Source organism: Fringilla coelebs (assembly GCF_963513975.1).
Source record: "Fringilla coelebs genome assembly, chromosome: 14".
In the NCBI taxonomy this organism is placed as follows: Eukaryota; Metazoa; Chordata; class Aves; order Passeriformes; family Fringillidae; genus Fringilla; species Fringilla coelebs.
In genome coordinates this window covers 20,930,890-21,219,247 of record NC_140040.1, presented here as the reverse complement: position 1 = coordinate 21,219,247, position 288,358 = coordinate 20,930,890, and positions in this window count along the sequence as shown.

Genomic DNA, 288,358 nt, shown 5'->3' with positions numbered 1-288,358 from the left:
TTAGAGTTTTCTAAGATACTGATGTAGATGTTTAGCCTTCAAGGATTCCCTGGCAGTCAAACAACATTTGGAAGAGTTTTGTGACTAAGCTTGCAGACATAGGATTCCTGTTAAAATGACAAATTTAGGATCCATTCATTTGTATCTTCAGTGAGTTACTTTGCCAATAGTGGTATGGCAATGTAAGAACAATTTATTTGATGAAACAAGCAGTACAGAGATCTATAGCTGTGTAATCCCCCATGGGAGTGCTTCCATATTTACTGATAGGTGTTGTACTAAACTCAGGAATTATGGGTTATTACTGCATGCGAGTCTCATTATCTAGATAATACTAATACCAATACTAATACTAATACTAATACTAATACTAATGGTGATGATGATGATGATGATGATGATGATGGCACTCTAGAAGTTACTTTGCAAGATGATGTGGATTTGGCCTTGACAACTGAAATTATTATTGTCTAAATCACTTTTATAGGATTTAATTTATTGTACTTTAAAATGTGGCTGTAAGTTATGCACAGATTATGGTCAGTGACACTTAGAAGCAAAAGTATATATTTTAGGGAGAAGTGGTTATCTTTCCAAAATATCTTTAAGTAATCAATTATTTCTCTATTTACATATGTGTCTGTGTCTTCAGATGGTCAGAATCTATGAGGATGTAGAAGGTCTGATTTTTAATACTGAATTCCTCCCTTTTTTAAAGCTAACATAATATTAAGAATTTTGAAACAAGTTATTCAAATGGTGATTTCTTTTACATAGCTCTTTAACTTTTTTTATGAAGAAATCTGTTTTACATAAAATTTGCTCTTTATGATACTTCATGAGCAGTTGTTTATATAGCTGAATAAGAGAGAAATGTGTCGATAATGTTCAGTAGCAATTTCTGTCTTGTGCTTATAAGGTATAAAATTGAATATTAAATTGTTTTTGACTATTATCTTCTCTTGTGAGTCTTAGGATGTCTATTCCTGAGCTGGTAATTCAACATTAAATGCCACATTTGAGAGGTCATGAACAATTACAATGACTGCAATACTGTATTAATAGACTGCTAGAGAGAGATACTTTGAGTTTTAAAGCAGGCACAGGAAATCTTAATGAAAGAATCTGCTAATTCTGTCTCTTTAGCATTATTAAAACCTGTGGTTTTTATAGGACTCTTTGTTTTCTCAACTCTGAGATGCTGTGCCGAGTCAAATTGTAGAAGGATATTCCTAGCCTATTCTATTTCCTATAAAAAAAGATTGATAATTAAAAAAAAAATCCAAACCCTTCATGAAAACAGACTTTTACAAGTAAATGTCCTCGAAGAGTTCAAGAATGAAGTACAACCATTTTCAGAAAGCAAGGTATACATTTCTGTCCCCCTAAGAATAAAAGAGAATTAAATAGGTGGATATTTCTTATTAATGTTTTGTGCATTTTTGCTAATTATTACATAAACCATTAGAGAGATGACAGCTAAATTATTAATTGCAATAAATTTCTTATTTAAGTTGTTTTCTGTAAATATGTTTTCTGTAAATATTTCTACAGAGCGTCTGTTAATTACAGTCCCTCCCTGGGCAACAATGATAGAAGAAATTAATAAAATATATGTAGAGTTTGATTCATTTCTACAATTTCCACAATTTGGACCGTGTTCCTCAGGGCCTGACATGCTGAGACAGTTCTTCCTGGACTCAGAGAAGTATTCTCTAGCATTACAGAATGCAACATCCTGCCTGCAAGTACCTCCTCATGCTCTCCCAAGTCCTGGAAGCCACTGCCTGCTCTTCAGAGCCCTGTTCTCCTCCGAGACAGCACACAGCCAAAGATGATTCATTCATGGCCTTCCTCCCCACATGCCCTTGCCCCCCAGCTGCAGCTGAAGGATCTGCTCCATTATTGGTCATAAATGTTACTGATGATGAACTGTCATTTCAGACAAAATCAGGGGCTGTCATGCCTGCGAGGATTGATGACCTGGACTCTGCTTATGCTAGCAAAGCAAAGCCAGTTTATTACACAGTTTATAGGTCACTATGTTGGTACAAAATTTTCCACTGTGACCCCATGGCATTGGAATCCCCGGCTGAGCAAGGATAAGTTGGATTCAATCTACACAGGGACTCTCAGCCAGTGTCATTCAGTTCTAGATGCAGATGTATCATTGACCAGAGAGCTGGATGGGGCTCAGAACTCCACGAATCACATGTGTAATTGGAGCTCCTATAAAAAGAGCTGGAGGAATAAACTCGAGGCTGTTTGTCACAAGAACCCTGGAGTGTGAGTCTCTGTCTCCAACCGACACCCACATTCATGTTACATGACCCCTTTGTCCCAGTCCCCTTTAGAAAAACAATCCTCTGATCATTCTTCTTATGCTAGTAATGTCCTTTGTTATCTCTTCCAGCAGGGAAGTCCTTGTTGCATCTTCCTTTGTCAAAGTGGTCAGTGTTAGAGGGACAGAGTGACCAGACATGGTGTCTTCACTTCTGTTCCTGCCTGGAGTTTATCTCTCCCTCAGCTTTCACTGTACCAGGGCCGCAAGATGTGATGCTGCCCAGCTCAGCTTCTGCAGCTGTCTGGTCTCCAAAAAATGCCAGTGTCAGAAATGAACTTGGCTTTTGTTGTCTCTGGGGGCAGTGGCCTGGGGACTGGTGGGAGTTCTTTGTGTGAGGTCTTCTCAGAGTAATGACTACTCCAAGGTGATTTAAGCCCCACTACTCCAAGGTGATTTAAGCCCCATGTCTTTCATGGTATGGAAACCTAGTGTTCCTTGTCTAACAATTTCTGTAGTTCAAATAAATGTTTTATCAATTTTTGAGTCTTTACAGGTTTGGGAAGATACTGGTATCCTGAAAGGAAGCTACAAGAAAGATGGAGACAAACTATTTCCAAGGGCCTGAAGTCACAGGACAAGGGGAGTTGGCTTCACACTGACAGAGAGGAGAATTAGATGGGATAGTGGGAAGGAATTGTTCCCTGTAAGGGTGGGCAGGCCCTGGCACAGGGTGCCCAGAGCAGCTGTGGCTGCCCCTGGATCCCTGGCAGTGCCCAAGGCCAAGTTGGACATTGGGGCTTGGAGCAGCCTGGGACAGGGGAAGGGCCACTGGGTAAGCTTTGAGGTCCTTTCCAGCTCGAATCAGTCTATGATTCTATAATAATGTCATTTAATGTTTTGGAATCTTACCCTATGCAGCGCAGAGAGGGTTAGTTTTTTTTATTTATCACCTTCTCCAAGTAGTGTTGGAGTGCCAGTTTGAGAGCCATCCATCATCTCTCTGACACAATTATTCAGCAAGTCAGAACTGATAAATCTGAATTATCTGGTCTCTCTTGTCAGGATGAATGCCATCCTTGAACAAATGCAAAATCAGTTCTAAACCAAAGGCTATGCTCCTGCCAACTGCTTGCTATTGGCTGCAGAGTAAGTTTCATGTTTCCTAGTGATTAGCAAATTTTGGCAAGTTTCTGGTCACCCAACTTTGTTTGGGAATTAGAATCATATATACACTTTGCAGAGGCAGTGAAGTAAAGCACATAATGACTCTTGTATTGTGTTCTGGAACATAATTCCTCATCTAAATCAGTTTTTCTGCACTTTCCTTCTCTTTTCCCATGGTGAAAAAAAATTATGTTATAAAGTCTGCTTAATGACTAATCCAGATGTTTCTTAAACTTGATATTAATTACAAGCTACCAACCATGCAGACAGGATGATGCTGGTTGTCATAGTTTAGAAGATGTTGGAGAAGGATTTCTCTTGGGACCTCTCGCTGGTCAAAGTGACCCTGAAAAAGTTGGAAAGTCTCTTTTCCCAGCCCAGCGCTCGAAAAAAGAGTCAGAGCTCTTCAGTTCTTGGTCTCAAGGTTGTTTATTGTTCTTTCTCTATAAAATATTTTCTCCTGTCCAGCTGAGATCCCCTCAGCAAGACAGTCCAAGGCACTCTGCCTGCTCCCATGGCAGTGTTATGTCTTTATACTAAAAACTACGTATACAATGTTTGCAATTAATTTCCAATACCTATCACCTATGTCAGACAGTGAGCTTCTACTCTAAATCAATCCAAAAGGGCCAACATCACAGCAGAAGATGGAGGCCAAGAAGAAGAAGGACAAAGGCTGGACATGCCCAGATTCCTCCATCTTGCCCCATGAACACCCATTATAAAAACCCCCAAATCTACTTTTTTCACCCCATGATAAATTCACTATCATTCTACTTAAACTGTCGTGGCTTGCAGATCTTCATCTAAGGTTGGTAATTTGCTCCACGGGTCATTATCAAAACCACCAGCATTTTGGGCTCTGTGCCAGGGTCTCTGAGCCCCTTGGCAGGTGTCTTGGCCATTCAGGACAGCTAGAGGGATGTGCTGTGCTCTGACAGATTTCTGTATCTCAAGAGGTCTAACTACAAGGGTGGACTTCACCATTGAATGTTTTTAGATGTGTTCTTCTCCTGTATCTACATTATAGAGTATAATATAAAAAATAATTATCTGTATAACCTCTGCCCTAGTGATCACAGCACCCTGAGTTACTTAAAAAAACAAAGAGAAGAAAAAGCAAACAAAATGCCCCCAAACCAAACACACCTCCCCTCCCCCAAAATCAAACCAAAAAACCAGCCCAAAAATCCTAAAACAACAACAACAACAAAAAACCCCACAAAAACACCCATAAACAAAGAAATAAACAAGCCAAAAAATCACTCTCCAAAAAAGAAAGAAAAAACCTCTAAGATAAATACTGGAGCAATGTAAAAAGAAATAGAAGTTCCAAGACAGTCTTAGAGTTGACTTCTTTAACTACTATCATAAGATTTTTAATAAGAGTGAGCATAAGTTAAAAAATAAATTTACAAATAACTTCTAATGAAGTATTTTTATAGGGGAATATTTTATGCCTAGTCTGACTGGTTCTCTATCTTTATATTGCTGATTAAAAAAATAGATGGCTCTTTTTCTCTGTTTTTGGCAATCCCCTGGAGTTAGAACCATGAATAGATGTTGTTGTGGTTTGACATTCTCTGGTAACTGATCCTCATTGCAATCCAGAGAGCAATGGAAAAATCCTGTTGTTCCAGAGGAGGTCTCAGAGGGCAGCTATAAAATAATGACTGATATTTTCAGCCAGTGGATCTTCAGTGGCTTTCAAACAAGGTCTGTGGATTTTTGCTTCATTGCCTACAGGCTTATTTTGCTTTTTTGTTACAACAGCAAAGCCATACCCAAACTGCAGAACTGCATTTACCACGTGAAATCTGAACAGGATGGAGTACATGCAATGCTGGGAAAGTAGAGAATTAAAAGTGATGTCCAAGATGTAAAATCACAGAAGGCAGTGGGTGTTCTGCAGCGAGCAGGCAGCCACACTTCATCACACTCTGCAGGCCAGTTGTTTTGCAGCCATTTACTTCCCAGCAGGAGCTCTTCACTCCAGTCACACTTAGCAATTCTCCACATTTGATGGATTATTCAAAAAGCTGTGTTTTCAGACCTGCAGAGTTTTTCAGATACACTTGTGCAAAAAATTTATGGGTTAATTTCTTATCTTAATATATAATTTAGAGGACAATATTTCTTGTATTAGTTTTCATGCCATGGTGAATTACTGTTAATCAGATATATTAGTCCTCTAAAACAGAAGAAATTCTTTGCTAACTTAAATGAACAGGTTAGTTCCTTCCATTCTAATGCAGAAGTCCTCTCATAAATTATTTTTCTCTTGTTTATTCTACTTTTTGAAACACTTACTGCTAATTGGTCTAGCCTAAAAATCCGCCTTCTCTTCTTTGAGGTTCGTACATGAAAACCTCTCCTCCCATGTGACTATACTCTTCTATCTTGTGTTGTTTTCCTTTGTAGCATTTATTGTTTCTTTAGGGCAACTCTGGAAGTTAACTAATTAAGCTTTCTTCAAGAGATTCTGAAAAATTAACTATTTTAGGAGAGGAGGTAGAAGCTAATCAAGTCTTGGGTATTAAAAATTTGGATTTCATTATAGACTTAGCTATTCCTAATTAACTGATATGATGGATGCTTCTGAAAAGTACTGAATTGTTCTTGACATATTCTGATGGTTTGTCCTCCATGATGAACAGTCTGTCCTTGTCAGCCTTGTCCTAACTCCCTCAAGTTCATCTGCCCGAGAAATTACCTGTCCTTTAGGGCGCTCTTTGGAGGAATAAATCAAGATAAGGAAAAATTATAAAGAAAAATAAATACATGTAGTTCCACTAAGAATGTTTTTAAAAATAAAAATTGTTCAGTATATTATGCACGTTTGGCATCAACCTTGATTAGGTATTTAATTCATTATTTTTTATGCTCTTAATACTATAATGGAAGCTCTTTTTTGATCCTATACCCATACATAATATTTCCTGAAAAAAAATTCCAGCTTGAAATTCTGGTTTGGGAGGACTTATTAAAACTTTTGTATCTTCAGCACTGATTTTGCAAGATTTAAAAGTTGAATTCAGTGACTGCAGAGGTGAAAAGCAGTGGTTGACCTTGCCACTGGATGTCATTTTATCAGGCATTTCCTAAAGCGTTTTCTTACAATGCATTCTAAATTGGTGCTAACAGACTTCTCAGGCTTCTGCAAAGAGCCAAAACTGATGTATACTTTTTGTTTCTCATTGGCAGTGTGATCCCATTAGAATTATGGAAGTTCTCTGTCGTGTGATTCTCACAGCCAAGCTCTGAGCACGGAATTTGCCAATCCTTTTCTTGGACCTATAAAACTGGGCAAAATGAGCAGCATGTGAACACACAGCTCACCAGAGGAGTGACTGTGAGAGCCATTTCCTCACTACTTCAGAGGTTTCACAACTCATGTCAAAAGAATGAGAACTCCCATTTTGGCCTTCTAATTTATTTCTTTAAGTTGTGACTTAGTATTCAAAGATGACAGAGGTTTCCTTAAATGAGCTGTATACACTGCATTACTTAGACCCAGCATAAACTGTAAAAACTAAAATTAGATCTAGAAAAAGATGAAATCAGCTATTGGCATCATGTTACAAAACTGCAAGAGAGGAGCAGTTGCAGAACTCTTCAGCCCATTGTACTTGCAGCTCTTCAGCAGCCACTCCATGTTACAGTCCTGATGGTGCCAGGAACATCAGCTCTATTCCTCATTAAAAGGCAGGACTCAGAATAGCCCTCTACCTGTTCCATCATAGACAAGTCATTCTTGCAAATCTAAAAAGAGAAAATGCCTTTTCCTGAAGCAATATAATTGAGAAGATTTTTTTTTTTCAGTTTATCTTTTCAGATAAAGAGGTTCAGTTTCTTTTGCCCCCCCTCCCCCTTCACATAACAGTGCTCCCAGAAAGGATTACTTTTCAGTAGTTCCTCCTATTACGCAGGAAAAAAGAGAAGAAGAATCCTTTGAAAGCTGTCTGGCGTATTTGGGGGCCAGATTCCTTCTATCTATTTATGTCCTTTCCCATTTATTTGTCAACAGGACATACAATACTTTGTCAGATTATGTTCTTTCTACAGTCATTGAATACTTCAGTAAAATTAAATTTTCCTTCCAGTTGCCTCTGTTTTAAAAAAGTCTGTATAGAATCCTTGCAAACTTTGGTGGTAAAGTTATTAGCACCATGTATGTTCACTAGTGCTATGGTTCAGTAGGAACTATACCTGTGCTAAAAAGAACTTAAAATAATTACTCTTTCAAGCAGTAGGAAAGAAGAAGGTTCACCCCTTGCACTCTAATTTCTCATCAGATTTTTACTCTTCTTTGCTGTTGTGTTCTGTTATTATGATGTCCTTTGAATTGCCTAAACAGCCAATGGGAGAAATACTTACCTGCTCTCCAGAGCTCTTGATATCAGCTAAGCAATGCATGAAAATTTTCTATAGAAAGAGAGAGACTGTGAAAGAGATATGGAGAAACCAGAGATTTAAAGTGACATTACACATTTTATGAAATGACAAAAGAAAACACACTGAAAGTCAAAAGCCTTCAGCAGCAGCATTTTTAAAAGGCCTGGTATCACAACAAATAAGGTTTTTCAGAACCTCTTGGCAAAGAGAATAAGATTTAGTCATTTTTCTCTGTTGGGAAATGGTAAATTATCCTTGAAAAAAGGGAAGTTGCCTTTAGGAAATGGTAACTAATGCTGTGAAAATTTACTCCTAGCAAAGAAGTAATGCTTTTACAATAGAATTCTATGCAAAGGAAAAGTTTATGGCACAGTTATAGTGGGGATAACATCTTTGAAAATTGAAAATATTTTGTGCAGTATTAAAATCTTTCCTTACACATATGTTGCAGGTCCATTCTTATTTTCTTCTTCTTCTTCTTCTGTGTTATTCTGCTCTGGCAAAATGGTGAATTAGCACTGCATGTTGGTAATGACTGGAACAATTACAGACTGATCAGTTTTTGGGACGGTGAGGATAGGATTTCAAAGAACTTAACTGACATTACTTTTAGGCTGCTAAAGTGGGATGATAGAATCATGGAATGGTTTGGGTTGGAAGGGACCTTAAATCCCACCCAGTGCCACCCCTGCCATGGCAGGGACACCTCCCACTGTCCCAGGTGCTCCCAGCCCCAGTGTCCAGCCTGGCCTTGGGCACTGCCAGGGATCCAGGGGCAGCCCCAGCTGCTCTGGGCACCCTGTGCCAGGGCCTGCCCACCCTGCCAGGGAACAATTCCTTACAAACATCTGACCTAAATTTCCCCTCTTTCAGTTTGAAGCCATTCCCTGGGTCCTGTCCCTGCAGTTCCTGAGGAATTGTCCCTCCCTGGGTTCCCTGTAGCCCCTTCAGACCCTGGAGGGTGCTGTGAGCTCTCCACACAACCTTCTCTTCTACAGGCTGAGCAGCCCCAACTGTCTCAGTCTAAAATTCTGTAATCTGATAATACAATATCAAATCCCTAAACTATCATTAATCTGATAATTATCAGCAATAATTTAGTAGTTTGACATGTTACCTTTATTTACCTAATGAAACATTTCAATTCCCTTTCAGGCTGGACAAGCTGTGCCTGTTGGTGGGATTTTTCCCTGACTGAAGTAAAGCTGGGCAGTTCAGACATTAATCCCTAGGTAGGAAGAACAATCAAATTGTATGTCCCAGTACTAGGAGAGAAATATTATTTTACATGATTAAACTAAACACTGCTTAGAATATATAAATGGTAAATGACTTATTGTCAGATTTGTGCCAGATTTCATACAGGTACCAGTGGAGTCTGGTTTTCATACAAATTTTCAATATATTGAACTCAATGGACAAATATTCAAACAAAGTCTAGACAAAGATAATGAAGGATGTGAACACTTACCTAAGGTCATAACTGGTATTGTAAGGAAAAAATGGGGAACAAATTGTAGTTTAATGGTAAGAAAATAGCAGTGGGAAGCAGAACTCTGAAATTCTCATCCTGGCCCTGCTGCTGCCCTGTTGTGTGCCCTTGGGCCAGAAGTGTGGTTTTCCTGTTTCTTCCTTCAGCTGCTGTAAAAATCAAGTATAATACTCCTAACACATCCCTTCCTCTCAGGGATGATGTGAATCTGAATTAATGCTTAAAATGTACTTTTGGATCCTGTAATTGAGGCACTGTGTAAGTTCAGTGTATAAATATTTTACTGAATACAGTAATTCCTGACTTTTAAACAGAAAACCCACTGATAAATGGTATAGTTGGCATGGATGTAAATATTACATTGTTGCATTCAAATTAGGTTTTAAATCATGTTTCTTCTTGGAAAAGCTACCATAGCAATCATTCCATTTTCAGCTGGAGTCTGCCTGCATAGGATTTAGTACAAAGTCATTTCTGAATACGCTGGCATCTCTTTAACTTCAACAATGCAGACAGCATTTTGTTAGATTTCCATTTGACAGATACTGATGACAATTGAATTATTTTTGTAATGAGGCATCTAGAAATATACAGAGCAGAGGGGCAACAAATGTTACTTTGAATTAATAGTTAAATCTCATTGTTTGAAACAGTCCTCTTGAAAGAAAATCATGAGTGATTTTTAATAGCATGGAAGCCCCTAAAGTCCTTCAACTCTATCAGCTCTGTAGTGTCAGTCTCTTTTAATCAGTCTTTCTTTTACTAGGCCCTAGATGACAGCCTGAAGTTTCACCCTGAGGTGTAAAGCAGTGAAATATATGTGACTTATCTGACTTCAACTTTAAAAGAATTGCATGGAAGCAGAAGGACAAATGCTGTCCTGATTGCAGTCGGCTTACTGCATGTCATTGAAAATGAAATTGCCAAAATGGAGAGGCCTGAGGAGTAGGAAATAGCAATTTCCTAAATAGTGACATTTTCTTTTACATAATAATGGTCAAAGTCAGTAGTCATATAAACCTCCACATTGACTTATAAAATGTTTAAACAGACAGAAGGAGCTTAATTCACATAAAACCAAAGACAGAGCTCTCAACTGATGTGAAAGGACATCAAATGTAGTGACTTGCATCACATTTGGCTTGAGAAAGTGGTCTTCTGGCAAATACCCCAGAGTTGCATCTCAACACAGATATTTGTTCTTTTCTCTTTCTTCCACTATATTGCTTGAACTATGTTGCCTTCCTTCATTCAACCAAGCACTGTCTTTATCAGAGATTTTTTTAATACCTAATGGAGTTCATAGGGAATCTGAAGATATTTCAGTAAAAATATATGACTGGGACCACAAAAATTAATTTTCCCAACTTCCTATTGTTATCTCTATCTGTGTCTGTGCCAAGATGGATTTTTAAAATGTAATGTGGCCTGAATCTGGGAAGTGAGTGAAGAATTTCACCTCTTAGGTCCAATACCAAATGTAGACCTTGGTACACTTGGTCTGTAAGTCTTTTGATTAGTGAACGGCTGCTATGAACCATATTAATGTGCAATAAATAGATGATTTTCAAAGCCTCTTCTGTCATGTTATCAAAAATGTGACTTAGTAGTGATGATTAGTGCTATTAATCTCTTTGTCTTTTTCTATTGTGTTTGCACTTTAAAGTGTTTGCAGTCATGATACAAACTTTATTCTTTTTGTTATTGTGTTCAGAGGACAAAATTGTTTTACCTTAATGTGGTGAATAATTCCATAGAACAGGTGGTGAATTTTATCTTTAACTGCTGGGTACACTTCTGTTGTCTTAATAAGATTACTGCTATTTATTCTTTTTAAGATACTGTAAGTGGAACTGATAATATTATGCCCTATTTTTTATAAAAGTAAAAGGAATCTATTTGCTAAGAGACAAAATCTATATTATTACAGCTACACTGTGTCTTCCAGGCTCTCAAAGCTGATGTGCCTCATGATATGAGAAACTCTAGAACTGCTTATTAAAGCAGAGGTATTTTTCTCCTCATTCTACTGGTGAATCACAAGTGTGTAATATGGATGTGGTAATATATTTATGCAAATCTATAATGCCAATATAGATGGGCCTTGCACAAAATGATGACTTTTGTTTCTTTATATAACAAGGGAAAACACTGGAAATGTGCATAGTTTAAATGTATTTAGGTGTATTGAAGATGTGAATCCAGAAAGTTTGGAAAGCTGAAAAATATCAGTAGAGGGAGCTCCTACTGCATTTTTGGGAAAGATGCTTTCTAACCTTTGGTGGACAAGCCCTTTGCAATTGTTGGGAGGAAGCTGCCCCATGTGATGTGCTCTCTAACTGCTTAGCAGCACATGCGAGGCAGACAACATAATAACATGAAAGGAAAATGGCTTAATATCCATCTGCCTTGTCATCTGTTGTGGATTATGGATGGATTGCAGGCTGCAGGCCCCATACAGAACCATTGTTCCACATACCTCTTTTTTCTTCAGGACCTTACATTGAACTTTTTGTCACCTCAAATGTCAAGGTAGGAAAAAAAATCAATACTCAGAAGAATTTGGTGTGACACAGGGAAATGTAACTTGTTTAAGTAAAAGGGAAAGAGAACAAAACAACATGTTTTTTCCTCAGTATGCCATGTCCTCTTGATCAATGAGATTTCATTTTTGCTGGTCTCAGAGTCTAATGACCAATTCCCAATGTACTGAAACATCTTAAGGGTAACATTGACTCATTTTCTCACCTGCCTTTTCTAATAAGTAAGAAAGCAGCTGGAGGAGATCAAACATTGTTGACCTTCTCTGTGCAGAGTTCCTCTGAAGCTTCTCTCCTGTGGGATGGTTCCTTTGAAGGAAAAGAATTCCTGGAGACCATTCTTAAGGACCAAAGACCCCTGGCATGGCTGGCAGGGGTCAGGAGGCAGCACAGGTTGAGTCTCTCTTTAGGCTTCTTCCATTCCCAATTCATTCATGTGTCAGAGGCTCAGTGGCTCAGCTCTGAACTGTCACTAAAACAAAGGACTGTGGGGCTGTAGTTCCACTGAAACAATGCCTTTAACACACTGATAAACTTAGCTGTGTGCTTGCTTTAGAAATTTGCCCAATATTTTTAACAGTGAGATCTGCCCAAATCTCTTGCCTTAAAGCATCTTTCTGTTCATTTCTCAGTTAAAGTTGTTGGCCATGCAAATCTCCATCTTCCTGTTTGGAGGAGCAAAGCAACAGATTCTGTGTTTTCTTTTGTGTTAAAAGAAACTTCACCCTTTAAATTATCTTGGGATATTCATGCTACATTTTTTTGTTTTTTAATAAAGTAAAATTTAAATGAGACAGTTTGGTCAGTTTAAGATATTTAGATTTCTGGATACACATGTAGGTGTTTAATAAGGTTTCCGGAATCACTGATATTCCTTTCAGGTTTTAAAGCTTACATTTCTTGATGTGTAATGCTTTCCAAGTCACTTAAGCAACTAATGTGGCTGAGTGTCACTCTTAAAGTATTAAACCCATATTCGGTTCATACATTGATTCAAATTGCAGTTGTCTTCATGACTGGATTTATTAAGCATCTCATAGTTAACTGACAAATTGAATTCTTATGTCTTGTAGGCTGGGGATCAGTCAGAGAAGAGTTTAACCTGAAAACTGTCCTTTTTATTCAGTGACTAAATAGATATTCAGGTTTATTTTTAAAAACTCAATTTACTGAATCATTCTTAGGTTCTTTCTCAATACAGTTTAGAGTATTTACTGTGAAACCTCCCACTTAAATGTTTAAGAAATGTTTTTCATAAAATAATGAGAAATACTGGCAAGTATTTATATTACTTTTTTCCTAATTATTTCCCTTGGGCAAACGGAGGAATTTTTCAAATCTGATGATTGTTGTATCTGTGTTGTATCATGTTTACAAATCATCAGAAGAGTTTAAAATCCATTTAATAAATAAAGTATTCAGTTACATCAAAAGTCTAGATCCTTGAGGGAATTTTTAATTTGCCATACATATTTGGTTTTGCAACTTTTCAGGAAACAATATATTTCCACTTATTTGCATAAGTTAATCCTTCTTACTTTTGAAATTTTATTCTACTGAGTTGTGTTTCAGATACCTATGAGGTTAGGGAAATTTTTGTTGTAGGCTCAGTCAGCAGTGTTTATGCAAGTCTCCTTAGTTTAATTCACTTGAAAATAAAAGATAGTGACACAATGGAAGAAAGGCCAACCTATGGATTGGTGCTGTAGCCTGAAAACATACCATGAATACTGGGCACTGCAGAGCTCTCATCTCCATGACATGTATTTTAATTGATTTTAAGAACTAGCACATAAAACATGTAAAATGAACATATTGAGCTGTTGGATAACAAACCCACTGAATACAGCTGTGGCACAGGAGCTGCTGGCTCTGCAAGGTGGCTGAGAGGGACAGCTTCCATGTTTTTAAAATCCTTGGGAACCCTGACTCTGAATGGTGGCTGCAGTGCAGTGCCTTGGAGTGCACCGCAGAATCATGGAATGATTTGGGTTGGAATGGATCTTAAATCCCACCCAGTGCCACCCCTGCCATGGCAGGGACACCTCCCCCTGTCCCAGGTGCTCCCAGCCCCAGTGTCCAGCCTGGACTTGGGCACTGCCAGGGATCCAGGGGCAGCCCCAGCTGCTCTGGGCACCCTGTGCCAGGGCCTGCCCACCCTGCCAGGGAACAATTCCTCATTGCCAATCTCCCATCCAGCCCTGCCCTCTGGCACTGGGAGCCATTCCCCTTGCTCTGTCCCTACATGCTCTTGTGAAAATCCTGGCCCAGCTCAGCGAATTCTCCAAAATGTATGACTTAAGAAGTGCCATTTTGTTTTTTGAGAGAAAAGGAGATAATTGTGCTTAGATTATTGTTATTTTGAGATAATTAGGCTTAGATTATTGGTATTTTTATGCTTCCTGTAGATGTATTGATGATAATCCCCTGGCCTGAGAAGTTTTATTCCATTCTTGAGTAAATGCTTTCATATTTTTTCAAGGCTTTTCCTGGAGCCAGCCTTAAGCACAAAAAAGAAAAATTACTGCTTGAGGTGCTAATTCAGCCTCAGCAACTTAGTGCTAAAAGGCACTTAGGGGTTGTGACAGAGCTTTGCAGGACCTAACTCTGGGCATCTGACCACCAGGCCAAATCCCTTGGCACCGAATCCCGAGCTGAGGATGCTTGTGTGCTCTGTGGACAGAATCCTGCACTTAGGTGTGCAGGTCAAAACCAAGAGGAATGTGCTGTTTCTTCTGTTGCCTTTGGTTTTTTTTTGGGACTGAGGATGCAGCCTTTTTCCTGAGCCTAGAGTGAGTGGTGCTGAAAGGGTGAGGGACTGAGGAGGAGCAAAAACATCAGTGAAAGCATCCTGCAGTGCTGACAGAACTGGAAGCTCACAGCAAACCCTCTGTGCTTGTGGAAGTCTTGGGTTATTGTGTGGGGTTCTTTAAGGTGGATTTGGCATTTGGATCCAAAAGCAGGTGATTTTACTCAGCTGTAGCTCAGAGCTACCCAGTCTCTAATGAAGGTAGAATTCTAATTCCTTTAAAAAAAATAACAAGAATAACTGCCACTTTGAGGAGATAGTGACATTCTCCTCTTTTAGTCCTTCCCTCTTCCTCAAAGAATTACCCAATCTTTTGGAAATTCAAGAGCTCCTTGAGGAAGGATTTGTTTTAACACCTGTAAATGCAATCCCTATTGCTCACCCTTTGTGAGAGTTTTGTAAATGCCAGACTGCACAGCTTTGCTAATTTTTTCTCCCCATGTTCAAGTTGTCCCCTTTCATTCTGTTACATGATGAAAATCAGCTCATGAAAAAGGAGGGAGAACAGCTCTTCTCCTCCAGAACAGTTTATAACTAAAAATTGACCATTTCCCTTTTGAGGGATCCCAGGAATCTCTAGCATCTGCCTTGAATTTAGGTTTCAGTAAATGTAAAAATCAAACCCATGTACCTTATTTCTCATTAATTCAATGGAGAGCCATGCACACTGCAGCCTCCTTTGAAGTTAATTGAAGAGTCTTGGCCTCCATTGACTCTGGTTTCAGTTTTGGTTTGACAATAAAACTTCAAACTGATTGAGTCGTTGCAGCTGTAGTTTGTGGGGGCCAAAGAGCTGGCCAAAGGAAGACTTGTTGCACTTCCCTGGAGGGCTAACCCCTGAGCTAAAGACTTTGTCGTTAGAGTGAGCAAGTGTCCCCCCCAGAGGCCTTTGCAGTTCTACATTAATCCATTATTGCCCATCGGTCCCTCCCTTTTGTTCCATCCCTCAGCCCTCATCCCATTGGTTACCAGTTTTTTCCTGCCCCTCACCTTCCCGTTTTTCCCTGGTTCGGAGAGCCTCTGACCATAGCTCCCTTTGCAGAGAGCCCTGCTCTTAATAAAGGCTACTTCTCTGTGGAACACCATTCAGAGCTCCAGTCTCTTTTCTCCATGTCAGCTGAGGAAGGAAGCTGAACATCACACCCTGGGCTGGGAGGAGGACGTGCCTGTGCTCCTGAGCCGTCCCTGTTAGGACGCTCCTCAGGAAGGTCGTGGCACCCTCACCACCACCCCGCTGTGGCAGCAGTAGTTCTTATTTAATTTCTATGGAAAGTTGTTACTGTACTCACAAGTACATAATAAGTGCTGAAAAATGCCTCATTCCTAGCTCATATTTTGCTGACAGAGAAGATAATTTGCACATGTCAGTACTTTCTGTGAGTAAAGTTTGAATTCCTCAGCTTTGGCTTTTTCCCTGTTGATGTCACAAAACTGACTATGAAACCAGAAAGTGGAGTTTTAACCAGGACATATTTCCTGATGGTTTTAAGATGCCTGCCTAAGAACTAGAAGGTAATTGGCAGTATATGACATGAATTTATGATGGGAAGCCATGTTTGGCCAGTGTGATGGCCTTGACAAAGAAATTACTTGGTGGCTTAAGAGAGAGCAGTGGAGGCAGCCTGTCTTGAGCCCAGCAAGGACTTTGTCTGTTACATTAAAGGAGAGTGTCAAAGTATTGGAATACAGAATGAAGAAATAGGCAGAGGAGCAGACTGAAACCTTGCTGAACTGCTGGGCTCAGGGAAATGAGGATCAGTGACACAAAGTCCAGCTGGAGGCTAATCCTGAGTTATGTAGACCAGGTGTCACTATTGTCATCAGCCCATAACACAGATGTTAGACATCTCCGTGACTGGCCTGGGCGATGGCACTGAGTGCACGCTCAGCAGCTTGCAGATGACACAAAACTGGGAGAACGTGTTAACACACCAGGTGGATGTGCTGCCATTCAGAGGCACCTGAATTATTCAGGCCAGAGAATCAAGCTGAGCAAAACCTCATGAAGTCTAACAAAGGGAAATGAACAGAGGTAGATGCCAAGTCCTGCTTGTAGGCAGGAAAAAAATCCCACACATTAGCACAAGCTGGATGGGCACCAAAAAATTGGAATGCAACTTTGCAAGGAAGACCTGGGGGTGCTGGTGCAAGGTGCACAGGAGAAAGCAATATGCCCTTGTGACAAACCAAGTTGATGAGAGAGACGGAGCAGCTCTGCTGGGAGGAAAGGCTGGGAAAGCTGAGATTGTTCAGCCTGGAGAGGAGAAGCTTTGGGGTGAGCTCAGGGTGGCCTTGCAGGGCCTGGAGGAGCTGCAGGAAAGATGGAGAGAGACAATTGGCAAGGGCTGGAGGGACAGGAGCCAGGGAATGGCTCCCAGTGCCAGAGGGCAGGGCTGGATGGGATATTGGGAAGGAGGGAGGGGAGGTCCGGGGAACAGGGTGCCCAGAGCAGCTGGGGCTGCCCCTGGATCCCTGGCAGTGCCCAAGGCCAGGTTGGACACTGGGGCTGGGAGCACCTGGGACAGTGGGAGGTGTCCCTGCCATGGCAGGGGATGACACTGGATGAATTTGCAACCCTTCCAACCCAGACCATTCAGAAATTCTATTATTCCTTTCTATGCTTAAATTTCCATAAATGATTAGTTTGTGGCCTCACAATTCATAAAAACAAAAAAGCATCGGATCACTATGAACATTCTTCTGCATCTACTGAAACAGCAAGAAAACCTTTGCCCAGATTATGAGGGGAGATGCACTACTTGTAATGTTTAGTTATGCTTATGTATGTAATGCTTAAAGCAAGAGTTAAATAAAAGTAGTTAGAAATAAATCTTCTCTTTTCCATGAAGCAAACAGAATCCTACTTTGTATCTAAAGTGTATTTTACTGCGCTACTGGTGAGAAACGATGAGTGAACAGAGGTTATAAGGTGAAACCCAGTACATTCATTTGTTTATGGAAACCAAGATCAAGCACCGCTTCAAAAGACTATTTGGGTAGGGGTAAAAACTGCAGGGTATGTAAATTTATTCATAAATGAAATTCTGAAGAATATTCGACACTGTGGTTCTGAAGGCAGAGGTTTGCTGAGTTCTTAAAATTGAACTGAGTCTTAAGTCAGATAGACTGGGATTCATTACACTAAACAGGACAAAAGTAGTTACCCTAAAAGGCTGAGTTCATCCATTAATTTCATATATATTTCGGGTTTTATTCAATACCTCATGTAAAAACCATCGGCACACTTGTGCAGAAATCAGGTAGCATATACCCAAAGTATTTAAGGCAATTTCTGGAGCATAACATGATTTTTAATGGCTAAAATAATAACAAAAAAGGGAATCTCACATTATTTTCATGATGTGTTTATTAAAGGAAATAGTTCTGGCCATTGTCTGTTCAGTTGGAATGTTTCTGGCATTTGCATGGCATTTTCAGAATGTGTCTGAAGCTCAATTATCTTGTGAAGCTCCAGCATGTCTCCCGTCCTCTTCCTGAGGTCTGCCATGGTCTGCAGTGTTGGAGTCTGACAGAAGCTCCAGGAGCAAATAGGAGTGCAAGTCTGGCTGCCCAAGGTACTGCAAAGTCGAGCAATGAGGGGTGAAAGGAGCTCATGAATCCCTCACTGAGGGTATTGCTGAACGGGTCTTTCCAGCATCACAGTTCTGTGTACCTCAAATTGCTTTTCTGGGTCTTCCTCAGCTTGTCCATTCTCTGGGATGCTTCACTCCTCAGGAAGTCAGGAAGTCAGCAGGAATCCCTCAGATGATCACGAGGCCATACATGAACAGACTTAAGTTTTGAGCAATCAAGAATCCTTGAAGAAGCAAAATGAATTTAATTCGAGCCTTTTTTTTTTTTTTTTTTTATTGTTTAAACATTTTATTTTAATGGCCTCTGTTATGCTGAACAGCGCAAAGAATATCATGTGATGAATTCTGATTGATAATCAATAGATGCTCTGGTGAACTTATTACATGAAATCACAACAGACAACCTTTTAAAAGTATTCTGCCTTCCAGGCTGGCATTCTCCTTTTCTGTGCTTCATTCCCCAGGGAACTGGGAGATTGAATTTAATAGTTAGCTGAGCAAAGATGAGCTGAACTCTGCTCATGTTAACTTAATCATTGTTCTCAATGAGAAAACTTATTTTGGGAGTGTTTATGCACCTTGTTTAGCCCAGTAACTGTAAATATAATATGCAAAAAAGGGATTGTTTTGAGACCCCTTACTGATCACATGTAATTTTATTTAATGTAGAAGTCCCTGGTTAAGGATTTGTAATCTTAGATGAGTTGAGATATTGAACCACTTGGAATCATACAAGACAAATTAAGATTGCTCATGTAATAGATAAATCTGCTTTTTAATTGGCATGATTTTAAATGTCACAACTCTTTATGTGATACATTCCTGATAGTTACATATATTTAATTGTAAGGAAGCGTAGGATTTAATGCTGAATTCTTTGTGCAAATTCTGCTGGCCCAGGCTGTGATACCATCATGAAGGACATGCTAGGACATAGCAGGAACAGTTGGCATACTTTAGTGTAAACCCAAGCCTCAGTGATAAAATTCCACCAGAGCTAACAGGAGCATAATTAACAGGTACTGTGGAGACAAAAAACCCCAGGAACTCAGAACTGAACTAGAGGTGGAAGTGTGTGACCCTGCAGAGCTGAGGCCTTAAGCAAACCTTTTCTTTCCGTGTTTTTCAGCCAGTCGTCTGATCAGTGCCTGTCTGACTCCAGTTGAGGGCATTTAAATGACTCTTCAGATGCACAAGTTTCTCACTTTTTATCTTACTGTTCTCTTCCCGATCCTGCTGAGGGGGAGGGGGTAACTGCTCCTGTGGTACTCATTTCCTGACTGGGAGGCAACACTCCACACCAGTAAGGGGACAAAAGGAGAGATGTGTGTATGGCAGGCACTGAGACAGAGAGAAAATGTGTGAAAGCAGAGCAACAGTTTGGGGTCATCGTTTTCGGTGATAACAAACCATTCCATCATTTCAGCTACATTATCTGACAACATACTTGTGAGAAGAGCACAAGCAAAACCCTGGAAGCAGCTGTAAAACAAAGCAAATATTCTGACAGCTTTGGCTAATAAGAACAAAAAAGTTTAAGTTGAAGGTCAGAGATACCCAGTGCCCACCACTTCCTACACCAGGACGGGGAACATGGCCAGCACCAGCATTGCATTAAATCTTTGCCAGTGCCTTATGTCTCAGGTAAACCCGAATGATTAAATACATAATATTCAGATGATTGTGTCTGAAGATATCCACGGTGCTCCTGAGGCATGGAGCCTCAAACAGTTTCTATGAAGGAGAAGCAGGAATGAAGTTTCCTTACCTACAGGCTTTAAATGAGCCCAAGTTATTTCCCAAGTCAACCTGTATCAGCAAGTGACACTTCCCCAAGTGCAATTTTTGCAACCTCTAAGAAGGCCTGGTTAAAGCAGCAGTTACCCATTTATGTAACCCTTACTGCTGGTAATTGAGAGTGTGCATTGCTCAGACAGTTTGGAATCAGAATTAGGCAGAGGGAACTTTAAAAGAAAATATGTAAAAAGCTTCATTCTGAGTCTGATTAGAGCTAAAGTCAATCTTGTTTAGCTCATCTCTTTAGTGCTCTCTGGCAGCAAAACTTACTCCAAGACTCAAATATTTAATTCTTGGATATTTGTTTTGAATGGACCAGTCAGCTAATAGGGGAGGTGTCATCAAGATGTAAAAAGTCACTTAAGCTAATCATTGTGCAAATAACATTTAATTTTACATAATTTTTCTTCATCCTATAATGGACATAACCCTTTCATATATCTGTTCAATGGCTATCTGTATAATGGATCTAACCCTGCATGAAGTCAATCCCTTTGTTTGAGTAGCCTCTGTGTCTTTCACTCTGTTGGGAGTCGATGCATTACATTGAGGCTTCATGAATATCCTGTTCCCAAATGAGGAACATCTGAAATTCATTGGGGAAAATAAATAGGGAAATAAATCCAGGTAAACACCCTCAGTTTGATAAAAACAGTGGAGTTTGCATTCTGGATCACCACAAAGTGCAATTCATGTTCTATAAGAATACAGGGAGATAATTTATTTCCCTTCCTGAGTGTACCTAGAATATATAATAAGATATAGATCTGAGTACTCATTTATTTCCTTTCTTTCTTTCTTTATGTCCTTGCAGGTGGACATTATTTAAGCATCTTAAATAATTGCAGACAAAAATCGCTACACCACAGCGAGGAACCAGGAGCAATTGCTTGTCGTGGAGTCAATTCCAAACCTCCCAACTGCATGCTCAGGAACTGGAACTCAGTACCTCTAGGTTATTTTAAAATTAAATCCCTTTCCAGATCCTCCCATCCTCTGCCGAAACTGCATTTCCTTCCACAGGTATCTAAAGCCTTGGACCCTTCCTGTGTGAGATGTCAATGTTTTTTCTTGAAAATTTGAAACAAAAATCAGGTGGTTGGGATAACCCTCAATCCTGAAGTCACTTGAGGTTTTCCAGTCTTCATATTGCATTTTTCATTATGTTTATTGAAGAAGTTTCAGGACAGAGATGAGTTTTTCCTCTTTTTTTTTTTTTTTAAATACAGTAGTTTCAGCAATTAGATGGAAACACTTTGTAAATGGCTTGTAATGAAAACTCTGAGTTAAAACTTAGAATTTTTTAAGCTGGTGTTTAACAAGCATTAGAATAAAAGGCTTCTGAGGAAGTGAGAAGTGGATCTCCTCTGGCTGCTGCCATGAAAGAACAGACACCCAACCTGTTCCAGGTGCTTTAAACCATGCTCTCCTCACAAAGACGACAGGACTGCTGGTAGAACGGATTTCTGTGAGGATTAGGCAGAGCAGATAGAACACAATTCAGCACTTTCTACACAGAAAATGTCTTTGCATTAAAGCTACAACCTTTCAAAATCTCATCTTTACATCTCATTTCATTATTGGGCCTGCATTTCCTGTCCCTAGACATGCCAAATTACTGTTTCTAAGATGCATATGGTACAATTATCTCCAAGTGAAATTAAGTTTTTCAAGCAGTCTTTTGACTTTCTTATCTATACCTTATTTCCCTTCTCACTCATTTCATGTTGTAAATTTTGATGGAGGTAGCCTCCCAAAGCAATCTCTAGCTAAGGGTCACTGCTGGCTATATTTTTATATGTCTTTAGAGTTTTATTAGTAATTTTAACTCCTTTCCTTTATTTTGGTAGAAGGAAAATTGAAGAGACTAGTTTAGTGGATATTAAAATCTAAAAAACAATGGACCCCATATATCCAAATTAAGTGCTCCAGATATGAATAGAAGGAAGTGTCTTTCATAAATGGTTCATATATTTTATATTCATGGTTCATATATTTTATATCTGTGATTCAGAATGCAGAAAAGCTGAAGTATGGCTTCCAAAGAGGATTACTATATTGGTAAAACAGATAATTTTCCATGGATTTTTCTATGAATTCCACTAAAGTTCTACTATAGAATTAATGGATTGGTTTGGAAGGGACCTTAAAATTCATCCCATTCCACCCCTGCTATGGGCAGGGACACCTTCCACTATCTCAGGCTGCTCCAAGCCCCAGTGCCCAACCTGGCCTTGGGCACTGCCAGGGATCCAGGGGCAGCCACAGATGAGTAATACTCATAAATGTAAAATTAACCAATGTACTTACATAGGTCAACCATCATTAACCATAAATGTACTTAATCCAATGGAAAATAGTGCTAACATGGTCAAACTTGTAAGGAACTGTAGTTAAAAGGGAGAAAAGTCTTGAATATGTGAACTAAATGACTTAAAGACACTCTGCAGAAATGAGACATAATTGTAAAACAGGCTGAGTACTAACTAGAAATAAATTTTTATGGATATATTTTTAATGCTTTCTAATAATTCTAAAGAAAAAAAAAGGATGGTGAAAAAAGAGATTAACTTAGATAAAGCATTCGGTTAGAAATTGTTTTACCTCAGGAAGAATGGACTGCTGCAAGGAGCAATGACAAATTGGGTCTGTTGGGAGTTCTGAGACTGCAGAGCAGGAGAGAGCACAAAAAGGGTTTATTGGGCTTGGAGGTGGCAGCAGAGCTAATTTGTGGGCAGGCTGTAACTGTGTGTGGAAGGCATTAGGAAATGTCAGTTTTGGGTTCATTGATCAGGACTGTTATCCCCACTCGAATCAGGGCTATGAGAAGAGTGGTGGCTGGAGAGATGGCAGGATGTTGGTTTTCCTTCACTGTACAGGCAAGGTGCTTTTGCTGGTTTTTTTTCAGATTGTGAAATCTAAGGGGAAAAATAGAAATCAGCTGCTTGGTGATGGGTTTTCCACAAAATCCTCGCGTGCCTCCATAGGCACAGCTTTCATTCAACTTGTTGAGTATATTTTGAAAGAAAGAAATAATCTTGTTTTTTGAATAAATTAATGAACAGTTTAAGGACAGTCTCTAAGCAAACTGCAGCCTTATGTGTCATACAGATGAATGCAAAGAATATTTTAATTTTTTTTTTTCTGAAGGGTGAAAATATTATTTAACTGAAAAGACAAAAGTAGGTCTTTCCCTTAATTATAAGTGGAGATGAACTAGTGAAAGAAAGTCTAATTCTGAAGCTACAGTTGTAAGCATAGTGCCATTTTGGCCATGAAGGGGTATACAGGAGACCTTTTAATTCCATTTGGTCAGGAGGGGAGAGCAGGGTGAGAATTTTGTATCATTCAAAATGTAGCAATAGCTGTAAGTATAATATATTACTGGTATGCAAATAGGTTTGATCTCTTGAAAATCAAAAGCAAGCTTGCTTTAAGAAGTGTTAGCATGTTTGGTTAATTTTTCAATGGCCAAAATATCCTTCTCTTTTGTATCATGAATATACTTCAAGAGCATTTTGAACATATATAATTAATAAATTTTCAATTCTCTCAGGCTCTACCTTTATCTTTTTTATAAAAACACCACCGGCCTGTGAATACTGAACTGCATGAATGCATGGGGAAAAAAAGAATAATTTATTATAGTTTCATTTTAGTGGGATGTTTTTGAATGACAATAAAAATAATAGACTAATGGATGCCACAGGGGATTTTTGCTTATATTGTCAATTTTTCTTCTATTTCTGTATTATATATTCTATTATTCTATATTCTGTATAATCTCTGTGATCTATTTTTCTATACTTATTTAGGTAACAAAATAAAATACTTGTCCTGTACCTTGCTATTAATTAAAAATGGAATTAAGTTTTTAAAATGTTTCTTAAATCATGAACTAAAGCACACTGAAAGATATCCAGTTTGCACAGTGCAAACTGTTAGAGTGAGAATTATATCATTAAAAAGCCATTTGCTTCAATGATTTTAAATCTAAATATAGGATTTGAAATTAAAAGAAATTACTTCATATTAAGTAAAAAGGTGTACACAACTACCTCCTGACTTGTGTTCAAGGACATCAGAAATGCCTCACAGATAAAGGTCTCCCAAGGGACTCTTGCTTTATATTTCATGATGCCAAGATTAATTAAGTTGACTGTACATGCAAAATACGACCTACCCTGTTGTTTGAGTAACCTCTCCCAGCATGCCCAGGCCAAGTCAAAAATGGCAACAAATCACTCCCAAATCCATCAGCATGACAGCAAAGTGCATGATCCATTTTCTAGCATTATTTATAATTTATCCTTGTGGAAACTGGTTCTTGGTGTGGTGCACAGCAATTAAGAGATGCAGAGGTGTGGGAAGCTGTGTGAGGGTGTACCTGGGATATTTCTGGAGTATTATTTCCTGTATATCCATTTTTATGAAGAATATAAAAGTTTGGGAGGGTAAAACTGGCGCTGGGAATAAAATGCACTGACTAAGACACAGCATGAATTAGGGGAAAACCAGTTAACATGGTCCTTACACCAGCATAGCCCGGGCTTCCCACTGGGCTGAAAACTGCTCACCGGCTTTCCTGTGATTCTTATTCCCTAGAAATGATAACATACAGCGTTTTACCAATGCATACAACCCTCTATGAGCTAGATATAGAAACTGCAAGCTGCAAAAGCAGAAATGGCTGAAATGGGCTTCACATCACATCTTGCCTTAACTCTGCTAGATGAAAAAGCAATTTTGATTGCTCAAAATACCTGAGAATGTTTCACTTATGCCCTTTATTACTAAAAACTGAATAAGCTCCTTCTGATAAAGGGATTAGTAATACCTGCACTATTTTCCAATATTTTCCCTAATCAGCAGCAATCTTATTTTTTTTCTGTCTTGTGGAGCCAATATTGAGTTAGTTGCTCTTCCTTCAGGATTGCTGTAGTGTTCTCTCACATCTTAAAAAAGTCCTGTGTCGTTTCACTTATCCCATAAAGTGATAATCAGTCTGATTAAAGGTGAGTAAATGTGATTCTACATCAGGTACCTCCTGGGCTGCAACATAAATTAGGAGTTGCAATGACTTTTCTGTGATTCAACCTATAAGTGTGCAAAAATTCTGGAAATAGAGGTGAAGGATTTCACAGAACTATATGAAACTCTCTCCTTATATATAATAAAGTCATAAAATGGTCAGTGTTGGGAGAGGCTTTAAACTCATCTTGTTCTACCCCCTGCCATGGCAGGGACACCTCCCCCTGTCCCAGGTGCTCCCAGCCCCAGTGTCCAGCCTGGCCTTGGGCACTGCCAGGGATCCAGGGGCAGCCCCAGCTGCTCTGGGCACCCTGTGCCAGGGCCTGCCCACCCTGCCAGGGAACAATTCCTCATTGCCAATCTCCCACCCAGCCCTGCCCTCTGGCACTGGGAGCCATTCCCTGGCTCCTGTCCCTCCAGCCCTTGCCAATTGTCTCTCTCCATCTTTCCTGCAGCTCCTCCAGGCCCTGCAAGGCCACCCTGAGCTCAGCCAAAGCTTCTCCTGTGCAGTGAGCAATGCCAGCTGTGCCAGCCTTTCCTCCCAGCAGAGCTGCTCCATCCCTCTGCTCATCCTGGTGCCTCTTCTGACTTCTTTCCAGCAGTTCCAGGTCCTGGCTATGCTGGAACCCCAGGGCTCTTATGTGTCTGTGATGACCTTTCCTGTGATTGTGTAAATTGTACATTTTTGTTGTCTTTCTTTTGGAAATTTGCCACAGTCTTAGATTTTGGGGATTTTTTTTCTTCTTTTTCTTTGCCTGCTTATACACAGAATTTGCATAAGTTTGAATTATTTCTGGGAAGCTGCTGTGATTGATCAGTGTGTCAGAGAAGGGGCAGATTATCATTCCTGGATCTCAAGCCTTCCTGTTATAAGCATCTTACATTAAAAGATGATTATATTCAGCTTATTTAGTGAGTCCCTATGCCACAGAAGACATAGTTCAAAAATAACAAGAAAAATTCAGTGTTGCTGCAATGCCAATAGGAGCCACCATTTGAGGTAAAACATGCTGCATAGTCAGTACCACAATTTAGAGGAATATCTGAGGTAAATGCTCTTTATTCAACAGAAACTAGAGTGACATTTTTTAAAATTCATCTGACAAACTGTAAGAAAATGGAGAAAAAGTTTTAGACTATAGACAGATAGTTCAATCTTCTGGATAAAGTGTATGCAACAGCTGGAAGCTTTTGTTTGATTCCTGTGAACATCACAAATGTTGTAGATGGAGTAATGGTTGGTGAATGGGAAGTCTGTACTCAACAAACTCCTGCAAAACAGACAAAAATGTCTGAGTGCTTTTCTGTCCCTCATTGTCGGAGTCGATGGGAGATAAGCATACCTGATGATGATCAGCAAACTTCAACTTTCTTTAGGCAAAAAGCATACTTTTATAAGCATAGTAATAAGGTTCATACATATTGCAAAAGTAGAGCTCATAATTGGTCCACAGGTGGAGGTCAGCTCCACCTCTACTATCACATACTCAGGATGCTTATGGTTTTCTGCTCTGGCTAGACCCTGTTTTCTCTATCTTGTTGTTATATAACTTCTTGCTCAAGGAGACAGTGTCCTTGCCCACGACCCTATTGCTTTACCAGCTACAACTTATCATGACCCCTCTCTTCCAACCAGGCGTCCACAAAACTCTCCACACCTCATCTGTAAGGGAGAAGGGATTGGAAATGCTTGAGTAAAGTTTTTATTTTATTAGATATTGCAAGGAGCAGAATAATGTGCTTCACTTCTGAAACCCTGGGGCTGTGTAAGGGCAGGACAGATTTGTGATGCATTTTAAGCATTCAGTCAGCTCTGTTTTGGACCCAGGTAGAGAACCCTGGATTGTGTCTATGCTGACTTTTGGCTTATCCTGAGTAAATCGCAAAGTGTACAGCAGGAATTCTTTAATGTGCACATTGGGGAACTGATTTTGCTGCTGCAATTTCCCTTTATAGGGATTACATGAACCTGTTTCGTAGGTCATAACCTCAAACTGTTCAAACTATATTAGTCTGACAGGACTCCATGAGTTTGGCCAGTGATTTCCTCTGGGACAGTGTGGTAGTGGTTCAGACCTGATAAATAATCAGGTTTTTCAGGAGAAATAAAAAGGGCTATTTACTTGCACACCCAGAAGAATGTAGTGCAGGATGAGAAGGTGTAATGAAAATGTTAATATATGTACTTCCTAGTATGGTTGATAAAATGCAATATGAAAACCTATTATTAAAAGGGAGAAAGCAAAGTGTTCACTGAAGTGAACTGAAGCCCCACTGAAGTCTGTGGGGCTTTATTGATTTTATAATGAGATGTTTCTACTGGCACCCTCACTCTGAGGAGCTCCTGAGGCCCCATTCCAATTGTCTTATATCCCTTTTGAAATTTCATGTTATTTTTTTATCCTGGGCTTGTAGAAGGGAGAATAAAACTGTGTGTGAGAACCGGGAGACTCTGAGATCTCTTTGGGTTCTTCAGGTGGCTTTCTCACTCCCAATCTCTTTAAATTGAACTCCTTACTGTAAAGTAAACTTGTTTACAGGTGACCTGCCATGCATATGAAATTCATAAACAAAATATCCAGAGTTGCTTTTTTTCCTTACAAGATAAACTGGAGAGTGCAATCTAATAATTTCCTGGAATGTAATTAAGTGGCAAGGTATTTGCTCCCATAAGAGCTTCCCCTAAGGAGCTAAGATAACACGCTCGGTAGAATTGCTTGAATGGTGATGAATTTGAACAAACCAGACAAAGCAGGAATAGAAAGCTAGGGAGAAGATTACATTAATTGTACTTATAGAGGTCTTCAAAGGGTCAAAGGCATTGAATTCAGTAGCAATAGGAGCAAATCCTACACATGTAACAGACAAATAGACATTATTTCATCCATGAATTAAGTATTAATAAATGAACAAATATTTAATCACTGATCAGAATGAAAAGAACATGTGCTTTTATACAGATGAGGAACTTATCAAAATGAAAAAAGAAGAATAGTTGGACACGGTATGTTAAGCTAGCATTTAAATCCTCTACTAAGAATCAGCAACTACCTGGATTTATAATGAGGCAACAATATAAATCCAATGCATAAATCACTGAGGCAGAAATGGGGTTAGGACATGAAAACAGCTGAGTTTTGAACAGGATACAGGAAGAGATTTATATCATAGTCCAGCACATTTATATCATAGTCCAGCACAGTTGATAAAAATATTAATATAGTTAGTAATAAATATTTTTAAATGGCTTTTTCCAATCCCATGTGTTTTCTGCTAAATCTTTATGTTTGCACAGAATTTTACTAATGAGATGTCACCTTTTTTATTTGGCCAGACATGTACGTCGAGGATTCGTTTTAGACGGAAACTTCCACAATTCCTTCAATATTTTCATTCAGACTTCCTATTTTTCTTTTGCTTTCCTAGTCAGCATTTATTCTTTTTAGATGCTTCTCTTTTCCTTCTGTCCTTCTGTTTCTCTTTTACCTGTAGCTGATGTTTACGAGCGGGATAGCTTGAGTCCCACCACAACTGAGAGCTCAGCCTGAGTAGTTCTGACTTGAAAACCTGGATCTAAGGCAGCATTTCCAGCCCAGCAGTCTTAGGTTTTCAGCAAGAATCTCATCTGAGATAAAAGTCCTACAGATAAGCTCCAGGAAGGTGCAGCCTGATCCTGTCCGTGAGTGCAGCCTGGTCCTGCTGGAGCTCATTGGTATGGCCAGATACTGGCTTTGCTATTTAATTATTTCCTTGAGGTTTCCCAAGTTCCCTCGATTCCAGTCTGCTGTCACTTCTGATAAATGAAGGCCTTGCTGGGAAGTTAACTGATTGGATTAATGATGACACAGGGTGTTTTTTAAACACATGATATAAAATCTGATACTTGTGGATTCTTAAGTGTTATAATTTTAAGTATTTTTTAAAAGTGTGAAAGTTTAGTATTCTCTTGCTTGCGTTAGGGTTTTAGATTGTTTTCCTTGCTTAGTATTTTAGTTCATTTGGAGTTAGTCTCATTTGCACTAATGAAAAGCAAAAATGATTTTGTTTCAATTTGGATAGCCCAATGTTTTTTGTTTCAATTTGGATAGCCCAATGTTTTTGACAAAATCAAATATTTCTCTGTTCAGGTACTTTTAAAGTAACACACTAACTTTTATATCTTATAGAGCAAATAATTGCATTTGCTCTGCATTAAAGCATTTTCTGAGTTTCATGGATCTCAGACATCTGCCACAGGACAACCCAATTCAGGCCCTAGACAGTGTAAGGACAGTGAAGGATGAGAAAATGATAATTTTCTAAATTTTACTTAGATAAAATCAGTATTATCCACTGACAATAATATCCAGTCCCATATATTTTAATACAAAGGGGGTTTGTGTCATGTCCTGTGGGGCACTTGGACAATATGGGGCTGATATCAGTGTCAGTGACACCAAACTGGAGGAGTTAAACAGAGTGACCCTTCACGGGACCTTAGAATGGCTGGAGGAATGGTCTGGGTGGCCTCCAGCTGTCCCTTCAACCTGAATTGTTTTATAGCCCTGTGATTCTGTGTCCCATAATGATCCTTTGTACAAGCTCTGAGTCTGACAGGATTTTTAGAACACCTGAGATGAGCTGACACCATCTCTCCTCATTAAGAGATGGATAGAATCATCTGATCCATTTTGGAAGTCTAATCTGAAATGCCACTCATTTAGTCCGTATTTTGTTCATTTTCTTTTCAATGACTTCCACTGGTTTTGGTGGCAGCTGTGAGGCCTCTAGTGTTTCTTGTAGACTGTGAGAACAGCTAGGAATCCTCTAGAAAAGCCATGGGAAGGACTTCTGTGGCACAGGCAACAGAGTCAGATGATATTCAGATGCTTTAATACAGACTGTAAACTCACTTCCTGATTCCTGGATGTCCTGCATCTTTCATTATTCATTTTTCACCTCCAACAACAAGTGGAATAGAAGTTCTATGAACAGCATCCTTCAATGGATGTTTGTGGGAACTCAGCGCACTTCTCCTGAGGGCCAGAGCTACCGAGAGAACCCTTGGGGAGCTCGGGAGCCTTGGGATGTTGCAAAAAGTACCTGGTGGCTCAACTTTGACCCTGCAAGAGATGTTCCACCTATATGTGGGGACATAAGAATCACTGGCGTGTAAAAGATATAGAAATAGAACATTTATAAGCTTAAGCACAGTTTTTAAGATTTGGTACAGGGGGGTTGGAAAAGAACAAGATGGAGGGAGTTAGGCCTGCCACATGGCTTTTCCTCCTTCTTCTTGTCTTCCATTTTCCGGGTGACGTAGGTATTTTTGATAGGTTTATAGTAAAGGTACACTTAGTAATAAAAATTATAAGTATTGGAGACAAAAGATAAATATAGTCTACGTAAACTTTGTTATAAAAGGAGGTGGCCGCCCTGTGGGCGGTCAGAGTGCCTTTGGCTGCCTTGCTGGTCAGACCCCGGCTGGGCAGAAAGAAAATTTTTGTAGATAAGAAATAATAAACAACCTTGAAGACCGAACCTGAGAGTCCAGCCTTGTTTTTTGGAGCCCGAAAAGCGAGCCCATCTCACCCTTGTCTGGGCAGAGACAAATAACAGCCCGAACCCGGACATCTGGCTGTCCCTTGGGTGGGCTGCAAGGCTCCCACCGAGCCCTAGGGCTCTCGGAAGAGGGCCCGAGGGCTCCCAGAAGAGGGCTCCCAGAAGAGGACTCTCAGAAGACGGCTCAGGAGTCCTGAGACGGGGACCACAACTGATAGCCTGAAAGAAGCGGAGATTTCCCGGCCTGGGACGTGTGCCAAGGTCACCGCAGATAATACCTTCAGAAGCCAGCCAGGAGTTTGAAGCGACTGCAGCCACTGATAATCCACCTCACTCCACTCTCTGCCGAAAACACCTCGTATCAGGACAGCCTGAAACGGAACCAGAAAGGCGCCTCTGATTCCACCTCCTGAAAACTGCTGGCCAGAATCCAGGACATTTCCGGCTTCCCTGACGACGATTTCGGTGAGAGAATTCTTAATAATATACACGAAATGGGGGTTTCATATTCAAAGGATCAAATACAAATTTTGTCAGATTTAAAAAGGGTAGCAGATACATACACATTAGGAATATCAAAGCCAGATCTTAAACACCTGCTTTTGTGGACAAGATGTCATTATCCTTCGGCAGAGACCCGGTTGCTATTTGAAGTGGGTTTCTGGCAAGAAGTGAACAGACATCTGTATTTATTAACAATAAAAAAGGATGAGACAGCTTTTAGATTGCTGTCTCCAGCACGCACTATGTTAGAAGCAATCATGGCTAAGTCAAACACAGTAGCCAAAGAGACACGTGATACACCCTCAGAGACCGAGGGAGGGAACAATGGCTCAAGACAGAGGCTGCCTTTAAGCCCTGTCGGCCAAGGGGACACACTTCTTGAAGAAGAAAAGCAGGGAGAAATACAACCTCCAGTCCCACCAGCCCAGCTGTGTGAGGGACTCCCGGAGTGCCCTGAAACCTCAGAGTCAGAAAGCGATTTAAACCTCAGCTCAATCTCTGATTCAGGCAGTGGAGTCGAAAACACGGGGGGTGGGGGCGGAGTTTCACTCTCCCGCGGCCGCGCGGCGCGGGGGGGCAGCCAAGCTCGCAGCCGTGCCACTGATACGGGGGGCAGCGGCGGGGCGAGCGGACCCGCGGGAAGCGGCGGGAGGAGCAAAGCCGCAGTGAGCGGCGGGAAAAGGACCGCAAAAAATAGCGGACCAAGGGGTCATGGGTTGGCAAAGCCCGAGGAAGCGTTTGCAAGATCCATGGGAACAAAGGGGGAGACGGGTTCTGGGGAGATTTCTGCAAGCGAATTACCGTGTGAAACAGGGGTCCCCGGTGCCGCCGCGCCGAAAATAATCAGCTCTGGCAAGGGCTCTGTTGTAAATCCTCATGTCTCTGACCGAAAACCCAGAGACCGGGACAGCCCGGATTGCTCTGGAGTGCCGGTGAGGAAACATAGGGGTCGCAGAGTGATGACGTCAGAGCAGGAAATGCAGCCGCGGCGTTCGGCTCGAATAAGAGACCGGATGAAGGCTCAGGCGGGACGGGGAGGGGTCGCGCGGGCAGGAGGGACGGACACTACATCAGAGGAAGAGGCAGAATGGGGGACAGACATTAGGGAAGAGACTTCTGAGACGGAGCAGGAGGGAGACAGTGACGTCAGTTTAGGAGACACAGGGCTCCTGGGGACTGCGCATGCCCAGAAAAAACGTGGTCAGGGGCGGGCCCGATCTCCCGTGGCGTCAGGGGTGAGGCGGAGCCGTGCCCGGGGTTCGGCACGGCAAGGCACCACCCCCTCTCTGAGTTCGGCTCCTCCACTCCCTATCCCAATGGCTCAAAATACCCAAGCCTCAAAAAGATGCTTAGATGTCCAAACCCCATCGCTAGGATATCAGAAATCCACTCAAACCCGACCCCGAAAGGCACACAAACCACTTTTAGCCGACACAGCAGACGAGCTGGCTGAGTCTGTGAGCTCGTCAGTGTCAGTCAGGCAGAAGACAGCGCCACCTTATGGTGGGACGGTCACACTGCAGGACATACCAGACCTGGTCGGTGGAGCCACAGCGCCATCTCGTGGCGAAATCAAAACATTGCAACAATATTTCCCAACAACTTATAAAAAGAAAGCTAAATCAAAGAAAACAATAACAACGCAGCAGATGAGTTATCCAGCAACATCGGAGCTTCAAGAAATCGAAGAAATACCGCGGGAAGAACAATCACAAGAAGAAGAAACCATCAAAATTACAGCTTCAAAAGGAATTCCAGGGTGGATGTTCACAGCAGTTGAGACGGCAAAAAATCTTTTACATTCAGTTGACACAGAGATAAAGGCACAGTCACGAGGAGCAAGACCAAAGACCTCAAGGCGGAAAATATGGACGGAAGAATCTCCAAGCACTTCCACAACTCCACTGTGGATGCATTTGCCAATGGGAATTCCAGAAGAAGAGCAACATCAGCCGGTGAAGACGATGGATTGGGAGTACATTAGAGAAAAATTGTCCGAGGAAAAAGATTTATTCCCAGGAACAGGAGATCTAACAATGCCGGTGACATATGATGCACAGGGGCAAAACCCGAGGTGGGAAAGAATGGGTCACGAAGTAATCAAAGATTTAGCAAAAGCCATCCGAAGCAATGGACTGAATTCACAGTATTTTAAACAACTTTTAAAAGGGACATTTAACATGTATGACCTTACGCCATATGATATTCGAAGCCTTGTGTCGATGATTCTTACGGACACACAGAATCTCATCTGGGAGAGAAGGTGGCGAAGATATCTTACAGAATTACGAAATGGCTATCAAGGTGGACCGAATGCAAACCTCACTGTAGCACAATTAGCAGGAGATCCTCCGGATGACAATCCAGCAGAGCAAGCAGCGCGACTCCCGAGACGAGTGCTGAATGACATCAAAGAAGCAGCACAAAGGGCAATCTTGCAGATTGCTCCAGCAGGAGTTCCAGATACTCCTTTTTCAGGAATTAGACAAGGTCCCATGGAACCGTTCTCGACATTCGTGGATCGACTGTCGCAAGCTGTGGATCGACAGGTTTTGGTAGAGGAGGCCAAGCAACCTCTTTTAGAAAGTTTAGCTTTCTACAATGCCAACCCGGATTGCCAACGGGTCATCACCGCATTGCCAGGCCGTCCAACCTTGGCAGACATGGTGGAGGCATGCAGCAAAGTTGGAACACCTCAGCATGTCGCATCGATCGTGAAGGACGAACTGAGAGAGGAATGGGAACAGCAAGTGAAAGAACAATCGGGAAGACAATCGGAAGATAAGCTGGAAAAAGTGATACAACAAATGGACAAAGTTCTGGCTGCTGTCCAAAAGAAGAAGAAGAACCCTCCATCCGAGGGACAGTGCTACAAGTGTGGGGCACAGGGACACTTCAAGAAGAATTGTCCACATGCAAACATACAAGTGCAATCACCAGCACCACAACTACAAAAGCCACTTTGCGCGCGATGCGGGAGAAGAGGACACACCGCAAGAGAATGTTATTCCCAGACTGATATTCAAGGAATTTCACTACCGTGTTCGGGAAACATGAGGCTCAGCGCGGCTCGTCACCGCGCGACGACAGAAGTGATGGCGATGACACAAAACCAGGCAGGACAGTCGTTGGAGAGCATCAGGCAGATACCCTCAGCAAAGTCCTCAGTCGACTTCCCAGCGACCCAGATCTCCTCCCACCAGGAGCACATTGCACACTGGCAGCTTCCAAACTAGTATGCTTCTTGGATGAAAATCATGCGGAGATCCCAACAGGTGTCCGCGGAAATTCATACAAAAAACAAGAATTTTTGATAATAGGACTGGACAGATGTAGCATTCTCGGACTCATCGTTTTTCCATCGGTCATTTTGGCAGATAAAAATACGGAATTGACAGTTTGGGCAAAAGCACTCCGTCCGCCATTGACAGTGGCAGAGAACACCCAAATTGCGAGGGCATTCGCCTTGCCACCACACGCCATGAGGCAGGTCATGTCAATCTTTGATGAAGAAGGACTCCCGTTGAAGGAACATGCCGAGATACATGCCACATGGATAAAGCACATAGGCCGAGACCGACCCACGCTCACTTGTCAATTGACTTGTGGAGAGAGAACAATAGCGGTCAGAGGAATGCTTGACACGGGGGCAGATGTTACAGTTATATCATACCTTTTCTGGCCTCGTAATTGGAGCTTGATTGCACCCTTGGGTACTCTCTCAGGCATAGGGGGAGCTTCTCTATGTCTGCAGAGTGAAAATTCCATCATTGTGACAGGACCAGGAAACAAGACAGCGATCATTCGTCCTTTTGTTGTGCAAAAGCCAATCACGGTTTGGGGAAGGGATCTTTTGGCACAATGGGGAACGAAGATCGAAGTGGATTTTTGATCGGGGTCACTGCGGCACTCGCCACACTGAAGCTGACTTGGAGAACGGATGATCCAGTTTGGGTGGATCAGTGGCCCCTTGAGAGAGAAAAGTTGAGTGCATTGAGAGACCTGGTCGAAGAACAATTGCAAAAGGGACACATCAAGCCGACAAACAGCCCTTGGAATTCTCCAGTGTTCGTCATCAAGAAGAAGTTGTCAGGCAAATGGAGGCTGTTGCACGATCTCAGGAAGATCAATGAGGTCATTGAAGACATGGGACCTCTTCAGTTGGGACTTCCATCAGTTTCAATGATTCCCAGAGATTGGCCTCTCGTGGTCATTGATCTCAAGGATTGTTTTTTCAGCATCCCGCTTCATCCGGATGATGCAAAAAGACTTGCCTTTTCCGTTCCAAGCATCAACAAGGAAACACCTCTGCAACGGTACCATTGGGTCGTCCTTCCTCAGGGACTGAAAAACTCGCCGACAATCTGTCAATGGTACGTGGCACGAGCTCTGTTGCCAGCGAGGAAGAAGTTCCCGAAAGTGAAGATCATTCATTACATGGATGATTTGCTTATCGCAGCTTCGACACAACAGGAGCTGCAAGAAGCTCGTGATTGTGTGATCGCAGAAGTGCAGAAGGCAGGCTTGGAAATCAGTGTCTCAAAGATCCAGGAGGTCGCACCTTGGAGATATCTAGGGTGGAAGATCTCAGAGAAAACTATAAGACCCCAGAAGTTGGAGGTCAGCACGAAAATCAGCAATTTGCACGATCTTCAACAACTGTTAGGGGAAATCAACTGGATGAGACCAATTTTAGGAATCACAAACAGCGACATTCCAGCGTTGCTCGATCTCTTGAGGGGAGACACAGACATTCGGTCTCCCAGGACACTCACACGAGAGGCAAAAAGGGAATTAGAAAAAATCACAGATGCCATTCAAAAAAGACAAGCACATCGATTTGTTGAATCGTTGCCTTTTGAATTGGCAGTGTTGGGAAAGAAAACACAGTTCCATGGTTTGATCTTCCAGTGGGATTCATCTCAAAAGGATCCATTGATAATCATAGAATGGATTTTCCTACCGTGCAGGCCTTCAAAGACAATTCTCACAGAGTTGGAAATGGCGACACAGATCATCATAAAAGGAAGAACAAGGTTGCTGACAATAGCAGGAAGAGAATTTTCAATCATTCATCTACCGCTGAAGAAAGATTACTTCGAGTGGGCGATGCAGAAGTCAGAAGACTTGTTAATTGCCTTGTTAGCTTTTCCAGGAGCTTGTACAATTCATTTCCCGCAGCACAGGATATTACAATCTCGAATATGTTATAGAGCAAAACCTAAGATAAGTGAAAAACCTCTGGACGGGATCACAGTGTTCACAGATGGTTCGGGGAAGACACACAAGTCAGTGATCACGTGGAAAAACTCAACAACGGGGAATTGGGATTCAAATGTGAAGATAGTCCAAGGCTCTCCACAGATTGTGGAATTGGCAGCAGTCGTTCGAGCATTTCAACTGTTCAAACAACCTCTCAATTTGGTCACAGATTCCGCATACGTCGCGGGTGTGGTCAGAAGATTGGAAGGTTCACTTTTGAGAGAAACCAGCAACGAAATTTTATATTCATATTTAAAGAGCATGAAAATGTTGCTAGAGAACAGAGAGCACAAATATTTCATCACGCACATCAGAGCTCACACAACACTTCCAGGGTTTCTAGCAGAAGGAAATGCTCGAGCAGACAGGTTAACAATGCCCATTTCACAGACACTTCCGGACATTTTTGAGCAGGCAAAGCTGAGTCATGCATTTTTTCATCAGAATGCACAAGCGCTGATGGAATCCTTTCGTCTCACAAAAACACAGGCGAGGGAAATCATTAGTGCTTGTCCAGATTGTCAGCTTGTGCAGCCACCAGCTTCCACAGGAGCAGTCAACCCACGAGGACTGCAAAGCCTTCAGCTGTGGCAAACCGATGTCACAAAGTATCCATCATTTGGAAGACTCAAAAATGTTCACGTTTCTGTAGACACATTCTCAGGAGCAGTCTTTGCATCAGCACATGCAGGGGAAACAGCAGATCATGCTTGTCGGCATTTTCTGCAAGCATTCGCATCGTTAGGTGTGCCTCAAGAAATAAAAACAGATAATGGTCCAACATATACAGGCAGGGTGCTTGACAGATTCCTGAAAAAATGGGGTGTCAAACACACATTCGGTATTCCACATTCACCCACAGGTCAGGCAATCATCGAAAGAACACATCACACCCTGAAATCTATCCTAGACAGACAGAAAAGAGGGGAACCGGAGGCAACACCACACATGAAATTAAACAAAGCATTGTATGTGTTGAACTTTCTTAACAGTTCATCCTCAGAACCCAATCCACCGATCCTGAGACATTTTTCCAACAGCTCTCAGGCAAGACTAAGGGAGAATCCTTTAGTATTGATCAGAAACCCAGAGTCGGGACAAATAGAGGGTCCCTTCAGACTAATCACTTGGGGCAAGGGTTTTGCTTGTGTTTCCACAGGGCGAGGTTTGAAGTGGGTGTCAGCACGGCACGTGAAACCATTTCGGACGCAAGAAGAGAGCACTGATCCCAAGAGCAGCGAGGCGAGCACTCAGACAGAGGAGAAGGCTCAAGCTGCAAACAACGGTCCAGAAGAAACAAAAGAATAAAGACTTTGGGGATTTTGGTTGGGAATTTACCACAATGTTTCACCTCGAAGGGGAGGTCATGAATTTTATAATGTTTATATGTCTTACATCATTATGCATTGTCTCAAATGAAAAAACAAATTTACCGGTTAACCAACCAAAAAAGAACGTTTGGGAAGCTTTAGCCCAAGCAGCAAATTTAGATAGCATCTGTCTAATACATTCTAGACCAGGAAAACCATTTTCAGTCTGTATGGTTGAGATGCCAGTGAATGCATGGCCAATTCCAGGACACACTCAGGTTGAAATCTCACAGGTCGTTAAGGATCCTGTGAATGAGTGGTGTGCTTGGACACATCTTCTTCCTGTGGCTTCTACCGAACCTCAGGAATTGGAAATTTTTGGGTCCATGACAATGGAGATATGCATACAGTTTCAGATTCAGGATGTGACAAGAACAAACAAAACCATCGATGTCACTCCGAATCGTGAGTTCTATAGAAATGCATCAACATGGTGCAGAACCACAATTACAATAGACAAAAGGTCACTCCAAGTACCTGTGCAATTGCCAAGGGGACTTTTCTTGATTTGTGGGGATAGAATTTGGTATGGTATTCCTGCGAATACCCAGGGAGGTCCATGCAGCATCGGAGAGATTTCAATGTTGTCACCAGATTCAAAATTGATGGGAAAACAAAAGTATAAAGAAAAAAGATCTTTACAACAATATGGTCCAAATTGCGATGACAAAGTGTACACTTGGGACAAGGCAAGAAGAATTGCAGTAGCAATTTTTTCACCTCAAACAGCATCAGGGGTAGCCTTGACTCAGCTGGACCATATGGGTTGTTGGTTAAGCAAACATGCCCATTCAGTCTCTCTTGCACTGAGCGACATGTTAGAAGACATGAGCGGTGTAAGACAGGCAACACTTCAAAACAGAGCAGCAATTGATTACTTATTGCTCACTCATGGGCATGGATGCAAAGAGTTTGAAGGAATGTGCTGCATGAATCTCTCTGATCATTCAAAATCTATTCACGAGAACATCAAAAGAATAGAAGATAGTATTAAAAAACTTGGCGAAGACACAGGGTCTTGGATCGATGACATGGCAAGATTTTTTGATCTTTCTCCTTTATGGAAAGAGATTTTGAGGATAGGGTTCATGGTTTTAATGGTTCTTATAGTCCTCATGTTTGTTACACCTTGTATTCTTTTGTGTATACGACGTGTCATAAGTTCAGTCACGAAACAGGTGCTTTTTGTGCAAACAGAAGGGGGAGATGTGGGAACTCAGCGCACTTCTCCTGAGGGCCAGAGCTACCGAGAGAACCCTTGGGGAGCTCGGGAGCCTTGGGATGTTGCAAAAAGTACCTGGTGGCTCAACTTTGACCCTGCAAGAGATGTTCCACCTATATGTGGGGACATAAGAATCACTGGCGTGTAAAAGATATAGAAATAGAACATTTATAAGCTTAAGCACAGTTTTTAAGATTTGGTACAGGGGGGTTGGAAAAGAACAAGATGGAGGGAGTTAGGCCTGCCACATGGCTTTTCCTCCTTCTTCTTGTCTTCCATTTTCCGGGTGACGTAGGTATTTTTGATAGGTTTATAGTAAAGGTACACTTAGTAATAAAAATTATAAGTATTGGAGACAAAAGATAAATATAGTCTACGTAAACTTTGTTATAAAAGGAGGTGGCCGCCCTGTGGGCGGTCAGAGTGCCTTTGGCTGCCTTGCTGGTCAGACCCCGGCTGGGCAGAAAGAAAATTTTTGTAGATAAGAAATAATAAACAACCTTGAAGACCGAACCTGAGAGTCCAGCCTTGTTTTTTGGAGCCCGAAAAGCGAGCCCATCTCACCCTTGTCTGGGCAGAGACAAATAACAGCCCGAACCCGGACAGATGTTAATCAAGCAGGTCAACAAAACGTTATGAATCCTGGGGGGAATACTGGGACAAACATGCAGGGTACCACAATCCTGAATGTAGATCTTGGATGTAGATAATTCCCAGCAATTGGCTGCACAAAGTTCAATGATGGCATTTTTAATGTGTTTTAATAGTACTGGGATACAGATTTTCAACATTTCTATTCTTGGATTTAAGAAAAATGAGCTGGACTGTGAGCACACATGGATTCTCAGGACTGATATCAGTGAGATAATATATTTGGTGCACTAGGGCCATGCTGGACATGGAGAAAGCAGCAGATCTCAAACCACCAGCACAACAAGGTGTCATCCATACACAGACAATTAATTTCACACACAATAAAGTGGAAGTCATCCATGGATTTTTTTCCAGGCTCTAGTATGGAAAATTTTTATTAACAAATTAAGGTGGGGGTGTTGTTGTTTTAACTTCCTATCTTATGCTTCATGCCCTCCAACCTGCTACTATAGTATTTTCTCTGCCTTTACTACTCTCTCCCTTCTGATAACCCTACACACAGTGCCTAATTCTCTTTACACTGTATATTGTATATTGTACATAGAGACTTTCCCTGCTCCAAGTTGCTTTCCCATTTTCACCTTGCTCTGTTTCTCCACTGTAGTCCTTTTCCTCAGCTTACAGGATTTATTTCCTAATTATTGTTTCCCATTCCCATTCTTTTGGCATTGCTGCTTTTTGATATGTACCTCTCTGCCTTTTAATTCATCAGCTCTATTCTGCTGTACAGATCTCCTCGCAAAAATATTCCAGTCTTACTTTGTCTTTGTTCCAAGTCCTTGCCTCTCTCCAACAATTCAAGCCAGTTTTATTGCTCCAAACCTGGCATCCTTGGCTCTATACCACATGACCTTCAGTTATCCAGAGTTGTAATCTTTTAATGTTTAAAGAAATTTGGGGTTGAGGAACCAACTGTTGGGCATAGGCAAACTGTAATTTTCAATGACTAGAACAGTCACACTTGGGTGACTTTCTAGAAAGAGGATGGCAAAAAGTGCACTCTTGACATGCACAGCAACCTCTGCCAAATCTCAGAATTAGAAATTACACAAATGATGGAAGATAAGGCCACAGTAAGTTTTATAATAAGGGAAAAAAGTTATTTTCCTGACCTTTATTTTCAGAAACTGATTAACTAATTCTGATAGGCATTTTTCAAAGGAAATGGGATATTTCAGCCCAGACTGAGTACGCCTTTAACCAACACAAACTGTTTATAGGAATACTGGGAAATTTACCCATGAGGATGAAACCCTCCCTTCTTCCGTAAGTAGACATTCACTGGAGTTAGCCATTGTCCCTGAAGGATTAAAGGATTAGGGATATGAACAGTAACATCTCTTCAGGAAAACATTCAGTCTTTTTCTCTATTTCACTTTACATTTGATCCATATGAAATTACGCTACAGTGTGATGTTTTTAAACGATCTGTTTTAACCAACTGATTAAGTAAAAAAAATTATCTGCCTCAAACCCACTCTTTAAAAATATTACTTATGAAATGAAGTAACTGCTAAGGAAATAACTTTGAATTTAATCCAACATTATATACCGAGTGTATCACTTCCATGCTGTCATAATATTAATGAAATATTAATATTATGACAGTTCAAAGAATTCTACTGAGGAAAAACCATCATAAATGTGAATCTAACTTTTCTTCTATTTAAGAATCACAAAGTAATTTGTAATTTTAAGGGCTTTATAAACTCAAGGAAAGTTTAGGAAGCAGGAATCATAAGCCACAAATCCCATGCTATTTTTGGAATTCAGGTTATGTGTTCCAAAAGGAGAACTTTCCCAATATGACTTAGGAAAGGAATTGTGTTTCATCTCAGAACAAGGCAAGTCTCTTTGATTTATAAAAAAATGTCTTAAGAAATTCAAAGTCTTCTTCTTTTTGTGCAGGAGGAAAACTAAATGGGCAGATTAATTTTCAGTTAGCAAGTGGCACTGAGAAGTAACCCAGCCTTTGATGTTGATTAGCATAACAAAGGAAAAATAAAGATTAAACTTCAGATTTCTTTTGTAGCCAAATTAGTGTGTCAGGTTTGGGATGATAATTTTTGGAGTGATTAATAGGATCAATGTTATTTTGGAACACAGTTTGAGGTAGATGTGATCAAAAACATGACAACAGTGTCAGAATTTTTCCCTGTGGAACTCCAGGATGATGCTGCTCTCCAATCTTCCTCTGCTGTGTTGACTTCTAAGCAAAAGTAATTTCCTCACGTGAGCAGGGAGAGCTTCAAAATCTCTATTAATGTGTGGCTGTGGAAAATACAGCTTTTAAATCATGACTCCAGCCTTCCTTCAAATATGTATTTAAAGGGGTTTGTTTTTATTTGATGGCATATCTTTTCTGTCTCTTTCCCTTGGCCCAGTAGTTTTACAAGGTCAAAGGTATGCAAAATCATCAGAGAAAAAGAAACAAATCTGTTTGAAGCCTGTAAGCTTTTCAAGTTTTGTGTCTTCCCTTCATGACTTACTAAATCATTTAGGATTATTATCCTACTCTACATAGGCAGGGAGATTTTGTCCCAGGTCTAAATTAATATAAGGTTTTCAGTAATTCAAACTGATTCATACGGGTCATTTTATATCAATTACTAGAAATACAAAATTATATCCATGCTTATTATATTGCTGCTACCTGTTGAATTGAATGGTATTTTTAAAAATGGTGTTCAAAAGAAAGATGAAAATATATTTTGAAAGAAAAACATTCAAAATCTACCACAGGAAGGATAGGACCTGATAAGAACACGTCCATAAGTAATTTTCTTTGTTCAATTCAAAATCAAAGTATTCTATATAACATTACACTGAGTAAATGTGATTGGATAATTAAAATAATTTTGCAGTTTTTCACTTTTATTTAAAGGATAGTTATCTCTTTAGAGTAATTTCTCTGAGTGACTGTGTGCATTTTATAGCTGACATTTCCCCTTATTGTTACATTTTTCACATAACAAGATTAATTTTCCTTTAATGATTCCCTGCATCATCCCTCAGCCAAGAAGAGTGGGATTGGCCCAGCATCATCACCTCTTCCAGCACAGCCAATTTGTTGGTAATGAGAGTAGCTGTTGCAGGAGGCAGGAGGTGACACAGTAACTCCTGTGCCACAGCTGGGGAGTGGGAACAGCAACACCCATCCTCTGCTCCTGAGAGAAAACTGGAGAGCCCTCCCAAAATCTCCAGGGCCTCCTCTGTTCTCCTCTCCAGACATTTCCCCAGCCCCTGAGAGGCTACAGCAGGGATAAAGAAAGTGCCCCTTACAGCATCCTGCAGGGATCCTTGTGAGAGGGTGAGCTGGGCTGTGAGGGGGGGATGAGAGGGTTTCAAAGATAAAAGATGTACTGGAACACTAGGAGAAAAAGAGGAAGAGAAATTCCCAGTGCTGCCAATAGATCTGCCATGATTTATGGCCTCTCCCAATACCTCTCAGCTGCTCTTACCGTCCTGGGACCCAACAATGTTGTACAATCCTTTCCTCTCTTTGTCTCCCACTAGATCCTGCTTCCCTACACAATGCTACAATTTGAAAGTGATTTAAAGGATTGAGAAGTCCTAGATATGCTCTGGCACCTCTATTGGCCATTTTTATCTGGCCCTGGTTCATATCAGGAACTTTAAGTTCCGCTTGAGCTGCAGTGAAAGCCATGGATGCAGACGCAGAGGACAGCGTGTGTATGCGCACACAAAGCCCATCTCTCTATTAATATGTCTGTAGGAACAATTTGATAAATGCTGCCAGATCTTCAAGAGATCAGGAAAATATTTTTGTGAGAGTGCACATGGAATTCAGTTATGTTACCATCTAGAAACTTGCTGTTGCCAGGAAAAGCTCATTTGTCTTAAAAAAAACAGAGTCAGTTTGGATCTAAAATTATATGAAAAGATGGTAAGGAGAATTCTTACCATGGAGCAATACCAGCTGAACAAGGTACAGTGCTCGTGGAATAACAAGTACCAAAGCAGGTAAATAATAGGAAAATCTGCATGAAGTTGTGTAGGAGGTGAAGTTATCTTTGCCTTCACAATTAATTTTGCACTCTTCACTGTATATCTATTTTATCTATATTAGTGCATTGGCAAAATAGTTGATGGCAAAGTTTTCCACTTAATATTAAATTCTGTGAAAAAGACTACTTTTAATAAGTACCAACTTTCGAGAAGCTGAATACATAGGAGGGTAATTTAAATATCATCTAAATAACAGTCTTATAAAATTCAGGAGTATTGAATCACTGTCACCATTTCTTTGGGTCACTCATCTCTTACAAACCAATCCTTGCTGACTTGCAAGGGTTTTATGAACCATCTGATTAAAAGTTTTGTTATTAAAACTTTATCTTAGTAATATAAGGGATATTAAGTCCTACCCTTCCCTGCATGCTCTGAATCAGTCTCTGATTTTTGCACAAAAGATTTCTCTGAAGTTGATCAAAATAAAAATTGATAACAAAATGTGTTGTCTGCATTCAACATGACATCATATGATTAAAAATAATCCTTGGAAGAATTGCATATTTTGGCTTTCTGGGAACAAGAACTCAGCAGGAACAAATACAGGAGTGAAACCGAGGGGACCAGCAGAAGGGGTGGCTTTATAACAGCTCACTGTAGCTTAGCAGGTTACACAAGACAGCAGGAAACAAACGAAAGTAGTAACTGCTCTATTATTTTAGTTAAATGACTTTGTTGACCAATGGAAATTTGTTTTGTGTGTAATCTGGATATTTAAAACAAAGTTTTAAATATCCAGATTACAAGTTCTTTGTCAGAACTCCCCAAATAAGGTTACACACTATCTTCAGAGCATTAGTTCTTTTGAAATGACTGATCCTGAAAAATGAAAATCAGAAAAAAAAATTATTCCTCTTCTTATGCCTAAAAATGCATTTTTAATTAGCAATGAAAGAAGACGACATAGGAATTTTTTTACCTTTAGATTATGCTCTATTTACTTCAAGATTATTTGTGATAAAGAATTGCTGTTCTTGATAAATAATGATTCCAAGATGTGGCTGGGGACACTGAACATTGAATTCAGAGGGTGATTGAGATTATAGTCTCAAACCAGAAATGTAGCTCTTTCTTGTAGTACAGTAGTTTTCTTTCTGTTACAAATCTTCTGCTCTTGCATGCAAAGTTATAAAAAACAGGTGTCAGATCTTAAACTTTCTATTTCAGGTGAGATTTAGAAGTAGATTTTGACGGATATTGAACACTTCCATTTTCAGACACAAACTAGTGCAAATTTGTGGAATACTACACTTGGCTGGGGCATGTTTTTGTTATTCTGTTTGTATAATACTTCATGTTTTAAATACATTCCATAAATCAAGCTGAAGTGATTGGTAAACTAACTGAAAAATTCTCTGCGTTATTATGGACTAGAGACACTGATTACTGAGGTGATTGATCCATCCTGAAAGCCGAAATGATCACAGAATTTGTTGCTCAAATAATATATAGATTTTGCTCTTGTTATAATTTTTGTGTTAGTGATGAAGGAATTAGAAAATAAAAATTAATTGTCAGGCAAAAGAAAGCTTGCCAGTAAGACACACTGTAACTAGGAAAAGTAAAGCCTTATAAAATATTTTGTATCCACTTGGCACATTTTTTTAAAACTACTTAGATATCTTTGACAATTCAAACAACAGGCTGCCATATGAGAAAAAAAAAGAACAATAAAAAAAGCACCTTAGGAGTACATGTTTTTGCTAAATTCTGATTTTTAATCCTTAACGCAGTGGGATTAAAATGTCCCCATCCTAAATTCTCCTTTAAAATGCTTTAAATTATATAAATACAATTTTTTTGTCACAAAATAACTTAGTATTTCTTGCTTCATATTGTAAATCTTTTTTTGCCATCCAAAAACACGTCCAAGTGTTACAAAGCCATCATTCAAGTCAATTAATACCCTCATGTTACAGCGACAGAAGGATTGTTCTTTACAAAACATGGCTTCAAGCATTCATTTCCCTTCCTAGACAGAACCTTCTGATGGATTTTGAAAGTGATGAACTTGAAATACCATTCAAACCAAAATATGGGAAATGATCCAGCACTGAGATGATGTCAGAAGAGAGGAGAGGGACAATTCATCAGGAACTGCAGTGACAGGGCAAGGGGGAATGGATTCACATTGAAAGAAGGGAAATTTAGATTGGATATACAGAAGAAATTGCTGGTGGTGAGTGTGGTGAGGTGCTGGAATTGGATTCCTAGAGCAGCTGTGGCTGCTCCTGGATCCCTGGCAGTGCCCAAGGCCAGGCTGGACACTGGGGCTTGGAGCAGCCTGGGATAGTGGGAGGTGTCCCTGCTCATGGCAGGAGTGGCACTGGATGATCTTTAAGGTCCATTCCATCCCAAACCATTCCAACAATTCTATCATTTTATGTGAAACACATTTTTCTGCCATTGCTGCAGCTGACTGTTCTGTCAGAGTTTTCAGCAATAACTGATACCATGTCCACCACAGGCAGAAGCCACTTTTAGCCAATGTGAAGAACACCTTAGGACACATTTTAATTTATATCTATATGGAAAGCTTTTAATTGCCCAATGTAAAATTCATGCACAACCAAGTGATTTATTACTGCATCCAGGGGCTATTTTGTCACCTTTATAAAAAGTCTACACATGTCCAGAGGCGCTAAAAAGTTATATTCTCTCTTCCTGTTATATTCACATCTGAGATAAATATACTTTCAATTTGGAGCTCTTTCCCAGTGAAGATCATGTAATGGTCAAAATGGTGTTAGGCACTAGAGCCTGTGGTGGGCTGTGGTGATTATTGTGGACATGTCTGGAACCTCATTTTTAAAGGAAATAGTCAGTGGAACAAATAGCTTAACAACATCTGGTGGTGCTTAGATTAAGCTAAGAAAATAAAACTGATGACCTACTGATCAAAGAAAAACAAAAAATAATCCTCATCTATTTTTTTTTCCTAATAAAAATGCGGGAATTTTTGTGTCAAGGCAGAGGTTTTAGAGATGGACAAAGCTCCAATTTTTTCTGGTAATCTAACCAAATTCCACTGATGAGTTTGTTAAGATATGAAAAATTATGCACATGTAAAGAGTAGGCAGGTGCAGGAGCAAAATATTTTAATATCATTTCTCCAGAAAACTAGATAAAACTTCCAAATTATTACTTTTATAGCATTTCAAACACTTGTTGTTTGAGATTTCTGAGTAACACCGGCTACACACAAAAATAAATTTGTTCTTGATATGCTGAGAGGAACATTTTCAGTGGAAACAAGGGGTTAAGTCCCTTCTTCAGCACTGATAAACCAATAATATAAAAAACATGAGAAACGTCCTTCTTTCTGAGGGTAGGAAATAGCAGCTGCAGTTCATTTGCAAGGAAAGGGCAGAGGCAGCCAAGCAGGAGGCACTTTGGCTGGAAGGATGGCATCAGTTGGTTACCACAAGTCTTTTCCTTGGCACAAGAGGCTGTTGAAATTCAACCTTAAGAGAGAGGAGACTGCTTAAGTAGGGTTTTTTCCCCCTCTGGCCATGGAATCTGAGGTTTGCCATCTTTTCTCAGTCAGTAAATCACATTGCATGGATTGAGTGGATGTATTTTCTAATTTTCCTATCATTCAACATCTGCATCACATGTTATATGTGATGGTTACCAAACTTTCCTTCTCAGTTAATTGTTACTTCCAGCAACATTCATCTAACCAAAGGTTCTATAAATCTAGGAACATTTTGCCATCAACATTTGGGGAAATTTTGCTGACAATTTTTCAATATTACTTTATGAGTGCCATATCAGCTATACAAGGGAAAATAATTCTTGCTGTGATTTATAATATATTATAAAATGTTCCCTAACAACTGAAATGAAAAAACACTTCTTATTGTAGCACTGTACAAGAATGTAATTTACAGGACCCAATGATCAGGGCCATTCACTTGCCTGTGCTAATTAGGTCAGACCAAATCTTGATTTTAAGTGTAGCCTGCAGCAGTAGTAAGGGAATATCCCACTTTTGGCTGCTTGAGTTTTTCCCAACAAACAATAATGTTATGTTGATAGCACTTCCCTTTTCTTACTGATTGCATTGTTCCCTGTTTCTGTTTATCAGTGTAAATGCAGGAGAAATTTTAAATTTAGAATTGAATTAATTAATTAATTAATCAATTGCAAATATAATAAGAGAGAAAGTCTGTTTTCTTTGCCAATGAAAGAAATTTGAGAACCTGAATAGCCTGATGCTTAGGGAAAGGCGCAGCACAACATAAAACTGAGCTGCTTTAAGGGACCAGAAGATACAACTTATTGAGCTGTTCAGTTTGGCATTATTGGCCAAACACTGGTTTGTGTATATTGATCAATTCCAATCTGGCATTATTGGTTGTGCCCTGGTTTGTGTTCTGACCTGAGAGATGACAGAAGCTCAATGAGATGATTTTATCCTGCTCTGATATCAGTGTGCTTTAATGCTGAATTTAAGGGTATTTTTGTGGTAGTTTCTTGCAGACTCAGGCTTTGTGAAGCTGGCAGGAGAAACTTGAAGCAAAATTCTGGGATGGAATTGGTGTTTCTGTTTTGGTCACAAGCAGCACTCACTGAAGGTATGGGGAGAGGTAGAGAATATTCCTGGAAAGCAGCCCATTCCTTTCCTTGCCATCACAAATTTTCTGGAGAAAACACTGAGTGCTGGGCTTCAGTCTATAGGGGGAGCAGTGGGATTGATGCCTGACTTTCATTCCAAGATGGTGAAAACAAATTGTGATTACAAATCACAATAAATTAAGTCTATTTGGAAACTTGTTCCTTCACTGAAAGCAGATTGCTGCTTTTCAGCACAAAATTACCACACAGTTACTTGGCACTTCACTTGTTTGTTGGTCAGGATGATGTTTGTTATGTTTGCATAATCTATTTTTTACATTCAGACATTGTTTGTCTGTTTTACATTATGCAGCTTGATAATGTGTTTCATCAGTCCCTAGCCAGAGGTTTCATAGTTTAACAAACATATTCTCTATATTGGCTGCTGAATTATATGAACTATTTGCAAATCTTTTTAATATAAAACAAATAAAAGATGTATAAAATTAGCTTATAATAATTCATTCATAGCTTTGTGAATAACATTACGTGAGAATTGGGATTATTTTGTTTTCCTTTAATCTACACACTGATAAACTTTTTAACAGCCTTAGTTAACTTCCATTCTTCAGTTTTAAAACTATTTTGTTTCTCCTTTCAAATAATTTTCTTAGTGTTTATCATTTATTCACATCAACTCTGCTATATTAAAATTACTATCTGAGAACAACAATACCATGATCTGCATGGTACCCTCTTATGAATTTAAACTGCTTTTTGAACAAAGACACGGTTGCACTTGCAGGCTGTAATATAAGTAAGGAGAATATACTGGCATGTGTTTGCAAGTCACCCAAGGAAGCAGGAGGAATGAGGGAACTTTGAAAGTCTTGAAATTTCAATGGAAAATGTGCCCTGCATTATTTATAAGGGCCTGGAGGGGCAGAACAAGAGGAGCAGTTTTCAAACTTCAGTGACAGAGCAGGGCTAGATGGGAGATTGGGAATGAGGAATTGTTCCCTGGCAGGGTGGGCAGGCCCTGGCACAGGGTGCCCAGAGCAGCTGGGGCTGCCCCTGGATCCCTGGCAGTGCCCAAGGCCAGGCTGGACACTGGGGCTGGGAGCACCTGGGACAGTGGGAGGTGTCCCTGCCATGGCAGGGGTGGCACTGGAGGGGCTTTAAGGTCCCTCCTGCACCAAAGCAGTCTGTGACTCTTTGATTAAGGGTAAATAATCACGATCAGCTGCTTCAGTCCCACCCATCCATCAGACATCTTTAACACCCATCACTGTTTCAGCTGCATGAAAATGTGGGTTGTTTGTTGGTTTTGCTTTCATTCAACCTTAGCCTGTGAACCCCAAGGAAGAATCGGTTCTGCTTATCTTTAGTTATTGATCAAGTGGTGGGAAGGGAAATTTTCAAGAGAATGCAATCAGCCCACTTCCTGTGCCAGTTGGGTTGTAAATAATTCTCCCAGGGATACAAAAGTGAACCCTACACTGCCCTGCTGCCAGCAGGGCTGAGCTGTGTGATCACCAGTCATGTCACCCTGCTGCTCATGCATTGCCATTCATACATCACAGAACAAAACAAGGAGGAAGCTGAAGAAGTTCTGCAGCAGTTCAGCAGTTTGGTTGATTTATTCTCCAGTGTTCTGTATTTGTCCTGTATTTTAACAAGTTCTGCATGTTTTATGTAGCATTTCTCCTTAATTTTAATTATGTGGCAAGTTGATTCACTCATTTTGTTATGAATAAGAATTTGCCCATTTGTCAAAAGTTACAGAGGTGATAAAGTTTACCCACTGTCACCAGTCTTTATTGTTACCTTATTGATAATCAATTACTTGCTGTTCATCCCCTGTTAATTACTCTCCATGGGGTCAGGTTTTCATCCCTGTCACTTCCTAGAAAATGGCACCTGGGACTGTAAGGAGGAGCTGACATCAGCAAAACTTTTTGTATGCAAAAGAAGGAACGCTTTGCCAAGTTCAGCAAAGAAAACCCCTGAAACAATGAGTCAGCACGGAATTGAACTATCTAAGTGACGTCTAAGGGTAAGCAACTGAATCCGGGGTCTGCTGGAATCTTTCTTTAGCCTCTCACCCTGGCCTTAAGAGATGGCTACAGGGAGGACCTCAGAGGTTGAATTAGGACACTGTAATCCTGCCGCGCTCATGAGGATGGAATCCCTGGCTCTGCCTGCATGCGAAGCGGACAAAGCTGCACACCTCCTCCTCCATGCCACTCCGGGAAGCAGCGGCGGCATGAGTGTGACAGTCGGGCCCCCACCCAAGCTGGTCACTCTTAATAACGGCATTAAAAAAGAGAAAAACCTCCTGCCCTTTATTTATCTCACATTTCATTTTCCTTTCTGTATGCATCTTTTGCAGATTTGGTTTACTTTTCCCTGATATTGAAAAAGTAGAATTGATCATGGGATACATTCCAGAAAACAAAGATAATAAAACAAGTTTAGTCACTTACTAAATTTCCTGCATGAATTTCTGCATGGATATTATTTCTGGGTAATGTCACCTCCAAAATATCTTTTCCTTCCAATTCATTTAGGGTCATATGTTGGTAGGGAACAAATTTTCCTTTGGTAAATGTTATATATGAGTGATTAATTCATGCTGTTAGCAATATATGTATGTATAAAATATTACATTGATCCACCACATGTCCTTGACCACTCCGGCCGGGGGCAGAGTCTCATTTCTATTCAACCAGTTCCCGGAACATGCTAAAGATAACATCAAGTCTTTAGCTTATGAAAGGAGCCTCCAGGGCCTTGAATGTCGATTCTCTCGACCATTCACAAGGCGATGCCAGGAGCTGATTACATCGGCTTCCACCCGAATCAAATCCCCCCCAAAAAAAGAAAAACTAAAAATGCCTTGATCTTAATGCTAAAATTTTCTTATGACACTATAAAAAAATTAATCAAACCTTTTTTCCCTACAACACATTAAAACTATAAGAAAATAAATTATTAAAACCTATATTAAAATAAACAAATAATAAAATGGCTATAAATTTAATAAGAAGTTTAAACAAATAAAGCAATTTTAAAAAATCATATGCCCCAAAAAAACCTCTATTCCCAAAAATAAAAATAATCTTAAAAGTAAATAAAAAACCCTTTCTTTTTAAACAACTCAGCCTTAAAATAATACCCCATAACTTAACATAGCCCATAAACACAACTATGAAAAAAAAACTATTAAAAAAATCCTTAACAATCACAAATTTTTTCAAACTACTATTCATAAAAATTAAAAACCACAAAACCCCTATTTTGTAAAAAAGCAATCTCCATAAATTTATTTTAAAAACCTCCTCTCCCTAAATAAACTACAAAAAGACTATTCTAAAAGTAATTAACTACATTATTTCTCTACATTATAAGTAAAAAGAAAATATAAGAAAAATAAGTGTTCTGAAAGTTTAATTCTAATTATTCTTTCTCTTAGTTACTATTAATGAAACTTTCCTTATATTCTTTTAAAGTTTTAACCCTACTTTACCTTCCTCCTAATCCTATCTCACAACAAAAAAGAAATATATACTAATAAATACCCTAACATTTAACCAACACTAAAATCCACCACATTAGTTAATACATGAACCAAAACATCTCAAATTAGCAAATGAAAACCATTACACCTAGGAACTAAGAGGATGAAATGTAAGCCATTTTTTATGTTCATGATACTTTTGCCTCAGATTCTTTAGGGAGGGAAAAGAAGAAAGCTGTGTATGACTGGGTGTGCTACTGTGTAATTCTCAAACATGACTTATACATATCAAACTATAGAATATGCCAGGTTAATCAAAGGTTTTTGGGAACATAGAAGGCTTTCCTTAGCTTTGCTCTACAGGACAATGTAGGAGACATATTCAAGAAAAGCTCAAGTCACATCCACTCTGAACAGATTTGGTGTGATTGTAATTTGCTGAAGTAATCTTGAGAAGTATGGATTATTCTGTTCAGTGTGTGGGCTCAGTGCTACAATACTAAAATATTCCATAACAAGAGAAAAACCCTCAAAAAACCAACAAAATCATAATTCCTGCCATCTCACATTTCCTTTATTTTGTTGGCACATGCTCTTTTAGTACCCGCCTGCCTGTGGTTCATAACATTTCTCTTTAATGATCTTATAGAATACTCATGCTGATAATTTGAAAACAGGTTTCAGTGATAAATTCTTTTTAAAGAGTAAGTGTTCAATTAAATATGTAACCAGATGTTAGTGCTACGTCTCCCTAGGCAGCAGCTTTTGTTTTATTTCAGCCGCTGGGCACACCATCCTTCCCATATCACTTTTACTCAATTCTATAAACTATTCAGATTTTACGGCCATTATTTTGATGCCTTCCTGGGCTACATTTCTTACATACTTATGCATACAAAAGTTTCTAATAAGGCCTTGCTGCAATAGAATTAAAATTAACATTAATGTCATGGAATCCCAGGCTGGGTGAGGCTGGAGGGCCCCACAGGGGCTGCTCTGGTGCCCCCTCCCTGCTCCAGCAGGGCCATCCCAGAGCCCAGGGCACAGCAGTGTGTCCGTGTGTCCCTGCAATGTCCCCAGGGAGGAGCCTGCACAGCCTCTGTGCCCCATCTGCTCAGGGCTGGCCCTGCCCAGCACATAAACTGAAATAATTGCAGGAAATAAGTCCAGCTGCAAGTGTTTCATCTGTACCAGCACTCAGAACTCCTTTCTTCTGTTCTGATCTGCAGCTGCAGGAAAGGGGTGAACTGAGGGCCTTTTCCACATAGAAGCAAGGAATAAGGAGATGTATCTCCATTAGGAGATGTATCTCCATCAGTTCTTGCTGATCTTTGCTGTGGTCCTTACAGTGGAAAAGTCAAGTTTGTGAATATTGCTATCACTTAAATATTGGTTTTTAAAAAAGGAGGGAAAAAACCCCAACAACAACAACAACAAAACCCCAACAAAAAAAAAAAATCCGCAAACTAAGAGGGACAGGTTTGAACATCTGGGTGATCCACCTTTTCCTTGGATCCTCTCTCTGCTGGCCCCAGCTCTTTTTCAAAGCAAACCCATCTGTTTGCAGACACATGGTAACCATTCCATGCCTGCGTCAGAGGAGAGCACTGGTGGGAAGTGTTATAAATGATCAGCCAGAAAGCCAAATTAATAAATGTGAAAGCTTTTATTTTCATGACCAAAATGCGGTCCTCAAAAACCACAGCCAAAGAGACAGCGTTGAGCCCAGGATTGGCGCTAGGTGAACCTATATCCGACCTCTATCACATCAGATCTCCCTCTGCTCACAAATGCCACTTCCAGAGGGGCTGTTTTATACAGATTTTTTATGCCTGAGGCAGAGGCGCCTCGATTTTTTTTGCAATCCCTCATATGTAGGAAGGTTTCTTTCACTGTGCAGAGCTGGACAACTCCTGTTTCCTGAGTAGTGGCAGGCGCTGATCGTGTCAGGGGAAGTCGCGTATTCAGATGTATGTTCCTTGGCGACTTCACTTATCTTGATTGATGGTATCTTCCAAGGGATGATCACTCTTGGTGTTCCCTGATGGCTCCAGAGGAAGCCCATCTCTGCCCTGGCTACGTTCTTTTATTAGTAAATTAGTTCTCCTGCTGCCACCAGGAGTTTCGTAATTCCAATACAGTCATCTGTCTCCGGGTCAGAGGCTAGTTGGATTTTACAATTTTTATTTTATACATTTTCTCCTTAAGCATGAATTCCATTATAACATATATTACAGTAAGAACCATTCTCTCTATTTGTCTTCTGCCTTTAGATTGTGTTTTCATTTTAATCCAGATATTATTGTGTTTAGAGCTCTGATGTCATGGTTGCAGCTGCTTGCTGGCTTCCATGTTGATATTTCTCTGAGATTATTTGGTATAATTGTGGTAGTGTCAATTAGTCAGTGGTATTATCCTATTTGAACACACAGCAGTTACAGAGCATTAAAATAAATTAGCATTTCACAACACTTCTGAGATGACCAGGTTGTTAATAATTTGAAATGCTGATGTGGTTTGCTTTAATTTTTTTTTTGTATAAAATAAAAAAGTTTCAAATAGTCTTTTTCAAAATCAAAAAGTAGTTTTTAAATACTGAATACAGCCAGTATTTAAGGACTCTTTATTCTGAAGTAAAGTAACAAAATTATTAAATTTTAATGTATAGTGAAGTATGTTTAGGGGCAAAAAATTATGGTTTATGTGGAACAACACAAAAAAATTAGATTGAAGTAATTTTTCTTCCAACAGTACCTCCAACAGCTGCCTGGTAGTTTCCAGGGCTAAAATTTTTCAGTAGGAATGAAGAGAAGTGCCAAAGACTGAGGGAAATTCTGGATAAAATATCACCAGAGGGAATTCCAGCAGGATGAGAGAACAGTCAAGGAACTAAGCATGGAGCTGAGATAATAATTCACATATTCTAGATCATCATTTCTCTATGTTTGTTTTATTGTTAAGGAATTGGGAATTGTGTGGTCATTCAGTCTTTCCCTTTTCTTCTCTTAACGAATATCAAAGGAATCCTTGGGCAAAGTTCAAGTACCTTAAAAATCCATAAGGATTTTGAGCTTCCTATAATGAACATTTAATATGGATAAAAGGAAACTGGGATCATCTAATCAAAATATTGTAAATTGATCTGTTTATATTGATTTATTCCTGCTAAGGAAGTTTAAAAAATAAAGAAAAATATAAAAATAGAAAATTCAATGCAAAGAGGCTGCTGAATTACTGCAATTTTTGCAACCACTCCTCTTGACTATTGGACAGTGTAAGTTGCATAAAAATTCAGCCTCTCAGAAATCACTGATTTGAAGACTTCTACCACTAACAGTTAAAGAGTTTTTTCCCTTTAAAAACATGCTCTTAAAATGTGAAAAATAATCACAAAGTCATGTGATTTGTATTTTTTTGAAACTTTTTTTTGTGAGACAACACTGAAATAATTTCTCTGAAAGACATATGCAATTTTAATTCGATCTACCAACAGATACAGTAATGAAGTTAAAAAATGTGGGCACTTGTTTTTCTGGTAATAACTGTTGATAATGATAAATACATGTTTATATAAATTCATATTTCTATAAATAAGTATATAAATAAAATGTTGATCTTTGTAATGGAGAAAGTTCAGCATGTTTAGACAGGGTCAGATGAATAGTGGTCAGCCGGTAGAAAGGAAGTATCCCTAGCTTATTTCTGAAAATAAGAGCTTGGACTGTAGAATTTTTTTTCTTTTCATTCTTTATCATAGACTTTTTTAGTGGAGTTTTCTTGTGTTATGGTCCTTTGGCTACACCCCTGAACTCAGTTTTGAGGGCTTTGCTCTGTGGTTTATTCTGCTGTTTCTTCATATTAAAATATATGATATTCACTGTGAGTAAAAAAAAAGTAAAAATAGTAGGAATGCCACCACTCAAATTATATTTTCATGAGGGTGTGGAAGGGTGATAAACTATAACATCATATTCAAATTCTGTCTAATTTTGATGTGTTCACATGCCTATGTGACTATGTTTGTACTTCTGTTCATATGATGGAAGAAATCAATGCTTCTTTATGACATAGGTTCAAAAATTAGAGGAGAAAATACAGGACATGGAGCAAAGAAAGACCTTATAGCTTAACTAAAACTAATTAACCTTCTGGATATACAGAAATTACTTACTAGCATTTGCGCAAATTGATCCTTTAAAAATAACTCATCTGAGAAGAAACTGATAACAAGAAATACTTCAGATAACAAGAAATACTTCAGATATTCCTTTTTTTTTTTTGTAAGACTCGCCTTAGAATGTGAATTGCTTTGAGTTTTAAATAATCAACAGATGGTTGACTAATGCCCTGAAAGAGGAAAATGCTCAGAGGAATTTGAGGTGCAGTGGCTTTGGTTAGAAAAAGAGTTTTGGTGCAATTTTAAACACATCCTTCAGTATTCTCCCCAGTTACCTGAACTGTGGTGATTTTACCCCCTAATGCATTTACTTTTTTGAACTCTTTTGTTAGAACAAAGTGAAAAAACCATATTCTGTCTCCACAAATATTACAGTATTTCAGCAGCTGTTTTATCATAAATTTTAACAAATGCTGTAGTTAAAATATTTTTATAAGTGAAAATAGTTGAATGTCATTTGAGAGATGTCAGGCTTGTGAGCCAATAAATCAAACCAATAAAAAATAAACTTCGCTGTCTGATCGTATTGTAGTGTTAGTTAATATGTGCCTTTGCTCTTTTTACTTTTTTAATTATTTTGAAAATGTCACTCTTTATGAAAGAATGAAGGATGGTTTCAGATTTGGGAAGACCTGCCATGACCGTCCTTTGAAAAAAGGAAGACTTGTGAGCAGTCAGGATGACTTCAGTGTTTCAGATCAGCACTCCCTGGCTCTTTCAGACTGACCTCTGTGACTTGCCTGGGAATGCTTGAGTATCCATATGGTGCCATTGTTTATAATCAGCTCAGAGCAGGTTGGCGCAGTGTCCAGCTGTTTAATTTATGATATTTGAATAATTTAGAAGAATCTCCAAGCAGTTCTAGGCTGCAGGTGCTTTGATCAGCAGTGCCTTAGAATTTGAGCCTTTTTCGGTAGAAAACTGTCAGAATTCAATTCTTGTACCATAGAAAGTTGTGGTCAAGAGTTTCTGTTTGACTGGTTCATCATCTCATCAATTCCTCTCTGATTTATAAAAGCATTTTTAAACAGCCCTTCAAGGTAGGATTAGGTCTGATGAGCTGTTATTGATCAGGAGGTGACATTTACTCAGACCTGTGTATTCACAGTTCCATACTCTACAGACATAAATAACAGTGTTCATGATTGTGCAGCCAAGTCTTTAAAGATTACCCAAAGAAGCAGCCACTTCAGGGGTCACTCTAAAGGAACATTAGCTGGTTAGCAGATAAGATGAGATGCTACAAGAGAAGGAATTCCAAAATTCTGCACTTCAAATAAAAATTGAACCTCATTGATATAGATACTCCTGTTAAAATTCATATGATCACAGGATATCCTGGGTTGTGAGCGACTCACAAGGACCACTCAAGTCCTGCATGGAGTAGTACAAGTCCTAAACCTTCTGAGATACAGGAACTATTTTTAAAAACATAGAGCAGAATTTGTCCCTCTGGAGTCACCACTTCCTCTAGTGCTGGGGCTTTCTGTTTAGATTCTTCTTCTATTTCTTGTTTTTTGTTACTTGAATTGATGACCATTCTTAGACCCTACATTTTGTTGTAGTTATTGTTCTCTCAGTGTAATTTAATCCCACTTTTAGTTGTTTGGATTACGAGGCCTTTTCTTTGGCTGTGAAGTTCCCTGGGCAGCACTGTGAGCTCGCTGTGAGATAGCAGCCGTTCTCTCCCGTGTGAAGTCAGGCCACTCGTCATTCCCATGACTAAAGCCAGAAATATTTTTGCCCATTCCTTACTTTCTGGGAGTCATCTGAATTATTTGTACACAGACTTTTCCTTTTTCTACCCTCTGTATGAATTTGATGGAGTTCTTTCTGGATTTCAATCAATGCTGCTTCTGTTGCCATCTTTGATGTGCTTACTTTTCTGGTGCTCCTGAAAATGAGGCTAAACCAGCAGCAGAATGGCTTTTCCTAAATGTCAAACTGACAATATTTGCTGTAGTGTAGTTCTGAAAGGATGAAAGGATTTTTGGCACTTAATCTTCATTCTGACATAGGTAACTACATTTATTTATTAATCTCTGATTGCATTGTCAAGGATTTGTTTTGGGGCTTGTAGTTCTCTTATGTTTTGTCACAGATCTTGGCTGGGGTTAGCCCTTTTAAGACTGTCCAGTGCCTGAGAGATGAACCAAGTGATTATGTTTTTTTGTAAATAATTCTATACCTTTTTAGATTGGGATTGCAAATTTTTGTGTATGTGTTTCTGCCACTTGGGGGTTTGTAATTTAGATTTGTGATTCTCCCACTCTGCCTCAAATTTAATTACAAGTAAGTTTTTAGTATCTGCTTGGTCAGTGACAAGGAACTATTTTGACAATTTTATCTTTCTTTCCCTGGTATTTACCCCTCAGTGCAGTGGGGTAGTCAAACCTTTCTGCTGTTCAGTGTGCTACAGCTAAAATGAGGTATAATTTTTTTTTGTAGTTCCTTTCTTATGCTTGGTTGTGGTTTAGTTTCTTTGGCAGTATTTTGTGGTTCAGTGTGGCTCAGCTCCATCGAGCACTGTGAAATCATAGGTTTGCACTTTTCCTAATGGCATCATGGTATGTGGAGTTTCATAGCTCTTCCAAAGCAAAGAAAAGCTTTTGGTTTTGTTATTTTTCTATAAAATATCCACATCTAACTGAAGTATATGGTTCTCATTCCCAAGTTATGCAAACTACAGTAAATGCACCTGTGTTTTATTTTATTTGCAATTGCTTGATGAGTTTTGTGCTGAAAGAACTGAGGTGCATCCATTTTCCTCTCTCAGGTACTCCATGCAGGAGGAGCAAAAGAAAATTAAATGCCTATTGGGGAATGGGGAATGTGTGGAATTACTGGAACCATTTTAATCCTGATTGCTTCCTAGCAACACTGGAACATCTATAATTATGCAGCTCACACAACTGGATACAACAACAATAAAACAAATAATTCCAATCATACAAGCCTGGCAGCAATTTTGGGATCATTTTCTGCAAGTTGATCAATAAGAAGTTTATATCCTATAATCCACTTTGAATTTATTCCTGTAATACATCTTAGCTTCCAGAGGAGCAGTGGTTAATTGCTAATCCATATTTATTGAAGAGAACAGATGAGGACAGCATTGGTAGATGCCCATACACCATCACATCAAACATGGAACTTCTGAGCTGTTTTCCACTCAGATCTCTGGTGTTTGTTTAACTTCTGTGCCCATGACTTCACAAGGTCTTTGGAGATTATCAAGGAATTTGCCCAGCTGCAGCTGGTGCTTTCATTGACAATGCCTGGTATTTGCATAGATGTTAATAGATGTTAATTAGATATTTCAAGTTGTGTGACTCTTCTGGAGCACAGCTATTGTTGCCAGAATGCGTTTGCATTTTATACGATTGATTGTACTTTGGTCATTACTCTTCAGAGCCCCCTTTCAAATCTATATTTCTTTCATCTGCAATGTATTAAGATTGCAGTGGGAGCTGCTAGGTTGTTCTTGGCACAGCAGACATTTTATTTTAAGGTTCACCTTTGAGCACAGAGTACTAAATTTATCATTCAGTTTTTGGGGCTTAACTGAATGCCCACTGAGGTTGACTTAAAAAAAAAAATTCCTGTCTTTGACTCAGCTTTGGATGATGTTCCTGGTCTCATCCCTTAGGCATACAGCTTTCAGACTGATCCCAGATGGGCAGGGGTTTATCAAGTATTTGCCAAGGAGTTCATGTATTTCAGCAAATAGATTACTTGCCACATATGGGGATGCATGAATCACTTTCTGAACTGTTTTTTTTCACTCTCACTGTTGCTTGATTTGTAACAGAACAGGAAAGGTTTTCTTCTTGGTAATGATCGGAGCTTTTTATAGATGAGGAACAAGAAATCAATCACAGTAAGCCATAAGCAAATAATATACTTGTAGATATACTTCTTCTCTGAAGAAAATACAGGTATTGATATAAAGTTTTGCATTCTCCAGAATTAATTAAGAAAATAAAATTGATTTATATGAACTTATGGAACAGTCCAATAGTGATTGTGTTTGTGATCCATGTCTTAAAAAATTCAGCTTCCATTTTATCAGTATATCTTTTCATTAATAGAAATGGAATTAAATGGAATTATGTTCATGTAATTAAATCCGTAAAATATATGTAAAATTAATCCACTAGAATAAACTTACTATAAAATATGACATAAACTGGTATTTATATTTAAAATATTCAACACTTGATTCTCAAAATCCCATCAGAAAAAGACACTTCTTATTTGAAGAAAGATTAAGGAGAGCTTATTTGTTATGGTCAGGTAAATAAGAAATACAGATAAATAATAAATCAAATGGACTGTTTTGGCTATGGAATTAGCAGAGTCTTTGAGGATGACATTTTTTAAAAATGAGCAATGCATTCTCCTCTGAGTTCAAAAGAGCAAATATTTTTGTTGGAAATGTTTCTCAGATTGTTCCTCTCCTGGTACACAAAGTTTAGGACAAAATTCTTTCTTTCTGTGACCAGAAAGTGTAAAATATCTTTAACGATCCCAGAAGAATTGTATAAGTGTGATGAAGAATTTATATTCACCCCACCTACTGTCATCACAAGTGGCAATTGCCATGTCTGAACTTGAATTTAGAAACTGATTTTGCTGCAGGATATTTCTATAAATATGCTGGCTTAATGCCTAATTTGCAGTTTTGTTTCTGAGTCTCACTTGCGGCATATAAAGCAAATCTGGAAAGAAAAATTAACCAGGCTTCACTTTACTTGGACTAATCCAATAGGAAGTGTAACTGTGTAAATTTTCCTCCACATCTGTGAGGAGACACCTGAGTTGAGAAATGCCATCAGAAGGGATAGGGGCAGGGATGTCTGGAGGCAGAGTGCAAACGACCAGGTTGTAGGAAAGGAGGTGTCCCGCAGAAGGCAATGCTCTTTGAAACGCTGCAAAAGATCTTGGAGAAATAAGAGAAGACTCACAAGTACACTGTAAGGAAGACTTTGCATGGTTTAGAAGGGGTTAGAAAAAAATATTTTAAATATTAATTTGATATGTTGAACACCCAAATTGGAAAAGGGGAAATTTAGGTCAGATAGACAGAAATTCTTCCCTGCAAGGGTAGGGAGGCCCTGGCTCAGGGTGCTCAGAGAAGCTGTGGCTGCTGCTGGATCCCTGGCAGTGTCCAAGACCAGGCTGGATGGGGCTTGGAGCAGCCTGGGATAGTGTATGTCCCTGCCATAGCAGGAGATGGCCTAAGTTGCACTTTAAGGTCCCAAACCCAAACCATGCTGTGAAACAGTGATTCTAATACAAGAATGCCTTGATTCCATAAGGATGGATTTGACAAATTAGAAGCTGAGTTTTCATTGCCTGCACCTCTGAGCACTTTCTGAGTGCAGGTGGAGCACAAAATTTGTAACACTAAGTTATTGTGTATTTTCATTTGAAATGCTGGTTCTGAGTAAAATGTCCATGATTCACATGGATTCTGATGAGGGCTCCTTTTCCCTGGTTTTGTAATACAAAGCTTTTAATGATTCATTCGGTAGTTTTTTTTTAGTTTCCTGACCTGATGGATATCTAATACGTGCTGTGGTTCAGTCAATAGGCAGCACCATGGAGCAAACCACAGAAAGCAAACAACAGGATTAAGAAGGTTCCTGTGTCTTCAGATCTGTAAAAAGGTTAATATATTTGTCATAATACAGTGTTCTGACAGGACTTTTGTTGGCATAACTTGAATTTAGCAAATGAGAAGAGTTTACATCCATCTTTCATTGAAACAGTGAGGTTATTTTTCACATTGTGCACTTTGCCTCAAAACTAGACATAAATATTCTGGGAGCATAAAATGTATCTTGACAAGGGATAGAAGTTGGGTAGAGCAATATTTTTTGTTTCAAAAGGTTATAAGTGTTTAGAGTCATTATGATCAGGTGGATTTATTGCATGACAAAAGTTCAAACATTTTTTTGTTATACTTTCCTGCTTCTTGGGGCAAGCCCAACCCTGCCAAAATTTATAAGAATTGAGCTGGTTTTAAGTGAAATGGTACTTTTAATGCTTAACAGAATTTCAAATTTCTTTTTCTTTCTCTTGACAGGTATTCAGGAATTCCCAGGAAACAGACAATATAAATCAAAGAGTCCGGTTTATGAAGCTCAATTAAAAAAAATTTGGTTAGAGTTTTGCATTGCTGCAAAGCAAATTATTGCAAACTTCAAAAATTATTATTTGTACTTTTGAAAACCTCAGTTAATTTTAATTGGCTGTGCTTGGTTTTAACTGAAAAGAATGAAACACATGTTTTATGATTCCCAAATAAAACAACATCTTGTTCTATTTTAAGTAGAAATAATTTGGGGGCGGATAGGAGACTGAGGGCGAGTAGGATTAATTGTAAGGGCAGTCTCTTTTTCACTTCTTGTTTGGAGAGCATCCTGAATTTACACTCCCATTATGGTTCATGAAATGAGAGTCAGACACTAAGTTTTTCACTCCAATATTCCTTGTTCTTTAATGACTGTCTATACTGTTAGAAGATACTGACTATATAACCAAAGTAAAAGGAAATGACAAATGAAATAATGTAACACTAAAAATGTCAATATAAGGCAACTTGCTCTTACCTTTCTCAGCATTGATGCATACTGCCTTATCGGATTTTTAGTGCTGTGCGATGAACTTTATCATGGGAAACAATACAATAAAAATTAATTTTTACAGAAATGATCATGAGAATAAGAATTTATTACTCAACTTGGTCATACTTCCATAAAACTACCATCCAGTGTAACAACAATTGACAAAATGATATAGTTGTAGTCTATTGAAAGATGTGCTATGTATCTTCTGAGTGAGAAAATCATGGAATCATGGAATATCCTGAGTTGAAAGGGACCCCCAGGATGATGGATCCGGCCCCTGGCCCTGCCCAGACCCCCCAGCAATCCCCCCAGGATGATGGATCCAGCCCCTGGCCCTGCCCAGACCCCCCAGCAATCCCCCCAGGATGATGGATCCAGCCCCTGGCCCTGCCCAGACCCCCCAGCAATCCCCCCAGGATGATGGATCCAGCCCCTGGCCCTGCCCAGACCCCCCAGCAATCCCCCCAGGATGATGGATCCAGCCCCTGGCCCTGCCCAGACCCCCCAGCAATCCCCCCAGGATGATGGATCCAGCCCCTGGCCCTGCCCAGACCCCCCAGCAATCCCCCCAGGATGATGGATCCAGCCCCTGGCCCTGCCCAGACCCCCCAGCAGTCCCCCCAGGATGATGGATCCAGCCCCTGGCCCTGCCCAGACCCCCCAGCAATCCCCCCTGTCCATCCCTGGTGCCCAAAGGCTCCTGGAGCTCCGGCAGCCTCGGGGCCGTGCCCATTCCCTGGGCAGCCTGGGCAGTGCCAGCAGCCTCTGGGGGAAGCAGAACCTTTCCCTGCTCTGCAGCCTGAGCCTGCCCTGGCCCAGCTCCAGCCCTTCACACATAATTTTTTTAGATTATTAGAGTAGATACTTTTATTGCCACTACAAGGACCACTGCTGAACATTGTTACACCGACTTGGTATTTCTCTGAAGTGATAGTTTTTGTAGTACATGGTGTTTTTTTTTAAATAAGGAAAAATTTTAGCTTTCAGATTCTAAACCTACTACATCCTCTTTGTCCTTTTCTTTACTTTACATTGAGATGTAACAAGTGGTTTCAGTCTAGCAGAGAGACACAATTTGATGCCAGGCTCTGCTGTTGTGAGATCCTGGTGGCTTTATTTTCTGAACCTAACCTGTCTTCTGTGCTCCAGGGAACAGTGGAAACCACCAAGGTTGTGCTTTAATAATATCCTTAGTGAAATGATAATATCAATAATACAATGATAAAGGCCCATGAATTTTGCTTTGCCCTTTTTTGCATTCCCCAGTGCCAAAATTACATTCTTTCCCTTACCAGCAACTTCCTGTTTGCTTCTAACATGTTCTTTCAAAGTAAAGATAAAAATTGATTACAGGGCCTATCAGACTTTGTTTCCATCTTCAAAAATGGAATATATTCTCAACTCCTGTCTTTCTCAGATGACACTTTTATAATGCATTAAACCCAACACACTCAACAAAGTGTGTGACCTGCATGTAAATAATCCAGTATGAATTAAGAATACAATTAACAGCTTGGAGACTTTGCAATTTGAAAGTGTTAACTGTTTTCAGATCTTGGCAAAACATTAGTAATGAATTGGGCCCTTGACTTTGAGGAGACATTTCTACATAAAAGAGAGCGTTTATTTATAGCTACTCACTGGAGCACAGTGAGGTGATGAGCTAAAGTTCTGCTAAAGGGGAAGAAAGTTTTAATGACTTACTAAGTATTTAAAATGAGTTTTGAAAACAAGGGATTTTCTGTATAATTTTGTGGGTAGGAACAAGAAATTCAGTGGGTTTTGGTCTGGACCTCTGTCTCTGGTGAATGAAATTAAAAACAGTGGGCAAAATGATGTGCAATTGGTGTAAAGAGCAGCTTTTATGAATTATGGATTTCTGTTGGACAAGAAAGCCTTTTTCTCAGGTTCACATGTTAAGCAAGTGTTTTTGAAATCATCCATTTTGTCAAGAGAAGAAGAATAGTGAAGTTATTATGATCCAAAACCTATTCTTGGTTCAATAGGGGTATTTTATTCTTTCCCAATTCTGCCTTATTTTTCTGCCTGGGCCTTGCTGGAGAAGAAAGGAACAATCAGTCTTAGCCTTTCATGGAAACCTAAGGAACCTGAATTCTTGCTACGCCACAAAACATGACCCAAAAATCACAGCTGGGATACTTCTAACAATGGTTACTGCAAGGGAAATATTCCTTCAGCTTATTTAGAACTACATTGCCCAGTAAAACCGAAAGATTTCTAAAACATACTATCTCAATATATCAGAAGGAAAAGTCTTGCTGATCCTTCACAAGAAGAAATATTTGCCAGCTCTCTCTTTAGGTCTAGAAAAGACTATTCTACTCACTTTGTTACAGCAAGATTTGAAATATCAGCCCCCATAGAAGATTTCTGTGGCATTGCCTGACATAACTTTTGTTCTTCTGCTGAAAAGTGACAAATGTAATGCTCTAGTAGAATATAATGGATTAGAGGACGTTTTTGTGTATTTAGAGACAAGATATCCTTTCCTGTTAAGAGTTCCTGTTTAGTCCATTTTCTAATGGAGGCAAGTGGGAATGCAGACATTGTAAGCAGATGAGGTAGTGAAGTGTCCAAATATGCCCATCTATGCACCTACATCTTCACATCAGCTCCTTCCAAAATTCTCTGTATGTTTTCAGAGAAGTAAATTCTTTATGGGAAAAAAACACCAATCAAATTAAGAAAACACCAAAAAAAGTCTCCACGTACAGGGGGAAAAAAATTCTGCTACAACAGCAAAGGATAAACCTAATGATGTATTTACTCACCTAAATGAATATTAAATGTACATGAAGAAAGTGCATAAATTATGTAATCATTAACATGCACAAAATTTTCTCCTTAGATTTTTAAGGTGAAAATAGGTACACTGGAGAATTCTGTGCGACTTTTTACCCCCCTTATCAGTTAAAGGGTGTCCTGAAGGTTCTTTCTGAGATAAAAGAACTTTTACACAGAGGTTTGTTTTGTCCAGCTTTTCATGATTTCGTTTAATACAAGCTAGTGTCTCTACTTTTCCAGATTAGATATTAGCATGAAATTCTTTCTGACACACAATTTTCTTTTCACTGAAGAATTTAATCTACTTTTTATCTACTGTTTTCTAAACAGAAGGGTCATTTAATTAGAGCTGTTGAATTCTACATGACCTTGGCTTCACTTTTTCTCAACATTATATGCACTTTTTATAATAATCTTCAAAATGTTCTTAATAGAACACTGCAATCTGAGCAACAATATAACATCCTTTGGTTTATATTTGTGTTTTATTTACTGTAAATATTTTGCAGTCATGCTTTTGCACACTATAATGCTCTTACTCGAGTTGAGCTCTATGGGTTGCTTCTCTACCAGCAAAATACAATCATAAGAAGTAGGACTCAAAAGGAGCTTCATTACAAAATGTAGCAGATTTATTCCTTACGCAGTGTCAGCCATAATAACACATTCCTGGCAGGTGTTTGCACATGTTCTGTACCAAAGAATGCACATGATCTCTTCAGGCTGTGTGGTCTGGTACTGAACTGAAAAACTGCACTGTCAGAAACCTTCTCTACTACTTCAGTATCAGAAAATTTACTGACGTTTAAACCAAACTATAGTGGGTTTGGTTTGCCAATTGGAGATTTCCCAGCCAATGCACCAATGAGTGTGGTGGGTTCAGTGCTGGCCAATGACCAGTGCACTCACTAGGACACACTCATCCATTTCCTGCTGTGAGGCAGGAGCAGCAGAAAGGCAAAACAAGCTCAAAACTTTAAAAGAAAGAGTAATAAGAATCAGAACAAAATCTTCAGAACAATTCTCCTCCCCACAACCTTTTCTTTCCCATTGACAATGTAAAGAAAACCTAAAATTTCAGTCAGTTTACCAACTCTAGAATAGTCTTTCTTCAGTTCACTTAGGGAGAGAAGTGCCTCTTGCTAATGTTATAGAGACATCTCCACAAGAAAACAGTTCTCTCATGTCTTTCTTCACAAACAGCAGCTGCCTGGGGAAATCTGCAATTGTGAAATTCCTCCCATTTTCCACAAGCATTTCCCACAGCTGTCTTTATGGGCCATGTCAACTTCTGGCATACTCTTTTAAAGATGCACTGTTCAAAGGCAAAGGTTGTCATTATCTCTCTCTAAAATCCTCTTCATCTCTTGGAACAGAGGTTTTCTTCTTCACTCCCTCAGAGCACAGAGTCTTCACTCTTTTCTCTCTCCCTCTCTGTTCAAACTTCTCATAGATTACAACTACTTTATCATCTGCTTACTTTGACATGGAGGCCTTTTCTCAATATCAATTTGAACCCTTCATCTCCCCATGCTTTCATGTGTTACAGGGAAACAGAGTCTGATGCATCAATTACATCATTCTACATAGATTTATAAGAGGATTTCAGCCCTAAGATTAAGGCATCTCCTCATCCCTCCCATCTGAGACTTGACTTCCCCTTCACTGACCGGGGTATCTTCATTGTGCTCCTGTGAAAAATGTGTATTATATGATTGGCTTTTCGCAAATATTAAAATGAATATTGTATGCATTATGTTAGAAAGTTATGCTGTATTAACTTTTTAAGTAGTATGTTAAATATAGTTTTAGGTTATAACAAATTGTTAAAATAGAAGCTATACAATGTGAGATATTTTTTAAACTAGCTATGAGATAATAAAGAAATTGTTCACACAGGGATAACCATAACAAGCCCCAAGAAAAGAAATCTTGCCTCCTTGTTCTGGTTTATGGCAAATTTGGAAGTAAACCTCCAAATGGGGCCCCTCCAGAAAGCAAACCCACACGGGCCCTCCCCCCAACTGGTTCGGGAAGGATTCCTCAGAGAGAAGTGGAAAGAACCTGTTTATTTAACAGGCACAGAACCCCCAGCACACAAAATGAACAATACCAGGTGACAGCACTGTGTCACCGCTCTGAAAAAGATGGCAAATTCAGAAAGTCTCTCTGGGGGTGGTCGCTCTGCTATCAGTCCCTGCGGCGCTGGGGCAGCTGCTGCAGCCACAGGGTGCAAACTCTCGGTGTTCCCAGGTCCCAGACCAGAGCATGTTAGAGTAGGTCCAAGAGAGGCAAAGGAAAAACAGTCCAGGGAAAAATTTGGACTGCTTAGCTAAAGTAACTAATGAGCAGAAGCAAAAAGCAAGAGCAAAGCAGAAACAAGAGCAAGAGCAAAGCAAAAAGCAAAGCAAAAAGCAAAAGCCGCATTATGTACTGCCCCATCTCTGTGTCCTGCCAGCTGTGGGGGAGCAGGCTGATAACAAAAGAAAACATTCGCTCTCCAGAGCCAGTCTTGAAGGCACAGAACATAATATCCAGCATAAACAGAACATACGAATGGGGATACAAGCATCATAATGTCACCCTAGGACACTCCTTATCAGAAAAGACAAACTTTCTTCCCCCTCCTTTTCGTCTTTGAGGCACCAACAGGATTAAGGAGGAGACTTGACAATAACCAGAGAACACCCTTCGTTTGAAATGAATTTATGCATAATGTATGAGATATATGAATATGCATTAGGCTATTGCTTGTAAGAGTTAATCCTTTGTTAGAACGCCATGCTTTTCAAGAAGAAAGCATCCAAAAGTTTGTAATTCTTTGATTTAGTTGTCCTTTATTGTCCTAACTCTGATTGTCCAAATTCTTATTGCTCTAATTTGTACTGCGATTTTTATAAACATTTTATTACTATTAAACTTTTAAAATTTTAAAACAAGTGATTGGCCTTTTTTCACACTCCTCTACACCGCCTGCATTTTGTTCCTTTCTCTCACTCGAGGGAGGATTGAAGCACTGAAAGAGCCGACACCTTGCCCGAGGCCGGCAGATGCTCATCTGACCCGGGCCGGCTGATGCTTGTGGCAGGAGCTGCGGCCGGGGCTGTGTCAGGATCGGCTGCATGGCTGCTCTTTGGTTTTCTCTGCATTCAATTCCAGCCGCAGGCGCGCTTTCTGCACAGGCTGCAGGGCTGCCTCTGCCCTCAGCCGCCGGATCTCCTGCGGGCCGCATCGGGGGACGGCATCGGGCGGCGAGATGTTGGCAGCCGCGGCTGCTCGGGGGCTCCCCGGAGAGGGGCCCGGCCCGGCTGAGACAGAGGCCGAGCCGGGGCTTGTTACCTCTTCCCAGGCTGGAAGGAAAAGAGGAAGTTCCCGGGTTTCTCTTGTCTTTCAACATCTATTTTTCATAGAGGCGTGTACAGCTTTCCAGTGGCTGGAAGCTTTGCATCGCTTCTGTAAATGCATCCCATGCAAAACCAGGATACAAACAACCCCAAATTTCTTGTTGCACCTTGTTTTTTGCATTTTTTTTTCACCTATAAGTGCTGGAAAAGTGTATGATCTCCTCCATATCATTGGTCAGTTTTTCTTTTATACAGTCAAAATCACAGTAAGACACTGTGATAGCCACAAAACTGCAAAATGGGCTCATCGCTTCAAACTCCATATGAAATTGAGAGGAATAATGGATTGTCTACAAACAAGCTGAGGGTCTGCTGGTGTAAAAAACTAGCACTGGGAGATAAAAGAAACAATGGGCAGGATTTCACTGATTGATGAATGGAAAAAGATATTTGCTTTTACAAATAAACTTTAGGTTTGCTGATAAACGAAATTAGACATTGAAAGATGAAAGAAACAATGAGGGAAAAAAACCCCTAAATTCATTAAGAATTAAAAATTAAAAGGGAGGGTTATACATTAGAGGCAAATCTTCGGTACCAGGCATATTGAGAAGTCGGAACCTCTCAAGTACCTCAGCCAATGGGGAAGGAGAGAAGGGAAATATGGCTGGGAAATTAGGATAAAAAGGAGGCTGTGTCCTCCAAAAATCGGAGAGATCCCAAGGGAATGCCCCATGGCCTCTCCCTTTATTCAAATAAAGCCAGAAAGGACTCCTCTGTCTCCTTTTTGGACATAAACCTCTGGTGTTTGTAGATTAATTTTCCTAATAAAATGATAGAAGAAATTCTTTTGTAGACTGTCCATTCTTTGTTGTGGATATGCAGGACTGGTACCTGTTCTCTTCCTTACCCTTCTCCCTCAGCCATTTGTGCTAAGCTCACTCTATGTCTTCTCTCTCACTTTCCCTCCCCGCTGCCCAGCCTCTGTTTCCCACAGTCAGCAGATTTCCTTCCTCCTTGTTTGTTGTTTCTCTGGGGTCACTGATTAAATAAATCCCACAAAAGTGGCCTGGTATTGATCTTTAGAGCATGCTGTTAGTGTTTTCCCTCTGCTTTGATGGGAATTATTTTATAAGCACTTGTCTTTAGAAACGGAGCTGGTCCATTATTCACAGCAGCAGCTCAGCAGTGCTCATATTATAATTGTTTTCCTTACACACACCATTGTATCAGATTGCTCCAAGAGCAAGTGAAACATGTCTGTGACTTTCCTACTCTAAGTGCTTTTGTCCTTGTTGTGGGACCCAGAGAAAAGTCCCCCTTCAAACAAATCGTTGAAGTCACTGCTCTGGGCTTTTTTCGTGGGTTTGGTTTTAAATTCAGAATAAGAAAAATAAGCATTTGTACCTTTTGCTTTGCATTGCTTGAAGTTTTCTTTCTTTTTATTGCAAGTGGTATTTTGCTTAATGCAAAGGAAGAAAATTAAATGGGTTTGTTTATTCATTCTTCAAAAGAGTGATGAAAATCTCAGGTGAGGAGTATCAGTTTCCCTGTAAATCTTTTCTTTAGTATAATATTTTAGAGGCAGTAGGGAGGAAAGAAAAGTTATTGATGAGGAATTTGTCCTGCAAAAGCACCTTTTTGGGATGTAATGCTTCTGCCCATAGGAGAAGGAATAGAATGCCTCTAGAAATTTGTATTAGTGACTGAGAGAGACTCAGGTTGGGTGTTCACAATAATCGCAGCAGTGTATTATGTTTTTGCAATGCAGCTGTAAGTGTAGGCTCTGTTTAGGTGAAAACACTGCAGCTTAATATCTGATAATCTGCCCCCTCAAATTAATTCCTTAATCAATCAAAGAGCATAATTGAGCCTGACATTTTCAAAATCAAATCAGGCAACTGCTGAAACAAAGAGAATAAACAAAATGCTCTTCAACCAGTTCCACTTCAATACTGGCACAGGTGTGAATCATATTTCAAGGGAAAAAATTGCTTTTTGATTCATCTTAAAGTGTAGTCTAAATTTTTTTGTGTTACTGATGACTAAATGATGTTCCAGTTTGAGATCTCTTGATAATTTTTAGGAAATGTTGTTCTTACGTTCTGAAATCAAGGTATTTTTCTAGTGGAAAAAGGATTTGGCTTCAAACATGTGTTGCCCAGTAAACAGAATATTCTGGTGATATATTTGATTATATGGTTGTTCCATGGTTGTTTTATAGCTCTGTAATGAGCTGAATTACAATAAACAGACTGGGAAGCAAAAATTGGATGCCAGTATGTTATTGCTTGTTGAGCATTAACATTGCTAAAACAATTTAACAGTGCAAATTAAGTTTATTAAAAGATGAAGAGTAGTATAGAGAAGGCTTAAATTATTTTCTACTGCCAGCTTTCTGTGTTCCTTTTCTTTCACTGCAATTGATTCTGTGAAATGAAGACATTTTCTGTGTATGTATATTTCTACTGTACCAAGCCAAATCATATTACATAAAGCAGAATGCAGTTAAATGAAAGTTAAATTACTCTCAAATGACAAGGAAATTTTCGGCTATGAAATGTGTTGTGGGACTAATGTGCTCTTCTAAGTCAGACTGGTCAGGAAAAAAGGAATTCAAATAAAAATCTGGGCTTGTAAAACAGAAATGTGATTTCCAAAGAGGAAATCACATTCTTCTAGGACAATCTGGGAGAGGGTCTGGTTGGCAGGATTTGGATGAGGGATGCTCTAATGGAAACAATCAGAATTAAATTTTAAAAAGGTTGATGGTCAGAATTTTAAAGTCCTGGTGTTCCATGTGCTCTGTCCTGGTTCCAGGCTGCTCCCACACCTCCTCAATCCCCGTGGCCTCGCTGGGCTCTGGGCCCTGACATGGCTATGTGTGGGCTGTGAACAGGGCTTGGGAAAACTCCAGGGTTCTGACAGGTTGATGAAATCAAGTTTTATAATTGAAATCACAGATGGGAAATCATGACTCTCTTTAGTTTAAAACTGCCAAATTTAAATGGCATTTCATGGGACCAGCAAAACACACTTGTTCTATGACCCCAAAATTACCTTTGAAACAGAGTCCAAAGTTTTGTTGGAAACATTCAGTTTTAAAAATCGCACTGGATAAAATAAAATTTATTCATTCTATGATGAGAAGCATTAGGGGGCTTTCATCCGAATTGTTACCACTTCCCAGGCTGGAAGACTCCTACTTGCATTTTGATTCTTCTCAGCACAAGTTTGCTGTCTTAGGCCTCCTAAGACAGGTGAGTATTAAGAAAAGACTCCATTGGAGATGCACTGCTTTGCAGAATCTTCCAATTACATTTCAGGAGAGCTGGAGAAAGTCCCAGTCCAGGTAGGGTGATTTGGAAGCAAGTGCAGAGATGTCTGAAGGAGCTGGTCAATGATGTGTCCCTGCTGGGAAGACAGAGGTTGTGCAGCAGCTGAGGAGAAAGGAGACAGATAAGAGAGCAGGTACACCTTTGGGTTTGCCTTGGAAGAACTGATTCCCAGTGATGAAGTGGGAAAAGGGAGGTCAAGAGAATTACTGAAGGGGAAGCAGTGATGAAAGCCAATAAGGCAGGAATTTGGCATGAGCCTGGAGATAGTATTCTGTCTTGTTTCAGGCTGTCATTAATGAATTCAGCAGAATGGGAAATTTAAAACAAAGGAACAAACAAGATGATTACTGAGCATTTTTACCCAAGAAATTTTGCTGTGAGAAGGCATCAAGACTGATTCGATCCCTAGTTCTTTAGGAAGAGTCAGGGATGATCAGGTAGCACAGTCTTAGGTACTGAATTTCAGTGATAAGGACAGCAATGGCACTGGTAAAGTCTGGAGGGGAGAGAAGTATTGGTTTCATCTGAAGATCACCTCTGCCTGTGTTTAACCTGATAGAAAGGTGTGCCAGAGCAGAATACAATGTATCTACACAACATAAATAATTTTGTATCTTTATGCTGTTAATATATCAATATTTATGTTTCCTATGAAAGAAATATGGATATTCTTTTCCTTGGGACAATAATTAAATTTCACAAGGTTGGTCACTGTTTAGCAAAATACAGGTCTCATGAATCAATAATATGCATCTAATCTAGCTGGTTCTGATAAAAATCAATAAAGTTACCATTTGATGTTTCATGAGCTCGAATATCTACATGTATTTATTTTTATATAAACTATAAAATCATAGAATGGTTTGTGTTGGAAGGGATCTTAGAGCTCATCCCATCCCACCCCTGCCATGGCAGGGACACCTCCCACTGTCCCAGGTGCTCCCAGCCCCAGTGTCCAGCCTGGCCTTGGGCACTGCCAGGGATCCAGGGGCAGCCCCAGCTGCTCTGGGCACCCTGTGCCAGGGCCTGCCCACCCTGCCAGGGAACAATTCCTCATTCCCAGTCTCCCACCCAGCCCTGCCCTCTGGCACTGGGAGCCATTCCCTGGCTCCTGTCCCTCCAGCCCTTGCCAATTGTCTCTCTCCATCTTTCCTGCAGCTCCTCCAGGCCCTGCAAGGCCACCCTGAGCTCAGCCAAAGCTTCTCCTGTGCAGTGAGCAATGCCAGCTGTGCCAGCCTTTCCTCCCAGCAGAGCTGCTCCATCCCTCTGCTCATCCTGGCGCCTCCTCTGGGCTCTCTGCAGCAGCTCCAGCTCCTTGCTGTGCTGGTCCCAGGGCTGGGGCAGCTCTGCAGGTGGGCTCTCACCTGAGGGGCAGAGGGGCAGAATCCCCTCCCCTGCTGCCCACGCTGGGCTCAGCCCAGGGCAGGGGGGAGGTTCTAGGATGGGGCATATTCAATTCCCACCCACCAGCTCCTGCGAAATCTTCTCCAAGGGCTGCTCTTGATCTGTAAATCTCATCACAAAGATAAACCAGCAGCTTTTAATAGTAATCAGTTAAAAAGAAATTAATTCTTAGGAGGAACATATTTCTTATCCCTAAAATACCCACTCTGAATTTCTCTGGAACCCCTGGTTCAACCTTTGATAGTTGATACTGTCAATCAACACCCATTATCTCGTCGCCAACCTGGCTGACAAGCAGTTGTGCTCCATCTGACACAGTGTGACCCACTTCTATTTGGCCTATGTGAAAAGAATACATTAGACATCTGCTCCTCCATTTGACTGATTTGTCATGCACAGTGAAAGTGTTTCAAAACCGTGCTGAAACCCTTGGTAAAGTGCTAGGAAGTTAAATTAGACCACTATTGTTCCCACCTTTCTGAATTACTGATTCAGAAACAAACCCAGCTGATTCAGGATATGAATTTTTATTAAAGATATCCTGAAAATGAATTATTTTATTATGTGCTTTATTACTCATTATTAATTTATAAAGGCCTGAATAGGAACATTGTGGTGTGAAATGTAACTTCATGGTAAAAGGTATGAAACAAGGTTTGACACAGAACCATTTGGCTTTTAAGGGAGTATTAGAAATTGTATCACCTACCCCATTAATTCTTATGTGAGAATGCACAGCTCTGGTGCTCCTAACGTAAGAAGGACATGTGGAGCAAGTCCAGAGGAGGCCATGGATAAATGAAATGGATGCGGAGCCAGGCTGGAGAGGTGGGGCTACTCAGCCTGGAGAGGAGAAGGTTGTGTGGAGACCTTGCAGCTCCTTCCAGGGTCTGAAGGGGCTGAAGGGAAGACAAGAGGGACTATTCCTTAGGAACTGGAGTGACAGGACAAGGGGAAAGGTCTTCAAACTGAAAAAGAGGAAATTTAATTTAGAGGCATTTTGCTTCCACTATTAGGCTAAAAGGAAAAATAGGAAATATAGAAAGATATGCTAAACCAACAGCCTGGGTTCCAATAAGCAGTATCTGTTCACATTGCGCTTCTGGAAGTGAGAGGTCTAGAAAGCTAAATTAGCTCCAACATTGCAATTTTTGCACAATTTTTAACTGTCAGTACAACAATGAAAAGGCATTAACATACCTTATTTTTCCTGACTGATGAAAATGCCAGCAAATAAAGGAATAATTTCTTTAATGATCTGTTAGAATTAATAATGAATGGGTTTTTCAAGAATTTTTTTTTGGCATGGCTGTTGTTTTGCCAAGAGATTTGCTTTCGTCGTATTTCTACTGCAAGTATTTCATCAATGATGTGATTTTAAAGTAGAGAATTTGGAAGAGTGTTAGTAATTTTCTCTAAGAACATTATTCAGCTGCTAATACTTTTGCCAAATGGCTGCTTCTGTATTGATGCTTTTACATGAATCACTAAAAAGAAGAGCAATTAACTTGTCTCTGAAACTATTTCCTATCAATATCTATGTATTGCTTTTTGCTAAATTATAAGCAATAAAACTACCTCTGGGGTTCTTTTGTCACCATAGATGGGATGCTAGAATTTGGTCCAGCCAAAGGAGTACAACCCTACCAAAGCTACTGATTTCTATCACTTAAAGGAGAACATGTAGATGTCTTTGACAAGGCACATGATGGTGCAGTAACATGTTGTTTTTCTTCTCCATTTGGAGTGAAGAAGTATGCTCCTGATAATTTTTGTGCATCGACTTTTTTCCAATGAGAGATATAAAAGATTTGTCTCGTGGCTAATTATTCCTCAGGAGATTTCCGTTTAAGACCTTATCTCAAATTCACTAATAACATTTTGATAAATAGTTAACATACTTTGTGTTTTTTAATGCATAATCCTGCATTTGTCCAGTGATGTCAAAAGACAAGGTCTGAGATAACTTTTAATGACTATAAATATCTGGGTGACTTTTAGAGTACATTTATAACCCAGCTCATTTGTGGGACACTGACAGTCTGAGCTGCCAACAGATTGTGTTGGAGAAACAAATGGACCCTTGCGCAGTGTTCCCCACTGCGAGGGCACACAGAGAGCTGTGACACAGCAAATAAATCACAACCCCCACAAGAAAAATTGGCCAGCTCTCACACCCGACTTTTGGTGATATGTTTAATCTCAAAGATCTTTTTGACATATTGGAAGATAGTGAGTTGTTGCTGAGAATTTGGAGTGGAAGGAATGGAAGCTGGGACATGGAGGCATGGTGGATTGTGCTCCAAGTGCTCTCTGTGTCAGAGCAAAAATAGGAGAAATATAATCTCTATTGGATGCAGCACATAAAGTCTATTTCTTAGCTGCAGTCTGGCCTCTTATATTGATTATGGTCATCTCTGCAATACTTGCTTTGCACTTTGGAATCCAAGCCTCCAGTTCTTTAAATGCTGCTTCTGGATCAGCATTTTCTCCACTTGGGAGAAAATGTTTCTGTTTCCATCATCTTCCATCTGTTGCAGCCCCACTTTGTCAGGAGCCTTTGGCACTGTAGTTCCCTCTCCAGGTGTGCTCTGGAGATCTAGAGGCGTTTGGGGGAGTGGTGCTGAACTTGGTGCTGTCCTGTGTCCCTGAAGCCTGAGAGGGTTGGGCTTGTTGGCTTATATAAGGGAAGCTTAATTTGATTTCTGCTACCTTTTATTAAAGAAAACTTCATGTGCACCTGGTAGACCGGGGGAAAATATGGGACTGATTTGATTCTGAAATTATTTTTCCTTTTTTTTAAAGTGCTAATAAGTGTGCTTAGAAGCTTAGAGTTTTTATTGTCCTTAAATAAAAGGTAGGTAAATATTTCTGGAGAGGACTTTACTAAATGAAGGATACTAAGATTTAAACCAAACAAATAAAGCCCCAAATGCCCTGTATAACATCAGTGTTCTGTTTCAGTTTCAGTCTACATAAAAGGATAAATCTTTCAGGCTCTATCCAAAACCAACAGTACATAAACAGCTGCTCATTCCGGCTGTCTTTTCAAATCCTTCATCTCCTGTAACAGGCACAGACTGATACCTGATTCCTACCCTTATTTCAACAGTGGGCTTTACAAATGTTCCTACAACATATGTGACATAAATACATAAATACTTAAACAACAACAACAACAACAACAACAACAAACCAACAAAACAAAAAGGAAATATTGGCAAATTACCCTACACTGAGTATATTGTTTGTGCCAGCAAAAGGATATTCCTGACCTGAAGTGGAAGGAGATGGAGACAGTGGGTGAAAATACATATACACCACCTTTTATTGCTTTGTACCGGAGACTTTCTTTCTATAGAGTTGATTGTTCATTAAATGTTTGTGAATATTTGAAGGAATGAAATATAACTTTTACATAAAACCCAAGTCCAAAAGTTTCACATTATCTTTTAAGGATTCCTTTAAAAAGTTATTTGCGTGCTTCAAATAACTTTTTGTGGTGAGTTCAGTGCTGGCCTGATGCACATGTACCCTCTAGAATTATTTACACATTTTTTTGCTGTGAGATAGGATTAGAAAGAAGGCAAAGCAGGCTCAAAACTTCAAGAGGGTATAAAGAAAACTTTATTAACAGAACTAAAAGAAAGAATAATATGAGTGAGAATGAAACCTTTCGAATTTAGAGTTGTATGTAGTATCAAGCAAATTGAGGTGTCCCTGAAATGCACTGAGATGCAACACTAAAGAAAGATTATTTAGGAGTAAATAATCTTATGGCTGTGTAGAGGAAGTAAAGGAAGTCAGGACATGGAAAGCTAAGTAGTTTCCTTCAATCCAGTCCCAACGAGTCTTTCAGTCTTGCAGATGGACTGATGAGTTCTATCACTTTAAAAGAGAGGAATATTAAACTCACAGGAAAAATTACAGGATCTAATGTGCATTAGCAGGCTCAGGAACATCCTGCCTGAGGAATGAGGGAGGCTGGCACAGCCACAGCTTTGGGATCATAGCATTTTCTGTGCTGCTGTGCTGTATTCCAGGGCCTCAGCACGTAGTGATTTCTTGAGCTCAGGGGTTATTTTCCCTGCGGTTCTCCTCACACTGAGGTTCAAGCAGAGAATCACTCTGGGTAGGTGAACCCTGCCAGCAATCAATACATGGCAAAGGGGCCACAAAGGCACTGAGGGAGAAAATTGCCAGGCTGTGATCCAAGAGCATGTCAGGGAACACAATTAAACATTGGCACCTGTCCTGTGTGCAAGTTCATTTATTTATTTATTTATTTATTTATTTATTTATTTATTTACTTAATTAAAATGCAGATTGTTAGTTGTATGAGTAGCAAAAATTAAAGCCAAAATATGCAGAAGTTTGCAGATATACATAAAGACAGTGATTTTTCATTGTGCAATATGACCCTCAGCACCACTGCATTACAGCTTTTCCAAAGGCTTTTCTCACCAGGTACGAACTCATTTTGGTTTTCCTTCATATGCATGCAAACCAATAGGATGTGAATCTCTGTCAGATGACATTGTCTGATTATTTTCCTTAACAGAATCATGCTTTTGGCTCTTTAGTAGAAGTTGTGTGGGATTTTTTTCCCCTCTTCTTTGCATGTTACCCCAGAGGTGACACCAGTGTTACTGATGGGCTTGGCCCTGGCCAGATCTCTCTTGGAGCCAGCTGGGATTAGCTCTGTTGGACATGGAAGAAGGACATTTTGGCAGTTTCTCGCAGAAGCCACCCCTGCAGCCCCACTGCCACCAAAACCTTACCCCAACAACAAAGTGCAGTCAAAATGATGAAAAATGTGGAAGAAAGGAAAAGACTCTGAGAATATGTGAATATTACCTCCATCAAATATTTATTTACAAATGAATAACTCAGATTTTTAGTTTTTTAATTGGTGTCAGTGGAGAAACTTGAGTGCTCACATGCTGTGCTTTTTGTGTCCTTTTCAGGTTCTGTTCTTCATTTACCTTTATTTTTGGGGACTCTTTATGAACATTTGTGTCTTCCTAATTGCTTTTTAGTACCAGGGGCATTCGTCAAATACTCAAGACTGCTTCAGTTTCATTTAACTAAAATATCTTCAGTCTATAGTTTTGGCAGCAGCATGATCAAGATGCTCGGTTGTCACTTAAAATATTCACTTATAATACGCTGTATGTGAGGAAAAGATATTTGTATATTCATCAGTGCTGATATAATAGACAAATTAGAATATCAAACTTCTATTGACAATAAAAACAGTTAAATCTAAATATTTAAAAGCAGTACATATTTTCCTTTATTAAATATTGGAAAAAACCCCTGTGTTTACTTTTTAGTTTTTCTGTTTACCAATGCCAAGTTATAGGTCCCTGTGAAGCTTTCCAAGGACAAGGAGAGTGTGAATGTTGCATAAGCAATATATCTGTTTCTGGGCAATTTTTCAAATAGATAGGTTTTTTCCTCAAGAATATTTTCTTTTCTACGGTGAAGTTTTAGTGTTTCTAGTAATCTCTCTCTCTTTGATTTGAAAAACTCTTATCTGTCCAACAGACAAGGCATTGCTGGGAGAATCAGACATTTGGGATTGGCAGCTCATTCCAGAACATTCAGATAGAATCCTTATTTAGGACAGCATTTAGTAAGAAAAGTTAGAGTTATTTCAAGGCAGAAGTCAAGTGTGTTTTACTTGAAGCATGAAGTGAAGCATAAATGATTCTGAAGAGAATTTGCTGTCTGGCAACAGAGGAATTGGGCCACTAAGAGGTATACTATGGAGGTGCTTGACAGCTGGCCTGCAAAAAAAGCTGAGTTAATAGAATAAATAACAATTGATGATTTTCGAGTGTATCCATAGCAAGGAAGAAGACAAGGTCATCAGCATTGAAACCGATTAGAAAAGATACATGAAAATTTTTGTATGCTAGACTATGTGCCTAAGTAGATGTGTACACGTGCCTTTTTAAATTTCTGTAAAACTTTTGCCAATTATATTGATGGTAATTGCTTTGCACCAATGAATATAATAAGTTATTGTGATGTAGTTAATGACTCAAGATCACGCTTTGTTAAGAGTATATAAACTGGAGAACGTGCAGAATAAAAAACCTTTTTTCTTCTTGGACCCTGATCACATGTGCATGTCACGTCCAGCCTAATGGTGGTGGTATCCAAGTAAACTACATTTTGAGGTTGTTTTAAGAGACTCTATTAAACAAAAAACAAAACAAAACAAAAACCCAGCTAGTGATTAGCAATCAAACACATAAAAAAGAAAAAAATGAAGAATAATAAACAAAACCTCAAACCCACCAAAACCAACCAACAACCAACCAAACAAAATGAAACAAAAAAACCCCACCCAAACAAATAAAAACCAAAAAAATCCAAACCAAAGCAAAAACCCCCAAACAACAGAAGGAACAGGCAGAAACTCTGTCACTGCAACCAAGTATATGATTGGAGGGGTTTTAGAAAAATCTTCTGGAAATGGAAATGCAGATCTGGTTAATCACATTAAAAAGTTACAAGTTTTACCCACTGTAGTTTAAAAGCTGGGAATTAGGAGGGCTGTGGTGGAATTATGTCCAATCAGCAGTTAATGAAAAATTAAATATTTCAGACACATGTAGTCTGTGAGACAGCTGCTGGGTCTTTGGGCCGAGCAAAGAATGAAGGGAGCACTTAAGGTGAAGAAGGTTTCTGCTGCAAAGCTAAGTGACTTGGAACTCTTTTCAAAAAATGTAAATTAAAATGTCACCAAAGGCACTTGAAAAACATGTAGCAGAAATAGAAGAGGTCCAGAGAAAGGTGACAGTATAATTAGAGACCTCAGATGGCTTTCTAAGAGGATAGATTTGGAATTTTTAGAACCCTCTTTTTGGAGCAAAGAGCAATGAAATATGACATAAGAAGCCTGAAAATAATGTATTTAAAAACCCATATTTATTGCTTTTGTAGCTGAATATGTATTTTTTCACCAAAACATAAAAATAGCCGGGGGAACTCACTGCCGCAAGCTGTAGAATATTGGGTGGTTTCTGTTTTGGGTGTTCTATATAATGTAGGTCTTAAGATGCTACAGAAAAAGTCAGAGTTTTAGAAATGTCAGTGTATCAAACACGGCAAGATAATGATGAAATTTATTTTTTAAATGGCTTATTTTATTACAGAATTTATGGAAATTTCCCTGAAGTACCCACAAGTAGCTCAGACAGAGGAACAGGTTAGAGGCAATATTCTACCTAATGTGCAGATTCCATATGTGAATCCAGAATTCAGCCTGGCAATTCTGCTTCAGTTCCAAGAATCACTTTAAGAATGTATTTGTGTAGTTTGCTAATATATTTTCCTAAACTGGCTTTCAATAATTTATTATGTGTTACTTTTTGCCTACAATGAAGTTCTACAACAAAAACAAGGTTGGAATTCATTCTTTCACGTTAGCTTTTTATGTGTGTTCTCTATTGCATATACATTTATATATAGACACTACTGTAAAAGAAAACCGCATCTGCATGACTGAATTTTTAGCATTCTTCTCTGGTTGTCTTCCCTGGCATTATTGGTTTGTGTCTAAGTCTCATTAACTCATTTAGCATTCCAATAAAGTCTAAATTCTAAAGGCTAATGCTTTCCCCTCCCATGAAATATGAGTTAAAATAGAAGCAGAAATGCCTACATGTAATGAGCTGTGGGAAAATTCACTCCTTGGGAACTTAGAAGAATATGAAATACAGTGCACAGGAGTGATGAGACCCCTTATACAGTCCTGGCTGCAGTGGAGGAAATAGAAACACCTGTTTTTTTCTTTCTTGGCAAGCAATGAAACAATTGTTGTGAGTTTAACATGTGGGAATCAAAATATTTTGTTTAGAATTTGTCCTTTATAAGGGCCTTCTCCTGGCTGGTTTGTGATCTTAGGGCATTTTAGTGTCCTTCTGCAAACATGTGCTGGCAGTGCAGTGAAATATTTTATAGAAACAGAGAACAATTTCAGTTGAAAAAGCCCATCCCCTTCCCCCTGCCATGGCAGGGACACCTCCCACTGTCCCAGGTGCTCCCAGCCCCAGTGTCCAGCCTGGCCTTGGACACTGCCAGAGATCCAGCAGCAGCCACAGCTGCTCTGGGCACCCTGTGCCAGGGCCTGCCCACCCTGCCAGGGAACAATTTCCTCCTAATATCCCATCTAGACTTGTCCTCTGCCAATTTGAAGTCATTATCCCTTGTCCTATCACTCCGGTTCCAGACCCATTGTCCCTCTTTGCCTTCCCTGTAGCCCCTTCAGACTTTGGAAGGGGGTGTGAGTTCTCCTTCTCGTTATTAGGCTGAAGAATCTCAATTCCCTAAGCCTTGTTTTTCCTTACAGGAAATTACGTACCTGTCTATATCCATTCGACTTCCTGAATCCAAGTTTTAGGAAGAAAAGGAATACAATATAAAAGTAAGAAAGGAATATTCAGGAATATCTTATGAGCTAGTTTGGTTAATGAATTCATGTCCATTTCTACATTTTAATACAGACACTTACCTTCCAATAATTTTAATCCTCTTCAGTTCTGTATCTCATGGGGAGACAGATTAGCTAAAACCTTGTTTATCTCTGGGTTTTGTGTTTTTGCTTTCTGCATGTTATATACAGGAGTTATTGTTAAAGATAGATCACTGGATTGTTTAGTGATGTAAATGAGCAAATACAACCATGAGTTTAGTCGTGGTCTGGTGACTTGGTTCACTTAATTCCTTGCAGTGAGAGATTCTTCAGTATAAAACCTTCCCACACACTCTGTTAACAGCTTACCCAGCCAGAAAGAATTGGTGAAAACCTGGAAAATATGTTTTAATATTAAAAGAGAAAAAAGCAGTAAACGTGCAAGTTGACATGTGTGTCTAATTGTCATAGAAAAGGTGAAGTCCCTAAGATGATTGTGGTTCTAAATGTAGCTCTATAAGTGTTCTGGGGCTGGGTCATGGAATAATTTGTTCCTTAGAACAAACTAAACTAGACACAATTATACAGAAATGTATTTTCTTGATACCAGTGGTGTTCCACTCCTTCAAAGGTAGGTACACATGAGGGAAGAGTTACTGATATAAGTAATGATAAAATAATCAATCATTGCTTGCCAGACATAGGGAACAGAGACATTTATAAAACCAACATTGGTTGGTTTTGGGGGGATGTTTTCTATTTGGAATAAAATCAGACATGAACCTTAAAACCTTGTGGCTCCTGGTATGATGAGAGCTTTTTATCTAACATCTGTATTTTGGCTAGAATGTCCACTTTGTACGACTGGCTGAAAATTTAGACAGGGATTCCATTTGTATGTATCAGCACTTCCATATAAAAGCCATCAAGTTTTCCATCAGATCTTTATGCCAAACCTTGTGCTCCATGGCTGCTATAAATGTGATGTTTCAAATTTAGCGCTGACTCCAGCAGGACATAAAATCCTTCTGAATACAATGAGAAATGAACCCCTTTATTTCCCTAAGGTATATGCTATATATAGCTTCAGAAAAAGCTAGTTTTAGAGAGAGAGAGAGAGAAAAGGTAAACTTCAAGTGCAACAATTTTTTTTTAAATTATTCTTTTAAAGAATTGATTTCTTCTCTTAAAGTAGGTGTCTTCTGTATATTCCTCCTCTGTACTGGGGCCATTGTGCTTATAATGGAATAACTCAGGAAAGAAAAAAGCAGCATCAGAGTGTTCTATATGATCCTATAATTAGCCTCACCCTAGAAAACAACAATTTAAAACAATTTTGTATAGAGCAAATGAAACAAAACAAGTATAGGCAAATTCAGCTTTAGGGACAGTCTCCATCATGTATGAAATTCCAGCTCATACGTGCTTTTAGATCTGAAAAATTTCTGTAGTAAATAAGTATCATTTTTGGTTAATGACTGACCCCAGCTCAGCTGCTAATGAGAAGAGTTGTGGGTTTGTTTCTTTTTCTGTTCATATAAAGGGTGAACAGCGAGTTTGCCTTCCAGGTCACCTCCGTTTCTTCCTTTTGTTCTGTCTAATTCCTTTAATGAAATTATTACATTTTCCAAATCACTGCCTGTCCTTACTTATTTCTTTGTCTCGTGTGCTTTGTACATCTTTAATTATCATGCTCTCAAACTCCACTTACATATCTTTCTACTTCTTTTGGATTAGAAAGCACAGCTGTGAGTGGCACAGTAATGGTGGGTTTTAATTTCTGCTCTTGTTCTGAGTTCATGAAATAGTGGTTGGCATTGGGTTCAGTGAATGAGGAATTGTCTTGGTCCCCCTTCTTGTGTCCCAGTCACCTCACAATCTGAGGGAAATGACACCTGAGGTGGAAGGCATGGGAGCTAAGAAATTACAGTAATATGGAATGTGTTTTCTTTCTCCTTACCTGATTTTGGAACTCCTAAGAGGAGAATTTTGAGGGCGAAGATCTCATTTCTTACTAGTGGACAGGACATATTAGATATATTGAAATCAAGACTGTCCTTGTTCTGCAGTTCTTAGCAGTACTGATAACAGAGACACAAAGGAGAATGATCAGATACCATGTCAGGAAATATTTCAGGATCTGAAAATGAATATATTTCCTTGAAGGAACCCAAACAACATTATTTCTTATATTTTTCCTGAGAAATGAAAATTGAAAGACTTCTCCTGAAGGAGTTTTTCTTCAAATACCCTGGAATTCTAAATGCTTTGTGGCTTATTTAAATTTGCATATCACCCATAGATTTCTATTCAATAATTTGGCAGGACTTGTAAAATAGTGTTTCTTTCTACCAGGCTTTAATCTGACTGTGTTTCTTTCATCTATTTATTCTCCCACTGTTTGGTGAGTTCATGATAAATTAAATCAGAGGGCAGAACAGATGCTGACCAGTCAAAATGGTTTTTCTGCCTTACAGTTTTGAGAATCTCTTTTAAACTTTGTAATCAGCATTTATCCAGATAATTGGGTCAGGATAGTGTTTGCATTGTTTTTAACCTCAATATTTCACATGAGCAATTGTTTGACCAAAAAAGATATTAAGGCCACGTTAACTTGTTTTTCTTGTTTGGGTTTAGTTTTTTTACTGTGTCATGAATGCTTCAGTGGACTGTTAGAACATTACTTCAGCACAAAATACTTTTTGGATATTGCTTGTATTCCTGTGCAAAAAAAAAAATAAAATCTTCTTTTGTTACATGATTCTTGTGATTTGTAAATCCCTGCTACTTTTCCTTGATAGTATTTTATTGCTGGTTTCTACACTTCTGTAATTTTAGAAGTCATGTAACTTTATTTTTTCTTTACACATTATTTTGGTTCACCTAACTTCATATGCATGGAGACTTTATTTGCAAGAACTTCTAGTTTTATTTAATCTGGTGCACAAAGCATTTTCGTGAACAACAATTACTGCAAGATCAGATCTTCCTGTTAAACATCCTACCTTCCTTAATACCAAGAGAGAAGGAAGGAGACAGCAAAGGATGTAATTCCAGGGAGCCCAAAGGGAATGTGGCATGATCTGAATTAGCTGATCACTTCCAGCTTAAAAAAACCAACCCAGTCTTTGGAAGTCCCAGCATATCCAGTCTGCTTTTCTTTATTGCTACATTTATCTCAAAAACTACTGGTGATTTCTTGACACAATCCAGGCTAAAGAACCTACTCTGCTGAGAGCTCTTTCTCTCTGCTTTCACTTGAATTTTCTCTCAATTACCAGCCAGTGTTGGAGCACTTCTAAGGCTGTCATCACTCAGATTTCTTTGAAGCCAGATGCAGACTGTGTGCTGTGCTCTGTGCCTGCTCTAAAAATACAGCACAAAATAAAAGTTTAAGACTCAAAGAATGAAAGGAGGATTACATGTTTTGTATGGGAGATGGCAAACTAAGCATAGCAGCAACCTTCCTGAGGACACTGCAAGTCATTAAGGCAACCACTAAAAATAGCTTTTTAAAAGACTTGAGCTTTTCACAGAGAGGGAAGGGATGTTTGTTTTCAAAGGAAGAAAATCCCAATGTGTTGAATTAATTCTCACCCATGCTGAGAGTGGGAGATCACCACAAGGTAGGCAGGAGGAGAAAGAAAATGTTTGAAAACTGCATTGTGTTGTGGAACCTGAAACTTCTTCATGCAACAGTAGAGGATTTTTCCAAATTTATTCAGAGTAAGGGGCTCTAATGGGTTGTGGGTGAAAGCAGGGAGAGCAGGAACACATAACCCAGCTGAGGCACCAACTGAGTTGCTCTTTGTCCAGGTTCTTTAGTCTTTGGTTAAGTTGACAGTACCTCCAGAGCTGAAGCCTTTGGAAATTTTGGCAGCTGTTCTACTGATTTCTTTATCTAGGAGTTAAAAGCCCTCCTTGAAGGAAATTGTAATTAATAGTGCCTTGACATCCAAGGGCATGGGCATGATTTAGGATTTACTGTGCGAGACAGAATGTGTGTCACCGGTGTATCTGCACTGAAATCGGGCCATGTCAAATACCAGTTGGTTATTGATATATTTATTGTATTATTCCACTTTGATAAAGAGGGAAGATAGCTTTCTTAGGCGCTGTTTTTCCTGTTAAAAATGTTGAAAAAGAGCAACCTAAGTGTGTCCTGGTAACTGGTAGGCAAACTTGGAAAAGAAAATGAGAACCAGAATGAACTAATGGAAAAAAACTTAAACTTTTATTTAGCTTTTACTTTTAATATTTCTTGGTATATTTTTAATGATCTAGAAGAGAGAGAAAAGCCATTAAATCAATCAAGGATACATAAATTAATCAGAAAATAGAAGTTTACTAAATCAGCTAATTATTCTAAAAATATATGTTATGTGGTAAACATTGTTAAATGAGCATATATTCCTGGTTTAATTGCAGTGAAGTTATTTCAGCATCCAGCACACCATTAATTTGGGGACATGAATAACTTCAACATAATAAATTGCATTGCAATATTCTTTAGCTGCTCCTATTTCCATAAAGTCCATCTTTTGTAGTCAAGGGAGTGACCTTGTTGCCAGAGGAATTCACAGGACAGGGAGAAAAGAGTGAGAGCCATAGATAATTTAATTCTAAGCCTGATCAAATCAAAGGCAATTTTCCTCTTTACTTCAGTGAACTTAGGACCCACAAGGATTTTAAGAATCCTGATGATATTTTTGAGGGCATATGATGTTTTCAGTCTCATTTTCTATGAGAAGGCTTTTCTGAACTTGAGCTGTGTAGCTGCATCTGCATGTTTCCATCAGACTTATGAATCATGAAGATCTGAGAGGCAACATGTTAAAAAAAATCAGATTTTTTTCTTCAACAGAATTCACATGGAAGCCTTACTATCTACAGACATGCAAAGGCAAAATGTGCTCCCAAAGAATGAAAAAAACCAATATCCCATAAAGTTAATTTAGGATTACACATTTCATGAAATAAAAAAAAAAAAAAAATCTGTAACAGCAAGTGTTCTAAAATTACTTTGATTCTAATTAAATATATATGATGTAGCTGTCTGGAGATGCCACTAAGCTGAGACAGATTCACATCTCTTCCACTTGGGGAACAGACCCACAAGTTGAGGAACTGGGTCAGTGCCTGCAGCCGATGGGATGTGACTGCAGCAGATGCTGTGCTGCAAAGGGTACCAGGACACAGCCCTGCCAGGAAGGGCTCCATGCTCTCAGCTCAAAGTGCAGGACTCCAAAGCATTTGTAATCATGGGAACTTCTTCATTTTAATGTTCTTTAAAGGAGTGGAGGACAGGGAGAAGTTGTGGAGAGTTGATTCAGCTGACAAACAGCTACAGGAGAAAGAAATTACTCTTCCTGGCAGGCTCTGCCTGACTCCTCTAGTCCTTTATAATCCCTGTTGCACATTCCTAAACTCCCTTCTGGATAGAAATCTTCAGTACAACTTACCTTGCCTCTCCAAAGCATGAACTGTGGTTTTCCCTCTTCACTCATTACTTAAAATAAATTGCTTGAAAAATAAAAATGTATACAAATGCAATTTACTTCTGAATTATTTAAAGCAGCAACTTCTAAGGGCTAGAATTATGTTAAAGTTGATGTCTATTTAGGAAATTATATTACCTGTAGTGTAAGTTACTGTGAGCAAAGTCAGAAAACAAGGCTCTAAGCTTGCAGTATATATCCTTAGACCCATAAGAGGAGGTAAAAAGGACCCTCAATTTTTATTTCTGAAAAATAAATATATCTAGTCCAGTATATGTCAAAGTTATTCTCATTTATCACTGAGGGCACTTAGAGGCAGTGTTTCCATGTAATAATGCATCCCTGTCCTTCCTGCTTACTGATCAGGTTTCTTTGTATCAGCCACTTCTTCTGATGAATCAAAGATTTCTTAACACGTGAAGGCTGAGAATTTGCATCTAGCCCAATGTTAGCCCAATGCTAATAGCAGTGTGCTGGTTTGAAATATGAGTCTTATCACTGCATTTCTTTAGTTTCCAGGAATTGCATTCAGAAGTCATGGAGTTGGGATGTTTTGATCCACTCTTGGTTAATTTTCTGAATGAGAGAGTCTTTGGACAACATTCTCAGGGATGCACAGGGTAGGAATGTTGGGGTATCTGTGTAGGGCCAGGAGCTGAACTGGATGATCCTGGCGAGTCCCTTCCAGCTCAGAACATTCTAGCAGTACTTTGCTAACACCCAAGGAGGACGTAGCTTTTCAATTCTGGCAGCAGCATCCTGCTGATGTCACTGGGCTTCTCTGAGGGATTCTTTGACAACAGAACAGTCACACAACAATGGTTTGTTTATTGAGCAATAGTGAACCACATCCAAGCAAACCTTGGAGAGAAGCACAGTAGAAGGAATATTTCAAGATCTAAAAGTTAGATGTGCTAAAAGTTTTCTTCAAAAGCATGTTTTGGTAGCATGCAAAAGGAGAAGGAAAAAAAGGGAGATGTGTGAAAGTTCTTTTGTCCTCAAGTGTGGGGGCTGTGTGTGTACAGGGATAAAGCATTTCCAGATGAGCTAATTATTTTATTTTTCCCTTCTTGCAGTTAATATTTTGCCTAAATTCATATTTAATCAGGAGTTCTTATGTCCACATGGTGATAAATAGCAGGTTGTTCAACACACAGAGCAACTTTGCCTTAATGAAAACAAAAGTTAACAGAAATAGGGAAATCTCTCAACTGCAGCAAATGTGCTCCTTCCTAATCAGTCTCTCATCTACAAAATACACTCATATATTAGAAAATGTTCATAAAGTAAGAGTTGGAAGGCATCAATAGTAATGTATTTCAGCTGCAGAATTCAGTGTAGAGTGAGTATCATGCACAGTTGTTATTTGAGACCATTAAGCCTAGTCATAATCTGTGCTGATTCCAGAGCAATCAGTGCACTGTATTTCACCAGGATCACTTCTGAAATCTGTCATATTACTCAGCTGTTGCAAAGATGTCTCAGGTTTTCTCCCTGCAGAAACAGACTCTTGATGTGTAGGACTTTTAAGCTATTTTTTAATGTCCTGATTCTGTGGGATGGTTCATACCACATATTAATAGCAATGGATGTAATGTTCAAAGTGGAAGTGGATTGGTGTTAGGCAACCCTCTGAATTGCTTGCAGGATGAATCCAAAGCACATTGGCTTGTAGGCATATTCTCTTCACAACACCTGCTTGGTGTTTTCATTTGCAGTTCTTGAAGACAGTGCCAGAGATAAGTGGCAATGAGCTACCCATAGATGAAACATAATAATAATTAAAGTTGAAATAAGCATTATGTAAGCCGCAAATGGCACAGTACTTAGCTTTTGTGGTTTGATGCTGAAAGGTGACTTTTCCCACTCTAATCCACTTAAAGTTGCTATTAATATGGCTTCTGCATTTTAAAGCAAAGATTAAGTTTACCGTCACACATTTCAGCACTGACAAGGGTGTTTAAGATGAGAATTATGTCAGATGCCCACCAAAGGGTTAAGAAACTGAGTCTTTCTGGATATTTTGAAATTAAACCATCTGCTCTGCTTAGGAGTCCCCGCAAGGTCCTTTCCTATCTAAAGCCAGCATCTGTTGGAAGCATGCTGTATCTATAGTGAAATCCACGGGTTAGGGGAACAGTAGCTACTCTTTCAGCCCTTAGATCTGTAACATTTGCTAAGATACCTCATGGCTTATGGAGTGGAGAAGGGTCTCTCCTACACACTTGCCTGGGATTTGAAACAGAAATAAATTTCACTCTGAGTGAAGAATTGAATAAATCCTGCCTTGATGAATCCTTGCCTAAAATAGGGCCTAAATCTTCACTCAAATCATCCTTCCTAATGTTCAGCATTTCTCATTCTCCAAGGAGGGAAAGGTCATTTGTCTCTTGTGGCACTCCCTTTTCCTTTCTTTCCCCCTTCTGTCTGTGACCAGGCTGTTGCTTCCCTTGCTCTCAGCCTCACATTTGTCCCTGTTTCTTGTCCCTGGGAAGTGGGGATCTGTGGGAGATTCACCATCTGAAAGTACCAGTGGATTGTTTTTCCCTCGTAGCACATCTCGCTGCAGCTTCTGCCAATCGATGTTTCCAGAAGACAAGTGCCTCCCAAACTGAGCTCTTCTTCTCCCAAGGCATAAGGAAAATGGAAATCCTCCCCAAGTCCTGCCTGTGCTACAGCACTTCCTTCTGGCAGTAATTTTGGAAGGTAGAACAGCTCCGTACTCAGGAATTCTGACTCTTACTTGAGCAGCTGATGAAAGGAGAACCCATTTTGTTTGGCTTTTGGTGGGAAATGAGTATCCTACTATCCTTCTCTAGGGAAAGAGGAGGAGAAGGGCTGTTGGATCTCTTTCTGAAATCAGTTTCTAGGAGCCATAAGTGGAGGAAACAAAACCATGAATTTTTATTCCTGACAAAAGAAAATCTCTAGACCAGTGATAACTGTTACTTACCAGTTCTGTATTGTTGTTTGCATTTTTCTGAGGAAAAAGTCAGTTGAACTTATCTCTAAAATGGACTAATCACTTGGGCTTTTTTTCTCCTTACATTATGTGTAAACTCGATCTGTTGTGGGGAACTTGCAGGTGGAATTGAACTTGTTCTGGACATTACTCAATGGTCATGGGGTGATCAGTAATAAAAACAGGACAAATTATTCTCATTCTTGCCTGTCTAAAGTTTGTCCAAATATGAGAACTTCCTTGAGAAAGTAGTGCATGATCATGATCTGCATTAAGAGTCATAAGAATATGGATGAGGGAGAGAATGGAAAAGGCCTAATTAAAATTCTTCATCACGGGGGAATGTATACCCAGTTGCTTTTATCAAAGCAGCATAATCAGTGCATACATCTGAGTAAATAGTGATTGTGAAAAGAGGGAATCTTCATTGTGGTGTATTAATTCTCAAGCTTAGTATAAATTGTTTATTTTAATTTATTAATATTTTAATATAAAATATAAATACCTATATTTCTATCATAAGGGGAAAGCAATAGTGCAGTATGGTAGAGCTGGATCAACCTTTTAGTTCAGGTATTGGTGTTTTTTTCAGTGTTGTGAATAATTAATTTTTTGGAGATAAAAAACTCGTGAGACAGCCCTTGCCCTCATTTCCCTTTATGAAAAAAAGGAGAAAAACCTTTTGAGGACATTTGGTTAATGTGGCTTGGAGCTAAATGTTTGCACAATGCAAAGTTAGCAGTAAGTCATAAATCATAAATCAGCAGTAGAAGTAGGTGTGGAAGTTAAGGGTTTTTACATGACTCCATTTTAATGCATTTTTAAATACAGAAAGATGCTCTTTTTACTACTTTATTTGCTTTTAGTCCCCTTAATACTTGTTAGTCATTCTTTTTCTCATGAACAAAAAGGAATTGAATAATTTTCACAGAGGTTTCAGAGGGAACAGCTGCATTAACCTCAGAATGTGGGTTCACCTGGAATTTTAAATACAGCATTGTACAAGCTGATATTTTTAGTACATTGTGCAGTATTTATGTACTGAAGAAACAAATTAATATCATAGAAAGGGGTTAATTTGGGGGGAGGGGATCTTGGCAAGAGGCTTGTATCAAGTCAGAAAATTTATTCAGACAGATCAGTGTACTTAAAAATCCAAAACTAAAAATGGGATAAATAAGGATGTCATTCTAATTAGGGTGGCTATTAGCTTGTAGAACTGAACATGAGAAGTTTACTGCAGAACATATTCTAGCATGTTTAATTAAAACCTCATTAACTTTTCCTAAAGTTCGAATTAACTGGAATTAAATGAAATCTGGAGATTTTTAAAGAAACCCAGAGCTTAAATCAGTACAAGAGCATACTAAAACAGCTTAGAATTATACATATATATATATATAACACAGACAAGGTCAAACAATGACTATTTTCAGTGTGTGCTGTAAAATTGCAGTGTTCTGGTGATGTACTTGCAGTATAATTTCCAAAGTTCCCACCTACAATCACAAGGGGGAAGATGTGGTTGTTAATGACAGGGATGTGTCCTGAGCAGAAACAGTCTCACTAAAAACCCCTCTTCAAGCCTCACTAGCAAGGGCAGCTTGTCTGGATCATTTCCCTTCTTTTTCACCTGAGGAAAGCTGTCTGCCATGCAAGAACTTAAACAAAACACACATTGCACATAACTAAAAGCTTTCAAGTAAAATAATATTTGTAATTTAAAAGATAGAAAAATTTTGAGATTATTTTTATGATTGGTTTCAAAATTTCCAACAAAATTAAAACTCCAAGGTCCTACTGAAGTGAAAATCAAAGAAATATTTTTTACTTAAATTTTTTTTTTAAAAAAAATTTTTACCAATTCTGTTGTAGCAGAGCTACTAGTGATTTTTTTTTTTTGTAAAAAAGTAAACTCAATGCCAAAAATATTCTCAAAAGCTGTGGGGTTGTGGTCATCTTACTCCTTATACCCTCCCCCACTTACTAAAAAATTTACCTCTAAAAAGCTGAGTTTCTTTCCCATTCTTTGCTGCACAGGTGACTGATGACCATTTCTTTGTAGGCCATGGAAGTCTTTTTTTTTTGTGAGGAGGTGAATTTCTTTAAAGCACCCCAAGACAAAAGCAGATGAAGCAAATGTTAGAATTAAAGCTTTGGAAGTACTGCTGCAGTTTTTCAAATCAGGAGAAACACAGTAAGAATAGGGATAGCTGGGCTCCCCTTCTGCGAGTTTTATTACAAACAGAACTATTTTCCTTCTGTGGATTAAGCTTCCAATTTCAGTCTTTCAGTGGCTCTGCCTCATGGCAGTTTAATATGTTATGGACATGAAGGCTTTTGCATATGTGTGAGAGTTGAAAAAAAGCTACTTTCAGTAAAATTCATTCATAATTCTCGAGACTTGAGCAGGGACTGCTAAATTAATAACAAACTTATTAGGAAAAAAAATGGAGGGAAAAAGGCAACCCAAGGTGTCAGAATGGATCTCAGGAGAGTCAATCTGATTGTGTGATTTGGCCCCAGTTTTCAGAGAGTCACAAAACCAGTGCTCTGGGCTGGGTGGCAAGGTGAGGATTGTCACAGGTTGGATTTGATGGACTTGGTGGGGTTTTCCAACCTTAATAATTCTGTGATTTTGTTATAAAACATGTCATTTGCAGAAGTTGATCACCTTTAATTGATATATTTATAGCATTTTTTCTCCTTGTGGATCAGGTTGTGCTGCTGTTGGGGGTTTTACAATTCAATTTCCTATTCCTGGATTTCTATGCTGTTGATACCGACATCACAGTGCAACTGATAAGCACAGCTATAACTGGATATATATCAGTGCAAGTGATAACACAAAAGGGGCATATGTTTGTGTATTTCAGCATAGTTTGGGAATGCCTGATTCTATGCAATCAGAAGACTGACTGCTCTTGCCAGTGGGTAACAGGGCTGGCTGTGGATTTGGGAAGCTATGTTTGTTTTTCCTTCTGACAAACCCATAAAACTACACTTGAGTCAGTGCCTCAGGCTCTCCATTGATCACCTACCCAGGGAAAACAGCCTTGTTCAGCCTGAGTTGGTTCTTGATCAAATTATGAGCATACAGTGGGTTGGGACTCTTGTTTTCCCATTCCTGCTCCCTGCAGAAGGGGAATTATCCTGAGTCATGGTGAGGAGCAGAGAGCATCATCCATTCCACCAGCACTTCCCTCAGCCAGGGGAAGGACCATGATCTCTGCAGGGTGCTGGCAGTTCCTAATAAACCCTTTCACAGCAATATTCACAGAACTCTAACAGGATCACAATGTCATGGGGAATTCCAGTTTAAGGCAGAATCACTTTATTTCTTTAACATTTTTCCTGCCTTGAGGGTTTGTGGGTTTTTTGCCCCCTTCCATGGTTTGCTGCACTCTGGTAAATCCCAATGGCGAAATTCCTACTCGTAATTAATGGAACACCAGGGACTGTGAGTTTGCATCAATGAGATTATGGAATGTAAACCTCAGTAACAAAGAGAAACCATGTGCATAGCAGATAAAACTCTACTTTTTGTTACTTACCTGTGCATTTTTAAAACTTTAAGGCAGAAAAGAGCTTCAAACAGGCACCTAAAGGGGGAAAAAAATAAACCAAAATAGCTGGAGGGTATTTTCTGCTCACTTACAGCTCCTGAACACTTGAGAGGTAGTCTTGCCTTCATCCTTCAGTCAACTGAGATGGCCACTGAACCAGCAATTGCTGTTACTATCTGTTAAGACATATCTCATGAAAAAGGTCCTGAACATAATTCCAAATGAAATGGATTTAACCAGCAGGACAGAAAGATTTTGACAGTGCTGCTCTACCAGATCTGTCCTTTGCAGGGGACAATCTCTTCTTGCAGATTTATACTGTGCTGCACAGAATACACTGACACAGAAAACACTGACATCTTGTAGCCCGTTCTGTGCTGCTGCTCTGGATCTGCCGTGTTGCTGTGATGTTTTGCTGATTGTAGATTTAAATGGTGCAGGGACTAAAATTTGTCCAGCAGGGAGAGGAAGAATATCACCTGTTAAAGCAAGCTGTTGTCCTTGGGCATCTTCCTAAAATTAAAGGGGGAAGGGAAAAAAAACACTACAAATTTGGCTAATGGCATCAACTGACTTGTGAAAAGCAGCTGACAGTATAAAGCTGGTAATTGTTGATTAAAAAACTTACAACACAGGTGAAAGTAAATTCAGAAGTTTTAGGAGCTAAAGGGAAAATATGTGGAGAAAGACATAACAAACCTCCAAATTCCAGTTGCTGGGGCTGTGTCCATCACTGAGAGGAAAAGTACAATACTGACACCCTTCGATATTTCACAGAAAATTCTTTTTTCTTAGAAATTTGCAATAATTGGAGGGATAATTCAGTACAGATAATGAAACTACATTAACCCAAGAACAGTGCATGTTTATACGTTTCTTTCTCTTTCCCATCATAAAATCTCATATTTAATATGAAGGCTAATAACTCAAACAAATCTCCCAGAGTTCTGAATTCCTTCTTCAAGTATCTTTAAAAGAGATGGCTCATGCATTTTCCCACCTGTGCCAAGAAAAGTAGCACTTCACATAGATAGAAAGAAGCAAAGAAAAATTATTGGATTGAGATGATCTTATTTTTACCTTGTTTAGTTCATATTCTACTCAGAGTCTAGCTCCATCAGAGATTCAACCCAGTAGTTATCAAATGCAGTACAAGACTAATTGTTCATTTACTTAAGATTGGAATTGTTCTGTTTGTTCTTACTGAATTTATTTGAAATTTGAATGCAAAATATTGTTGTCTTAAAACAGTTTGGATTATTGAAAATGGTTTGAACAAATAGCTGAGGTTGATTATTTGTGAGATTTTTACATTTAGCCTGTAACACTCGTTTCTTGCACAATCCAGTCATCTTTTCCCTATATCATCTATTTCAATTACATATTTCCAGCAACATAAAAAGTTTCTTTTGATTTATAAGAGGAATATGATGAATTTATAGAAAATGCATACAGAATATCAACGACCTGTGAAACCTTGTGGCCACTTGTGCATGCAGATTGAAATGTTGTTTTCAGACAGATGTGCCCTTGGTGATCTGTCTGGAGTAGCTTAAGAAATTAAATTGCAACAAATCTTTGTTTCCATCTGCCCATCACTTACAAGTTCTCTTTTCTTGTCACATCAAAATGAAACAGATTAGTGCAAAGCCACCCCCAAATGACTGTTGGAGTGGAAATGCTCAGATGATTTAAAATGTCATTATTTTTGTATGTCTTTTATTAGGGAAGAGGAGAAGACAGCTAATGAAGCTTCCAACAGGTCTATGTCTAATGCCGTTTGTATTGCAACACCTTTATGAAGAAATAAATTTGCATGTATATTTTTTCAGCCTTATGCCAAAATAAAGGACTAGAAAGAGTACAAAAAGTATGTCGAGATGGACTATTTATGTTGACTTCACCATCCCAACAAGAATCTGCAGTTAAAATCCCATTTACAGTGAAATGTAAATGTTTAAAATCTGTATTTCTTCATGACTTCAACCTGCTAAAGAGAGGGGGTAATGCATAAAGCACAGACTGTATTTAGTGACTCAAATCATATACTTTCTTTCAGTTTTAAGCTTAACAGAGATAAGCAGATTTATTAACTATTACAACCTTAAGTTTTTATTAGTGTTGAGCAGCCTCACAGTGCAAAAAGCAGCTCTGCAGGCAGCTCCTGCTGCAAAGCCCCACCAAGATCCTGAAGGTTGATATCTCTTATCACCTTACACATGAGGAAGAGCAGAAACCAAATGACTTCTGAACTATCACCTGCTCCTCTCTGGCATCAGGGACTTTGGTGTTGGCCAGGCTATTTTCACTTTGGATCTTAATCTCGGTCTGGGGTTATCAGGGGAAAGAGGCTGACTGCGCCAAGCTGATGTGACAGCTAAAACCAGTCAAATTCAGGGCCTGTGGTTTCATGTCCTTAAGCTTGGTATAGAATTAGGCTCTACATGCACCATGTCAGAGATTAGAAATCAGACTGCAGTGAAACAGCACCAGCAGCACACATTTCCCCTTTTTTTTCATTCCCTGGCCAACATCCAGTTCTTCTTTCTGACTCCAAAAGCCACATTTCCCAGCCACAAAGGAGAACTTAAGGATGTTAATTGAAATGCAGCCCAAGCTTATGATTTCACATCTTGATACAATGTGTGCTGAAGCTGAACGAAATCCGAAGGGAATTAAACAGCAAAATTTGCAACTGTGATCTCATTCAGGCAGAAGAAAAATGCTGAAATGATTTGGAAAAACACCCTTGAACTGGTGAGGAGAGCGTACCTAATTTGAGACGCAAGTGACCTCTCTCTTCCAGTTCACACGTGATGGTATAGCAAAGAAAAGCATTTATTGGCTTTGCTTTTAAGAGGACAAATAGCAATGCAGTGCAATTCTTGGTGCTATTCATTTGCCTAATTGAAGTTCCTCACTCTTCTGCTAATTTGGGCATGTATGCCTGGTTGTGTTAGTAATTCCTAGATTGTGACAATTTGTCTGGAACACACAAATCCGTTGGGATTTACAAGCAGTAAGCAAGTGTGCTGCATATTTTGAAAAGAGCTCACAGGATCACAGAGAATAAACTGGATTCTGAGAAAATACGTTTGTAGTTCCCTGAACTGGAAGAGATTAAATAGATCTCTGTCAGATTCTGCAGATATCAGCCAGTATTAAATTTTGCTTGAATTTTTTAGTTCGCCTGCCTTGAGATGAAATTAAGGCTAAAAAAGAATATTCTCCCTTCTTTTTACTTATGAAAACATTAGATTGGGAGGCACATCTAGAAAATTAACAGTATTCTGTATGAAGGACTGGAGACAGCATGACATGCATTTCTTTTAAACAGACATAAAAAAATTATTTTCTTCTTTTTACTGTGCATACAATTACCAAGGAAGCATTTACCTATTTTTAAAACAGATATTTCAAGCAGTTCATGTTGAGTGACTCTTGCATCTTTGTGTGTGACAGATCACACAGATGATATCAATGCTTTTAATGTCAGTCTCTGCATAGCCAATGCCTTTTCTTTCTGGATCTAAATTTCAGCCAATTTTTAAGACTCTGGGATAAAAATCCTCCCCTGTACTAGATTTTGATGTCACGACCATAACTCATAAAATGCCCATTTGTCCTGCAGAGTCAGTGTTACAGAAGGGATTGTCTGTTTGCTTTATTATATCAGGAAACTCCCATAGGCCGGAAGCCTCAAAATCTTCCCCAGAAACCTGAGGAAGCCTGATTTTTACCTCATTTAGACAAGTTGTGCACCAGTTAATTTTCATTTAAATTCATTAGAGAAAGTAGAATTATCAAGAAACCTGTGATGTTTCAGGTTCTGTCATCTCTCTAAGTTTGGGGTTTTTTTCAGTAAACCAGGATATTTCTACTGGTAACATCATCATCATCCAAACAACTGTAGATTTCAACAGTTTAATAGGATTTTTCACTCTTGCAGAAGCACAAAATAGTAAAAAAAAGGAAATATTGGCAACACAGAGAAGGTGATTAGGTAAATTTCTTTATTCAGTACTAATATTTATTAATTGGGCACGTGTTTATTTCACAAACTTGTGTATTTTTAGCTACTTGCATTTGATTTTTTTGTTTGGTTTGGGGTTTTTTGGGGTTTTTGTTTTGTTTTGTTTTCTTTTAAAAAGATTCAACAATGCCAATATTCAGTTATCCTGACACTGATTGTTTTCTTCCCTAATGTACACTCTTATTCTTCCTTATTGTAATTTATCAGCATTGCAACTTCTCTGAAACTCAAAACTCTAGTTTTTAATAATTTTTGTTTAAGCATCTTAAAATTTACAGGGCTATTATTTCAGTCCTTCCCTAGGATTAACAAATTGTTTTCTAGAACTTCAACCACTCTGTCTCCTCTAGATCCATTCCAGCTGATTAAGTTTTCTTTCCATAGGATGGTGAGAGTGCTGAAAAAAGTAAAAGGATTGTTTCAATTGCATTGTATCAAATCTTACTGATCTAGTAAGATACCTGCTAAAAAAAGAAAAAAGGGATAATGATGATTTTAATTTAGCTTGTGGATTGCTGCAAGCCCACTTTTTATTAATTTTCATGCTTGCAGCTAGCTTGTAGCTGCTGAATAAATTTGGTCATATCAGACTCTCAGCCTCGGCCAGCCTAGAAGTAAAACAGCTCCTCAGATGGGGCAGGGATAGGTTGGATTCAAGTGTGCACAGAGACTTCACCCAATCACATTCTGTACTAAGCTGCAGACTTCTCACTGGTCAGAGCAATCAGTGGTGTGAACTAAAGAGTGGTTTAGAATGGGGTGTTTCAAACCCCCTATATAGACTAGGCTGGCTTTGTAAAGCTCCCTGCTGTCGCACGAAGACCTGGCTGTGTGTTGTTTCTGTCTCTGACCACAGACTCCCTGCTGCATTTCATGCTGCTTAACCAGTTGTTCCTGGTATTCTGTGTAGCAGATTATTTCTACCTAGACGTAATTCCTGGTACTTTTCCATGTTATATTTTGCCTTGCTGGTTTATGTTTGTTCCTTCAGTTTATCAGGATCACCTTGCTCTCTGGAATAGCTGCTATCTATATATCATGTTATCATGTTTTAGAAGGAAAGAGTGTATCTTTTATATATATACTTGTTCAAAAACTCATGTATCCTTAATTCCAGGTGCTGTTGGTTCATTGGTACTCTTGGAAATGCGTCCACTCCACGAAGTTGTTCACTGGGGAGGTATTTCACATTTGACAAGCACTCCTGCCATTCTGCCATCCCCTCTTGATGTGTAGGGGGTGTTTTGCACAGTGGATTCGATAATGGAGCTTTCAGTGATTTGTAGGGTGCTTCTTTACTGACCAATTTTGCCTCTTCTGTATTCATGAAAGTACTCAAAAATTCTCACTGCTTCTTTTTCAGCCTGAACACAGATTTCTGAGCTTCACTCAGTCCTTAAATATCTCACTGGTTTATCATCTTGGAGAAACATAATTCCTAAAGTGTTTTATGATTAATCAACAAAGTCCTAAGATTCCTTTTTAATGTCTCTACTGTCAGGTCCTACAAACTTCTGGGAAATGTGCCAGTGCTATTATATATTTTTCATAACCACCCCCCAAAACATAAACCGAGGCTTTGCTTATGACAAACCAGAGTGTTACTGCATGTGTAAATACAGCTGTGAATTTTTTGTAGGAATCCTTTTAACAATTCTTTCTTCACTTTCAAACCCTTTTAGCTTTCAGTAGTTTTTCCCAAAGAATGTGTATTTTCATTATGAATTCATATTCAGCTGTCCTTCCTTGAACATGTGATTGTGTTGACTTTGGAATTGGATATTTAATTAGAAAGCTGAACATGCTCCCATCATGATAGCAAATTATTAAAGAAATACTGCTTTTACTGCTGTGTTCCAAAGATCACAGAATCATGGATTGAGTTGGGTTAGAAGGGACCTTAAGACTCATCCAGTGCAACCCCTACCATGGCAGGGACACCTTCCACTATCCCAGGCTGTCCCAGGCTGCTCCAAGCCCCAGTGTCCCACATCCAGGGATCTAGGAGCAGCTACAGCTGCTCTGGGCACCCTGTGCCAGGGCCTCTCCACCCTCCTCTAATTCCTAATTAGAACAATTAGAACAATTCCTCATTGCCAGGCTCCCACCCAGCCCTGCCCTCTGGCACTGGGAGCCATTCCCTGGCTCCTGTCCCTGCAGTTCCTGAGGAATTGTCCCTCCCTGTTCCCTGCAGCCCCTCAGACCCTGGAAGGAGCTGTGAGCTCTCCACACAACCTTCTCCTGCCCAGGCTGAGCAGCCCCAGCTCTCCCAGCCTGGCTCCCCAGGGGACGTGCTCCAGTCCCCTCAGCACCTCCGTGGCCTCCTCTGGACTCTCTCCAACAGTTCCAGGTCCTTTTTATGTTCACCAGAACTGTTCCCAGCATTCCAGGTAGGGTGTCACGAGACTCAGCATAGAGACGATTCCAATAGTATTGCACCAAAAAGGAGATGAATGTGCGTAATTTCTTCTATTTTTTTACCACAAATACATGATACTTAAAAGGCAGCCAAGCATCTTAGATAGCAATAGAAATACTTGATTTGCAATGAAAATGAGGACATTTTCTTGTTTTAAAATCCATCTTTTTTTTATCCATCTCTTCTAAGATGCATGTAAATATATTTTAGGAATAGAGTCAATATGTATGGAGCAGAATATAATATTTTCATCTGTGAGTTTCAGTATTTTGATGATTTTATAAAACAGAAACTTTATTCCGAATTTTATCTTGAGATCTACAGTGGGGTAGATCTGCCTGACCAATGGATATTTACTGATGGATGGTGGGACTGATCTTTATTTGTGTCATTCTTAATTCTTATTCTCCAGTGTTACATTGTCACTGATTTCTTTTTAGACCATTTAAGGATTGACCATTTTGATGGTTGATTTGTAAGGCAGAGACATACTTTTGCTCAAGGAGGCTGGAGATTCACTTCCTTAGTACAGTGATCTGTGCAGGTTATGCTCTGTTAATGCAGGAAGACCAAGGACACCATTTTTGCATATTATTAACTCTTTGTATATATGGCAAGGATGGATAGCTGGGAGCTAATCCACAGTGGAATAGCTGACAGCATGGTAGGAGTGCATCCTGGGTGGAAAACAACTTTGGCACTCATTTTAAGGAATCTCCATGAAAATACTTTTCCCATGTTTTAGGCTGCTTTAGGTGTGTTTGTATAATACTGCTCTATTTAAGGAAAGTTTGTGGGTCTAAAAGCAGTAGTTAGAAAAGAATAAAGAAAAATGCATCTCTTGTGGGTGGAAAAGGGCAGGGCAAGGCAAGCAGGGGCATAGAAGAAGGTCAGGCAAGTAAGGGAGTAGTAGGCAAAGCAACCAAGGCATGGGAGGTCTAGGCAAGGCAAGGGAAAGCATGAGAAGAAAATAACTATTTTTCAAGCTTTCATAATTTTTTTTTAAAAAAATTGATAGCAATTTCTTGCTGTTTCAAGTTTTCTGCCTCCTTTTTTTAGCTAGTTTTTCTGTATTCTCAAAAATCTTCTGTTGAGGCTTCATTTATTTGCTGACACAAATGCAGCAGTCATTGCAAATTCAAATCATTCAGTGCCAGCTCAGTGGTGTTCAGCCTGAACTACTTGCACTGGAGGATGCAGAAAACTGGTAATTGTCTTGTGTTCCTACTGATTCATAAGGGTTAAAACTCTCTAAATCAATGATAATGATCAAAATACTTCTGATACACAGTTGTTTTTTTTAATGTTGTATGAGATTTAAGCAAGCGAATTATTGAATCAGCTTGAAAAGTATTTCATAAGTAATGTTTATGTCATGGTAGCTTTGCTGTGCTGTCTGTGCAATCACTTATTATTATTGTACCCAAAACCAAAGACCCTTGACAAAAATATTTCCTAAAGAAACCCACTTTCCAATACAGTCAACTCCTGTTTTGAAGCTGATTCCAGAATCTGCTTAGTACGATTATAATTTCCCTTAAATCCTTTAAAATTACATGATTAAACCCAAGGTGCTACACAGCTCAGACAGGATTGCAAATAAATACTCGTTTATGCTTCAGGATTTTGGAACACCTTTTTGAGAACTGAGATTGTGTCAGGACAGAAGAACGCTGTAAAGGACTGGGTTATAAACTCTCCTCTTGTATTCTGATTTACTTTAATGAGAGTTTTCAGTCCTACATTGTCACATTGTGCTAAGCATAATATCGCATCCAATTTACAAAAATCAAAACAGCTCTGCAGTTAAACTAACCAATAGGAACAGGCAATTTTGGTAATAAAGCTGGGTAATATGGAATATATAACCTCTTGATTGTATAGAAAATGGATTGAAATATACCTTGCAGGTATGTACATGAAATCTCAGGAAGACTGACATAATGGATGAGTTTATTTTTTTAAATTGAAAGAGACCTTGTGAAAAAACCCCAAATAATGTAGTTTCAAGCTGAAATGTTCTGTTTATAATTCTCTGCCTTTCTTTAACAAAGTATTTGTTTTCCTGTCCATCCAGCTGTTCATTTGCAAATTATTTTGTCTTCTGTCAAAAATAAAAGATATAACATATTTAATAAAGCAAAACAACCTTGAAAATTTTGGCAAGCAAATGTGGCTTGCAGCAAATCAATTAATCCTGTTTTGTGAAACATAAGATCAATTGGTTCTGTGTTTTCCTAAGTACATTTAAAAGCTACCACACCTCCTGAGAAATATAATAGAAGGAGTGTAATGGTTTTGGTTCGCCAATTTGAGATTTTCTGGCCAATGCACCAATCAGCGTGGTGGGTTCAGTGCTGGCCCATCACCAGGGCACTCACTAGAATGGACTCACTCACCTTCTGCTGTGAGATGGAATTAAGAGAAAGGCAAAGCAGGCTCAAAACTTTAGAAGGGTATAAAGAAAAATTTATTAATAGTAACTAAAAGGAAGAGTAATAAGAATTAGAATAAAACTTCCAGGACACTTCTACCCCTACAACCTTTTCTTCCTACTGACAATGTAAAGAGAAAAAAACCTAAAATTTTTTGTCAGTTTACTACTTCTAGAATAGTCTTTTTTCAATTCACTTAGGGAGAGAAGGCTCTTTTACTAGTTATAGAGACTTCTCCACAAGAAAATAGTTCTCTTGTGGCTCTTAATTTCTACAAACAGCAGCTGCCTGGGGAAATCTGCAATCGTGAAATCCCTCTCATTTTCTTCAAGCTTTTTCTCATAGTTGTGTTTATGGGCTATGTTAACTTATGGGGTACTGTTTTAAAGATGAGCTGTTCAGAGGTGAAGGTTCTAATTGTCTATTTCTGAAATTATCTTCATCTCTAGGAACAGAGATCTTCGCTTCCCGGGGGTATAGGATCTTCATCGCTCTTCTCTCCTTTATTCAAACTTGCCACAGGATCACAGATACTTTAATATCTGCTTACTTTAGCATAGAGACCTTTGCTCGTTATCTATAATTTGAACATTTTCATCTCCCCATACCTTTATGTGCTTTAGGGAAACGAGAGTCTTTCTTCGTATCTTTACAAGAGGATTTTAGCTTAAAACTAAAGACATCTCCTCATCCCTCCTATCTGGGATTTAACTTTTTCTTCATTGACCTTGGTGCTTTCATGTTGCTCCTCTACATGCCTGCATTTTATTCCTTTCTCTCACTCGAGGGAGGATTGAAGCACTGAAAGAGTTAAGGTCTTGCCCGGGCCTTGCAGATGGTCACTGATCCCTACAGGGCCAGGCTCAGTACCTTGGGGTCAGAGTTGTGGCTGGTGGTGGTGGATAGGATCTCAGCAGCCAGGCCAGAACTCAGCACGCCAAGTGGGGTGTTGATGGCTTCTCCTCTTCCCTGCCCAGTGATTGTGGGCAAATCTCAACAGTGGTAGAATCTTGGCCAAGCTATCCCCGGCCCTGGGCTGCTCCTGGGGCCCAGGGGATCTGGTCTGGCCACAGGCTGGTGGCAGGGTATGGCCTAGCCACAGCGATGTGAGAGACAGCTATGGAGAAGGTGAATCTGGAATGCCAGAGGAGGACGCCACTGTTTAAGTTAGTGTGAGAGACTGGTACAATCCCCATGCTTGTTAATGTTAATGTGCTGTTGTCAATCAACCGCTGTTCATCCCCCAGTTCCAGAAAGTTCTGTACTCCCCGTTCCTCCATTGGCTTTCCCTGAGAGACCCCTCCCACTCTGCTCCCCCGCTGGTGTGTCCCATGTCACCCTCCCTTCCCCGGTTATTTACCCTGGATAATTTGTACCCTGTCCCCTCCTACCTTCCCCGGTTATTTACCCTGGCCCCACCTCTGCTCTTGGCTCTTTGCCCCTGGTTCCCTTCCCCAGAGGTTGTGCTCCTGCTTGCTCCTGTTTCCCTCCTCACCCTCACTTCACCTGGATCCTTGGATTTTCCCTTAATAAGCCCTGCTGGATTTGCTATGCTTGGAGTCCTCTTGTCACTCTGGTGAGGCTTTGATTACCCATCTGGGCTCAAGCGTCTGGTGGGCTGGGGGAGTTGTCAAGGCAGCCTGAAGTGGAGACGCTTTCGGTGCTGCAAGCACCCTGACAGCACCTGTCTGGGAAGCTACTCTGGCCACCCGCACAGCAAGGTGTTGGAAATTGCAGCCATGGCCAGGCCTGCCCGGCCTCGGCCCCGCAGCACTTTCCTCTCACAGCAGCAGACTGGGCTGGAGGGGGTCCAGGCCCGCGGCAGAGATCGTCCAGCCTGGCCCCTGCTACCTCTTTGCCAACCAGAAAAGAAAGAGAGATTTCCTGGGATTTTTTGTTTTATATGGGTGTTCACAAAGGTGTATCAGCTTTGTCTTTGAATCACTTCCAACAGTGCCTCTCATGCAAACCCACTACAAAGAGGAAGAGGGAGGCTGGAGAATTTTCAGGGTTCTATTTGCAGGTTTGTTTCTTGTGGTGGTTAGACCATATCTTGTCACAGCAAATAATGAGAAAGAGCCCAGGTCCCTGCAAACCTTGCAAATCAGAATCACATTTCACTCTCATCTAGAGAAAAAAAGCAGGAACACAAAGCGGATTTTTTCAGGAGAACTAGCTTCTATGAGTTGGAGCTGTCTTTGCTCCACTCTGGCATTATCCCATCACTTCTGGTGCCTTCTCTGATTTCCCATTGCTTTCACCCTCTGCTGCTGTACCAACACATCCAAAAGAGGAAATGTAGCTGTGCCAACTGGGATCCATCCCTTGGGAGGCCAGGCTTGGAGCAAAGGAGCAAGGTTAGGAAAATTCTGCACTACCACAGTCCCTCAATCTGAGGCTACAAATCAACCCCAGCTGGTGAAACACTGCTTTCTTTCAGCACAAACATGAAAGCTTTTTATAATATATAATATATAATATCAAATGTACTGCAGGATTAATTTTAATTTTGAAAAACTACTAGCAAGCTAATGTAAATTCTTCTTCTTCAATTTTTTTTTTCTGGTAATGATTTCTTTCTGATAAAAAGCAGTAATATGCTGTATAATGCTGAGCTTTTAAAATTACGAAAACTAGAGCAGTGGCTGTTCCAAGTCCAGTTAAGGTCTCTACTTAAAATGAAATTTGCAATCCAACCAACCTAGTGCTTGCCAAAAACTAAGGATCAGAAAATTCAATAGTAGAATAAAATGCTTGATAGTGCCTGCATGGCTTGGAAGGAAATGAAATAAAAAATAATAAGGAAGAAGGTTTTGTTTTCCTCTCTTTGAGATATAACAGGTATTTGCAGAAAAATTCACCGGACTCTGTAATCCCATATAACCAAACAGGTGGAATTTGCACTTGTTCCAGTGTGTCTATAGAGCCCATTGCATATTGAAAGAGGACAGTTGGGCAGGTGGGACTGATTGTAAGATGTTGTACAGTGTAGTTATACAGCACAATTATATGATTAAATTTCACAAGGTGATAACATTTATGCCAGAGCAGGAATGTCCAGTCAGCCACACTTATACTCTACAATCCCAAGCTAGGGTTATGTAACTGCATAAATAAAAATAAGTAAATATTCCCAGTGCCTCATGACATGGGAGTTCAATTTGATTTCCTATTCAAAGGCCATCAAGCAGCACTGACTGAAATTGTAAAAGAGAGGTACTTCTTACAGTAGCTTTGGAAGGGACGCCCTTGTATTTTAGTGTCTCACTTTAGTGTACATGGCCACAACTTAGGAAGTTTCCCAAATGTGGTGATTAATGCTACAGCTGACTGTGTAATTAACCATTGCCTAATTGTTTTCTGTGCTGCTCTTGTTTATCTTGAAACTTTCCTTAAAGGCAGAGAGAATTGGGATTGTTCAGCCTGGAGAAGAGAAACTTTGGGGTGAGCTCGGTGTGGCCTTGCAGTGCCTGAAGGAGCTGCAGGAAAGCTGGAGAGAGACAATTGCCAAGGGCTGGAGGGACAGGACACAGGGAATGGCTCCCAGTGCCAGAGGGCAGGGCTGGGTGGGAGATTGGGAATGAGGAATTGTTCCCTGGCAGGGTGGGCAGGCCCTGGCACAGGGTGCCCAGAGCAGCTGGGGCTGCCCCTGGATCCCTGGCAGTGCCCAAGGCCAGGCTGGACACTGGGGCTGGGAGCACCTGGGACAGTGGGAGGTGTCCCTGCCATGGCAGGAGTGGCACTGGATGACCTTTAAGGTCCCTTCCCAGTGCAGCAGCTCTCTGGTCACAGACAGCAACAGACAACTTTCCCAGGCATCGTTCTGGGAAAGGTGTGAGAAGAGCAAAGAATGAGAAAGAATTCTTATCTTGCTGCATCTGGTGTTGTGAACATGTGGAATGTGTTATGGAGATTTGTTTACCAAAGGGTGGTTTCTTAATTAGCCAATGGGGATGGTGTTTTACTTAAAGGACCAATCAGGTTCTCTTGTAGTGAAGTAGGGTATGATGAGTGAAGCATGGGTTTCTTAATAAAGATTATTATTAGCCTTCTGTAAATATCTTGAGAGCCTATGTCACTTATTGCCGGGTCCAGACCCATTGCGCTGACATCTTTCAAGTCAAATCAATCCATGATTCTATGACATCAGAGAGATATATATAGTTGATAGCTTTTTGTTTCTAGTTTCATATCATTAGCTGTGTTATTACATCTTAAAATGACAAGCAAGCTGGATGCTGGAGCTTAGCACAAATCTAGCAGATCCATCTGCTTCCTGGAATGCTTGGATCATTCAGCAGGAACCTCTAGAGCTGACCTTGGTCCTGAGTTTCTGAGGTCTCACTTCAGGGAAAGGCAGCTGTGTGGCCTCTGCCATTCTTTCACAATTGTGATCAGTGTCTCAGGAGTGCCATGATTTAGTCTAACACCAAGTTACCACTAGAGGGACTTGGTTTGCTCCCTGTTGCACTTGTGCCAGTGTTTGTGTGGATGGTGAGTGCATGCTAAAAGCTCAGTTTCACATTACGCTTGATTCAGTGTAGCTGTGGGCTGCACCTCTCTCCACATCCCTTATTTCCACCACATTGCATCAACTGATTGTGCAGCAGAAGGTGAAGTTGGACCCATTGACTGGTACAGCTGTAAACTAACTTGCCAAAAAATAGGAATGGCTGGTCATCTCAGCAGATCTGATTGTGACTGTGAAACCAATATTGCATTAGAGGAAGAAGCAGAATAAAGGAGGGATGGAGAACATACAGGATAAGAGAGCTTCTCCTCCTCTGCAGCAGCCTGTCTTAGCACCACAGAAGGTACAGAGCACGCTGAAAGACCACCCATCATTTCAGACATGGTCATTACCAAAGCACAACACTTCTGGTTGAACGCTCAGTATCTCCTGGGATTTACATCCCAGTATTCTGGCCCACTCTGTTTTTCTGGGTCTTTTATGGAAGTGCCAGGCGCTCTGTGTTCTTCACACAAAGGGTGCTAGCAAGGAAGTGGAGGTAGGAAATAAGGGGAAGAGTTGTGGCAGCTCTGTGTTCAAATGACTCAGAGAACACACTTCAGGGTAGTCAGGCTGCTGCCCCAGCTGGGGCCAGCAGCTTTGTGAAGTAATTTCCTCAGAACTGGGGAGATAAGGATTTCCCTGTAATAACTGTCTTTGAGAAGTTACTGCCTGAACTGAGGGTTGTGGAAGTTTATAATCTCAATTTCTGTCCTGCTTTTGGAAGGCTTTTTTAAAACTGTGGTTTTAAAAAAAAAGTCAACAGAAACAAGCACAGAAGCAAATTTTGCTGTCTGCCCGAACAAAACAGGGTGCCTAATGCTGACCAGAGGTCATTAACTGTGTAGATCATAGAGAACACTGCAGAGCCATTATTACAAATTTAGCATGACAGAACTAAAGTACTCTGACAAGATGAAAGCAGCATCCAACAGTTACTGCCATTGCCCCCAGGAAGCAAAATACTGTCCCCTTGCCATGACATTGGAAAGTTGCTGTAATTGCCATCTTTAATCTCAAAATATCAGGGTAGAAAAGGAAGCCCAGGCCACCAAAATGATGACTTTTTCAGTACTTCCTAGTGCCTGTGCAGTCATGCTGCAGAAAAGGACTGAGAGTTGAAACCATCTACAAATGTCAAACCATACGTGAACCCACCTAAGAATATACAAAGAAAATATTTTGGTGGGTGGGGGGGAGAAGGGGGTAAATGAGGTTAAGAAAGAGAACAGTAATTTCGAGGCAGCCCTAGTCATTTATTTGTCTTGCCTGTGTCTTCCAGCAGGAAAGAGCATTTGAGTCAACCATATCCAGAGTCAACAGAGCTGGGAGTCTCCTGTGAAAGTGCTGCTTACACAGAGGATAAATATTGTTATAGCTTTTTCTCGACAGTATTTGAGTATGCTATCCATGACAGTTCATCTGAGGGGTTTATATATGTATTTTAACATAATATCCTTTACTACCCTTTAATCTAGATCTTGCAAAATAAACAGACAAAAACAAATCTTGAGCTTATTCATTCCATAAAGAATATGTCTGGTGTTGGTGTGGCCCTTTTTTGGTCTTTAATTGACTGATTAATTATTTCCAAAACATTCATTTCAGGCATTGCTCCCTCTGTCTCTTGGTCATCTGGGAATGCACAAGTTCTCAGTTTCCTTCAGAGTGGAGGTCAGACTATTCTGATATCATGTTCTTAGAACAACCTGTGGACTGAGAATTGAGGCTTTTCTTAATTTTCAGATTTTCATGGATCTTTCATAATCTTGCCCTTTATTTTGACTTCAGCAACTCATAAAATGTAGAACAATAATCCTGTCTTTTGTATCCATGTTTATTATGCTGTGAAAAAAAAAGTTCACAGCCCATGGCAGTCCAAGAGAGCTCAAAGGGTCGGTCTCATTTAGGACTGCTGTTTGCAGGCTCACAAACGAGTGGGCTTTAGTCATGGTAATTTTCCATCCTGGCTGTGAGTTGGAAGTAATTTTCTTTTCAGATATGATAACAAAAATGTTGTTTCCCTAGGATTGTTCCTCAGGCAAGTTTCCAAGGCTGTTTGTCGGGAAACAGGAGCTCGTTACCAGCACCTGTTCCTGGGAGCGGTGTCTGTGAGGAGCTCAAGGAGCTCAGCCCATGAGCTCCTCGTTGAGGCTTAATGAGCATTTTTGAGCACAAAGTCCTGCCTGAAGATGGGTGGGAGGTTCACCTTCACAACCTGCCCAGCAGCATACAGGCCCAGAAACACTGGTTAGTTTGAAAGATGGAATTAAATGAAATTGTTCACTTAAAACATGTGCCAAACTCTGTTTACTTTTTCCTACAGTAGCCTTGTGTGGCCAGAGGAAAGTAATTTTGTGCTACCAGTTGTGCAGCTCTGTCTCCACCTGTTACTGCAATTGTTCAGGTTTCTTAAACTATTAACTTCACGCTGTAAGCCCCACTTTATATTGAGTCCTGCAGTTAAGGTTGTGGAGTTGGGTTTTTCATTACTCCTGTAGTTTTTGAAGGATGATGAACAGACAGGGAAAGGTCAGACTGTACCTGCTTGAACCATGCAGTGGTTATTTCTTTGGTCTACTGGTGACTCTTCAAAAATGTTTAGAAGCCGCAGGGAAGTGCAGGTGCATGAAATAAGCCCATTGATGTCTTAATTCAGATGTGACCTGACCCCTAGCACCCTCAGTGTATCATAATCAACAGGGCTGACAAGCAGGTGACTGGAAAAAAATTGTGGAATTTGGTTTTGTCTATTCCATAAAAAGTGGTTGGTTAAAGAAAAGGGAGAGCAAAAAGTGGATTTCAGTCCAAAGTAATGAGAGTTTTCTTGATACGTTATGTGAGAAAGCTATAGTAGCCTAGCAGAAATAAATGCCAGACATAAGTAGCACCAAAGAAGCAGAAAATGGAATAGCAATGAAAGCGGAATTTACTATGGAAGATCTGGTTGCAGTTCCAGTGATGATCACTGGTCATTGACCATTGATGTATTAAAAAAATATATCAACAGAATCTTTAAATACACCCAAGAAGGATTATTTCCTCCCCGTTTTGAAGCAAATCAGTGAATCAAGCTCAGAGTAGTCTCAGTTTAATAAATGTGTTTTTATTTTTTTCTGTTTCACACACAGTGATGCATCAGTACTAACATATTTTCTGGTTTTCTCTCCTGCTGTTGTATGTAAAATTAAATGAATGGTAGGGTTATGTATTCGGTGGCAAGAACAAGATTTCATCAAGTCGATTTAAATTCACTGGAGAGGGAGAGAATGACAAAGATATAAAATTATATTTATTGGAATGATGCACTGGGCTATGGTGGCCTCAAACAGAGCTTACAACCAGCAAAGCCAAGCAGGCTCTGGGAATGTCTTTTTAAATTGAAGAGCACATTCTGGCAGCCTTTGCCATGGAACTTTTCCCTAAATTACTGGTAATTTTCTGCACTCTCAGAGAGCTGTATAATCATACACAGCCAAATCACTGGGAAGCCTAATAGAAAATGAATTCAACAAAACCATGTCTACATGAACCTGAAAGTGTAGCATGAGGTCAGGAATGAAAATGGAAAATTTATGAGATAATACTTGGCTGATATTGGAAAAAGGGACTTTTATTATTTTTATTTAGAAGTTGCTGATAATAAACTGGTATGTTTAATGTCTGGAAGGTGCCTGTTTTGCCATAGAGATTAAGATTTTGATCTCCTTGTTTGCTTCTTATTCCTTTTTATATTAAAAATAAAGAACAAACTCCTGAGAGCACAAGAGGGGTGAATTTGCATCTGGGTTCAGCTGCTCTGTCTCCATATTGAAAAGGTGACTCCTAAATAGTCCCTTATCAGAAAGCTTCTTTGCAATGTTTCTCTGGCTCTGCAAAGGATAAGTTATCTTTAACTCTCATTTTTGTTACTGTCATTATATCTGAAAGAGAAACAGACATTTTGGGATGTTTCTGAAGCTTTTGTCGATGCAAGAAGATGGGCTTATTGTTTCCTTTTTTTCATAGAGGAAATAATTACAGCTCATTAAAAATCTGCCAAGGATCTTAAGATGTAAAGACATTTTCTAAATATCTTTATCTCAAATACTTTTGTGCCAATGGCATTTTATAGAATTACAGTACAATGCTTTAAAACTGATAAAGAGTTACTGAAATTGTAATTTTAACAAAGCTAAAAAATGTGAAAAATCACCTGCAGGAAACCTAGAATATATCTACAGGATTTTTTAATGTGTTTTTTTTTTCCTTTCAGAGTAGTTCTTAATTTCAAAAGGCATTTACTGCTTTTAAAGGTCTATAAAGCAGAGCAGAATTTTTGTATAGCTATTTTATTTTGCATCATTCAAATGTAGAATGTCTTAACTCTAGGTATTCTTTAAATAAAATTTATTCTTGTTGTGGTTTCATTTGTTTTGTAGCCATTATAATTTGAAGAATTTTCCCATTATTGTTGGAGACTGAAAATTGAAAATATTTATGATCCATGGTGAGACAAAAAACCCCAAATGATCTACAGTGATGCCAGTTTTATTTTAAGATAATTTATTTTAATTTTCAGTCAAAGAACTACATTTTAAGGGATGTTAAAGGTGGCCTAAGGTTGGGAATGTCTGCTTTAAGCATATTTTCTATTTCATGAAAGGCTTCTGCACTTGGTAAATTGCATCATCTAAGCATTTTTTTTGTGAATAACAACAGATTAAAGCTACATTTCTGAGAATTACCTGTTAATCTGCTGTGCTCTTGTACTCTGGCATAGGATGAATTATGAGCTGTTGAGAAAAAATAACAAATTATTTCACTTTATTAAAATATTGATTTATTGATATATTGATTTATTCTAGTGCTATTTGACAACAGATTCAGAAAAGTCCTTCAGAAATCAGTGTTCTCCATTTTCCTCCTGACTTGACCAGGTATTATTAGCATGAAAGCAATGATAACCATGTTGAAGAAGATTTTGATTGCTTTAGCTAGGTAAAAAATGTAGAACCTCATAAATCACACAGTCATTGAATGTTGGTATCTGCTATGTTTTCCTCTGTAGCTTTTAGGTAAACCTAAATCCTTGCTTCTTCAAAATACTTTCAAACTTCTATGTTATGTAAATTTTCAAAAACAAAAGTAGATGTATTTAGATGAGTGAGATTAAAAGAAGGTGCAATGAGCACTCAGTGATTTCCAGGCCTGCTGTGAGACCATTTCCTATACATGCAGAAAGTGAAATGGCATCCCAGGATCTATGAAAATAAAGCTGACATGAGCCATTGTGGGAAAGATTTCACTCCAGTGCACTCAGTCTGAGTGGCTGTGATCTGTCAGTTTATGTCCAATCTTTGAGCTTGATGCATTTTCCCATTTTCTTTGTCTCCCCTGAAGAAATCTGTGGTTTGGGTTTTTGAATTCCTGTACCAGGCTGATGCACCTTTTTCAGAGTATCCCAGAAAGTAACTTGGATTTCATGACACATTCTGTGCTTGGCTCCTCATGAAAATTCACTCTGTCTAAGCCTGAAGTAGATCATTGTAAAGAATGAGATGTAACCACGTTTTACCCCAAACATTGTGTTGGGACAGGAAAGTTGGGATGGAAGGGAGGGTCCACCCCGAGTGTCTGCCTGGAGGGCTGAAAGGGGCTCAAAGGTGATCCAGGGGGTTCAAAGGGGCTCAAGGGGGCTGAATTTATGCCTCGATAATATATAAAATAAGAGTATTTAAATGTAATCCTTCTATAACACCTTTCCAAGGAGGATCAAGTAAAGATAGAGGAGATTCATTCCCCTGTCATCTTCTAAAATCACGGAGGGTTTATGATATTTTACAAAGCCCATATGGAAATGGATTAAGATTTCCTCTTGTCTAAAGCAAAACACTTTTTTAGAACAACTGAAATATTGATTTCTTGTTGGTTTTTTGGTCAGATTTTCTCAATAGCATCTATTTAGTGAGTGGAAGAAACAGTCTGAATATTAAGTGTTCCAAAAAGTTTTGCCTTAATCAGTTGGAAGCAGCAACAGTCCAGCTTGAATCTGTAGAATTATCAGTGCTTTTTAAATCCACATGAAAATATTTGCAATAGCAGTTTCTTTTTTGTGCAATTACCAAAGAAGGGGTCTAGATGTGTTTGCTCAATAAAGGTCTGATTTCAAGCAAATTCTGGGAAGAATTTTGTGCCACAAAATCCTAGCTACTGTGATCAGGCCATGATGAGTGCTTCTGGTTATAAGAGGAGATAAATAGTGAGAGGAATGGCAAAATTTACCCCACTCAAAATGATGGCAGCTTGTACAAAACCCAACTGATGTGAAATAAAATGACAGTATTAAGAATCTTCAAGCATCAAGAGTAGATACTTGAATGTGGGGCAGGAGCACCTGGCAGTGTGCAACTTCTTTCTTGGACACACAAAAAGGGAGCATTGGATTAAAGGTTCAGCCATTAATAACTTTTACTGCTCATAAAAACATGGGAGAATGAGAGTGTTTGAAGTGATTGCTTCTTTGTTTAGGAAAGGCTATAAGAGGGAAGCACATCAAGCTTCTAACATAATTTCTGATTGGAAAATTATGAAAAAGGGCAAGGACAAATGAGGAAGGTTTAGGCAGTTTTGCCTCAGCTCTAAACAATCAAGAGGTAGTTCAGTGGGTGTTAATGTTTTTGACTTAGTCACATGTATTTATAAATAATGCACTGTGTTTGCAAGTGTACTTCTCAGCCTCAGCCTGTTTGACAGTGAGGCCGGGGATGTTTGGTGTAACTGTCCCCAAATTGTTGTCACACAAGGAGAAATAGCTTTGGTTCATGAGCAGCTCGGGGGCACTGAGGTTCATTACTGAGCAACTTCTCCAACCCAGCGCCCTTATGACTGGGCTGGCTGAGTAACCATGCCACAGAACTTGGGATATATTCTGAAGAGTAGCAGCATAGTGGGACAGTGGAACATATTCCAGCTGGTGGAGTAGGCCAAGCTTTCTGAAGTTGTGGGAATCTGAATTAGTATTAGAATTTATCTTTATTTCTTCTCCTTCTTCTGTAGACATATATGGGGTGGATTCCCAAATTAGATCACGTGCTTAAAGTTAATAAATGGACACTGTTTCCTTGATCTCCTTATTTCCTGATGTATTTATTCAAGATGCAGAATTGCCTGTGAGTGGCTTGGGTTTTGTAAAGCCTCTTGAGCTCTCCTTTTTATTTATGCAAGCATCCAAGTGTGAGAAATGATGGTGGGCTAAAGAAACTAACTTAGCCACATCTAGATGCTGCATTTGGGCTTGAATTCAGGAATCTAAACTCATCTCAACCTTTTGTGCCTTTCTTTGGATTAACTAACCTGCCCTTGTGTGTTATTGGCTGATTAATAATATAAAAAACGGATGAGGAATTATTCAGTGATGCAAACCCAAGTGGGAATAATGAAGAGCAAAATCATAGCACATTTTGCACTTAATAGAAATATATTTACTTATGCTGGAGTAACAGTGTATAGTTTCTGTAAAACTTCCCTTAAAATAAATTGGATCTTGGAGAGAAGTGATCAAGCAGCACTTTTCCAGGCCATTCTTTGTGCTGTTACATCTGAATGTCATGGCAAAGAAAAACATGAAACTAGCTTACTTATCTTCTTCAGTGAGAAAACTATTGCTGGCCAGGGGTCTATCCACAAATCATGAACAGGACAGGACTGCTGAGGAAGGTGTCTCAAGCTGTTGTATTTTCCAGCATCAGTCTCATTACATGGTTATGACAGTGGGAAGATGGCAGATGCTGCTGTGTCCCCAGCAGCAGACACAGAACCGAATGGTACAACTCACTTCAAAAGTTTTGTGACCAATCACACAAAGAAAAAGCATATTGACAGTAGTTCCATCCAACCACTATAAGTACACGTACTTTTGGTTAAAACTTTGTTTATTTCAAATACAATACCTGCTTGTAAACCTTAAGCTACAATGCACAGAGCTCCATTATTAAACTTAGAACTCCCTAACATCTGGCTAGATCTACTATGCTGTAGCTTAGGGAGTTATTCTAGCCAAATGTTAATACACAGACCATTGTTCTAATTGTCCTTACTTTCTACATCTTATATAACTTTTCTGATGAAAAAGTCTTATGGCTACTGCTTAGCTCTAATTGCCATTCTGCTGTCTCTGAGGCCTGCTATTTGCAGCTCTCCCAAAACCCTCTGATTTTAAGGATTCCCACAAAACCAAATCAAACATTTTTAGGGAACAAAGTTGAAAACTGCTTTTGAATTGCAGAAAAAAATCAATTCAGCTCTAATTGCTCAGGATCTTGATAACCTTGTTTGAAACTAACCCACTGATGCGCCCAAAGAACTCTAAGAAATCAGTAAAATTAATTAGCAGGGATGATTTTCCATTTTCTTTTGATTTTGATGTCAAACTTGAGGCCATTTTTATTGAAGGATGTCTAGAGGAGAGGGAATGTTGCGACTCTTTGTTGTGGAAGGCACAAGTTCATTTCACCATTTAAATAAAACAGCTCTTCAAACTTAATGGTGAACTAAATGTACAAGGGGCAGGGATAGATGAACATAGTAAATGGAGAGGATAAATGTAGTAAACACCAAATTAGTAATTATATTAAACCTGAATATCATGATTCAGCATGTTGTGACTTATCTTACAGGGGAATAAAGGTTTTACAAATTTGAAATTTCAAAGCATTGATAGAAATTGAAGAAAGAAATCACCTGTACTTCCACTTTTATAAGTGAGAGCACTCAGATTTGTGAAAAATAAATAATTTCTTAACCCAGCTTGGAAGTGTGGGATGGTCTTTGAATATTTCAAGGCTAATCTAAAAATTAAATGGAAAGTTCCATGTGGACAGGTATCCTCGTTCACAAAATCTGTGGGAAGACTTTATCAGCATCCCCATGCAACATTTTGTGTGAGAGAACATGGGAGGGGTCTGTTGGCACTACCTACAACAGTCATTATTTTATATCAGTGGTTTATTTTTGGGTACAATGTTGTGACTGCTCCCATCTTCTACATCTTAACTTTCCTAGAGACTAGGTTCAAGACTGGATTTATGTTGGGTGGAGCTGTAAATTGGCTGGTTTCTCCTGGGGCCGGGTCCAATCCGGCTAGCTCTGGACCCCTGGCCCCTCACAGCCTTTACAAGGACAAAAATAAAAGACTGGAGGCGCTCTCCTTCTTGGGACCAAAGCCCAATTTATTCCTTGACAGAAGTCACCTTGGCATCCAGGCAATGTCCTAGGGTGAAAAGAGAGGGAATGCCTGATGGCAGAAGACTTTTAAACCTGGGGGAAGGGAGGAAGAGGATGATGGCCAGTGGGATACAAGTGAGGAGGGGGCAAGGGGAGGAGTAAACCTGGGACAAACTACTGCCATGGGGCTTTGGGGAGAGAGGGGAAATGGGACAGACCATGTGCCAAATTACCAAAACACCGACTAAATAAACTACTTAGTGCTATACAATAGATTTACTTTTTTGGCACATTTTTGATGTTCACTTTTGATGCCAAGTGCATTTTTTATCATTTGTACAAATACCAAAGCCTGGAACTACAACCTCTGAGTTGATGTTCATTTGCATTGTCTAATTAGCTGCAAAATGTGAACTGAACCTGAGCGAGAAGTAAAAATAAAATAAAAATAAGACACATGCTATCACCTAGAAAACAGATGTAGCTGTGATTTACCTTTAAATTTTAATTATGTTTAAAAGAATCCCAGAGTTTTCCAGATGCAGAAAAGTTTTTTCTGGGAGAATGGAATAAATTGAAATAAATGGACATGTGAGAAAAAGCAATTCCCAACGGAATAACACTGAAAACAAAGAGAAATGTTTCCCAGGAGCAAGGAAAGTGACCTGGAATGCTTTTATATTGACTTTGATTAAGTTTTTAAACTTGTTAGCGTTGTTACAGCAGTGAAGATTTTCAAAATGACCCAAAGCTCTTGGCAAAGAAGCAGAAGATTGGACCATCACTCATTTTCAACATCAGAGAGACAGTAAGCTGAATTTGAGTTCCTTTAAGCCATATGTTTCTTTTCTTTGCATTTTATTATGAGCTTTAACATTTAAACTTTTAGTTTGCTCCTATAATCTGGAAAATGGTTTTGGTTAGTGCTTTATGAGATTGATATAAAATGGCTTTTGGTGTACCCCAAAGAAAATGTTCAGTGTGGTGAAGGTGTCTCATTAACAACATAAATAAGGAGATTAAAGTTGGCATCATAAATGCAGGTCACAAGACTGATGAGGTGCCATCTTCTTCTCAGCGCGATTCTTCTCTGTATTTTAATAAAGCTATTCCCAGGTTACTGCCAGCGAGGAAGGAAGGAAGGAAGGAAGGAAGGCCCCAGAACCTTTCAACAAATAGTTTAACATTTCAAATTGTTAATGGGCCAATTCATTCCAGATTGCTTCTCTTAGAAGAACAAGCCCCATTAATGTTAATTTTTATATTAATTATTACTATTAGTAATTTTCTTTCCCCCATTTAAAATCTCATACTGTCACAGTATGGCAATATAGTGCTTAGGTATATTTTTGTATAAAAGCATTCCATTATTTTCTTTGGTGTATACAATCTAATAAAGTTTAATCATTGTACTTCTGTTTAAGAGCTCAGGTTCAGGGTACTTGTTAACGCAAGGCATGAATCTAGATAGCAACAAGACAATTACTTGCTAATTGGTATGTGATTACATTTACTTTCGCCTGTCAGAACTATAAAAGAGACCCTAATTGCATCTCTAAATAGTGGTGATACTCCATCATGGTACCTCCTGCTTAACTGAATGGAACATAAAACTATTGAATTACTTTCAATATGATCCTCAGATTCTGGACATTAAAATTTTTTTGGCACCGCAGTTTTGGAAGAAACTATTCCATTCAAAACTAAGTTTGAAGAAATACCTGGTGGTGTAATGAGAGTCTGGAATTAAGCTCCTAATTGCAGGATATTTCTGAGCTCTTCATTGTATACCATCAGACTATTAAGGGTAATATCTTTTACATCATGATAGCAATTTATCATTGAACATTTCAACTTGCCATGTTTTAAGCTACACTACCAGTCAATTTCAGAGTCTAAAAATGGTGCTTTGTAGCCCCAGGGAATGCACTCCAGTTCCCCTAATGACAGCCAGTAGCACCCTGGGAAGGCTGCAAGGTGTGCATGGCTCTATGTGTGCCCTGCACACAAAGAGGCAACATGGAAAGACAAATAATCCTCTAAAGAGGCTTTTTCATCTCCAAAATCTAACCTTCATAGCTGCTTCCATTTCTGGAACTGAAGACTAATGGACTTTTGAATTCCAGACACTGTCAGGCCTTTCCTGTTTTGCAAAAAACTGGACATAGTGATGTGGAAAGCTTTTAAAGCTGAAGCTTAGACATTGCAAACTCTCCTGAAGGCTTATGTTTGGAAATGATGCTTTTGTTTCCAGCACAGATCTGAGGGAGACATCCAAATGGCAATACTAAAAAAAAAAAAATAGTAATATTAAAAAATAAATTATAAAGTTGTGTCAGGGAAAGACCCATGATTTTTTTATATTCTTATGATACATAGAAACATAGAAGTAATTAACTTGTCTTTCATGTTATCAAATCCAGTGTAGGCTACCAAACTACAACTGGGTCTCAGAGATCACAGAAGAAAAGCTGAAGTAGATGAGGGAGATGGGACTAGCACCTGCTAGATCCAAGAAATTTTACAGAGTATGGAATCAGTGCTGCTGTTTAAATAATCTTTTAGACCCCATCATTGACAACAAATATATGTTAGAAATTATACTCACTTTCAAAAATTTTCAAGGTTTATTAAAATCTTATCAAAAAATACAACAGAATACTGAATAGAGAAAATATTATAGTGCCAGGAGCAGAGGATTTTTTTTCCCACCATGTGCTCATCCACACAGTGGATGTTTCACCTTTTAACCCTTTAACCCCTCCCAAAGTCTTGTCAGATGATTCCTTCTTCACTGTCCAGTGGTGGAGATCACTTTCTTACATCCTGACTGGAGGTCAGGTGCTGCCACAGTAACAAGCTGACCCTCCCAAATGCCCTGAATACCCAGGCCATTCCGTGATAACAATGCAAGGGGTGGGTAAAACATAACTATTACTCTATAAAACATCTCTTAACATATCCATAATATTTGCCTTTTAATTGTTAGTGTCAACCATTGCATTACTCATCTATCACATACAGAAGTAACAAAAATGCCTTTTCTTTTTCATTTCTCTCAAGACATTTGCAGCCCAGTAGCTGCTTCATGTACATTCTGTTTGGGCAAAGGCCTGCTTGGAGCAATAGAGATTACATTTGATTCATCTCAGTAATTGATGAAGAATAAGAGGATTAGAAGCATGTTTCTCATTTTTGCTTCATTCATTAGTTAATAAATTATATTTGCAATATAAATATCTGCCATAATAAGAGCTGGTGTTTATGCAAACTTTACAAATTCTTAGGAATTTCTAGATTGCTCAAAACACAGTTTGTTTAAAATTCATTTAGTTAAACAGAGAAGGAATCACATTGTGTTCTGGTTAAAAATATATTCAAAACATGATTTTCATTAATCTGGACCAACTCCTATTTAGACATGACATGTTATGAAATTTTTAAAGGGAAGACTTGGTTAGCATCAGAAGTGCTTATATGATGTATCAGTTATTTTTCTCTGACATAACAATAAGCAGTTGTTTTTCCCATCCCAATGTATTATAAACATACATACATAAAAATCTCCTTTAATTCAAATGAAGGCAGAATGATTTGATGACTATTGCTGCAAGGCCTTGGACTGATAATCCTGTGCTCAAGAAGAGGCACAAGTTCACTGAGATTTTTGCTGCTCCCAGTATTCACAAAGGTGAATTTCTGTAAATTTTCTCTGTGGCCTGTGTGGGCTCCAGCTTCCTGTGTGTACAGGATAAAGGGGGCACTATAGAAGGGTACAGAATAACACTAAAAAACTTGATTTAAGCAGCCTCTGAGGGTTTCCAAAATCTGCACCTAATCACAAGTGGATTGAGTTCCAGTGAAGCATCAGCTGGGATGGCAATCAGGCTGTTGCACTGATAAACTACCTGGCTGTCCTCTAGAGCACATTCCAGTCAGAAATCCTGGCATGAATTTGCCTACCTTCCTAGTGGACTTGTTTTGCCAATTAACTTAGTCTTCATTTTTCTCCCTATTGCATCTCTGTTCACTTAAGGCTCTTTGGCCACTTTATCCTTTGTTACCTGTAAACAGGTGGAGAAACTTTTTTACTCTTCCAGCCACATCCAGAGAAATTGTTTCATGTTGCATAGTATTTGCAACATTTTAGGACTGTCTGACCTACAGTATGAGAAAATTGTCTTGATTTTTCATGCTTTCATTCTTTTAATCCACTTTTTATTTCTATTAGAAAATACTTAATTCTGATGCATGGATCACAACCTTGGATCTAAACATCAATTAATAGCTTAAAATAGGTGTAGTGAAAAGCATATGAAATCTTAAGCATCACCATGAAGTCTTGTCTATAAAAATTGGAATTGCTGATCTGATGCTTAATTCAGACTTCTCTGTATTGAAGAACCTTTTTGAACAATTTGAACTTTTTTTTTTAGATCATAGCTTTAGAAGTTTCCAGCCTTCTTTCATTTTTAAATCTGCTGCTGAAACATATATTTCTCTCCCATCAGTTCTGACTTACCTCTTTGCAATCTCTAATGGCTTCCTCCTGCCTGCCTTTGGGTTATAGACCATTTCTGAATTGCTGTATGACAGCACTTTCTTGCAGTGTTTTCAAAAAAGAATAATTGGCTGTTTATGTCTCAAAGTCCTGAAAAAGAACGTTCTCTCTTAGCATTTTCATGAGGTACAGGGCCAAAGTTGGTTTCTCATTCCGTAAGACCAGATAGGAAGCAGGCAAAAGTAACACAGAGAACTCTTTAATCAATGACCCTGATTTGGAAAGCACTAGTCTTTGCTTAGGGGACAAAGTATTCTGAGTTCCCACAGAAAGCAGAATAGGCCAAGCACACTCAGCTGTATCCTCAAAATCCAAAATTTATTGGTGTTTAGACTAGATATATATAAAAACCTGCTAATCACCATATGGAAATCAAACCAGCAGTAGGGTGTAGGTGATACAGCTTGGTGACCTGCACTGATTTCTTACATGCACAACAGCAAGTAGCAGATTTGGTGTATTTTCACTGCTGATTGGAACGTCTTTGGTAACAATCTTTTCTCTGGGGAGGGAAACAACTGAATTAGTGCAACCAAGTCACCTTTGATCGTCTCAGAGTAAATGCAGCTCAATAACCTGTAGAAGCCATCACTATTAAGACATTTTCTGACTCAAATTTATACATTTTTTACTGTCTTTGGCATGTGATCTTTTAAAATATAGGCATTAGAAATTGCACTTTTGTAACAATGATATTAGGCAAAGCTACCTGCCCTACCCAAATGATTTAGTTTAAAATACCATGGATATTGATTTTTATTATTGAGCCACAATAATATTCATTTGGAGAGTATCTAATGAACGAGTTTTTTTCAGCTTTATCTTTTACATGTCATTTGTTGTAAAAGTTGAAAGCAATGCCATCTTTCTGAAAGATCCTCTTGAGAGGAATATTCAGAGAAAGCGCCCCAGAAGTTTACAATTCAAAAGATGTGCTAAAAGTTTGTTTTCCTATTGTTTCTTTTCCAGGTTTTTCCTGCACCCACTCTTTGCCATTGAGCCTTTTAGGATACATTACCATTTTTTTGCCTACCTTTTGTCATCAAAAGGAATTCTGCACTTGGCTGGTGCTAAAAATCACTGTCCAAACTGTTTGCTCTGGATTAGTCTGGTCTCGCACTTATGACTTTCAAACACAGAATAATTAAGGCTAGAAAAGCCCTCCAAGGCCATTCAGTCCTAGCTGTGCCCGATGCCCACCTTGTCTGGGACACCTCCAGGGATGGGCACTCAAAACCTCCCTGGGCAGCCCCTGCCGAGGCCTGAGCCCCCTTTCCATGGGGAAATTCCTGCTGTGCCCACCCTGAGCCTGCCCTGGCCCAGCCTGGGGCCGTTCCCTCTGCTCCTGTCCCTGTTCCCTGGAGCACAGCCCGACCCCCCGGCTGTCCCCTCCTGGCAGGAGCTGTGCAGAGCCACAAGGGCCCCCCTGAGCCTCCTTTTCACTTTTCTTTTTCAATTCCACTTTAATGAACTTAATTTTTAATAGGCCTATATTAATACCTAATTGTTCATTTACAAGTAATGACCTGTAAAGGAGTTACCTACTTCATTCTTCCCTTGAAATTTGCCCAATCAGAGTATTACCATAGTCTTTTTGCGGGGAAAACATTTCAGAATGAAACTTCCACTCATTTACTCTCTTTCAGGTGTGTCATTACTTGCACGCTTTTTCTTGTTTCCTCCCAGTTAGCTTTTTTTCATTAGCAAGTCCTTGACTGAACCATTCTGAGCAGGAGAGATGAAGGAGTATGGAAATAATATGAAGTGATACACACTTATAGAGTGGGTGCCCGTGGGCTGTTCTTCATAGGTTTTTGTGTTCAGTGATGCTCAAGGCAACCCAAGAGCACAGAAAACTGTCAGCTCCCCTCCTCCCATGCAGTTGTGGGGTCTAACACTGGCAGAGCATAATGTGCAGTATTTTTTCACTAATTTCCCCTTCCTTCAGCCATAGATCAGCTATGTCTAGGACCTGCATGTCTCAGATCCTTCTGAAAGAAGTTCTGAATCTGATTGGAGAGAGGCAAGCTGTGCTTTACTGAGTGAGAGTTAAAGTGATGAAAACAACCTGGGTTAGGAATAAAAGAGGGGAATGTGAAGAGAATAAGAAAATCACTCCTTTAGTGCCTCTTAATCAGTGATCCCCACAGGCTTTGCAGAGGTTCTTGGAGCTCTGCAGGGAAGGAAATGCTGCTCTCTGGAAAGCTGAGTCACAAAGGAGATGGGAGTAGCGGTTGCAAGTGAAGCTGCAGCCAGTGTGTGCCACAGAAGAAATCAGTGACTCCAATAGCCCAGCCGGCCAGGGCTGTTTCTGTGGGCCTAATCTGTGATTTCTGAATTATTTTTCTATGTGAAGACCCACTGAGAAAACCGAGATGAGAGAGGGAAGCTACGAAAAGGGCATGAAATTTGAGCTAAAAGCTCCCCTCGCATGGCACTGGCAGACGCAGAACTCTTGCTGCCTTACACTAAGAGTTGAGACAGTGCCTCTCAAGAGATTGCTCCTTTTACACAGATCCAAGGGATTGAGCTGCGTCTTGGCCAATCCAAGGCAGAGTGTGCCACTTCTGGGGGTGATTTCATCACCAAACAAATAAGCAGGGACCCCATCAGCATTCTAGCATTTTCTGTGAGGTACTGCACAGAGAAGTCCTTTCCTTTCTGTCTGTTTCTGGTAACTCCTGAGGTTTCTAAAGGAGAGAAGAAAGTTTTTGCAGTAAAAACCACACATCCGAAGTGTTTTGGCTTTGCAATGTTGCATAAGTACTGGGATAGCTGTGTGCAACAATGAAGAGACTGGTACCTGGAGTTGTTCCGCTTCCAGTTTATACAAATATCTTCTTTCTTAGTGCCCTTGTAACAATAGAAATTCAGTAGTTGTAAAACTTAACATTGTATTTTTAAGGAAATCTTGAAGTGCTTTCTCAAAGTTACAGCTGTGCCCAGTGTAAGCATAAAAAACCCCCTTCTTTAATGGGTAGTGAAAAATCTTGGTAATGAACCTCCCCACAGACATTGCCTTAAACATGATAAAATTCCACATTACTTCAGAAGTAAATATTTAAAAATAACATTAAAATATTAGAAGTATTGTTTGATTATCCATACTTACACCTTTGGCAAAAGGTTCTTAATCTTTTATTTGTTGTTTGATTGCTGACCCAATGATTCCTTGCTTTCAAAAGTATTACTGGTACTTGAACAGCAACACTGATCTACAACTTGAAGTTTAAGCATCTATTTAATATTTGATGTGCATCCCAAATAGCCATAGGTAGTGCTTAGGCATTCATTTTCCAAAATGTACCTTTAAGACACAGTATAGTAAATTCAAAGTGGAACAGTGATCATAAAAGCTGCATTCTACTCTGAATGTGCAGTTGGGTATTTTATGGCTAAAGCTGTTACTTCTTTAAGACTTGATGTTTGTCATTGCATAAGGGAGAAAATAACCTCCAAAGGCAAAAAAGAACCAAAAACTCCCAAACAAACAAAAACCCAAGAAAACTAACCAAAAAAACCCACCACCAAAACCCACAAAAACCCCAAACACCAAACAAAAAGCCAAACCCAAAAAACAAACATACAAATTAATCTAAACCACTCATTTTAAAACTATAATAAAATTGTTTTATATAGGACAGCACCTGTGAGTTTAAAAATTATTGGTCCTAAATGTAAAAAATCTTTAAATGTACAATAAAACAGAATAAATAAATAATTTTGATTTAGTTTATTACTAGCTATTTTTATTTTAGTATGGAAATTTCCTACTGCAATCTTAAATGAGTACTGGTACATGGAAATATACCCTTTTAAAGTACCTTATGAAGTTTTATTTACAGTCTGTTTGAGAAATATGTATTTTAGCAAGTACTCTGGGTTTTTATAATCTAGAGCAAATTCGTTCCCTCCAACTCCTCAGATGAGAGTCCAGATGCCAAACTTCTGCCATAAATCTTTTTCATACCATTGTAAAAGCTTTGTAGACCCAGAGAGCTTTTCCTCCCATCACTGTATTTAGCTTGGGAGAGAGGGGGAAAAACTTCTTCCATTCTTATTTTGTCAGACTTAGACAATGAAGGCAAATAAAAAGTTGGAGAGATTGAGTATAACCAGTAATAAATACCAGGGTGTTTTTTGTGGCTTTCTAGAATTTCTGTACTATCAGCGTGCTAAAAATGGTTTATTTCAAGATCAACTTGCAATAAAACTTCCCAGTTTTATTATGCTGTAGTGGTCACAGGTGTGTCAACACAGGGAAGTAAGCTGGTATTTGTAAATCCAGCTGTTCTGGTTTGTAAATGATTTAATAAAGTCGACTAAAATTCTTTATTGTAGCCTACGCCATATGTCATATCCCTGTTTTTAAATAATCATAATGACTTCCAGTTTTTATTAAACAAATAGGAGCAGCCTTGAAGTTTATTTAAGGAAGGTAATCTAATGCTAATCTGCTTTGGTTTTATGACAACTTTGGACGCATTGGGGTGTCTTCCTCTTGCAGGTAAACCAATTTCTTACCTGGTCCTTGTGAGGGAGCTTTTGGTGTTGCCTGGATACAGCTGGAGCTGTTTGGATGGAGCTGGGCTGCTGTCAGCTGGGCCAGGGTGTTATATTGATTTATAAATGCATTATCCGGCACAGCAGCCCAGCCTTTTACATCAGCGAAGCACCGGAGCCAATGGAGGGTTATTTAGGCAGCTCTTCACAAAATACTTCGGCTTCCCAATGACTTCCATGAAAGTTGAGTGCTAACTGTGTTTATTTACCTTTTAATATTACTGTCCTAGGGGGCATCTTTATCTGCATCATTCACTAATTCAAGTTCTGCAAGTTAAAAATCCCAAAGGAACAGTCAAATCAGACGAGACATGTTGGTGGTTTGTAGATACCATTTTTGCAACTATTCTATAAGATTTCCTAGCTCTTTCCATGTAAATACACCAGATTTTCAGTCTTTCATGACAACACCCTGAGTGTTTTGGACTTTCTGTGCACATTACTATAACAATCCAAATCAGAGTGACTCCAATGGCCTCCATATACTATTTTGATATCTGTGTGATAGGGGAAAATGAAAACTTTCAATTAGTTAATTTCATTTCTAAAAAACACACCTGTGAGATTTTCCACCATTCAACTGCTGAACTTTAATAAAAAGTAGCTTCCAGAAGCATCAATGAATGGTCATGCCTGGTAAAGGAGATGTTATTACATAAGGTGAACATGATGTAGGACTCTGAGAAATAAATCAGAAGTCCCAGTGGCAGGAACAGCAAACCTTACAGTAGACGTATGAGTTGCATTATTTACTTTTTAGCAGGATGTAATTGACTCATGAAAGCCACCATTGAAAAGGATTTGTGGGGCTGAGAAGCAGATTTTTATAGAACAGTGTTTTGTGATTTGTCCTCTGAAGCATCTGGTCCTCGTCATTGTTTGAGGCAGGATTTTAGTGATGCTTCAGTCTGCCTTACAATAGCCTGAGCATTATTAATAATTTATCATCGAATTACTGAACAGAGCTCACACTGCAAACCCTGCACTATTTACAGGGCTGCAGCAGGGGCTGACACTAGGGACAAGGTGTGGAAGCAGATTTGCAGGTATTGCGTGGTCATTCACTACTAGGAATCAGTCATGGCACCTCTAAGCAGTCTGCTGAAGGAAGAGATGGTATGAGGTCTCTGCCTACCCAGCACCAGGTGAGCACTTGATGAACTAGGATCAGCATTTTGCTGTACTACAGAACTAAGATCCTCCAACCAAAACCATTAATTACTGTGAGGTTTTTTGAGTTAAACAAACTGCTTCATTAATTCTACAAGGGAATGTGGTCTCGTAGGGGCAATCCCTGTTAACAAGTGGTGGTACTTTCTACTCTGAAAGGGTGGTCTAGAATGGACTCCTTGGGGAAGTGGCGGAGTCACCATCCCTGGAAGTCTTCAAAGAATGAGCAGATGTGGCACTTCATGATATGGTTTAGTAGGCATGGGAGTGATGGATCAAAGGCTGAACTTGATGAGTTTAAAGAACTTTTCCAACCTGAATAATGCAGTGGTTCTGTGACTTTAGTGTTTACTGGTATTTCTAGAAGTGGCAGCTAGGTGTTTGGAATATTTCTTAAAAATAAAATATTCTTCATAATGACGATGAATGCCAGCAAGGTGAACTAAATTTCAGCCAAAGAGTCTTGCTCTGGAATCTAGTGAGTGGTTATTGGAAAAGAGAGAGGTTGTTAATGCCACTTATTTTATTGGACAGTGGTGACAGCTGCTATTTATCAAATGCAGGCATATTTCCTGACACAGTGTCTAACAAAGCATTGCACATTCAGAAAACAGAGATTGTTTGTTTGTTCTCATATTGGGCTGGGGTTTATTTATTCAGTGTAGCTGCCCAGAAAAGACCAGGACTGTTCTGTGCAGAGCAAGAAACTTTGATACAAATGCATATTGTGCATAGGTATTTATTTTAGAATATCATATGACATTTTGCACCAAATTCTACACTAAAATCTCTCTTAAAAACTGCTATTTAATTCTCTGTAGACATCTGCAGGTGAATGATTTGAGGTAGGGGCTGTATTTGTGTTCTGTGTGTTCAATTCATGCCACAGTGGGGCCCACAGCTTCCAGCCCGATCATCTAGGTGCTGTTCCAATGTTAAAGTAATAATGATGTTAATAAAATTAACATCTCTGGTAACTATGACAAGCTGAGTGGGTTTTTTTTTTTCATCTCCAGCTGGTAGGAAATTGCAGCACATATTTTTTTCCAGACATAGACTGGTACTTAGGCTTTCCATTATGTAGAGAAATATCTCTGCGTTTTCTTGCTCACTTTCTCTGCTCATCTGCTTCACTGACCTTGCTAATATGGAACCTTGTAAAGTGGTGAGCTGGCAGTGACAGACACAGGAGGTGAGACACATGGATTGGCTTTAATGAGACATGCCTTTATGCCCCCATTAGCATCACTGTCCATTCCAGACTTACACAAACAGGTATCAAGGTTGAGCTTGCCACTGGCATTGGAGTTGCTTGCATGGCTCTGCTTTTTTCTGGCTGTATCACTCTGGAAATAATGAACAATTTTTGTATGTTTTTTTTTAAATTCTGGATCTTGGATTGAAGCGAAGTACAAATTCTCTAAATTTCTTTCTCTGATGGAAATGTTTGATCTGACTCCTCATGACAGGGGGCTGCAGCAAAACTGAACTGAGTGCTCTGGCGGTGCTGTTTCTGGAACTGAAAGTCTTTTTTATCACTGACAAGGTAACTTCTGACTGCCACAGCTGCTGTGTGTCCATTTAAAAAGACAGGTATTTCTGCTTGCAAAATTAGAACTGAAATCTTTGACATTTCAGGAGTTGCTGTATATAGAAACGCAAGGAGTGTGTTTTTAGCTTGCAGACAAGCGACCAGGAGCTCTATAAAAACAGCTTCACAAGGCTAAATTGAATCTCCTGAGAGCCGCAGATGGGCCATGCCAACAGACGAGAGCAACAATTTGTGACTAAAACAATAGAAGACACAGAAGAAGAATAAAATCATTCTTTCTGTTAAATAGACCAGATTCTAAAAATTGGCAATAAGGGGGCTTAGCTAAGGGAAATGGCACGGGAGCCACCAGTGCAGGTATATGTCATTATAGAGCACAACACAGCACAAAGTACCACAACTCCATCAGAAGGGTGCAAGGGAGATTCATTACAGCAACATGTTGTTTTTATACTTTTTCAAGATATTTACATTCACTCAAGATACATATTCACTGTCCATTGGTTATTGGAAAGAAACAAAGTTCTCAGTAGGACATCAGGGAGCCACGTTATTCTGTGAGCCAGCTAGAGTCTGTATCTTTTCACTTTCTCTCCTTCATCATGACTCCATGGTGACAACCTTGGTGTCTTCCTTCAGGAGAGATATGGGGTTTTCCTTTATCCTCAGGATGCCTTTGCTGGCTCACAAGAACAACATAGAATATCTTTCCTACAATTCCCCCTTTTGGTATTTGACCCTTAAATACAACTGCTAAGGACATCTGCAGGGCCCTTGCAAAAATCCAAGCAGATGGAGGATCCATTCTTCATTCACTTACAGATAACCAACTTCTACCAACTCCACAACACATACCCTCACAATCTTAAGGTTCATAGACAGACAAGGCACATAAAAACAGATCTTCAAACACCGTTACAGACCTCGCAATTTCCAGATGACACATTTGTAGCAGAATGACACCTTCACCTCTAATCAAATAACTTTCTCCCACACAGAGTCAGAGACCAAGTCATCTGCCTAGTCACCACTTAGAAACAAGTAGCATCCACTTAACCTTGCAACTGGTTGCTGCTATAACGGGCAACCAACCTAGGTGCTCAAAGTGTGGCCTTCAGCAACTAATTCAACCCCTATGCAAAAGCAACACTTCTCCCTTAAGTGCATCAAGTTCCCCTATTTTGGGACCGTCAGTGCCCTGCAAAAGGAAATGGTACAAGACACATTTCTCAGTACTACCAACCTCTCCATAAGAGAATTCAGGAAAACAAAGCAAAAGTAACATCCACTAACTTAAATTTTGATTTTTCAGCGTAAGCCTATAACTCCCTTTACTCTGTCTTGAATTACCATCTTTACCACACATTCCTTGAGGGTCCATGCTTCCATCCACCTAATAACCAATGCAATTACCTATTCATTTTGCTCCCACTGTAGAACCACCCTTCCTGTCCTTTTCTGTGTGCTCCAAACAAGGTTTAACACAACGGCAGAGACCCAATGAGGGCCATTTTCTGTTACAACACACACGTATCCTCTTCCCCATGTTACGAATTCTACTGGGCCAGTCCACTTTCCTGTGATTAAATCTTTTACCCATACCTTAATACCTTTCTTAAAGTTTGGCTGCTTTGAATTTAAAGACGAAAAATGGTAGAATATAGGAGAGACTTGTAAGTCAGGTAAAGGACACAAAAAGTTTAAGATGCAAACGGCTTTGTCTAATCTCACTTGAGGCGACTCCCTCTGCATTCCCCCTTTTTGTTTTTGTACCTGGCGCTTCAACACACCATGAGTTCAGTACTTGCTTGGCCTGTTGAAGCATGAGGGATATCAGTAGAATGACCAACAACCCAGGCAGGAAAAAACACTTGCAACTTCTTTGAAACATACGCCGGGCCATTATCCGTTTTTACATGTGATGGAACGCCTAAGATGGAAAAGGCGTGGCAAAAATGACGGATAACATCCTGAGCTGTTTCACCGGCAAACAGAGGCAACCATGGCATGAGAAAAAGTGTCAATTGTGACATGAACATACTTTAGACAGCCAAATTCAGGCATTTTTGTAACATCTGTTTGCCATTATTGCAAAGGGAGTAAGCCTCTAGGATTAGTACCGTAATATTGTGAAACATGAGACATATGACAATCAGAGCAAAAAAAATAATTGACTCTGCTTCACTATGTGATAATTTAAATTGCTACCATAGTGCCTGAGCACCCTGATGAAAAAATTGGTGAGATTTAACAGCTTGCTGTAACACATTAGGCACCGTTTTTACTGCTGAGGCAGCCACAAGGGAATCCACACAGGCATTACCTTCAACAAAGAATCCAGGTAGCGATGTATGGCTACGAATATGCATAATAAAATAAGAATGCTTTCAATTATGAATAACGGTCCACAATTCCAACAACATAACAAATAATGGTTATTCTATAATTCTCCTATAATGGTTTCTCCTTTACATTATACAACACAGCTTGATCCAACTGCTTTACTAAATTAGCAACATAAAGAGAGTCAGTAACTATATTTACAGAACTAGGAAATAAGGTAAATGCCAAGAATATGGCACAAAGTTCAATTAAGTGAGGAGACTCTTGCTGAACCATTACTTCATATTCCCAGCGGTCATCTTTCTTCCAGGCTACAGCAGCTTTTCCAGTTCTTCCAGATCCATCTGTAAAAACTGTTGTGCCTTCTACTGGCACAGAAAAACAAAGTTTTTTCCCCTGAAAAGGAATCATCTTAGTGAAATTCAGAATAGGATGAAAAGGTAAATGATATGCTATTTGACCTGTAAAGGAAGATAAAGCAGATTGCAGCTCATGATTGTTTTGAAAACACCACTCAAAATACCATTGTTTTACTGGTATGACAAGAGTTACAGGATCACGGCCTAAGATTTCATGGCAGTGTCTGCGACCTTTGATAATGATGTCTGCAAAAAGCTCATACAGACCTGGAGCAGTTTTTTGGGACCTGAAAGACAAAAATATCCACTCCAAAATAAGCAATTTATCTTCCATTCATCATTCCATTGACACAACAATCCACGTGGTATTTCATCATCTCTCAAAATTAATAATTGCACACCAACAGAAATATCTATCCTGGTAGCAAATTTAGATGTCAAGGCCTATTCAATTTCTTCTACAGCCCTTTTAGCTGCAGCAGTCAAATGTCTCTCATCCGTAGAGGAAGTTATCCCTGACAGTAAGTCATACAAAGGTTGCAGTTGAGGATTGGTTATCCCCAAATATGGCCTAAGCCAACCTACTGCACCAACCAATTTCTGTAGGTCAACAGCAGTTTTAATATCAATGTCCAATTTTACAGGTTGAGGCACAATTTGTGTATTGGTAGTCATCAACCCCAAATATTTCCAAGGCATCTGTCTTTGAACTTTCATCTTGCCTGCAAATCTGGCTTAGAGAATGGTCCCTTGCCCAGCAAGGCATCAACTCCCACAGCATGATGTGGATGCTGAGGTAACTGCATCTTGTCCAAAGCTTCTCTTTCAACCATTTGTTTCCATGTAGCTGGAAACACACCATACTGCACTGGCTGAAACAGAATTGTAGCAAGGTGAGCAATATCATAAGGTGCAAGTACATCAGCATTTAGGACACTAATCACTTGCATCACCTGTGAAGAGTTAACACCATACAGATCTACTTTTCACTGAAGGTCCTGTACAACCCTCCATGCAAAAACCTGATGGCTGTCTTGTTGTTCTGAATTAGGAGCAGCTTTGAAAACAGGAAAAGCCACAGGCCACCAGCAGCCAAACCATGGGAGGGCGAGGGAGGAGAAAATGGCCCAGGGAGAGACAGAATGGCCAATGACCCAGCCTGTTTTTCACTTCGCTTCTTCTGTGACTTCATTTCTGCTAATTGCTGTGAAGGCCTAAGATACTTTGGTTTAGCACTCAGTTCAACTAACTGCTGAGCAGGCAAAGTATACACAGGTTTAACATAGTCTTTTGGAGATAAAATACCAAGGAACAGTTTTAGCCTGCTGTTTGATTCTCACGATAGCAAACCCTGGGGGAACCTCCACAGCAGCTGCAGCAGCCTCCTCAGGGGGAGATTCATCGACAGGCTCAGCCTCATCTTCCTCCTGCTCCTCTGCTTCAGTTTCTTGCTCTAATTCCTGCGCCTCCAGTTCCCTCCCTCTATCTTGTTCTGCCTTCCATTCCTTCAGTGCCTCATACAACAGTCTCCAGGTAGCAGCCAAATAAACAACCATCTCATCCCCCCTAGCTATCGCTTCCCATAGTCTCTTCCCAGCTTTTTTCCATGCACAGGCACTGAAGGCATCAGCTTCAAAGTCCTGTGATTTACACCATATCAGTAAGCTACGAAGAGCTTGAATATTTGAAGTTTGAATATTTTTTCTTTTCAGTAAAGTTTTCCACGTGGACAAAACAGTCTTTTCCTTGTTTGATAAATTATTTCCCATTATTTTTCCCAACTGCTCACCTCAAATCAGACGCCTGAATTAGGTCCGGACCTCTGCAGCATCCCTGCCGCCTTCACTCATTCTTTTTACGGTGCCCTTCAATTTTTTTCTTTTACAGTCCAGTTGCAATCACGACGGGCGGCCACCAGATGTCGTTATAGAGCAGGACACAGCACAAAGTACCACAACTCCATCAGAAGGGTGCAAGGGAGATTCATTACAGCAACATGTTGTTTTTAGACTTTTTCAAGATATTTACATTCACTCAAGATACACATTCACTGTCCATTGGTTATTGGAAAGAAACAAAGTTCTCAGTAGGACATCAGGGAGCCACGTCATTCTGTGAGCCAGCTAGAGTCTGTATCTTTTCACTTTCTCTCCTTCATCACGACTCCATGGTGACAACCTTGGTGTCTTCCTCAGAAGAGATATGGGGTTTTCCTTTATCTTCAGGAGGCCTTTGCTGGCTCACAAGAACAGCACAGAATGTCTTTCCTAGAGGTATATTTTGGAGAACACCTTTTTTCACCCCTTTGTATCAGTATCTATGGATTCTTCTGACATGATGCCCCAGACTTAGGGAGAAGAAAAAGAAAACTTCTAGATCTTTTGAGATTATGCTGCCCCATTTTATTGGTTGATTTCTAGCTCATATATAAGAAATTTCAAATAATCTTCTGTCCTGGGTTGCAAGATGTGGGTAGAGGTGTGCATTCTATTATCCACTGTTAGAGGTAGGGCAGTTATCTTGTGTCAATTGAGCAGTTTTATCTCTTCCACAACCAATCCAACCTCGGGAGAAATATCTTCTGTTAAGAGACCATTGAGTCTCACTGATAAAATTACATCATCCCATTGTGAGATGCTTTACTCAGAGAGAGGAGCCAAGCATTCCTACCTACATATAATCTGAGATTTAGAACACCACAGTTAGCCATTTCCACTAGATTCCCAGAGGAGCAGCCCTTTCTCCACTAAATTCCAAAAAGAACAGCTTTCTTCTCCACTAAATTCTCAGAAGAAGACCGAGCCCATCTATACCACCCATAGACCTTCAAAAATACCCTACACCCTTCTACAAAATCACTGCTTCAACAAAACCACACCTGTCACTCCAGAAAGACTGCAGCCACCATTCAATCAGACTGCTACCAACACCCGGACACACAGGGTGTCAGGTCATATTTTGATTCTGTCAGTGGTTTGGGTTTTTTTTTTTTTTTTACTATTCCATTTGTTCTTTTTTTTTTTAGTTTTCCTAATAAAGAACTGTTATTCCTATTCCCATATCTTTGCCTGAAAACCTCTTAATTTCAAAACTATAATAATTCGAAAAGGAGAGGTTTACATTTTCCATTTCAAGGAAGGTTCCTGCCTTCTTCAGGAGACACCTGTCTTTTCAAATCAAAATACCTTCAGATTTTTATGTCCCACTAATTCTTTACAGGCCATTTTCTTCCCCTCTTTCAGTCATCTATTTTCCAAGCTAAAGAGGCTTCACACAAATTATCTCTCCTTGCATGGAAGCCAGGGTATAGCTCTAATAATTCTTGTTGTCCTTTTTTGGGTCATTTCTAGTTCAACTGTATGCTTTTTTTCAGATGACATAAATATAATCCACATTTTGTAACAAAGAGTGCTGCAGCTCTGCAGGGGAAGGGAATTTATATTATTCCCCTCTGTGGTTAATTTTGTCTTCAGTCCTTTCCCCATGATTCTTTAAAATGTTTTGGGTTTTGTTTTTGGGTTTTTTTTTTATTTTTTATTTTTAATATTGTTCATTGTTTATATTGTTTATTGTGTCCCCATCACCTGAAAACCCTGTCAGCTCACTCCTCCTTGCCAGGTCATTCTGAACATCCATGAAGATTTTCTTGTAATTTTCTTATCTTCAGACATCAGCCTGGTGTGATTTTCTACTTACTAGGACTAAGCTGTTCATAAAAGGAAACCACTGGAATTCCATGGAAGGGGCCCTTGAGATGGTAATTCTAAATAAAACAGAGCAACTCCTGCAGAAAATTTATAGAGGAAAGGATTTTTATTAAATTGGTTGCATAGCAATCAATAAAATAGTCTTCCATTTAGTGGAAGTTATAGTTTACTACAGAGAGGAATGATTTCTTTAGAACTTTCAAAGTTTTCACCTTAAACAGAGTAGACATGCTACAAAAAAAAAAAAAAAAAAAGTGAAAATGGGAAACCAAGTAACAGCAAAAAAAAAAAAAAAAAAGAAGAAAATAAGGTGGAAGTTAAGAGTGCCAGAGTTACAGTATATTTTTGTGCTCTAAACTCATAAAGAATGCAACATTTATCATTTGTGATGCCTGAATCAAGTTGTGGGCAGAAATAAGGAATAGTAGAGTTTACATCTATGAGTTTTACAACATACAAAGAATTTAGGGAGAAAATCAGGAAATTCTTCCTATTTAAATCAGGTTTTTATGTAGTATTTTTCAGGCCCAACATGTAACTATGTAAATCAAAATGAAAACAAACACAGAGTCTAAGAATTCAAAGTACTGAATGTCATAAAGAAAACCAACCTATTTTTAAGTTGCAAACTTCAATTCTCAAAAGACTGGAATAGAATCAAAGGAATATAAGGTCAATCACTCAGTACTGTGTAAAATACAATTAAAATCTACCCTACTGCTAACAAAACTACTTTGTTTTCCTTTCACCATGCTCAGGAAAAAAAACACATTAATTTTCTTATCTCCCAGTATTTAAGGATCTTTTTTGGCTTTAAAAAAAAAAGGTAATTGGAATATGGTTGGTTTGAAATCAGTAATAACTTTTAAAATATTTTGAGTACATACTAAAAGTTTTTTGTTGTTGTTGGTTTTTTTGTTTGTTTTTTTCTGTTAAGAGATTTAATATCTTCAGGATAAGTAAACCAATATTAGCTAATCTCAGAACCATTGTTAAGTGTAAGCCTCCTGTTTTCAGTGATATCTGGGGTTCCATGCAGGCTGCCTGGGCTGCTCTGTGGGCACCCACTGATTTTTATCAGTAGGTTGATTAAAACAATGTGTTAAGGCAGGAATAATGAGGAGTTTGGCTGCCAATAATGTGGAAGCAGTAAATTCCAGCAGGGATAACAAGGAGCTGGGGACAATATTCTCCTCAGCAGCTTGTTTGCAGCCAGAACAGGACAGATGTTTGCAGCCCAATTCACTTGGAAATTTCCTTCAGTCTTCAATAAATTGTTAATATATGATTGCTTTGCCTCTGGCCTCTCAGCTTGAGCTAAGCATTCCCAAACTACCTGAGTTGCTTGCAAGCTTTTTGTTTCTTGGGGTTTTTTTTCCAGCTCACTTACATCCTTCCCAAAACTCTGTCAGTGCACGATCACCTAATTTCACAGTTGTTAATGACTTGCAAAGCCAGTGCTGCCCTCCTGCTGTTCCACTTGAACCTCTTCCTTTCTCCTACAGGCATCCCAGACCAACAGCTCCAAGCACAGCTGGGAGCACCTGTCATTTGAGATTTTTAGATGGCATCATGAGGGTTTGATCTTCCTGCTTTACACTTAGCTGAGAGGTGTTAATTTGTAAATGCTACTACTACTACTACTACTACTACTACTACTACTACTACTACTACTACTACTACTACTAATAATAATAATAATAATAATAATAATAAAAAGTGAAAGCAAGAGGGAGAAGTCACTGCCAGCTAAAAAGGGAATTGGAAACCGAGCTGAGCTTGTGCACTGATCTGCAGATTGACTCCTTGAGCAGCTCTAGCTCCAGAGTCAGGCGTTCCTTACTGGGCTCTTTTCGCATTATCACTTGCACCATCCACCCCTCCTGGGACTGAGTTCATCAATGCTGCAACACCTGAGGAGGCGGAGGCAGAAATGAGGAGTTTCCAGTCCAGATGACCTGCTCAGATGAGATCAATGAGACCCTTCCAGCTTGGAACCTCAGGCTTGACTGTGAACTCTGTTACTTTATAAACAAATCTCAGAGATTTTCTCTTTCTTGTGGCATTGGAGTCCCGGGGTGGGCAAGGATAGACTGGATTTAAATCTACACAGGGACTTCAAACCAATCGTTCCATCCTGGGCTGGAGACATCTCCCTGATCAGGAGCTGGGCTGTGTGGGGATCAGACCCAGCAGCAGCTGAGACTCGGCAGTTTTGAACTCCCTCTGTAAGAAGGCTCTCAACAATAAAACAGGCTGCTGTTGCATGCAGCTTTGAGGTGTGTGTCTTTGAGGGGTGTCTGACCACTGACCCCATGGAATGGTTGTTAAATGTAAGACTTCCTTATTCAATTCTTTGAAGCCTTGCAGAGTTTTGCTGAAATCTCAGCTCAGTTCACATAACTAATGCAAACACTGGTTCAAAGCCAGCTACTTGTAGGGATTTTGTAAATTTGGGGTGGCTCTTACTTGATAAACTCTACTTGACTCAGCATAAGAATTGTCACATTGAATCTGATAAATAAAACAGGCAACGCCGTGATATGTAACCCCAAACATTTTCACAATTCCATAACAAATGGTTTCTCTGTAGGGACTATTCCATTATAACCCCTCTGCAGGCAGCCTGAGACTGAAATATGTATTCCATCAGTAGGAGCGTGTGAGTATTTTTCAAAGTAGAATAATGCCACTCCGATATGCTGTAAAACTTGAACCTTGTAAAATTTAAAAATACTTTATAACATGTAAAATTACTCCATTTTGACCTGAATCTACAATTAATTTCTTTGAAATTATAGTGGTTTAAAGAACACAAGGCCTTTACTACTAAGATTACTGCTATTACACATGATTATAAAAAACAGAGATACAAGTCTAAGAAAAGCAGATTACATAAGAACATCAGTTACATTCTGAATATCTTGTTTTAAATATGCTTACAACTGCATCTGATTCTGTTTTACGTGAACTAAAGAGTTGAAACTTTCATGTTACCTCTGGTGGGAAAGTTCTAACAGCCTAAAAATATGTAGTCATATTCTTTCAGATAAAATATGATATGATATGATATGATATGATATGATATGATATGATATGATATGATATCTCTGGTAACTAAGGACTTGATGCATCTTTTTTGAAGAGGAAATAGTAATACCTGAATATGACTTGAATATTGGTGTTTAAATATTTTAAATATTTATTTTCTTGGGGAATATTAACTGAAAAAACTATTTGGATTATTTTCTCTGAAAGCTTGTAATTAATTTAGAATGCAGTGACATGTAAGATTTGCAAGGGGTTTCCTTCATATTGAATTATCCCATGTTCTAAAATTCTACCAAAGCAAGCTTCCTGTAGAAATAAGGGTTTAATGATACTGCTAGGTTTGTACAATGCATACCTTTACATTCTAGCTTTAACAACATTGCAGACTTAATTTCAAACTAAACTTTCCCTCCACTTTATGGCAGGGATAAAAAATTTCACATGAAGCTGGTGTTCAGTAGAGGGTTCAAGAACTTCACTTCTGATTTGGGTTATAAATCTAAAGTCACATGTGATTTGAGATCTAAAGTCAGGTGTGATTTAGATCTAAAGTCAGGTGTGATTCAAGTGGTTTGAGGCTTCCTTTCCAAATTCCTGGTGCTGAGCAGGTTCACCTTGTAAGTCTGGCAAGAGCTCTGCACACATTGTCTGACAGAAATATCAGCACCTAAGGACACTGAAGCATTTAGTGCTTGAGGTCCGTGAGCACTGAGCAAATCTTGCATGAGCACAGCCCTACAGATTAGCTGGCTCTCCTTTTGCATTATTCAGTGGTGTACTTGAAACAGCATGAATCCAGATGTGAGAGAGACATGGAATTCCAGGTGAAACCTTCATATCAAGACATTCAGTATTGACTCTACATTTGAAATAATATAATTTACCAATAGGAGAATAATCTACCGAAATCCAGTAAAATAAACAGGACAGGAGATCTTTCTCCTTTTTTAATGCCTTTATTAAAAGTGATCAGCTCAGGTGGGGGAGAGCCGACGTGTTGCACTCACGCTGCCGCTGTTCCCAGAAGTGGTGCAGAGGAGGAGGAGGAGGAGGAGGAAAGTGCAGCTCTGCCCATCAGTCCATGGGCAGAGCTGGGGGTTCCATCCTCAGGAGAGCAACCAGGGATTCCTCCTTTCCCGGTTTAACATTTGAGGTCCTCTGTCCAGCCAACATAGGTTTTTAGGTTATGGTAAGGGGCAAAAAAGGGTCTCAGTATCTCTGCAGGCTCTGGACTTTGCTCCTCACATCCAGACATCACTCTGATCTCTTAATTCTCCGTTGGCTCGTTGTTTTTGGGGTTTATTTGCTGAGTTTGGTGGGGGATTTACCCCATTGCATCCTGGCTCCAAGGTTATTTGCATGTCCTCCGATGTCCCCTCCTTTCACTGGGGGGGGAGATGCCATCCTCCTGGCAGCAGGCAAGGGTGACAAAAAGGGAATTCTCAACAATAGGGAGTTAACAACCGACTCTTAACAGGTGATTAAAACATGAAGCTAACAAAGAACTCTCCTCTGCCAGAACTGGTTGAACTTGTAATTCTACAACCTTTTAAAAAAAAAATGGGCAACCCTTTTATTTTTTACTCATAACATACAGAATCATTAAAGTTGGAAAGGAAAGGAACTCCAAAACGCCAGACTGTCCAGACAGTGACTGATCACCAACCTTGTCATCCACCCCATAGCACTGAGTGCCATGTCCAGGCCTTCCTTGGACATCTCCAGGGCTGGGAACAAAGAAAGTTGTAGAATAAATGTAGGAAATTGTTCAAGTCACAGCCATAGTAACAGTTCTCCTGACCTCAATATAACTGCCTAAGTACTGACATTTAATGCCAACTGTATTTTTCCTTTTTTTATTTTTACTTCCTCTAATATTTTGGCTAAAACATTACAGTGGGCTACAAAATGCATGGGTAAAGCCAGGCTGTCATTTTATTCCAGTAAATACACCCCTTGTCCTCTTTGGGGCATGCTGGTTTTAAAGAGCAGCCTCACCTATGAGAAACGAAGCAGTGAACCAAAACTCTAAACAGTTGAGGTTTTTTTCCATGTGTGCCCTAGATTTCTCAAGTCTTTGATGAAAATCACTGCTTCTCTCTGATTCAGTCTCAGTAACAAAATTGTGATCCTGGTGTTTGTATTATTTGGAGTGCTTGGAGCACTGCTGAGGAAATGAACCGTGAAGAGATGCACATTAGTGTCACCATTCTGTTCCTGTTGAGAAATATTCCCTCACGTCTGCATCCCCAACTTCATACCAAAACTGAACAGGTTGTCTGGTGTTTTGGAATTTGTGTTGTTTGTGGGATGTCTGCCATGCATCAGAGCATGTACTACTTTGTGGCAAACGGCAGGAAAAATTTCCTCCCTGTGAGGGTGGGCAGGCCCTGGCACAGGGTGCCCAGAGCAGCTGGGGCTGCCCCTGGATCCCTGGCAGTGCCCAAGGCCAGGCAGGACACTGGGGCTGGGAGCACCTGGGACAGTGGGAGGTGTCCCTGCCATGGCAGAGTGCTGCAGTGTTGGGTTTCTTCAGCCCGGCCAGCTCCTGACACCAAGAGCAGGAGCGGCCGCCCCAGAAGGCTGCCCGGGGTGCGGCTGCAGGGCAGGGCTGCTCAACAGCACAGGGGACTGCCCCGAGGGCAGGGATAAGGACCAGGGAGAGGTCTTCTGCATGGTTTCCAAAGAAGTTTATTCCCAGAGATTCAGAGACAGAAAAACACACTCAAACGGATATATGAGTTTATAAATGGGAGGAGGTCCCAGGGAAGGATACAATCTTTGACCAATTGGGAGAAACTAGGGGTGGAACACAAGGCGGGGAATACAATGTTTAAACCAATAGGGGACTATAGAGGAGGAGAATAACTTAAACAAACCAATGGGGTTTCAAAAGATACAACATTGATAGGGAAGTCTCTAGAGAAAGGGGCAGGCTTGGGGAGGGATTGACATTCAATGAGAGAAGGAACAGAGAACAGAGGTGCAGGTCTTTGGGGAGATGGACAGCTAGGGCAAAAACCAACAGCACAGGGGGAAAAGGAACAATCCATCAGTAATAAATATGCTGTAACAGTGCAAAATAGGAAAGATTATAAAACTAAGTATTAAAAATGCATTACAATAAAAAAAACCACACTGCTACAGCAGGAGTGGCACAGAATGGACTTTAAGGTCCCTTCCAGCCCAAAACTTTCTGGGATTCTACAAAATACATCTGGATTCTCCCTTTGGCTCTTCAAGTGAGATAAGATTTGGTTGGGATTGCTCTGTCATGTCTCCTGTAATCCAAGAATTTTGCTGTCTGCCCTATGCTTGGGACCTCTGGCAGTCTGACCCTCTTCATATATTTTATATCCTCTTTTGCTCAATTCTACTTTTATCTAAAATAATTGGGATATATGCAATGCAGGACCAGAAACACCTCAGGTGTTCTATTAATATTAATTTACTAGTTTATTTTAGTTTTACTGTTATGAACACTGAAAGAAACAGTGAAGATGTTGTACATAAACAGACATAAATGCAATGGCAACCATTATTTGTCCAATTTATTTATTTGTTTGATCATTTCTTTCAAGCACAGACATCTTTAACAAATCAGACAACAGAGCCTATAGTAGAAGAAAGAAAAAAAAATGTTTCTGGGCACTAGAGAAAGAATCTGGGGGCCTTTAAACAAGTTTTCAATTTTCAGGTCTAATCTGGAAAGTAAAAAGAGAAAGTAAAAAGCCCTTGCAATAGCTGGAAAAGGAGGATTTAATGAAATAAGTGATAATGCCAGGCCTGTGTTACATGCAATTCTAACAAAAGTCCATGTTGTAGAGAGCCTGAAGCTGCAGCACAGCATGAGTTTCAGGGTTTTTATATACAGAATCCGTGAGGGTATCTAAGTTATCCAAGCCAGACAAGACAGTATAACTGATTCCTACCGCTGCAAAAAGCTCCTTACATTTCACATGGTAGCTGGAATTACTTTCCATGTATTTTAAGGCCTCTCTCTTTTTCTGAGGACACTTGCCACATATTGATATTTTCATGGAACATAAAGTCCCACCAATATTTCACACAAGTGAAAGGACAGAACAAGAAAAGAAGTGCCAGACATTTAAAGAACGTTCTCTTTACATAATCAATTTGCACTTTGACTATGTGCCCACATTTTTGCATGCAGCTCAACTTCATTTGACATCAGAAACTTCAGCTGCTGACTTTTCTTTGAAAATTTTACTGCTTGTGTAAAATACCCAGAATGTTGGAAAGCCAAAATGGGCCTTCCCCATGAAGGACTATATTTCACTGGATAAGAAAGTAACTGTCCAAATCCTTCAACATAATTGTTCAACTTTCTATTTATGGCTTTATTTCTATTTATAAATATACCCCACCTGCAGAGCTGCCCCAGCCCTGGGACCAGCACAGCAAGGAGCTGGAGCTGCTGCAGAGAGCCCAGAGGAGGCACCAGGATGAGCAGAGGGATGGAGCAGCTCTGCTGGGAGGAAAGGCTGGCACAGCTGGCATTGCTCACTGCACAGGAGAAGCTTTGGCTGAGCTCAGGGTGGCCTTGCAGGGCCTGGAGGAGCTGCAGGAAAGATGGAGAGAGACAATTGGCAAGGGCTGGAGGGACAGGAGCCAGGGAATGGCTCCCAGTGCCAGAGGGCAGGGCTGGGTGAGAGATTGGGAATGAGGAATTGTTCCCTGGCAGGGTGGGCAGGCCCTGGCACAGGGTGCCCAGAGCAGCTGGGGCTGCCCCTGGATCCCTGGCAGTGCCCAAGGCCAGGCTGGACACTGGGGCTGGGAGCACCTGGGACAGTGGGAGGTGTCCCTGCCATGGCAGGGGTGGCACTGGATGGGCTTTAAGGTCCTTTTCTGTCCAAACCTCTTTGTGATAACTCTGATACATATTCTAGGTGGGTAAAGAGTGCTTCTGTTTCACTGAAGGTGAAAATGCAGTTGAGATAAAAATTCCAGAGCAATTTAAATTGGAAGGGAGCTCTGGAGATTGTTTGGTCCAAATGCTTAGATCAGGGGCAGAGCATTGTTCAGGGCTGACTGCATCTTTTGCATCTGAATGCATCTTTAGGATTTTTATTAGGATCTTTAAAGATGGAGATTCCACAGCTTCTCCAGAAAGCCTGTTTTAAGGTTTGATCATCCCCTCAAAAATAGTTGTAGAAAATAGGTTGGTTTTTTTTTTTTTTTCATTTAGGTGGAACTTCCTTACTTTCTGTGGGTGTCCCTGGCCTGCTGTCCTGTCACTGGGCATCACCAAGTATAGTCTGGCTCCATCCCACCCTCACTTGCTATTTTTACATCGATAACAGTTTCCACACCTTAGCCTTCTCTTTCCTATGCTAAAGTCCTTCAGATTGATGCAGTGTGACCTACTTCTCTTGACAGAAAGCAGATGAAAACACAAGGAATAAATGTTAAAACCATGACATGGGCAGTCGCTTGGTGATCCTCCAGCTAGCCCTCACCTCCCGACCCACGCCAGGAGTGGCTGCCCCCTCTGCGCCCCACAGGCCGGTCTGGGGGGCAGCAGAGCAGGGCTGCCCAACTCCCACAGGCAGCAAAGCTGCTCTGTGCGGCTGCTGATACGAACCCCGAGTCAAGGAAGCGAGAACAAAGGAGACAAGGGGCCCCTTGTATTGTTCTCAAGAACGTTTAACCTCCAAGAGACTCCACAGACAAGAGACAAAGCCCCAACAGCGTAACAGCAACTTCAGAACAGGGGAGGGCACGAAGGGAGGGTAACCAACAGTAGAACAGCAGGGAGGAACGCAGGGCGGGGAACAGATTCTGGGGAACCAATAGGGGATAACAGGGGAGGGAATTGGGCTCGGCACACCAATGGAACTTCGAGAGAAGGGTGATGGACAAGGAAGGTTCTAGAGAAAGGGGTGGGGATACATTTGATGAACAAGGGAAGCGGGCAGTACTTCCAGGATGGGCAGGGAAGGGTCTGGAAATCAGGGAGCTGCAGGGGAGATTGACATGGGGGCTGACAAGATTATGTGGAAAAATATTAGTAAACAACTTCAGGGCAAAACCACTGGAGAAACTGAACGGGGTACATGGAACAAACCATTATAAAGTCAGAATAAGAAATACTTTAAGAGTACAACAGAAAAGCAATTCACCACAAAACCATAAAAGAAAGTTGGCTTAAGTTCTTAATTATTTTATTTGTTCAGTGAAGTGAATGGGCAAGGAGATCTGCTCCTTTTTAATGCCTTTATTGTGAGATCAGCTCTGGGTGGGGGCCCGAGGGGTCGCGCACATCACCGCTGCTGCCTTTGGCAGTGTGGAGGAAGAGGGAGGCAGCTTTGCTGTATAGCAGAGCTGGGGCTTCTGTGCTCACGAGTGTGCCCAGGAAGACACTTTTGGGTTCATTGTCTAAGGTTCTCACCCTGGTCCAGTTCTCGTCAGGTTATGGTGACAACCCGGCATTATGCTGATGGAATAGAAGGACAGTTCTCAAACAGGACAGGTCACTTAGTGTCTTGAACTGCAGGCTGACTCGTCTTTTCTAGGTTGCTACTCCTTTGAATGGTACCGGATGTCTCTCAGTTTGCATATACGCCTGTGACATCACCTCCTTCTTTATAACTAGGGAGGTAATGCTTGATGGATAAAAAAGGGTAGAGGTAAGGGACTGTTGGATAGGGTGATTAACAATATTGGTAATTAACTGAATCAATGCATTCAAACAGGTGATTAACATTTAACAACTAACAAACACGGTAACTATTGATTAACTGAGTTAACCTATATACTTGTTCATAATATTCAACATCTGTTGAACATTTTCTGCCCTTGGCGGTAAATTTTTTAAAAAAATTGTAATTTTTCAATCAACATTCAGGCAGGAAAATTATTCTCTATTCTCTCCATAGGAGATTGCAAATAACAAATTATGGTACGTATATGTATTCAAATTTTCAATAATATGTTAACATCCCTATAAAATTCTGCCTCTAAGTAGCTTGATTTAGAAAATCCATATTCAGAATTTTTTATGAAAGCATCTCTTGGCACACTGATTTCTCCCAAAACCTAAATATTGATTTATATTTACGTGACAATATTAATTTCTAGTTTAAAGGAAATATATTTTCTTTTTTTTTACCATGGATTATCTCTAATAATTATTTCCTGCATAGTTATAAAACCATTTCCTGTGGCTTAGTTGTAATATTTCCTATATTTTCACTGGTTAGAAGGACACTGAACCAGAAAATCAATGTTGTTTATCCTTTAAGCTGTTTTAGTCCACACCTGGTCTGATTTTGTCTTCCTAGAGAAAAACTAAGCAAAAGACACCCTTTCTTCTGGGGATTTATTACCCAAATGTTACTGATTTCATATTTCCTAGAAGTTTTTCTTCATATATATGACTTTAAATATTGATATGAAAGGGCTAGAAATGTTCATTGCTACTAAATAACAAACTTTAATACATATAGTACTGAAAAGAGTGCAGGAAAACAGGAGATTGCATTATTCCTCCTTTTGGCTGAAAAGCTGAAAATGTGGCCATTTCTGATGACAGAACCTCCAAGCTGGATACAAGAGGAAGTGAAATGCATCTGTCAGTCAAGGGTGAAACCCTGGCCCCCATGCAAATTAATTCATAGCTCGTTGGAGCAAGTTTTTAATGAAGATGTCTGGTGTTACCAGGGAGATCACTGTACTCTTTGTATTGACTTTTAGCAGACACACACAAGTGCCTGAAGACATCCTAAGCTCTTTCAATGCAAAGATTTGTGCCAGAAGAGGTTTGTATATTAGGGGGAAAAAAATCACTGTGGGGGAAGCCCCGGCACAGCTGCTCAGGGCAGGAGTGGAGTTCCCATCCCTGGAGGGATTGAAAATCCCTGTGGATCTGGCACTGGGGGAAATGGGTTGGTGCTGGCCTTGGCAGTGCTGGGGGGATGGTTGAACTTGATGACCTTAAGGATATTTTCCAACCTAAATTATTTGATTCTCTGAAAGTAGGTATGAAATGAGGCCAAGAGGAAGATCCCGTGGCATTGCCATTCCTGTCTTTTTTGCCACTGCACTAATGAATGCAACCCCAAACAGCCCATGTCTCCTCAAAAAGGAGATTACATATTGCTTCTTCTTTGAATACAAGTTTCAACTTGATGCTTACAATTCCTAAAGAACTTGACCTATTTTAAAGACCAAGGTGCTGAAAATTAGATATATGGCTCATATCCCTGAGTCAAAAGAGTTTATCCCTTTTAAACTTCCTGCTGACAGAGGAACCTTTCATCCTTCTGACTGGAAAGTATCTCAGAAAATGAATCTTTTTTAATTTGGGGAATTCTAATTGAATTGCTAAGGAGATAGGAATAGTATTGCTTATGTAGTTTAACCAGGAATCCCAGAGAGAAATATGTGCTGAATATTCCATCTCCAGAGTCTGACTTCCCATGAGATGAGGAACCTTTCCTGTTGCCATGTATTTCTTCTGACTGCTGGCTCTGACTGATTTAAAGTGGAAGCAGTGTTTCCAAAAGGACCCTGTGAACCTTCTTGAATCCCACAGAGCAGATTTAGGGAAAAAAGGAAGAGTTGCAGTGCTACAATTTACTGAAACTTAGATCCCCTCTCATAAATGATGCCTGCTTTACTTCCTGTTGTTGCAGCGGACCCCCAGCTGGGTAATAATTAGTGTTGACTCCATGATTCACAGAAGGCTGATCAATCTCTTTATTATATATTATCATTAAGAAACCCATTGCTTTTATAGACAGTTATGATGTACCAGGACCTAATTGGTCCTCCAATCTAAACGCCATCACTATTGGCTAATTAAGAAACCACCCTTTGGTAAACAAATCTTCATAACACATTCCACATGTTCACAACAACATGTGCAGCAAATGAATATAAGAACTGATTCTCATTCTTTTCTCTGATCTTCTCACAGACTTTTCCCCAGGACATTGCCTGGGAAAGTTGTTTGTCTCTGTGGTCAGAGAGCTGCTGTCACAACATCCAACCATAAAAAGGCTGAACATGCACTCCAGTATCAGTCTTACTAAATATTTTGCAGTAATAGTCATGGCACTAATGTTTTAATTTCTCTCAGTTTCTGTGTTGCTACAGCTGCACAGATTATAGAATTCATTAGTAATTATTCTGAAATAAAAATATTTATAGGCTTAATTTACAGTGTCTTTAGGCTATCATTTTATGCACTAACTTGTAAAATGAAATAAAGTAGAAATTACATTTACAGCTGATTTGTAAAATGGTGGAGATTTCTGATGAAATCCACTTTGAATAATTGAAGGCTTGCACCTATTAGGAAGGTGGATTTTGAATGAAATCCTGAGTGGTGAATTGTTCTGTGCACCTGAGCTCCAGTGCTGCACAGACTGATACAGCCTTTTAGCAGGTAGAACAATTCAGTGACATAAGAAAAAGGGCATCTGTGGAAAGAAATTAAATATAATTGAAGTGACAAATTGGACTTTACTAGGAGACCACCAGCTCTGCCCATGCAGAGGAGAGCAACAGGAATGCAAGCAGTGCCTCAGGCATGGCTGGGAATTCTTCTCTTCTGAAGGGCAGGATGGAACTGTTTGAACGTGTTGCATATGCCATTGTTAGGTACGTAATTCAACACAGCGTCAGGAGATATTATAATAAAGACCCATATATCCTATAACTGAGCAAATCCTGACTTTTCTGGGTATGCAGTAGGGGCAAAATATGAAACTGAGTTATGTACTCAGTCTCTGTGTAAGAAACACAAACATGATCCCCCAGACAGGGTTCTCCTGGGACTTCTTTTTCACTTGAAAATATCTTTTATGATTTTGAGCCCCTTGCCCTCTCCCATGGTTACTAATTTATATGTGAATCTTCCCAGGGTAAGAACTATAGAATCTCAGAATGATTTGGGCAGGAAGGGACCTTAAAGCTCATCCAGTCCCACCCCTGTCATGGCCAGAAACACCTTCTACTGTCCCAGGGTGCTCCAGAACCCAATGTCCTTGGGCACTGCCAGGGATCCAGGGGCAGCCCCAGCTGCTCTGGGCACCCTGTGCCAGGGCCTGCCCACCCTGCCAGGGAGCAATTCCTCATTGCCAATCTCCCACCCAGCCCTGCCCTCTGGCACTGGGAGCCATTCCCTGGCTCCTGTCCCTCCAGCCCTTGCCAATTGTCTCTCTCCATCTTTCCTGCAGCTCCTCCAGGCCCTGCAAGGCCACCCTGAGCTCAGCCAAAGCTTCTCCTGTGCAGTGAGCAATGCCAGCTGTGCCAGCCTTTCCTCCCAGCAGAGCTGCTCCATCCCTCTGCTCATCCTGGTGCCTCCTCTGGGCTCTCTGCAGCAGCTCCAGCTCCTTGCTGTGCTGGTCCCAGGGCTGGGGCAGCTCTGCAGGTGGGCTCTCATCACAGCAGTGTGGGTGCTGATTTCTGTATGCTGCAAGAAACTCTTGTCAAGACCATGTAGAAATGTTTACATGATTCTTGATCCAAGTATCTGTGTCCACATTCCCATCCCTTTCAAGCCTCCAAATTTAATAGCCTTACAAGCACAGAATCATGGAATCATCAGGTTTGAAGAGACTCTTAAGATCAAGTCCAACCATGCTAAGGTATAGTTGAGATCACCTTCATCTTGACTGAAAAAGTGAATCCTTTGTAACTCAGAGAGCAGAAATGATGCCTTTCATCTGCCTCTGAGTTTATCTCCCTACCTGTCTCTTGCTAGATATCTTTAAATAAGAGTTTCTTTTCAAAACACATTCCATTCACTTGAATTAAGTTTTCAAGTACCGGATTCAAAAATTTTGCTTGACACTTTTGATATATGTGTTAAAAATCTATGAGGAAATTGTAGCAGATAAATAAGCGTTAATTTAGTTGTAGGCACTCATTTAAATTATAGTCCCTAAAATAACATAAAGGGACTTAATGTCAGTAATCTGATGGGAATATAGAGTATATAGAATATAGAGTATAGTATATATTTATTGCCTCTGTTTAGGCCTTTGTGTCAAACCTCATGCATTGATTAGTTTTTTTACTGAGTTGTTTGGCTTTATTTGCCAGTTCTTCCAAGAGCTCTACTTGTACTATGCCACTCCTTTTGAACAGAAATATGAAGCAAAACCTACAAGACTCAAAAAGCTGTGATAAGCAGATGGACTTATCAACATCCCTTTGCCTTTTATTATTGGAACTCTTGCAACAACCATCTAAATTGAGGCTAATTAAACACAATATTTCCTCATAATTATATGATAAAGATTTCTAGTTCCAGAGACTGCAGCTCTGTATGGTAATTTCTTGGTTAGGAGAGTAATTTATTCTCAAGGCTAATTGATGGTGAACAGATTATTAAAAGTGGATTGCATGACACTTTCTGCGTTCTCTCTCATTTTGATTAAGATCAGAGTCATTCCAAGTAAGAGGAGGCAGTGCTGTGAAAGGGTGGTGAACACCGTAGCTCTTTTCTTATACCACTGATTGATAACTCTGATAAAATTCCAGCTGTGCCATAAACATTTTAGAGTGTATCATAAAGACTTTCTTTGTGGAGAAGGAAACACATGCTACAGCTCCATTAAGGTTGTAGTTTCAAAAGCAGTCATCAGAAATTAACTTTAATAATAAGCTCTAAGTGTTTCAAAAGTAAAACTAATGGAACTTAGCATTTCTATTCTTTAAGAAACTCTTTCAATATTTTCTGTGACTTGACCTTTATTTTACGACAAGCTATCTGAAAGGTTGCTTTGTATGAGTCACAGCCATAATTATTACACTGAATAAAAAAAAAGTCAATGGATTTTCAGAGCTACTTTGTTAAAAAAAAAAACAAAGAGTACTTTAGAAAATCTTTATATTTCACTATGTAAAATTTTTTTCACCAGGTCAGTAGTCACTCATTCAATCTATATTTTAAAATAAATTTTAAAACAGCTGTCAAAAAATAAATCTTTGCTGAGTATTCAGCAAATGTATGCATCAAGCTGCAAATCCACATGTGTAATTATACAGATGAAGAGTGGAGATTTGTAATAGCCATATGAATTGAGCACATTTACCCGAGTATGACACACAGACACATCCATTGTTGTTAAAAAGTTATTACTGGGATTTCTGGGTGGCTGTACAAATGTGCCTGCATTATTCCAGCCCTAAAGTGCCAGCCCTCTTTGTGGTACCTCTGCATGGTGTAGGATTCCAGGTGTTTGATGGACGAAAGAGCTCTGAAACTTAGTATTATTTATGCTGTGTTTTCTTCTTGAGAGCTTAAGTTTGGATTTTCAAAAGAACATGAGCTATGTTTTATCCCACTGAAAGCTTAAGGAGTTAGTTCTTATTTACACAGAATGACTGCAGACTTTCCCTGAGAAGAAAGGAACGTTAATTTATATGTGAATCTTGCCTGCATATTTCAGGCTCCTTGTAAATTTCAGCCGAATGTAAACAACCTTCTTTACAGAAAGAGAATTCCCATTGAAGAAGGCAAGGCTGCTGGAATAAACTCAGTCTATTAATGCAGAATCTGAGTGTCTAGGTTTGGGATTTATAAACTTTTAGGTCTTGCCTTTGAGGACTAAAGGTGTGGGAGGGAACCCCCAGGAGAATGGGGCAGAGATGCCTTGGGAGGACACTTCAGTGTGATTGCCAATCAGGTGCGGTCCCCTCCCCAATTCTAGAATGTTCTCCGTTCCTCCCTTCACCATTGGATCTCGTTGTAAGATCACCCTCTTCCCCCACTCCCATTGGTGTACCCCTCGTCACCCCGCCTCGACTCCTCCTCTGATCCCTCTCCCCATTGGATGTCTGTTCTCTGGCCCCGCCCACCTTCCCTCTGCAATAAACCCTGGCCCAAGCCTTGTTTTTGGCTCTGCCACTGGCTTCCCTTCAGCTGTGCTTGTGTCCCTGCTCCTCTCCTTACCTTCACCCTTCCTGGACCCTTTAACTCTCCTGCAATAAACCCAGCTCGATCCTCTGCTGTGTCTAGAGCCCTCCTTCCTTAACTGGTCAAGCGCAAGATTATCCATCCAGGCCTGAGTGCAAGGTGGGCTGGGAGAGCTGCTCCCTTGGACCTCAGGGAGTCTGCTCTGCTTGCACCTGCCCAGGAACTCCCCCGCAGGGAGGAGAAATCCTGCATAAAGGCTTTACTCTTTTCATTTCCTTATCAATACAGCTAACACTTGAGCTTTTTTTTTGGTTGGGGTTCAAGCATAGAGAGTTCATTTACCAGCATGGTTTTTATTGTGGGTATTTCTAGAAGCCCTTTATTTGTGGAAGTTGTTAGGAAATTGCACATTTATTCTTCCCAAGAACCCCTTCTGGGCAATGCACTGAATTTGTAAATGATCTGTGTGGGGGGAAAAATTCTGAATTCCCTTTTTTCATTATCTGCTGTGAAGAATCCTGGGATGGGTGAGGCTGGAGGGCCCCACAGGGGCTGCTCTGGTGCCCCCTCCCTGCTCCAGCAGGGCCATCCCAGAGCCCAGGGCACAGCAGTGTGTCCGTGTGTCCCTGCAATGTCCCCAGGGAGGAGCCTGCACAGCCTCTGTGCCCCATCTGCTCAGGGCTGGCCCTGCCCAGGGCAGCAGTTCTGCCTCCTGGGCAGCGGCAGCTGCTGGGCTCAGCCCTGCCCGTGGCTCTGGGGCCATGGCCGGGCCCGGAGCAGAACCTGGCCCTGCTCTGCCCCTCCCTGCGTATACTTGCAAAAAACTGCTATAAAGTAAAGAACGTACAGAGCAAATGAATGCTTTTCATTTTGTGAGTCATAAAAAACCATTTTTTAAAAAGCAAAGTAATTGGTTACAAATTTATTAATGCAGACTAAACAGATTCCCATTAGGAATAATGATCTTACATATGTCATTATTTCTCAGAGGTTTTAGCATGCATTTCTATAAAAGATATGTTTTTCATTGAAGAATTTAGACCATAAGTTTCTTAAAGGACTTTTGAATCCTTTGGGATGACCATCTATGTGTGGGGTATTTACTGTTGTTCAATTTCTAGGAGCCCAAATATTTAAAGAACTGCTATTAACTATTCATGCTTTGGCTCTATTACAGTTTGAACAAGGCCAAAACTAGCAGCAGTGACTTTCTTATTTTATAAATAATTTTGTGAAATAAATCACTCAAGTCGTGATTTTTTTTTTTTTTGTACTGACTTTTGTCCCTTAGGGAACCTTTCACATGCACTTCATGAATTCCTGAAAATAGGGAGATTATACTCAGAATAAATAGCATGCAGCTGTGAGCTATGAGCCTATAATGCCATTACATGGATTTTGTGATTTCATAAACCAGTAAGCAAAGTTTGTGTGTCTTGAACACTACTCAGACCCTCCAGATGGAAAAAGCATTCTGTAATTCAACCTAATTTTTATTTGGTGTAACATATGGATCAGAGTAAATGATTCATACTGACAGGGTGGAGCCCTGTGATCTTACAACAGCTCCTGTATCCTCTCCAGGCTAGTAGTACTGAAAATTTCATTCCTACTTTCCTCTTCATTCTCTCTGCTGTTTTCTTGACCTTCTCACTACTGTACTGCTTCACAGAGTCCTTATTTATTTTTCAGAATTTAAAGTATTTTGTTCTGAATTTCTTGCCTTCATGTTTTAAATGTAGAAGAAATTACATTAAGAGATACTGAACAGTAAAGTAAGTATGGAAATGGTGAAGAGAACAGTCTTTCCAACCTTTTGAGTAAGTTACTAAAGACTGATAGTAAAAAGCATAAGCTGACACTGAATAGTGATTCACATTAGTTGCAATTCAGATAATTACTTGATCTGGTGTTAGTAGTGTCTTGCCTACAATTTGCTATATTGTGTGAAGTATTTACATAAAATTGGTTCATGCTTGCAAAACTAAAATTGCTTCTAACTGTGAAAAGTAGTAGCAATGGTAGAACAGCACTGTCACTTCAGATGAGTGGGCAGAGATGCTTTTTCTCCAGAGCTTTCCCAAATTCCTCTGAAGTTTGGTGTATTCAGCTGTGGCTACAGCTCTCTTCACAGAGAGCAGCAGGCACAACTTTACCAAGGACATATCCTGGGGAAGGCAGTGAGAAGCTCAGAGAAAAGGAGAAAACAATTCTTATCTCTACTTGCTGCTCCTGTTGTTTGGCACATGTGGAATGTATTATGGAGATTGTTTACAGAAGGTGGTGGTTGTTTGAATTGATTGGCCAGTTTGGTCAAAGCTGTGTCGTGGCTGTCTCCAGACAGTCACGGGGTTTTTCTTTAGTATCTCTTTAATATATTATAGTATTAGTGTAATATAATATAGCTTAATAAAGCAATTGTTTAGCCTTCTGAAATTGTGGAGTCAGAGCACATTATTCGCCACGTTGGGGTCGCCCTGAATCGATAAGTGGTGTACCCCGAGGTCGGCTGAGGAAACAGGACCCTAATGGATCCCTCCGAAATCGCAGCTGAAGCGGAACACGCTGAACGCTCACGGAAATCGTGTCCAGCAGCCCTCCGGTGAGTCACGGGATGTGAGACGCCGCTTGGACCCCGCAGTGCCTTGCGCAGCCCGCTTGTAACAGCACACCCCTGCTTCCCCGGAAGGTAATATTAATCCTTCCCCTCCCGACAATAGCACTGTCCCCGGCCAGAGATAGGGTGACAGTTGGGAAGAATTGCCTGCTGAAGTAGGTATCCGATTTTCTCCGTTAGAGAGGGATACTATTGGACTGTGGAGATTTGACTCATTAGAACAGAAAACCCTATTGGGAAGCGTGTCCATCTCGGCAGGCATGGAGGAGGAGGAGGGAGGACGCGGAGGAGCGTCTTGCCCCAGGCGGGTGGGCACCAGCCCCCTCGCCACAGCCGGACGGAGACCGAACCGTTCCTCTGGTTTATCCCCGCCGTGCGGAGCGGGGGCAGGGGAGAGGGCGCGGCTTTACTGATAGTACAGCCAGAGCAGCTCTCTTCTGTCTCACCAGGGTATGCGCAGGACGGGGCCATCTTCACCCCTCCTCCTTCCCCCCGTGTGGTGTGTGGGTCAGCCCCGCCGCTGGGTTCTCTCTCTCCTGCGTCCCGGGACGGTGCGGAGCCGCCCCCTCCACTGACAAGAGATGCAGCTGGCTCCGCGACAGCGGCCGGCAGCCCCGCGCTGGACAGCACATCCGGCGCCCTTGCACCACAGCCGGCAACTGATTTATCTCATCGGTGCCTGCGCTGCTGGCCGGGGATCCGCCTCCGCCGGCTCCGCCGCCTCCAGCTGCTCCGGCTCCTGTCCGGGATGTGAGCCGTGCCGCTGAGGAAGATCACCGGCCCGCGCCGCTGCTCCCGGCGGCCGGCCCGCCTGCTTTCTCCCTCGGGTTGCCAGGCAACGCAAATGCCAGCCGCTGCAAGCAACAAGCGCCAGTCCTCGAGAAGGGGCCTGCGCCGCTGAGTGCCGGGCCGACAGTGCCGAGAAATCTGAAGGTTCCTCTGAAAACACCTTCCCTGCCGTGCCCTGGGGCACCTCACGCGTTCCGCTCTCCCTTGCGGGGCGGGAGAAGTGGGATTCTGAGAGGCTGTGGCTCGGGCCATGGCCGGGGGCGCCGGAGGAGCTGCCGAGATACTCGCAGCATGGTGAGGGCGGGCGGTGAGAAAAAAGACCCCGCCCCACCAGCTGTGTTTGGGTGCCTTGGCCCACCCACCAGGGCTGGGGCCACCACCCTGCTCACCGCCCCTGGGTCCTAAGACCCGCTGCCGCTGCTGGTTTCTGGAAAGAAAAAAAAAAAAAAAGAGAAAACAAAAAAGGTGGAAAGAGCTACCAGCTCAAAGTACTGGAAAGCCACGAGCCAGCCTCGGCCCAAGTGGTTGAATCAAAGGCTGTGGCCATGGCAATCCAGAGATTTTCTCAATACTTCTGAATCAGATAGTAGTTTTACACAGAAAAGGTAATTCTGCAAACCATCCAATTTGAGCTTGAGCTGTGGCCAGGTCCTAACTCTGTTTGGATGGGAAATGCTTGACAATCACCTAAATGTTTTCTGAATCCAAAGGGTTCAAGTAATTTTAGCTTGGCAATTTGATCACATAGGTATAGCAGCTGAGCCTGCTCTCAAAGGGAGTTTGAAAATCATGATCTGGATGTATTTTCCAGCTCTGCTGACTTGAGGTTTATCAGCTGTTGCAGACTCTGGGATGACAGTCAGTGCTTTAGTGCCTGATAATGATATAATGTTACATCTGATAGGTTTCTGATAGTTGTTAGTAACTTTCTTCAGTAGTTCTCTGTTTCAGGATTCAGCAGTTCTGTGTTTCAGGACCAAGAAGGACATTCAGGGATGTCAGTGATCAACAGTTCCGGTTAATGAATCTTTTCCTGAACTCAGCTCTTTGGACTTTGACACAGTGATCATTCTTTGCATTGTTGTTTGGTTTCTTATAGTGTCCATGAAACTTGTTTTCTTGATATAATAGAAGTAGATATTCTACAGGTAAAGAATTTCCCTGATCATTCTATGTCAGCATCTGAAGGAGGTTTTGATTGGCAATGGATAAACCTCTTGAGATGCGTTTGTTCTCTCTTTTGCAAAGGCCCAGCAGAAGAATTGCAGAAACAGTTCTTTTGCTTTTTATTACAGTAAAAAGGGTGAATTGTCGCCACAGCTCCCTTCACAGAGAGCAGCAGGCACAGCTTTCCCAAGGACTTTTCCTGGGGAAGGCAGTGAGAAGCTCAGAGAAGAAAACAATTCTTATCTCTACTTGCTGCTCCTGTTGTTTGGCACACGTGGAATGTGTTATGGAGATTGTTTACCGAAGGTGGTGGTTGTTTGAATTGATTGGCCAATTGGGTCAAAGCTGTGTCATGGCTCTCCAGATAGTCACGGGGTTTTTCTTTAGTATCTCTTTAGTATAGTATCTCTTTAGTATAGTATCTCTTTAATATAGTATAGTATTAGCATAATATAATATAGCTTAATAAAGCAATTGTTCAGCCGTCTGAAATTGTGGAGTCAGAGCACATTATTCCCTGGCTGACAGCACCCTGTCTGGAAGGGAACCACAGGGAAGACGGGGCAGAGAAGCCCAGGTAGGATACTGCTGTTTGATTGTCAATCAACTGTAGTTCACTCCCCAGTTCCAGAAAGTTCTCCACTATCCTTTCCCCTGTTGGCTCCCCTCGAAGGACGACCCTTGTTGCACTCCCTCATTGGTGTACCCCATGTCACCCCACCACAACTCCTCCCCTGACACCTTTCCCCCTTGGACAGCCTGTACCCTGACCCCTCCTACCTTCCCCTGATTATAAACCCTTGTTCTGGGCTCTGCCACTGAGCCCCTTCAACAGTGGTTGTGCTCCTGCCTGTTCCTGTCCCTCTCCTCACCCTCGCCCCACCTGGACCCTTGGACTCACCTGCAGTAAACCCTGTTGGATCTGACATCGTGTTCAGAGCCCTCCTTCTACAACTGGTCATGTGCACGTAGTAGCATCCAGGCCTGACAGCAAGGTGGGCTGGGGGAGCTGGTCTCTCGCACCCAGCGGGAACCGCGCTCGACAGCACCTGCCCAGGGACACCATCCACCTGCAACCCTGCATCTATATTCAGCTGGATTCTAAGACAAGAAAAATTTTTTTCAAAAATACAATGTCTTCATACACTGTGCATCTTTTTTTATCCTTCTTATGGATGTGATCTGGGACACCCAGCCACCCTAACCAAGCCAAATATCCTTGGCTTCAGGCAGAATTCAGATTTTCAGGGGAATCTCAGGGACATGAATTTATTTTTATGACTCTGAAATTTCAACATAATATTCACATTTGGGATAACAGCTGATCAGCACTTGTAGAATTTTTATCAGATATGTACAGCATGGTCTCTCACACAAAACATGAACTCAAATCCATGTTTTTGTCAGTTGGGCTCTTGGAAAAAGACAATTGCCTGTTTAACTATTAGAGTAAAACCTGTATGCTGACAGCTGTACAGGGAAGTTGTGCTCTACTCTTAAAACTGTTATCAGTAGGACTGGTTGGAGATTTTTCCAAGAGAACAGTTTTTTCATCTCAAAATGCTGATTCTTGAAGCATGTGTGTTGATTTCAGACCAGCAAAATAGCAAAATACTGGAATTGTGCTTGTGAGGGATGTCTCAGCTGTCTGGTTGTTCAGTAATGTTAGTGGCTTTGGGAAAACTCAGGAAACTCCTGAGAATTTTCTTTAATTCAGCTATCAGCCACCAGCTAATCCCAGGAGCATTTTCTCAATAAAAACACTTTTCTTTTTCATTGTTTCCAAAACAAAGTAATGTTGAATTTCGTTTTGGCAGTATATAGATCATCTTAATTAGGAGTGATTTTTTTTTTTTTCAAACCTACCGGCCAGCAAAAAGGAAGCTTCATGAAATAAAAATGCCTTTTCTTTGGAGCTTTTGTCATCAATCTTTTCATGTCTAGAGCTTCAGTTTTGTATTCTATGTCCTTTGAAAAAGATAAAATAATCTCTCTAATTCTCAAAGCGTAAAAGAGGATAAAGCAAAATGTGTGTAAAAGGGGAGATCCAGTTCATAAAGGACATTTTTCACATATTTTCATGGTTCAGCTGCAATGAAGTCATTGACAGCAAAAGTGAAATACTTTCATTTGTGTGAGGAAAGAGTCAGACTTCCAAATATCTGATCAGGAAAGGCTCAGCATGGCCAGCATGAGCTGGCTCCCTCAGGTGAGGGAGGGGATTCTTTGCCTCTTCTCTGCTCTCTTGAGTCCTCACCTCAAACACTGAACAGTTCTGGTGAACATAAAAAGGACCTGGAACTGTAGGAGAGAGTCCAGAGGAGGCCATGGAGGTGCTGAGGGGACTGGAGCACGTCCACTGGGGAGCCAGGCTGGGAGAGCTGGGGCTGCTCAGCCTGGGCAGGAGAAGGTTGTGTGGAGAGCTCACAGCTCCTTCCAGGGTCTGAGGGGCTGCAGGGAACAGAGAGGGACAATTCCTCAGGAACTGCAGGGACAGGAGCCAGGGAATGGCTTCAAACTAAAAGAAGGGAAATTTAGGTCAGATGTTTGTAAGGAATTGTTCCCTGGCAGGGTGGAGATCTGAATCTTCCCTGCTCTTTCCCCAGGAGGCAATGGAATTGTCTGAGCGCACATATCTTGTGGTCCGAGAACTTTGATATGATGAGCACAACAGGCTGGATGCTAATATTTGGGAAAAAAAAAATCAGCATCAAGGGAGTCTGCTAATAATGAATCACAGCAATGAATTTCAGTATTAGCAGGAACACAATTCTAGAGTGTGCTAGTGAGGCAACTTGAATTCCAGAATCCAAATCCTGGAAACTGTGGGAGGACAGGTTCACCCTCTGATTTATTTGAGCCATTATATTTGATTTCCATTATAATGGAAAAAAAATGGCAGTCCAAATTCAGAAGCAACTTGTACATTTATGTAACTTACATGACAAAGGAGGAAAATTTAGTGCAGTTCAAAACCAGGAACTGGACAAAGCAATTTTTTTCTGCTTTCTGACAGTCTTTTATCATTTGCTGTTCTCTAAACACAGAAAATCTGTCTCTGCCTTCATATCAGTTACAATTATTTTGCAATGGCACAATTTAACAACATCTTTCCCTTAGCAGCCATCTTTGCATCCCTGCTGAGGGAAAAAATAGAAAAATTAATAAAGGAATAGGAAAAACAATTTTTAGAAAGAGACACTCTCACAATCTCTGCTGGTCTGACCCTGAGATACATTAGAAAGTCTCTTTTCCCAGCCCAGCGGTCGAAGAAGGAGTCAGAACTCTTCAGTTCTCAGTCTCAAGGTTGTTTATTGTTTCTTATCTATAAAATTTTTTCTCCTGTCCAGCCGAAGTCCACTCAGCAGTGGACAGTCAGAGGCACTCTGCCTGTCCCCGGGGTGGTGTTACCTTTTTATACTAAAAACTACGTGTACAATATTTACAATGACTGCCCAATACCTATCACCTGTGTTAGACAGTGAGTTTCTACTCTAAACCAATCTAAAAGTGACAACATCACAGCAGAAGATGGAGGCCAAGAAGAAGAAGGAGAAAGACTGGATAAGCCCAGATTCCTCCATCTTGCCCCCTGAACCCCCATTCTAAAAACTCCAAAAAGTCTATTTTTCCACCTCATGATAAATTCGCTATCATTCTACTTAAACTTTCATGACTTGTAAACCTTCATATAAAGGTTGCTAATTGTTTTTTCAAGGGCTAAATCAAAGGCACATGGGTCTTGGGCTCTGTGCTGAGGTCTCTGAGCCTCCTGGGCAGGGGTTCAAGCCCTCTAGGGCAGCTAGAGGAATTTCTTGGGTACCGACAAGACACAAAAATAAAGGAAAAAGCAAAGGTTCAGCAAGAAATTACACTTTCATAAAACAGTAGTGCTTCGACTACCCTTTGAAAAGCTGGAATTTTTTTCTTTAAAAGTATCTTTAATTCTAAAGTATTTTGCAAACCCCTGTATTGCAGTTAGAGAAAAAAACCAACAAAAACAATACAGTCATAGTCTTTGAAATGTCATGATATATTTTTTAATGCTTTGACCATGGTGTTCCAACTTGAAAGAGTGTGGTTTGCAGGTTGATTTTAGGTACTTGAATTCTGTTCCTAGTGAAGTCTATCTATTGTTACTGAGTTTCAAAATAGTGGCTTCTCAGTAAAACTAAAGGCTTTCTGCAGTGCAAGGGTGAAATGCACTCTTGATGCCTTTTTCAGGCTTACCTAGAAACAGGCCAGACAAAGTTAAAAGCATAAAAGCAGATATATTTAATGAAGGGCCTTCAGGTACATTAAGGGCAGATGAAGCCTCCCCAAGGGGCTACACCCAAGATGGATGATGGTCACAAGTTTTTCAGACAGATATAAGTGTGGTCTATTTATATATCAGGGGTTAATCCTCCAATTACAGCTTCAGGTAATGAAGTCATATTCTCCCAGTTTGCTCCCCTCCAATTCACTTTTGTTTATGCTTTTTGGACTAAGGCTGTAGGGTGTCCTTGAGTTTCAGGCCTAGAGTGATTGTTTTGTCTGACCAAAATGTTTAGGCATTAGCTAACACTTTATATGGAGTTTAGAGTTTTGCACTAATGCACTACAGAATTTGAAAAATATAAAGGCTGAAATCTTAAGGCATCGCTGTACACCAAAAAATGTCAAAAAAATTTACAAGGCAATTTATTTTGGACAGTATTGCAGAAAAGCTGAACAAAGAGAATCGCAGGGGATGAATTTATTCTCTCACTCTGCTCTGGTCTGAGAGAGAAATTTGTACATGCAAAAGTGGAATTTCACATTCAGTTACTCTTCAGAGAATAAGAAATGTTAAGATAAAAAGATAAAATCTTCCTCCTAAGCCAAAGTGGATCTGGCCAGAGCCTCCATTACTTATTCTGTACTTGTCTCAAATGCAGAGTTCTTTTAGAAGGAAAGATACAGCTTGGACTTTCAAAGTTGGAACAAGTACTCATGTGGGACTTGGGATATGGAGCAGGATCTCACTTGAGACATCAGTGGAAGGTCTGTGTTTGAAAAAGCTCAAACTACACAGACACAGATATTAATTCTGGAGTGACATCTAAGTGACTGCAAAATCAAGAAAAAACAGTCTTGGCTGGATAGGTGATTGCTAGGTCTTAAAGATTGACTCTTCACTTGTTATACAAAACTCTCACTGGTTTGATGTGGGGTTCTACATTTTCATTGAGAAGCAAATTCTGTATAAAAATGTTTGTTTTGATTTTATGAAATTGTTAATGTGGGCAATAAAATTCAAGCAGTTGGATACATAAGTAGATTTTTTTCATCCAATTATAAAAAAATCGTGATGCCTGACATCATGTGTTTTTAAAATAAAAGCAAAAGTCTGAATACTGGGTTTATCAATGATTAAATTTAATACATTAATAAGTGCAATATATTCCCTCTGTCTCTTTGTACCATAAATGTGTCCAATTCATGAATTCCACACATTAAAAGCTACACAGGAATAGACCTTAAATTTTTTCATCTCAAAGATAATCTTTTGAATTATTTGCTTTCTGTGATACTTTTCTCTCAAAATGTATAAGTCAAATAATTTCAGGTTAATCTAGGGTTTAGTCTTCAGTACTTGAATGCCTTGAATATCAGAGTTATAGTGCACTGGTGTTAAAAAATTAGAGAGATATTCAATCAAAAGGAAGGATTGTTACCAATGAAACGTATCCCAAATTGCTAAGAGTTACTTAATGATGCTTTTATGCCATGAAAACAAGCTCATAGATTTTAGACATCCATCCCAAAATGACCAAGGTAAATGGGAACTTAGATGGATCTTTTCCATGGGTTTAATTTCCTAAGACAAAACCATATTTTCCTGTAAACAGTGAGAATGAGAGCATTTTTTTTAGTAGGTCAGTGAAGAAGGAAATGCAAATGCATAGCTAAACTACATAACACAAATCCTGCTGTTTACTCTCTTGGGCATTACTATGTGTTTGGTGTAATATTTTTCTAACATTTTATGAAGTTTTCCAATTAAATATTAATACAACTTCTTCAAAGTGAAACAGATTTATAACCCTGAAGTGAAAGAGAGAGGATGGGAGAATTGATAGTGCAGTTGGGTAGGAGAATTCTGCAGGACCTCTGAACACTCTTCTCATTTATTTGAGAAGCTAAATATATTGTATAAAACAAAATATGGATATGTATTAGATATGCTCTGATTTCATGTGGTGCAAGATCACATGTTGTAAATTAGGATCTTTCCACTCCGGCAACAAACTGTGTGCTGTATCACTGTTTTATTTTTAAATACTTCCTCAATGTTCTTTTCAAATCTTTACATTTGAATATATTAAACAGGGGGAGAAAAACCCAATTAAATTAGAATCACAAGTTCAGGCAACTAATATATTATTTTGCATTTTAAAATTCAATTGAACATGTAATAAATAATTTACTTATGCAGTGTGAAAGGGAAGTGATAACCACTGCTGCCTGTTGGCAAGAGTGGGACTGTGTGTGCCTGATTCATCAGTACTACATGCCGTGCCTCATGTATATGGAACAGACTGCAACCTTTGCCAGCTTTCTTGGGGGAATGAGGAATGTTTAAGATTCTGCATCCTCCTAGACAATGGCCAAGGTTACCAGAAAGCGTAAAGACATGTTCTGAACCTGAGGTCAAATTCATAAGGAAAAAAAAAGCACAAAGAAAAGACCTATAATTTGCGAAGTCCTTTTGTATTCCATTGCAAACAAAGGGCAGGATTCTGGGATTGTGTCACTCTGGACTTCTTCAATATTTTAGTTTTTCAACCCACTTAAAAAAGATCAGGCTAGGAAAATATGTCAGGACAACAGAAAGGAATTAATCAGCAGGGCTGATGCTTAAGATGCAGCAGCGTGAAAAATGTGTCATGACTGTAGGTCAGATTGAGGCAATGCACTCAGCCTTCACCCTAAGCAGCCTAGGCTGCTTAGCTTTCCACCAAGCTCACCTGATTTCAGTCCTGCTGTGCTTAGAAAGCATAATACTATCCATGTACATCTCCCTAGCCATATGACCCATCCAAATACAATCGTCATCCCCCACCATCCTACCGATTCTTATACTGACATTCTCCGCCTGCAAAGCAGGGACAGGGCTAGCCCTGCTAGTAGCCTCTACCCAAACCCACAGCCCTGACCACCTACACAACTTTAACCTCCTACAATGCTAAAAATTATTATTCCAACTGCAACACTCTCCCCCCTAACCTTCCACTCTCCACTCAAACATCTATGAACTAACATTATACTATACAGCCTACTAACTGCCACTATCAGCCTGTTTATCCTTGTTACCTATTTATGGCCTGTTCTCCTGTTCCACAGCTCTCCAGTCATACAGGGATGAGCACAGAAGGAAAATTCTCTTCATTCACAGACACAGATTCCTTGTTATGCCCTCAAGATAACAGAAGGGTGAACATTTGTCTGTCGTGCATTTTTTCCATCCTTATTTGTTTTCATTTATTTCATGTTGACCTGGGTAGGAATGATCACTAGAAGGTTGTGTTGACTTTTTGAGATGTAAGTGCCACAGGACTGTGGTAGAACCTGAACTGATCTGACACAGGACCAACAAATCTATTTTAATGGTCAGTTACCTATGCCTGAATCAGCACATTCCCATAGCATAAGAGAAGGAAATACTGAAAGTAAAACATATCATAGATACTTATGATCAGATATGTTCCAACAAATAGTGGCAGTCATTAAATTTGAGTATTTTCTGTTTGCAAAAATTTTAATACTAAATTATTTCCTTGAGTTTTTACTCAAAAAAAACATTGAGTTTTTACTCAGCACAGGAGGAAAAGAATAGCTGATGGTATTACCTTCTTTCTACCTTGACAAAAGAAGAAACCAAATAAAAAACAGAATGCAAAATTGGTTATTGAAATGGCAGGAGAGCATCACTGTATGCTCAGTTCCAGGGCAAAGAGGAAGGGTGTCTTAGGTTGCAAATGCAAGATGTGGCCAGGGGTGAGTATTTCATGCCATCTGTTAGAGGTGGGGCTGTTATCTTCTGTTAATGGGCCAGCTGTTAAAACCAGGTGGGGCAGTTTTATTTATCTCTTCCTTGACCATCCTCCCTCCAGGAGTTATCTTCTGTTAATGGGCCATTGAGTCTCACTGCATGACTGATAAAAATTATATCATCCCACTGGGAGAATTTCCGCCCAGGGGAAGGAGCCAAGCATTCCTACCTGGATATAATATGCCATTTGGAACACCAGGACAGCCTTTTTCCACTGGATTCCCAGAAGACTAGGCACATCTACACCACCACTGGACCTTCAGAGGAAAACTCCATCCTCTCTACAAGCTTACTGTTTCAACAGAACTAATCTGTTACTCCAGGAGGACTGCAGCCACCATTTAATCAGACTGCTACCAACACCCTGACCAACAGGGTGTCAAGTCATATTCTGATTTTGTCTGTGTTGTTTTATATTACTGCATTTTTATTTTTATTTTTATTTTTATTTTTATTTTTATTTTTATTTTTATTTTTATTTTTATTTTTATTTTTATTTTTATTTTTATTTTTATTTTTATTTTTATTTTTATTTTTATTTTTATAATGAAGAAGTGCTATTCTTACTTCCATATCTTTTCCTGAGAACCCCTTTCAAATTATTATATTTCAAAATATAATACTTTGGGGGGGGGGGTTTACATTTTCCATTTCAAGAGCAGCTCCTGCCTTCCCTAGCAGACCCCTGTCTTTTCAAACCAAGACAATGGGGGACATTATACACTGAGACCATGCAAAAAGTTTTCATGGAATAGAATGGAATTCATTTAAAGAATGGGTCTAGACTCACACCTACAAGCAGAAGACACCACTATTTCTCCATCCAGTGATTTTTGTGTGGAGTCTTTTAGTGATGTTGGAAAAGCAAAACATTAAAGTCCTACTAAACGCAAATCCTGGTGAAATAGCCAAGTATTTGAGACAGTGCTTCCCTGAGAGCAGAATGTCAGGAAGGAGCAGAGCTGGCAGTCTGGCAGCCAGTGCAACAAGAAGCAGCTCCTTACACAGTAGCAAAAAACATTCACTCCGCTATTTTTGCTGAAAAATACCAGAGGAGCATCAGCCACATCACATGTTAGGGAGTTATGCCCACATCCAGTCTCAGCCTTGGAATGGAAACAAGATTGCTTCCAGGGATGAGAAGATGGTTCACTTGTTAGTGTCTCTTTAATGTTTTGATCCTTACAGGCGCAGCCTATTATTGTAAAGTTTATTTTTGCTTCTGTAGAAAACAACAAAATTGGTTGAGCAGCATTGCTGATGGCAAGACTGTAATTTTAAAAATTAGGCTATAATGAACATGAGTTTCAGAAGAAGAGAACAGAGTAGGTCCCATCTGCTTCCGTCTGGACTGAGCATGAAAGGGAACAGATGGGCATGAGTTATACTGGAATGGCTGGGAGAGGCTAGACAGCTCCACAGTCTTATTCTGTGTTATCCTCAGCCACTCTAGGATCCTATCCCTATATCCAGCTTACACTGCACTGCTGCAGTGGGATATGGGGGAATGATGCCTATCACTGAATGACGAGACAACAAGGAACATGCTACAAATATAATTCCACAAAGTTCAGCTGCAGCTCAAGTGCCAGTTTGGTTGTTAATTCTAATTTTCCCTCTTGCTTTGTCCTGGAGTCCTGCACACTCTTACATCCTGAATGGTCAGGAGAAAGCATTACCATGTTTTTCCTGCACAGCTGTGCAGAGGGGAATGCTCTAGAATAAGCTTTTAGCCTCCAAAATCAGTGTCATTATGGTGTGTCCTCAAATCAGGTTTTGATTTTAGTCTTTGTCAATGTAGAGTCCTTCTAATGCAGGGGATTTATCACATCCTGTGCTGGAATGGGTTCAAATTGGGGTGCAAAAGTCATGCTTAGATGTTGTGTGTTGCAAAAAGCCCTGTAATAGTAAGGTTGTGGCATATGATCATATCTGTGCCTGAGGTTTGACAATTTCTAGTGTGGGTTGAAGAAGCAGACACACTGGAACTGCCACTAAAACTTTTCTTAAATTTATGTTCATTATTTTTTACAGTTGAGGGCTGCTAATTTATTTGAGCTTGCGATATTTAGCCTTTCTTAACAAAGATTGGTAGCCTTTTCTTGAAGAGTCAGAGCCTTCCACAGTGCTCACACCTTCCTTTTGAAACCAGGCAGTTCCTTTTTTCTAATATTGTGTTATAGTCCATAATGTTCAAAAGGCAGCTCATGCAATCAATTGTTGTTATTTTGACATATATTTTAAAAGCATCTAGTAAATCTCTTGCATCTCTAGTGGTTTTCCTGGCTCTGTAGAGCCCAAAGTGGTTAAAGTGCAGCTTTAAGTCAGATTATTCAGCAATGGCTGGCCTGGCTACAGCACAAAGCTAGATTTTTAACTTGTTCTTTAATGTTTGTAGTCCATTTAGTATTTCACTCCATACCTGTTCAAACTAGAAATTTAAACGTTGGTACTGTTGATTACAGTGCGGGCAAACGCCTTGTTAAGCACTCAAAGGCAAACCTGATGGATTAGAGGCCATTCCAGTCTTCCTGTTTTTTGTCCCATTGTGTTTGCTTTCCTTCTATCTTCATATTAAGAATTTTGTTGTAGGTCTATATGTGTGCATTGTAAAAGACCTTGCTAGAGTTTGCACGGTAAGAGCTGTAAAAGTGTCAGAAAATCCCCTATCTTTCATGTCTTCAAATAAAAAAGATTGTTGAGTCTTTTGACAGAACATATGTGTAGACATATTGAAATATATTGATTTCAATACTCAGTAAAAGGATTGTTTGAGGTATAATTTTTTTCTATGAAAAAGGAGGGAAATTATCATCAATGCTTCATGCAATGCTTTCTCGGTTGTTTCCCAATTTACATTTTCCCATGAGTCTTAGGAAAAGCAGAACTAGATTTGGGAGAGAAAAATAATTTAACACTTAACAAATGTTCCATGATCCATTTTTATATCTGGATATGCAAGAAGTTGTTTTCTGATAAGATTTCTATCAGTGCACCTTCATATTTTGGAAAAATATAAATGGGACACCATATCCTTGGAACCAATGGGCAGCTTCAATCATTGATCAGAGTTTTTGCTACTTGTCTTCTCTGTGTTGTGAAGTCAATGTTTTACACTTTGGCTGCCTCAAGGTCCACATATACTTCAGGGCTTCAATGAACTAGCAGTACACTAGTGTAGAAAAATAACCCATTTGGGGTTTTGCCATGAAAAATGGAAAGTCAGTCTTTGAACATTGACTAAAATCTCATTACTTTGGTGGCAAATGAGGCATGAAACATATTGTCAAAAATATAGAGCCCAAAACACTGTGGCATGAAATATTTTATCTTCATGGAGTGTACTACAAAAGGTTTGAACTCTAAATCAGACACTGCACTTAAGCATACTGTTTCATCCATCAAGCACTCAGCATTCGTTGCAAAATTTGTCCATGATGGCAGCTTTAATGAAGTTCCATAATTTCTCTCAGCCTCAGAAAACTATTATTTCAGCTGGATGAAGGCATAAATCTACCAGCAACACTTCAACTCCGGCCTTCCTCAAGGCTTAGGCTATTGACTTTATGGTGGGAATTTCGTTATAATCCTTCATGTCCTACTCATTCCTGTCTGGATGGCAGGTGTGGGATATCAGCCAGTTATTCCTAGACATGGGTAATGGCAAGAAGCGAAGTTGCAAAAGAGAGACTGAAAAGACAGCCTTGGCATGGCATTCTGAAGCATTCCTGAAGTATTTGGGCAGGAGTATGGACCTGCTGGAGAGCAGGAAGGCTCTGCAGAGGGATCCAAACAGGCTAGATCCATGGGATGATGTCAGTGGTGTGAGGGACAACAGGGACAAATGCCAGGCCGTGCCCTGGGGTCACAACAACTGCATGAGTGCTCCAGGCTGGGGCAGAGGGGCTGAAAAGCTGCTGGTGGGAAAGGCCTGGGTGTGCCTGGGCCAGGGCAGGCTCAGGGTGGGCACAGCAGGAATTTCCCCATGGAAAGGGGGCTCAGGCCTCAGCAGGGGCTGCCCAGGGAGGGTTGGAGTGCCCATCCCTGCAGGTGTCACCTGGAGGTGGCACTCAGGGCTCTGGGGACAGGGTGGGCATCGGGCACAGCTGGCACTCCCTGGGCTGGGAGGGCTTTTCCATGGTCAGTGATTCTGGGATTTATTCTTGTTTTCCCTTTGATCTGCACAGCAGAGCAGAATTTTGTCAGTAGGTGGCTGAACGAACTTAACATGACAACTTTTCTTGTTCTATAAAATATTTAAGAGTTGTGGCTCTGGGAAAGAAGTATTTGTAGTCAGACAGTGAAATGGCCAAGGGATCAATATAAACAATGGTAAAAAATTCATTATGTAAGGGCAGTGCACTTTGAAGAATGTTTTATCCAAAGCACCCTCATCTCTGTAGGTGAGCAGTCTGATTTACCTTAGCCATAAACATGTAATACTCAGCAGCTCACAGAAAATCACACCGTCTCACAAGCATAGAGTTGATCTTTTTTTTAGTGCTGAAATTCTGTTGAAATTCACGTTGTGCTGGGACGTGGGAACCAGAAATCAATGTAAAATATACGTGCTCTGGAGAGGGGAAACATGGCATTCTGAACTTGCAGAATGATAATGAATATACAATGCATAACGCCGTTTTGCTGTCATGATAAGGAAATTATCTCTTTAACTATCTTCAAATATTTGTTACTATTTCTCTGTGCTGTTGGTACTCTTCACACTTGTCCTCCACCATCATGCATTAAATTTTAAGGGGAAACAGTGTAGATATCAGGCCAAGTGATTGCAGCTAGCACACATGGGAATGATTTACCAAACACACAAAATTGAATTGCAGAAGAATGGAATAAGAGGATTTTGGTTGGAATAGAAATTTGCCACTTTCCGTTGTTTTGAAAGCTGACTTTTTTTAATTGTAAAAATTGCACAATTTGGCCACTGTATACAATCCTTAAGTGAACCCAAAATTATTTAATATTCAAAACCAACCAAACAAATTTGTATGTTTTACAGAAGGCTTCATGTCCCATAATTGAAGGAGAGCTTAATTAAAATATATCCAGTTCTATTTTAAATAGGAACTGACCTGTAAGCTTTAAAAACATTTTACAAATCATCATATCAAAAAAATATATTGCAATCTCCATAATACAGTATTGCTTTGTAGAGGAATTTGTTATGCTTTTAAGGCCTAGTGTTGTCAGAGTGCTGGATTTTTCCATTTCTTCTTGCCTGTCTGAAGGCTCAGGATCATCATTTAGGCTGTAAGTGTTTAACAAAACTATTATACATATTTTATATATTTCCTGTATTTGCCCAGAGCAGCTGGGGCTGCCCCTGGATCCCTGGCAGTGCCCAAGGCCAGGTTGGACACTGGGGCTGGGAGCACCTGGGACAGTGGGAGGTGTCCCTGCCATGGCAGGGGTGGCACTGGGTGGGCTTTAAGGTCCCTTCCAACCCAAGTAATTCTTTGCTTCTGTGATATTTTCATTGCACTTTGTAAGCAGCTGCACTGTTGGGCTTGATTCCATTCATTTTCAGAACCACTTGTGAAGAGCTGAGCCAAGTCTATCCCTTTCCATATTAGGAACAATTAACCAATTGATTTGATTTCTCCCACTGTTCTAAGCAATCTGTCCTCCTGTGCCATTCAAGTATGAGACACAAACATTATTTTGAAATGTGAACTGGTACAAATAATCTGGAGTTGTTCCTTTGTCCATGGGGAGCAAGAATGTTAAGAGACAGAATGAACTTGTTTCATTCTAGGCAATCCAAATCTATGCAGGGAATTAAAAGCAACAATAAAATTAAAAAAAAAAATTAAAAATCAGAAGAGGTTTTTTCTTCTGTCTCAACAGAGGGGAAAAGTGGTTGCTATTTTTGAAGGATAAATTTAATTTCTAAGATAAATCCTTGCTGTGATTTGTCAGTAACTGATGAAAAAAAGATAAATCTGAGCAAGTGGCACCTGTTTTGTCCAATATAAAGGACGAATACAATGAGATTAATGGAAATCTGAATTAATATTGCACACTGAAGCATTCTCAGAATACAAGCCCTGCCATTGGGTGTCCTCAGAAGGCAATGGGATGATCCAAAGAATTCAAGTGGCCTGATTGAATTCTTGAAAAGGCAGGATACATTTGTTACTCTAAGCCCTGTTTTCCATTATTTATATGATCATACCTGGACAAGGGTAGTTCATGCGCATCAAAAAAGACACTTTGTGCTTAAAGCAGAATCCCTCTTAGTGAACAAGTTCTAGTTGATCCTGAGAGGCTTTTTTTATCTCAGTGTTCTGCACCTGGTTCCACTTCATGCTTCTTAAATAAAAGTTAAACTAAAAGTATATATAAATGCTGTTCTTATGAATTAAATACTGAAGGCCGTATTTTTTAAAGCTGCTCCAGAATTGCAGGTTTATTAATAGATTTGATGCTGAGATTCATAGTTTGATATCTTACCAGATGAGGGGGAGTCTGTGTAAGGAGGAGCCTTTATATGCAATTTTCTCAATTTCATTAGAATTTACCATGTCTACTGATAGAATGGAGATGTAAAAATGTTCAGGGGGGGTTAAAAAGGCATAAACTGGAGTTCTTAAACCCTGCAGTCCAGGGCTTTGTGTTGCTACCTCTTACAGTCTAAAAGACTATGAGAATGAAACTTCCTTGTCTGACCATTGTAGTGGTTGTGCTCCCGCCTCCCTTGAAAATTATTAATTAATGCTGAAATAGCCATAAAGAAGTTTTGCATTTCCCCCCCTCCTTCCCTAGATTTTTCAAATTGGAAAACTAAAACACTTGATCACGTAATGCAGTGTTTTGAACTCCGAACAATTAAGTATGAATGTACAAGATGACAGAATTTTATGGCACAAATAACAGGTCATAGATCAGCTCTTGGCAAACAGGAACACCTTGTTAAGCCCCAATGTAGTGCCATTTAAATTAGATATTGCAGTAAATGTTAAGTGGACTCACTTTTGAAACAGAAATAATTTGAAGCCAAGTCTATTTTTCAGACTAAAACTTTATGAAAACTGTTTTTTTTTCCCTTCTGAGACTTTTCAAGTAACACTATAGGGTTTGTGAATATAAATATTACACTTAATTATAAGCATAGACATGAGATACAAACTTTAACTCTTCTTTTTAAATTTGCTATTATGTCTGCATAATACAGCAAAAATGTTGTTGCCTAAGTCAGTGTGTGACCCCAGTGCAGTCTTGCTAATGTCCCTATATCCAATAGATCTTATGCTGTAATTCCCCTGGAAGGATTGGGGCATGTCAGATACATTAAGTGAAATGCAAAGATGTAGATCAAGAGTGATGTAAATTTCAAGCCTGCACTTTTAATTTCACTAAATATTATTTTCCATTTTTATGACCATATTACATTGAAATGTGGATCTACAATTTCCTCTGTTATTTCATTTAATAAAACCTTTGTCTCATCTGAGTTCTTGAAGAGATGTTAGCTTTAAATCACATTGACTTCACCCTATCCAATTTACATATGCTGAAGAAATAAAAGTCTTTTCAAGAGTTGCCATGGGGCTCCAGAAGCCTCAAAGGAGTATTAAGACCTTGAGTTCAGTGTGAACTGCTTCCAACACAAAGCACAAATCTTCCCAACAGAATACTAACGGTTTAGTGTACAGTTGCATTTTCTGTGCAAGTTTGTAAAGTAAATAAACAATCCGCATATAGAGAACCAGTAACTAAATTATGGCTGAGCATTTGAGTGCAGAAATGTGCCAGCTGGAAATAAAAACTGCTTTTTGTAGGCCCGCATTACATAAGAAAGGTTATATGGTTTGACAGATGTACGAAATAGTGCCCAGGATAGATTGAAAGGGGAATTCAGAGCTCCTCCATTTTTCCTCTCAGGACTGAATACCTGCAGAACTGCATTAGGAATTTTTCAAAGTCACTGGGAATATACATATAGAGTGTTTTGCCTCAGATCTGATTTCTAAACAGAAATGCTTCCACACTAGATTTACTTAGTTTTACTTGCATAAATATTTTATATTTATTTTGGTTTGTAGAAATCTTTGTCTCTTTCAAACAACAGACTTCAGTGCTTACAATAACTAATGGGGGAAATGTTTTCCTAATATGACCTCAATCTCATCTCTATAATGGGTTTCTCGTTATAATAATTATATTCCATTAAAATGTCAGGACTGGTTTAAAATATATCCAAGAAGACATGTCTGAGCAAACTAGCAGGTAGAAACCTTGATGTTAATTTACTTGGCATCATTTAAGGGAAATGGAGAAGTGCAGTACATTAAATGTGTGACACCAAAGGCAGGCAGATTGACTATATATAGTATTAACACTTAAATAATTGGTCAGTCATAAGTAATTAGGGGGCATTACAAGCAGAGTGGCAAGCAGAGCGAATGATTCCAAGTGAATGCTCCTCCATGACAAATCCAGCCCTGTTTGCTGCTCAGGAATGATCTGCGAGCAGGCAGACTTTGGTTCATTGTTTGGGAGGGATGGCAGACCCCTCCCCAGGCTGGAGCCCTGCTCCTGGGGCAGTGGTGTTTCTGAGAGCTCAGTGGGAATGGGAGGCACTCAGTCTCACCCCTTGGGAAGAAAGAGGGGCTGAACAGTTTGGGCCAGAGTCCGACAACCTCTTCAAACAAAGGATCTGCTTCTCCCATGAATGGTCCCAGTTGTTACAGCTCACTAAGCTCATTCTGGTCTGACTCTTTATTTAGAATGATTTCCATTCCTGGGGTGCTCTGGAGCAAGTCAGTGTGACAGAGTTTCCTGCCCTTTGTTGTCCTGGTGTTCTGTGTGTAGTCAGACCCTGATTCAGCAAGAGATTCTGGGATGAAGGGAAAGAAGCCCCATAAGCTGTGTTGGCAATGATGGGCACATGCCTTGTTCTCCCTTGAAATCTCACTTGCCTCTCCCGTGCTGATTTCCTGCTCGTTCAGGTGTTCTCTGCTATATTGTCCTTCAGAAGCAGAAAGCCCTTTATAAATTCTAAATCAAAGCAATCTGCAATAACCAGAAAATATTAGATTCTTTATACATTGGTAATTGACAAGACTATTACTTCCTGCCTGTATCTGATTAATTTAAAAATACCGTTTAATAGTGTTTATATAAATATTTTTGTAGCAAATTAATTTTAAAAAAGTAAGATGAAAACGGTACAATTTCCCATCAATATCATTCTGAATTGTATAAGGAAAAAACCCCAAAAAACACAAAGCAACCCCCTCACTGGGAACCCAGACTCAGAGTTCTCACAAAATATCACCCCTCTTGTGTGTGTACTATGCAAGTGGACTATTGGAAAGTAGTTTTAAAATAGATTGCACACAAGCTGACTTCCCAAGATTAATGGGTACTAGAGACAGAGCTCATACTTCTTATGCAAGCAAACCTACCATTGACTTAAAGTGCATTTCCCCGAATGAATGGCATGTTGAAACTCCTGGAAGGAAGCCATGCTACAAAGAATTGAATTGAATGGGGTCAGAAACAGTCCCAGAAAGCCCTTTTAAGCTTGGAAAGCACCCTACTGAATTCCCTGCCAACTGCAGTATTTGCTGTCACATATATAAAGAGTAGCCTGCACTCCTTCAGAACTGGCTGCTCAGTATTTGCCAAGCTGCAAGGTGCAGACAGTGCAAACAGCATCCCCCATCCATCCATCCTGTACAGGCAAATCCTGCCCAGGCTGTCCCAGTGTCCCGGCCATGCTGGATGCTGATCCCTACAAAATTATGCTTGCTTGAACTGGACCACAGACTTTGTGGTCTTCCCTGTTAATGTTTTCATCTTGACACACATCTAATTCTTTTCTTTATTGTAGCTTCAGCATCATACAGCAGCTCAGAGTGAGGGGGTAAATGCATTTATTGTGATTATGTATTCCCTGATACTGGAAATATTTTGCCTTCTTAAAATGCCAGATAAAGTTAGCAGGGCAAGCCTCAGTAAACAAGGCTAATTACCTTGGCAATTTACATTAAGTCCTTGAAATGGATTGTCAGAAATGAGTTTATTTATGCTACTAGATTAAGGATCCATTTCTCTCTCAGATGTTTCAGCTCTTGTGCAATAATCTCCCTCCTGATAAGCACAAAGAGCTGGACACATTTCTTGCTCATTCCTGTGCATACCCTTAAGTGGACTTTTAAATCACTCTCAATTCATGACTTGAATTTGAGAGTATTAACGCAGTGTTTCTGATTAATTCTTCTGTTGCATTTGTTAGTTTTGCTAATTAGCTTTAGCTCTGTTCTGGAAATGGTTTGGTTTTGACACCCCCAGAGCCAACCAATAGATGGTGATAGCAGCACACAGCTGGATTTAGCCTGACTACACATGGCTGAGAGCCTGGGCCTCCTCTTAATGGAATAATTTCTTACACTGTGAGCCCTTGCGGTGTTAGTAGAACCCAAATATAATAACTTTTAACATTCAGAGGTACTGCTGTAAGCCTGGAATAGCTCAGAGTCCGTGGTGGTGCACATAAGCACAGCAGAGATTAAACCAGCCCAAGATTTTGAAGTCTTAAAGGAATTAGATAAGTACAAACTCTGCAGCATAAAAATACAGTGCTACAGTTTTTAAATCAATAATTTTTCCAGTGCAAGATTCTGCATCTGCAAAACTCAAATTGACATTTAGTAATTTACAAATTGCAAATATCAGAAGAGCCGTTTAAGCAGTATGTTAGAAAGATCTTTTTGTGAAGGTCTGATTGTCTGCCCTCTATAGACTTCTGTATATAAACCTGCTGGGAAAATCAAGTTTGATCCGTGTTTTCATTGAATGATACTTCCCAAGCAGGGTGGGAGTTCACAGCCGGCACCATCAGCTTTCCATTTCCATTGACCAGTCAGAATTTTGTCTTCATTTGAAAAAGACAAAGTGATAAAACAGATGAGATAAAATCAATAATTTCTATTTGATGTAATGACCTTCTCCGAGAACTTTGTTAGCAAAGGACAAAATCCAGATTCAGGTGAAGTTAGTGGGAACTTTGTAGTGTATTTTAATGGATTACAGTATTAAATTCTTCATTAATATTTCACAGTAGGTAATTTTTCATTGTTGGAAATAATTTTTACAGTTATTTGCCAAGAAGCAGAATAATTGCTTGTTTAAAAATTGCTTTGTATTTGAAGTTTTAAATGTTGATTACTTCTTAAGATGTGAAAAATATTTCATTAATATACCCTCTATTTTTTTTTAATTTTGTAATGAAAATTTTCATGAAGATGATAAAATATATGATTTATTGTGATCCATTTATAATGCCAGATGCTTTATTTGAAAATATGGAGAATTTTAGAAATTCTGGTGATGTGTCGTTACTTTGCAGAATTCTGTGTCCCCACAAAGAGCAAACACATTTCAAACATTCTAGAAAATCACAAGAAAAGACAGAAGTAGTCATTGGAGCTTCATGAGCTGAAGAAAGGGTTATATTGGATCTCCACTTCTATGTCTGGTTAAAAGATAAAACTTCAGGAATCTTCTAATACAGAAAGGAAAAACAAGAGGGAGACAGAGACATAAATAATGCCAGATGAGGAAAATCAGTCCAGTATTTCAGCAGGTAGAAAGCAACATTTAAACCGCTGTAAGATGAACCTGAACAGGTTGGTTGAGAACCTTAAAGCCCACCCAGTGCCACCCCTGCCATGGCAGGGACACCTCCCACTGTCCCAGGTGCTCCCAGCCCCAGTGTCCAGCCTGGCCTTGGGCACTGCCAGGGATCCAGGGGCAGCCCCAGCTGCTCTGGGCACCCTGTGCCAGGGCCTGCCCACCCTGCCAGGGAACAATTCCTCATTGCCAATCTCCCACCCAGCCCTGCCCTCTGGCACTGGGAGCCATTCCCTGGCTCCTGTCCCTCCAGCCCTTGCCAATTGTCTCTCTCCATCTTTCCTGCAGCTCCTCCAGGCCCTGCAAGGCCACCCTGAGCTCAGCCAAAGCTTCTCCTGTGCAGTGAGCAATGCCAGCTGTGCCAGCCTTTCCTCCCAGCAGAGCTGCTCCATCCCTCTGCTCATCCTGGTGCCTCCTCTGGGCTCTCTGCAGCAGCTCCAGCTCCTTGCTGTGCTGGTCCCAGGGCTGGGGCAGCTCTGCAGGTGGGGTAAGAGCCATCAATGCAAAATCAAATTCTGAATAATTAGCAGTGCAGTGCTTGTAGGTACCTGTGAGATGATGTTTCTCAGTGTTTAACCAGTGTCATTCCTGCTGCCTAGGACATTTTTAACCTCTCCTGTGGACAACAGTCCTTCTGGCCAGTGCTGCATTAATGCAGAATTTTGTGTCATCCGCTTGATGCAGTAAAATAGCCGCAACTCCCAGGAACTCATTTAAAAGCTTGCAAGCTTTTTTCCAAACAACTGCACAATTCTTAACAAAGTGATTTGAATTGAAGAATGCAATGGAAGAAAAAGTAAATTCAGTGAGCAGGACTGGATGCTAGCTCTGGCCATAATAAAATAGCTGTTGAATGAGAGATGACATCATGGACATCAAAATAGGACTGTATGTCTTAATTAATGGAAATGTCACAATACTCTTTTTGTTTAGGCTTTCAAAGCCAGATTAAATGCTGGGTACTTCTGAAAACTACCTGGTTATTCCAGTTTTAGTGTGACAGCAAGGAATTGTTGCTAAAATATCACCAAGAAGGAAGTTAGGCACTTATTTACAGGCCTATAACTGCACACAAACATATTCAGGGGCAGGTTCTGGAAATTGCGCTTGAATACTCATGTGAGCAAATTTTGGTATACAAAGTTTACAAGATTGTACTCAAATTTGTCAGAAATGCCATCCTGGATTTTGTTGTTTTTGTTGACCTCTGAAACATCTCTGTTCATAAGCAAATTACTCCAAACTCTTACTCAGAAACAAGGTGGACAGCAGGTGTTGGAGGACATAAATGTAGTTTCCTCAGCTAAGGAGTTTAAAACTGATATGATAATGTACAAACCTAGAGTAATTCCCATTAAATTTAGAAAAAGGGAGCCAAACAGTGTTTGCTAAGTACATGTAAAATAATATTTTTAGGAGAATAGAGTTGAATAATACTGTAACTAAATCAAGGACACAGAAAACTATATAAAAGGTCAAATCAACATTTACCAAACCAATATGTTTTATTGATAGCATCTCTTAGAGATTTTTAAGGTGTAAAATTGATTGCCAATCTTAATCTAAGTATCTTAGAAGAAACTTTTTTGACAGGAACTGTGAGATGAATGTATTGTGACTCCACTAGGGATGTTGTAAACCATTATGTCTTAACCATGTCTCAGGCAGTGCTTTCGTGACCTTTGAGAGCTGTGATGGGGGCTGGTTAAAATCCCTGCTGCTCACTGAGCTTTTGGGAAGCTCATATGTAACCTTAAGAGAACTTTTAAGGCTCTGCTCTGCCCTGTGTCCATCCCAAGGGGATCTCTGGGTGAGGTGAGGCTCTGCAGCTTTGCTCAGACATTAACAGTGCTCCTTGCACTCTTGGGTGGATCCTTGGCATCTTTTTCTCTATTTGCAGATTGATCCATAAGGGATCTCTGAGCTGGCATTTGATCTCCTGCCACCTTTCACCTTCTGAGGAAGGAACTTCAGCATCTGGCTGAGGGTGTGCTGGGACAGCAGGGAGAGGAGAGGATTGGAAGCAGGAGATCTCAGTGCTTTCTGTGTGTGTAGGCCAGGAATAGTCTCTGCTGTAACATCAGTTGTAGGATAACTGCACTGCTTCCCCTGCCCTCACACAGGTTTCCATATAAAACAAAAGTAATTGTACTGATGAAGCTGCTGGATAAGAGGACAGAGAAAGTTCTAGAGGGGTTTGCCACTCCCCGAAATCCTCAGCCAGCCAGTAACTGAATTTGTGAATAATAAACAAACAAATTATGCAAGCATTAAGTCCGAAGGGGAGAAGAACAAATATGGAATATATTTATAAATGCTGCTAGGATGCACATTTGGAGCTACTATGGATTGTATTTTGCATTATACATTTCAGAACCACTCTGATTTTCTTTGTGTATTCTCATGCATATATGGCAATGAAAATTGGATTTTCTCAAGAAATAGCTAAATACTTTTTATTTATTCTTTTTGGTGATTTTCAATCAAGCAAACATACATTGCCTCACAAATGTTCATATATAAGCTGGAAAAATGGCCTTACTGGACAGATGGTGTAAATTTTTCAAACTGGGATTGAAGAAAAGAAAGATTGTCCCAGGGAAAAAGAATTGTCCTGTGGAAACAACATTTCTCCCAAAAATGCTGTTAAAGACTGTAAATCCTTGAGATGGCATCAAGAGTTGGGAAGTGTAAAACCACAGTCACCACCAGCAGCTAATTCATCAAATAAATAAGGGAAGCAAACAGTTTAAAAATATTTCTGCTCCTTTCTGAGCACGTGCCTGTAACTCAGCCAGTCATGGACAGGACTGGGCTAAAGGATTTCTAAAGACAGTGAGTGATAATGCTGAAACACAGAAATACACAGCTCTGAGAGGCTGTTCCTCTGAGATGTAAAGGGTCTCTGATACCTTGATGTGAACCTGGACACGTGATTATGACAGCCCAGTTGCTGCTCTAACATGCTCAGCCTATTCCTGCTGGCAGTTGTGAGTAAAACTCTTTATTCTGGTACCTCTTCTGCATGAACCAAGAGTGAGTTGAGTTCTGGGCCTGAACAAAGAACCCATAGTGCAGGAGTCACTTTTGGTAGTTTCTATCATTTCTAGGAAAACATGGAAGGAGAAACAAACCCACTGGCTCTCCTGTGAGCCAATAAAATAAATTTTTAGAACTTAAAAAAGAAAAAATTCCTACTTGTCACTAGTTGTAGCAGAACTTGAAAAAATGTTCTCTATAACAAAAAAAAAAGTCGAAATTAGTCTTATCTCCCTTCATAACAGCAGCACAACAGAAGCTGTGCTGTAAAGGAAGTTTGCTGGATGCCTAAGGGTGATCAAAGGGATGTAGTGCATCTCTGCAGAGCCCACTCTGAAAGCCTCTGCAGGACTTTCCTTGTCATCTTTCAATATTCCTGCCCTTTTTCCACTCTTGAGCTCTGGCTGACAATTCATATTTGTCGTTGACCTTAGCTAACACCTTGAGCCTTTTCCCCAAGCTGCATCCTCCAGAAGGAGCTGTAGAAGTGCAGGGTGATGGACCTTGTGACAGGGAATGGATGGCTTCAGGTCTGACATCCTCATTTTGAGTCTGGCATACTGTCCCTCAATATATCTAAGGATTTGGGTATCCCTTATTTGTGGATCATATTCAGTGGACACAACCTCTGTTCTCTTATGAATATATGTTTGTATCATTGTGTGTTGCTCCTGCTTAACATTTTAATACCATAATTATTGTGTAAATATCTATAACTATATATCTATATCTATATAGAGAGATATAAAACCTCCCTGTGTAAATAAGACTGCATGATTAACAGCTGAAAGTTATCTAGGTCTAGCCAAGACACAGTGCCTCTCCTACATATTTTAGCTCTGATAATAAATCAGTAAACATTTTTACTGAGACACAACCTGTGCATTCAAACCAAGGAAACAAATCCTGTAAACTGCTTTTATTTTTTAATTTTTTATTTTTTTAATTTTTTAATTTTTTAATTTTTTTAATTTTTTAAATAGCAAGAGAGAAAAATTAATTTTTTTTTGCAAAATATTCATCATGCACATTCTGGCACTACTCTCTGACAAGGCTAACAGCAAATGGGACTGATTCTACAGCAGGTGAGGACAAATATTCCCATTCACTCCACCCTACTGGATTTGCTTGATATATGAGTATTTTCATTGATTTCTGGAGTTCCATGTATTTGGTTGTAAGGCCATATGCTCTACCCACTTGTATCTCTGCAGAAGTACACCTGGCTTGCTCTGGGATGACAAATTCCTTTGTACCTCTTCATCATTTTTTTGTACCTCACTTGTTTCAATTAATACGCAGAGAAGACAAATAGATTCATTTCTTCTCTTTAAATTCAGTAGCACCACTTCTCTGGGCAAAGACTCAATTTTATTTCTAATTATTGGAACAGGAAACCAGAAGTGTTTCATCATAAACTTAGTCTTGTATTTTGCAAATAAGCAAAATCGTTGTTAAAAATTAGAAGTCAACAATATATCTCTATAGATTAACTTTGTTCTGAACAGCACGTGAGAAATTCTGCTGGAGCATTAATTCTTTTTGCTTGTTTTTTTTAATTAACCAGACAATTTAGCATTTCAAGGAAGCACAGTCTATGGATAACAAGACTGTGGTGATTCCTTAACTGTAAATCTCGTTGGTTAGTAATAAATCTTTAATTTCTTGCATGTTTATTTAATGTGGATTAATGTCTTATGTCTCATTGAGCTTCAGAGTCTTAATTGAAATAAATTCAACTGTAGAAAAGTAAGAAATATACACATTAGACTAATATATAATTTAGAATAATAGACTCAAGAGTGTGTGTTTATAGGATAAGAGAAATAAGTCAATGTGTTTTAAAATAGATTATTATGCATCAAGATACTGCAGAGCCCACTGAAACAGAGCAGCACGTATAGAATAAAGAGAGTATGATGCCTGCTGTATTTATGTGGTCTGCTTAGCATTTTACAATTTAGGGAGTCTATATGTTGAGCTAAAAATACCAATTTGCACAATGAGGTAAAACGTTCTTCTGAGATTCAGTTTTTTCAATGCAAAGGGACACCCATAAATTAATATTTTAAATGATCACAGGAATTGGTTTAGCAGAATTGCAAACCCAAGGCAGAATGCACATGGATGCACATGGTGAATAACTGTGCTTTCAACCACACAGCCTTACTTAAAGGGTTAAATGTTAATGTTTGGTATTATTATGCTTCCTTTAAGCACCTACTGATGTTCCTAGATGAGTCACTACTGAAGGCAGGGACCTTTTGACAAGGGGCAACCCTCTCACTCCAGGAGTGGCCTCTTGGGTCAGGTGCTGCTCTCAGTGCTCCTAACTCTCTGGATTTTCAGGCTCCCATATTTCCAGAGAGATGCTTCACTATGGAGAAATCTTGGTGTTTTCCTTGGGGAATAATTTTCAACCAGACCAGCAATCTACCAACAAAACCTCTGACTTCACAGCTGGTGTGGCTTACTTTGACTCTATTACACATCAGAACAACAGAAAAGGAGGGTTTAGAGCCCAGATCTGAGATTTGCATCCAGCCACTCTGCAATGGGCCTGTGGATTCAATGGACTTCAGCACAGGCTTTGCAGCATCACTGCCAAAAATCCCTTCCCGGGGGTATTTGCTTGTGCAAATTTAGGATTTGCAGCCCTTTCCCTTTAAGGGCTTAGAATTTCTCACTTTCAGTGAATTTTACATGCAGATGGGTCTCCACAGATTCTTGCTAAAATTTTGTAGGTGCCATGGTTCCCCCAACTGTTCAGCAGATTTTAAGACTGAAATGCAATACCGGCTACTACTGCAAGACCTGCTCAGGAAAACCCCGATCTCTCTGAGGTGATCATCTCCTGAACTCAGGGAAAGACAAATATTGACTTCTTTTACAGTGGATTGCCTACACAGGCTTTAATAGTCATTTAATTATCCACTTTTCCATGTGGGGGATAATGTGCAATAACCTGAATCTCTGTTACCAAATAGCATGTTCATTTTCCAAGGCAATGTTGGAGCATTCCCTCTTTAAGAAGCAATACATCTTGTGCCTACTGCAATGCAAAGTTGAAGGTCAGTCAGTTTATTAACTCCAAATGGCTTTATAACCTATTAAACATAAACCATATCTGAATTATTAATTAATATTGCCGTATTATACTGTGCTCTGTCCTCTTACATCTTTCCAGTATTTGTCATTCCTCCTCCTCCCAAAGCCAGTGGGGCTTTTTGTGGCAGTTCACCAACCTTCATCCCAATGAATAATTAATGCTCCCTCTATTTGATTTGTTTTTAAAGAGTTAACATTTGTGGGAACACAACTGGCTGGGATGAGTAGTGGTTTAGCATCCGGGGCATATACAGGAGGCATCGACCTGAGACCATTGGAAGTGGGATACTGAAAGAGAGATACCTGGTCAGGTCATGGAGAGAAGAGTGTGCTCATGGGAGTTGCTGTGTTAATGAAATTATTCTATAATAGGTCAGGTTTCTGGTTCTTGTTCTCAGTTGGTTCAGGACCTGTCACGTATAAGGTCGTGTTCTGAGTTTGCGTTTGTGATGGGACCCCTGCCCTCAGACTACGCCTATATATTGTTACATTCACCACGCCCCCTGTCTTTGAATCTTGCCCCTCAGATTGTGTGGTTTCTGTGTGTGTTATTTTCCATTAAAGTTCTTTATTTTTTTGGCAATTCCATTGTTCCCATCCCTCTATTTGTGCCATGCTTCCTGCAGCTGGACTAGACTCGGGGTCGCAGAGAGCCAGACTGTGACAGACATTGGAAATGCAATCTGTTGCAAATGGAATTTCTTCCTTTCTTCGCTGACCCGGGGATGGACTCCCTGGGTGATTGGCAGCTGTCATTCATCACCTGCACAGTTTGTACCAGCCCAGTTTCACAGAGTTGTTTCAATGGCCAGTTACTGATTGCAAGCTGTTCTATTGTCAGTCTCTGGGGAAATGCTTCACCTGCTGAGTAATATACCTGACATTCTCAGGTGTAAGTGACAGTGGCATCAAAATATTATCTGAAGGAATTATAGTATTTTATCAATTGTCACTGAAACTGTGCATAAATTCTTCTGCAGAGCATATTTGCAGGCATATCGGTCAGTGATCCCATAAAACTGAAATGTGCTACCACTGCCAGAGGATACCTGAGAAGCAATGAATCACTGAAAAGTACAACTAAAAAAACTACAGTGTGTTTTGGTGACATTTAAGAGTATTTAAGATATGTAAAGTAGTCAGGCCACCTCTGGTGAATGGAGAAGTAATTTAGATGTGTTCTTTTTTGTTGTAGTTGTTTGCTTGTTTGTTTACTTGCTTGCTTTTTTGTTTTGTTTTGTTTTCTTTGGATCTTTTGGAGTTTTGTTTTTTTGTTTTGGTTTTTTTTTGGGGGGGGGGTTGTTTTGTTTTGGGTTTTTTTGCTATGTGTGGTTTAAATATTCCTAATTTTACCTGTTCCTCAAATACTCCACTCATAGCAAGTCCATTTTCTGTAGTTCTGAACTGGTGATATACTGTGATAATGAAATCCAGTACCTCAATACTGTTGTTTTACACCTTTGTATTGCATCATTTGTCACATGGTGCTTCTGATAAAAATATAAATGACAAAGGTTTTACCTTTAGGGAAAGCACTTTTAATAGAAGTTACTTAGGCTTGGTACTTATTGCTTATTATTCTGTAGATTACTGCTGCTATTCGTTGCTGAGGAAAGTGGTTTATCATTCCACAACATTTCATGCTAAGAAATTCCAATCCCTAAAATACTGCTTTTATGTTTGAGGTATTTGAGGGAGACATCTTCACCAAGCAGAGCTCTGCTGCTTTACTTCTGTTCTTTGGAATGAACTTGCTAAAAACCCAGTACTTAAAACTGATCTTGTTTAGTGTTGCTAGATTAGCTTAAAGTACCTTGGGAAATGCTGGGTAAAAGAGAACTAAAAGATTAAAAAATAAATCTCCACCTTGTCCAAAGAATCCTGGCATTTGTTCCAGTCCTGCTGAGCAGCCTGGCAGCTTGGGCTGGGAGCAGGGCTTGCTGAATTATGCAGACTTGAAACAGTTTTCTTGGTGTCTTGAGGTTCCTTGAGATTCCCAAGCTCATCACTCTCCTGTTGAAGATGCATCCCTGTCCCTCAGGTCACAGGACAGAGGCACAGCTTTTCTCTTTGCCTTACACTCCACTTTTTTTTCCTCAATGATATCTAGGAAGTTAAGAAATAAAATGAAAGAAATACTTATATTTTAGAATAGCTCTTTAGATGCACATGTAGAGTCATCATAAATCTCTTTTCAGGTCTCAATTTGCAGAGGAAGCATTTCCAGGTTGCTGAAGGAAGGGTATGGCATTTGGCTTTGGAGTCCTTCACTCTGATACAATGCTTTTTCTGTAATCTGGGTTCATGTTTTTACTTAGGATTTCGTTGTTCTGTATTGTATTTTATCAGTAATTATTCAATTATTATTTATATTAAAAATAATGTATTTGATTTTTTTTATTGCTTTACTTGCTTTTCTTTCTTGTTTTTGACTTTACTTCACTGGAACTGTGGCCAAAGTTACTTTTTAACAGAAGCATTATTTTTGGCATCCAAATATCCATGAATTCCCAATCATTAATAACCTTTTTTTTTCTGTTTAAATTTCTCTCTGTGGCCAGTTTTCCTGTAATTTTCTCCTGCTTTCTCTCAGAAGAGGTTTCTGCCATGCATTCATACTTAGACTACCTGAAATTTCTTTTGATTACCCTTCATCTCTTACTTTCTGAGATATCCAGTTTGAAATATTTGGGCTCCCTGAAGATGTGTGTTCAATCCTGACACATCCATAGCAGGCATTTTTCCTTCTAAGATTCATAAATTCCATTTTGTAGAGTTCACAGAGTGTGTTGCAAAGAGGGTTTAGCTGAAACCTCTAAGAATCCAATCCTCTCTGCTCCGTTTAATTACTGGAAGTAACCTAATCTTTCTGTAGGATTTGAGATTTATTCCTGTGTCTTGATTCTTTTCTCCTCAGCACTCTGGAGTTTGCTATCCAATTAGTCACTGCCTCCCCTTTCCAATAATCACCACATTTCAGCAGTGCTGTTTGGGAGAGAGCAGTTTGTTTGGGGCAGTTTACAGTGAAAGTGTGAGCCTGTGTCAGTAACTACCAAAATAACTTTGGTAGTTGTGATGTCCTTTATTGTGGAATCATGGAATCACAGAATGGCCTGGGTTTGAAAGGGACCTTAAAGCTCATTTTTCTCCATCCCCTCCAGGGCAGAGACACCTCCCACTGTCCCAGGTGCTCCCAGCCCCAGTGTCCAGCCTGGCCTTGGGCACTGCCAGGGATCCAGGGGCAGCCCCAGCTGCTCTGGGCACCCTGTGCCAGGGCCTGCCCACCCTGCCAGGGAACAATTCCTCATTCCCAATCTCCCATCTAACACTTCTCTCTGCCAGTGTAAACCCATTCCCCTACATCCTGTAATGACAATTTTTAATAATTTATGCTTATTCACAGTATTATTTGCTTTTACCTTACACCAGATCTAGCAAATTAGAAGTAATTTTTAGATCAGCCACTACCGTTAAATTCCTGTGCTTATGATATTTGCCTTGGGTATCTGAAGGGGGAAGGGTTGGGTGGTAGCAGGGAATGTTTATATGGCCCAGCTGAGGTCAGTAATTAATCCTACTTTCCTCTCTTTCACTAATGCAGCGGCATTTAAGCTGTGCTACCACAAGGTCTCAAAAAAGGCAGCCCAGAAACATTGCATGACAGTTCAGTGTTTTAATGACACACATTAAAGCAATGCCACTGATTAGGTCCTTTGCTAATTATCTTCTGCTACTTCTGTTGGCTATATTTCAACAAAAATGAACAGACTTTTTTACAAGTAGAATTGTTTCTTAAGATGTCCCTCACAGCTTAATTCCTGTAAGACAAAACAGTTTTTGAAACCTCATTTTACACACTTATAGGAACAAAAACCGAGCAATTTTGTAAGGATGTTGGAGGACTTCACTAGAAATTTCCTTCCTCTTTTTCCATAACTTGCTTATACTTTATTCCTAATAATTATACCAAAGTTATGTAAAAAGCACTATGATGTGGTATTGTTTTTGCAGAAGCTCAGTAACTGCTGGATTGAAGCTCTCTGAAGTATTTTCATCCTTAAGCCTGAAGCCTGATTTTACTTTAAAGTGCCCCATGTTGCCTTGACTTGGATTGAGACTGCATTTAGCTTTTCTACGAGAGGATCTGTATGTCCTTTTAAGAAGAAGGAGCTGTGGTTATCTCCCCAATGAAGAGAGGTTAATCTGTAGCACAATGTGTACGTAATACCTGCAGAATTCTAGAAAACCCAACAGAAGGCAAATGAGAAACTGTAAGAACAGAGGCAGAAGCCCATGTGTCTGGTTATCACAGAATCATGGAACATCCTGAGCTAGAATAGACCCCTAAGGATGATGGATCCAGCCCCTGGCCCTGCCCAGACCCCCCAGCAATCCCCCCAGGATGATGGATCCAGCCCCTGGCCCTGCCCAGACCCCCCAGCAATCCCCCCAGGATGATGGATCCGGCCCCTGGCCCTGCCCAGACCCCCCAGCAATCCCCCCTGTCCATCCCTGGTGCCCAAAGGCTCCTGGAGCTCCGGCAGCCTCGGGGCCGTGCCCATTCCCTGGGCAGCCTGGGCAGTGCCAGCAGCCTCTGGGGGAAGCAGAACCTTTCCCTGCTCTGCAGCCTGAGCCTGCCCTGGCCCAGCTCCAGCCCCTCCTGGGTGCTGCCCCTGGCCCAGGGCAGAGCTCGGAGCTGCCCCAGTGCTCTCAGCCTCTCCTCGGGCGGCTCCTCCAGGCCCTTGTCCATCTTCGAGGCCTCTCTTGTAAACTCTCTAATGGCTTCATGTCTGTTTTTTAGCTCATGATGTCCAGAGATGCCCCAGCGCTCAGGACAAGGCGCTGAATAGAAACAAGATCAGGAAACATCCACCCATCCTTCTGATACGTATGTATTCTGTTGTCCTTTGCTGCTTTTCTCCTTACCCCGTTCCTCAGCAGTTGGCTTTACCATGACATACAGCCCTCTGTTCTTGACCCAACCTAATATGCTCCTGTCACGCCTCTCACACTTCTTTGCTAGCAAAGGCTTTGACCCAAAAATTCTTTCCCAGGAGAAAATGCTGCTCAGATGCTGCTTCTCTCCCATCCTAGATCTCAGCTGGAGCAGTTGGGATAGAAATGTCTCACCTGGTCCAAGTGCTTCTCTCCCTGGTGTAGCAAAAGTGGAGAATAATAAACTGCTGGGAAGTAATCCAAGTATTCTGAACACTGGATAATTGCATAACTCATCAGGGACCAAAGAATGTCCACTTCATTAAAACACCCCAAAGCTATCCAGATTGGAAAAACACCCTTTGGGTTTTTCCTTGCAGGGCTTTGCTGTGCAAATATGTGTCTGAGGGGTTTATTACTATTTTTCCACTAAATTAGATCCTTCTTCATGAATCATTCACAGTGTGATGTTTGTACAAACACCAAACATGAAAACATAAAAAAGCTTTTAGGTGTGGAAAAGGCAGGTGTGTCTCCTTTCCAGGGTTTATTTGTCATGATCGGGAGCTGAGAAAATCTCCACTATCACATTTCACTGCTGTTCCTTTCTTTTCTGTGCTTTGTAGCCCTTCCACAAGTTGTACAAGACTGTGTTAAGAAAATATATTTGTTCTTTAATAATTAGTGGAGTTGTCAATTTTGTGATGGACAGACAAGACCTCTAACCAGCAGAAGAGATCTTGGAAAGATTCAAATTCTGATAAGAAAATACAGGTCATTTTTTTGGCAGCTCAGTACTTCCTCCAAGTACTCACTGTAAATTAGAAGGTGCAGAAACTGAAATGCCAAGAATTGCATGATCATAGAGGTGCAGGATTCCGTACTCTTTACATGATGGTTCTCATTATCCAGTAAAAATCTAAACAGAAATACAAAGAGGACACATACACAGGTAGTATTGTTCATGGTCAGCCTGAAGTCAGAGTTGATTAAATCCTGAGCTCTCAGCTTTCGCCTCAAGGAAGGATCACAGCAGAGCCTGCAGGCTTTTCTGGAGATCACCAGGACTATGGACAGTGAAGAAGGGATTTTGGTCTTCAAGACTAAGCATTTTTCATTAATAGTCTGAAGCATTTATACTAAAACTCACTGAATCTAGTCATACATCAAATTCCAATTGATTAGTTTTCCAATTTATCGTGTTACCTGATAATCTAAATCCCACTGATATTAATAGATGAGAAAAGATTGCAGAAAGCCCTGTATTCAATTTAAAAGTAATTCAAAGTACAAGCAGGAAGAGAAGAAGTATTTTCATATGGAAATTGCATAAATTGCAATAAAATTATTACAGTAGATAGCAAGCCTATTTTCCCTTCACAAAGGGCCTTTTTGATATTTATACATATATAAACATGTAGATATTTCCTGATGTTTTAATATATTGCACATCATGTGATTCAAAACAATATTGAATTTGAGTTGGTTTTGTATTTTTAATTCATTAATCACAAGTTTCCTTGAAGACATTTTACTTCCATTTAACTTCCTTGATCAGATTTTCTACCTGTGAGGCAGTTTTACCACTCCAGAGGAATGGATTAGCACTCTGTACTAATTAGGAGACTGTGGTTTTAGCACCCTTTGATTTTCCAGCTGGATTGATGAGGTCCCAGTCAGGGTTGTGTCAGCAGAGGAGCCTTTTCCTCTGAGGCTGCAGTGATGATATGTGCATTGTGCTTTTCTAACTGCTGTGGTGCATCTTTTGTATTGACTTCTTCACCCAGGTAAGAGTGGCAAAAATAGAAATGATAAATACCTCTAAATGAAAGGGTAGTGGTCTGGAAGTTTTCAAACTGAATCTTTGTCTAAATTTAGAATAGACATCGTAAATTTTTTTGGTTTTTAAATGTTTTTGTATCAGAAGATTCCTAAAGATGGGTGTTTTTATTTCCAGGTGAAAACAAACTTTGAGATGTGAATATGCTTGGAAAAACTGAAATACTGAGTTTTTCCTCATTCAGCTCTTGATTTCCCATCCCACAGACTATGACAAGTTTTAGGCATTGATGTCAGATGTTGATGATTTCTTTTTCTAACATTCACTTGGGCCTTTTTTATTTCCTTTTTGCTTCCGACATCTTGAATCCATAGAATTCTATAAAGCCTCCTGGTTTTGGGAAAGGACAGGGAGCAGGCAGTAGAAAAGGGCAAAGAAAGTGCACCTCTGTGATTTTTGAAAGTTAGTGTCCTTTTGGAGACCAGTGTCCTGCGTGCTCCTCCCTGAGTGTGAACTGAGGGGAGCTGGGGTTGCCTCCTCAGCCTTTGCTGAGCTGGTGGAGGGTGACCCTGACAGGCTTGGTCCTGGCAGGTGCGTGGAGCTCTGCCCACCTTCCTGGCTGGGTGACAGCCGCAGCAACGTCCCTGGGCTGGATGGGGATGGCTCGCTGCTCTCGGCCGCTTCCTGGTGCTTCAGCTCCTCCTGATGTGAGCCAAGGGGCACCTTCCCTGCTGTGCTGTCTTCCTCAAGGACTGCCTGGAGGGCTAGGGCATTTTTCCACCTTTTTGTCCCTTCCTGAAAAGTGTGGGGGACGAGGAGGACAGAACACCTGTTAGTCAAGCAAAACCTTCCACAGTCTGTAGATGGAGAGAAGTGAATAGTGACTGCCAGGGTGCAGCTTTCTAGGGGTTCAGTGTTCTTGCAGCCTTCTCCTGTGTGCCTCTGTCCAGCCACTGTTTGGGAAAGGATGTTGGCTATAGAAGGACTGCTGGATTAACTCAGTACGTTTATTTCTAGGGTCACTAGAACCCTTTTGTGAAGAAGATCGTGAAGAGTTTTGTTGAATCAGGACCGTCGCTGGAAAAAAACCCAGAGTAAAAGGTTATGGGAATTTGGCAAACAGGAAAAACCCAAACTATTTTAAAATCTAAAAAAAAAAAAAAAAAAAAAAGCCTTCATAAATCTGTCTATCTGTCTTGACTGTATTATTATCAAGCCCTTTATCCTCATGTTCTACTCTGAGATAGTCACAAGCTACAAACACCCACCTTGACCTGCACTTTTGGGACTCTCCTTCTAAATAAGCTTATCATTCCTTGGCTAAATCACCAAAGAATCTAAATCTGTCTGTGTGAGACGCTTTTTCCTCCCAGTTCTTTCCTAGCTGAGCACAATGCAAGCTGAACTGTAGCAGCTTATCAAAGAGCAAACATGTCATGTGGCTGGAAATGGATTGACAGACTTGGGTTAATTTAGTGTAACCTTCCTTAAAAAGTTGTGTTGAGGAAGCAAAAGCCATTATCACCTGGCTGGCCTTTGCCATGAAAATATTAATATTCCCCCAACTAGGTTTGCTAGTAGAAATATATCAACCCAACTGCTCTCAGAAATGTCATCATCTAAAATAGGCAGCAACATGCTGCACATCAGAAACATTCCCAATGAGATGCTCTTCCTGAGGACACAAAGGGAACCAGGGGTTGAAGATGCATCCATATGGAGATACATTTAATAGGCATCCATAGGGGTTCCTTGAAGTACCAGCTTATTCTCACATAGTTGGTTAATTAAATAGTTCTCAAATAATTCCAATAATTGTTTTCCCCCAAGACAGATGAGGTATTTTAAAATTAACAAGTCAGAAAGAAGACTTTCCAGCTAAACAAATTAATAAGGGAATGAAGATATTTGTTTTAAGCAGAAACTGCATTGTTTTGTTTTTTGTTTTGTTCTTTTGGGTAGTGCCATACATGCGATATCATGCAAGCATAGAGTCATGGAAGGTTTTGGATTGAGGGGACCTTAAATCCCACCCAGTGCCACCCCTGCCATGGCAGGGACACCTCCCACTGTCCCAGGTGCTCCCAGCCCCAGTGTCCAGCCTGGCCTTGGGCACTGCCAGGGATCCAGGGGCAGCCCCAGCTGCTCTGGGCACCCTGTGCCAGGGCCTGCCCACCCTGCCAGGGAACAATTCCTCATTCCCAGTCTCCCACCCAGCCCTGCCCTCTGGCACTGGGAGCCATTCCCTGGCTCCTGTCCCTGCAGTTCCTGAGGAATTGTCCCTCTCTGTTCCCTGCAGCCCCTCAGACCCTGGAAGGAGCTGTGAGCTCTCCACACAACCTTCTCCTGCCCAGGCTGAGCAGCCCCAGCTCTCCCAGCCTGGCTCCAGTCCCCTCAGCAACCTGGTGTCCCTCAAAGTTAGAGGAGATTTAATTGTTGAACAGTGTTTTCTCAGCTAAGAAATAAATAGCAGCCAATATATAAGTGGTATTATCTACTGTCTGAGAAATAGTTCAGCCTCAGGATTACTTTTTTTCTTACCATGAAAAAAAGCTGCAGAATTGCAGATACATTTTTATGCAAATACATTAATTTGCTGTGGTGTGAGGGTGCACACCTGAATGTTTTGGCTTCTCAGGCAGGCACAACCCACCACCTCCCATGGCTCAGTGGAAGGCAGGTCCTGGATGTGCACACCCTGCTGGATCGCTGCCCTCTGGAGAATGTCTCCTGCACACAAAGTGCAGTCAGCACTGCCAGCCATGCAGGGTGGCATCCCAAAGAACACAGTTCTGCTTAAAAGTCATAAAATATAGAGCTCTCAGGAACATCTTGACACCGAGGCCAATAGAGAGAGATCTTTTGATCGAGGATCAGCAGACCAGATTTAAAACTGCATTAAAGTTTTATTAGAACATATCCATATTGGAATATATCAAATAGAATTCTCTATGAGCTGCTTCATAAAAAACAGAATATTTGAAAATGTCGTGGCTTGTTACTATTTCAAAGTTAGGGGAAGCTGTTCTACAAGTGTCGCTGTGCTGAACATTGTAATTGGGGGATTTATGGTTTGAGTTTGGTTGAGTTCTTTTCAGAAGAATGGCTTTTTTGGGGGTGTTTCATTTGTTGTTTTCTTTGTTCTTCTTTCAGAAATTTCCACTTTCCTTTAGGAAAAATGAGATGTGAGGGAGGAGGTTGTTCCTTCCCTCCAGAACCTCCTGAGTATGTCTGTAGCAAAGGGACACAGATCCCATTGTGGATTTGGGGGTTGTGAGAAATCAGGATGCCACACAGGAGGTGAAAGGCGTGAGGACCAGAGGAGAATGCACAGAGCTTGCTTTTGTTCCTGGTCTTGGAGGGGTACAAAAGGAAACCTGAAAAGGACAGACACTCAAGCTCAGAGTGGACAGAGGAGATTAGTGCATGAAGCCTTGTAATTCCTTTTGGCATCTCTGTTTTCTGACACATTTTTATTATAATAAAAAGCCAAAGGATTGATTTCTTAAGTGGAAGACTCCAAAATTTAAGTCTTTTTTATTATAGAAATGCTTGAAGGTCAAGGTAGACCACAGAGCTCTGCCCACTCTGGGTCATGGTCACCGGTGTAAAAAAAGTCAGGCTGGGCAATGGTCACAAAGGAAGTTTCTTCTGTAAGAAAGATATCTGGAAAGTTAGGAGGAAAACCATTTTTTTTTCCCTGAAAACGAGTTTTCACTAAAAGTAGGAACAGATCAGAATATTAATTAGTACATGTGGTCTATATGTGAATTTCAAGAAAGTGAAAATAGTTCCAGTATTCCTCAGTCTGCACTTTTTATTCCAAGCAGCTACTTCTCCTTTTGGTCTCCTGTTATTCTCATAGTTCTGGGATGCAGGAATTGAATTGAAAGATGTCAGCATTGGGGGAAAAAGTTGTAAGTATGTGTCAGTTCAAATTTCTCTAGGTGATTGCTGACTTTCATTTGTAAAATGATTGAGTATTCTTTTCTCATGCAGTCTGACGAGAGCAGAAATGCCTCTTTGGAAGGCTGTTCTTGGTGCAGGATGGAAATGCCTGTCCCAGAAAAGACCTTATATAAAACTGTTACATGCAGCTGCAGCAAAGACAGACATTCACAAACTTCCTCCTTCCTAGTCCTTCCTTCTTATCCTGAAAAAAAAAAATCCAAACAAATAAAATGACAAACCTGCACTGGGATTTCAGCTTCAAATTGGAAATTTAATGGAAATAAATGTGTGTTTTTCTGTTCCTAGTAAAGAGGGAGATGTGTGCCGCTGAAAAGTTAGGGTTAGAACTTAAAATTTGTGATTTCACCTGGGCAGCCTTAACATAACTTCCATGTGTTTTAATTTAATTTTGGAACAAAATAAGATGCTAAAAACACATAAATGAGCAGATGGGAACAAACTAATGTTGGTTTTTAATTAAAACAAATAAACTTATAAGAACTGTAAGGGTGCAATATCTCTCCTCAGGGAAGCACATGAACGCTTCCCTTTTGGTAGCCCAGCTATGTTTGTGTGTGCATGTACATACTGTAAAGCATTTTAAAAAATCTTGTTTTGAAAGCTATTTTATTCCTAGAGCTGGTCATGACAGCCATGGATGAAGGACTATGAGAATAAATAAAGGTATCCAAGATGCATTTAATTTATCAGTGTGGCACACAATGGGAAATACTGCAACTGCCTGGGTTAGTGCATTAGTGTAAAGAGAGAATCATTTAAAGAGTTAAATTCATCTAAAAATTTTGTATCCTGTTTGTTCTGACATAATTATTATGTTAATTTTGGTATGCTTTGCATATTAAGCTGAGTACATCCTAAGATACTAATGACCAGTGTGTCAGCTTTTTATTAAACACGAAATAAACACACTGCAGCAGCTAATTAGTCTGTTATTCATACCAAAGAAAATGACACTATTCCTCTGCTTTCTAATTGAATGTATTTGCACTATTTGACAAATTGCCGTTTCTTGAATCAAGCAAGTGGGGGAAACAGAGAGGGTGCAGCTCCATTGGAAAGACTTGTGGTCGGAATATATTGTATGAATATACAGCAGTAAAAATCACTAAATAATGAGGCATCAATACTTTGCTGATAATTGGAGATGTTGGCCAGCTCAGAAGCCTTTCCATGTACTTTATGCTCTGCTCCTAAATCCTTCCGTGCTCCGGTTAATGGTGTTCCAATCTGACGGATGTGTTCTTAGTAATGAAGTCTTTTGGGACACACTTTACCCTTGTCCCATGCTGTTGCCCTGGGATCACCAATCAACCCCTCACACACCTGAGGAAACTCTAAACTATTGTCTTTAGAGCTTTGATATCTTGCAGTCCAAAATCCATTTACTATCCCTAGATGGTGAAAGCTCATAAATACCACATTTAGTTATTGATGGCATTGATGGCATTATGCTGGGCAAAGTGAGAGACGGAATCACGTCAGATATTCTTTATGTCAGATATTGCACAAAAGTTGGAGGAAGTGCCCAAGGCCAGATGGGATGGAGCCTGGGGCAACCTGCTCTAGTGGAAGATGTCTCTGCCACTGGCAGGGGGTGGAATTAAATGGTCTTTAAGGTCTCTTCCAACCCAAACCACTCTGGGATGCCATGATTCTCTAACTGGCAGACTGTGCAATCAATGTCCCTTTATGGTGACAAAGGGCAGCGCTGTACACTTGAAGATGCCAAGGGTGATGAGAATCAACCACAGAATACCCAAACCCTTACATGAATCACTGTCCTAAAGCTGTGGGATGAGAGGGAGGTAATGAGCTCATTTGGGTGGAAATCAGCTTATAACTGTGCCAGCCTTTGATAGCCTGTCACAGTCCTTGACAACAAACAGTTCCTGGCTGCCCACCCATGGCCTGAAGCCCCCACTGCAAACCCAGATTGGTGCCACTGTCACCTGCACCCAGCGTGGCAAACGGGGGTGATGAGAACCAGCCAAACCCACAGCAGTGTATAAAGACAAAAATCCTGTAAATGTTTGGTTTCTGAAGTCATATAACACTTGGAAGGGATCCTGGTGGGAAAGGATGCGGGATTGAATGACACAGCTGAAGAAGTTGGAGAGAAAGTTGTTGTGTAATACAGTGAAAGAAGTAAATAAGTAAAGGAGGAGGCTATAAAGAACTGCAACAGTCATGAACAACTGAAAACAGGGCTTCATCCAAAACATTCATGACCAAAGCATGTGAGAGCTCTTGCCCTGTCCAGAGTGAGAAGAGTGATTTAACTATGACCAGCATATGAGAGTTATTTCTGTGAGTCTTTGCACCAACACCAATGGCATAAGAACAATAAAGTTTCGGTCTGATATTTCAATAGATCTAGCTGCATGTCCACAAAGAAATCCAAGCAACGTATATTTTCATGGTTCAACTAAACTTTATTACATAGATGGACTGGTTCTCTGGTATTCAGGGTGCTGGGAACCTTTGCTGCAGTTCTATTCCACCCAGGCTTTCTATTCCACAAATATTTATAACAGTAAATGTAGCAGCATTCATTCACCTCTTAGCTGAATTTAATCAAAATCAAATGAACTTCTGAGCACTGTCTCTGTCTGAAAACTTTAGAATATCAGATTTGTCATGATAAAGCATTTTTCTCTGTTTCTCAACAACACCATAAAGATAAAGACAGAAATTAAATAGAATTACTCCCACAGCTGACACAGGAGAGTGTCACTGAGGGTTATTGAAGCAGACTTCTGAGAGACTGATGGCTGAGGAACAGAATGAAAGCAGCACTGAAGGCACTAAACAGGGCTGGGGCTGTTGGCTCTTGGTGAATATGGTAACATTACACTCCACAGCCACCAATTTGAAGAATTTAAATATTACCTTATAACTCTGCAGAAGTTTAATTTTCATAGCACATGACATAGTTCTGGAATCATCAGTTTCCACCTGTGAGCAGCAGCATTCCCATCTCTGCCTTACGCCAGGGCCACAAAAGGAGTTTTATCCTAATAATTTCTTGCTCATCCTTATTAACAAATAGGTTGGACTTGATCATCCCAAAGGTCTTTTTTAACCCAGCTGATTTATATGAAATAAAAATCTGGAGATCAAACAAACAAAAAAAAGTTCTTTGATTCAATGGGTTTTTGTTATTATTTTTCTTCTCTTATGCTTTTAGTATGTGATTATATTAATTAAAATCTCTGTTGAACAATATAATTGTTTACCAACACATGAGTCTAAATAGAATTTGGGCTGGTGACTCCTTCCTGGTTCTCTGTGCTTGGAGAGCCTCTCTTATCAAGACAAATGGCTCCATCCATCATTTCCCAGGTCTCAAAGCACAAGCTGGTGTCTGGAGATGTGGTTTAGTAAATACAAGGTTTTTCTGCCATCAAACACTAGAAAGGGATCCCCAAAGGAATAGATTTTAACAAACATTTTAGAGTGGATCTTTGCAGCCCATTGAGTTGGATGACAGAGACTGTCCTATGGGAAGGGAGGGGGAGAAGACATGGAAAACATTGTATTTAAAATAACTTTATTTATGATTATTCTGCTTCCATGGTCACTCAAGGCGTCATGGACAGTTAAACGAAATATAATATGGCATTTCCATAGGATAAAACTGAATAAGAAAGAATATTGATGTTAAACCCTGACCCATCTTGTGATTATGAGAACAACATGATAGTGATATAATAAAAAATTGGTAATTTTTGCAGTGTCAGCCATGTCAGGATCAGGAGCTGTGCCCTCAACCACAACCTCCTGCTGTTAATTCTTTCCTTCCTTTCATCACCAATCCCCACTGGACTCATGGGCCAATTAGTGGAAGCAAGAACAGATATATGAGGTTTTTTACTATATTGGGTATTCCAAATTAAAAAGCAAACAGATTAAAAACCCCAGTGTATCAGAAATGTATGTTAAAGGTTCTGAAGCAATTTTAGAGTTAACGTAGAGAGATTAGATTGTATATTAAGTGTACAGTGATAACGCCTGGCAGCTCTCAAGGCTGATGGCTCCTTTATTTAGATGTGCCATCCTCTATGTTTGGGCAGTGCTGAGGAATTTCTCAGAGGAACCACCGGGAGATTTTCATTGACACTCACAGGCAGTCAATGCGGTCAGTATTATTTACTGACAACAACTGGAATTTAATGCTTATCAGATGTATTCTTTAGTAAAACACTGGTTTATGAGCTGGGGGTTTGCAGGCGTAAATAATCATGGGACAAATAGCTCCTGCAAGGACCTCGACAGCCTCCCATGCCCATTACCATTTGGGATTTCCTTCCTTCCTTCTGCCACTTCCTTCTGCCCCTTCCTTCTGGTTTGAAATCCTTTCTTTTTGGAGTGTTATTTTTGGTGACACACTGCAAATGTTACAGAGAATCGTGAATAATATTTGCTCACCTACTTCCCAACGTGAGAAGGGTGAGCTCGCAACTCACTTTAGCATGCGAGTGTCTCAGGTACTCTCAGCAGAACTGTGAAAAGAGCATCTCTGAAGTCAGAGGAAAATGGAGCTTAAATATCCTGTTACGTGCTATGATTTACAATATACAGCATAAGGCTTCTAACTAGGATCCAGAAGCCTTAATTTTTATGTTGCTTCCAAGTGTTTCCTGCTTTTACAGGGTGCAGATGCATTTACAGCTCTGAAACCAAGCACATCTTAGAAAGATTTAACAGTTTTATTTTAGGCTCATTGCTTACCTAAATCATTAACTAATTCTTGATGTAAATACTTTTGTTGTTGCTTTAGATTTTGCAGAGATATTTTCATTTTTCATGCACAGAGTCTGAATCCCAGCACATATGCACACTTCAAAGATCAAGAGAACAGGGATAATTTTTTGAGGGGTGTCACCACCATGCTGGAGCCACAAATGCAAAGGTTTTCCTCTTCCACTTTCAGCTGTTGAAATGCAGAGTAAAGTGAAAGAGTTGCACTCGGTGCAGCTCTGGCCAAGACCCAGGAGCAGGATGCACCTCCGTAAGTGCTTGATAATGTGTGGAGTCCTGCAGAAATCAGTAGCAGCTCCGCAGGACCCACATGTCCTGGGAAGGGGTTGCCAAGTCTGGGAGTGAAAACTGGGGGGAAAAAACCCAAAAAGGTTTATAGGTGAAGTTTTCCTAAATTTTTTTGCTTAATTTCTTATGACATTGCAGGGAGAACCTACTTTTCTGTGTGTGATGTGTTCACATCTACAGAATTATGAGCACCACTTTTACATTTCAGACCAATCCATTTTGTGACTCAGCAGGACCTGTCCAGTCTGGGAGCCAGACTCATAAATCAGTTGCTCTACACATATCACACAGAAAGTAAATTACTTTCTCCAAGAGAGAAAACTAGGAAAATAGAAGTTATCTATTTATTTTTACAACATTTCAGTGGTTACATACTTGAACAATTACAGGTGCTTTTAACTTTTTAAAATTTTATTCCTTCTTTTTAAAATTTAAAACAACAACACAATCCAAAAGCTCTCTGGGCGTTTTTACATAACCTTATGTTCTCTCTCAAATGTAATTCAGTGTCCTTTTCATAGCATTTTAATTTTTTAAATGTTTTTTTGCAAAACACAAAACATGGCATGTATGGTCAATGTAGGTATTGCAGTAGATAATTGAAGAACTCATTCACTTGAGTAAGACTTGGCCCCAGCCCTAGTTTTAAGATGTGTAGCACTCAACAAATCACATGAGTTTGGCATCTCCCTGAGCACACTCCAGTTTATACCTCATGACCAGTGGTGGTAGACTGGCAAATTAAGAATCTACTGAGCATGAAGCTTTTTTTTTCCTTTTTTCTTGAAATATGCTCAATTCCTCTAATAGATGCAAGTGTCACTCAAGGTTTACAAGCGACTGGACAAGAGGAAATGGATTCCCAATGGAAGGGAGTAGGTTCAGATTGGATATTAGGGAGAATTTCCTCCCTGTGAGGGTGGGCAGGCCCTGGCACAGGGTGCCCAGAGCAGCTGGGGCTGCCCCTGGATCCCTGGCAGTGCCCAAGGCCAGGCTGGACACTGGGGCTGGAGCAGCTGGGACAGGGGGAGGTGTCCCTGTGGTGGAATTAAATGGCCTTTTGTCCTAGGCTGACGTTAGGATGCTTATATCCCCATTTGTGTGTGCTGTTTATGCTGGATATCCTGTTCTGTGCCTTCAAGACTGGCTCTGAAGAGGGAATGTTTTGTTTTGGCTCCTTAGCTGCTGCTCCCCCACGGCTGGCAGGACACACAGACAGGACAGTACATAATGCTGCTTTTGCTTTTTGCTTGGCTTTTGGCTTTGCTTCTTGCTTCTGCTTGCTCTTGCTTCTTGCTTCTTCTCATTATTTAGATTAGCTAAACAGTCCCAATTTCTTCCTGGACTGTTTCTTCTTTCCTGTTTGAACCTACTCAAACCTGCACCGCAGGGACTGATAGCAGAGCGACCACTCCCAAGAGAGACTTTCTGAATTTGTCATCTTTTTCAGAGTGGTGACACAGTGCTGTCACCCAGTATTGTTCATTTTGTGTGCTGGGGGTTCTGTGCCTGTTAAATAAATAGGTTCTTTACACTTCTCTCTGAGGAATCCTTCCCGAACCAGTTGGGGGGAGGGCCCGTGTGGGTTTGCTTTCTGGAGGGGCCCCCTTTTGGGAATTCTCTCCCAAATCTGCCCTAAACCAGGACACCTCTAAGGTCCCTTCAGTCCAAACCATTCTGGACTCTGTGATCAACCATGAGAAAACCACCCTGAGAGTAAATCTAAAATCAAAATTCTTAAAAAAACCCCCACCAGTTGGGTCTCAGGCACAGGGTGGGATTTTGGCATGTTCATAGCAGGGCCAGGAATTGGACTCAATGATCCTGGTAGGTCCCTTCCAACTGCGGATAGTCCATGATTCTGTGATATTTCCAGTTGACAAGGAAGGAAGCAAAGACAGACTTTCAAAACTCCAAATAATTATAAGATAAATATGCTTATCTTGGACTCTCTTAATTCAGATTTCTTAAAACTTGGACTCAGACTTGTAAAACAACTAAAACATACTGTATTTAATGCATGGAGTACTGTAAATGCCATATTTAATTTTCCTTTCCTGGATTAGACTGGTTACAATTGGGAAAAATCAAACCTTCTTGTTAGATCCTACATTCCCTTTAACTCTATTTTTATATTTTAGGAGTGGGGCATGAGGTGGGCAGAAGATACCTCTAAATTTACATTAGCTTTGGGTTTAGAAAAAGAGACTCAAAATTAAAACTTACTGTAGAGGAATTAGACATTTTTTAGGCTGCATCCTCACCTGGAGTAAATACTGGTGAGTAACAGCAGTAGAAAATCTGAGCTGTGAGAATACCTGCATCCTTTATCTTTGCTTAAAGTTAGCCTGTTACATTTCCTATTCAGTGATATGCTAAAAATAAAACTTATTATATTTTATTGAAATTTCTGGATGTCCTCATAAAAGCCTAAATGTTAGAGGAACAATATTAATAAGTCATCCAGTTCTCTTTGCGCTGACACATATTCTTGGCAGTAAAAGAATATTACATTGCACCAGCTGTGCAGAACAGAATTTGTAGTCTTGCTCTGGGTCAGTTCAAATGTGTATGTAACAACATTTGAGTATGGCATATGATGGGAGATCATAAATCTTATTATATATTCTCTATAGAATTGGAGAGGGTCATTGTGTTTGGGGTTTTTTGTTTCTTTGTAGGTTGGTTTTGTTGGTTTCCTTTTTAGAAAAAGATTTTTAATCTGTGTCCTCATTTAGGAAACAGAAAAACTTCAGAAATAAACTTGAGATTTATAGCTCTCTTGCAGATGAAGTGCATGAAAAGATACAATGATTGTATATTCCAATGAATTAATTTTATAGTAAATTTTAATACTATGAAGTTTGGTTTCCTATTCTTGCAAATACATAATATTGTTTAGATAAAAGTGGTAAGTTTGATAAATAGGTATAGTTCAAATCTTTTAGTGCTAATTTCATTCACAGGGAGAACAAATATTATCTGATTTTATGGCATTGCTTAGCATTCAATCATTTCCATCAGGAAACACTTTCAGTGCTATCTACTGTTGTTATAATATGATTCATAATTTTAAGGGACTTTTGAAACCAAATCCAGAAACATTTTGCATATATAATCTCTTTTGGACATTGCTCTCAGGCAGACCGATTCCCACACAGATAGATCTTTCTTGAATCAGAAGGGAATTTGAGGCACAAAATATGCTTTGTTTATCTCATACCTTTTTGTGATGTGATCCAGAGGGATCTGGATAAGTTCCAGAAATGGCCCCTGGGAATCTCCCGAGGTTTAACAGAACCTGGGCTGAACCAGCCCCGGGATCAGTCCAGGCTGGGGTTGATCAGCTGGAGAAACCCTGGGAGAGGCTCTGGGGGAGCTGTGGGGCAGAGCTGGCCCTGCCCTGGCCGTGCCCTGGGACCCCAAAGCCCTGCCCTGGGCTGAGCCCAGCGTGGGCAGCAGGGGAGGGGATTCTGCCCCTCTGCCCCTCAGGTGAGAGCCCACCTGCAGAGCTGCCCCAGCCCTGGGACCAGCACAGCAAGGAGCTGGAGCTGCTGCAGAGAGCCCAGAGGAGGCACCAGGATGAGCAGAGGGATGGAGCAGCTCTGCTGGGAGGAAAGGCTGGCACAGCTGGCATTGCTCACTGCACAGGAGAAGCTTTGGCTGAGCTCAGGGTGGCCTTGCAGGGCCTGGAGGAGCTGCAGGAAAGATGGAGAGAGACAATTGGCAAGGGCTGGAGGGACAGGACACAGGGAATGGCTCCCACTGGTAGGGATGCTAATGTCTTCACAAACAATCCCATGGGTGAGGGGATGGGTGGTAGCAGTTTTGAAATGGATCTTAATATCTCTACCAAATCCAAGAAGCAGGTTTGTTGCAGAGCCCAGACAGCTTGGCTTCTGGAACACCTAAATGGGTCTGCACAAGGCTGAACTTCTGAACTTTGGAGTAAATTAACAGGTTCAAGGTAGGATATGGGTTAAGTGGTTCGGGAAGGGTGGACCTTCATAATAATTCAGCCAATGAGGAAAGAAAGAGGCCAACATGGGGCCAGGAATTTAGGGCAAAAAGAGGCTGCGCCCTCCTAAACCTTGACAGAGAAAACCCTGTGGGCATGTGCCCCAGTGGCCTCTCCCTTTATTTGAATGATATTTTACAACTCCTCTGCCTCCTTTTGGATGTAAATCTTTGATGTTGTATTTTCTGAACAGTACTGCCAGAGGGCTGGGATGGATGGGATATTGTAAAGGAATTGCTCCCTGGCAGGGTGGGCAGGTCCTGGCACAGGGTGCCCAGAGCAGCTGGGGCTGCCCCTGGATCCCTGGCAGTGCCCAAGGCCAGGCTGGACACTGGGGCTGGAGCAGCCTGGGGCAGTGGGAGGTGTCCCTGCCCAGGACAGGAGATTGGAATGAGTTTTAAGGTCCCTTCCAACCCTAAGCATTCCATGATTATGTGATAATTTGTCTAATTGAAATAATTGGAATCAGTGTAATGGGAGTGAGTAGGATCCCTGTGGGTCCCTCCCTGCTCAGGATATTCTGTGATTCCGGCCCCTGGCCCAGCAGTGGGGTTGTGATGGTGTCCGCAGGGCACCCCAGCAATCCCGGCGATGGGCGCGCCAGACAGGACGGCCCAGCTCCGGCCCGGAGGCACATCACACCCCCAGCTCACCCCAGCTCACCCCAGCTCACCCCAGCTCACCCCCAACTCACCCCCAGCTCACCCCAGCTCACCCCAGCTCACCCCAGCTCATCCCCAGCTCACCCCAGCTCACCCCCAGCTCATCCCCAGCTCATCCCCAGCTCATCCCAGCTCACCCCAGCTCACACCCAGCTCACCCCAGCTCACCCCAGCTCACCCCCAGCTCACCCCAGCTCACCCCCAGCTCATCCCAGCTCACCCCCAGCTCACCCCCATCTCATCCCCAGCTCACCCCAGCTCACCCCAGCTCACCCCCATCTCATCCCCAGCTCACCCCAGCTCACCCCAGCTCACCCCAGCTCACCCCAGCTCATCCCCAGCTCACCCCCAGCTCACCCCAGCTCATCCCCAGCTCATCCCCAGCTCATCCCAGTGCTGCCCAGCGTGTTGGGCAGGCCCGGGCTCTGGGATCTGGGGACAGGAGATGTTCTGGGGGCTGCTCTGTGCCTGCTGCCCCCAAAAGGACAGAGTGGGGGGACAGCGAGGGGACAGCGAGGGCCTGGCTCGGGGTGCTGTGGGAGCGGGACACATCAGAAACCACCCTGTCCATTCCAGCCTTGTTAACCCACAGCTCATTCCCTGAGGGAACATGCACAAGGACATAACAGGCTCCTGACACCAGCACGTTCTGGTGCTGCAAAATTCCAGTGGCCTCGGACAGCTCCAAGATATTCCAGTTCACTGTTCCAGAAAGTCTGAGGGGAAAAAACAATGCAGCAAGTGTTTTAACGTCCTCTGAACTTTGGGAGCATCATTTACACAGGGAACCCTCTAGCTGTCCATGACATTCCAGAAGCTCTAACCCCTATGTGGTTGGTCACCAGAGTTTTTAAAACTTCATACATTGAACTAGGTTTGAACACATAATATTAAAGAACTGCAGCTTTAAGAGCCCAGGGATGATAATATTTTTTAATTCTAGTTTTTGAAATCAGTATTTGCTTCTTCACTGCTGAACTTGCTATTGCTTTTTGTGAGGTTTCTTTGTGGGTTCTTATCTAATCTAGATGCTTATCTGGCCTTACAGACACTTTTGCTCCCTGGTACTCCTTAATCCGGTTTGCTTTTCAGACTTCCACACTGGATTTTCACCACACACAGTAAACACTTGATTTATAAGGTGCAGGTCCCTTTCATCAAACTTAAAATAAAACTTTAGGTGTTTATCCTTTAGAGAGAAAGTCTCATCTCAGTGAAACTTGAGTAATTTTAAGGAGCAGATCTCCAAACTGTCTTCAAAATTCCTTCAGCAAAGCAGGTATGAGCAGTTCCTCTTCTACCCAAAAATCTTAAGGCATGTATTTCAACCCACTGGAAGTGGTGTGGGTTCTCTGGGCTTCCCCTAAATCTAAAGTATGCTTGTTTTGATGCATCAAGTGCTCATATGTAAAACCAATTCATGTGGTTAACACATTGAGTGATCTTCCAGATTCTGAGAGTGATATTGTCATCTGATCTGTCATCATTTCTTGGTATTAAATACATTGACTTCATTCTTTTAAATAATTTCTGTTGAAAGCAGGTAAGAGACTTAACCTTTCCTATGGTCTTACACTTACGATGTTCATATTTTAGCAATGGAATTTCATGACGTAGCAATCAAAACCTTTTTCATTTGCAAATGAATATGAACTTTTTTCTCACTTGCAGGATGTGAATACATCTTATTTTTTCATTTTAATATTTTAATTATTTCTCCTGTTTTGATATTAAATGGACCTAAACACAAAAATACATTTATTAATTTAGGTAAATTAGATCTTACTGTTCTTTTTACTTCATACCAGCTTATTTGTCATGCCAAATTCTGATGATGTCCATGTCTTTATTGTGATTCATGAGCCCTTTCATCTTATCACCCCCCCATCTTGTTGAGGAGGGTGAATAAGTGGCTGGGTGGGAGTTTGGCAGCCCGTCAAGGTCAACAAGCTCAATTTGAATTGTTCCCAGTGGGCTGTTGCTGCCATAAACACAAACTGCCTCGTGTTCCAGGCAGCCTGGAACCACAACATTTTTGGGATTTCTGGAACACTAGAAGGTGTTTGGGCATTTTATTAATGACAGACCACAAATCCTTTTCACACAACAAGTATTGGGGTCCTTCAAGGAATGTTTCAGGAAAGTTTTTATCCTTAGAGTAAATACAATAGATCAGAAATGTCTTCCTTAATTCACTGCATAAAAAATATTTTCCCCAATGTCACCTTTCCGCACAGGACAGATCTTTTGCTGATCTTTGGCTTTGTCACTAGATCCCAGTTCAACCCTTGGGGGCTCTGAGGTTTTAGCAAGACTTCAATAAATTATTTCACATAAACGGTTAAATTCTGATTCAGCATCTGGATAACCTCACATAAATAGAACATGAACTCTTAAATGGTTTACAGTAGAAAAGAACTGAGACAATTTTTTCACCCAAAATATCATATTTATCAAGTAAGGCTATTCAACTGTTAGGGGTTTTTCTTATTACATAGTGGCGGTAACATTCATCAGTTCATGTTAATTAGATCAGATATGTGTGGTAATAAGTGGAGATTTGAGTATAATCAAAATGAATTAACGTTTTGCAGAGACAATAGGGAAAACACATGCCATGAGTAATGAACAAAAAGAGCCTGTAAATAAAATATAAACAAAAAGAAAAATATCTTATTTTGATTGTTTGTTCAAAGCAGCTTTCTTGTACTTTTTGAAAATTGTGTGATAAAGACTATGTGATATTGAGGTGACTCTCAGAGAAGGGAGGATGAGTTAGGACACCTCTAGGTTTTGGAATATTACAATGTCTGTGTTCTTGCATCTCTTCCATGCAGTTGGGTAAATGCTGGAATTGATCTTATTTCTAATGTTTAAGCCCAGGAGGTTCCCACTCCCTGTGCTACGGATGCCCGGGAGTGTCCCTCACAGCTGGAACACCTGGTCCCTGCAGGGCTGGAGCAGATCCCACAGATCCCTGAGCTGAGGATGCCCGGGAGTGTCCCTCACAGCCAGAACACCTGGTCCCTGCAGGGCTGGAGCAGATCCCACAGATCTATCTCGTTTTTCCCCAAGCGGTCCCATTCACAATGCTGAGCTCGCATGGAGCCTGGCTCGCAGGCTGAGCTCCACACAGGTAACAGCTCTGGGATGTTTGCACCTTTCACTTCTCCAGAGGAAAACCCTCCCTTCATTCAGGGATCGGGGAAAACCATGCCCAGGCAACTCCCTGTCTCAGCAGGCACTGCAGGAGCCAAGGGAGCCAGACTGAGTGCTTTCCTTTCCCTTCACTCTTCTCCAACACACCTCGTTAGGAGGTGTACCTGCTGGGATGGTGTACCTGCTGGGAGGTGTACCTGCTGGGATGGTGCACAAATCCCTTCGGTGAGTGGCCCAAACTGACTTGCTCCAGGTTGTGGTCCTGCTGCCTAAATCAGCAGTGCGTGTGTGCTTACAGCACTGCACCTTCTGTTGTTCAGTGCTGATCTCCCCACACCTCCCGTTAGGATTTCAGGGCTTTGTACATTCCTGCTTGATTATTTTCCAGCTAAACTGTTGTGATATTTAATATGATAACCCCAGAATCAACATAGTTTATTACATTTGTTGATCCAGAAGTTGTTACTGCATTTTGATAACTTGTGGACATATTTCTAAGTAATTGTAGCTGTGAGCCGAGGAAGAAGGGAGTCAGGAATAGAACACACACACATGCCTCAGAAGCAGCTGAAGAAATGAATTTGTAGAGCATAAGCAAAGTTTTGTCTTGGGAGCTGGGACTGTTTCTCAGAATGTATGCAAGCAGTTATTATAAAGTGTGTGTGCTCCTGACAACAGGGAGATTAAGGCAGTTATTCTTGTGACTGTTACCAGCGCCAGCACAGTACAAAGACATTGTTTTCTACACAGTTTTGTTGCCTAATGCAATGATGACGGCTGTAACATCTCCTGACTGAAGAGAAATGATGTGGTTCTCAAAGCACATTTTCCTTAGGGCTTCAAAGACACAGTGTGGAAATGGACCTCAGCATTAATAAACTCCATGGCTGCTGATTTTCATTATATATATTGCATTATATTGTAATGTAGTGTATTATAGTACATTATATTATATGATTATATTATATTAATTATATTAATTGTATTAATTATATTAATTAGATTATGTATATTGTGACAGGAAAGGTGGCAGAGAGGAAATAAAGACTGACTGATGGGAGAACAAAGTTTTGCCCATCCCCAGAGAGGAGCAGTGACCCAAATAAAAGAAATCCTGGCTGGGATTATTTCAGAGTATTTGCCTCTTATATAAACTGTAGGGGGAAAAAAAAGGCAAAATTAAATCCAACTCAGCAAAAGAGGTAGAAGAAGATAAATAATTCTGATCTTACATCTCTGCAGCATTTAAACAAAATCTTACCTTCTGCATTTCCTGGAGCCAATAAAAATGTAGCCCACCCTGTTCTGCTCTATGACAATCAGGAAAGATGTGTTTCAAAATAGTCTCCAAGATTTTACCTTTTTTATATTAAAAGACTGGAAAGGAGTCCTACAATTCCCATTTTAATTTGGGTACTTAAACCAGAGAGGAGAGAAGATTTTTAAAAAGCTCATCTCAAATGGGCACAGAAGCAGCACTTTCCATGGAAGTAAAGGGGTGCAGCAGCACCAAATATTGTCATGCAGATTTGGTTCTGAAACATGGAGAATCGTTTCTAACCCAGTCAACCCTTGAAATATTTATGACTTGTAGCAGAAATAGAGGAATGTAGAATGTTCTCTGGTAGTTGCTCCCCCCTTTACCTTTTTCTTCTTAAGGGAGACAATTGGTCAGAAACCACTCCAAAATCACTGGTGGCCATGCTGTGTCCGTCCAAGGGACTGGACAAATGCAGATTAAAACTGGATGCCAGGACAGGCTGGCATTGGGTGGCTGCTCTCTGCCTTGCTCTCCTGTGAATGAACACTTCCCTCCTGAGCTGGGTGAGATTGTTTTGTGAACCAGCTCTTGAACCAGCAGACATTTTACCCTCTTATATTAAATAAAGAATTCTTAAAACTCATATTTAAATCTGAGGGGGTTATAATAGAGGGAAGGAATGTTTTTTTAAAAATCTTCATTCCCAAGTAGGAGACAGGTGAGGAAACAAAATGGGTGTGCAAGATGCCTGAGGAGAAATAAGCAGCCACCTGTTTTCCAAGTTTCAGTATATGCTGTTTGAAGAAATAGGGGATCTCTTTGCTGTCAGGTGAAGGATATTTCAAACCCTCTCAGATGTTTTGGAGGTGCAGGTACAGGAGGGAGCTTCCTCTAAGACAAGCTGTTCTCCCCAGGCATGTGATTATGATTGAAAGTGCTTTATGGAACATGAGAGATTCACAGGGTATTTCCCAGGGATGCCTTTAGGATTCCTCACAGAAGGGATGGAGAGATAAATTAATCTCTGCAAATGAGGAAGAGAGGTGTGAATTGCTTTTTCTTTCTTTGTGCTGAATTACTTCATTGGCAAACCCCCCTCCCTCCCCTCTCCAATCAGTGTAACTTATTCCTGTCAAGTTTTAGGTAAAATGTAGTGTTTTCTCTATATATATTTTTTTCCTTTAAAATAATACTGTTCATAATACTATTAATTCCTTCTTCACTCTTATTTATTCAAGAAGGATCAGCCAGTTTATTTTCATGAAAGCATTTCGCTTTTGACATGGTTTTCTTAGTTTCTCAACTAATGAGGAGACCATAGAAAATGACCCTCAAATTTGAAATAAATCCACATTCATTTGTAAGGACTGCACAACATTCTGTGTCAGTAAATATTTACTGTTGCCCAAATAAGATTCTGCTGGAGTAAAGCAGAGATTTTTATTCATGGGAGCATCCACCAACAGGGTGATTTGTTAAAGTCAAGTCAGCAAAAGGAAGACCTGGATGAAGACAATAATTAGATTTGTAGAGAAAACAAATATGAAACAGTTTTGGTCCTTCATATAGTCCTACATCTGTGTTTCTTTCTTTTACTGAAGGCTTTGTGTGTTTTCTGGATGAGGTATTGCTCCTCTAATCGACAGACCATTGATTGCCAATGAACTTGAAATCCACCAGTTGTATTGGGCTGCTGCTGGATTTGGCCAGGGAACCTGGATTTTGTTCCAGGAGGGCACTGAACAGCTCCAAGGGAAATCATAGAGCTTCTGCTTTTCTTCTTCTTTCCCCCTTCTTCTTTTCCTGTCCTTTATTTTCATACATGGGTCTAACATGTGTGGTCTGAGGAGACAGCAAAATATATACAATGTTCTTTTTCACACATTGAAAAACCAACCCTTGTACCATCACTTATTATAAATTTCCATATCAGCTAACAAAGGTAGAATACATTAAAAACTATTTTCTGCCTGTGTCACAGTACATTTTTATTTTTGTTCTGATTACTTGTATTGGTTTTTTTCATGACTATTTTTGGTCCTAGATACAGGCCTGTAAACTGCTTTAATCTTTCCTTCAGGAATAATTTAATCTTGGGGAATATGTTATCTGACATAATTCATGATTTTTTAATGGGCTTGGTCATCCCATGGAATAGCTTTGGCATTTAGAAGATCTTCAAGTTCTTAATTACTATGTTTCCAGGTTCCTCCATGAGTGTAATCTCTATAAAATATCACACACCATAAAAAGACAGAAAACTTATTTTCAAATTAGGAACTTTAATACACCATTAAATTTTGATGGCAATGCTGTAAAAAGCCAAACTTTCCTGTGCAATAACTTCTTTCACATGTGTCTTACTGAGCTGATTATGTTACAGTTTCAAAGGAATAATGATGGTTGATCAGATTTAAGCAGCTTGGAATGCTCCTTGACAAAGCTTCTTTCAGCTGCTGCATCCTGACTGTTTGTAACCATGTTCTGTGCTCAAAAAAAGTACCAGGCACTGAAAATATTAATGATGTTGTGCTCTGCTCCTGGGTGTTCAACCATTGTCAGCATCTGCAAGATGCTGTTTGGTTTTGCTTGGGTTTTTTCTCGAAAAGAAATATCTTTCTGATTTTATTATTGTTATTTTATATACTGACAGTATTAATTAGTGCATCGGGCAGGAGAAAAAAGCTCAGATACTGGAATGTATTTATAGTTGTAATCAAAAGACAGATTAAGGAATATGTATAGCTACAGGTCTGCTTTTGCATATCTGATATAGAATCCCAGTATAGTTTGGGTTGTTAAAGCTCATCTCTTTAGCCCCCTGCCATGGCAGGGACACCTTCCACTGTCCCAGGGACACCTCCCACTGTCCCAGGGACACCTCCCACTGTCCCAGGTGCTCCCAGCCCCAGTGTCCAGCCTGGCCTTGGGCACTGCCAGGGATCCAGGGGCAGCCCCAGCTGCTCTGGGCACCCTGTGCCAGGGCCTGCCCACCCTGCCAGGGAACAATTCCTCATTGCCAATCTCCCATCTAGCCCTGCCCTCTGGCACTGGGAGCCATTCCCTGGCTCCTGTCCCTCCAGCTCCTGATGAATTGTCTCTCTCCATCTTCCCTTTCTGTTACATAAAGGGCTACAGTCTTCAAACTATTATCAGTCTAATGCCTTTGTCTGGAAGGTGGAAATTATCAATCTGCATCACCAGAAGATTTTGATTTTGTGGAACGGAGGTAATCTCATGTAACTGGAGATGTTCATTAATTGGATGTCACCTGAGGGATGGCTGTCATTGGAATGATCCTTGAGGCTGCCTTTATAACTGAGCAGGAAGAAATTCTGTAGCATAGCTTGTGTGCCCATAAAACACTCACTGCAGAGTGACATGGATCATACAGAAGAGGCTCATTTCTTTTCTTTAAAGAGTCCAACTCTAAAGTCTCTGACTTTAAAGCAGTGAAGGAGAATAGCTGCACCATAGATGTGTATATCCTAACAGTTCAATTCCAGCTGTTGGTTTGGAGAGTTGATAGAACTTGGTTTTTCTGTTTAACCTGCCTGTAAACATGGTCTGTGTGAAGATTAAAATCTCTCTGACAGTGGAGATGTGTTGTTCCTCCAATTTGGAGCAACACCAGAATCCATCTAGGTGCAACAGAAGCAAGGGAAGAGCACAGGTGGGGCAAGCCAGGATTTTCACAGCAGTACAAACACGAGTGAGGCTGTGTTGATCCTCCCAGCAGAATACCAGCTCCGTGCAGAGGCTGTGCAGGAGTGGGCAGCCGGAGGTGAGCCAAGGGAAAGAGCAGGACAGGTGGCTCCAACTCAAAGAGGCACAGCTAATTCAGCAGAAGGACTTGCAGCAGGACTTCTTTATGTTTAATTGGAATAAATAACAGCAGTTCTTTACAATTTACACCCTAAGAACACTCACTCAAGTGCTGAGCCCTAACACTGATAGCAGAGGCTCATCCAAGGATCCCCTGGATGATAAACCTGGCTTATCCAAGGATCACAAAGTCACTATAACTGCAACTCTTTAAATTTTCAGCACCAAGATTTGTTTTAGTTAGAGCTCTCCTTTGAGTACTTAAGCCTTGCATATACATTTCTAATTTCAATAGCTCCAGTGTTGTATTGTATTACATACCTCCTAAAGATGGAATATAACAAAGTATCACAGTTTTGTGCATCAGTTACACTATACAAAATATAATTACACATTACCTAGCATTCTCTTTTTTAAAAAAAATACTGAACTTGGAGAAAACAGCAGTAGCAGCAATAGAAAGAAATTTTATAAGGATTTATTTAACTTTTTCTGTGCATGTTTAGTTAGTTGTTCTTTCTATTGATTTACCTTCTATTGATTACTTAATTGCTATTAATCACTGATGTTCTAACACTGCATTTTAGCTGGAGATAAACAGAATTTACTTGATCCTAAGATCCAGTGCTGATATTTGTATTCATGAAATAATAAAAAATAAATGTGGGTGCTTCTCAGGAGAAACTGTGAGTGGGAGAGGGGTTAAGATTTATCCAGAACTGTAATATTTAAAAACTCTTCCAAAATTAGTTCTGTAATTAGTTCTGTAATTAACTTGACCTCTGAAGTCAAATATGAGTCAGTTGGTGTTGCAGAATATTCACAGAGAACAAAAGGGGCCATATCAGTTCGTCCAGGACCTGCAGTCCTTCTCTGTGAAACACCTGTTTCCATTTCCTTTGGGACAGAAGGTGGGCTTGGTCCAATGGGTTGACTTTTTAACAGTCAAAACAACACATGCACTTCAAACTGAGCCAAGAAAGAAATTATCTGGGTCTGACATACCAAGCTGGTGATGTAAAATCACTGAATATTCAGTCTGCTTGAAGGGTGCTTCATGGGTGGAACAGAATCCATTCCCTCCCCTTCCTGCTTGTCAATATCTGAATTAAAACCCCTGTTTGTACTTAAACTTGTGTTTGGAAAAAAATCCTATTTTGTCTAGAGGTAATGTTTGCTGGATATCAGCAGCAAAATGGGATGGGTATAGTTTTTAATTTTTAAAAAAAGAGAAGAGATAAATCATGATGTTGCAGAAGCAAAATATAAACTTCTTAAAAGTCACTAATTTCATGTGTTGAGCTTTGAGCAAAATAACTTCAGAATAATGAGAGAAACTATTCCCCAGCATCCTGATGGGATATATTTGAGTGAGAACAATAAGGGATCAACCAAATTTGAGTCATAATTGACTCCAGCGTAACATCCATGTGCTTCCTGACAGGTAAATAAAATTCTGAAGAATTGAGAGAGTCGAATTCTCGGGGTAAAAAAAAAAAAAGCCATAGCCATGTGCAAAATCAGCAGGTACTTTTTATGTCCTTTGTGCTTTAGAAAAATCAGATTTTTTTCACCCCTCTTGTCCCAAGAAAGTAGAAAGGAAAATTAAATGAGATTTTATATATATAAATAATTAATCTGATTTTAATTGCAAGTTGTTCATAGTACTATAAAAATCAGTGATTGTTCAGGTTATGCTTTTTTTTTTTTAATGCTCACTGATATTTGAGACATTCAAGTCAAGAATTCTGATCTGCTCTTCAGTGTAGGACAACGCATTGTGATGGACACTTTAATTTGAATATGCAGAACCCTAAAATTTAGTTTAAACATAGCCATATACATCTTCAAATATAATATTTCTTTTTCACCCAGTCCTGGTCAATAATGAATAAGTTTTAGAATTCAAATCAAGACAGAGCGGAGTTCTTGTGATATATTATTGATAAAGCACACTTATTGTAACAACATTTTCCAAGGGAAAACACATTATTTGTTGGCTCTGTTAATGCAAGCTTTAACATAAAGCTTATAAAAATAATTTTCAGTACATTGGAGGAAGGTTTGTAAAGCAGACTTTTAAATAATTAGATGAAAAAATGCAACTACCTAGTCTTTGAGTAGGTCTTCGATTCACTTCTCCATATGGCTCAGAGAAAAAGACCATGATTATAACCATGTATTTCAGCATATAGCAACCAGAAATATTTAATAGAATTTTAAGGAAATGGGTTTTTTTTCCCTTTTCTAATGGCTCATTGAAGCTGCATAGGGGAAATAAGAATTTCCAGCTAGAAAAAGATAAAGGAGTTTCTTGTTTTGCTTTAACTATTTCTAGTAGTGTTAAATCCCAAAATACTTTCAGAACTCCCTCATTGAATGACATCTAACTCCAGCAGGGGTATGTTCTTAAGGGAAATGTATATATTTTTAAAATATACAGACCCCACTATTGTTTGGGAAATATACCTTGGTAACTCAGTCCTTCAAGTGCTCTGGTTGAGCAGGTTTCAGCATAATTAAATTACTTTGGGAGCAGGTATTACTGCATTAATAGATTTGTGTTTTTTAATTTACCTTGGCTTGGGTACTGCTGACAACCTGAGCTCTTAACTGAGAGCATCACTTGGAATTGGACGTTAATATCTTTGAGAGAAAATCAGGAATGAGGCGTGAATATATTAATTGAATATGCCTAGGCCTTGGAGGTGCAGTCAAGAGGAATAATCTAAATATAGATGAAAGGGGGGTGCACCGAGACACATTTGCTCTCCTTAAACCATTTGAAAATAGGGAAGAAAATCAGTAGGACCCAATTCAGGAAAAAATATATTTAATTTTGTTATAACAGGTTGTGAGTACTGGCAGTCGCAATTCTGATTGTGCACAAATTTATGTGGATGAGTAACACAAAGAAATGAAGAGAATAGTGTAAAAAAATCCTGTATTTGTGCTTATAGAATCAGTCAGGAAAGCTTTGTAGCTGATGGAAAGAGTGAGCTTTTCTTTTCCCTTCCCTTCCCTTCCCTTCCCTTCCCTTCCCTTCCCTTCCCTTCCCTTCCCTTCCCTTCCCTTCCCTTCCCTTCCCTTCCCTTCCCTTCCCTTCCCTTCCCTTCCCTTCCCTTCCCTTCCCTTCCCTTCCCTTCCCTTCCCTTCCCTTCCCTTCCCTTCCCTTCCCTTCCCTTCCCTTCCCTTCCCTTCCCTTCCCTTCCCTTCCCTTCCCTTCCCTTCCCTTCCCTCCCCTCCCCTCCCCTCCCCTCCCCTCCCCTCCCCTCCCCTCCTCCTCCTCCTTCCCCTTCCCCTTCCCCTTCCCCTTCCCCTTCTCCTTCCCCTTCTCCTTCCCCTTCTCCTTTTTTTGTCAAATAACTTTTTCATCTTTTTAACATTAAGTTTCATGGGAAACTTAGTTTCTCCTGAGGGTGGGTTTATTAGAGTCTGCCTTGGTACAGAGAATCTGTAGGCTGGGTGAACTGGGAGCTCCATGGAGGGGTCCAATGCAGAGCTGGGATTCCCTTTGAGTTCTTTCAACAGCCAGGTCCTCCCAATGGTTTGAATTTATATCTATATGTAACTAGAAAATGAGTATTTAAAAAAAAAAAAAGCTCGGACTGCTCAATTAGTCCACTAATGTGATGCTGCATAGTCAGGACTGTCCATGGAGCAGGGAAAGCACAGGATGCCACTAGCTGGCTTTGGAATCTTTAAACAGTAAAAGTAATTTAAAAGTTCCTGGAAAGATTTTGCCTAATTTTGAGTAGACTTTTATTTTTTTAACTGGTTACTAGTGCTGATAGTTGGTTTAATTCTTTGTGGCTGTGTGCGTGAGGAACGCTGCTAGCAGGAGCAAGCAGTGATTCCACTGAGCATTTTTAAATGTCATGTTTATAAGTTATGAAGCATGTTCCTCTGATTTCCATCAGCTGAAGTCACTGGGTATGTTTCCAGTTAGCCAGAACTGCAGCGGGAGTTGCATTTCCAACCTAAAGAGATAAATCTGAAGCCATTAATATCAAATCATTTCTCATTATATTTACAGGGATAATAAGACACGGATGGCTGGCTGGTGCAGCTTGAGAAGTGTGTTAGCTTTCAGCATGCTTGGCAGGAGTTAAATGGGAATGAACAGCATCAGAAGGGGAATTTTGCACAACTTGGGAAATCTTCTTGACAAGAAGAAAAAAGTTAATTCCAGCCCTGCCTCATTAATCAGATCTGCCTACAGTTAAGGAAGTGTCACCTAAGTATGTTTTGCTTTCTGCTGTGTGCTGCTGCTGAAGATCCTGACTTGCAAAACAGAAATAATTGGATTTGTGCTCAAAGGGAAAGCAATGAGTTGGAATGTGCTTTATGAGTAACCTTTGCAGGGACTGCCCTGGGCACCTCTATGTGGTGTCTGTCACCACTAATGGTGGCTGCAGACTCCAGGCTGTTTCACCAGGCACACACAAGAATTGCTCTGTGTGTGTCTTACATGCCATGGATCATGTGCACAACCTCTGCATTAGGGCAGGGAGCAATAGCCTGAAATTAGGGAACTATCCAGGGGCCCCTCGGGCCTGTCTGCACTGGTCATTGCTGTCGTATCCTCTGAAGGTCCAAACTAAAATCCATTTCCTAATGAGCTGCCCCAAGACTGAGATTAGGTTTTCCCAGATGAGGGAATGAACCACACTGTGGCCGTTGCTCTGGCTGCATTCTGGAAGTGTTCTCTAACTCCACAAGGAAAAGCTGTCCAAGGAACTGCTTCCCTGGAAGTCCATGGCCAACCCCCAGTGCACCTTACTGTTATTGTTCTGTCACCTAATGAACCTTGAGCAAAGCAGACATTAACCTCTAAACCTGGGTTTTGGTAAGTTCTGCTGTAACAACAGGATGGGAAATCATATTCATGCATGAAGTCCCAAATAAAGCAGAATAGGATCATCATAACCTTATGTAAGGTCTGTGAACACAAACACTTAAATTCCTCAATTTAGCTCCTGCTTACACTTCCACTGAAAGCCCCAGGAGTCCCTGGGCTTGGATTTATTCTTGTCAAGTCCTTGTTACTATTCTTGGAAAAAATATTTGTCTTTCTAATCTTACACTAAAGAAATTTAGGTGTTTTATGTAAAATCCTTACAAGGCTGTTGATTTTTTCTATTGAAAATTGTGATAGTATTCTACAAGCATAGGCATATGAAACTCAGTAGTCAGAAGTGGTGTAACAAATTCCAGGAAACTGGTATGCCAAAGAAATCGAGAATGTTGATGTTACAAGGAGTTCTGATGAAAATCAAAAAGAAAAGAAGAAAACAGCTGCAGTCTGTGTCCTTTCCATTTTGCAATAACTAAAATGAATGAGGATTAAATTACAATTAGGGCAGGGAGGGCTTGTCTGCTGTCAAGTTAAAAAAAAAAAAGGAAGGGTCACTAATGTGCATGACCAGAACTTTTGCCAATGGCTTATGTTCAAACATTTAACATCCTGTTTTGAGCTCACTGGAAATGTGGCTCTAAAGAAGATCTCAGTACTCTAACATATATGTGATGTGCCTGGTGTTGTGTAGGAAACCTATGTTTATACCAATTTCCTTAGAAATCCAAAGAAACATTTATGGCATAGAATTCCTACTGGGTTCTTGCAGTTTAGGAAAAGAATAGCAATGTTTAACTGAATTTCATCTCTGATACCATTATTTTTGGCAAATACAAAAATAGTGATTCCTGAAGGCAACACCTTCTCTTACTTCTCCTGGCTTCTCTTCCTTGAGAATCAAATATTGTTGAAGAACTGGAATACTCTACTGCTATAGATATGGTTTGGCCAAATCCCAGTGGAATAAGGCAGCTTTTTAGCAAATAGAGGAAGAAAGAGATATTAGTATGTACTGCTAAAAGCAATGCCCAGTGGTTTGAATAAAGAAAAGTAAGAGCTATTAATAGCTAAGGGAGCGCCTGTAATTTAGGCTTGAAAAGGTGAAAACCAGGGGAAAGTTATTTGGAAGCAAACAAATCTGGTAACAAAATATGTGAGAAGTATTTTAAACTGCTTATCATTCAGCTGTGCAGAATAGATGTGTAATCTCTCCCACTGCCACAGCTAAAGATTTAGAAGATTTTGCACAAACCTTTGAAGACATCCAATTTAGTGAATGGCAAAGGATTTGCGGCAGGATAAAAATGAATAATTTCAGCCAAGTTTCCCAAATCGGGGTTATTGGTGTACAGACATCAGGACAGGACTGTTAGGACAGATCTTGCTTGCCCCCATCACCCCAACCCCTTCATTCAAGGCCTCTGGAAGTTTAATGAAAACATACTTGCTTATGGGATGGAATGATGGAATGGATTGGGTTGGGAGGAACCTTAAAGCTTATCTTCTTCCATCCACTGCCATGGGCAGGGACACCTTCCACCATCCCAGGCTGCTCAGAGCTCCATCCAACCTGGCCTTGGACACTGTCAGGGACCCAGGAGCAGCCACAGCAGAGAAAATTACAGCTGGACACAGAAGAAAACTTGTCACAATGAGAGCTTCTTGGAGCAGGACCCAGACAGCTCAGGCAAATCTCCATCCACACAGCTTTTCAAAGCTTGTCTGGGCAAGGCCCTGGATAACACCATTCCACTTTGAAGCTGCCTCTGCTTTGAGTGGGAGTGTGGACCAGATGATTTCTGGAGCCTCCTTCCAGCATAAATTTTCCTGTGGTTCTAAAAGAGCAACGTCAGTGACTCCATGGGCTTTGATTTCAAAGGGGATCTTAGCATTTAGATGCTGCTGAGGGTTGGTTTGATCCCTCTCTCTCTCAGCAGAAACACAACCAAGTTTATGGCAAATCTTCCCATTTAAATTATGAGTTGCACAAATCCCAGCGTGGTTGATGCCATTAAATCTAATTAGTGCAATTTTACTGGGGAGTTTTATGACACTATGGCAAATGAGATTTTTTTTTCAAATGCCCTCTAGAAATCTCACATTTATTTCCATCATGGTGCAGTTTATAAAAAGTGACAGGTAGTGAAAAACAAATCAGCCTTGCACTTATTTGTCAGTGCATCATTCAGGCTAATGAACTATTAAGACTTATTTGTAGGATAGTTTTGTTATCATCATTCACATTTTTGAAATCTCCACATAAGCTTTTATCCAGGACTGCTTTTTCTCTTCCCTTTTACTTTAAAGTTGTCTTTGCCTCAGTCAGTGTTGTGTTGGTGGTGGTTTGGCAGCTTCAGGCATCCCTAATCTTTTCTCCATTTTTTTTCAGAAATGTCAGCAGTGATTTATGTATTTACTTTGAAGATATTGGGAATCTCAGTCTTGCCTTAAATTCTTTATTTTAGTTCTCCATAGATGGATTTTCTTCTTGTATGTCAGTTTGTAATACTGCTAATCTACAATTCAGTTTCCTCTGAGGTTCCCTTATTATTATGTCATTGCTACTGTCTTTTGCTATGATAGAGCTCCAGGCAACCCCAGTAATGCATTTTTGAGTAGTTTTTTTTCTTTTTTATACTGACAATCTTAAAATGTGGACTCACTATACCAGTAGGTGCAATGCCTCATGGATGCTCACACAAGTTATTCCACAAAAAGAGAGTAATATTCCTTTTTTTGTCTTGTCACAGCTTGCATTTCTCATTAATGTTCTACTATGATACCTGTAAATTATTCCAGTTCAGTGTTCAAATACCAGTCATTCCTAGTAGTTAATTTTGAATAATTATATATAACTTAAATAACTTGGGGTGGAAAAGAAAAGAGAGTTCTATCAATAAATCAGACCAGACACAATGGCTAAAAATACCACTGGTAAATTGTGACTTTCTCTAGTCAATGTGCTATGCTTACATTGCTGTTCAGAAGTGTAAACATTTCTGTTGATATTGCACAAAATACAATATTTGTTTTCTGTCTCCAAAATCTGAACGTGATCTTTCTCTTGCTGTGTCTGCATATTTTAGACACAGATCTTCCAAGAAAAGCGGAATAATACAGTTGCAAGAGAAGATAATTTGCTTAGTGCATTAAATAAATTTTTAAAAGTGCCAAACCATATCCAAGTTCAAGACTTGTGACTAGAATCAAACTTCATTTACACTACTGTGATCTCTATCAAAATAAATATTTAATAAGCAAAGCTAGCCAAGCATTTCTAAATACACCTTTGGGCTTTTTATTTCCTCTGGGAAAAGAGAAAGTGTTTGGCAAGAGTTCTCAGATGGATAACTAAGCAGTGTCTTCTTTTAGTGCCAAGGGCACCCTAAGGGGCTTGGCAAAAATGTTTGAAACATATCCTGGGGGAGCAGAAGGACAGGTCAGTTCTTCATGGCCCCTGCTTGAAGGGGGAGCTTTCCTTAGCAACTGGGAAGAAAACTAACTGATGTTGGTTTGGTTGTTGGGATTGGGTTTTTAAGTTTATCTTCATATTATTTGAAACTTGCTGGAATCCACAGAGTCCATGTGAATCTCAAATTGCCTGGGGCAGGGGGAGAGATAAAGAGGAAATTTTATAAGAGTTTGAAACATTTATTTTAAACTTTCTTTTTTTAATCAAAAGGAAATCCCCAAATTTAGCTTTTTACATTTCACATCCGATTCCAGTACAATGACGAGGGCGGAGAGGAGTTTGTAACGTGTCAATTAATAGAAGTGATGCAGTAAAAGGGGTCTCAACTGCCTTGTCTTGGATGATGCCACTTGTGCATGGGCTTGTTGCCTGCTGACATCATCCATGATCAAAGGTAGATTCTTTAGAGAAACTTTTTGAAGTTCACAACAAAAGCCCTTTAAAACAATCACACTGTTCTGTATAGTGAAATGATCTCTACTTCTTTCCTCTAGGCTCTTCATCTAAAGGATGGGCAGTATTTACAAATCAATGGTAACAGGAGGCATTTTTGCAATGCTTTTGAATAAAGGTAGAGGACAAATAGTTGAGAAATGCTTTCACTTATGAAGAATTGTTTTATATGGGTTTCAAATTCTGCCTGTGCTAAAGGAATACTCTGAGACATCCTGTGGAAGTAGATTTGTTAAAACACTGGCAAATCAGGAAACATGGAATGTAGCTGCTATTTTTTGGTAGGATACACCTTCATTTTCTATTGTTCCCTCCCTAATAGTAATAAAAAGAGGAAAAAAAAATTACCTTTAAGGGTGACAAGACTGCAGGGACATTCGGATTAATATAGTTGATTTACATAATGTTAACATTTTAAAGGAAATATGGGCTGTGTATTCTCTGCTACAAAGCAGCCAAAAATAGAGGCCTTTCTATTGTACCCTTCTACATTAATTATGTGGCTACTCTGACATGAATTGCTTCCCACAGTACTTCATGTGTCAAGGAGCATTTATGTCTGAAACCCCTCACCGTGGCTTTGCAGTTGAGAAGTCTATATTAAAAGAAAAAAAGTAAAAAAGGAAAAAGAAAAAAGAACAGTATTATTAATTGAATTTTATTTGGGATCTTTACTGTGCTGTTCACACCAGTCTTATTTATTTCAGTGTAGATTCTTACTGTCTAGACTTAGATGGAAAGAGAAACTTGGAATAGTTTGGATGTAAAGAGAGCTTTTCTTGGCTATACTCTGTGCCCTAGTGAGAGAGGAATTGCCTTGATGCTTATCCATTTTCTTTGGATTGGTTTGCACTTGAAGAAGGTGTTCCTTGTCCTCTGGGGAAATCAGGAATACACCAGGACTGCAGCAGTTGTCTCTTCCCTCTTTTACCCCAAAGTTTATCCCTGCCATTTCCCCAAATGCTGATGGGCCGGTACAATGAAAATTAAGAACTTTAAGGTTAAAAGAAGGAGGAAGTCCTTTGGTTTAAATTTTAATATTCATCTAGGAGAAGAACTAATGACGCTGAGGACACCTATAATGAAAGGAGAAATTGGAAAAGCACCGTTGCACGTGTCTATTAGTGCTCTGCTTTATGACTGAGGAAGAAATTTATCACAGAAACAGAGACAGAAACCTTCACCACATTTTATCCTAGTTTCATAGGCTATGGCTCCTTATCTCAAGAGAGGATAATCTCTGGAATATTTTTTGATATGGTGAATCAACATGTTTAACAAATAAATGACCTTAGAATGATTACAAATATTACAGAATTAATATTGTCTGAGTTTTGGGGTTTTTTAAAACATATCTATTCAGAGTTGTCCAAAGAATTTATTTGTCTGTTTAAAAATTCATTTGTGTTGGATTTATGTAGACTTCTGAGCAGGTGAGGACACAAACCAAGAATGTTTGCAGGAAGAGCAATTTTAGATAAAAACTGAGAATGGAAGTGGAATAAAAATTTCAAATTATAGCAAGCAGAGGGGAAAATTAGATATCCTCAGCAGAAACAAGATTCTAATTGATTTAGAGACAGAAATATAATGCGAACAAATGCTTAATCAAATTAGCTCACATAACATCAGAAATGAAATAATAAAAAGGACTGTTTAAGTAACACTGGATTAAAGACCACAAATTTGCTGCAGAAAGAAGGCAGATTAAGAGACAATAAATTGGACAACACTGTGATCTAATCTTGTGTTCCGCAAGTGTGGAGAAATTTGTCACCTAAACTTCCTTTAAAACTAATTCAGTTGTATATCACTGCAATATGGCATGAGGGAACAGTAAGAAAAGAATCTAAATAAGCTGGTTTGCCTTCATTTAAGGTAATTAAGGATTTTTTTTCATTCATACTTATAGAAAACAGCATAAGGAATGGAATGATTGATTTGAGTTGGCTCAAATCAGAAAAAGGAAGGTGACCTGGGTAGGGCTTTTCAATTGTGCTTTCAATTTGGACTTGAAGCCAAGTTACACAGGATTTTAGCTTTGGGATTTCCCTGTCAGAAAATAAAAGCAGTGTGAACATGAACAGAATACAAAGAGCAATAAGTTTATTGTCAGTGGTGAATTAGCTATTTTTTAATGAATATTATGAAATTTGTCTAAATTTGCTGCAGAATTGAGCATCATCTAAATAATTTATTCCTCTGAAGGCACAGGAAAACTCCTTCTGTCTGAGCTCACAATGCCTAAGTTCTAGCTGCTGGTGGGAGAGAGTAGAAAGAAAGAAATTATTCCATGTTTTTTAAGACTAATTGTTCTATTGCATTTTATCTTACAAGTTAGAATTGAAAGCAAAGCATTTCTGCAACCCTAATTTTTATATATAAAATCTATAGGATCTTATCGCCTCCATGGACATGTATGATGATTACTACTGCTTTTATAAATAAATATCAGTATATAGGGTGACAGATTCCCTTGGAGTACATTAAGTTTATAACATTTCTCGTTGTCATTACAATAACTGTCAAAATAATAGCTTCACATTTCTGGTCTGTTCTCATTACCACCTTCAATGAGATTTTGAATTTTAGAGTCTCTAATATTAAAAAAATTAGGGGAACACACTGTGTATACTGTGACCTTTTCAATATTCCATAGCTGCATTGCTTAAAATTTTACTTATCTTCCTTGTTTACTGCTCTTCACTTTCCTGTATTGTTAATTGTATGGGGAAGAGTTGAAATGGGTGGCCTTTCCAGGGCTTTATATTTCCAGTGGCCAAAAGATCAAACTTACATAGCACAGTGATGAAACTTACATAGCACAGTGTACGTAACAACACAACATTACCTTTGCTTAGAACAGGAAATACAGAAAATGTTTGTGGTTCTGTGAAAATGAACGGCATGCAAAGAACAGTATTTTATTTCAAGAATGTTCCCATTGATGATAAAAAGAAGAATATCTGTAATACATCATTTTCAGAAGCTCCAACTTCCCGCATAATAGGCATATACAGCTATTCCTGACACTTAATTTAGGAGATCTTCGCCTCTGAACCTCTTTTGAATTAATGTACATTTTGCTGCCTGGGTAGTACTTGTAGTAATGTCGCTCTTTTTGTTTTAATATCGAAATGAGAATGGAGAACCATCTGCAGTGCATGTCTCTGATTCAGCAGTACAGAGAGCAGCACGGTTGTGGCAGTGGGGGTTTAAAGATATTTGGTCTCTCCCTGCCTAAAGCTGTGGGGGTTTGAAGAATATGTTTAGTCTCTGTCTAAAGTTTTTTAGCCCTGTCTCACCATGGCAGTTATGATAATTCCAGATTTTTCCCTGTCTATCCTCAAAAATCCTACACCTGTAGACTGTCTCTCAAAATTTGTTACACCCCTTTATCTAGAAAATTCACTGTCACTTGTGATTTTTCCTTTCTGCCATTGGTGTGTGACTTTCCCGCTCCAGGTTATGTTTACATTTGTCATCCCAGACCCCTCCTATCCAGCCATTCATTCATTAGAGGGTCTCCTCCCTTGATTCCACCTCCCCCTCCATAAAACCGCTGGTTTTCCATGTTTCCCACTCTTTTGCCACTACCACCTGTTTGAGCCGCCGGCACCCGCACTTTGCCGGCACCCACCGGGCGCAGCGCAGCTGTTCGCAGCTCTGGCAACACCCGCGGCTGAGGCCGCGCTCCTGCCCGCGCTGCCGCTGCCCGTGCGGCTCTGTCTGGGCAGCACGGTCTGCATGGTGCCATCTGCACAGCTCTGCATGCACAGCACGGCCCTGTCTGCACGGCACAGCCTGCACGGCACTGCCTGCAGAGCCCTGTCTGCACAGCACGGCCTGCATGGCACTGCCTGCACAGCACGGCCTGCACAGCACGGCCTGCATGGCACTGCCTGCACAGCACGGCCTGCACAGCACGGCCTGCATGGCACTGCCTGCACAGCACGGCCTGCACAGCACGGCCTGCATGGCACTGCCTGCACAGCACTGTCTGCACGGCACTGTCTGCACGGCACTGTCTGCACAGCACTGTCTGCACAGCACTGCATGCACAACACGGCCTGCACGGCACTGCCTCATGGCACACCCTGCACAGCGCTGTCTGCACAGCACGGCCTGCACGGCACTGCCTGCACAGCACTGCATGCACAGCACTGCCTGCACAGCACTGTCTGCACAGCACTGCATGAACAGCATGGCCTGCACGGCACTGCCTGCACGGCCCTGTCTGCACGGCACAGCCTGCACAACACTGTCTGCACGGCCCTGTCTGCACAGCGCTGTCTGCACGGCCCTGTCTGCACAGCACGGCCTGCACGGCACAGCCTGCACAGCACTGTCTGCACGGCCCTGTCTGCACAGCACTGCATCCACAGTACTGTCTGCACAGCGCTGTCTGCACGGTCCTGTCTGCACAGCACTGCCTGCACGGCACTGCCTGCACAGCACTGCCTGCACAGCACTGCCTGCATGGCACTGCCTGCATGGCACTGTCTGCACGGCACAGCCTGCACAGCACTGTCTGCACGGCCCTGTCTGCACAGCACTGTCTGCACAGCACTGCATCCACAGTACTGTCTGCACAGCACTGTCTGCATGGTACTGTCTGCACAGCACTGTCTGCATGGTGCCATCTGCACGGCACTGTCTGCACGGCACTGCCAGTATTCTGTGCCATCTGCTGTATATGCCTCCACTAAAACGTGGGAGAAGCACTGTTGGGGTGGTGCCGCGTGGGATCAGCTGTGTGGCACAGGAGTTATGTCTTCCTACGGCGGGAGCAGTGCTGAGGCAAGGCTGGTGACACAACCCTTGGCGGGTAGCAGCAGCACCATGCAGACAGCGCCATGTGGGCAGCGCCATGCAGGCAGGGCCATGCAGACAGTGCTGTGCAGGCAGTGCCGTGCAGGCAGCGCCGTGCAGATGGCACCATGCAGACAGTGCCACCCTTGGCCTGCGGGGCAATCCACGCTCCAGATGGGTCTGCACCGAACACCCCTCGGGCGATCCCGCCTGCAGACTCCGCCTTTGGAGCACCCAGACCCGGTGCTGTGCCCAGTCCCACCCGTCCTGCCCCGAGCTCCGCTCCCTCGGTAACCACAGCTCCGGCTGGGCAGGGGAACTCTCTAAAGGAATCACTTATCGAAGCACTAAAAGTTCAGTTAAAAGATAGCCCTCTCCTGATCCTTCCAAAAATACAAGAGAAAAGCTATGGAAGATAAAAATCCAAAAAGAATGGGATAAAGGGATTGGTCTATTTCCATTAGGAGAGGCTCCCATAGGAGGGGGCGGACTGGGATTTGTAAATGCTCCTTTGACTTCGTCTGAGGTCAGAAATTTTAATAAATAAAAAGGATATTTGGAGGATCCCATAGGCATAGCTGAACAATGAGACCAATTTTAGGTCCAAAAATTTATACTTTAGAAGAGGTGCAGTCTATAATGAAAATAGTAATTTTCTCAGGAAGAAAAGCAATGAAACAGAGCAGCTGGAATAAAAGCTTGGGGAAAAAAAGATAATCTGCAGGGACCCCCAGAGAAGACAAAATGCCAACTGGACCTCCTGAGCGAGGTCCAAATAATGAGGGGAGTAAACACATGAATAATTATTGTGATTACATAATCAAAGGAATAAATGAGACAGCATATCAACGGCGAAATGCAAAAAGAGTTTTTAAGGGACAGCTTTTTAGAGGGGAAAGAAGAAACTCCAACTAAATAGATAAACAAACTCAAGAGAGATAGGAAAATGGTCCTAAGCAAGCGGAAGATCTGAAAATCTTTAAAGAGATAGCCACAGAGGGGGGATAGGGAGGTCATAGGCTCTATTTTTTTTAAAGGGGACAAATACTATCTGGAACCCATGATAACTTTAAAAGTGGGTCCCCAAGAAGAAGGATTGGAATTTGTAGTAGACACAGGGGCAGAGAGAACCTGCCTGTTAAATATTCCAAAAGGTTATAGTGTAAGCAAACATACAGTGAAACATGGGCAAAAGGAGAAAGTTTTAGAGTTCTGGCCATTAAAGATGTGATAATTGAGGGAGGAAATTAAAATTTGGATGGGAGATATTTTTGCCTTCTAATGGGAGGATCCAAAAACTGGGAGAAAGCTGCAATTAAGATGGACAAAGTTACCACAGGGGTTTACAGAATCCTCAAATTTATTTGGGCAAGATTTAGGAACAATACGACAAGATTTCCCTACTCCTCCTGGAATACAAATTATCCAATATGTGGATGATTTTTTACTGTCTGAAGAAGCTGAAGTTGAAGTGAGACAGGCTACTAGACGACTTTTATATTTTCTCGGGGAAAAGAGGACTAAGGGTATCAAAAGGGGAACTGTAATTTGTAGAACGGGAGGTAAAATATTTTAGACACTAAATAAATAAAGGTAGCTGGAAACTCAACCATGAGAGAATTGCAGGAATTTTATCCCTACTCCCTCCCCTTTCAAAGAGGGAGATCAGAAAATTACTTAGATTATTGAAATAATATAGATTATGGATTCAGGGTTACACATAGGAAGTAAAATTTGTGTATGAAAAATTGACAGAGGGAGATGATATAATGGACCAAGGAAGATATTGTTAAATTAAGAGTTGAATTTAAAACTAGCCTAAGTACCAGCTTTAAGCTTACCCTTGTTAGAAAAATCCTTTATCATATATACATAAATACAGAAAATAGAGTAGCTCATAAAATTTTAATTCAGGAGTAAAGGAAAGTAAAAAATCTAGTAGCTTATATATCAAAGATGTTAGACCCAGTAAGCCACAGCTAGCCAGTATGTATTTAAGTTGTAACAGCTACTGCAATCCTAGTAAAAGGAAGTTATAAGCTTACTTTTAGAAGTAAATTAGTTGGGTACGCCTTGTACCATCTGAGGTGAGTTGAAGCAAGAAAAAAAAAAAAGAAGAAGAGAAGAAAGAGAGAAGTTGAAATAGAGGGGTGGTTAGCAAACTCAGATGTTAGAATGTGGAGTGATGACATCTTGGTGCTGGTAGAGAGCAGAAGTGTGAATGCGAGTTTTTTGCATCAAAGGCAGAGAAGTGTCTGAACACATGGTTGTTAGGAGGTTATTCAGTGCTGAACTGGGGTCTGGAAAGGGTTGAGCAGAACGGGCCCTCCTTGAAGGGAAAAGAGGATAAGTTGATTATAGAAAGAAAAAGAATGTCAGGAGCACCTGAGGACGCCAAGTTAGGGCTTGTCAAGGCTGGGAGGTGTCTGAGCGCTCCCTGCGAGCGGCGGGGTCTCGGGGGCTGCGGCAGGGACCGATCCATGGAGGGGACCCGGCGGCGGTGCCGGAGCAATGACACGGGTTTGCCGGCCAGGAGCGGGGCTGGCTCAGTGCCGGAGCTGCCGGGGAGGCTCCCAGACTGCCGGGGCCCGAGCCCAGGATGGCAGCGCCGGCCCCGGGGAGTGGGCCAAGAGAGAGAGAGAAGGAAAGAGAAAGAGAGAGAAGAGAGAGAGAGGGGGCAAAAGGGCCCAAGGCATGGCCCCAGGGTCCCCATGGCCCAGGCTGCTCTCCCCTGCTCCAGCCCTGCAGCCAAGGGGCAGCTGCAGGGAAGGGCGAAGAACAGCATCGACAGCAAGGCTGTGAAAAGAGGGGCAGGGGGCTGGCACTGAAAGATAAAATCAAAGCAGAGACTGCTGACTCTCCAAACCTCACAAAGTGGTTTGTCTTTCTTAAGTAAGAAGATGTTTGTTTTGTTTGCTGTTAGAAAGAAGAAGTTGTTTTTTTTCTGAAGAATGGGTTTGTAAGGCTAAAACAATTAAATGTTGCCCAAAAAGTAAAAAGCAATAGATGTGATACATCTCATGTTAAATTGGTCTGGCCTTTCTTATTCAACTAACTGTAACTCACAGAAAGAAGAATTTGCCTCGGCAGCTATTAGCACAGCTGGATATAAGAAGAGGCTGCTGTGGAGAAAGCTTTTAGCTAAACCCAGAAAGTTTGGAAGAAAAGCAAATGGTAAAAGTTAATGCAGTATTGTCTTTCTTTTATTACTGTGCTATTAAGAAGTACTTTCCAGGTACTGCTGAAGCAACAATCCGAATCAGAGAAAGAAGGGGAATCCATGCCAGGAGAATCAAAGGACTCGTGAAGGAACCTTGTGAGGAATGGACTATCACATTTAAACCGGGTGATACTGAACTGACTTCCCAATGGGGACTGAGTGGTAATGGTTTGGGGAAACCCAAATTATCCAAGAAATGTACCAAGAATAACACCTAATTAAGAAATGAAACAATGCCTATATCATGGGTTTCAAGCACTGCCTGAATAAAACATGCCCTTGGGGAGGAATACTTCAGACAGAGGGGTCAAGACTGTTTTTGTATTCTGACCTTAGCCCATGAATTGTATGGGGAAGAAGGGGAATTACCATTTCCATCAGTATCATACTCTAAACTTCATTTGATTCATTCCAATACTGGACATGCTAGCTGGGTAATAAGCAAATGCTTGAATTGAGGGAATAATTAGTATTGGAATTCACAAAATTTATGCTCTTATTGCAAGAAGTGTTAAAGTAATAACTTTGTTTTGTGGATGTGAATTATTAGCGCTTGTTGAATGAGAGATACCTGAGGAATGGTGAGAAACCACAGTTAAAGAGTGTCAAAAACAATTTGCCTGGAAATTAGTTAAGAGAAAGTGACAAGGAAATAGAGGGCAAGACCAGATTGGCCTCTGTATTTCGCCACCAAGAAGATCAAATACACCTGCTGTGGGCAGCAACCTCACAGGCATGTGAGGTGGGAGTATAAACCATACTGGACCGCTGTTATTCCTGTTTCTGGCACTCATTTGTTGTCTTTTCCCTTTCGGGATACCAGCAAGATCGTGTCACAAATGCTATGGAAAGCATCACATAGAAAGAAACCAAAGTTCCTCTTTTATTACACACACCTATGTCAGCAACCACTGTTATAACCCATCCAAATTAAGAACCTGTAGGCAAAATGGAGAAAATTATTGCATTACCAGAAACTTAGGAAAAAGTGGTAATAGATTTGGAATTGAATGTCCAAAAGGAGAGAGATGGATTTGTTTTACATTTAATCTTAAAGATACGGTTCAAGATTCGGTAAAAAAACAAATAGTAAACAAAAAGGTAAAACCAGAACAGCAATTTAACTCTGTATTGACCCCAATTATATGTTGAGTCATATTACAAGACTCCAAGCAGTTATAGAAATGATAGCATGTCGCAGTGAGGGAAGTCTTGAGACACTCAATAGGAGGATCAGCAAGCTCTGATTTATTGATAAGGCACCAGACATTTATTCACAACAAGTAATAAGCTCATGCATATTCTGTAAGCCAAGCAATCTATTGGTTATACTACAATATCAGCTCTTCCTCATTCTTGAGAACTTACATTTCTGTTTCTCACATCTCTTTCTCATTACTGTTATCTATAGCAGACACTGAGATGGCTGAGGCCCCGTGGAGGATGTAAGCCTGAGATAAGGAAATGCTGAGCCAGAATAGCTAAGCCTGGAGTCTTCACTTAGGTCCTCTGGCCTAGCTTATCTCTCTGTGACCCTATAGGCTAGTTTTCCCTAACCCTTACAATTGGTCAGTTTTCAATCCCCCCTAACCCTATATAAGCAGCCACCCTGGCCTATTCTGGGTAGAAGAGCTGCCGTCGGAACCCTTCACGAATTGCCTGCAAACAAACCATTGTGGAATCTCTGAGGCTGCCTTCTCCTCTCTCTCCATCTGCTCTGTGGATGCCACTGAGGCCGCATCTTAGCGAGCAAAGAGCTGAAATTATAAAAGAGCTAAAAATCACGAAGAGCTGATAATCACTGAGCTCACTAAGATGTCAGGCTTGGGGCACTTAGGGCTCGGACACTCGGCCTGCTGAAGGCTGAGCTGCCCGGCCCGAGACTGCTCGCCTGAGGAACCCTGGACCCGTCTCGCTGTCCGGCCAGAAGCAGCCCAGTGGCAGTACACAGTTATCGTACTACAGCTATGCTCAAGGACACAATGTTTATGCAGGTGCAGAAATTCAGATAAGCTGGGTTCGGTACTTTCCCAGTCCTTGGTCAGCTAACAAGAGAATGTCTTCGTGACCTCTGTCCTGTAGCCATTCCTCCACAATAGCAAATAAAGTCACCCAGGCATTAGAGTTAATATCAAGTCAGCAAAGCCAAACAAAAACTGTACTCTACCAGAATAGGTTGGCTTTGGACTATTTCTTGGCTAAAGAAGGGGGTGTTTTTGGAAAGTTTAATATATCAGATTGTTGAAAATTGATGACCACGAAAAAGTCATTCTAGAAAAAGCAAAAGAAATCAAAGAAGAAGAAACATATGCATATAATAACCCAGGTAACAGTCCAAAAATTAGAAAACAATGTTAAAATCTAGCTGGTGGGGGAATGTATTAGAAGAAATTAAGATTTTTCATTTTATGTGTTACAACTGTTTTGATTTTTTTTTCTCCTTGTGTAATCCCCTGTTTTATTTTGCCAGCATAGTCCAGAAGATGAAGGTAGACAAGAAATATTGCTCAAGCCAAATGATTTACAAAGAATAAGAGCGGGGATTGTGAAAAATGCATATTTTATGATTGGCGTTTCGCAAATGTTAAAATGAATATTATACGTGTTGTGTTAGAAAGTAATGCTGTATTAATTCTCTTAAGTAGCGTGTTAAATACAGTTTTGGGTTAAAACAAAATGTTAAAATAGAAACTATGCTATGTAGGATACTTTTTTTAAAGAAAGGACTTGTAGGGAGCTAGCAGCCAGAGGACACCTAAGTATTTCATAGAAAAAGAATTTATTGACCTCTTATCAGAAGAAAGGAACTTCTTCCTGCCTCGAAGACGCTGTTGGGATTAGGGGGAAGAAGGTGAAGATGACCAGACCGAGTCCTTTATTTGAATAGAATTCAAGCATCATGTATGAAGTGTATGAATATGCAACAGGCTGTTGTTTTTAAGGGTTAATCCTCTGTTAACGTGTGTCCTTTGTCGGGCTTGTGTTGCCCAGAAAAAGGTACCCAGACATCCGTAACCCTTTGTTTCTATTGTCTCATATTGTCCTAATTCAAATTGTCCAAATTATTATTACTCTAACTGTATTACTATTTCTATAACCATTTTATTACCATTAAACCTTTAAAATTTAAAAAAGTGATTGGCGTTTTTCACATGAGGGATGGCAAAATGAGTGCACTTCCCTGAACCACCCCCTTGACGATCATGCATGGCGAGAATGTCTATAGTGGTGTAAAGAAATCATGTACTTATGATTGATCATTGTCATTTTGAGACGCCCCCCCGAAGCACCACGGACACTTCTGGTGCCCCCAGTACAGGAGGACTTAGAACAGTTGGAGAGAGTCCAGAGGAGGCCACGGAGGTGGTGAGGGGACTGGAGCACGTCCCCTGGGGAGCCAGGCTGGGAGAGCTGGGGCTGCTCAGCCTGGGCAGGAGAAGGTTGTGTGGAGAGCTCACAGCTCCTTCCAGGGTCTGAGGGGCTGCAGGGAACAGAGAGGGACAATTCCTCAGGAACTGCAGGGACAGGACGGGGGGGGAAGAGGGGGAAATTTATGTTGGATATTAGGAAGGAATTGTTCCCTGTGAAGATGGAGGGACCCTGGCACAGGCTGCCCAGAGAAGATATGGCTGCCCCTGGACACCTGGCAGTGCCCAAGGCCAGGTTGGACACAGGGGCTTGGAGCAACCTCGGATAGTGGAAACTGTCACAAATAGAGACATGGAATCAGGAATTTTAAATTCCATGTCCCACATTGTGAGAATTTTACTACAATATTTGTCAGATGCATTTGGTGCAGCAGCAAGGGAGTACTGATAAAAAAGGCAAAGATGAGCTCAGTCTGACTCAGTGATAAGGTGCCTTTTTCCCTAAGGTCTGGGAATACTCCCATGTTTGATGGAATTAGTGGCACACATGGCTACTGTGCTTAGCCCCTGGAAGAAAGGATGCTGGTGAACCAGCATTCTGTGAATTCCGGTTTTCATCTGGATTTCTTTTGCAATTGTCTTTGCCAACTAGAAGTTTACCATTTTAGATGTGATTTTCAAATACTTTGTACATGATCCATAACAATTCAATTTTTTTTTTTTGTAAGGATTATAAAAATGGGGAAAAATATTTGCCAGCCATAGACTATAGCAAGGAGAGCTGCAAATACTGAACAGGTTTGCTCCGTGCAGCCTGTTCTCCTTCAGCTGCAGTGGGGTGCAGCAGTGGCAGTGCCCACATCATTCCTGGAGCTGCCATCAAGGCACATGCCTTGTGAGATGCCACCCATCCCTCCAGCCTGAGCTTCCAGGCTGTTCCAGACATTCCTTATCCATTCTCTGAGCAGCACCTGCAGCTTTCGTGTGTGGAAAGATAATAAAGAGGGCATTTAGGATGGGCGGCTGTGGGAATCCATCAAGAGGAGAGATTTCCATCTGTTCCAATGATGAAAATTGTTTTTGAACTTGTGAAAGTCTTTCTTTAGAGCCAGACTCAAGCAGTTCCTTTTGTTAGAACATGGGTACTTTCATTTCCAGGCATCACCTGAGATACACATATGTGTATGCTACAAAAACTTACAAAGGTTCCCTGTTTTAATACTGGTTTTAAAGGACTATAATTTCATGCACCTTTTTGTGATATTTTGAGGGCTTAATTGCTATGTCATAGCAATGCTTATCAGCAAGTACTGAAAAGCTTTAATTACTTTGTATTTTGGTTAGTTATGAATGCATGCAAAATTTAACTATTTCCCCAGAAGCAAATAAAGTCCACATTTATTATGTTACATAAAAGTTATGGAATGATTTAGAATAATTATGCTAAAGGCTGTCTTACTTGGGATTTAGCTCATCTAAATGATGCATAAAATTATTCTCCAAAAACTACTTCATATAAAGTGCTCCATGAGAAAGAAGTGTTAGGATCTTCTCAGAAGTATTTTTTCATAGGAAATGTATCTTATGACAGTGAGATACAGGTATATTATGTAAACCACAGTTTTGTAGAGGGGCCTTAATTTCCCAAATTAAACTAATCAAAACCAAAATTTTCATCAAGAACAATGAGAAATTCAGAAGCGAAAAAGAAGAAAGAATTTAAAGTAGAAGAGAGTGTGGTGGAAATATTAGGAAATTGGAATAGAAATTTGCAAAATCAGAGAAAGATGCAGGTGATAAGAAAAGTCAAGAGGTAAAATCAAAAAGAACCAAGTTCTCAAAATTAGCTTTGATAATTTAGCAATCAAGTTTTACTATTGCAATGATATTTACTGTCACCTGTTCAAAGCAACTTAAGCTTCTTCTGCCCAGGGCTGGTGTTGTACCACTGACTGTCAGAGGATCAAATAATACCAACTATTTTCCAATAGAATTTATTGCTAACTAACACTGAAAATTGCTTAAATGAGTGATGTGAGGACAGGGGAATTATTCTGTGTGCCAGAGCTACATTAAGAATCCCACAGGTTAATAGTTAAAGCCACATATTTCCCACTTTGGTCAGTTTGATGGACTAAATCATGGAAGTGGATGAGGGAAAAACACAGGAAATTAACGGGATAAAAAGAGTTTCAGGATTATGTGTGATAAGTGAATGGATGGATGGATGGATGGATGGATGGATGGATGGATGGATGGATGGATGGATGGATGGATGAGTGAATGAATGACTGGTAAAGTTCGGCACTTCAGTGTCTTAGTGATTTTGTCTCCATTTCAACCTTTTATATATATGGAAAAGATAATAATGGAACCATAGGATACTTTGGCTTGGCAGGGACACCTCCCACTGTCCCAGGTGCTCCCAGCCCCAGTGTCCAGCCTGGCCTTGGGCACTGCCAGGGATCCAGGGGCAGCCCCAGCTGCTCTGGGCACCCTGTGCCAGGCCCTGCCCACCCTGCCAGGGAGCAATTCCTTCCCAATATCCCATCCATCCGTGCCCTGTGGCAGTGGAAACCATTCCCCCTTGTCCTGTCACTCCATCCCTTGTAAATAGTCTCTCTCCATCTTTCTTGTCATTTCCCTTCAGGATATAACATAAGGGTATAACCCAGGACATCTCCCTGCAGTGGTTTTCCAGGAGTGGGCTGAGAAGCTCAGGTGGCAATGACAGACATACTGAAAGCTCTCACAGTTGTTAATATTTTATAGAGCCCCAGGAGTGTGACTGTGCTGAGGAATAGATGGAGCTTCAACAGATAAAGAATATATTTTTATTCCAAGACTTTCTGAAGATAGGCGTTGACTCTACATTGAGAAGGATGAAGTTCTATGAAGTTTCACAAACAGCTGATGATTTAATAAATAACATAAAGCGGAAGGATTCTTAATATATGCAGTTCCAAAGCCACAAGAGAACACTTGCCATCTTTTCTCACCCTCAAAAAGAGTTTGCTGTGAAACCCAGTTAACGCAGTGAGGATGCTGAAGCTTTATTTGGGACAACTTTCAGGCTGGATCACAGCTTCTCATTGCAGTGTCTCATCAGCTCCACAAGCTCCTTGTTCCAAAGGTAGTGTGGAATGTGGGAGGACTCAAAATCTACCACACCCTAGAAAGGAAAACTTTACGGTGGTCATTTCTACACAAAGAAAAATGATCCCCTGAGTCCCAAAACCTCCTGGTGTAGGAAGTAGAAATTATTCCCAGCTTTCTCCCTCCTGGAGGTATCACATCTTTTTCTCTATTGAAATACAAACTATACATCTCGAAGTCTAGGCCCCATGGATAAATCAGACTTTCATGGTAAATGGAGAAGAATTTGACTGTACGAAAAATCAGAGTTTCAGCATTTGGCCTGAAATTTGGGCAGTGTTCTCAGAAATACTTTCTTGTATCCTACCATCACAGATTTTGAAGGCTTCGAAGAAATCATGCATTTTTATTTAAAACTTAAATGGCAAATGGCCAACTCTGAAAATTTGCTCCATTGTGTGCTATGAAAATTATTTTCAGAAAGTTCAGAGAATTTCGTAGAGAAAATCTCAAGTGACTCTGTGTGCTCTAACTTGATATAAACAACAATGCTGTGAGAAAAACAAGGAAATATTGGGGTACTCAGTCATTCTGATTTTATTTCAGCTTTATTACTATCTACAGAAGGGCAATATTAAATCATAGCATTATTTAGTTAATGAAAGCTCAATGAAGAAACAGCAATCCTCTGTTGTAACATTGATATATTGGCAGTGAGGAAACCTCTGCTTTCTCAGCTGGATGTCATTAATTAATATCTTGCTGTCTAATTAGCTTTTTTTCTTCTCATTGGAATGTTGATTTCTGAAACAAATGTCCATGTTCCCAGCATGTGCTGTTTTCCAGCAGAACACAACATCTGGCTGCCGACCAATTAATACCAAATAGGGAGAAACTGCTGAGTTTATTATGAGCACCAGAAACTCTAGGAGGTGCAAGCATTAAATAGATATTGGTTTATCATTTTCTTCAACATGCAAAGAGATAAAGGTTGACCTCTCTGAAATTTCTGTGGATGTCAGTGAGACAATGGACCTTGTTTAATTTTTTTTTTTTAATTTTAATTGTCTTAGTTTGCAAATGCAAGATGTGGCCAGGGGTGAGTATTTTATTGCCATCTGTTAGAGGTGGGGCTGTTATCTTCTGTTAGTGGGCCAGCTGTTAAAACCGGGTGGGGCAGTTTTCTTTATCTCTTCCTTGACCATCCTCCCTCCAGGAGTTATCTTCTGTTAATGGGCCATTAAGTCTCACTGCATGGCTTGATAAAAATTACATTATCCCATGGGGAGATGCTCCATGCAGGGGGAGGAGCCAAGCATTCCTACCTGGATATCATCTGAGATTTTGGGATACCAGGACAGCCTTTCCATGGGATTCCCAGAGGAGCAGCTTTCTCTCCACTGGGCTCCCAGAGGAAGACCAGGCCCATCTACAACCCCACTGGATCTTCAGAGGAAACCTCCACCCTTCTCCAGGATGCCTGCTCTAACAGAAGCACAGCTGGCACTGCAGGAGGGATGCAGCCATCCCTGAATGGGACTGTGCCACCACCCTGACCCACAGGGGTCAGATCCTCTTCTGACTCTGGCAGTGTTGTTTTCAATTACTGCATTTTTATTCTTCCTAATAAAGAACAGTTATTCCAACTCCCATATCTTTGCTTGAGAGCCCCCTTAATTTCAAAATTACAATAATTTGGGGGAGGGAGTTTACATTTTCTGGTTCAAGACAGGCTCCTGCCTCCCTTAACAGACACCCGTCTTTTCAAACTGAGTTATTAATATTATTAAATTTATATTTCCTAGGAAACTTTGAAGTAAAAATATTCTTGTGCAATAAATTGGGCTGTATCTACAACTAAAAGAAAATTCTAGGGAATGCATAACACAAATGACATAGCTGAGTTTTAGGAGACCTTTTCCTTGTGGGGCAGATATAACCCCATAATATCTTCAAAGAGGCTGGGGTACATTTGAGCAAAGGGAAAATGGAGTTCATGTGAATACTACAATTCTTGAGACATTTCTGTTGTTGTTGAAGTATCTCTTCTTGCTGTTTCCTCCTCCCAGGCCTCTAGACAGCTCTGTCTCAGGGGCACCTGTCCACACAGGTCCTGGTCCGCACAGGTGAGCAGAGATGGCCAGGGCAGCACCAGCTCTATGTGTGTGCCAATCAGCTTTACCAACTTTCCATGTAGTTTTCCCCCTTTTTATCACAGACATGCTGAACAGCAGTAGGAAGATGTACAGCTAATCCATGGAAGTTATTCCCAGTTGCCATGAATACACAGAGGAGTGAAATTTCTGGCTCTGGAGGTTTCCAGGGGTTGAGAATATTGCTCACCCCAGGATTGGGGAAATGGTAACAATGCTGGAAAAGCTTTTTTATTAATAAAAAAAATAAATAGGTCCCTTAAATACACTGAAATTCCTTGTTTCACTAAGGCCAAGGTCATTTTATATGTTAAGAGCCTGTCCTAAATTCTGTCCAGTGTAAGGCAGCAATGGAAGCATTGTTTGACCTGAAGATGAAGGGTTGGTCTGTGAGATTATAAAACAGTTTGGGTTGGGAGGGACCTTAAATCCCACCCAGTGCCACCCCTGCCATGGCAGGGACACCTCCCACTGTCCCAGGTGCTCCCAGCCCCAGTGTCCAGCCTGGCCTTGGGCACTGCCAGGGATCCAGGGGCAGCCCCAGCTGCTCTGGGCACCCTGTGCCAGGGCCTGCCCACCCTGCCAGGGAACAATTCCTCATTGCCAATCTCCCATCTAACCCTATTTTCTGTCAATGTGAGCCCATTCCCTTGTCCTGTCACTTCATGCCCTCATTAATCTCTCTAAGGGAGTTTCATCTTCAAGCCTGAGGAGCTTGTTTTGGATGACCCTTCCAGTATCTCTGGGGATAATGTGATGTGCAGGACACAAATGTTCAGTGTAGTAGAAGAGTAGAAGTTATTAAAGCTCTTTTTACTTTTTTTTTTTCCCCCCAGGAATATTTCCCGGATCACCAAATGCTGTTGTAAATATCACTTTACACAAGCAGATTAATGACCAAATATTAAATTACCCTTTTGTGATATTTTCTCAGCTTTAATTTTTATTTAATTGAAACCATTAGTAGGGCTGTAACATTTAGAAAAATGGCTGCTGTAAGGTCAGGGCCTGCTTATCCAAAAGTACATATTTGTTCAGCAAGCTAATATTTTTAAGACATTATAATATTAGACACCCTATATACATTTTCTCAGAGATTGTGCTGGGGTGGGGCATTTAAATTTTTTTTAAAATATTGCAAAAAATTATTACAAAGAATTTTTAAATAATGTAATTTGCAGGGCCATAATGTTGGCTGATATAATTTTGTCAGCTTTCCAGCTGAAAGGCAAGTTTGAGTAACATTTAAGATAAAGTCAGTACTTTTTTTATAAGTACTTAGATAATGATTCTCTTTGATTTCTTTTCTGAATAGAGATTTTTTTTATTTGAGTCCTGAGTTAATTTCAAGATATTTAAAACACTCATTCTTAAAAGTATCAGTCTTTAATTATATAGGGTACAGTGAAGTTAAAACATCTTGCTCAAGTCCATATATATATGTGAAATGTAAGTTTTGAATTGTTCACCTTGAAATTTTTTACAGATGATAGACGTGTCTTTTTTTTGTTCTTTTTGCCAATACACCTAGGATCCAGCCACACTCTTTGTTCTATAAGGTAGATAACCATCCTTACCTTAGAAAGTCTGCCAGATCAGGATTCATCGGAAATCCTTCTGTTTTCCCAGCTAGTAATATGAAGCTCCTTGTTGAGGTCTTAGAGGATGGCTCTTCTTCTGCCACACTGAGAACACTATGAACAATATTTTTTTCCAGAAATACTTTTCTACGAATATATCATAGCCGAGAAAGGATTTATTTATCCTGACGTTAGAGGATTATTCTCAGAAATTTATCATCCACTATAGTCCATTAATCTTGTCCCTTTATTATTTTTTTTTAATATCAGATGTTTCAAATCCCGTTTCTTTTTCTGTTGCTCATACACCATTTCCATCAGAGGTTTATAGATAGTACATTAGATGATATTGGGAGGTAAACTATTCCTTATGAATGGGTGTAGTAAGGTTCATGTAAATCTGAAAGATGCTCCTGGGATTCCTTCTGGTTTTGGGAATAAAGGAATGGGAATTTGAAATTGCCTTTCTTCACCTAGTGTGGGAGTGTCTTTATGATGATATAGACACATTTATAACTTTAACTGCTGGCATTATAGTAGAAAAACCGTGTTATTCCCAAAAAGTAACAGGCTTGAGAAACAATAAAAATTCAGTTAAAACACACAGAATTGATTAGACATTAAAAGATTGCTTCAAAACACTTTTTACTTCTTTTTTGCCTTTTCAATTATGCAGGAAATCTGGTAGGCACTACTTTACCGGAGCTCCATGAGCTGTAACTTGTCTGCTTTTTGTGCCTCCTCCTCAAGGGATATTTTGCTCCAGGATTCCACATGAAAAATGTAGCTTTTAGGAGGACTGTCTTACATATATTTTTCCTTAATTTAAATAATTCCTAGCATAAGAAGATTGGTCTCCTGAGAAAAGCCTTCCTACTTCCAGCAGCAGGTATTTCTGCTTCCTGCTGAAATGAATGGTTTTCTTTGCTTTTAATCATGTGCCAATAGTTTGAGTAGAATCGGCTTCTACAGTCACATACTCGAAATATCATAATACTGTTTCATTTGCCTCTTAATTCATTTATGCAAAATGAGAGAGAAGATTTCCCTCTTTATTTATTCTGTCTACTAGATTACTTATCCCACAATTAAAGTCTGGGAAAAACATGGAAACGACCATTCATTTATCTTATTTGTAATGCTCCTCTAAGACAATTTCTCTTTTTAGTTGGAGTCCTCTGAATTGAAGCAGCTACTGAGATTTATGTGGAACTTTGATGTTGTAATCAGAATTTTTTTCTGAAGGCTGATTTTCATGATTACAAAATTTTATGGATTGTATTCCCCCTTGTAAACCCACAAAAATTGTGAACTACAAGATGTGCCTTCATCTTGAATTGTACCTCCTATATTGTAAGTAATTGTTGAAAATACGTGTTCATGATGCTGAAACTGAAGAAAATTGGCCAGATTTCTTTCCCCCCCCTCAAGTGGAGGTTTAAAATTTCTTTGTATCTACAATATGTGAAGCTGAAGTAAACTTGTAAATTACTGCACACATACATTGTACACATACATAAATAAAATATATACAGCAATAGTGAGCAATATTCACTACAAATCATTGGAAATATAATGGATAGAGTCAGGTTAATTAAGAGTAAGAGGAAACCAAGAGGAATTTTGGGGTTTGGGGAGCGCAAGAGAGAGCTAGGAAAATTCAGAACATTTAACTGATGTCCTAAACAAGAAATCACTGAACACTGGGTTCAAAATCCTTTCATCTGACCCTTCAGGCCCTGGTGGCTTGATGGAGACTCATTTATTTACTTAAAGGTCTTCTCACATTGTCACAAAAGCCTGGGCCTACTGGGCCTACTGAAAGTTATTTTATACTGATTTTTTGAAAGTCTGTTTTTTTAGCTCAGTTAACACTGCAGCCAACAGTAGAGTGGGTTTGGATTTTTTTTCCCTTCAATTCACAGTTCTTCTGATGCAATTAGAAGCAAAACAGAGATATGTAGATACATGTAAGCACTTTACAGGTGATTTTTTTAGCTTCAATAAAGCAGTTCCACATCTGTGCTCTCACATGTGCTGCCCTACCCCTCAGCACACTGGGTTGTGCCTCTGACCCTTCTGATTTATGGAAGTCTGAATTCCATTTTCTGTGCTCAGCAGCGTCTCTAGCTCAGCCAGCCGCATGGGAGTGAGGAGATGACAGAAGAAGCAGCAAAAAGGGGTTGTGATAAATAGTTGTTCAGGCATGTGTGTGTTTAGATTGGAGAAAACGAGGGTGGCTGATATTATCAGGTAACTTGCTTAATTACCTGAGTAATAAAGGGTGGCAACTGTGATGGAAATTTTCCAAAAACTGAGATCTGAGTATCTTTGAACTTCTAAATGTGATATTTCTACCAGGCAAATTAATACAAGGATAGGAGTAGTGGACATATGGGTAGGTATGATATAACTTTGAAAAAAATGGTATAGATCTGTAAAGAAAGTTTCTTCTTTATTTTCTGAAGAGAAATGAAGCCAAAATTTTAATGCAAAGTGTGTTGATGCATATAATAGTTTTATGTTTACTAATAAACCCAATCATTTAAATGTTTTGAAGTTGGTTATTAATTGCCATATAAGCAACACAGAAATTGCCAGGTACCGATTTGTTGAGTGTTGTTTGATGGGTTGTTTGATGGGTGGAATATAAGAGGACTGCTTTTTGTTTATGATTTCAGTAATTTCCCTTCACTAGTTGTCTTTTATGCAATTTGGAAAATTTTAAGACCTTGCAGCAGTAAATCTATTGATAAAAGTAACACCCAGTAGTGCTAGTCACTTTTACAGGGACAGATTTTGAGCCTGTTAGTTCCTATAAACCTGTGCTTGTAACATGCTCCCTAATGATTACTGACATGAAAGAAATTCCAATATGGATTTGTGTATTTGGCTTGTCAACTGGTGGGAAAACAAGGACTGCTAATAGATAGATATGGCAGAGATGCCAAAGCAAATTCCCTAATCTGCAGTTTACTGGTTCAATTTTTTACCTGTTGCTGTGCTCTGAGGTTTTTGTTCAGCTAACCGGGTAAATGAATACAATCCCCAAGAAAGCTAAAGAGCAGCCATGCTCTCTTCCAGTGTTTGGGGCAGCTAAACTGCTCCTGGTTTTGCTAACTCTGCTTTTTTTTTTTGACCAATCTTGATGTCCTTTGTGGCAATCTGGGGTTACTCCTAATTTATAAGCGCAGTGGTGAAAAGGTTAGATGGATTGACAGTGGACAGCAGTGTTCCTGTTTTCATAAAATCCCAGAATCATTTAGGCTGGAAAAGCCTTTCCAGCCCATCTACTCCTACCTGTGCCAATGCCACCTTGTCCTCAGCCAAGGGACACTGAGTGCCACATCCAGCGCTTTCTGGGACACCTCCAGGGATGGGGACTGCAAACCTGCCTGGGCAGCCCTTGCTGAGGTCTGACCACCCTTTCCATGGGGAAATTCTTCCTTCTGTCCAACCTGAGCCTCCCCTGGCACAACTTGTGGCCATTTACCCTTGTCCTGTCCCTGCTCTTGGGGAGCAGAGCCTGATCTCCCCCCTACCCTGGCTGTCCCCTCCTGGCAGGAGCTGTACAGAGCCTCAAGAGCCCCCCTGAGCCTCCTTTGCTCCAGGCTGAGCCCCTGCCCAGCTCCCTCAGCCTCTCCTGGGGCTCCAGCCCCTTCCCAGCTTTGTTCCCTTCCCTGCACATGCTCCAGGTCTCTCTGGCTATGAGGAGACCAGAACTGGACACAGCCCTTGAAGGGCCTCAGCAGTGTCAGCGCAGGGGACAATCACTGCCCTGATCAGGATGCCACTGGCTACATTGGATGCCATTGGTTTCATTTGTTCATTTATTATTAATGCAGTCTTCTTATTTAATGCATCATGTATCAGTTAATTATTTAATGTATTAAGAAAGAGAACACACTCATTTTCCTTTAAAAGGGTCTTTTGCTGGGAAGCAGGGAAGAAGGCAACCTTTTCCCTTCACTGGAAGTCCATCCTTCATTTTCACCTTGTAGTCATGTTAAGAAGTGTTATTTTCTCATTGACTTTTACAGGATTTAGGGAAATGGATTCATCTTGCGGATATCTGTGCAACGTGCTGCATCTGTTCTGTAGCTTTGTACAGTGTGAATTCTGGGATGAACTGGGGAGAGATCTCATTGCACATCAGCTGCTTGGCAGTAACTCCCTGTTTTTCCCTGCAGTCAGTGTTGAGTAATTTATGACAATTTATCCCCCTGGCAAGAGCAAGATGGTTCACCTCAGGTATTTGCTCTTGTGTACCAGGAAGTTGTTTTCTGGTTTGGGACATGTTGGGTTCCTGATGGAGCTCGAGAGCATCCTCTGGCTGCTGCTTCTTGACCCTTTAAATCAGTCCTGCTTCCAGGTACCTTGATGTCCATGCATTGATGTTCCCCTCAGCTTCCTGCTGCACCACACAAATCCCCTTCTGGAGTTCTTACAGGTCGTTATCGATCACGTCTTTTCCTCCAAGTGGGTAAATTTAAGATGCTGTAGGCAAAAAACAAAGTACAGTTTATGTGCTCAAATCTTAGAAAATTCTACTAGTTTTTGGTTTAGTGTGAATGCTTCATAATGCTCAGCACAGAATAAACTTGTCCTTTTGACAGAACTTTGCCAAATTAATTCTGTGTGACTGCGGAGATCCAAAAAGGGTTTTTTTGTTTGTTTTAATTACCACAGGTCTTTACCTGTGGGAGTTTACATATGGATTTATGTCTAAACCACAAATATCAAAGCATATAAAAGTCACCTTTTTTTTTTGTTTGGTTGGCTTTTTAGTTGCTTTTATCTCACTGTTTTTAAAATTATTTAGTGGAACTTCATAGAGTCACAGAATTATTTGGGTTGGGAGGGACCTTAAAGATAAAAATCTTGCAGAGACGAAATTAGAAGAAATGAGAAATCCTGAAGGACATTTTTTGGTATCTGGAAATTCAGTGGGCAGTTAAAACAGGCACATTATTTTAAGAGCAGACTCATTTGTATGTGATATTGAGCAAAACTAACCTGGAATTTATTATCTTGGACATCCAACTTAATAAAAATAGTAATTAAAAATTCTGTTATGTTCTCCAAGCATCCTAGTTCTGAAATAAAACATAAATTTCTTATTTTTTATTTAAGATTAATGCACATGTATAATCACAGAATAGTGAAGAATACACTATATCATTGATAAAAGTATTTGCATGAGTCTTAATGCTGTTTCATATGGATTTTGAGAGAAAATTTGTTTACCTGATTAAAAAGCCAAGAAATGTAAATGTGTTAATCTATTCCCTGCCCCCTGTGAATGTGCATCTTTAATTTCCCCCTTGTATTTCTCTGCCTCTCATTTCTAATAAGAGCTGGTCATCGTGTCTTAGGAGAATTCAATAGCATGAGGCAGAGAGCTGAATGTGTTTATTGGATATGGCATGTGAGGTGGTTTACAAAGAAGTTTAAGCAAGATAACCCAGGATTGCCATGGTCCCACCCTCTGGATGGGTCTGTCTTCTTTCTCCTTTGAAATACCCTGAAGGCCTTTGCTGTTGGGCTGGCTTGAGGTCCTGGTGTAAAACTCAACACTCATTTGCTGGATTGCTTTTAAAAGGGATCAACTTCCAGAGTCAGCTCAACCAGAGCATACCCAGCAGGTCAAGGGGGCACCTCTGGGTGCTGTGCCCAGCCCTGGAGGCGCCTCTGGGTGCTGTGCCCAGCCCTGGAGGTGCCTCTGGGTGCTGTGCCCAGCCCTGGACCCTCAGCACAGCAGGGCCAGGAGCCCCTGGAGCTGAGCAAGGGCCTGGAGCATCTGGGTGCCCGGGCCAGGCTGAGGGAGCTGGGGCTGCTCAGCCTGGAGAGGAGCCCCAGCTGAGAGGGGCCTCAGCCCTGGGTGTCCCTGTGTGCAGGGAGGGCAGAGCAGGGCCAGGCTCTGCTCCGGGCCCAGCCATGGCCCCAGAGCCACGGGCAGGGCTGAGCCCAGCAGCTGCCCCTGCCCAGGAGGCAGAACTGCTGCCCTGGGCAGGGCCAGCCCTGAGCAGATGGGGCACAGAGGCTGTGCAGGCTCCTCCCTGGGGACATTGCAGGGACACACGGACACACTGCTGTGCCCTGGGCTCTGGGATGGCCCTGCTGGAGCAGGGAGGGGGCACCAGAGCAGCCCCTGTGGCCCCTCCAGCCTCACCCAACCTGGGGCTCTGTGCCCCTCAGGCTGGGTGAGGCTGGAGGTGCTGAGGTGACAATAAGCTGGGTCGTGGAGAGATGCAGCACAGAGCCCTCACTGGAGACATCCTGCAGCCCATGGTGTGGCAAATGTGATGAGGAGCAGTCTGTAAATCCCACTGTTAAGCTCCAAAGACAGCAAATCTTGCTACAGGGTCCTCATCCTCTGACTGGGACCCAGTTAACACATTTCTGCAAGAGCTACAGAACTTGAGGAGCTACAACCACTGGAAGGCCAAAGCAATTCTGAGTATGATATACCATAAAGGCAAATTAGTGGAGATTCTACCAGGAAAAGCTGTCTGTCTGAATTTCTCAAATATTTATTTGGTTTTCATCTTCTATAGTATTCCTTTCTTTTCCTTTGTTCCTTGAAAAGTGTTTTTTCTCCATCTTTAAAAACCAGTTATTAAATACAGTTCAGAGATGTATTGATAGAGCTGTGTAATTAAATTCCACTTTTCTCTATAATGCAGAGTTACATTTTATTTTGCCTTTCATTTATCCAAACCATGCCATAAAACATTGATTATACATATGCTTTCCGGCCTTTTATCTAAATTATAAAACTCTTCTGGAATTCTCCCAGAAAGAAAGCATTATAAACCTTACAACTGCATATATTTTATTTATGTATGTGCCCAATGTATGTGTGCAGTAAGTAACAAGTTTACTTCAGCTTCACATATGATCTGGGATGGCAGTGGGGGAGTGATTCAGGAGGGGTTTTTTTTGGGAAGATGGAATGAGCGGTTTCCTGTCTGAGGTGGTGGGATATGAGTGTGTAATAGGGCCCAAACCACGAGGTCGCACTGCTCTCAGCGATTCCAAGCTTGTTTTCTCTCTGGATGAGTGTATAAATGCCTCGGCTCTCCCTGCTCTGATCCAGCTTTGCTGCAGTGTAGCTGCGAGCACTGGGAGCTGCACACCTTGTGAATTTGAACTATTTCAGGTGCCTATCTGCAGGAGACAATATTCCCATCAGAAGTGGTTCGATATGCCTCAGCCACATGGAACTGGCTCTTTATGCCCCCTCAAGGTGCACTGTGTTACTCCAGGCTATGCATGCCTCAGCTCTCCTTACATTTTAGATGTGGAAAATGGAACAAACTTTATACTGAACAAGTCACACCTACGCTTTTCCATTTTTCTCTCCTCCTACACAGGAGAAAGCCTCTTGTTTTCTCAGGTTTTTTTTCCTAGGTATTTTTAACATTAACATTCCAGCAGAGTGATTGTTCAGTAAATAACAGTGTTTGTCAGTTTATGCTGACATTCTTTTATGTGCACACACATAAAGATCCCTTGCTACAATATCTCCCATTTTACAAATGTCCAGCAAGGCTGATTGATCAACCCTGATAAATCCATCTCAGTAAGAGTCTAAAATTTTAATACAGTAGTTCATGATGCTCTCAGAATGAAACCAAGAAATAGGAAACAGTGCTCATAGTGTAAATCTTCAGAAGGCTTTTCATCTTTTTAAACATCTTTTTAAACTTTTCCATGGTCTCCTACTGCATTCTGCTCAGCTTCCCCCCACTCAGACAGACCCCTGCTGAATGGAGTATTCAGCCATTTTAGACAGTGCTAAGTTCCATCAGTCAACAATGTTTATGACTGGAATATCTGATTATTTTTATTCTTAGCCTTGGCTTCCCATAAATCCAACCTTGATTCCCTCCTTGTCATTCAGCCCAGAGCTCTGAGTGCCGCCTCTAGGCGTTCCTAGAATACCCCAGGGATGGGGACAACACCTCCCGAAGAGGTTTCAAATCACCTTTAAACACACCCTCTGTGACAATAAATATTGATAATAATGAAAACTGTATCTAAACTGCAAGAAATAATGTTTATTGTCTTCACAAATGTGCATGTGTCCATACTTCATGTGATGTGCTGCAGCTCTCGTGTGGCAAACTGGGGTTTGTTCCTATTCTGTATTACTTTAAATATGCTGCTTCTTTGCAGTCTTGAAGGTTAAGGATTCAGCCTCCTTTCACCTTCTGGGTTTTTTGTAAAGTTGCTGTTTGGCTGAGATCTGGTATGCCAAGTTCCAGCCTGAAGCAAAATTTTACGTCTGAGTTAAAAATATATGGATAAATCCAACTGGAATTGTCTCACATATTATAATATGCAAAAAAGGAACTTTGTTAGAGAGAAAGAGAGAGAGACACTTCTTAAGGTGAGCCTAAAGTCAGACAGGTTTTTTTGTTTTTTTTTTTTTTGCTGATATATACTCTCCCCTGAAGGAGCAGGAGTTATGCCTTCCGGTCAAACAGGTGCAGCACAGATCTATATTCTTTTATGTTTCCATTTATCTTTCTTCTTCTCTTCTATTGAAAGTTTCACCTCTATTGCTCAGATTTTTGGCGCTTATAATGGGAGGTTTTTGCTTCATTTTTAGTTTAGGGAAGGCGGCATAGTAATTCTAATTTTCATGAGGAATATAAAGGGTACCTGCTGATTATGCATAAATCTTCTCAGTCTCTGGCTCATTCAGGAGGAACGCTTCATTTTTCCAGTGTCAATTCATTGTTTAACTTTATGTATTCATGGCACAAGTAATGACACCAAAGTATTTTGAAACATTGTGGAGTGTTTTTTCTTCTTTTTCACTCCTTTTAAAAATTTTTGTTTCTTATCCCCTCCCTCATTTAGAATTTGCAGACAGATGGTGCACCCATTGAAATCATCAGCAGAGATATTAATGTTCCAAGCATTGCAGCAATGAGCCTTCTTACATTGTGCTTGACATGTCCTGAAACATGAACTAGACAAAGGTAAAAAGCATTAAAATTCAAGATTATTTATATATATAAATATTTGAAATATATAGAAATAAATTTTAAAAAAGGTTTATTTCAACAGCTGTCAACAAAGCAGTGAGATTGTGGTACATCAGGCTTCTAGGATAACTCTTTGTTAATTATAGACAGTTTTTCTGAGCTGATGATGCAAAGCTGTTTGTCAGCTCTTGTCCTAACAAGGGGCAGGACTTCCACTGGGGCTACTGGGGTCAGCCCCAACAAAAAAAAAAAAAGTAATTCTTTGAGACTTGTAAGCCTTGCACACATGGAGACACTGGATGTGCTTCCCTCAAGCCCAGCATTATTGTGCACCTGATGGGGAGCTATGAACTGAGGAGTGAAGTTCCCTTGTGCCCAGGAAAGAAAGATCTGCACTTAAAGACATTAAATTTGCCCCTAGTTTTAAGTACTGGAGGAGGAGACTCTAGCTATCTGACCAGCCTGCTCTACCTTTCAGCAGAAGTTGTGCAGTCAGACACGAAATTATCTCAGCTATGAATCTGAGTGCCTTGAAAAGGTTTAGACCAATATAAAATTATTTTTCACTGTGTCAAAATGGGTTGGTCTGTTCCCAGCATAGGAGCAGGGTCTCTAAAGTGTTCTGCTGCTCACCTCATGGAGCAAAGAGAGTGAAACCTTTATGGATGATAGTGGGATAGGTGCAGTCCATGGTCTCTGCCTAGGACTAAATTTATACAATCCCATAATGGTTTGGGTTGGAAGGGACCTTACCCAACTCCACCTGGGCAGGGGCACCTCCCACTGTTCCAGGCTGCTCCAGCCCCAGTGTCCAGCCTGGCCTTGGGCACTGCCAGGGATCCAGGGGCAGCCCCAGCTGCTCTGGGCACCCTGTGCCAGGGCCTGCCCACCCTGCCAGGGAACAATTCCTCATTCCCAATCTCCCATCTAAACACACTTGGCCAGTTTGATATTGGCCTTGGAAAACCATGAGTGAACTGGTTTCTATGGCTTCAAAATACCTACAGAACTGATTGCAGAAAATTATTTTGCTAATGAATTCACTGTGCAGTACTTTTAACAATTTCCTGTTAATTGAAGTCCATTATCTGATCAAAACCCATGTAGTTTTGGGGTCAAATAATTCTAATTAGCCCACGAGAAATGAGACTAGGGGAATAATGTGTTTTCATAATTCTGCACTGCACTTGCTAATTCTAAACTGCCAGAGGACTTGATGATTCGTGTGATTGGCAAGGGAGAAGGGGGGAAAAAAAGACCATTTCTTTCTGACAGGCTTGAGATGCGACTCCAAATAACCTTCTTATTGGTCCAAAGGCTTTTACTGTCATCAGGGCCTGCTTGATGGATTATGAGCACAGAAAGGCAACAGTTTCACTTCTCTTTCTCCTAAGTCAGCATCTGCATCTGATGCAGATGTGTGGCTGGAGGCACCTGGCAGGGTTTCTGTTTGTTTATTTAGGACAGTGGGGAGCAAAGCACTCTGAGCTGACTCGCCTCACACCAGAGGGGTTTGGGCACATCTGACCAGCCTGGCACTGCTCCCTCCCCCCTCAGGGCACTCTGGGCATTCCAATTCCACTTCTTCCCACCTAATGAATTCAAGATACTTTGGAGATGGGAACAAACTGTGCCTTGCAGTTGGCCTCGGAGAAAGAATGGATGGTGTTTATCTCGAACTCAAGATAAGGGAGAAGCAGCATAGTAATTCAGATTCTCCAAACTGCTGAGTGCCTGAATTTAATTTAATTAATTAAAGTTTGGCAGCTGAATATCACTGGTTAGATCACTGCAAAAAAAAAAAAAAGTTCCTATGAGCATTGTGAGGTTTTCTTGGGCTTTCTTTATACAAACCCCTTCCATATTAGCTCAAAACCCATGAAGCTAGAACTGTTTGTAAAAAATAGGAATAATCTAAACTAGCTTTGCACATAGAGAAATAGTTTAAGTATTTCATTTCAGATATAGTGGAAATGGAGAAAATCAGGAAAAAGTATAATTCAGATAAGAATGCTGCATTCCAATCAATGCAAGATTGCAGTTAATAAGCCAAGATATTGGAGTATGTCCCATCTTTGTGAATAGGATCTGGCATGTGGCATTGCAAAGAAATCCATTTGTAAGAATAAGCAGGAAAATAGTAATGTTTGTCCATTGCTGTGAAATGGTATTCTGTATGTAAAATATTTAGAATGTAAAAATTGTTGCTACTCACACAAATCATAAAAGCCTATGCTTGTACTGTGACTTGATTACTCAGAGTATTCTTTTCTGGTAATTAATTAAAAATCAAAATTCCACAGGATTTTGGCCACATTGGTCAGTGTAATCTTTCTGAAGGTCAATTAACCCTATGAGTACTGAAGACACAACACACCTTGAGTGTCTCAGGTCTGAGGACACTCACCAAGAGTCAGTTCACCCTGAACATTTTCTCAGGTGTAAGAGCTACTTTTCTGCGTTGCTCTGCTTCATCAGATTGATGTAAGTTCAACACATCATAAATAGCTCTGAAGGATGTAGACATTTTTAATCCAAAAAATGGGAGGGAAAAAAAAAGAATTTAAAAGTGTAAAAAGGTGAATGATGATGCCGGTGTTTAGCTGTTACATCTTCAAAATATTGGGGAAATATTTCCTTCATCTCTTCTGCACCCTGGTGAAGTTAAAAGTGTTTTCTCTCCTTGGAGGTCTTCTGTGCTATTAGAAGGAGCTTTAAGCTTATGGAAAGGACTTAATTATTTTACATCTTCTACTCCTTCACATAAGCTGCTTCTTATAAAAAATCTTTGATTGTTTGCCATACATTTTACTTTGCCTTTTGTCAAATATTGTGATGTTGATTATTGTGATGGAGTGAACTTAATCCATTAAGTTCAAAATGTATTGAAAATACAAGGCAAAAAGGGCAGTTTTACGTAAATTAATCCCAGAATGATTATTGATTATAAATGTTCTTCACTATTTGCTTTATTATTTTATATTAGTAAGAAGTTGGTTATTCTTTCTGCTGTGAAAGAATAAATATTCATGTTCACAGTTTTGCTAAATGTAACATAGCTTTTCACTGCTCTAAGACAATGTTTTCACAGTCATTTCATTAGCTATGTAAATCTTCCATATTTAAAACTAATAATACTTATTTACATTACAAATGAGTGACTAATTTGATAATGCTGGATAACAAAAGTTACACTGTATGATAATCATGTTTATCTTATGTTAGCAAATATAGAACACCATTAGGAAAATTCAAATGCCTATTAAAATTCTTGTATTTCCTGTACTGACTGGGAGTTCTTCACTAAAAAAGGATCTTTGTGTCATTATAAAGATGGGATTTTTTTCCTGTTTTTATCTTGAATTTCAATTATTTCCAGTAGTTTTCTCATGTCTTAGAACTGGGATGTTCCTGCTTGTGATACATAAAGGAGTTCTCTCTCTGACTGCTTCATGACTTCTACTCCCTTTCTTGGAATGAAAGGTAATAAAAAGTATTGTAGTCACTGAGGTATTTGGATTTTACTTTGAATGCATTCAGGGAGTAGTTTTATTTAAAATAAATAAATATGGCATGTTTAAAATAGACACTGTTCAGAGGAGCTCTGGTGTATTATAGCCCCTACAATGATATCCATGAGGTGATCTCAAGAACCAGACACCAACAAGTCCACTAAAAAAATAAGTCTTGCTTGTTTTAGGACATTTGAATCCAGAAACCACACTGGTTTATGAACCCTCTTCTTGGTATAAATGTAGGGTGTCACAATATAAATAATGTTATTTAACCCAAAATTTATACCTTAATATAAGGGGTTGCAGAGCATGAAATGCCTCAGTGTGTTATTCACAGACACTGTGTTTTCCCAGGCATTTTCCTGTCTTCTTAGGGGAAGTTCCAGTTGCTGAGCTGTGGCAAACTGGGCATTTTCAGCTCTCACGATCTCAGTTGCTGCTCCCCCAGTCCTGTTTGTGCCTAACAGGCTTGCAGTGATCCCAGAGCACTTCTGGACCCCGGGTAATTCATTGTCTTCTGCCTCTTGAAATTTATGTGATGTCCATTTCTTTTCACTTTTCATCAGGGTAAATTTTCTTTTCATTATTCTGTGTTTTCTAAGCAAGAGGAACATTTAGGTTTGATCTGTGCCTGATTGAGCTCAGCATAATTTAGAAATGGGAGATCTCTGCAACCCTCCAGTACCAGGGACCTTATTGGCTCTTGGCACAGCTCCTTTTGGGTCCCCTTTTCTTTCCTTATTGCACCATAATTACTCAAATCTTCTGAAGTTTCTGAAGTATTTTTCAAAAAACAAGTTTTATTCTCCCCCCCTTTTTTCCCCCATTTTTTCCCAAAACAATAGGAAACTCTTTCAATTTGAATCAAAAGAAGGCTCCAGTGAATATTTGACAAGTGTTCTGGGACTTTTAAACTAAGTTGCATGTATCAAACATGTTCAGGTTTTGACGTGTTCTCCTATTGTCCACATATATTTTTAATGACAAGTTGTGTCAAGATGCATCTGCTTTAATCTCATGTATTTTGGCAGTTCCTTAATTGAAAGACTCTTTACTACATCAGGTTGCCACAGAAGAATTTCCTTTCATTTTCTTCCTCAACTGACAAAACCAGAGGGGTCTTTACATTTTAATGACAAAAAGGGTTTCTGTATTCAGGAAAAAAAAGGGGAAAACCACCTTTTGGAGAAATGAGGCTGCAGCACACATTTGTACACTCCTTCTGTCAGAACTCAAGGGAAAAAATTGTACAGACAAAACATCACTGTAGCCCCTTAAATCATTGCTACCTATCACAGAATTTTGAAAACCTTGCCACGATAAACTTGCATGCACTTGACATTAATGGGTGATCCTCCGTGAGAGAAATATCCTTCTACATGAAAGAGATTATTCCAAAAACAAATCAAAAATATATATTCTGAGGAAGAGGTGAGGATCAGCTGTGAACCTGCTTTTACTTGTTGCCTCCTGCCAAGGGAGTGAGCACTGACTGTGAAACACTTTTGGATTATTAATAAAAAATTAACAAAGAAGACTGGAAAAGGTCTTACATCTAGAATTTTTTTTAGTAGCTCTTTCTAACTAACAACAATTTAAGCCTGTGGCTGTTAAAGATGTTTCAATTTTGATTTTTTTTGCAAAACTTAACAGCTTCCATGGAAAATAATTCAAAAATGGATTATAGCTATGAACAAACTACTTATTTTTAATTTAAAATTTATTGAGAAAGCTATGTACAATGTTTTGTGAATTAATGAAAATCATTTTATCTTCTGAAAATGAACCCTCTCACAGATCTGCTTCAAAATGCATTACAATGACAGGTTTTCCTTTCTTTTCCCTTGAAAATTTCTTTGCTATGTATTTGTTTCATAGTAAATAAGTAATTTTGGTCTTAGATTTGCAGAATGATTCAAGGAAATGGACCTCGGTATTTCTTTCACATTTTTTAATGAAACCATGAGAAAGCAAGCTAAATAATTTTATTCTTTCAACCCTGCCTCCATGTGTCTACTCTGCTGAAATATTTACTAGCATTTACAACAGCTCTCACTGTCCCCTCCAAAACATTTTTGGCATTTGAAAAAAAAGCCCTCTGACCTGGTATAGAATCTTGTATGTGACAGTCATAATGTGTAGCCATGCAGATGAACATGCAGGTATTGCCCAAAAAGCTTTCTGTGGATGCACTGACAGGTATTTCCCTGCAGCAAGTTCCTTTCCCCGCTGCTCAACCACACTTGACCTTAGACAGAGTTTAACTGAACGCTCCAAGCTTGAATGATTTTAGAACTTGCTGCAGTCTCTGCTGCATTTAACAAGAGTCTCTCACGGCTGTGCACCCAATAATGACTTTTTCTTCAGTTAGCCCCACATTGTAGGGGATACACCTTACCACATTCCACCTTTGCAGCTGCTACCCAGGAGTTTTCTGGGACCTTAGACATTTATGATTATCTCACTGGGAAAAAGTGCTGAAGCTGCTTCCACAGGTGTCTGATAAAACAAAAGTAGAATAAGGAGGGGATTCTGCCCCTCTGCCCCTCAGGTGAGAGCCCACCTGCAGAGCTGCCCCAGCCCTGGGACCAGCACAGCAAGGAGCTGGAGCTGCTGCAGAGAGCCCAGAGGAGGCACCAGGATGAGCAGAGGGATGGAGCAGCTCTGCTGGGAGGAAAGGCTGGCACAGCTGGCATTGCTCACTGCACAGGAGAAGCTTTGGGTGAGCTCAGGGTGGCCTTGCAGGGCCTGGAGGAGCTGCAGGAAAGATGGAGAGAGACAATTGGCAAGGGCTGGAGGGACAGGAGCCAGGGAATGGCTCCCAGTGCCAGAGGGCAGGGCTGGGTGGGAGATTGGCAATGAGGAATTGTTCCCTGGCAGGGTGGGCAGGCCCTGGCACAGGGTGCCCAGAGCAGCTGGGGCTGCCCCTGGATCCCTGGCAGTGCCCAAGGCCAGGCTGGACACTGGGGCTGGAGCAGCCTGGGACAGTGGGAGGTGTCCAAGGCAGGGGGATGGAACAAGGTGATCCTTGAGAACATTTCCAACCTATTCAGGGATTCTATGGATTGACACTTTAGCCATTTAGTGTCTGGAACAACAGAAAGTGGATAGCAATTATGGCTTATTATGTCATAAGCATCAAGTAGGTGCTGAAACAAGTAATTCACTATTAATATCCAAGCTGTTGTTCAGAGTGACTCCATTTCCACATATAAAGACATACTGTCCTCTATCCCAGTACATCCAGAAGCAGTCAAATCCAAAATTCCCTTTTCCTTGGAATACAAATCTTGTTCAGATGCACATCTTGGCTGTCAAAGAGTACAAAAAGGGTTTTGGCTGTGCCTGACTGGCTTTCTATGCCAGCTCAGAATCTCTGCTTACTCACACATCTCAAGGGGACTAATCTGTTTCCCTAGGGAAAAAGAAAAAATTGTGTCCTTGCATTCAAGCTCCAGTTTTTAAACTTGCCTTTTTGCCCCAGACACTGGATAAAAATCAAGATTGCAGATTTCACCTATGCTCAGTAAGTCCCTGTGCACCTGAATGCCAGTAGCTGATGGTCCTATTTTGCTGGAGCTTTGTTCATTGTTATTATCCACCCTCCTATAGAATACCACCAGCTTTTGTTCCTCTCTCTGCAGACTGATTTTCTGATCCTGTCATGTTGCCTTCTCTACCATTCAGCATCCAAAACTGGTGCAGACTGCACATTGATCCCAGAATGGGTGAGGCTGGAAATGGCTCCTCTGGTGCCCCCTCCCTGCTCCAGCAGGGCCATCCCAGAGCCCAGGGCACAGCAGTGTGTGCGTGTGTCCCTGCAATGTCCCCAGGGAGGAGCCTGCACAGCCTCTGTGCCCCATCTGCTCAGGGCTGGCCCTGCCCAGGGCAGCAGTTCTGCCTCCTGGGCAGGGGCAGCTGCTGGGCTCAGCCCTGCCCGTGGCTCTGGGGCCATGGCTGGGCCCGGAGCAGAGCCTGGCCCTGCTCTGCCCTCCCTGCACACAGGGACACCCAGGGCTGAGGCCCCTCTCAGCCATCTCTTCCTGAAGCTGAACATACTCAAATTGATGGTGACTTATCTTTTCCATAAGTGCCAATCTGAAATCCCTATTTAAGCTCCAGAGGCTTTTCCCAAGACCTTTGATTCCACTTTTCTACCTTTCATTCCACTGTGTCTATATTCAAGGAAAATAGTGCTGAAGAGATCTAGAAATATTTTAGCATGTCCTTTGGAACCAAATATTGAGATATTAAAGAAGGAATAGCATTTACTTTCAATCCAAGCAAATATCTATTTGTGTTGCTGCAACCAACAGAAAGTCCTAACCCGAACAAGCCAGTCTATGTCCTTGAGTTTCGGACAGAGCTTTCAGTTCTGGCATCTTTTCTTAGTTCCTTTTCCCTGGTATCCTTAGCTCCATATAACAACTGTGTATGTATTATAAACGTACTTTTTCTTGAATCTCCTGCTGCTGTTGTTGCTCCCTGTCAGTTCTGGTCACCCATATCAGTGTGCCTTGGCATTTAACTCCAGCTGTCAATGCCATTAGCTAGCTATCCAGATGGGAATGTCCACAGCAACTCCTGCCTCACCTTCAGCTGAGTGTGGTTATTGTTATTATAAACCCTCTTTATAGTCACATTGTTTCAGCTCTTATCAATCTCAACTTCCTTTCTATGTCACATTTCTCTGCAGTCACAATATTCCATGTCTCCACTAAATTAGTTTCTACTCTGAATGCTGAATTCATTGTTTTGAAAATAACTAAAAATAGATTCTTTTTTTTTCATCTTCTGAAAGCTCAGCACAAGGATAAAATAGCCATTTTTCAAACCAAAGAGATTGCAGGAAGGAAAATTGTGGATGAGCCACATTATTTAAAAATTAACCTTGTAGTTCTCATCATCTTTTTAGACAGGAAAATAAAGAGAATTATAATGTGGCACTTGTTACATGTTACATCAGAATGCAATGACTAATTTTATAGTGATACAAGTAATTTAAGCTACCAAAATGTCTGTTTCTTTAGCACTGTAATCTATTTTAATTCATGTCCTAGGAAATAAATGGCACGGGGAATCACACATATATCAGAATGCCTCGTACAGAGGTGAAGCAGCACATATATAGGTTTAATATAATGTAGCAGCACACATCTACTCTTCTAAAATGCAGCCCTGACAATTTGCTGAGGTCTGGCTCTGATCATGACAACAGTCTATTTCCCAAGAAGCTTCAGGTTTTATTGAAGACACTGTCAGTTCAGTGTTAGTTACACATATAAAAATCAATACTTTAGACAAGCTATACTTCTCTTTTTTTTTTCCCTTCAAAGGCTAGGGTTGAAAAAATAAATATTAAGGGGTTTTTTTGAGTTTTTTCCTCCTATTCCTTTGGTGGGGGCCAGGGGAGGGGAAAGCAATGTTTAAATTTTCCAGCTGTTGCTTTATACTGTGATATTTTATGTCAGGTTGCCTCAGCCATGTCAAATTATATAAAGTTACATGATGTAATTATGTGACTTACATTGAGTTATCTCAATATGACATAGCAGGCAGGCGACTTGTCGTAAAAGACACACTTTCCTGGAAACTGCAGATAAATTTTCTGAGAGTGGAAAGCAGTTAGTAGTGGCTGCCCTGGGTAACAACATCAGGCCTGACATTCTGCAGTATATTTGTTATTGATTTGGTGGATAGCTTGGTGAACATTGCTGATAACAGAAAGTTGCTTAGACTAAAGGAAACCTCACAGAATTGTAAGATTTCCCAAAGGATCAAGTCAAACTGGGTGACTGAATAGTATGGTGATAACATGAGGCTGATAATATGTTGATAAAATGAAATATATAACCTTAATACTTTAATGTAGAAGGTAAATAATCTCTTCCAGCATGGCTTAACTTTTTAATACATCTGTGGGTTCAGAATTGAACAATACTCCTGAGATCTTACTGAAGGTGCATTTGAATTTCCCTATGGATCATGCTCCAGTTTCCACTGGCATTGATGAATCCTCAATGATGGCTCAAAATCAACAAAAAGTGGAAACACTGTAAAACAAAAATCTTAAGGCATCTTGTGAGAGTCTCTCCAAAATATCCCTCATCTACCTCACAATCGTCATTGGGGGACCACTGAAGAAAAGATCCCCCCTGTCTAAAATCTGTGGCTCTGAAGAAGAAAAGTTACGTGCCAAGGGGCCCCGAGACCTAAGAGCATTGCTAAGCTATTGTTACTTGTGTGTTTGCTGTATGCTACACTGAGCCCAATGAGAAGAAGGGAGCACTGTGCCCTTTTTGCAACAATAGCCTTGAAAGCTGTCCCTACCTCTTGGCCTCGCTGGACTTCTCCTGAGCTTTTGGGTGGTCCCCCACAGAAGACCCCTCTCATTCATTTGCAACCACTGTGACAGTCAATCTGAGATGTAAAAAGCTTCTTCACCAGAGAAAAACCCAGACATGAAATCCCTATGTGAGAAGGCCTCTCTCACACTTTCCAAGGACTGGGTCTGAAGCCCCCAGCCCAGGGGAGGTGTGTGGGGGAGGCGAGCTGACCAAAGCAAGATGGATGTGGCAGGTGCGAGCAGTGGACCAAGGAGACAATGGCCCCCACTTACTGCTGAGAACATGGACTACCTGTTACATCTATTCTTTACTGTATCTATTTCCCCCACCTCGCAATTTTCAACAGTTATCACAATAAAAACCTCTCAGTTAGCTAGAGATTTTGAGATCTCCCCAGACATAACCTGGTGAACTCCATTGGCTGGACATCAAAGGACTTCACTGTTCTACATTTGGTAGCTATATACCTTTCTTTTCTTCCTCCCTCTTTTCCTTATTTTTTCCCTTTTTCCCCCAAATCCTCCCCAATGCATTTTGCTGTAGTTATTTCAATAAAGATGCATTTGTCTTGATTATCACTGCAAACCCCCCTTGTGCCTTTTCAGTGTTTTGCACTCTGAGATCTTCCACAAACCATCACGAAACCCGTTCGTAAAGATAGATCGTGACAATCCTCTAGGAAGGTTCTTGATTTTTTTTTTCCCTAGCTCTGATTTTGCTTTGTGGTTCCATGTCACTTGTTCCATGTCATCAGTATGATTACCAGAAAAGCCTTATACTGCTGTCACATCATCACAATTCCAGAAAACAAAAAGAATTGACTCCATCAAGGGGATCACTAGGAAAAATCAATCAAGATTTGCAACCTACAGTCTGTTAACCATGTTGTTACCTTCAACATCTGTTGGAATGCAGAATTATTTATTTTTTGAAAAATGCTGCCCTCCCAATATGTTCTTCTGTATTTTCTACATCATTCTGATGAAAAATGTGTTCTCCCAATTTTGGTTGTTGGCGTGTAGTCTGGATGGGGGTAGATGGGTTGGTTCATGCAGTCATCAAGTGCTGCCCACAAGACATTTTTTTCTATTCACTCCCCATAGTAGAATAGAGCTGAAAACGACTGATGGGTTGTAACAGGGCTGCAGTGGACTCCTTAAAATTCCTGAGCACTGGAAAATTTTTGCGCACTCTCTTAGATATGGTCTTTTAATAGTTCATGTTCAGTCTTCCTCCTGGTCCTGGTTTGCTGTCCAACACCTATTTCAGCTGATTGTTTCTTTTATTTAATTTTTGTTCCAGGTACCTGCACTCACACAGCTTCAGTTGCTTCTGTTTCTCTCTTAGTTATCAAGAGCCACTGAAAAAAACCACTGTTCTCATTCCATTACATTGTTCATTGCTCCCAGTCCATTTCAGGATACAGAACTGGGAGCGGCCGATTGCCCGGTCAGAGGGTCTGTCCTAGGGTGACTTCATATGATGCTTGTATCCCCAACTGTCTGTTCTGTTTATGCTGGATATTTTATTCTGTGCCTTCAAGACTGGTTCTGAGAGCAAAGGTGGGGAGAAGAAGAAGCACAGAGTTTGTTATCAGAGGCTGTGCTCACTCCTTAAAAAGCAACACTCCTCCACATTCTGCGCTGCACTGTGATGTCTGGGCACAGACAGAGCAGAACAGAGCGCTCCTTTGCTTTTTAGTTGGTTTAGCTGGCTAAGGCAGAGTTTTCCCCGGACTGATTTTCTTCTTTCCCTTTTTATGGAACTGTTTGAACCTGCTCCGCACTGGGACCTGGGCAGCACCAAGAGCTTGCGCTTTGCGGCCTATGGGGACCTACACTGGGCAGCAGCCTTTCCCAGTGCCGAGGGATTGGTAACAGAGCGAGCACCCACAGGAGAGACTTTCTGATTTGTCATCTCTTCAGAGCAGCCAACGAGTTTTGTCATCTGGTATTGTTCATTTTTTGTGCTGGGGAGTGCTCTGCCTGTTAAATAAACAGGTTTTTTCCACTTCTCTCTGAGGAAATTTTCCCGAACTGGTTGTGGGGACGGGCCATGTGGGTTGGCTTGCTGGGGGGGCCCTTTTTGAAGGTTTTCTGCCAAATTTGTCCTAATCCAGGAAAGGGGCCTTGACAGCTGGGAGAGCTGGGCAGAGAAAAAAACATCTGAAGATCAAGCAAGGCAAATGCAGGTTCTGCTCCTTGGCAGGAACAAGCCCAGCACCAGCACAGGCTGGGGGGACCTGCTGGAACAGCTCTGGGGGAAGAACCTGGGGGTGCTGGGGACACGGAGCTGTCCCTGAGCCAGCAGAGTGCCCTGGGGGTGCTGGGGACACGGAGCTGTCCCTGAGCCAGCAGAGTGCCCTGGGGCCAAGGGGGCCAAGGGTGCCCTGGGGACGTGGGGAAGAGCCTTGGCAGCAGCTCAGGGTGATCCTGCCCCTGTGCCCAGCCCTGGAGGCACCTCTGGGTGCTGTGCCCAGCCCTGGAGGCACCTCTGGGTGCTGTGCCCAGCCCTGGAGGCACCTCTGGGTGCTGTGCCCAGCCCTGGAGGCACCTCTGGGTGCTGTGCCCAGCCCTGGACCCTCAGCACAGCAGGGCCAGGAGCCCCTGGAGCTGAGCAAGGGCCTGGAGCATCTGGGTGCCCGGGCCAGGCTGAGGGAGCTGGGGCTGCTCAGCCCGGAGAGGAGCCCCAGCTGAGAGGGGCCTCAGCCCTGGGTGTCCCTGTGTGCAGGGAGGGCAGAGCAGGGCCAGGCTCTGCTCCGGGCCCAGCCATGGCCCCAGAGCCACGGGCAGGGCTGAGCCCAGCAGCTGCCCCTGCCCAGGAGGCAGAACTGCTGCCCTGGGCAGGGCCAGCCCTGAGCAGATGGGGCACAGAGGCTGGGCAGGCTCCTCCCTGGGGACATTGCAGGGACACACGGACACACTGCTGTGCCCTGGGCTCTGGGATGGCCCTGCTGGAGCAGGGAGGGGGCACCAGAGCAGCCCCTGTGGGGCCCTCCAGCCTCACCCAGGCAGGGGCTCTGTGATTAAAGGAGGAAGCTCAATCTGTGGAGACAAGGATTTCCACATGGGGAGCAAAATTACTTCAGAAATGAATCTGGGCTCTTAAAACACAACTTTTAGAATAACTTTTCCTATGGTTAGTATGTGGTTGATCCAGATGGCTTTAAAATGAAAGAAATTCAAACTTGCCTTCCAAAAAGCTTGTCCAAACTTCTAGAAACTTTTTTTCAAAATGGTCTTCCAGACTTTTTATTTAGTCTTTTACCTACCTGTTAGTGATTTTCAGGGCTCTGCGAATCACAGGTGCAGATATGGTTCGTTCTGTCTTTAATTCTATCAATATTTTTGTGTTAATCATTAATACAAGTATTTTGCTACACAAGAATGAAGCTTTATTATACCTTTTCTCTTTAATTTAGGAATAAATATATTCAAAATGCTGCTCTCCATATCTTATTACCAATGAAAATAAAGTTCAAAAGTTTAATTACCATGCTAAGTTTCATTTGGACTCAGAGGAGACAAAATAGGAAAAAAGGCTGATGGAGTATCTGCTGATCTTCTCTTAGGAGAAGGTGAGAAAAATCAAATAGAAAAGAAATGGAAAGTGTTGAAAGATAAATGAAGGTCTTTCATCTAGCAGTGAATATACTATGACAATAAAAAATGATCCAACGGAGATGAAAAATAAAGTGTTGGAAAGAGACATTTATAAGGTGTAAAATATCTGGACCAAAGGTGAAGTAGGAAGATTAAAGAGTAAAGTCAGGCAAGTGTAAAAACACCTGATAAAATGGTTTAAAGGTGGACAATAAAGAGAAGAGTACAGGGGGTTAAGATAAATAAAATATGTTGAATTGCTAAAAAGAAAAAGATGATGTTGAAGGGGACTGTGAGATGCCATAAAATAGTTCAGAAGTACCTTTCATAAAAAACATGTACAGTGAAAATAATAGATAAAGTAAATACATCAATTAAATACAAGGTTACAAGGTTTGCTTTGTGAGTGTCTGACTTCTCCCAGCTGCCTAGGGACCTGGCATAAGATCTATTCAAATGAACTTTGACAATTCTTTAGTTCACCCATCCAGCAAGATGACATTCCCAAACAGAACTGGAATGCAGCAGGAATGATGGAGGAGATGACATTGGAAAGTAATTTCCTTTGCCTCATCATTTGCAACAATTCATTATAATCGGGTGTAAGCGGACATAATCACTGAATTTAACCAGGCCCTTATTTTTGCAACAATTTGCAGTGGTTAAAGGGGGTTTCCACTTTTCATCTGACTGGGTTTTAAAGTTCAGCTGTTTGTTTTGCTCTGAAATGGATTAGAGGTGCTTGTACCTGCACTTGTCAGGTGGTAACCATGGGGCTGGGTAAGTCTTTCTAAGCACTTCTCTCATAATTAAGACATTAAAACACATGAGGGTAGATAAATAGGTAATTAAATCAAAATCAAGAGAGCCACCAAGGGGTCAGCTGCATACAGAAAGTATTTGAAGCATTTTCCCTTCTTTTCTCTCACCATTTTGAAAATTTCATTATTTTAGTAATGTGTTTAAAAGTATTTGTAAAACCAATCAACAATGTGTTGTTGTTCACATTTCTCTTTATTGATTTCAATAATCCGGGGCAAAATATAGTATTTAAATCATTTTATAAATAGCCATCACGGTTTACTTTTCCCCAGAGGGACATAGTTATATCCCAAAGGTCCAATGCACTCAGTGAGATTGGATGGGGATAAAAGAGAGAACAGAAATTTCAGTAGAATACAGGGATAGGGGGAAAGAGAAATATGACTGTTTATACCATATAGCATCATTTATGTTGCATTTGTTGTTGAAATACATAATTTACCAAATTTTCTGCACAAAACCCAAGCTGGCAGAATTCTTCCACCTTTTTATACTGTGACCAGTGTGAATTGTTTAGAATAAAAAAGAAGGGTTTGAGGGGTGATAATAATTGAAAATATTTTGCAGTAATGAGATAATAAAATTGTGGTTTTTAGAGGCTGCACATAAAGCATGTCAAAAGTGCCATTTCTGTGGGGAAAAATTAGCAACAGATGAATTTTGTATTATTTTTATTACAAAAAAAAGAAGGTTTTGTGAAATAAATTTTTAATAAAGCGTTAAACCACTTTTAATGGCTTAAAAAGAATAATGCCAGGAAGAGCTGGTAAAATGACAAGGACCCCCCATTTCTGACTGTGAATAAAAATATTGTATTAATGTAGTTTTTAGGATAGTTGGGGAGGTTGTAGATTTGTTTTAAACAAAGTAGTTTAAATCAGATTTGCTACTGTAAAATGTTTGACCTTCTATAAGAGAGAGTAAATTAAGGGCAGCTTTTGTTTAAATGAAGGGTTTGAGTGCCATTGGCTCTGATTGCTCCTGTTATATTTATTAATGAAATTTCACCAGCTGACACTGAATACAGCTTCCCCACTGATTGAGCAGGTTCATCAAAGTTCATTTCCTGCCCCTGGAACATTTCATGATACAGCTCTGTTTAGACCCTCCTAAATTTTATAGCTCAAAAGAATACAATTCTGTCGAGAGCCATTGGTTGATTGTAAAGGAGACAGAAGCACATCTGCCCAGAAACTTGTCTAAAATTTCTCTCACCTATTCCATCCATAAACACAAATTTGAAATTCCAGTAACTGTCCCAGTGGGATGCCTGGGAGCTGTATGTACAGCTCTGTGAAATAGCCACTCCCTCTGATGTTCTTCTTTTCACCTTTCCTTTCTTATTTTCTGCTTCTTAAATCAGATTGTCACAGACCAATCCTCAGGCTTTTCCTGTGAGTTTTCCATTACATTTCAGGAGCCAAGTTAGTTGCTATAAACTGTGGGTAGAAAACATGAGAATATTGAACACAGGCCTGTGTTACTGGGTGGGATTTGCTGTGTCACTCAGTATTGCTGAGAGTGGAGACAGGAAAGGGACATATACACACCCTGAGAGCATGCATCAGCAGGTGGATTTTATTGTTGGGCCCCTTTCACAGGAGGGCTGAGTTTCCCTGGTATACACAGGACTGGACAAGGGTCCCAGCTCTGCTCAGCTCAATGGCCAAGGATTCGGGTGCACTCATACTCCAAAGGGATTGGCTGGGGTCCCCTTGTTTGAGCTTGAATTAAGGCTGCCACTATTGTGTCCAGGGTCTTGTTTACTCCTTGTTCTCTAACGAGCTAGGCTGGTTGACTTGGTATCTGTTATGCCAGATTATTTGCGCAGTTACAGACCAGCTATAGCTGTCACAACTCAGCAGAGCCTGGATACAGCTCTTCCCCAAATTAGAGCAGCTGTAACAGGCTGCTGAAACAAGCATCTGGAAATATTTTGGAACAATGAGGAAAGGCATTGCTTATTCATGTTCCTCAAGGCCAAGTTTTTCGGTTTTTCATCTCTACTTTGGTAAAAAAGAATTGATCTTTGTATCTGGGAGGTAGACCTTCCACAAACACCAGTTGCAAAGATCAAGGAATTAATGGATGAAGGAGAATGCCCTCTGTTTTCTATCAGTCTGCCCTAATGGAAATAGGCTTGTTGGCAGTTTCAGTAAAACTGCATCTGCTCAGAGAAAGAAAGAGGAGTTCAACCATCTCACTCAGTCATATTTCATTAACAGAGCAGTCCAAACTTTGTTTACATAGAAATTTGCCTGAATTATAATACTGAATTGAGTGTAAGAATCTTTATATAGCTTGCAGAAGGACTGAATTGAGTTGAATTCAAGCTCAGAGGAAAAAGAACAAGTCTGACTTCATGCTTTGATTAAGGTCATAATAAAAACCAGGCATATTGTTCTGGAAGCCTGTTTTGCTTTGAAATTAAATTAATTGTCCTGAGTTATCCCTGTTATGTGATTGCATGATAAGTCCGTTTGTTTTGATTACCACTCTGGAGATAATTAAAAGATAATCACCATGTCACAAACACAAGCACACAATCCAGCTAAGAAAGTAGAACACAGTGAATGACATCTTTACACTTTTGTAACAGCAACTTTCAGAGTCCTACCCTCACCCCAGAATTATTTTAGAAGTCTTTCTGGCTCCTTGATGCAACAGTGTCTTCTGTAGAAAACCAGAACATTTTGAGTGCTCTGCAGCTCTGAGCTTCTCTGCCCCCTCAGGTGAGAGCCCACCTGCAGAGCTGCCCCAGCCCTGGGACCAGCACAGCAAGGAGCTGGAGCTGCTGCAGAGAGCCCAGAGGAGGCACCAGGATGAGCAGAGGGATGGAGCAGCTCTGCTGGGAGGAAAGGCTGGCACAGCTGGCATTGCTCACTGCACAGGAGAAGCTTTGGCTGAGCTCAGGGTGGCCTTGCAGGGCCTGGAGGAGCTGCAGGAAAGAGGGAGAGAGACAATTGGCAAGGGCTGGAGGGACAGGAGCCAGGGAATGGCTCCCAGTGCCAGAGGGCAGGGCTGGGTGGGAGATTGGCAATGAGGAATTGTTCCCTGGCAGGGTGGGCAGGCCCTGGCACAGGGTGCCCAGAGCAGCTGTGGCTGCCCCTGGATCCCTGGCAGTGCCCAAGGCCAGGCTGGACACTGGGGCTGGGAGCACCTGGGACAGTGGGAGGTGTCTCTGCCCATGGCAGGGGTGGGATGGGATGAGTTTTATGGTCCATTCCAACTCAAACCATTGCCTATTTCTCTTATTTAGGTGCCACAGTGCAGCTGAAATATTTTGCAGCTAAAGAATCAGCTGTATGTGTGTGCCATAACACCTACAGTGAAAAGGGCTAATGAAGTTCAAAGGACAACACAAAGAAAAGAGCCATTTAATTCTGGGTCTTTCCTATCCCACAGCCGGGCTGAGGTCAGGTTTTCCTTCTTGGGATGTATTACAGAACTCTATAGTGTACAGCGGATACCTGAATCAAACAGGTCCCAGCAGCTGATTGCAGTGAGGCAGCTGAAAAGTGACAGCTAAAGGTCTGTGTGCATGCACACAGGCTCATCTTACTGGTGGTATTCTGCCCAATTTCCCTATTTCATCATTATTTAATATACTCTGCAGCCTTTCATTGTAATTCAGGCTATAAAATCTGCAGGGAATAGGCAGTTGTTTGAGCTGTCCACTAAAACGCCTTTACACGTGACTGAATATAAATACCAACAGGCCCAGATTGTTTTCACAGGCCAAGCTTAATATCTTAAAATGGTGATCTGAAAGAAACAGTGGAATTACTGTGTAAAATACAACTACATAAAGCAGTAATAGCCATATCATGTAGGGAATTATCCTAAATGGACTGGGAAATTGTAGGAAAATATCTTTCTCCTTTTATGTGAAGGATGGTATGTCTGAGAGAGTTAAAGGGCCAAAGATTAATCACGGAGCTTTAGGTAAATAGGGAAATAGGAATGTTGCTGCTATTGGAAATTACTAATTCCACCTCAGCCTCAATGAACTTTCATTCTACATTGTTAAACACTGAAATTTTTAGGGATAAATAGTAAATCTTTCAAAAAGAGCTCTTTAAATTTATCTGAAGGTTGGGTTGCAACAAAGCATTACCAGGTGCCTGACTTTCCCTGTTGAAATGATTTTATTGAATTTATTCATTTTGTTATATTGATAGTGCAGCATCCCAGGTATCTTTGCATACTTGCAAGTATGCAGATGATCACAAAGCTTATTATGCTTGTTCACTTGAAAAATATTGCATTCTTTAACTTAATTCTCAATAGTTAAGATTGAATGAAGGAACTGCATCCCTTTCTCCTCTTGAATGACTGTGTTACTGGTGCCCCCTGCTATGTGTATTCTTTCTGTTCCTGTATCTCATTAACAGAGAAAGAGAAAATCTCATGGAATTTTAAAACATATTTGAAATACTTCAAAAACTTTTGTCTCTCTGTGTAGTTCTCTTATGCCAGTTCATATTCAATGCAAAATGAACTCCCAAAAACACAAACTCTCCCCAAAAAAGTGAAACAGTCCATTCGTCACCACCTCAAAAGAATATTCCAAATATTTGATAATAATTTTTTACCTTTGGCAATGGCCAAGTAACCCACTGAGACATTTTAGAGAAATTAGCTCTGTGCATTCAGAGCCCATGACATCCACAAGAGTCCCAGGGCTAAGTATTAGTGATGTATCCGTTCCATGGGAAAGGAATGCTGGTACAGGGATAATGTTTTACCTGAAAATACTTACACCAGAATAAGATTGTGCCTGTCTGGTTTATTCAGCACAGAGCATCATCCCAGTGCAGCTTTTCTAAAATGGATTGAAATACACATCAGAAATGCTCCTGCCAGGCTCAAGGTATTCCTTGTTCTTACTCCACTGACCAATCCCATTGAACAAAAAGTAAAATCTTTTATTCCTGAATCTGCCATTCCCTGTTTCTGATTGCAGAACTGCAGGGCCCCAATGGGAGTCAAGAAGCAGGGCTTTGTTATGCCATGGAGTGTTACCTGTACTCCAGCTGGGATCGCCAGCCAGCCTGGGGAAGCTGGGGGAGCTACAAAATTTACAAGAAATGCTCGTTTCATTGGAAATATGACAACCTGGCAGAGCTGCTTTGCTAAGTAGTGGTCCATAATTTTGTTGTTCTGAGAGGTTCACAAGGTGCCAGCACTGGAGGATTCACTCTAGGAAAGACCTTCACTGGAGAAATTGAATTTGAAAACAGCATATTATGGCTAAATAATGGGTAAATATTTGCTCTTAATTACTCAAATGTATTCATGTGTAATCTGGGTTTAATTCATTCATGTAGGAAAATTGATAAGTGGCTTTTTAGCTCCCTTTGCATACCTGTGACTTTGAGAATGTAAAATTTTGTCCTTTATGAACTCTAGATACAGATTAATGTAATAATTTTCATGTGATTCAATGGTACTAGGATTTATACCCCAGTAACTTTGCACAATTGCAGTTTTTAATTAAACAGAGCTGTTGTGGAGTTTCATTGTCTATAAAAGATGAGCATAAACTAATTCCAGAGCTATGCCTTAATGGATGCATTTTCATGTAGGGGACTATATAAAAGAATCCCAGCTTTGTTCAGAATGCATTACGTACTACAAGATGCTTGACCCAGACTCCCATGGCTAAAGAGATTAAATTTTTGTGGATTTTCTGTACTTGCATGGTAGCATGAAGGAGAACTCTTTCAAAGGGCTGCAGTCACCCAGGTTCCTGGCTCTGAATCTGACTTTGAATCCAGCACAGAAAGTCCTCCAAGACAGACTGGTTTATAAACAGCATACTTCCACAAGGAGCAGCGGTGTGGAACCCCACATACCTGGGCAGTGCTGAAGACAGGGAAAGGGGCTACAGCTCTTTGAGTCTCCCCAGAAAATGAGCACACTCCTGTTTGCATCTTCTGCCTCAAATGCAGCGTGGGCTGCAGGGGAGGGAGGGGATCCCACCCCTCTGCTCTGCTCTGGTGAGACCTGGATTGCTGAAATTCAGTTCTGCTGACCCCAACACAAGGAGGACCTGGAACTGTTGGAGAGAGTCAGAGGAGGCCACGGAGGTGCTGAGGGGACTGGAGCACGTCCCCTGGGGAGCCAGGCTGGGAGAGCTGGGGCTGCTCAGCCGGGGCAGGAGAAGGTTGTGTGGAGAGCTCACAGCTCCTTCCAGGGTCTGAGGGGCTGCAGGGAACAGAGAGGGACAATTCCTCAGGAACTGCAGGGACAGGAGCCAGGGAATGGCTCCCAGTGCCAGAGGGCAGGGCTGGGTGGGAGATTGGCAATGAGGAATTGTTCCCTGGCAGGGTGGGCAGGCCCTGGCACAGGGTGCCCAGAGCAGCTGGGGCTGCCCCTGGATCCCTGGCAGTGCCCAAGGCCAGGCTGGACACTGGGGCTGGGAGCACCTGGGACAGTGGGAGGTGTCCCTGCCATGGCAGGGGTGGCACTGGGTGGGCTTTAAGGTCCATTCCACCCTCAAACAATTCTGGGATTCTGTGTGTGAATATTTTCATGGGATTAAAAAAACACTGTGGAGGACACTGAGAGTGTCCTCTCTTCCTCTCTGTCTTACTCTCCCCTTTTTTATAAATCCTTTGGCCTTCTCTACTAGAATAGATTTGTTTTTAAATTCTGGGGTGTTTGTAAATTTTGAAAGGTGAGTGAAAAGTTGTGACTGTCTTGAGGATGTTTGCACTTGCAGTTTTGCAGAATTTTCTTGCTAGCTTAATGACTCTGTGAAGTCTCATCATCCCTTAGACTCATTTAATACAGGCCTTTGTTTTCTCTCTACATTTTTCCCCTCAGGCTGCAAAGCTTGTTTTTGTTTGTTTTTTTAATTGCAAGAACATTTCTAGACTGTCTTCATATCCCTTTTCTGGAGTAGCTGGCAGTAAAGGGAAAAGAAAATTTCCAAGGAGATATAAACCGAAGGAACATTACAACCACATATTCATTAATTACTAATATCCATTAATTACTAATATCCTTCTTGGTGCATTGCAAGATGGGAAAACAGTGACTGGTGCGTTACTGGCAGCAGTGCAAAGCTTGATTGTTGTCAGTGCAAAAGAACCACCCTGATTCTGACACAAAATTTGCTCCTGTAAAATTTTCCAAGTTCTAAATTCTGGAATTGAATTTGAATCCTTCCTGTTCACACTGGAACAAACTCTCCTTGCAGCTTTGAAATTGCAAAAGGCGAATGTTGCAGTAAACCTTGATTCCCCCTCTCTATTCAACCTTTTAATGACTGTCATTGCTTTAGCTCCAAGAGGTTGGTGATCTAATTAGGGCAAATTGAATAACACTGCTTTTATGCTAAAATGTGAGAGAGTTAATTGAAATCAATCCATGTTCAATGAAAATGCTGGAGACATCACTGATAATTTAAAGCAATTAAAAGATGTTGTCCTGAAGCAAGGCAGAAACATTAAGTCTAAGAGTCTGTTAAAGAAAACTACCTAAAATATTTAAATTATATTTTACAGCTAAGATGGACTAGGGATAGCTGAAGCAATTAGAAATCCTGAAGCATATACTCAGTCATGTGTAATCTTCTTTGAGCTATTTCAAGTCACTTGTTTCTTGTAAAGTCATGGATATTTTTTTAAATCCTATTTGTGACATTTTGTGAACAATGGCGTGCTACACTTGCAAGCCTCCAGTTCTCATTGATGGGCCATTATGCTTTAAAAAAAAATTAAATCAAAATGAATTTTCCAGGCTCATTTTAAGCTTTTTGTTCATAGGATGCAAAACATTGATTTGGTTGATCTGAAGGTTAAAATCCAGTCCCTTGTTTTTTAATAAATGTTTAAACATGGCAGGGTAAACAGGATGGGTTTTCTTTCTGAAATCCCCAAATCTATCATAAAATCATTAAGGTTGGAAAGACCTCCAAGATCATCCAATCCAACCTGTGGAACTTGCTGAAGGGATGAGAATTCAGAGCTGCACATTTCTCACTCAGAAGTTTCTTCTAGGATGTGTAAAAAGAAATAATAATACTAATACTAATACTAATATTAATACTAATACTAATACTAATAATAACAATAATAATAATTATTATTAGTAGTAGTATTAGTATTATTAGCATTATTAGTATTATTAGTATTAGTATTATTATTATTTTAAAATGTCATAATATTTACAAAGTCTATGTTGTTGCTGTCTTCATTTAGGCTCTGGAACAGACATGATGTACCTGACTCTATTACTTGCCACCTCTGGCAGGGCTTGTGCAGTTCATTGAGGAGGCTTAACTGCAATGACACATGCTGGGAATGCTGGACAAACATGAAACTATATGAAATACACCACAGGCACAGGCTGAAGACAGCTAAAATTAATCTGCCAAATAGTAGTAAGTATCTTTTATCGTCTGCCACAGCTTGTACTTGCAGATTTGTAGAAATCTCAGTCTCAGTTTCCTGCTTAGCCAGAGTTAAACACATGGAGGTGTAAAAGGAATGATTGGGAGTCAACAGCACAATGGAGGTAGCGGAATTTGTCTTTTTTCCTTCACCTTCTAGTCCTGTGCCAGGTAAGAGTCTTGGCTTGACAGAGCTTTTTTTTGCTTCTCTTCCCCCCTTTAAAACTATTTTTTAGGAGAAATTATGTCCATGTTCTTACAACAGCCAGGTGGAAAAATAGCATCAGACACCTCAAGACTATAAACCAGGGCAAAATTGATTATTATTATTTATTAATTTTTCTTGTGATTTTTGTTTCTTGAATTATTAATGATTTGACTGTGCAATACTGAAAGATACTTTTCATCCCTTTGTTTATCTGCATTCAACATGAGGTGGAAGGAATAATATTCTTAGCCAAAAATTGGAAGCAAGTTATTTTAATATCATTTGTTGATCTTCCATGTCCTGGATTACTGCAGAAAACTCTGCCAACCTTCTAGTCACTCTTTATTGATCTTAAATGCTGAAGTTGCTGTGTTTTCAGACAAAAAATCCCCACATTATTCTCTTTTATAGTATGAATATTGTGCTATCTCAAATGATATGTCTGCTGTGTGTGTCTACTGTGGTGCCTACTGGTTCTGACTGGGATTAACATTTTATGTGCAAAAAGTGATGATCAGAGACAACATATTCAGTGGACAGGATAGAGAGAACATAGAAGTAAATAAATATTTTGTGCCAAGAAATGTTTGGGTCATTCAGGAATTGATTTGTTTGGGTCATTCAGGAATTATGCATAATGTCAGGAAATGAGGCTAGGAAGCATCTGGTATTTGGTGCAAAATATTTCTGCAAAAAAAGTCTAGAAATGGAAGAACCAGCTCTGCCCACAAAAAAATCCTCAGGACCTCTGTGCAGGTAGCAGCTAGAGATCTTTAAAATTCCTGCATTTTTAAATGTGCACCTTATAGTAGCTCCAGAAATAAGTATACATATTTTCTCTTTTTAGGCCAAAACTGCACATGGAAACTCAATTTAAACTAGCATTTTACAGGAGGCTTAGCTCAACTCTCTGGATGAAACGTCCTTTCTGAATTTTGAAGAGCAGTCTGAGTTAAGCCTCAGTTTGGCTGAGCTGGTTTCCCCCCATCACTTAGATCACCTCTAACAAGCAGATCACCTCTAACAAGTTTAGCTTTTATGCACTTTCATATTGCACTACAAACTCACTGTGAGGATGCCATGCCTTATTTCCTCTGCAAGATATTTAATCAAAAATGACCTACAATTTCAAGCATGAATGCCCAGCATCTCATTATTAACCACTCCCTGGGACTCTTTAGAGTCCTCTAGCCTCAGCTGGGACGTGGTGACAGGGTTCAGGAGACCACTGGTGTTTTACAGTTGAGGTAATCTTTTAACTCCCCCTGTTATTTGGTAAGAAAAAGCAGGGGGAAAGTATTCTGATATGTTTTTGTACCAGCAGTGAAATTGTTGATCTGTGTGACCTTGGTGGGATTTGAGACCTCAAGAAATCAAGTAAGAGGCAGCCCAAAGAATGGACTCTTGAGTTAATTTGCTTTCCCTTTTTCTCAAGGGTTTCGCTAGAAGGACACTTTTCAGGAAGTTCATGAATTTTTCAGGCACCTTTCATCACTAACCTTTCACTTCAATTTGAAGAGAATGGCAAGGTCTGTACAGAATGACATTGTTACCATTGCCTTTTAATTTGTCTCGTGTCAACCAAACACAACTACCCAGCCTTTGTAATCATATTGATCTAGCAAGCCTTGCTGGTCTGGGCAGAATATTTTTCCCCATCTTAATCTTTACAAATGTGGTGTTACTTGGTGAAATAAAGCTTGAAAGAGGGTCAGGAAAAATGATGACTTGAGCTGAAAGTAATTTTTTTCCCATAGTCCAGTTTTCTCGAAGTCGCTCAGGGATTGTTCGTTTTCCTTTTTTGAAAGAATAAGGCTCGAGTCCCATTCATTTTTTGGAAGACTGCAGATAACTGGGTGTTTTGTTCCTAATAAAACCAGAGATAATCCTTCCAATACCAGCAGCATGGGCTGAACTGATAAAATGGTGGGAATGAGGAATATTGCCCAGCTAAAATATAAAACAAGAAATGTGTGGCCATTCCTGCGAGCTGCAATGTTTTTACCACATCATTTAGTCCTAGGCCTTTGTAATACTGGTGCTAATTAAGTGAGGCTCCAGTTTACATCAGGCTGCTACAGCAAAAATCATGTCCAGTTAAAGGTCTCATTAAATGATTTGGGTCTCTGCTCCATAATGGCTGATTCCAACAACACTATTTCAAGACAGTGATACTGTTTAAAATTTGTAATTCACTCATGCTCCAGCAAGGAAGCTTTTGTTTCTCTATGGTTAGCAGTTTGCTTTTATGAAGATAATTATTATTTTTCTACAGATCCCCTCTTTTTCTGCTTTTTGCATTTGCAGAAAAAGTGCAGTGAGCTGTTGTAAACTCTGAGTCATCATTTACAGGCTGCAAACTGGGGTGGTTTGGTGATGTCCACAAAGAAACATGTAGTGAATAAATTGAATTAAATTAAAAGGGGAAGGAAAAAAGCAAAAGGAATCTGGTTAGGATGTTGTACATGATGCCTTGAGAGTGTTTTGTTGTTGCATGTGATGCATCCATAGAACTTTGACATACAAATTAAAGTTGCTCAATCCCAGCTAATGTTCAATAGATATTTTTATCAGTTCTGGGTTTTCAGATTTGCCCCATTATGTTTTAGAATGGCCAAAAAAACCCCTGATGCTAGCCACTGCTAGCATCAGAATCTGCTCTTTGGTTACCTTTTTGTTCCTTTAACAATATTTTATGTGCATTTAGATAATTTTGCAATTCTTACTGTGTTTTAAAGGGTGCAGAACTTCTCTTTGACTCATTGCCAAGAGCTCACCTCATTATTTTATCCAAATTTAGCATGGTTTTGGAATGTTCTGGGCCATACTATTAAAATAATAGTGAAATAAGTGTTGCTGCACACAACCCCTTGGGATTAAAACCACCAACACAAATCCTGAGAGAGCAACCTTCCCACCTGGTGATCCAGCTTTGGCCTGTCCTGTGGGCTTGCCTCAGGGAATTCTGAGGTCACCTTTCCCTTAGGAGCATATGTAGGAAATGACATGTCTATATTCAGGTTGAGGAAAATATTAAACAGAATGACTTTATCCATTGTAATCTCATGCCCTCAACTTTGGGAAGTAAAATCCCCAATTCTGTTATACCACAGACTGAATTTTTTTTTTCTCCCGTTGAAAAGCAAATCAATTTTCCCCCTTTGTAAATGCAGTAATTTGAGATTTGCTGTGAGTTTCAAACATTGTAAAATAGACAAAAATGTACCTTGCAAGTATTTCCCGATTGGGCAAAGGTTTGAGTTTTGACTCTGGGTTTGATGCTAAATTTGCACTTCTCTGACTTATGGGAGCCCTGGGAACTGGCAGTGGTGGGAGCTGCTCTTCAATCTGCAGGCAGAGAATCAGAGCTGCTACCGTTCAGTTTCCATGCATGGGGTTTTTTTAAAATGTAGAACAGGATAACAATATTTTTCTTCCAAAGTCTATGATGTCAGGAGTGGAAAAAAATTATGTATGTATATTTTTTTATTTCTAAAGTAAGATTATGAAAGTTTTCAAGTTCCTAAAACACTTAGGCTGAATGGTTCATTATCTTTAAAATTACCAATAGGTAGAAAAAACATCTTTGCTGACTGCATGGTATTGTTTCAATGGCATTTTGTGGCTTTAAATATTGCTTCTGGTTTGCATTATACTATTTGCCCACCTAGAGAATTTTCATGGATTTTCTATCTTTCAGCACCTAATTTTTGCCTATTAGGTTTAAACAAGATAAAACCATTCTCTGTCTAAGTCCTCTGGGGAAAAGCTGCATCTAAGTGGCAATGGCAATTATGGTAAATGCTGAACCCAGCATCTCTAAGTGCTTGCTGCAAAAATTCTCTATAAAATATTCCAAGTTAATGTTAATCACGTGGTCTGTGTGTTTACCTGGAGGTCTTTCCATGAAAACAGCCACACTGAACTAAAAAAAAAGCAACCAGAGTCTTTGCACTTCAAATGTTGTTTGACTTCTGTTATATCAAGGACTACCTTGATACAACAATGTTTAAATGAAAAAGGTGCTGTTTTGTTACAGGAGAACACCTATGGGAGAAAAATAATTTGAATCAGTTTTAGGCTGATTTTAAGATTTAGGGTTTTTTTCAGTCCAGACAAATTCCAGTTGTGCTCGTTTGCACACCAGGCTGTACAAGAGCATTCAGAGGCATAATTAATTGATGCTGCCTGTGTGACATATCACTGCATAGTCATTCAGTCCCTCCAGACTGACACAGTCATGCCCATTTGACAGGTACAATCAGCCTGCTCTTTTCTGCTGGGATCGCTGTTCTGGTGACAGTGAGGTTTGATTTGTTTCTCATAGGAAATGGCCTCCTTCCATTTGATGGCTACCTGTTGCTGGCAGTTTAGCAATGGAGTATAAACAAGATTTTATTTTGAGAGTCTTTCCACAGTGTCTTGGTGATCATGCAGAGATGAAAATGAAGCAGGCTCGGATTTATTCTGCAACTTATTCATCAATAAAATAATTGTTTGTGCTTTCTTGTGGAGCCTTTAACTTACAGATTCAAAAGGGCTCCACACAGGCCAAGCTGCCAAAGCCTGAAAGGCAGGCAGCTCCTTTAATATGAAAGTTCAAGCAGCTTATTCTTGCTTTCTAAAGGAGAAAAATCTTTACTCCCCATTCTCTAGGTTAGCTAAAAGCCTTTTGCTATCAGTTTATATTGCTTTAGACTTCATCATTTAGACAAACCTTTGTCCTTGCAGTGTGTAGCTCCCAGCTGTCAGAAACCATTTTTACAGCTTGTGAATTTAATCAATTCGGTGTGTCTGCTGAAAGTACTAAAGCATCATTGAAATTCTGGTTTAAGAAAGCTAATGCACTAACTACTCCCTGTGTGACTGCAGACAGCTAAACTGTGAGATATGGGCTTTATATTGTAAAGCTCTTAAAAAAAAATTGCACTGATATCCTTGGTTGCAGCTCAACTTGTGGATTAATAGACATTTAAATTTGAAACCAGCTCATCACCTTGGATTAAATGAAACAAGGCTATTTTGGACAGTTTTTAACAAAGGGCCAAGATAATATTAAAGGTAAGTAAATTCAGAAAATTTCAAAACTTACCTGCAGGGGCAGTGCAAGGCCTCCAGCTCCAGGATTCTACCCCCCTGTCCATCTCTTCAGCAGCAAAGTCTCTGAACAGGTTTTCTGTAGCAGACCTGGATTAAATCTTCAGCGTTTTTTAATCTGTGTGTGGTATAAACTTGAACCCAGTCTCAGCTGGTAGATCACTATATTCTTACTGCATGTTATCTTTGCTTTTCTGTTATTATTCTGATTTTTTTTTTTTTTAATTCCATTTTACAGCTCACGTCATGACATATATTGGCCAATTCGTGACCTAAAGAGTGGCTACGCAATTTTTTTGTGAGGTGATAAATAGGAGTAGGTTCACTCACCCTCCTTAATCATGCATGCTGGAAGCACCACAAGGGGAAATCTGGTAAACTCTAAGGCAAGAAGAAATTGCAAGCTCATGCCAAAAGTGAGAAGTATATCTCCAGAAGGAAATGATGGTTAACAAGGATTTGATTCTGAAAACTGGCAGTAAAACAAATTGTGAATTCTGAGAGAATGCACTCACCAAACAGCAATAACACAGCAACAAAGCTGGCAGAAATTGGGGATGGTAGTTTGCTGGCAATTGGTTGAAAAAACTCTGCACTGAGAGGATTTAGTTAAGGAGATGTGAAAATAAATCACTGAGGCAGTGTCCAGCAAAGTGTATTGACCCTCTCACCAGTACACACATTGCAAATTACAACAATATCACTGGGAAGGGAAGAAATAGAGGCTAAAAATACAGAAGGAAGGCAAATGTGGGCAGTGGAAAGCCATCCATTACAGCGTGTGAGTGGCAATCAATAACCTCTTAACTAGGCAAGGGAGAGAAAATATCTCCACATGGTGAGCTGTCAGAGGGTGCAGGACCTCAGGCTCTTTTAGAAAGCGAGAACAGTTGCAGTGTGGTACAGATTTGCTAATAATGAGGCAGGGCATTTAAAACCTCTGTGAGATTAATTTCTGAGGGAGCACAGAGAAGAAGGAAAACAGGACATAGAGCTCAGATTCCATCTGCCTTCATCTCTGGCTGCCTGGAGTGCCAGGTCAGGATAAGGGGCAGAACACCTTGGTCCCATCTCAAACCTCTGAGACAAACACCTGAGAGAGAACCCAGCATGCAAAAGGGAACGTGCAGAGTGAGCCAGGAAGGAGTGCTGGGGAACTGCACTCGCCACAGGCAGGTCTCTCAGTTGTTGATGGGTTTTAGTTGGTTTTTCCCCCCTTTTTCCAAGAATGATAGGAAACAGATCTGATAACACAACTTCATGTGCTGAAACTGGAGCAGACCCTGGCTCTGTTCACCTGCACTGACTGCCTGCCAAGGCAGAGACACCTGAGCAGGTGGCACAGGAACACATCCAGGTGGGGTGGAACATCTTCAGAGAAGGAGCCTCTACAGCTTTGCAGGTCTTGTCCTACTGCCTCTGAAACTAAAATGTTTCAAAATATTGAGGCTGTCAGTGCTTAGAAAACTAAAGCAATAATGATAATTGAAAAAAAATCTTTTAAACTTCTCACTAGTCTCACAGTTATGTGCAAGTCAGGCTTGTCAGAAGATTTAGTTTTGAAGTCCTGTCATGTTTGCAATCTACCTTGTGTTCTTTTGGCATAATGGGGCACTCAAAAGAGCTATAAGGTATATTTATCTCAAAGCCAGATCTTTTTTAATATATTTTGTGCTAGAAAAAGAGTGAATTGCAGGAGGTTGCAAGGAGCTTTGCAATTCTTGCTTTTTGTTTTCTATGTTCTTTGTCTTTCTTTTGTACGTTGTGACAGATAAAACAAAATAAAGTTCCTTCATACAGTATGAAAATATAAAACTACATAAATATGTCCTTTATCAGAGAATGAGAGAATAAACCATTTTGGGATATTGTTTAATTCACAGAGCACAGTCAGACATGAAAGTGAAGAAATGAAAGCGTTCTCAAATACAATCTTACTCTTTCCTTTCTTTGTGTTTCAAATTTTCCTGACAGAAAACAGGTGAAAAGGGATCAGGAAACTTTGCACTTTTCCCAAATGGTATCAACCTGTGGCTACCTAAAACTGGGGAGAAGTTTGCAGACTGGACAAGTCTTTGGCATGTTGAAATTCATGCTGAAAATGCAGTGGTGCATTAGGAGTTTTTAAGGCTGCAGGTCTCTGAAGTTCTCAGCCTGAAGCCTTTCACTGGAACATTTAGAAAAGAACACAAAACAGGTAAACAGAATGAACTGATTTTTTTGCTGCACACAAATACTGGGTTTAAGGTAAGTCTTTCTATGGTAACTTCTGAGCATTGTGCCTGTAATTAAGCCCATTGCCTTGATCTTTTGTCCTCCTCTGTGATCTACATGATAAACAGGAGGGTTCTATATTTGCAGCTCTTTTTGCTCTGAGCTACCTTAATATTATATATCGCTTTTTATCCAGCCATGTATTTGGCTGGCTTACAGATCCCTACAGAGCTGGAAATGAATGAAATATTTAGGATGCTTTGTTTATGTTGTGATTATTCCCAGTGAAACAACCATGTCACCAAGAGCTAGGAGAGTTCCAGCTGAATTCCTGATGAACTGTTTGTGACCTCCTACGCAGTGTGTCAGCTTTTCCCCTTGGCTGGATTATGTATGGCTGTCTTAGCATCCACCACACATTGTGATCATCATGCTCTTGTCTGTGCTCTCAGATACAATGGCACCATAATCACAGAATCCCAGAATGGTTTGGGTTGGAAGGATCCTTAAAGATCATTTATTTTCAACAATTTCCATTATCCCGAGTTGCTCCAAGCCCCATCCAACCTAGCCTGGAACACTTCCAGGGACACAGGGGCAGCCACAGATTCTCTGGACAACCTGGAAGTGCCTCACCATCCTCAGAGGGAACTCTTTTCATCCATGAAATAATTAATATGTTTTTTTTAGTTGGGCTGTTTGTGCACCTCTCCCATAGAAAGTGCTTAATTAAAGCAGTTTTAATTTTGTTTCTTTCAAAAGAATCTTGCTAGATAAAGTAGTCAGTTCTGAAGACTCAAGAATAAATTAAGAATCCTCCTCAGACAGAAATGTAGCTAATTAAATCAATAATTAGACTCATATCTGGAATAAAGGTAAGAGAGATGGTGATAAAAATGAAGCCATTCAGCTCAGACTGTGATATTGTTGCTGCAAGTTTGAGAATCCTCAAAGTCATCATTCACAATCCCTGCGAATATCATCCTTTTTGAGAAGCCTTGACATAGGAAGCCTAAAAATCAAGCATCCTGAAACAGTAATTTTGAAAGACAGTAGCAGTTTTTCCCTATCCCAGTCTCTAGGCTCTGCAGAATCTCTTTGCTGCCTGATCTATGTTTCCAGGAGTCATTACTGCCAAGAGCTTTCTAATGCAGGTAAATTAACAGCTTTATATGATTTATGGGAAAGTTTCATGGCAAATGTTGGGAAAGATCCAATCTTCACAAGAGAGCAGAGGATCCAACAATTTTTGATTCTACTTCTGAATAAATGACCAGATTTTGAGGAGGGCACAGTGCCAGCTTTCCTCTGTGCCATCTTCTCTTCATTCTTCTCAGCTAGATCTACTGGTTCCAAAGAGCTTTCATGTATTTTAGCTAGGTTCATAAATGGCAATGTACATTGTAAATGATCTTATTGTAGGAAAAATGAAGACAAGACCACAGTGGAGGTTATGACAGAAGGAAAAAGAAAGCAGAAAATATTCTTGAAGAAATTTGACAAGATAATGCAGTCTTTAAGCCTGGTAAATTTGCACATTTTTCTCTTTATTTTATCCAAGCGCCAGGTCAGTGTTAAGATTAATCAAAAATATTCCTCAAAAACTGTTTGCTAAACTTTTCTCTCTAACCTACTTTCAACTCCACAGGGCAAGGAGCTGAATGTGAGCACTCCCATCTATTTATGGTCATTAAATCTCGAGAATGTTGAAAGCAGTAATGAAACGCCCACTATATGAAGTGTTCTTGAGGAGTTACTAGAGCTGAGAGTTTCATCGGGTTTGAATAGGTAAGCAAGTCATTATCTCCTGCAATTGCACCTGTTGGAATTGTGCTCACAAGCGGTTTGTGAGAAGTGATTGCAGTGGAATTGCTGGGGGCAACCCAATACTGTGGTTTACTTTTTGTTTAGATTTGATACTAAACCTCCAAGGACAGAAAAATCTTTTTAACTTGCAGTGATGCCAGTTCAGGTTAATTCCAAATAGACTTTTCCCTATGGAAGCAGTTACTCTAGCAAGGGGGTTTGGTAGGTTCTGTTCTGCAAAATATAATCCCAGGGAGGTTTGTCTGCTTTCAAAGATATTCCCTCATTAAAGAACAGTTTGGAGAAACAAGCTGGCCACAGAATTAAGGAGGAAAATAATTTTTAGTCATCTGTCATGTCTCTGCTGCCCTCCCCTCTTGCTGTGTGCTCAGTCTAGGTTTTGTGTCTAGTTAGGAGCCACATATCTTGATGATGGAGCTGTCAGCCAGGGAAGTTAACTTTCTTTAATTTCCCTTTCAGGGTCTGGTAGCCCTATCTGAGAGCAAAGGTTTGGAAAGTTCTGTCTGTTCTCTTCGTTGAGCACATCACTGGTGCGAATTACAGCAGGTCCAGTAACCTTGTGGTGGAACAGGATATTGGAAGATATATCTTACAGGAAAATCCCTGCTCAGGAGATACAAAAGCTTCCCGGAAATTGCATAAATTAAGACGGTTTCAGGCTGGGAACATTCTCATTCTTCTCCCTCACCGAGGCTGGTGACCTCTGACCTTCTGCTTGGCTGTAATTGCTGCCTTTCATAGATTTTTTAGAGAGATTGTTGTTTTACATTTAACACTCCTTCTCTGCCTACCTAATATAGTACTGATCAAGCCAGCCAGGAAGACCAGGCAAGATAAATTAGATGCTTAATTTGCACATCAGGAACTTCAGGCAACCTAATTTTAAGAGGACATTTTTATAAAGTAAAATGGCACTGTGCACACATTAGTAATTGCCAGTTCCACAAAATTATTAATGATAGATGAGCTCTGAGCTTGGAATCTTTGCATAAGTTAGTGTTTGAAGGCTGTGCCATGAAACACAGACAACAAAACTCATTTGAAAACTTACCACATAACAGTCAATATTATTGTAATTTATATTATTTTTCTCCATCACTCTCCATACAAAAATATATAAACCAACAATCATAATACAGATTGGTCACATTGTGAATACTCTTCCCAAAAGATAAGTTGATTTTAGCAATCTGAAAACAGAACAATGTATTCCTGGACATGCTACTGTCTCACATTGTTCATCCCCTAAGAGTTCCCATTTTCCTGACATGGCTTGAACACCGCAGGGTTTAGATAACATTTTTGGGTGAGTTTGTGTTCTTGCATCTGCTCTCCTTGGTCCTTCTATCCCTTCTAAACACATTCTGCCTTTCCACATCTTCTCTCTTTTATTTACCTTGGGAGCCAGCAAAAACCTACAAAGAACATCAGAAATGTGTGTTCTGCAGGTGGTTTAAATAGCTACTTGATTTTGGCCTGATCTCTCCCACACAGGAATACCTGAGGATCAAGGCTGCGTTCTCCAGACCTGCTCCCAGACCCTGGTTCCAAGCTCTTCTCCAAAGTTTTCTAAAGACTTGCCAGGCACAGAATTGGCCCTGTGAGGTTATGTGTGTGTGAACACAATTCAGAGCTGCTTTATCTCTTCCAATAAACCTTAGAAAAAGTGTTCTGGTATATTTTTTTAATAGACAGATTTTCAGATATTTTTCCAGATTTTTTTTTTCCCAGACTTTTCTCGGTTTGAACTTTCCATCGCACATGAAGACAAACCTTCTGTTTGTTTAGTTCTTATCATTGTGAATTTTAATATCAGTGGAGATGATAGACTGACAATCTTTGATTGCTTTGTGCTTCATTTTTGTGTACACCTTGAACGTATATGTCCTATTACGAATACAAAATTATATGTGGATAGATATTTTTAGTGATGTTATTACTGATTTTCAAATCTTCTGAAAACTGCCTTGAGAACCCTTTAGATCAGATTCTTGTGTGGCATTTCTTGAAATGCTGAAAAGATAAAATACTGGCCATCTATAAAATTGTGCACTTTTTTTTCCTGTTTCAAAACCAGGTTTTATTCTTTGCATCACATTTACACATTGCTGAGTGTCACCATATATCACAGTACAAGGTCGTTTGCATGGGCAATTAATTCAGTTATAGATAAGAGATCTAACTGGCCCCTGGGTTCACTGACAGGTTGGGAAAATTTTTCCTAACCAAGTTCTTGGCCCTGATTAAGACCTGAACCTGGCTGGTAAAGGAAAAATATACTATTAGACCTAGATAATTCTGTGCAAACTTGGCAAAAGCTAACCCTTTTCCTTTGAGATAAAGAGGAAACCTTGTCTGGAAGAGGTTCTTTCAAGTTGTTGTGAAAAAGAAACACCTCAGCAATAGTAGACCCCAGGCAATACTAAAACATATGCACAATTGTAAGTTTTGCCTTATTAATATTGTTCAAAAGTCCATTTTTTGTTCTTTTTTTTTATTAAAACAAAGAAAAGGGAAAAAATTTTGGGGTGAATGTACACCCCTCTTTAAGTCTTGGGTGATAAAATGTTCTCATGTTTTTCTCACATCTTTCAATAAATCATATAACAATACAATCATCCAGTGATGTTCAGCTGCCCAAACCCAAGGTAATGGTGAGAGACCTCCTCACCAAAAGATGGGGGGGTCCTTGAGAACTTATTACCTGAGAACAGAGACATGAATGCCTTTAAATAGACACTGGGACATGTTGGACACCCACCAGATGTGTCCAGCCTGCACCACGTCCTGCTCAGGACCACAGGCAGCATCCTCCTGGTGACCCCTCAGCAGCAACCACAGAGCCCTGTAACCAGAACAATTGATCACCTACCTCATGGAAACCTGGGATTCTTGAAGTGACAATTACTTAATTTTTTTTCAAATTATTTTTTCCTGTTTACAAACTGGTTTTTTTTCTGTTTACAGATTGTTTTTCTAGTAGTTGAGTTTTTCTCTAACGGTTCTAAGGGTTAGATGGTTTTAGAGTTAAATAGTTTCTTGTTTTTAGAGATAAGTTGTAACTTCTAAGAAAATAGCCTGTGACAGGTGGGCCTGAAAGGGGATTAGTAGTTCTGGCTTAGCAGCTCCTGGACGTGAATGCTGCAGCTCCAGTGATGCATGGCCTCAAGCAAACTGCACCCATGCTGTCTTCTGTCACCTGACTTGCAAAGGGCCCTTGCAGATGGGTGACAGAGAGCAAGCTGCAGTTTTTAACAAAGAAAAATGGAGGCAATGTCACAGTATAGCACACTGCAAGCTGCCTTGTACTGGGCTAATTAATTCAGCCATAAATAAGAAACCCAACTGGCCTCTGGGTTGACTGACAGGAACCTCAAGCAATTACATTCCATCCTAGGCTGCAGACAGCTCGCTGGTCAGGGAGCTGGAGTGTTCAAAGATCAGGCCAATGGGGCAATCCAGGTAAATCCCCTTCATAAAGAGGGGCTAGAGGAGTAAGCTCTCTCTGTGGATGTCTCTGTCTCACCTGCTCCACTCACAGCTGAGAACTGTAAAGGACAAAGAGCAGCATTCTCCAGGGCCTTGCATACTCTGTGTCAACTTGGATGAATACAGACATGTCTGAATTTTGAAGTAAAAGTTAAAAAAATGAAAGGAATAATATAAAAGAAAGAACTTTCCAATGTTTTACTTTGTTATATAATTTTCATTTAATAACATTTAGTTATGAATGTTATGAACATAACAAATGCCCTGGGTGGTTTTTGTTTTGCTTTTTTTTTGGTTTTTTTTTTTTTTTGTGTCAGTAAAATGTTTTTAAATTTGCAGGGATTTGTGGGGACAAAAAAAAATCTGAATGCATTCCTCTGACCTGGGAGTATCCCAATAGGTGGAATGCACCCTGGGACAGGGAATGAACATGAGAAGACCCTGGAGGATCTGAGCTGGAAAGGAAATCCAGTATCTGCACAAACCTCCTATTTTCACCATTAAACTGTTGTCCTTTCAATCTACTTTTGACCATCTGATTTGGGCTGGGGAAAAATGCTTCTTCTTGATACAGGTGTCACTCACACTCTGATGGGAAACTTAGATGTTCACAATTTTGTTGTTTTTTCTCTTCTCTCCATATGGTCTTGCTCTCTCTGCTCAGGTGAGAGCCCACCTGCAGAGCTGCCCCAGCCCTGGGACCAGCACAGCAAGGAGCTGGAGCTGCTGCAGAGAGCCCAGAGGAGGCACCAGGATGAGCAGAGGGATGGAGCAGCTCTGCTGGGAGGAAAGGCTGGCACAGCTGGCATTGCTTACTGCACAGGAGAAGCTTTGGCTGAGCTCAGGGTGGCCTTGCAGGGCCTGGAGGAGCTGCAGGAAAGATGGAGAGAGACAATTGGCAAGGGCTGGAGGGACAGGAGCCAGGGAATGGCTCCCAGTGCCAGAGGGCAGGGCTGGGTGGGAGATTGGGAATGAGGAATTGTTCCCTGGCAGGGTGGGCAGGCCCTGGCACAGGGTGCCCAGAGCAGCTGGGGCTGCCCCTGGATCCCTGGCAGTGCCCAAGGCCAGGCTGGACACTGGGGCTGGAGCACCTGGGACAGTGGGAGGTGTTGGCACTGGATGGGCTTTAAGGTCCCTTCAAACCCAAACCATTCTGGGATTCCATGTTTCTGTGATTTTACTTGTCTGCCAGTGGCCCCTGTTTAATACTGATACCCAGAGGCCACATTTGTTTCCTTCTTGAACAGAAATAAAATCCAGTTTTATATGAGACACTCTCTGTTTGCAGACTGTCTGTCTCCTGTAGATGTAAGGAGGTGCTGTAGATATTTCAGTACCCTGAGGACATCTTTATATAATGATTGCTCTTGGGCTGAAGCAATTTAAAAATCCCATTGCATACGCTTGATGTTTAGTATAACGAATGAGGGCAAATGCAAAAAGAATTGCAATAAATAAGCTAAACACTGGAGAATACTGGATCTAGCCTACATTTAATAGAAGTGCAGCCGTCCTAGAAAGAATTCATGTTTATAAAGTACAGTTGTGCTTTGTTCTTTTTGCAAATCTTTGGGGCAAATTTGTGTTGAAAGCTGAAGTTCTAAATTAAAATTCCCATCTCACTTCAATTTTTACCCTCCCAATTAATGCATTTAACTAAATGCTATTTTTAACTATAAAGCTAATAAGAATAACAACAACAGAGTTTGTCTAAGCATCTCTTTCCAGGATGTTGTAAATAAAGTGTGCAAGTGAAAGAATTAAAACTTTTCTTCCCCTTTAGCCGCTGCTGGTGTGGTCAAATCCACAGTTCCCCAGCTTTGGGTGTTTCACTCCTTGCATTCCACACTTACTGCTCAGCTCTGCCCACTGCTCTTTGAAGATTCCCCCTCTTTCTGTCTCTCTCTCTGGTTGTCATGGCTTAAGATGGTGAATCCTTTTACAGTCACATTTTGTTTTTTTTTTTCCCCCTCCACACATGTTTTTTGAAGTTTGATTTGCAGCAGCACTGGGCAGCTCAGGTGGCCCAGGGGCATGCAGTGGAGCCCTTGTGAGAGCTGGATGTGTAACCTCAATTATCTCAGTGCTGTTTAGGCCCCTAAACATTGCTGAGCTGCAGTGGTTCTGACCGTCTGCCCCCTGCTCCTGTAACCCAAACCCTCCATCTCTGCCCTCCTCCCAGCAGGGCACAGCCTGCTCACGGGTTCAAGAGATCTTCCTCCTAGCAGGGGATATTAAATGCTCAGCTGCACAGTCAGGATGAGAAATCTCCTTTATGAGCATGGTTGGATAACCTCTGGTCTTGCCATGGGTGTAAAACCTAAAGTGGAACTTACAGCCGGTTCCAGTGCCAGGCTGTGTCAGGAGAAATCACAGTGTTTTTATTAAAATGGTGTCTTGAGCATCATTCAACCACTGACTGAGTTTTAACAGCAATTTTTTGTATCCTTTAGAAAGAAAACAGAATTAAAAAGCAAAATATTTCTGTGAGTTTTAACAGTAAAAGAAGGAAAGCACGTTAGTAAGGAGACAACACATTGCAAATTAATGTAAAACTTATGGTTTCTCAGCAGTTTCTTGGAATTTTAGTGCTCTGAGTGTATTGTATCCACAGTTACACTGAGATTTCTTGAAATATTTAATGCAGTGTGTTATTCATCATTTATATATTTTTAGAAATAATGTGAGCAGAATAGATTTTTCTTGTGACTATGCCACTGCAAGTGAAAATAACAACATATACAGGAAGGATGATATGAGCCATGATTTTTTTACTGGAATTTAGATTTACATATGAAGAAATATTGAAGTCATAAAGTAGAATACGGAGATTATTGATTTAAATCTGATTCAATTTTAAAAATTGTCATGGTTTGACTCTGGTGCAATGCTAGTGCCCTCATGACAATACTTTGTCCTTGGTGTCTGCTGTGAGATGTGATCAGAAATAGAGCAAAGCAGGCTCCAGCTTAGAAATGAAAGGGAAAAAAATCTTTATTAACCTACAACTATATATAAAGAGAAACACACACAATTTGGAATGAAAACTTGCCAAAAACATTCCTCCTCCCCCTCCCACCAAATTTCCAACACATCCCCCCCTCAGATCATCAACTCTCAGTCCATTGCCACCCTTTAGATAATCAATTCTCAGTTTATCAAGGAGAACAGAGTCTCTCTTGCACCATGGGCTTCCCCTGGAAACACAGTTGGCACCTCTTGTGTTTCCCCGTCACACGTGGCACCACCCGGAGATCATCTGCCAGCGTCACCTCTTCCTTCCATGCCCAGTGCTCTCACCACTGCACATGGACCAGAGCTGCTTCTGGGGTTTTCCTTTATAGGATGCTTTGCCCAGTTCCAATAAAGGTACAGTCCCTCACCTTTGGGACACCTGTCCCCCCCAAATTTCACCCCCTGGGGCTGAGGGGTCCCGAGAACAGAGATCCTCTTCTTCTTCCCGGAGGGCACCACCACCGCCCTCCTCACCCGTCGTCTCTGTTCACGCCACTCTTCACATCACATCACTGCACTCTCTTGGCTCCAAGCTATTGCCTCCCCCCTAAATGCAGTCTCTGTGTCACAGGAAAAAGTAGTTCTGTCCATGGCTATACAAGAAAAGTCCAGCCAAAGACAGTCCATCACCTCCTCCCACCTAGGATTCTTCTCAACTCTTCTGACATCTTTCACTTGCACAGACTTTCATCGCACTTGCCCATTTCCTCCTATCTCATCTCTATCTCTCTTCTCATTCAACTCCAGGAGGAATCAGCATTTGCAAGGTTCCCATCATCATAAAAAAGGTTAAAAGTCTCAGGCTCGGCTTGCGACAGAGCAGCTGTGGCTGCCCCTGGATCCCTGGCAGTGCCCAAGGCCAGGCTGGACACTGGGGCTGGAGCACCTGGGACAGTGGGAGGTGTCCCTGCCATGGCAGGGGTGGCACTGGGTGGGATTTAAGGTCCTCTCCAGCCCAAAGCATTCCATGGGATAAATACAGCTCCTTCAAGAGCATTATCTGTGGATGATAGCAGTTGTTTTAAATGGCCTAATGATATCACAGCTAATTACAATTCTTTGCCTTTTGGTGATGGAAATCCAAGTGAAGCTAATCTATGAAAGTTGTGCTCAGTGTCTGTTGTTGCTCAGTGAGAAAAAAAGAAACTAAAGAAAACAGAAGTGTGTTCTAAAGGATAGGAGAAGTATCCAGCGCATTCATTAAATATCCCACTAATTATCAGTAAACTCTTAGAGGCTGCTGATTCTTTGTTCCACTTGTTCATTGCTGAACCAGAGATGATTTTGCTGTAGCTGACATGCAGTGGCCAGTCCAGCCTTCCCCTCCTCTGCTGGCCCTACTCCAGGAGCTCCTGTCCCTGCTGTGCTGAGAATCCAGAGCTGGACACAGCACTCTAGAGGTGGCTCCCGGGCTGGGCACAGGGGCAGGATTACACAGTTCATTCATCAGTGAAAGCTGATGAATGACCTGTGTAATCCTGCCCCTGTGTCCAGGGACAGGATTCCCTCTACTTACCAGGGTTTGTATAATTTCACTCTTCTTACCAGGGTTTATATAATTTTTAACCAGCCCTAACATTTTCAATCATTCATTTCTTCTTCATTAATTAGTTGCTAAGGAACTGTATTTGCTAAGTAAGAAGGTGTTCACTGCACAGATTTTTAGAGCCCTTTTGATTAAGAGCCACATCTAAAACCTCCCCAGGAATCTGGAGGTGTCACTCTTGAGGCTGTTGGTGTTGTATTAGTGCTCAGCTTAGTCATGATTTTTTTATTTTTATCTCATTAAATCCCCTTATGAGGGGATTTAATGAGATAATCTGGGCTTTCTGCTATGGAAGAGAGCATTTTTGTTTAGCAGGTGTTTTTTGGGATTTCTGAGGCCAAGCTATGTGCATCACTGACGAGGTAGCCTTTGGAATGCCCACTCCCAGTTCATATGACTGCAAAAATTCGCCAAAATTAGGTTACGCTTGGAATAAAATAAACTAAAATCCAGCCAGGGAGCAGCTCAAGGTCTGTTATTTCAAATGCGGAATCCCTAAAATTTCTTTTTGACTTGGCTTTAAGGAAAAGAGGTTTGAAACTTTTATTCAGGGTAAATGATCAGTGTATTAAAATTCTCTCTTAAAAGAATTTAAAGTAGCTATTTTTTTTTCATATTATGTCCATTTATTTAAATCATGAGTATCTCTTGGGTACGACAGTTACATATTAATAGTGACTTCTCAGAATTTAAGCTGTAATAGAGAAGTCAAAACAGTCTATTTTAACCATTAAATCTGGACTTTGCTTAGCTTGTACTAAAACATTCTTCTATTCAAGTGACCTCCCATCACTGTTTTTTTAACAAATCAGAATTTATAATTTTATCAAGACTAGATCAAGGTTCAGTGATTAAAAAGAAGATGATTTCAAAAGAGATGATTTCATAACATCAGAAACAGCCAGGCTTTCTTTATCTGCAATACTGAAATTTGAACACAATTCTGCGTGAATTCAGTAAGTGTGAACATTCTAAACACAGAGTATGCGGTCACTTCCTACCTCTAAGGAGAAATGAAATTAAGACACTGTATCAGACTGGCTTTATGATAAAAGTATATGGGTTTAATGAGCCACACAGTTCTTGAATAAGTTCTCTCAGCATTCCTATTCAATATGTTAATTTAATGGAACCACTTGAATCACAAGTGTGGTCTTTCCACGAGTAAGATAATTAAAGAGTTAGAAAACTAGGATTAATAAGTCATTATAGCAAGTTTCATTTCAATTAACATTATAAATGCAACTATTTTAGTAAGTAATTGACATCCGATTAGCATGTTGCTGGGTATAGCTGTTTAGATATTAATCAAACTTCCAAACCTTGCTTACAAAATCCCTTAAAGACATGTACATAATTTCCCTTTATTTACATGGTAACTAAGCTTATCTTTCACGTGTGTTTGCTCAGGGCCACAACTTGGAGCATGTGCTGAAATTATTATTTATTAATTAGAGTCCGAATTGCCAATATGATTCAAAAGTCCATGGGGCAGCACTTCTGCCTTTTTTGATATACTCTGTGTAATCTCAACCATTGCAGAGGTTTCTTGGCTCTGTGGGTGTCTGCTCACAGAACTGCTTGGTTGTGTGTCTGAATCTGAGCAAAGCAGCAGCTTCATTTGGAAAAAATGAATGAAACTAATTTGTTAGCAGCTTTCCTTTGAAAAATGAATGAAACTAATTTGTAAAAAATACAGCAATGAGTCTTTCTGATGAAAAAGGTAATAAAAATGCAAGGCATGAAAGCATATTTTGTGCTTAGATCCAGTTAGTTTGTGCTTGAGCAAACTAAATTAAATTCTATAAATTCTGCCCAAGAAATGTAAATACTAGGAGTTAAATCTGACTAAAACGTCCAGCTAAAAAGGAGAGGCTACCTTTATATTTAATCCCTTAGATTTGAAATCATTTGCTCTAACTAAAATTATGTTTAGTCACTGATAATATACTTGTTATCATTAAATATATGGGAAATATGGAAAAAACTTGCTTTAAAGAGTGTCACAATACTGCTTCAGTAGCAGAAGATTTTTGTTTCTTACATTGGATATGAATCAGAAGGAAAACCCTTAAACTATGGGGAAATGAGTGATTTATCTGAAGGGATGATGAGTGAAAATATCAAATCTCTCTCTTTTGCCAGAGAATTTGCTCTCCTGAGATGCCCAGTGCAATAACCTGGGTGGCAGAGCACAGCCTGGGAAGGCGCAGGGCAGAGGTGAGGATGCTGCTGTGTGCGCTCATCAGAAACGGAGCACAGGAACTCCAGCCATTCCTGAGAAAGGCCTGCAGCCCTCCACGGGCAGGAGTTCACACAGAAACTTTATATCTGGCTTTTTATTTGATAGTGCTTCATTTTTCCACTCCTGTCCTTCAACTGGCACGAATGGCTCCACGCCAGAAGGCTCTGGCCTCCCTTG